The sequence below is a fragment of the Anguilla rostrata genome, chromosome 19, assembly GCF_018555375.3.
Source record: "Anguilla rostrata isolate EN2019 chromosome 19, ASM1855537v3, whole genome shotgun sequence".
Classification (NCBI taxonomy): Eukaryota; Metazoa; Chordata; class Actinopteri; order Anguilliformes; family Anguillidae; genus Anguilla; species Anguilla rostrata.
Genome location: NC_057951.1, coordinates 6,667,546 through 6,907,555, shown reverse-complemented (window position 1 = coordinate 6,907,555; position 240,010 = coordinate 6,667,546). Strand labels below are relative to the sequence as shown.

General features: G+C 49.0%; 9 protein-coding genes and 4 long non-coding RNA genes across 21 annotated transcripts; 8 read left to right on the top strand and 5 right to left on the bottom strand.

Annotated features, from left to right (window-relative positions):
• The first annotated feature begins 3,660 nt into the window (after positions 1-3,660).
• parvb (parvin, beta) lies at positions 3,661-12,163 on the top strand. The gene is made up of 13 exons (XM_064319605.1): positions 3,661-3,813; positions 5,507-5,596; positions 5,956-6,026; positions 6,282-6,384; positions 6,491-6,631; positions 6,871-6,986; positions 7,572-7,630; positions 8,296-8,315; positions 8,532-8,593; positions 9,410-9,478; positions 10,083-10,184; positions 10,653-10,725; positions 10,984-12,163. Exons 1-13 carry the CDS (start codon positions 3,774-3,776, stop codon positions 11,058-11,060), a joined length of 1,023 nt encoding a protein of 340 aa, XP_064175675.1. The 5' UTR covers positions 3,661-3,773; the 3' UTR covers positions 11,061-12,163.
• A 130-nt stretch (positions 12,164-12,293) lies between these two features.
• Positions 12,294-21,276, top strand: parvg (parvin, gamma). Of its 2 annotated transcripts, none has more exons than XM_064319607.1 (13): positions 12,294-13,534; positions 13,749-13,943; positions 14,325-14,389; positions 14,591-14,693; positions 15,617-15,760; positions 16,708-16,823; positions 17,076-17,131; positions 17,269-17,303; positions 17,505-17,566; positions 17,743-17,811; positions 18,101-18,202; positions 18,505-18,577; positions 19,503-21,276. In XM_064319607.1, exons 2-13 carry the CDS (start codon positions 13,877-13,879, stop codon positions 19,574-19,576), a joined length of 966 nt encoding a protein of 321 aa, XP_064175677.1. In that variant the 5' UTR covers positions 12,294-13,534; positions 13,749-13,876; the 3' UTR covers positions 19,577-21,276. The 2 variants fall into 2 exon arrangements, with proteins under 2 accessions (XP_064175677.1, XP_064175676.1); XM_064319606.1 differs by having other exon boundaries at positions 13,746-13,943.
• A 468-nt stretch (positions 21,277-21,744) lies between these two features.
• LOC135246098 (uncharacterized) lies at positions 21,745-22,911 on the top strand. The gene is made up of 2 exons (XR_010327500.1): positions 21,745-22,491; positions 22,614-22,911. It is a non-coding gene; the product is annotated as an uncharacterized LOC135246098 (long non-coding RNA).
• A 2,500-nt stretch (positions 22,912-25,411) lies between these two features.
• On the bottom strand, positions 25,412-39,935 carry LOC135246089 (protein shisa-like-1a). 4 transcript variants are annotated; one of them, XM_064319615.1, is made up of 5 exons: positions 39,531-39,935; positions 32,245-32,413; positions 30,392-30,605; positions 28,693-28,989; positions 27,477-27,608 (listed from the first exon to the last, which is right to left on the bottom strand). In XM_064319615.1, coding segments are annotated over exons 2-5 (579 nt in total). In that variant the 5' UTR covers positions 32,312-32,413; positions 39,531-39,935; the 3' UTR covers positions 27,477-27,607. The 4 variants fall into 4 exon arrangements, with proteins under 4 accessions (XP_064175682.1, XP_064175685.1, XP_064175684.1 ...); XM_064319614.1 differs by having other exon boundaries at positions 27,481-27,612; XM_064319612.1 differs by lacking the exon at positions 28,693-28,989 and having other exon boundaries at positions 25,412-27,612.
• LOC135246097 (uncharacterized) lies at positions 38,066-52,870 on the top strand. The gene is made up of 3 exons (XR_010327499.1): positions 38,066-38,682; positions 51,722-51,905; positions 52,378-52,870. It is a non-coding gene; the product is annotated as an uncharacterized LOC135246097 (long non-coding RNA).
• Positions 48,480-57,036, bottom strand: cmasa (cytidine monophosphate N-acetylneuraminic acid synthetase a). Its single transcript, XM_064319598.1, has 8 exons — positions 56,572-57,036; positions 55,175-55,317; positions 54,100-54,255; positions 53,722-53,855; positions 52,446-52,540; positions 51,701-51,872; positions 50,969-51,119; positions 48,480-50,342 (listed from the first exon to the last, which is right to left on the bottom strand). The coding sequence occupies exons 1-8, from the start codon at positions 56,805-56,807 to the stop codon at positions 50,128-50,130; spliced, it is 1,302 nt and encodes a 433-aa protein (XP_064175668.1). The 5' UTR covers positions 56,808-57,036; the 3' UTR covers positions 48,480-50,127.
• On the top strand, positions 49,631-50,638 carry LOC135246101 (uncharacterized). The gene is made up of 2 exons (XR_010327503.1): positions 49,631-49,970; positions 50,013-50,638. It is a non-coding gene; the product is annotated as an uncharacterized LOC135246101 (long non-coding RNA).
• Positions 57,037-59,133: 2,097 nt separating the features above from the next.
• Positions 59,134-64,012, bottom strand: kcnj8 (potassium inwardly rectifying channel subfamily J member 8). The gene is made up of 2 exons (XM_064319601.1): positions 63,253-64,012; positions 59,134-62,066 (listed from the first exon to the last, which is right to left on the bottom strand). The coding sequence occupies exons 1-2, from the start codon at positions 63,603-63,605 to the stop codon at positions 61,166-61,168; spliced, it is 1,254 nt and encodes a 417-aa protein (XP_064175671.1). The 5' UTR covers positions 63,606-64,012; the 3' UTR covers positions 59,134-61,165.
• Positions 64,013-64,905: 893 nt separating this feature from the next.
• Positions 64,906-103,800, bottom strand: abcc9 (ATP-binding cassette, sub-family C (CFTR/MRP), member 9). 4 transcript variants are annotated; one of them, XM_064319573.1, is made up of 40 exons: positions 103,628-103,800; positions 102,752-102,963; positions 100,838-101,001; positions 98,680-98,821; positions 98,069-98,190; positions 97,596-97,762; positions 97,004-97,246; positions 95,873-96,070; positions 93,851-94,015; positions 92,958-93,113; positions 92,240-92,374; positions 91,586-91,748; positions 91,433-91,473; positions 90,361-90,503; positions 89,851-89,959; positions 88,011-88,118; positions 86,799-86,871; positions 85,641-85,746; positions 83,636-83,737; positions 82,981-83,065; positions 82,519-82,599; positions 82,058-82,195; positions 81,573-81,698; positions 81,178-81,277; positions 80,649-80,872; positions 79,592-79,743; positions 79,322-79,391; positions 78,673-78,830; positions 78,334-78,426; positions 77,317-77,419; positions 76,834-76,944; positions 75,683-75,803; positions 74,136-74,266; positions 73,275-73,353; positions 71,204-71,312; positions 70,069-70,172; positions 69,370-69,503; positions 69,072-69,134; positions 67,949-68,123; positions 67,397-67,534 (listed from the first exon to the last, which is right to left on the bottom strand). In XM_064319573.1, exons 3-39 carry the CDS (start codon positions 100,974-100,976, stop codon positions 67,986-67,988), a joined length of 4,632 nt encoding a protein of 1,543 aa, XP_064175643.1. In that variant the 5' UTR covers positions 100,977-101,001; positions 102,752-102,963; positions 103,628-103,800; the 3' UTR covers positions 67,397-67,534; positions 67,949-67,985. The 4 variants fall into 4 exon arrangements, with proteins under 4 accessions (XP_064175639.1, XP_064175638.1, XP_064175640.1 ...); XM_064319569.1 differs by lacking the exon at positions 67,949-68,123 and having other exon boundaries at positions 64,906-67,534; positions 100,838-101,048; positions 103,628-103,799; XM_064319568.1 differs by lacking the exon at positions 67,949-68,123 and having other exon boundaries at positions 64,906-67,534; positions 103,628-103,799.
• An 8,653-nt stretch (positions 103,801-112,453) lies between these two features.
• LOC135246066 (plexin-B2-like) lies at positions 112,454-179,233 on the top strand. 2 transcript variants are annotated; one of them, XM_064319567.1, is made up of 36 exons: positions 112,454-112,957; positions 150,827-151,929; positions 152,834-153,022; positions 153,495-153,620; positions 153,933-154,033; positions 154,254-154,380; positions 154,783-154,942; positions 155,215-155,326; positions 155,887-155,998; positions 156,078-156,170; positions 156,267-156,362; positions 156,602-156,689; positions 156,935-157,095; positions 157,683-157,831; positions 158,043-158,154; positions 158,736-158,872; positions 160,799-160,981; positions 161,536-161,647; positions 162,540-162,752; positions 163,083-163,259; positions 163,765-163,901; positions 164,004-164,104; positions 164,777-165,006; positions 165,717-165,898; positions 166,303-166,369; positions 167,188-167,334; positions 168,888-169,044; positions 169,422-169,522; positions 170,173-170,257; positions 170,667-170,818; positions 171,968-172,128; positions 173,102-173,249; positions 173,383-173,447; positions 173,982-174,057; positions 174,510-174,584; positions 174,914-179,233. In XM_064319567.1, exons 2-36 carry the CDS (start codon positions 150,829-150,831, stop codon positions 175,016-175,018), a joined length of 5,538 nt encoding a protein of 1,845 aa, XP_064175637.1. In that variant the 5' UTR covers positions 112,454-112,957; positions 150,827-150,828; the 3' UTR covers positions 175,019-179,233. The 2 variants fall into 2 exon arrangements, with proteins under 2 accessions (XP_064175637.1, XP_064175636.1); XM_064319566.1 differs by having other exon boundaries at positions 156,078-156,179.
• Positions 179,234-181,948: 2,715 nt separating this feature from the next.
• On the top strand, positions 181,949-198,856 carry tubgcp6 (tubulin gamma complex component 6). The gene is made up of 23 exons (XM_064319529.1): positions 181,949-182,190; positions 182,769-183,577; positions 184,034-184,197; positions 184,404-184,617; positions 185,101-185,262; positions 185,719-185,840; positions 185,982-186,045; positions 186,169-186,278; positions 186,696-186,787; positions 187,301-187,440; positions 188,058-188,207; positions 190,108-190,223; positions 190,633-190,771; positions 190,953-191,036; positions 191,492-193,217; positions 193,578-193,727; positions 194,056-194,224; positions 194,575-194,716; positions 195,046-195,240; positions 195,857-195,989; positions 196,173-196,386; positions 197,424-197,617; positions 198,347-198,856. The coding sequence occupies exons 2-23, from the start codon at positions 182,804-182,806 to the stop codon at positions 198,436-198,438; spliced, it is 5,346 nt and encodes a 1,781-aa protein (XP_064175599.1). The 5' UTR covers positions 181,949-182,190; positions 182,769-182,803; the 3' UTR covers positions 198,439-198,856.
• A 1,529-nt stretch (positions 198,857-200,385) lies between these two features.
• Positions 200,386-213,467, bottom strand: appl2 (adaptor protein, phosphotyrosine interaction, PH domain and leucine zipper containing 2). The gene is made up of 21 exons (XM_064319589.1): positions 213,276-213,467; positions 211,791-211,889; positions 211,106-211,165; positions 210,791-210,862; positions 208,804-208,891; positions 208,472-208,513; positions 208,270-208,328; positions 208,029-208,175; positions 207,580-207,662; positions 207,246-207,398; positions 206,921-207,109; positions 205,842-205,884; positions 205,520-205,576; positions 203,833-203,927; positions 203,061-203,216; positions 202,832-202,884; positions 202,348-202,522; positions 201,926-201,962; positions 201,647-201,802; positions 201,492-201,539; positions 200,386-201,343 (listed from the first exon to the last, which is right to left on the bottom strand). Exons 1-21 carry the CDS (start codon positions 213,327-213,329, stop codon positions 201,212-201,214), a joined length of 1,998 nt encoding a protein of 665 aa, XP_064175659.1. The 5' UTR covers positions 213,330-213,467; the 3' UTR covers positions 200,386-201,211.
• A 76-nt stretch (positions 213,468-213,543) lies between these two features.
• LOC135246099 (uncharacterized) lies at positions 213,544-223,797 on the top strand. The gene is made up of 5 exons (XR_010327501.1): positions 213,544-216,772; positions 219,116-219,144; positions 220,058-220,092; positions 220,816-220,895; positions 222,388-223,797. It is a non-coding gene; the product is annotated as an uncharacterized LOC135246099 (long non-coding RNA).
• The last annotated feature ends 16,213 nt before the right edge of the window (positions 223,798-240,010 follow it).

The window sequence follows — 240,010 nt, the reverse complement described above, 5'->3', positions numbered from 1 at the left end:
TAACAGCAAATGAAGAGGTGATTATGCATGGTGAGTTTGGTTATAGTCAGACTTTTATTTTACTGCAGTCACCAGCTTCCAGAATGTAAACAAACGTCACGAATTATTCATGTTGCATTTATTTAGCTAAATCTGGCACATTTACATCACATAATACCGATGTTGATCAATGTGTATTGTCCCTGTCAAATAAATAAATAAATAAATAAATAAATAAATAAATAAATAATAAAAATAAATAAATTTCTTCAATCAAATTTTTACGAAAACGTGAACAAATTCGTATTATATCACCAGGATTCGGTGTTAACTTGTTAGATACCTTGTTAACTAAATGCTAAATTAACTAGCTACAGTTAAACAGTAAGATTAGTAAATAACCACAGCGAATGAGCACATGACATAGCGGTTTCTGTGCTGTTACCAACAGACAAGTAGAGAACTGCTCGCTAAGGATTGAACTAAGTTTTAGCTAGTGATGTAATGATGTGTGAACAATGCAACATTGATAATAACACAGTTTAGCGCATGCAATGTTGCACAAGTGCACTTGCTAACTAGCTACATTGAGCATGATCGGTAACTCAGGTCAAAGAGAGGTTGAGGAAACTAATGTCCAACATCCTTGGTTAAATTATCTATTCGCTTTTCGCTAACCTTCTGCCGTTAGCCACCAGTGCACTGCAAATTTATCCATCCACTAATCTAACATGAGTTGATAAAATCGAGGAACCATTACTTACCACCGGATCGTGTTAAGAATCAAGTAAATGTTAAGCAAGTAGCTTAACAGCTCGAAAATTACATAGCTAACATTAACATTAGCTACCTAGCTAGCTAAACATTTGAAGCTCCATTCAACTCACTGTTTAGTCTAACCCTTTAAGTTGCAACTTCCCTCTGGCTAATTCAGATTTTGACCGTATATGCAAAGATACAGATTCCAAAACTAATTTGTTTAATCTGGCGTATCAAAGGATCTGGACTGAATTGAATGTTTCTGTACACTAAGTTAAACAGAAAACAAGCTTTGTAAAGACTTCCTGGCGGTATGCTATCGCAGAAAAATGGGCAACATGCGCATGCGTACGTACGCACGTCCGTCTCTTTGTGTTTAGTGAGGCGACGTAGCTGTTGCGTGCGATATGCGGTGTGTGCACTGAACTGTAGTTCTTTGGGTCTAAGAATGGCCATAAGACCTATTAGCTAGCTGCGCCAAAATGCCAACTAGTTGCACTCAGAACACAGCTAGTTGCCGCTTTGGACAGGCTCACTAGTTAAGTTAGCTACAATTTTACTCAGTACCGTGGGTGTGTACTGGTTTTCATTCCAACCTCAACCTGCAATCCCAGAATTTTAATAAACTTATCAAGAACTTATTTTTCTTAATTAGGTGCTCTTCGTGTTTCAGAGCTGGGGTCCCCAGTCTTATCCAGAAAGAGACAGTGTGGGTGCGCACACCTGATTCTACTAATCAAGGTGCTTAGCAACGACGCTAGCAGTTGATTAGTAGAATCAGGTGTGCGCACCCACACTGGCTCTTTCTGGATAAGACTGGGGACTCCAACAGCTTGTTAAAATTCTGAGATTGCAGTTGCGGTTGGAATGAAAACCAGCACACACCCCAGGACCGAGTTTGAGAACCACTTAGACATGCATTGTTATTTATATCAGTAAAAAAATAAATAAATAAAAAACTACGCCAAATCAATTCACCCGAGCATTTTTATTGTTCTGGACCTGATATGCTGCATGACTTAAGGGAAAAATGACCTTTTACGCCAGCAGGTGGGGTCCTTGTAATGTTTTTATAATTTACTAGGCATTTGGGTAGAAGGGCTTCCAAGAAGCACTGTTAATTTGGCTATATTCTGAGGTTGTCTCTGACAATAAACAACAGCAACAGCAATATAAAAAATCAGTTTGCAATTATAGATTCCACCTCCCATGTTTTTTTGGATACATTGGATGCAACTGCAATACAATTCTCAGAATAAGGTTTGATAAATTAGTATCTAATTTACCTATATCCTGTACCTGTATCTATAATTACCTCAAACTGAATGCACACAGTGCACTTTATTCTCCTCCCTGACAATATGAAGTTTGCATTCATGACTCATTCATGTGCTAAATTACAATCCAGTACATCCACATCATGACTTGTTCATGTTCTAAATTACAGTACAGTCAATCCAAATCATGACTCATTCATGTGCTAAATTAATACAGTACATCAACATCTTGATTCACTCATGTGAGAAATTACTGCAGTATATCTACACCATGGCACAGTCCTGTGCTTGACCACTCCCCTTAATGAATATGCATAACTCCCATCAAATTGGAATGTTTTATTAATACTCTCTAGCGTTGAGAAGTTCTTACTTCCTCCTGCTATCGGAGGTCTGCAGTGTTTTTGAATGACAGGCTCTTTTTTTTAATCAGCGTGGGGCACTGCAGAAACAGGAAGTCAGGGTTCCTCTACTTGAATTAACAACAGAACATCCAACATGTACCCTTTTAGCAAACCTTCTTAAACACAGTTAATAAGAAATATAGATGATGGTCTGGGACTGACAAAATGAACATTTAGAAATGCTTTTGCTCAAGTCAACAACAACAACGAGAGATTTGAACCTGCGAGATTCGAGTTCCAAGCCGAGCTCCATGACCCCCACGCTACGCTGCTTTCATGGTACTCATATACGCTAACGACCTGACGAGGGTGACCCCGATATAGCCCAGGGGCATAAAACTGCCTCAGCGCCCCGAGCCTGAACGTTGCATGTCTGTCTGTGAGTGACAGACTGTCTTGTCTTGCCATAAATAACTGGGGCTATATTTAAAGGCTGGCCAATCCCCTCCCTGTTTTGGGATTATTAATATCTCCCCTTCCTATGGCTTTAGGAGGTTTATCGCTCTTCAGCCGGACTGGTAAAGCTGTAAGGATATGGTGATTACAGCAGTGCCTTGTGCAATCAATATTATTATTATTATTATTATTATTATTATTATTATCATCCATTATCTATACCCGCTTATCCTGGGGGATGCTGGAGCCCATTCCAGCATGCATTGGGCGAGCGGCAGGAATACATCCTGGACAGGCCGCCAATCTATCGCAGGGCACACACACCATTCACTCACACACTTATACCTACGGGCAATTTTAGAGTCTCCAATCGGCCTACCTGCTTGTCTTTGGACTGTGGGAGGAAACCCACCCAGACACTGGCAGAACTGGGAGAACATGCAAACTCCACACAGAGAGGCCCTGGCCTTCCTGCTCTGAGGCGGCAGTGCTACCCACTGCACCACCGTGCCACCCCATCATTATCATTATTATTATTATTATTACGTATTCTGTTTCTGCAGCTTGCCTATACTTGGTACAATAATTCAGCGGTGGTGTCAAATAGTTAAAATGCTATGCGATAAGGCAAAACTCCGCCCCTTCCCCTCATATCCTACCTACCACAGCACCTGGACTCCACCCCCGTCCTCTCAAACTCCACCCCCCAAACTCCTCCCTCGCTCCCAGACCCACCCCCCACCTCCAGCCCTCCCCCGGTGTAACTGGAAGCGTTTGGGTTGGTCATGGGGGGGGGGGGGCGGGGCGGGATGAAAATAGCAGGGGGGGGGGGCGGGGCTCGCTGGCGTCTGGCGCCTCCGGCTGCTGTTCCCCGGCCACTTGCTGTTCCCGCCTGCTCACCCCGGAGCTCCTAGACCAGCCCCAGCCTCTCCTGATCAAAGCCCCCCTGCTCTGGGACATGGCCGGCCTCCTCTGCGGGACCAAGCAGCGGAAACAAGGTACTGTGGAGCACAGGGGAGTGGAGGGGAACAGGGTTCAGGGACCCCTAATTCTTGGGTAGGAGACGCTTCTCAAGAGTCATTTATTAAATTTGCCCTTAACAGAGTGAAATAATCTATGTTAACTCAGCTCTTAGTGTGTTTGCACCAGCCCAGGAGGAGTGGAAAGGTTCTCTGTCAGAGCTGATGGGACAGTGAGTATTTTGTTTTGTAGTCATGTAGAGGCTGCTATTTTAAGCATTTCTGGGGTTCCCTCTGCCTCTCACGGGCCTTCGTCTCCCAGAGTTCTCCAGACACCCTTCACACACCTCGGGCAGTTTGACTAATGTGAAAGTAATTGTTATGAGTTTGAAACTAATGGCACGTGCTGTACTGTCTTCTGTAGTCGAACCTGAAATGCGTAAGGAATACGGCCATACTGCTGGTGTTAATTGTTTGAGTTGCTTTCAGAAATAACCTGGAACTAATTTTCCATATTTTAAACGATGCTTAAATTTTCACCCTAAAGTTAGCCTTTTTCCCTTTCCTTTTTTCTTTGGGAATTCTAAAGGAACATTTCCGATTCCCTGTGACTGCGTGCACGCTCTGCGCTTTGGTGTCATAGCAACCAAACCCAGGCGTGGAGAGAGGAAGTAGATTACGGCGAGGCGCAGGGATGCAGGAAATGCCGATCTTAAACATGATGAGTGCGCTGCCTCCAGCTTTTGTCTGTGTTGTGTATTTTTATTATACTGTATATACTACAATGTGATGGTCCATAAAAACTCAATTGAAAGGACGGTTTCCTGCAGGTTAAAAAAGTACTGCAGGCAGAACTGAAACAGAAGTGTGTGAATTCCAGGGGAAACTCTATTTGAAGAGCTCTGTTTTAATTCAGTGGTAGAACTCTGGGGGGAAAAAATGATTTGTAATTTTTAGAACGGTCTTGTCAAATAAAAAAATGAATGCAAGCTCAAATTAATATCGACCCATTCCGTCTGCTTTCCTCGGCGTAGCTCAGCAGAAAGTGCACGGCTTTCATCTCTTCTTTTGACCCACAACAGAAAGCTCTGAAACATCTGCTTATTTTAGACAAAGATGGCCAGCTGGGTGTGATTTAGTCTGGTGTCCCTCTGGGTGTCAGACAGTCGTGCTTCTCGTGGTGGAGGCGCCATGACTGTTAAAGACATGTGCAAATGTGACAAAATGAAAATGGCATTGGCTCCAAACTCCTTATGCATGGATTTATTAGACACATAGTCAGGGGCATGAGGCACATTTGTATTTTCTGAACTGTGCTTTTGATGATCATGGTATCAATTGTAAAGCGCTCTATAAATGCAGTCCGTTTACCATTTAATAAATTCCCTTTCATTCCAGTCAAGTAGTGACACCCCTGATTCTACTAATCAACCCCTAGTGACCTTTTCCCCCCCAGTGGCCTTTTCTGTATAAGATTGAGAGACCCCTCATTTAAAGGTTTAGTTAGGGTTTTTCTTACCAATCAGATCTCACTAGCCGAGGCAGCATTTTGCTGGTATTCTCATCCTGCACGGTCGTGGTGGAGTCTCGGTGATCACTGGCTGTCTGGACTCGTTTCTGTCTGAATCGACACACTTACTGCTAGCCCAGCCACATCACGCTGACTTCTCCTGGTGTGGCTAAAGGTACATATGACCCCCACCCCCCACCCCCCATTCTTGTTACCCTGCAGCGAGTGATCTGCAGGAAGAAGGGAAGCATGCCATCAACGCCCCCCTCCAGCCGTCCAGCACCCAGGTCCTTCCGGAGGACACACTGCTCGGTAATGTCTCCTCCTCTCCAGCAGGGGTCTCCAGTGCACGGCAGCCTTCTCAGCGAATATGTTGCAGCTCTTAGTTTAAATCCAGCGGATCCTTCCTACTGGAAATAATGTGGGAAGTGATTAGATGGCAAATTATTTATTTGATGGACTTTCCATGATTAATAAAAGTACTGTGTGTGAGTGTGTGGATCAGCTGCATGGTCTTTTCTTCTCCCTCTCTTACTCTGTGTGTGTGTGTGTGTGTGTGTGTGTGTGTGTGTGTGTGTGTGTGTGTGTGTGTGTGTGTGTGTGTGTGTGTGTGTGTGTGTGTGTGTGTGTGTGTGTTTCTCTCATTTGCCCTGTTTAACCCCATGTTCCAGAGGAGAACGCTGAGCGGACCATGCTGGACCCCACGTCCAGGGACAGCCCCAGGCTTAAAGAACTGCTGAAGGTGAGGATCTCTCAAAAGAAACAACAGCAATCAATAATAACCACACTAAAGCATCATTTACAAAGTGTTTTTTCCTCTACATGGAAAGCGCTTTCCAAATAAACGAATGGCATGAAAAAATAAGACATCAGAGAGAAAAGAAATAAATAAAGTACAAAATATTAAATGGCATTTTAAAGTCAGCATTTTGAAAACATAAAAGCGTCTGTAAGCGTCTGTAAGGGGGCGTGTCTGTGTGTCTGTGATCGCGCCCAGGTGCTGATTGACTGGATCAACAGCGAACTGGTGGAGGAGAGGATCATTGTGAAGGACCTGGAGGAAGATTTGTACGACGGTCAGGTTCTGCAGAAGCTGTTTGGTGAGCGATTCAGCGATGTGGGAGGGGGCCATGTTAGGTAGGGCGGGGGGGGCGGGGGTTTGGGTGTCTGAAGACTGAAGCAGTTCTCTCCCGCCCTCCGATCCAGAGACGCTGTCCGGGCGGAAGCTGAACGTCGCCGAGGTAACGCAGTCGGAGGTCGGGCAGAAGCAGAAGCTGCAGACGGTGCTGGAGGCGGTGAACGAGCTGCTCCGGCCCCACGGCTGGGCCATCGAGTGGAGCGTGGACGGTGAGAGCCCCGCCCGGCTCTGCCCCACCCTTCTGCCCTGCCCCGCCCCACTGTCCCCACCGCCCTGCTGCCCCACCTGACCCCGCCCTGCTCTGCCCCGCCCTTCTGCCCTGCCCCGCCCCACTGTCCCCACCTGACCCCGCCCTGCTCCACCAACAGCGCCCCACCCCACCCCACTACCCCCGCCCCACCCTGCCCCACTGACATGCAGCCAATCGGAGTGCTTCTTTCCCTTTCAGCCATTCACTCCAAGAACCTGGTGGCCATCGTCTACCTGCTGGTGGCGCTGGTCATACATTTCCAGGCCCCCGTCCGCCTCCCCGAGCAGGTGACCGTACAGGTGGTGGTTGTCAAGGTGAGTGGATGCAGGCAGCACAGCGGGTAGCGTAGCAGGTGACTTGGGCTTGCACGGGCTTGCACTGTCACTCGGAGGCCACGGGTTCAAATCCAACGTGCGGCACTTCCGGTGTACCACTTACCAAATGTACTTAATCAAGGCTAGGTGTACAAATCTTTAATATGCAAAACATGTATTTCTGCATAAATATTATTTTTATTGATAGCAGACAGTCTGTCCATATGCATTTTTCAGAGGGAAAGCAGAGAGGGTGACAGACACATGGGATCACAGTACAGGAAGTGACATGGCAGGCAGGAAGTGAAACGGCACGGGAGGAAGTGATACGGCATGGCAGGAAACTGAGCCCCTGGCAGCATGGGGGGGGGGGGGGGATCGTTTGTGGGCTGAGAGTAGACCACACCCATGCTGGTTTTCCCCTGTTTCCCTATGCTTGACACACCAACCTCTTATTGTACAGTTTCTACCTTTGTGCCTCTGCAAAGCCACCCGATTCTGATTGCAGTGATCCTAGAGTGAAAGCACGGAGATCACAGAAAAAGCCCACTGAGGATTATCTCACAATGCTATTGCTTTTGGCAGAAAAGAGAGGGCATCCTGCACTTGTCCCATGTGACCAAGGAGCTGACCTCCACCACCGAGTGAGTAACCCAGCCCCAGATTCTCCAGGCTAACCAGATGATCAACTCCTGCATTGCCTCTGATCTTCTATACTTATATAGAGATCTGCTGCAGCAGTCCAAGTCTATAGAACATAGCCAACAAAGTATGTGGACACATGACATCCAACATCTAAGCTAAATGTTTAAGATCCGAGTAGCTCAAAGAAAAGTCATTTCTCTTTCATTAGTTGGGGGACTTCACGGTCATGAGGTGAGCCTACAAATACAATGTTTCATTGGAGAAAGAGAAAATTTACATTAGCGTTTTGCTTGGAGCAATTCCTCCCTTATCGCTGGGCAGCGCTTGGATTCATCAAATGGGGTTTGACATTTTGTGGCATAGCCACAAAGTGAGTGCAGGTTCACTTGTGCACGTAAGAATTGAAATTCATACAAAAAAAAAAATAATAATAATAATTTTTTAAAATTCACCCAAGGTAAAATGTCATATTGAGAATTTACCCACAATGTCAGTTTAACTATAAATTGTAGTACGGTCAGCTCTTCTAGCCAATATGGAACCCCTAAAATGTGAGTTCCCCCATCCATTAAATTATCTTTTATTACCCTATCTCTGTATTCATTTTCAGACTGTAAGCCTATATTTGTGTCTCTGTCTCTTCCATGTATCTATTTATTTACAGGATGATGATGGGAAGATTTGGTGAGTATTTTAATTCATTAGGTTTTCCCGATTGTTCTGGCTAATGTGGAATTCCCAGTCGTTAACAGACACCAGACCGAGGGGCCTGTCCATGCACTAAAACAGTGCCTTAACAGAATGAGCAACCCAGCAGTCTGGAATGTGTTCATTTTAAATGCCGTTTTTGCAAGCCTGGGACGTAAGTTTCGGGTGACACTGATTCCGGTTTCGTTTCAGAGAGAGATGCGTTCGACACGCTGCTAGATCACGCCCCTGACAAACTCAACGTCGTTAAGAAGGTAAACCGTTCGGGTGAAAGTGGCACACCCTGCTGCCGCAGCCTCACGGATAAATTCCCCTCTCTCTTCATCTTAATAAACAGAGCTTACGATAGACCAGGGGTTCCTGGAGTGTACTTCTGCTCAATATCTTGATCCAGTGAGGTTGTTAGAAACCCGTTAAGGTTCCATGGTGTTGTGGTGAAACTGATTTAGGCACTTAGCAGGCTTGGCTCCTTACCATTTGCTTTATTACCATTTACTTTTCCATAAAATGGTTTTACTCAGAGGTGGGCACACGGGCCATATCTGCTACTGGATTACATGCCAGCTTCTGCTTTTCGTTTATTAAATTACCCTAATCACTTATTGATATTTTAGCTACGTTTTTTTATGAATAACAGCTGAAGACTGTTCCTGCGTCACTACCCAAAACACCTTATTGTGATCTAACCTACAGTTAAACCAGCAGAAGTGTATACAGTTAATTAGCTCATTTTCCCACTGCTTCAGTGAATAGTTGGGAACTGATCTCTGGGAACTGATCGGACTGATGAAAATGAACATCCATTCATTACGGAATGAATCGCTCTTTCTGACTCGTATTGTACAATTAAGCTGTTTAATTATCTTTCATTAGACAACTAAAGTGTAATTAAAAACAATTGCTTATTATTATTCAAGAATAATAATATTTAAGTTTGAACACATTGTGCACTGGGGTGCGAATGGTGTTGAGAGCCTTGTGATAAGACTGTGTTCAGTAGAGCTGTGTGATAAGACTCTGTTCAGTAGAGCCCAGGTGTTGCAATGACCGGCTTTTCCTCTTGTCGACAGTCTCTCATCACCTTTGTGAACAAACACCTTAACAAGCTGAACTTGGAGGTGACAGAGCTGGAGTCCCAGGTACGGTGTGGCAAGACAGCCCTGCTGAGTGACACTTCCCCTTCCTGGTACATATCAGGAACTAATGGGCATTAAGCACTCCTGATGTCACCTTGCTATCCACCAATCACAGTAAGCGTTTTTGTGCTGGTTGTGATTGGTGGACTCTTCTTCGTTATCCCTCTGAAACGCATGCAATTATAACAGAGAAGGTCTGGGCTACAGGTAAGAGGGTCAGTTGGGAACAAACTCCCAAAACTTTTCAATTTGAATCAATGAAAATTTGAATGTTCGTAAGGACTGCGAACTGTGAGGCTGCCAGTTCACACCTCGAGCGAGACAAAGCCGTCGCAGTCTCAAAAAAGGCACTCAACAACAAGTGGTTAATGCCTATTTTGTGTCGCTGCGTTTATTTGTATTGCATTTATTTCACAGGGGCAAACACAAATACGCACTGGCACACTGACACGTCAGGTCTATAGAAAGTGAGAAGCATTTCTAATTTAGTGCATCCGCTCCTAGATGGAATTTTTTTCCGAGAGCATAACCACAGCAGACGCCTGACAGGTCCCCATTAAGCAGCCAAACCTGTTTTTTTTTCCCCTCCTCGTTTCCTGGTCCCCAGTTTGCAGACGGCGTGTACCTGGTGCTCCTCATGGGCCTGCTGGAAGACTACTTCATCCCCCTGTACCACTTCTTCCTCACCCCGGAGAGCTTTGAGCAGAAGGTAGGCGGAGGGACGTCGACACCGAGGTGGGAAGTCAGAGGTCGCACAAGCGGATGGATGAACGGCATGAACACATGAATGCGGTCACCTAGGAAACGGGGAAAATATGATAATATCGCCCCCCCCCCAGGAGAGCGCAAGATATTGGGGGGGGGCTCGAAAACAAAAAGCTGAACGTGCCGTTGGGAGAGGTTCTGATCCCAAGTGTGGCATTAAACCGCACGGTCAGTGCGTCCCCCGCTGCTCTGTCTGATGTCACGGCAGGTTTGAGTGGGAAATGTTGTGTTCAGCAGAATGGTGAACTGAAGTCTGATTTGACAAGGTTTGTGAAGATGGGTCGTGGAGGGGGATATGATTGGGTCTGAGAGACCTTGGGTAGGAGAAGTGTTTGTTTTGGGGCTCGTTAATGGGGGGGGGGGGGTGTTTACTCTTCATGGGGAGGCTGTGACCCTCTCCTCTCCTCTCCAGGTTCACAACGTCTCCTTCGCCTTTGAGCTGATGCAGGACGGGGGGCTGAGGAAGCCCAAGGCTAGGCCTGAAGGTGCGTGTGTGTGTGTGTGTGTGTGTTTTTGTGCGTGTGCATGCTAATTATAATTTTATCCTGTGTTTTGCGAATGTATATGTGATCAAGTCACTCATGTTACTGTACTACTATGAACAAATGAAAAGTTAACATAATGCTTAATTAATGTATAACAGTATCACCTCGGTCTATCAGCAAACATGTGCCTCAGCCATGGTCATAATTGATAATGTGTTCACATGTGTGAGACAGCATTGGTATTTGTGTTTGTTTCAGATGTGGTCAACTTAAAGCTGAAGTCCACTCTGAGGGTCCTCTACAATTTGTTCACCAACTACAAAGATTCGGAGTAGCATCTCAACCGCTTGGGCTGGGGGGGAGGGGGAGGGGAAGGTGGCGCTGGTCCATGGATGAGGCTTGGGCTGATGGGGGGGCTTTCGGGCCCACAGAGACGCAAAGCCGTCAGGGCTGGGGGACGATTTTCCTGAAACCCCACGTGCGAATCAAAATGCGTCGGGTTTCAGTGTTGGCCGTTTACGGATCTTGCATGACTCTTGTCTTTTCTTACAGGCTTGCTTTCTGTAGCTGTACGCCATTTTTAAAAAGTTGATAACTGATAGTCAGACGAGCTGTAGTGAAACTGGATTTTTATAAAAATGAGAACTGGATTTGATCTGACGTGGTTTTACAATGCTAAGTGTTACAGCTGCAGACTGTATGTATCGTCAGTGGAAATGTTTTGCCGTGGTTTGATAACTACGAACCAGCACTGGTGTCTTCAGTTGTTTTGAACATTTTGCCAGAATGACTGGTGGCATTCCCTTACGTCATAGAGGTCTAACTCCTGTCCCGAAGGCTGCAGTGTCTGCTGGTTTTGGGTGCATTTCAACATAAGTGATTCATTTAAGTCATTGGCTGGCAAAAGAGTCTGTACAATGTTTTCTCAAAGCTTTAATTTGGTGCCGATTTCAAGAAAACCGCAAATACCATCAGACACCGTGGCCCTCTAGAGTTGGGAGTTTGACACCCCCTGCCGTATGCAAGTCACTTTTGATAATATATAAATATATGATAATATGATAAGTATATGATAAATGCCTAAATGCGATATGTTTCCTCACCATATTTATGACACAAAAACCTCTTTTGGGTAAAGCAACTTCAAATTGCTTTTTCAAAAACTGTACTTTTTAAAATGCATTGTGGCAACTTAAAGAGAAGTTTTTTTGTTTTTTTTCTGCTCTCATGTTTGATTAAATGAGTTCTTAAATCAAGTGGAAAAACGCGTAAATCCTGACGAAAGTCTGTCTCTTTCGTCTGCGTTCGTTTGGTTGATTTTGTGTCATTTCTTGTCGTTGTTGGAGGGCGTTTGTTGTTGTCACGGTACCCTCGTTTCTGTTTGGGAAAGCCCTTCTGCTGCCAATAAATGCGCCAGCTGTGTCAACCCACCTCTCTAGGCCTTTGCTGGCTGTGGTTTTAATCTGTGGTGTGTGAACTTGTGTTTACCTGGAGCTTAACCCCCACCCTCACCCCCACCCACTCCCACTCCCCGCTCTCTTCTAGTTTTACTCCATATTGCCCCAGTTCCCATGGTTACCGCTTTGCCCCGAATCGAGCCAGTCTTTCAGAGCAACAACCTGGCATCTTTCCTCCTTCCTTTCTCTGAGGAAATTAGGCATTTTTTTCTTTTCTTCACTCAGTTTTTTTTTTCTTCAGGGAGAAAAGCTGTTCGGGAAAGGTTTTTGAAGCGTGCTCCTTTTTTACACACTACTTTTAATATTCAGTTCTTTTATGACACACACCTTTTAACACACTCATTTTAACACACTGTTTTTGACACACTTCTTTTAACACACTCTTTAAAGCACACACTCCCAGTATTCACTTCCTTCAAAGCGCACTTTTCAACTTCAGGCTGCTTGTAATGAGCGCTCGTGCTACGCTGTGATTCGAGCGGGGGATAAGAGAGTCTGCCGCCTGTCGCTGACGTCCCGTCGGCTCCTGCGGCGCGGCCAAACCGACGCGTAGCAGAGCTTTCGTTTTCGAGCGTCCAAACATTCATCACCCGCGCACGGGCCGTGGCAGCCGGGCTTGGAACTCAGTGATGTTGGAGGCCGAAATGTCAGGCAGGGCACAGCTTTTATAAGCGATTAGTGTGCGTATTATTGTAACACCGGGTTGTGAGTAGTCATTGGTAGTTATTGTTCTGCGTTCACTGCTGTGACCTATTGGTAGGTGAGGCTAAGCTAATAGCTTTGGTCGCCTACCCCTATAGGGACTGTGGTGTTTGAATGCGGCTTACCTGAAGTTTTGGCATTGGGAGTAATTTAGTGCACATAAGGTGCTTTGGATAGCAGTGTCTGCTAAGTGATTGTGTGAGTGTGATGTAATGGGAGTTCTCTGCTGCTTTCCTTGTGCAATTACAATTGGTCATTTGTAACTTTTTGCAAAAAAGTGTGTGTTCAATTTCGGATACATGGTAAATAAGCAAGAATATTTGCATGAGTTGTTCAGCGCTAGTGACACTGCTCTGTTCATGCTCTTTGACACCAGATTTCGACATTCACAACTGCCGCATCACATAAAGAGGTTTGCGCTTAACAGGAAGTCAGCAGAACCACACTGCAGCCAAACAGGAAGTGACGGGTCCTTCGTTGGGCCTTTTTCTCTTCCTCTTTTCTCTTTCATTCGCCTGTGCCAGATGCAACAATCTGTCCATCTTAAACGTTGGATGATTTCAATAAGTGGTAGAACTGCTCTCAGGACTGAGCTGGTGTGAAACCTGTGGACAGCTGACTTCCTCTTGGGTGCGTTTGATTCTCTGGAGGTAAGGTGATTTTGTATTTTTTATGATTTTTTTTAATGCGACGTGATCCGCTCAAACCTGGAATAGAAGCACACACACACACACAAGCACACACAAACACCCACAGGACCACGTACGCACATAACCACATAGACACACACACACAGTGCTGGGTTGCTGCTTAATCATGGTGCACTAACTTTTCAACGTGTTTTGGTGAAAACACACGCAGCAGACTGGTTCCGAACCCCATTGCTCAGGAGTAGAGCGGGTTGCCCAGTGTTTGGCAAGAGACCTGGGCAAACTGAGCAGTGGGCCAAACCCTAAAAGGCTGCGTGACGTGTCTTAGCCAGAGGAGAGAAGATGGATCAGGCCCCTGCGGCGTGTTTCGAGCAGAAGAGAGACCCTGGGGATCTGGAAGTCTTTCAGGGTGAGCCTCTTTCCCCCCCCACAGTTCCTGTTAGCGTGCTCTAGTTCCATTGCAGTGAGCAATAGCATTGTAGCAAAATTTTGAACACTTTTAACCGCCACCGACAACTTTCCAGCTGCGTCGCAAACTGGTTTCTCCACGAGAAAATGTTTGGCTTTTCTGACCTGACATGTTCACCAGACCGCTGTCAGGGAACCCTGTTTCTCTGATGTTCCACAACACCCAAAAAACACTTGAAGATCTCGGTCAGAGCTCATTATTGAACCGAGACTTTCGTTTCGTCGAAAGCTTTAAAGCGATTTCGCCGCTGGCCCGCTCCCTCCCCGTTAACGAGAGTCGGCTGCACATTTTGACGCTTTTTTTTTGTTTTTTTTCCCTCAGGCGAAACCAGGACGATAATCCAGCCGGCGTCTCTGAAGGACCCCAAGCTCGAGGAGCTGAAAGAGGTAGGGGCGCGCCTTTCGACCGTTCGCTGTCCCCCGTCGAGCTCGCGGAGCGGTCGACCAACAATAAATCGGAATCCCGAACGGGATCCCGCCCGTCGTCGTGGCGCGGCGAGGAGATTGGTGGGGGGGGGGGGGGGGGCGGTCGTTAGGCCTCTGAGGCGCACGGCGGCCGCCCTCACGTGCCTTTACTCCGCCCTCCAGGTCCTCGTCGGCTGGATCAACAGCGCTCTGAAGCGAGAGCACATCGTGGTGCAGAGCCTGGAGGAAGACCTTTACGACGGCCTGGTGCTCCACCACCTCCTGGGTAAGGAACCGGACGCTTCCGACTTCCTCTCATACCCAGCGAGCAGAAGCCAAAATCTGAATGTCTGGAGGGGTGGAAATCTCGGGTTGAGAAACATTTTGTCATGTAAACGGACTAGGTTAGCCCCAATGCAGCGCCGGTTTTACCCGGGTACAACCTGGTCACCTCCTAGATGGCCGTTGGGGCGTTCTGGTGAAAACCCAGCAATGTTTGGTTGAAAAGTTGACATTTCCTAGCTGACTAGGTTGTAGCCAGGATACATCTGGGTAAAATCTGAGTTATATTGGGGTTAGCCTAGCCCATTTATGTCAAAACGGTTCTCAACCTAGATTTCCACCCCTCTAGGCTTATAAATTCTGGCTTTTTCTCACTGGGAAGGGACGATTCAGCCAGGCTCCTGTAGGGAGGACGACATTGGCCGTTCAGAATTTCTGGAAGAACAGCATCAGTTAAGAGAGAATTACCAAAAGAAGAAAAACGAACAGTACCTTTTAAAATGGGCCACACTGGACATAAGCCACGAACCAAATAATGTTTTCACTGTCGATAGTTCTTGTTTGTTACGTTTTTAATTTGTAACACACCAATGAGCTGAACCCTCTTGTGGTTTTATGGCGACTAATCACATCGTGGTTCACCTTGCAATTAAATGATGTCAGTCAGCTGATTACTGATTGAAGTCTGCGTCGGCCAATCGGATCAGCGGCGGTCTATGCGCGTGTGAATGAACGTGCGTCCCGCAGCCCGCCCTGTTACGCGGGGCTCTCAAACTCCAGTCCCGGAGGGCCGCGGCGTCCGCCGGTTTCCGCGGTTTCCTTTCGCTCGACGGCCGACTCGGGGCCACGTTACGACTCGAGCGCTCGAACGTGCCGAGAACCCGGCCGACGCCGGATTGGTGATGTCGTGCGCGCCCCGTTTGCCAGCCCAGCTGTCCGGCGTGCGCCTGCCCGTGGACGAGATAGCCGTGACGGGGGAGGCGCAGCTGCACAAGCTCCAGGTCGTCATGGAGGCCCTGAACCAGAACCTGGGCCCGCCGGATCAGACCGCCCACAAGTGGAGCGTGAAACGTGAGTCTCAAACACTACACTACTGCATTATACATGAGCAGCAGTGTAGGATATTATACTACTGCATTATACATGAGCAGCAGTGTAGGATATTATACTACTGCATTATACATGAGCAGCAGTGTAGGACAACACTGTACTACTGCATTATACATGAGCAGCAGTGTAGGATATTATACTACTGCATTATACATGAGCAGCAGTGTAGGATATTATACTACTGCATTATACATGAGCAGCAGTGTAGGATATTATACTACTGCATTATACATGAGCAGCAGTGTAGGATATTATACTACTGCTATATACCAATAGAGCAGCAGTGTAGGATATTATACTACTGCATTATACATGGAGACAGCAGTGTAGACAACTGTACTACGATATACATGAGCATCAGGTGGAATACTACTGCATTATACTGACAGCAGTGTAGATTATCTGCATTACATGAGCAGCAGTGTAGGATACTAGCATGACATGAGCACATAGGTACTACTGCATTATACATGAGCAGCAGTGTAGGTACTACTGCTTCGAGAGTAGCAACTGGTGCTTCATGAACATCGCAGTCCGCTCCTGGTTGCAAGTTCGATTCCCAGGTAGGACACTGCCATTGTACCCTTCAGCAAGGTGCTTTGTCTGCATTCCTTCAATAAATATCCAGCTGCATATGGATACAATGTAAAAAGTTGTCTAAGCTGCCCTGGATAAGACTATCTGCTAAATGCCTGCAATGTAATGTAATGTAATGTAATGAGCCAGTCCATGGAAACCATCTCTTTTAATTGAATTCATTTAAAAGTTTAGCAAGATGCACATGGAGCCAGAACCAGTAATTCAGCCAGTCCAGTATGTTTGAATGGGAGGGGCATGTTGCTTGTGTGGATGGCAAGCCTGGAGGCAGGCATCCCATGGTGCACCTCTCTCTGCCTCCTATGTTCCAGTCATCCACGACAAGAACCTGCTGGCCACTCTCCATCTCCTGGTTGCCATAGTGAGGCGATTCCAGCCCGATCTGGCCCTGCCCTTGGGCGTCAGCGTGGAGGTGGTCCTGCTGGAGGTCAGTTCAGGAGCACATCGTTCATTAAAGCACTTCCACGTTCTACACAAAGTACTGATCTGGGATCAGCTTCTCCCGTTCATATCCTAACCTCATCCATTATGAGCCAGAAGGCGAAACTGAACCTAGGTCAGGGCCTGAAGGATGCCCTTAGATTATTCATTATGAACTCACCTGCTAACCGCTCCCAGGTCAGAACTCCAGCTCTGATGCTTTATGAATATGGATCCTGACACATGACCTCTTTCGCAGGTCAGCAAGTCTGGGATCAAGTCCGAGAAACAGGTGGAACACATTACTGAACCAAGGTGCATAAGCTTTGCCGAGCAGTTCCCCTGAAATTCACAACCAGTTTTTTCTTGCATCTTGTTCATCACAGCCAAATTTTTCGGTAAATTTCTGCGAAGCGTGATAATTTCTCACTTTTCTCCGTTCCTTCCCTCAGCGATTCAGCCGACGGCTCGTCAGCCACTCCAAAACGTAAGCGAACAGAAACAGAACAGTTAAAAGAAAATAACATTTTACGAGCAAAAACAGAACAGAAAAAGAGAAGAAAAGTCCATGACCTTTTACACTGATATCCCAGAAAGCCTCGGTTCTTGAGAGAGGCCACTCTGTCTTTGAGTCGCGTTCCCGTCTAATGGCTTCCCTGCTGAACCGCCTCTCTTTCACAAACTGCAGAGGGAGACCCCATTGAGCAGCTCATGAAGCTGGACTCCCACAAAATCAACACGGTGACGCAGGTAGGAGAGGCCGTCCCGTAGCGGGTTTCACGCCAGGGTGTGTGTGTGTGTGTGTGTGTGTGTGTGTGTGTGTGTGTGTGTGTGTGTGTGTGTGTGTGTGTGTGTGTGTGTGTGTGTGTGTGTGTGTGTGTGTGTGGACTGACGTTGGCATGTCCCTTACCTGTCTGTTCCCACAGGCCATCCTTCACTTTGTCAACATGAATGTGTCCACCTTGGGACTGCAGGTGACGGACGTGGAGAAGCAGGTAAGTGAACGCTCAACACAAAATGGCCTGTTCCAGGCGTTCCCAAACTGATGGGGACCATGTGTGTGTGTGCTGGTTCCTGTTCTAAGTACTGTTCTAAGTACAGTGCAGCCTCTGAATTGTAACAAGCTCTTACTGTACAATTGTAACAACCTGTTACCTGCTGAATAACCTGGCAGGTGTCCTTAAGGGAAATGGTAAAAAGATGTTTTGTAGAAACAGTGCGTATAATATAATGGTCTCCGTAGAAAAAGTGCATGCATTATAACTGTTTTATTCCTGTCTCCAGTTTGCGGATGGAGTCATTCTGCTCCTGCTGCTTGGACAGTTGGAGGGATATTTCATACCTTTGTGTGAATACTACCTCACTCCCACCTGCAAGTCTGAAATGGTGAGTGATCGACTCTGTAGAAGAAGACTGTCAGATGTTGTGACAGAAACCTCCTTCCTCTTTAAATTTATTTATTAATTTATTTAATCGGGCATCTCCAGACCTATCTAAATTTGGAAAGTCCAATTCAAATTGGTAATGCAGGCTGCAGCAACGAGCACCAATAAAAATACAATTGGGCATTCCAAAAGTTGGGAAGAAAAGAGAAATGAAAACGATGATTTAAAAAAAGAATATTGCAAACATTGCCACATTGCCCCCCCCCCACCCCCCCACCCTTGCCCTCCCCCACACTATTCTAGCTCCACAACGTGACTCTAGCCTTGGACCTCCTCAATGACCTGGGACTGCAGATGTCCAACATCGACCCCCAGGGTGAGCAAAAGCGAACCGACCTTTTCATTCAACAGGATACGACACGCTTTCTCCACGTGTTCCTTTCTATAATCACTGAATAATAAAACAACTGCTTTTAGTGGCTAGCTGTTCCTCAAGCCGATTTATAGCTTGTTCCGGTAATCCTTTGCAGACTGGTGAAACCTTAATTTAGAGATATTACCTGAAAGATGCATGTGTGGCTTGTCTGTTAACTCTGATGAGCGTGACATGCAGGGCGTCCCCACTTTAATCACTGACAGCCTGTGATTTGCCTGGCAGGACAGCCAGCATTACGAATATTCAGGCTGCTGAACAGTAATACTTGGACTGGCTAAATTAATTTAACCTTGGAGCAGCTCGCTAATTGGATTCATTTATAGCTTCCCTTGAATCACCAAATAACCTCTCTGGTAGAATTAGGAATCCCATTGCTTAAAGTTCCCGAGTAAATGTCACTCATTAATTGGGTTTTAAACACTGCAAAGAGCCAATCAGCATGTTCTGATGTATGTGATTCAAACAACATGTATCAGTGTGGCCGGGATCTTTTGTGTGACTCGTACACGATCCTTCATTCCCTGCATATTTAATGTCAATGACGTGACTTATATTTGTGTGTACACTGTACACATACACAAACATGCTTAACACAAACTTGTGCTTCCCGTGCACACACAGTCACACTCAAACACGCTTAATCCGGTCTTGTGCATACACTGCACCATCACACACAAGCACACTCAGCATGGCCTTGTATGCACACTGCACACAAACTCACACACGAACACACTAAACGCAGCTTTGTGCATGCGCTACACACAAGCTCACACACAAACACCCTTAACGCGGCCTTGTGGGTAATTCTGGAGAAGAGCGTTGGCTATTTTTGACTAAAAAAATAAAATAACCTGTGTGCTCCCAGATATCGTCTCCGGGGACCTTACTGCCACACTGAAGGTCCTGTACGTCCTGTTCAAGAAGCACAAGAGCCAGTGAACTCCATGGAAACAGCGGAGGAGAAGGAAGCTGGGAACGGAAATAGACATCGCCGCACGCCGCAATTTAACTTCTGCTCCTTCCCAAACGTTACCCGGCCAACTCCACCTCTCTTTCTCTCCCTCTCTGATCTCTTTCTCTCCCCCCTTCCTCCCTTCCTCCCTCACTATCTGTCTCCTACCTAATCAACCAGTTGTTTGGTTAATCTGTTAATCTCGTTGTGTGTTTGGAGTTAATCTGCTCTTGCTCAGAGAGAGCTGCATTGTGCCAACAGCAATTAGGAGCGGGCTTAACCTGGTTCAGCGTTAGCAAAGCTCGATCCGGCTGTCTCATTCGCTCTTCACCCGGATTAAACAGGCGGGTGCAACCCGTCCGCGGAAACAGGGATGCGCTCGGTCGCACGAGAAAGCCGCTCCAGCCGACCGCAAACTCCAAGGACTTTTTGCACGTGCGCTGGAGGTCAAACATTCGCTTTCTGTTTCCGCAGTCGAATGAGGGTTTATCCCCCTCAAACTGCGATTTTCACTTCATTCAACACAACAGGCGATACGGTGTAGCCTCTTGGTGTATAGAATTTGTACTTAAGATTTTAGCGTACACTAGTGCTTTAGCATGTAATTTGGTTCTGGCAGTATTGTTCATATTAATCCGAAGAATGCATTTCTGTGTCTTCTACATTGTAAGATGCTGTAGATGAGAGAATCTGGGTGAACGTGGTGTAATATAATGCAGTGAGGCCTGCCTCTCAAACAAGACTCCATAGCAGCATGAGACGTTCGGCAATAAGAGATGCAGTTGCACTCTTTGGCCACACGGTGGCACTCACGACTTGAGTAGTGCACAGTTCTTGTGAACTTTGCGGGTTAAAACAAGACAGAAACGTGCTGCAAGCTTTAAAAATTTAAGTTTGCAGCTTTAAGGTTTAAAAATAGTAGCTGAGTCTCCTCTTGATTTTATAACTAAAACAAAATGTATTCCTGAAAAGAAAGCCTAACTGTTCTCAGTTTCTTGATTAATATGCAGTGTAGAACTAAGCTTATTATCAAGTTATCCCAAGGTATGTTTAGCAAGATACTCTTTTAGTTCACATGCCATCTTGAGTCAAGTCACTTTCTGTTATTTTTTGCAAATCATCTGGCCTGCGTTAGTTTATTAAAACATCATCACCGCCTCCCAATATTCAATCAACATTTGTCCTTATCTTTCACTTGCAAGTCAAAATGAAACTTTTCCTCCCTTTGCTTTTGAGTATGAATGAAAGGAAATGTTGATTGATTCAAATCATTCCCCACCGCTGTGCATGATACATTGGTTAATGTTTATGTTTTTAATGCTTTTAATGTTTTAAAGCACTCGGTCTGTGATTTCTTAGTCTTTTTTCAGTTTTCCATGATTTTCAACAACTTTGCCCTGTGTAGTGTAAAAGTTCCTGCTTCACACTGCTAGAAATCGCCGTGGAGATCAAATCACCCATTGTGATGTCATTCTTGCCTGTGCAGTCACCCATTGTGTCCTTGACGTTCTATAATTAGCTACAGCTGTTTCTCCTAAGCTCTACCTGTCTAGGTATTTAGTAATTAAGTATTTTGGTCTTCTCAGAGTCAGTCTTCCAAGCCTTATAGTTTTTGTGTTGACCTTTTCCAGTTTTTTTTTTTTTTTTTGAGTATGTTTTAAGTAAAGTTCATCTGCGTTGAAAATTGCTTTTGTTTCCTGCGCCTTTCCTCTGCGTTTGGGTCCTCTGAGTTTGGCTGTTTAGTTTCTCCCCACCTGGTTCAGGAGGTGGATGACTCCTCTTCCTCCCTCGTCATATAAATTTGGGTACGATCGCATCTCTCTCTCTCTGATGTGTAGCGTTACATTATAAATATTTTACGGTGCTGGATTTCCTTTCATTGCAGCTCTTTTTATGACTGCTACCAATTAAGCATGACCATTCCCTGATATCTTGCTTAAAAAAAAAAACCTACTGCAGCTTTAATAAATTGGATCGTCCTATTAAAAACAGATTGACTGCACAAGGATTTGTTCATGAACCAAATGCCGCTTACTCTGCCAAGCCTGTTTTAAGCTCATATATAAATTCAGTTTTTGATATCTGAAATTGTCATTGACATAGAACGAACGTAACGGCGACTTTTGACGCAATGTTTTGACGTGTAACTCTGTGTGACCTGTAGTAAACACATCACCTAGGAACAGATTCTTGCTGGCGACTATAACAAGACGTTTTAGCTGGATTCTCTAGCGGAATTCGAGAACGGAATGGACCGGGGAAGGGAAAGGGACAGAACGTCAACGTTTGATCGACTGTTTAATGCAGCTTCTCGTGCAAGACAGGATCTTGCATCCCCAAGTCGAAGTCCGCAGGATTTACTTTCTACCACAAGGCGACTCTTCCGACGTAGTCCAGTGACACGAAGTAAGTTTTCATGGTTGCTTTAGCATGTTAGCACTAGGGACTGTGTGTATGTACCTTTGTTATTTACAGTGGCGGACCGTCAGGGCCTGGTAAGCCTTCTCTGATCGGCCTAACAACTTTCAAAATTAGGAAATAATAATGTATTCATAAATAATTTTAGTTTACAGTTAATCTATCGAAAATCCACACATTCAAGTCCCAAATCAGGTAACTCAGGAAATTCACTCAGTTCCACTTTAAATTAATTCATGACTCCTAATAGGGATATTCCTGTCTTGCAGGTTTAGGGAGGGCTTGAAGACTCTTGGATTACTTGAACACCTCCAGATATACCCTGCCCTCTTCCATGAGCTGTTTGTATGTGAAGAAAGACCACTTTAGGCCAGGGACCTGATCAGTCTTTTCACAGTGGACTTCTCCATGCAGGGCAGCAATAGAAGATCTCGAGAAGACCAGACAATATGCTTCTGGAGAGACTGGTTGATTGACATTGAGGGTTTGTATTTTGTATTTTTGTCATTTAAAAAAAAAAAAAGAGGATTCCTAAGTACTAAGTAACGTAATTGAGGAATTAAATCCAACGTGTCTGATAATTACTCTCTACCTGGTGTCCAACAGAAGAGGAAGCCGGCCCTATCACTCTTGAGACTGTCTTGGAGTTTGCCTCTGGAGCCTCAGCAGTGCTTCCACTTGGATTTCCCCACCAGCCACAAATCCTGTTTCTCCACGAGGGCAGAAAAATCTTCCCAGAAGCAAATACTTGTCTTCTTTTACTCCACCTGCCGATGCACTCTTGCAATGAAGCCTTCAAAAAATACATGACAGAGGGAATTTTGCAAGCTCCAACCTTTGGAATTGCATAATGTGTCATGAATGTCACTGTAAGGAAATAAATTAACATTTTTGCATACGTTGATGTGCTTTGTAAGTGGTATTTTTCTTGAATTTTGGTTCAGATGGAAATATCTGAAATTGCATTTTTACCAGTCATAATGCCAATTGTGGATATCTGAAATGACAATTGTGGATAGGAAGAATGTCATTGTGGATATCTGAAATGTTCATTTTGACTAGGAAGAATTGAATTACGGATATCCACAATACATTTCTGGATATCTGCAATTGCATTGTTTCTAGTCATAATTATAATTGTAGATATCTGAAATTGCATTTTTACTAGTCATAATGCCAATTGTGGATATCTGAAATGTTCATTTTGACTAGGAAGAATTGAATTATGGATATCCACAATACATTTGCGGATATCTGCAATTGTATTTTCACTAGTCATAATTCTAATTGTAGATATCTGAACATTTTGCATTTATATTTAACATTTTCACTTAATATTTATATTTAACATACACATTTATGTGTAATATATAATTCTTAAATCATGCATTGATGGAAAAACATTACTTTTGACACAGCAAAACTTTCAAAATGGTGTATTAAAAAAAAAAAAAAAAAAAAAAATTTGCCCTTGGAATTGCTAAATATGGGAAAATGGCCCAGCGTTTTTTTTTTTTTTTTTTTTAAACAAATGCACCCCATACTTTTCTGTTTTCCTACACTTGCATGGTGCCCCGAATAAGTGTCTATGAAATGAACACAATGCAATGTGAAGTAATGTAATGGAAGAACTGCTAGGTTGGACTCCCGTAGTACTGGTTCCCAGTGCGTGGACACGCCCCTAGCGACAAGGGAAGCTTTTCTCATCTCTTCAGGCTTTGATCTACGGCTCATTACCACGTGACATAACCTCGCATCATCAGAGAGCGCATAAATCCAGAATGCGTCGTTGCATTGCCGTGAATTTGCCCGGTCTGACCAAGGTGACCGGAACACCCTTCCACAAGCATTCTTTTTGAAGGTGAGAGTCACATTTCAACACACATACTTTCACCCGCTACCCCTGAATACTGGCTTATACACTGTGCATATTTATTTGAAACGTATTGACTGTGTTGCAATTCCTAATGTTCTTGAAACCCCTGGGATGTAACAAAACACAACACAAGAGCTCATTCCACAGTAAACGCGCTGTAACGTGAAAACCCCATTTACAAACGGCTCAATCGGAGAGACTGGGATTCAATCAACATTTGTCCATAATATTGACACCTTAGCGCCAGCATTACATGTATTCTTCACACTCATTATTTGGAGAATTCATTTGACAGGTTACTAAAAAAAAAGTCACTTTTTAATAAAAAAATAAGGACAACTATTCATTGGACACAGTCCATAATGTGAGTTTAGAGGTTCAGAACCTAGATAACACTGGATATGATCAATGATGCCTTATGGTGTTTCTAGGGTACCTTTGACAGTGGCTTCAGGCGTATATGTACAAAGCATGAAATGGGACAGGACTTCTGACATCACCAAATGTGACACGTTGCTGAGTGACAAAGCTGCAATCTTACCAAAAATTATATGATGAGAGGGGAAGAGGAGTCCTTCAACTGAGTTATATGTGCAACAGTACAAACCTCATTTATAGACCAGCCGGTAGGCATTTGAATAGGATATATTTTCAACAGTTTGTGTTGTCACCGCCATTCTAATGTAATAGTTATGGTGTGGTGCAGCAATGCAGACATGTAAATATTCATCATCTTGATGGCTTCTACTTGTATGTGGCGATGATTGCTATTTATTGTACACCTGACATATTTGTAAGACGCATAGCTGTGCTAATAATAGAACGAGCGGTTGTTTTTGGATACGCCATTAACAAACGGCGGTCTACGTGCTGGCGGAACGTAATTATGCGTAAAGTGGCGATAACTCAGTGCTGCGTTTACGTTTAAACAGCATTACAGGATGTCGGAGCTTACGCGAGGCTTCCTGCTTCTGAGACCATTTGTTTAAGCTTGTGGTGGAATAGGCTCTTGGATGCGAATAACTGGAAATCCACAGGCTGGGTTTAACATTCCATTACAGGCATTTAGCAGACACTCTTATCCAGACTTGCACAACTTTACATAGCATTTTACATTGCATGCATTTATACAGCTGGATATATATTGAAGCGATGTTATGTTAGGTACCTTTCTCAAGTGTACAACGGCAGTGTACCCGGGACCATGGGAATTGAAACCTGTGACCTTTTAGTCACTGACAAACAAATACAGATACTGATAAACCAAAAATAGGGCAATTCTTGAGTACTTCAGAAATTAATTTATTAGGCTTAAACCGCATAAAGCGAATGAATAGCCACAGGAGCAAAAAATAGCCTAACTACACGGCTGTATATGTGCTGACACCAAAACGTGTTTCATGGTGAGATTGGACATTCCAAAGTGAAAGTCTGACATAAAACAGCCACCCAGGAAGCAGGATGATTGAGATGCCATTGCCTGAGAAATCATTGCTACTGACCCCAGCAATAAAAGCACTCCAAGGCATTTTAATACACCGGAAAAGATAGATCTTTATTTTTCCCTGCTATAACAATACAAAGTCACCGAGTGCAATTACAATTCCACTCAAACTGTACATTCTATCTAAGATAAAACGGACGGCACCTGGTGACGTGACATCATCACACCTGGACTGAAGAACCAGCAGCTACACGGCCAAGATTCACTGTAAGGCAACTGTTGCCACGGCAGCCTCATGAGTGAAATTGCACGCCTGGTCTCCTCTGACCTAAGGGCCAGGGTCGAAATGCTTCACACTTTCTGAAGAATAAAAACAAGGCCGCGTTGAAGCAAGTTGTGAAACGAGCAACGCCGTGCCACTCAAGTTTTCTGGAGTGTGCTGAGAATGTGAAAGACCTTCCTGTGTGTGTGTGTGTGTCTGTGTCTGTGTGTCTGTCTCTATCTGTCTTTCTGTCTGTGTGTCTCTCTGCACCTCTGTCTCTGTGTGTGCACGTCTCTCTCTGTGTCTGTGTGTGTGTGCGCGTCTGTCTCTGCGAGACTGCCTAAGAGGGAGAGAGTGTGTGTGTATGTGTGTGTGTGTCTGTGCCTGAGAGAGAGCATGAGTGTGAGAGAGAGAGAGACTATGTTCGTGCGTGCGTGCGTCTGCCTGTCCGGCCCTTGTGAGATTAGGTTGCTGCAGCAGGGCACACTCCCTTTCCTGTCGATGGTGCTCACAAGTTCCAAAATTTAAGTAGTCCGAGTTTCTCTTCCCACTGGGGAGCTATACAAATAAAAAACGAACTGAATTGCAGTAAATGACGTGCCTGACTGTTTTTTAAATTTTTTTATTCTGCCCTCTCAGGTCGTGTCTTTGTCGCTTCGCGCACGACACTGTTGACTTTTTGCTCGTCATCAAAACACTTGAATCCTTGAATTTGGCCAATTGTAAGATTATCGCCTGGCCAGCTGCACAGAAATGTAGGATTTGTACAACAAATCTGATTTGGCCCGTTTAAACGAAATACACATGCTAAAATCCCACAGCCACTGTGTTAGTAAATGCAGTTTATTATTGCTGATGTGTCCCTGTAACTGAATATTCGTATTGCTTTCACTGTACCCATCTTGTAGAGACAAGTGTCCCTGTCCCAGTCTGCCCAAAATTGACCGATTTCTGCGTTTCAAAGCTCACCAGCACCATTTGCGACTCCTATGGAAGCCATGTACTTCTTAGGTTTTTTTTTGGGGGGGGGGGGGGGTGCGCGTGCATCGTGCGCACTGGCTGGCCTCGATTGGGCTTTCTCGATGGAACCAGAAAAACCAGCGCCAATCCGGTTTTCGGGGTCAGGTGTCATTCGGACGTAGTTTTGCAGGTTCCACGATTTTGAAATTACGCCGGTTCGGTGTCCCTCCGTGTCGCGCTGCCTCCTGCTCCAGCTCCATCTGAGCAAAACGGCATTGTACTCACGGTTTTTCTACAAAAAAGCGACTAGCCTAACAGGCTCGGGGCGCACTTCGCTCCCGGCCCTAGCTATCCGGTCACGACAGGTTCACAAGACACCAGCACGAGAGACTAAGTTCACTACGACCCCTTCGATAACCACGACTAACTGCGACTGCTCTAAACCTCCTCTACTCTACGCAATATCCCATTAAAATGTTAAGTAGTTTTAAAAACGTTTTCACATTTTCGTTTAGACTGCAAACACATTAAAGTAGCGACGTCTTACGAGAATTAAGCAACCCTTGCCACGTCCCCCGGATACATCACCGACGTCTGATATTTCTGGCACTGATTCCCTGACCAGTTCTCATGAGTAAAAATCCAGGAAGTTCTCGCACCCATTGGCTCCAATACGACTTAACCCAGAGTTGTCTACGCAGCTGTATACGGAACAAAACGAAAGTATCTTACAGGCATTGCCAGGTTAAAGTTTATCGTTTATCTCCCTGCTGATTGGTTGAGCCAGTAATCCGCTATTCCCGCGTAGGTCCAGGTGAGGAGGAGGGGGCGGGACGACAGGCCTCGGGTTCTCCTCAGAGGTCCCGCGCGGGTCCGAAACTCCGCCCCGCCCAGGTGAGTCTCCGCGGGGTTCAGGACGTCGAGGGGCGGACTGTTTTGGCCGGGCTCACCCAGCCCTGCTGTGGTGTGGCAGTTGCGTCGGAGGGCGGTGGGGTGTGTTACGCACGGGTCTGTGGGTCTGCGGCTTCGACGTGCCTCAACATCATCCCTGCAGTGCGTCTTTCTGACAAGAATAAAACAAGCAAAAAAAAATCGGAATTAATATATACAGTAACTTTCACGCTCTGCGGGCAGCGGCGGCGATGCGCGGCGGCTCTACGGCGCCCTCCGGCTCACGGGCGGAAGGCCGCGCCCGCGCGCGGGAGTGATTTACGGAGCGCCGTCTTAAATCACCGCGGCAACGGCTCAGGTACGTTTCTGCGACCGGGACGTTTTTTTAATTTACGGCCCATTCGCTTTATTAAAACGTGCGTATAAAATTCTGACCCCGAACTCGCCGACCTTCGCGCACGCTTATTTTACGAATCTGCGGCGAATGTTAACGAGCGAGGACGAGACTTCGGTTCGGAAATCCCGGTTAAAGAAAAGACAGGAGTTGCACAGAGAGCGTTCTTTTCGCTCTGTGAGCGCGGCACTCCGAGCGCGGTGCTCCACTGCTAGCGTGCGGCCCGGGTCGGCTTTTGTCGAATAATCGATTGAAATGTGCGCCAGGTTTTTTTTTTTTTGTTTATTGTTATTCAGGAGCTTTCCTTCCTGCTTGCGTTGCCCTCATTATTCATTCTCAAAGGTGAGTTATTGATCTGCGTTCATTCTTTGCAGAAATCTTTTATTCATGCGGTGTCTTTACATCGCATGTTTGTGTTCTGTGCGTGCCCTTGCCAGCTGCATGTGTTTGTACCTTGAAATGGAGCCATTACGCTTCTCTGTAGTGAATACAATAACTCCACTCGGTCACGTAATATTACCCTGTCTGTCATGATGGAACAATAACCTTACTCCATTTTGTAATGATGGTAATGTACCATTACTCCACTTTACAATGATGGTATTGTAACATTATCCCCTTTTTTTTACCCAGCTTTTTGGTGGTTCTGGCCTGGTTTTTCCCAATTTCCCTTCTGTTTCTCTGTCAAGTGTTTTTGTGATGGTTCTCTATAAAATTTCTCTCTCCAATCTGATTTGATTCTCTAATGACGGTATTGTAACATTGCCCAATCTGTAATGACGGCATTTTGAGATCACCCCTCTCTGTGCTCGTATTGGTCGGAGCCCTCGGCCAATGAAGCCCTCGCGTGTGACTCACCAGGCCGTGGAGGTGTGGAAGGACATTAGTGAGGGGCTCTGTGCCTCCGCCCTCAGGCTGTGCCGGGGGTGGTGGGCCAGGACGATGGGGTGCAGCGGGGGGGGCTCCCCGCCCCCTCGCCCGGGGCTGTCCCAGCGGCTCCGGGCGCGCTTGAGCCAGCGCCCCCCCAGGCCCCACTTCTCCAGGTACGCCCGGCACAGCTCGTAGTTGAGCGCCGAGTAGTACAGGAAGTCCAGGGCCAGGAGCAGCGTGACGAAGAAGCCGTAGATCCACACCCCCACCAGGGCGGTGTAGTTACTGCACCCGGAGGAGAAGCAGGAGGAGAGGAGTAGAGCACAGGAGGACAGGACAGGAGGAGAGCACAGGAGGAGAGCAGTAGAGCACAGGAGTAGAGGGCAGGAGTAGAGTAGTAGAGCACAGGAGTAGAGGAGAGCACAGGAGGAGAGGACAGCTTCACCTCTCAAAACAACCGATAACGCTGTACAACAAGGCACCATTAACTTATGAGATAATGCATTAACTGACACAAGCAAGGAATGAACTAATCCATTAGGGCATTTGTTAACATGAAAAAATAATTTATTCGCATTTCATCAAGCAAGCCACGTGCCATTCTCTTCCACATGAACTCAATGTCATTGAAGTATGATTTGTTCCTTTTCGGTCATCGCAGGCAATGTTTCATGTGCCGACAGGAAACACTTAAGGACGTATTTCCTAACACGAGCAAATTGTTCACTAATGTAACGCTTGCATGAACACCACATTAGTTAGTCTACTTACTAAAACTCTAGCTCCTATTCCACCTTTGCTAATGGCTTGGTTAACATGAATAAGTGTTGATGGATTTGTGCATTTCCTCGTTCAGGATAACTAACGCTCTAACTCTGGTGTTGGTAAACAGAACCTGAATGCAAAGCGTTACAAAATCGCTCAACTGAAAGGACCCGTGGGGGATTGTTTATGGCAGCGGCAGGAGGAAGCCGCGAGCCCCTCGCCTGCTAAGGGAGACGTTTCGCAGATCCAGTCTCGTTAAGATTCATCCCCACGGACGGCTTCGCGGCGGCTGCGGTCCGGTCGCGCCGCGGGTTCGCTCTCGAATCATAAATTTTGAAAAAAAAATAAATAAATAAAAAAGCTAATTTAGCGGACGGTTTTTCTGATCGTATTTAAGCGCGGCTCTGATGAGAGGCGGTGAATGTCACCCGGGGGAACGCCGAGGCCCGCTGGTTTTTATGGAGGAAACGTATCCGAGTGGAAAAAGGCACGGGAAGGTTGTCGTCCCCGCAGTTTAAATTCGGCACCCGGCTCCCGGCTCGGCACACGCCCCTGAGGGGCGGCGGGGGAGAGCCCCTCGCGGGACGGCGGGGCTTCTGAATGCAGGCGGGACAGTTGAAGGCGGGACGGTTGTACTGGTTTTAAATGCCCCCAGCAGACGTGGGTTCAAGGCCTGTGTCCAGGGTGACGGGACATCACCCTAAAGCCTGAAGTGAAGGGGGTTTCACTAGCCCTGAAATATTGACTGTGGCAGACGGGGAAAGCAGGTAAAAAAAACCCCCAAAAAAACAGCTTTTTCATAACAGTGGGAACTATTCTAAATAAAGCCTGTGTGTCTATGTGTGTCATTTCAAACAAAAGTGGGAAAATGTTATCTAAACAGCCTCTTTTTAGTCAAAAAATGACTAATTAAGGGACGTACTTCTGCGTGAATCCGTCGGAGGCGGCGGTCAGGTTGAGCTGCATGACGCTCTGGAACTCGGTGTCGTTGCAGCAGTACTTGAAGGCCGTGCCGTTGCGGTGGCAGCAGAACATGTAGGTCTTGTTGTCGGAGAGGCGGGGGCAGTGGAAGCCGAAGTGGTAGCGCCCCCTGTGGTCGGAGTAGGGCTCACACACCCGGAAGTGCGCGCAGAGAGCTGCGAGGAGGGGAGGGGGAGGGGAGGGGAGGGGAGGGGGGAGGGAATCAGAGCTGCTCAACACGCTCTCTCAATAGGAGAGGAGGAAGGCGGGGGTTGCTGGCCACAGCCAATCCCCTGCAGCCCAGGTTGGCTCAGTTGTTCGTAATTGGATGGGCTAGTTTCAATCAGAAACACTTTTTTAGTCACATCTCAGCATAGGAATTACACTTGAAATATTCTGTGTGAAGAAAGATTTGTACGCGATCACTTTGCAGCGATAGCACTACTGTCTCATAATTGTGAAGGGAACATGTACTGAACATGGGTGTGAAAAATTGCGTGACTTCTCTTTTTACAACAAAATACATTAAGAAAATGTGCTCTGAGCAGCTGCATTAGTATAAAATACTATCATTATCCCATTTTGAGTGCGCAATTATAGCTCATTACCTGTACTGTTCATTCTGAACAGCCTTTTTTCCCTCATCCCTCATTGTTAAAGGTGGGAATAATTTTGAGGGCACTCCAGGTACCCGTTCAGCTTTTATGACTGCACGTCGCTATGGAAATGGTCCTTCAGAGAAGCACGCTCCCTCGCTCGCTCGCAGGGACGGAAGAATAAAAGGAGGGAACGGGAGGAGAGGATAGTCAACGGGAAGAAAGACCCACCCCCCCCCCCCAGAATGTTCTGATGAAACGCAGATGACCGTACCCTTGAGGACAGAAGCGTTTCTTTTCCGGCAGGATGTTTAGATGGCGCGGTGCATATCTCCTCTGTCCGTGACTGCCCTGGAGGCCTCACACTGGACCACGTTAGCCGTCTGGGAGAGGAAGCTCATTCCCCTTTCGCTGCCTTTGTAACCGCAGCGTCAATGAGCGCTCGGGGGCCGTAATGTAGGGTAATGGGTAAGGTGTTGGTCTTGTAACCTAAAGGTCACAGGTTCTATTCCCTGGTAGGGCACTGCCATTGTACCCTTGAGCAAAGGTATTTAACCTGCATTGCTTTAGTACATATCCAGCTGTATAATTGGATACAATGTAAATGCTATGTATGCTCCTGTAATGTAATGTAATGTAATGAGCAGTGTAGTGTAGAGCTACAGGTGAACAGACACACGTAGCTCTCTGTAGTGTAGAGCTACAGGTGAACAGAAACACGTAGCTCTCTGTAGTGTAGAGCTACAGGTGAACAGAAACATGTAGCTCTCTGTAGTGTAGAGCTACAGCTGAACAGAAACACGTAGCTCTCTGTAGTGTAGAGCTACAGGTGAACAGAAACATGTAGCTCTCTGTAATGTAGAGCTACAGGTGAACAGACACACGTAGCTCTCTGTAGTGTAGAGCTACAGGTGAACAGAAACATGTAGCTCTCTGTAATGTAGAGCTACAGGTGAACAGAAACACAAAGCTCTCTGAGGTGTAGAGCTACAGATGTGTAGCTGTCTCCAGTGTAGAGCTACAGGTGAACAGACACGCATAGCTCTCTGTAGTGTAGAGCTACAGGTGAACAGACACGCATAGCTCTCTGTAGTGTAGAGCTACAGGTGAACAGAAACACGTAGCTCTCTGTAGTGTAGAGCTACAGGTGAACAGAAACACGTAGCTGTCTCCAGTGTAGAGCTACAGGGGAGCAGACGTGTTGGGGCCCGCAGCTCACCCGCCGTGGACAGCAGCACCAGGTTGACCGCCAGGACGCTGAAAGTCCGCCGGCCGGCTGCGCTCATCTTCTCCTCTTCCTCCCCGAACGCTGCCGGAGAGCCCAACGCCACTTCAGCTGAGCTCAGCGCCGGCGCCCCCACATGGCCGCGCCTCGCCGGCGGCTTCGCCTGCAAGACAAGGACAGCGAGGCTCGGCGCTGAACACGGCGGCCAGCCGAAGGAGAAGGGCGCGATATCCCTCCCTGACTGCAAACTGAGCGCGAGCGTTCATGTGTTTTTAAATCGAGCGCGTTTAGCCTTGAGCTGCGTTCGCTTACCGTTTCACGCTTACACAGGGCTCGAAGTGACGCCGGTTTTCTGGGCGTTTCTTGCACCCGTCAATCAAATAAAAACAAACGGGGAGATTTAAAGGGATAGTTCGCTTTCTGGGGAGTGTTTTTTTTTAATATCATTTGTTGTAGTGAACGCTTTTCATTGATATTCCACTTATGACCATTGTTATGCCTATCTGGTTAGCCCATAGAATCTGTAGTATAGCCATTATTTTTGGTGCTGCTGAACTCACAGTGGTCACTTAACCTCTAATCACTGATTGCTCAGTTAAGTCTTGGCATGTGACCCCTGACCCCTTGATGAATAATTCAGTGCAGCGTCCCGTGGTCTTTGGCAGTAAGTAACGGGGATCGATGAGGTGGGATCTCGTTCTTACATGCCCCCAGACAGCTCGCGTTCGGTATCGTAGCTGAAGGTCGTTGCCAAGGTCAAATTTAATCACGGGAAGGAGGAGCACGCGGTTCCCCTGGAACCAATCCGTCTGTGGGATTTTGAAGACGGAAAGTCTATTTCAATTAGCTGAAAGCAGTGGTGGTCCTTTTCTTGCGAGGTCTATGCAGGGATAATAGCCCCCTGGTTTTTTTGACGCGCACACTAGTCATCCAAATACAAACCCCGAAATTGCGCTTTGTGCATGCATTGTGTCATTTCAACGCTGAAGTGACCCCAGCCTTGGGGGAAGTCCATGGTGTCTTGTTTTTAGAATTCAGTTCTGAACAGGCGTGTGAGTCCCCACTCTCTGGAACATCATGAGTCTGTTTTTGGTATCCATGGTTTTGATATCCACATATATATATATTTATTGCCGTTTCCTTGGAAACCATCTTCCATAAAAACGGATGAGAAACGCAAGATTCTTTTGCCAGCAGTTAGCAGCTCTGTTCATAAACAGGAAGTGGTATGGAGCATCTAAAAAAGGAAAGAGAGGAAGTACAGTGGGGTTGCGCCTCTTTCTTTTCTTTTTTTTCATATTTTTAATTTTTATTTTTTTGCCATGTTTTATTGAAGAGACCCGAACAGCAAATGCAATCACCGGGGTCAGATCTCCCGCAGGTTTGCCGCTTTCCATGGCTTGTGGGTAAATACACACCGCCCCTGGCAGCTCTTATAAAGTCGGTCTGCTTCCCAGCGTCTCAAAGCGCCGTAGTAAAGGCAGGAAGGGACCGTCAACAAAGGTCACGCCCTTCACGCCTTTCGCATTCGCCTTGGTCCCGCGGGGGCCCCCTCCATCCTCGATCGAACGGACACCCGACGGCCGAAGGTCGACGCGACGGACGTCCCAAGCGAGCTCCAGCGCCGTCTCTCTTCGTCATGAAGGCCTATTCGTTCGTGTCGACCTCAGCATCGAACCGCAGGCGTTCGGCCCGGCCCGTACGGATCGCTGCTGACTGTACCGCGATTAAGGCCGGGGTCGCCCTACGCGATGACACCGCTCAGGGTCAGGAAGACGCGACGCGCGCCGTGGAGGGATTTTTAATTACACTGCCACCCGCCTAATAAGCTGAATTCATTAAACAATCGCAGGCCCCGAGCGGGATGGGGGAGGGAATTAATTACGCCGTGCTTAATCGACGCTTTGCGTCTGGAGGATTCCAAATCCACGCTGAGTCGGCGGCTAAAAGACTGGGGACCAAATTAATCTGCACCCCCCCCCCCCAACCCCCATAGCTTCTTCCATTTAGAAAGACTTTCGCTCTTTTCCCGCTAAGCTACGCACACCCCCGCCACTGAAGGTCATACAGTCCCCCCCGATACACTTTCCCAAGAGCAAGTGAGTATTTTTTTACCCAGTCACCAACACTTTCATCCGTGACACTTGTGACCTCACAATGCCAAACGTCTGTAATTGGCCAGTCGAACTTGTCGGTGCATTGCTTCAGTATTGACAGGCTTGGCCTTTTCACTGATTGGATAACCCCTTTCTGTACTGGACAAATTATTTTAAAAAAATCTTCTTACAAAGCATCTGGCTCATTTCACTAGCCTGAATGTTCCCTTATTTTCGAACGCTCCGTCTGAAGAGGAAGAGCACGTCGAACGCCAAGCCATTGTCCTTGTTGCATTCATCATCTGTATTTGTTCATGGCTGTTTCCTTTTGCTAATCACATGAACAGGACTGCGCATAAAATTTACAAACAGCCAGCATTCATCACCTCACACGCCTGGGATACGCACAAAAACAAAAGTCTGCACATGTGTCTTGAGTCCCATGTTGTTTTTTTGTAGGAACATTTTTACGACCAAAAGTAAAAAATAATTTAAGGGGGTTTTGTGAACGAGGCCCAACGTGTTCATGCAGGACAAAGCATTTTGTACTTGTACTTTAATTAAACTGGGCCCGAATGAAATGATTTACTACAGTCATAGAAGTGGATGAATATTAAATGAGTGGAAAGTGCCCATAGCTTCTGATAAGTGGCGGTTTGAATGCAAGAATGGAACACTGTGCCACGTTACGCATTAGCGCTTATTATTATCCAAACGCGCTCTCAGCATGAATTCCCCGTCCCTTTTCTTTATCGGGAGTGTTTGGTGCGGCGCCGCGTAGCCTAACAAGTGGACCAAACGTTTTGTCAGTGTTAAGTTCGCAGGATTCACAATAACCGGATATTAAATACACGTTTTATTTTGTTCCGTTCGTATGTCCGGAAAAGCTGTTAATGTAAGACTTGTTTCGATGGCTCGTTGCCAATGGAAAAATGTACATATGAATGAATATGGCTAAGGAAGTCCTGCCTGAGGTACAAACACGAGATTAACAGATTTAATTTTGTGTTTTAATAATGTGGCATTAGATTCGGATGTTGAAGGGACGCATGCCATTATTAGTGTACAGTATGATCTTGGATTAAGCTTGGGATCTTTCTGTTTTGTGCTTTAATCAAAGCTTTTCATTTCTGGTCTGTTGTCTTTGATTTGTGTTCAAATTTGGTACTTGTTAGGATCAACTGGGTGGCTCATTCTGTTAAAGCATTGTTCCAGTGTGTGGATGGGCCCAATAGTCTGGTATCTGTTAAGGCACTGTTCCAGTGTTTGGATGGGTCCCATGATCTGGGATGTGTTAAAACACTGTTCAAACAGCGATAAAGCAGTATCCCCTCCTCTCACTACTGATTGACAAAAGCAGGAAGTACTTGGAAATTTTCAGATAATCTAGCCAATCACTTTAAAAGCACTCTTCCACAGACTTCTGTTATAACTGATTATTATTATAATTATTTGTATTTTTAGGCATCTTTTGCCCATATTTGTTGTTATATTCCTTGTTTTATTGTGAATAGAGCTGTATTGACTAGCAAATGTCCCCTTGGTGGTAAATAACACACCACATCTCCTCTCCTAATCTGGGTCTTTTTTTATTCTGCAGCTGCCTAGGCGTGATTACAGCTGCTGGCTAAAATTAGGCTCATCACGAGCTAAATTTGGGGACGGTAGCAGCAACACAGAAGACCAGACAGAGCAGAACACTGCCAGCGTAACAAAGAAGGTATTCGAATGAATCTCTTCTCGCTGACACTGATCTTTGCTCCAACGGCTCTTAATCGAATGGTAATGGTCGTAATCCAGTGGTAATGATCTTACTCATTACCATTGGTCGTTACATCGGTTGTTACCCTTGGACGTCCAGCAGCAAATGTTTCAGAAAGACATGGGCCAGCAATGGTTTTATTTGAAATGTCATGTGTGTCTACCAGTTCTTGGACTTACCAGTTGGGTTATTCCAATAAACATGCCTGACGAAGGCAAGATTTTGTTATCGATCCCACCAAATACAAAAATATTATCTGAAGGTGTTTAAAAAAAAAGAATAAAAAAGAAAAAACACTGAAATATGTTACGTTGTTCCCAAATGGTTCATTAGTCTTGCAATTAGTACAGGGAGATTGCAGAGGCCTCCAGTGGTATAGCAAAGGTTAATGAAGACAAACCTCATTTGAATACAGGATAGCAGGCCTACACTGCTGTTTGAAATTCAGTAGTTCAACTCTCACATTGGAGTGTGTATTTATGAAACAGTGTTACTCTCTGTGTCCTGCATGAAATGACATAGGCCTACTGTTGATTCCCCGCGATCCAGATCGTCGGAGCAAAGCCCAGGGCCACTTTTTCGAGAGCCACCTGCACTTCCCGACCCTCTAGCCAGGGGACAGCGTGTCGGTCCTGGCTTCTCCGAGGGTCACAGCCCTGAGGTGGACACGGTGCTCTGCGAGAAGGGGCTCCCAGTGTCCAAAACCCTAAAATGCAACCCGGACAGCATTCGCGAAGCCCCGTGCGCGAACAGATGGAACAGGCAAAGTACATTAAGCACCAGGCATCATAAATCGATTAAAATGCGCTGTATGCCGAGATTAACAGATGGATTAGCTGTGATGCCTGTCCAGGGAACGGCAGGACAGATTAATACACTGAGAAGACGGTAGATATTCGAGCATGTAAGCACTTCAAAAAAAAAAAAAAAAGAAAATCCTCGATTTGACTTTGGGCTTCCTTGAATCCTTTATAATAGTTGCATAATATTTTTAATCTTTTTACACAACACAGAAACGGATGGCATAGTGGCGAGAGAAAAGGCTAATTTATTTTTCAGTTATCTACTGTATGTAGTCGTGTACCAACCGTCACAAATAGACGTAAGCTATTTTTTTCCATATGAGATTATATTTGAAAACCACCTTCACTAGCCAGATGGCAAGAGGTATTAGTGGGTACGTGGAGATCCGATTGAAAATGAAATTATCTGTACCACATTGCAATCCACACCCCCGGTCTGCTGAATAAATACGTGATGCCCGCCAGTTCTCCAGGGAGGTACAAATTTGGACACAAATCAAACGTGACATCAGTAACTACACCCATTTTGCATTCCGTATACGGTACATCATTCAACGCTCAGAATTTGTAATTACACCGTCTTCTCACAGTTAATTAGTTTATCAATTCTCACAGACTCCCTGCAGCATAGGTAATGAACATTTCACCATTCATTGAGTCGCCATCACTCCGAGAGAGGTATTTTATTGGAAAATTGTTAAATGCACTTAACTATAGTTGAAAGGAACGATCACGACGGGGCGCGTCTGAAGCGTGAAGCTGCACAGTGCATCTTTTGCTTCGCGTCAGTGCAGGCATTGCCTTTTCCCAGCTACGTTTGTTTCAGCTCATTTAACAGACTTAATTTGTGTATACAAAGGCTAAAATAAGTTTCGACAGCGAAGATAATTGGTAAACAGATTTATGTATTTAAACGTTAGGTCTATTTCACAAATAATGAACATTAATTTCCTGTAGGCTGACACGTGCCCAATGCACCAGCGTGGCTAAGGAATATTTGAGGTGTTTTCCAACATCGTGGTTTGCTGTTGGGTATCAGCACCCATTCACTCAAACTACTTCTGATTTCTTGCGAACTTGAAATTGCCGTGACAGAAGACACTATTTCCATGTCATGCAGTATAATAATAATAATAATAATAATAATAATAATAATAATAATAACCTAGACTGTTACATTTAACGAACAATAATATCCCTTGTAAATTCCCTTTGTTTCAAATGGCTTTCTTTTTATTCACTTAAAATAATGAAATGGAACTGAATATCATTCAATAAAACAAGTTCAATCATCTCAAAGATAACACTTTTAACCTGAAGGGACAAATTGCTCAAAAGTTTTGAACGAGCCTACAAGTACAACTAAGGCCAGTGTGAAATTTTACCGATGGGCAAAACGGGCATTTCCACCAGAAACCAAGCAGTAACACACCTGATTCTGCTAATCAATCAGTAGAGTCGTTGCTAAGCACCTTGATTAGTACAATCAGGTGTGTTACTGCTTGGTTGAAACAAACGCCGACACGAACACTAGCCCTTTCTGGATAAGTTTGGGGACCCCTGCTCTGAAAGCACCTAATCAAGAAAAATTAACAACTTTTTAAAATCCTGGTATTGCAATTGTGGTTGGAACGCAAACCAGCATACACAGGAGTCCCCATATGAGAGTTTGAGAGCCACTGGTGTAAACTATTAATCGGAAAAAGACCAGAAGCGCACTTCCAAACACTGCAACAGCACCAGGTCTGACGCCCTTCATGGCCGTTTTAAGGTGAGTACTTTGGATACGCTTCACTGCGGCAGCTACACGTGCTTTGTAGATGATTCTTTACTTGCTCCGGTCTCAGGTTGGGTAAAGTGGGAAGTTATAAATCAGAGCGCATTCTTGGCACTGAGCGTATTTTTCACGTCCCGGTTGTAAAGTCGTACACAACGAAGCCACATAAATAAACTCCCAGCGAAATAAAACGGCGAAAAACTAGTTCAGCAGCAGTTGAACTGTTGCCGTTGAACGGCGCTCACCGTGCGTAAAATCAAGTTATTCCCACCTGTTTCCAAGACGGGCTCGTGAGGCGCTCTGGGACCGTGCATTACGTTTATTTTTTAATATATTTTTAATATGTCGCCAAATACGCTTGGTAACTGCCGTTGTAAGTAAGCAGCGACGAGTAATACTTCTACTAATTGCTGCGCAAGCTCGTGGAGGCTCGCCAGCGCAGAAGCCAGGCTTCTTTTTCTCTCTGATTGTTCCGAGGATAATGAAAGCCCACACCTGCTTCTTCACAGAACGCGCGGCACACGTTTCCGTTAAAGTTCTGAGCCGCCTTAAGAGAGGATTCCAGGCCTGGAAACGGGCAGCCACAGTCACGGTGAATCCTAGCGCTGATGTAGGAGTAGTTCTCCCGTTGTAGCTCATAACGTATTTGGATACAGACAGGGTAAACTAATCCTAGATAAGCTGTCCTACTCCGAGACGCTTCAAGGCTACGGTGCCCCGGTGGAGTGAGGAGAGAACACGGGAGAGGAAAATAACTTAATTTTCCTGTAGGTGGGGGAGAAAGAAGCCACTTGGTACTAACCATCCTCTCAGAAGGATTCAAAACGGCGCTCCTTACTTACCTCAGCGGGAGACTGTAGGAGGGTCCGGAGAAGGAGGAGGAGGAGGTGGTGGTGGTGGTGCTGGTGGGGGCAGTTTCAGTCAGTCACTCCCCTGTTGGTTCATATTCCCTCGTTCCAAGCAGGCGCCCGAGCCTGAGGGCACCCCCGACCCAGAGCTAGCGGATCAGAGAAAGGCGGCGCTCACTCCTCAGCGCTCCGAAGAGTATCAGTGAGCGAGCGAGGGAGGGAGGGAGGAAACTGAGACTGCTCTCCAGAGAGAGAGAGGGAGAGAGAGAGTGATGGAGAGAGCAAAAGAGAGAGAAGCAGGCAGGCACAACCGTGCACGTGTGTGCGCAATCCTGCCGCTCTGTCCTACTCCTAAGTACACAGGAGCCAGCAGGTCAGTAGCCTCTCCGCTCATGAGCGCTGTTCCCCGTTCAGTAGCCACTCTGCTAATGTGCTCCGATCCCTGTACAGCAGTGCTGGCTGCTAATGGTGAATGATGAGTGTACACAGTGTTCTCAGTCCCCACACTTCTCCAAAAATCCTGAAATCTCCAGTTCAGTCCAGTGTTTTTTCCAGGACTTGAAGGCTGGATTATGTTGTACAGGGGGACAGCACGCTCTTATGAAAGTGACGTTGCCAGGTCTGTGACCGGTCGACTGTGACCCGAGGCGTCGTGCTGTCCTGTCATTTTCACGGGACACGTCCCAGTGCTTGCGGTGACAATTCTTGGGTCGCAAGTGCCACTCATGGGTTCATTTTTCGGGATAAGATGTGCATACTTCAGAATACACAAACAATGAGATGTCAAGGAATTTATCAGGGCTTATTCAGAGGTTTTAAAAGAGAAGAAAGCAGGCTTATAAATGCATACTTGTGAAGATCTTGGTGAAACGTAATGATGAATCAAGCAATAAAAAACAGATTGACTACTGCTGGAACATGACTGCATTGTGTTACAATACGCAACAGAAAAACATTTTAAACAAGTCGGCTAAATAAAACTGGGTGAATGCAGTTTATCCCAGCTAGGAGTTTTCTGGAACAACAAAAAAAAAACATGGAGACTTACAGTAAACTGTGGTGAAACTTGATTTAATCCCATTTGCTGTTTTTTTTTTTTTTTTTTTTCTTTTCTGTTGTTGTTTGAAATCTGGTTGTTTAATGGTGTGAATGCTTTTGCACGATGAGCAGGTTTTTAACTACAGTTTTTCCATTGTGGTCTGTGTTTGGCTTCAAGTGATAAAAAAAGAAATATGGAATATTTATTCAAGAAAATGGATTCTGAAACGTGAAGTACCCAAAGGACAATTTTTTGGAAAGACTGGAAGAGTGGAACATATGGCTTGGTCATTAATGTGATTTAACCGGAGCTGTAAAATATGACAGCGCTCCATGTGTAGGACTTATGGAATACCATACACTGTAAAGCCTAGATGCAGTTTTACTAAATGAATAGAGCCCTGCAAAATGAAGACATAACACAACTGAAAAAAATTACAGAAGAGTTTACAGACCGACCAGATGGTTTGGCTTATGAAATGGTTCAAGTCGAGTAGTTTCTTCAAACAATTTGAGTAAACTGAACTTTAATTTAAAAAAATATTTAACAGTGCACAGAAAGTGTTTGGAGTCAAAAAGCGTGTGTTTGTTTTCTATCCGCCATTTTCCCCTCTGAAAAAAAAGGCTGCAGAACGCAAATCCTGAAAAACTCGGTGGGGATGAAATGATGTGTGGTGTTAGCAGAGCCTCCGAGACTGAAATTTAATCATGGACATGATTCTCCCTCTTCATCTCTCTCTCTCTCTCTCTCGCCGTCTCCCTCTCTCTCTCGCTGTCTCTCTCTCTCTCTCTCTCTCAGAAGGGCTGAACGCCATCCGGCCTCAGGCGTAGCCTTTAGCGTTTATGGCTAATGGGAGCCGGCCCCCTCACAGATAATGCTAATCGGTGCTACTCAACGGGCAGCTCCTGGCTCTTCGGTCACGGAGAACATGTTAAACGCATCCGCAATTATGACTGTGGTCAGGTCCACATCTGCGCAGTGTCCAAACGGTGACAGAACGCCAAGTAATGGCTGTGCTTATTCCTCCCATGTTCAACCTGTGCAATAATGATACGGATATATCCCACAGTGTATCTGCTAATGCTCCAGATGTTGTTGTTGTTGCTGTTGATGAGGAAAGCGGAGCGGTTCCTGTTTTGGAGGTAGGCTGTAGCTTTGCCTCCAGTCTAGAAGAGGCCTTCCATATGAAGGTACTGAAGTATCAGCCTCTGGTGTCAGCCCTTGAACATCTTGGCTATAGGTGTAGATTTGTAGTACGTATATTTGGTAGCCTAGGCAATGTCCACAGATTAGTGGCGAGGGGTCTGCAATTGGCTGGAATGTCAAAATCGCTTGAAAGAAAATGACAAAATCACATCTCAAAAGCAGAAGGGTGCTACGAAAATTAAGCAGTTAAAGGATCGCTCATTGTTAGTGGCTCAACCATTTGAGAAATGTTAACACCATCCTTTCTGAAGACAAACACAGGTCACACACACGCATGCACACGCGCACGCACACATGCTATTGCTGGTAAATACTTTTCTGTTTGGAGTTATTACTTTTCTGATTTTCTGCAGACAATATTTTTCTTTGCTTGCTTTTCCTTTGTCGGTGAAATGGAAGAGAGATTTTGAGGCACTGAGGTTTACTGTCATTCTGCAAGATTGTGTGTGTGCGCGCGTGTGTTTGTGTGTGTGAGAGCGAGAGGGAGAGTGTTTGTGTGAGTGTGTCTACATGTGTATGTTCTGTGTGTGCGAGTGCATATGTGCATGCGCGTGTGTGAGTGTGTGTGTTTGCTTGCGCATGTATATGTCTATGTGTCAGCACTGTGTTTGTCTCTAGAAAGGACGTAGTTAATATTACAGTGTGTGATCCTCGCAGAGCCCGAATGGGGAACATGACTGGCCTGTGCGGTGCTGTATTTAAGTGGAAATATGCCATTTTCCCGTCAACTTTGCGCATCTGTGAAACAAGTCATTTTTGCGCACCGATGATGACATTTTTAATTAGGCTTTCTTATGGAAACTTAAAATGGTGAGCTTAGCCCGCTTGCTAAAAATGATTTCATGCTTCTCGGTATTTGAGGTAGACGCACAGCAGCTGCGAGAGAGCTAGGCAGTTATCTCAATAAAAAATACCTGCTTTCCCCCCCAGGTGCAGCTGTCAGGTGCTTGATTTATGTCTTTGGCCTTTTGACCTTGCGTCTGATTGGTCAGACGCCAGAGAGGGATAACGTAAGGAGAGTACTGTGTTGATTTCAGCCGGTTTTGCACTCCAGCCAGCAGTCAAGGCCTTATCTTGCCGGGGGTGGGATATCGTCCTTAGCGACCACTCTCATTGGACGCGTTCTGAGCTTGGCGACCGCGCGCGGGATCGATCTCGTCTCATTTTAAGAAAACCGAACACCTCGCGCGGCGGTCTGATTTCCGGAGAGATCCGTGACGCCGGGACCTCTGCCAGTTCGGATCCTGAGTTTGGAGCCCTTGTCGGTTTTGCCTCCTGGTCTCGCTTCCGGCGAGAAATTCGAGAGCTGTAGCACAGCTATTCCTGAGCATTCTGCACGGTTTGCTGTATTTATTTGCGCTAAATTGCTCAGTTGTTTTAAAGTACAAAACATACAGTGGTTGAGCCATAAAATAAAAAAATACCAAAAAAAGGAGAAAGAAGCAAACTTCTCCTTTTTCTCTCACGTTGCATCGCGGTTGCTCCTGACTGACTTTCAACCAGCAAGCGTCCACGGCCAATAGGCAGTCTGTGTTTACTGATGATTCTGCGCATAGTAATTAACGTGTGGTGTTTCCCTTTGCTCATACGAACATAACTCGGCAACAAACAATGCAATCCAGTCATGCATGGGTTTACCTGATGCCCAGGTATATATATACAGGGATGTATTGCTTCAAGAGGTTAATTGAACTTTTTTTTCCAGTCTTTGTGCGTTCAGTCTACCCACTGTGGTTGTGCTTTGAGCAGAGCAAACGTCAAAATGAATATGACTTTGGCTACTAAAAGGAACTAAAATAATTTTTAATCTACTGTTTAGAAGATTAAATTTATTTTTGATAGTTTCAAATAAGACCGTTTATGAGATTAAATTCCAACAAAGCCCAACTCCTCAAATTCTGAAGTGCACATTTTTCTTAGTTGCAACTGCCTCAGCTAAAGAAACAGAACCTGTCATTCTTTCTGAATGTTTTAAATCTTTCTTTTTTTAAAGATACATTTAAAAAAAAAAAAAAAAAAGGAAACGACAACTGTTGGAGAAGAGCCGATCTCTGTGGTACTGTTGTCAGACTGCTCGTTTTCCAGCCCTGGTTTGGCGAGAAGGGTGGCTGTTTCCATGGAGACCATGCTGCCGTCGACTTCCGTGAGCTGAAAGAGCACAAGTTGAAAAGAACTGCATCGCATTCTCGAATGAGTGATTAAATGAACAGGTTATTACCCTCGTTGGCTTTCATACCAAAGTAAACTCATTGTGAAACATTTCTCTCTCTCTCTCTAAAGCAAAAGCAGTGAAAAGGTTTGGCTAGACCGTCATTCTTCAGTTGAAGTTCAATTTTGCAAAGGCCTAACTGCCTATTACACATGGTACAGTCCTGAGGCATCGAACATTAGGATAATTTCAAACGCCATTTCAAAATTCTGCTCAACGTGAATAACAAAAACAAATGATTAGATCTTCTGTGGCTGTAGTCAAAAATGTGGAATTCACGCTGAGTATCTGTCACTGGGTGTGCTTTCATGAGTACACCAGTGCCATTTCTAACGCGCGCCAAAGATGAAGCACATTTTCCCAGCACCCATCTCTAACTAGGGTGTGGTCAGTCGTTTCATTATTTGTCTTCACTACAGTTGAATTCAAACGGTCCCCCACCCACAAACCTGTTTCAAAAAGTTTATCTATTAGCTAAAGTTTATTGAAGTAATTTTTGAAGACGTCTGATTAAACTGATTGCAAAGTAGCAGTCGAACTGGCCCCTTGAAGCTATTTTTGGGAGGAGTGGATGCCCACACTGTCGCTACGCGAGCATTCAGCACTTCACGCTAATTACAGAATGAATTGCCACATGAATCGGGTGCCCCCGGGTTCAGGGGATAAATGGCTCTTCTCATTAACCCATCCTTAAGCTCTTCCGTTTTTTGGAAGAGGAGGCGCCGGTCGAGACCGTTGCGAGCGAGACGGGTCGTTCATCACAGTCCCAGCGAATCGCGAGTGTCCCCGTCGTTCGATCGCCCTCGATGAGGCTACGGTTAATTGGGCATTCGCGTGGCAGAGTTTCTGCAAGCTCACCGAAGCGGCAGGTGTGTTGACAGGTAAACTCTGTAATTGGTAGTTTTTTTTTTTTTTTTTTTTAATGGCAGGGGGGCTTGAGTTTCGGTCCAGGTTTCCGCCACCCCTCAGCCGGACAGCGCGCCAGTCGACGCCGGCGCGGACCCCAAGTCCCGTTTTGCGTTTGTGGGGGGGGGTCGTATCGGGGGCCCAGAATCCACGGCATCTCTCACGGTCGCTCTCGCGCTCTTATCTGGCGATTTCGCGTCACACAGAACCCCCGCCCCCGCCCCAGCTGCTGTTGGAAAGGGTTAATTGGGTGAATAGCAAAGGTGAACAGGTGAAGAGCAAGGGGCGAATAGCAAGAGGTAAATTAGCGAATAGCAAGAGGTAACTTGGGCAAATAGCAAGAGGTAACTTGGGCAAATAGCAAGAGGTAAATTGGCGAATAGAATGCTGGGATGTGGTATCCGGAGAGCCCTCTTGCATCGCAGAGACAGATGGGCCGGAGTCACTTGGAAGCCTGGATCTCGGCCCCTCTGTCACTCCGCCGTAGCCGCGGTTTACCGAAGCAGCCGAGCCGACCGAGTGAGAAAACGAAACGCTTTCCCGCCGTTTAGCGGGCGAGATGGGGAAACGCTCCAGAGGCATCGACCGCCGCGCGCGGCGCAAAGGCTAATTCCCGCCATCGATCACGATCGCCGCGATTGAATTTGAAATCGGAACTGATCAGCGCGAGCACTTATCTTTGTTTGGACTGGCGCTCGTCTCCCGGGAGAGAGCGAGGACGCGGGCAAACAAGGATTCAAGCAGACGGTCCATTACTCATCTGGAAAACAAATCCTTCCCTCTGCAGAGGACAGTTATTCATTAGAATTTTTTTTTTTTGCTTGTTACCTGATCTACTTTTGGCCACGTGTAATTTAGAACATCTTCAAAAACAGCAGTACACTGCAAAAAAACTAAATAGTCAATATTAAGTATTTCAGTTTTATGTTTAGACTTAAATTATTATTTATATTTCTTTTTTTCTAAATACTTATCCAACAACCTTTTCGAATTACACGTTAGTAAAAAAAAAATCCTTGCGCAGGTGCGCGAGAGGAAAAATTTTCACTTGTCAAACGTTGCCAAAGGTTGCCCGCGGAATAGCAGGAAACGCAAAAAAAAGAGGGGAGGGAGGAGCGAAAGGAAAGAAAAAGGGAAGATACGGGGGACATAAAGGTCAGAGCTGTGCTCAGACAGTGAGGCATTGTGCTCTGGTATAATAAGAAAAGTCAAAGATGTTGTTCTCTTTCTGCTGAAGGATGGTACAGAGACCCCCCCCACTCCCACCCCCTACCCCCCCCCCCCCTTCCCGCCCGAGCAGCTAAATGCCACGTCCGCCTCCGGCGGGGTAGCGCCGATAGCGGGAACGACGGCTCCACAATAGCGCTGACAGGCAGCGCCTCTCCCTTTAATAATAGGCCCCCGTCCTTCCCCCCCGAGCCGGGCGACGGGCGCACAATGACCCCGGCCCGACTAGCCCAATCCGTAAAAAGGCTCCTGCGGCGGCAGATAGCCGGGAGGGACGGGCGGCGGGCGGCGGGCCGGGCCCGAATCGCTCCGTACGAAACGATAGGCTCGACCGGTAAACTCTGACGCGCGGAGTCGCCACCGTCACTCAAACTCACCCTCTTCAAACGCATGGTGGTATCTACGGTGCCAGTGAGCAAACCCCGAATATAGACGTCTTGAGGGGTGAAAAGCTTGGTTGAAAACGGCTGCTGTATCGGGCTCCAGCTGGGGTCCAAAAAACCCCCGTTATCTTTTCCGTGTCAGTCCTTATCTTTCACACGTCAGCACGATGACGTTGACACGAACACAAGCGGTCGAGCTGAACACTGACCCAGCCGAGAGACCTTTTTATTATTATTTGTTTGAATGGTTGAAAGTGTTTTGCTTTTTCTTTGACAATACGCAGAAGGTTTAACCTTATTTGAAAGTGTCAGAATTTGAAGAAAGAAACCGTCAAAAGGTTTCACCTAAACAAAAAAAGCCCTGTGATTTTCCACGGGAGATGCTCCCCCCCCCCACCCTCATCCTTAGGTCTTCATTCTTTTTGACATTTGAACTCCATTGATATTGTCCCTGTGAAGCAGAAGTCAGCAACTGGCTTGATCTCCCTGTGTGTGCTGGGACATGTAGTTTTTCAGCGTTCATTGCCAATTCTGGTGCCCTTGAGTTAGAAAGAGGTTCCACTAGTGTAACAATGTCCGTTTGCCACATCTAAGATGTTCAAAGCAGCTTCATTACACAGTATTATTACATCTATTCACTAGGCAGATATTTTTGCTCATTAGGGAAAATAACAAAGGAGAACTACAGTACAGGAACCACAAGTGATGACAGCAACACTGGAGATACTAAGCATGAAGTTGACAGAATTTGGCCACTCCAAAAGGTAGAGAAATCAACCGCATGAACACCTGACAGTGTTCTTAGTACTAATGAGCATTAAAATAAAAGATGAGGGAGACAAAGGCACAGATGAAATTGTCTTCAAAGACAGGAAGGAAGGTTTGAAAAAAGTCAAATAAAAAATGATGAGAGTACCTTGTGTGTAGAGGCTGGCAGCAAGGCCATACACACAGGGTCATCTGTCGCCTGCTGCTCCCCTTCTTTGACTGTACGTTCGCAATGTTTGCACACGGGCGCCTGGACAATGCGCCAGGGTTTGTGTAGCTCACTCCGGCCCGGTGAACGATAGCGCTGACTAATTTAAGCACTCCGAATAACTGGTAATCACAAATGTAGATAATAGCTGATAGGCAGATGTATTTATTGAACTCTGTAAGGTAATCAGCATTTGACCCATCTTAGTTACTTGGGTGGGTAAGTAAAAAGTGTTTCTCAAAGATGTGCCGGTTTCTGTTTTTCTTGGTAGTATTTAAAGTTCATAAAGTTGATTTAATGGTCAACCTTTAACTCGTTGTTTATGCTATAGCGCCATCCTGTGGTATAAAGTTGAAGTAGGTCTGCACAAGTGAAACTTCAGAGGCTGGTCAGGAATTGCGGTTCATAAGAAAATTCCATCATTTTATAAACAAACAAATCTTTAAATGGAACTATGTGGAATATTTTTTTTGTCACGTATAAATAATTTTCATATGCAATTTATACTTTTATAGGTGAAAACGTCAGCCAACACATCCCACACAAGTCATTGTCTCAGGGTAGTAAAAAGGTTGGAGTGTCAGAGAATTTTTTTTGTTTGAAAAATGTGAACAAATTTTATTTGTTCCATATCATTTATTTGACTGAAAATGAATCTAATTTATCAGTGAAGACATTAGCACGTGCTGCGCTGCTTGCTGTTGGCCTCACTCATGGGAACACGTAGAGAACTTGACGGCAACCTTCGCGATACCGGTCAAACCTGATTGTAGTCGTTAGGTTGAACAGCGAACGCAAACAAACCCTGGGTGGGCGGAGCCTCCTTCGTAGTATCCGCCCGCTCTGCCCTACGATCGGAAACATTGGACCAGGAAAACGTCCTTTCAGAGTTATACAAAATAAAACTAAAGGCAAAGGTTCCGTTTCGGAAATGCCCACTTAAGTAGGCTGCATATCAACTTGATATGAAGGAACAAAGTCACAAGTTAATAGGTACTTCCAGTAAAGTGATTTATTTAAAATGAATTTAAACATTCAAATAAAAATTAGTTACTTGTGTGCCGACTTGATTTTACAATAAAATAATGTACTGCAAGTACAACGGTATTGTTTTTTCTCCATTGCACCAGCAAATAAAACCATTTTTAAAATTTCTCCCTATTTCCAGTACCAACCAATTACCAATAAAGATAAGAGCACAGAAACATTTTTTGATTGATTTGTAAAATATTACAGAAAACAAGATCTGCTATCACAGTAAAACTCCAACATACTCACTCAGTGTTCAGTAGTGTACATAAGCAAACAAGGGTCTTTGTTCAGGCAGTTTAGTATAATGAACAGAACGGACCGGTCAGAGCCTAAGTCTTGCTTTTGTTTAAAGGTATCGTCAACAGCTATGAAAAGACCGGTTTCCCTCAAACTGCCTTTATCCGACTAACAATTATTTGTCCATCTAGCCAACGGCAATATACTGGAAGTCATAGAACTCCATTGTTGTTCAATAAAGTATTAAAACAAGTCAAAGACGCATACTGCTGCTTTGGTCTGCATAATTCACCATTGCAAAGAACCTGAACTGAACCACTGAAAATTTACTGAACCACCTTATAAAGTGAGAACGATAGCTTTTTCGATATATATGGAGAGTAGTTCCGTGCAGCAGCAAAATAGTGAAATAGTCCCCACCGAAATTAAAAATTTGCTCCGTTTTGTATAAAATTTGGTAAACTACACTGGCCATGTTTTTTTCGTGATTATAGGTTGCATTTTCTGAAAATGAAAATACGCCTTTCTGAACTGTATTTAATGACTTCAGTGTACTGCAACAACAAATGGCTTTCCTGGTTGAATGCTTAAATGGGGAAGGAAGATGTCAAAAAGTACTGAGAGTTGGACAGAAACATTTTTGGTTTTGGTGTTTTCATAGGATTTGTTGACGATACTGAAAGCAAATAAATTACCAGTGTTATCCTTTAAGACGAAGTCTCATTTTGACAAACAGCCGTCATGGTGGTGAATGTCTCGAATACACACACACACACACACACACAGACAAGCAAAAGACGTAATCAGACTGGACATCTTCACATGAACTGACTCTGTTCCCTGCTGTCAGGGCTAACGGAGTCTACAGACAAGGGGCGAACAGTCTGAAGAGTCTGTTGGCCTGCGGTCTAAATTGTCAAGAGATCTACATTCAACTAAAATACTTTCAGAATAAAACAAGGTGCAGTTTTGCAAACGGTCATTTATGTGTGCATTCCTTCAGTGAGAATGAGCCCCAAGGGAAATGGAAGATACTGCACCAAAATATACTCCGGTTGTACTGCAGCACTTATAAAGATCTTCAGTTTCCGATATTGTAGTACATTTTTCTACATGCACCGCTGTGAAATAATATTTTTAAAACATTGCACATCTATTTAAATGTATACGTGTATGTATACTTGTGTGTCTGTGTAATACACAGTGTGTGTGTGTAGGTGTGTAGGTGTGTAGGTGTGTAGGTGTGTAGGTGTGTGTGTAGGTGTGTGTGTGTGGTATATTCCATTTCCGTAAGAGAGCCCTGTGTGAGCACACCCCCACGGCCCAAAGGAGATGTGATGAGCCTTCAGCCTTTAGCAGAGGGGCGTCAGGAGTCCTCAGAACTGATCCCTGCAGATCCTGTCCTGCGCCATCTTGGACCTGGCCTTCTCTATCAGCAGCAGGATGTGCTCGGCGAACTCGCGCACCGCCCCCCGCCCCGCCGGGCTGCGGCAGGTGTACTTGGTGGCGTTGAGCGCCACCACGGGGGCGTCCGGGGGCACCCCGCTCATCCCCGCCCGCTTCAGACACTCCACGTCCGCCTCGTCGTTGCCTAGGAGACGAGACCAGGGGGGGGGGGGGAAAGAGAGAGAGAGGTTCTGGCGGTTACACGAAGCTCTCGAGCCTTTGGCCCCGTAGTCGAGGGCAACCAGAATTCCTGATAAAATTGGGATGGTCATAATAAGCACGTTGTATTCGGTTTATATTTGAACGAATAGTGAGGTGTAACTAACACGACCATTACTTTTTAACCAAACAGCGCTATAACTTTCAGTGGGCTGCCAAATCCTGAAAAAACCTTTTCAGTGATGACCCAAAGACATCGATAAATGCTTTTTGCAACTCAAACTGATGTCATTTTCATTAAAAATTCATTGACAATTATCTGCTAAACTGCTGACACAATACAACACAATAGCCATGTTATTAATTTACAAAAAGCTAAATGAAAGGACAAAGACAGCAGGCAATTGATCACAGAAAGCGTAATCGAATTAACAGAATTTAAGATTATTATCGATTAATTAATGTGTAATGACTGGGTGAAGAGTTCAAAGGAATGGCATTTTTGCTGGAAATCCATAAAGGCCCAAATAGAGATCTCCCACAACCCGATTTGGGTCGCGGCCCACAGCCGTAGCCGCCCCTGCATGGGGGGGACGCCAGGCCGGCGCTCACCCAGGTAGGCCACCTCCTTCCATTTCAGCTTCTTGCGCTTCATGTGCTTCTCCGCCTCGGCGAGCTTCATCAGCTTGCAGCCCGTCCGCTGGAACAGCCTCTTCGCCAGGCCGGAGGACACGGGGGTCTCACTGGAAGAGATGAGGATCACCTGGGGGTGGAGGGAGGCGGGGGGGAGGTCAAAGGTCACACGTCTTCTAATGCAGAGCTGTGGGCTTCGAACTCGAAGCTGGCCCACTGCCATTGCATCCTTAGAAAGGTCTTCACTCCAAATTGCTTCGCTAAGCATATCTGTAACCTTGTAAAATACAGAGCCGTACACGTGGACGTAAAACACATGTAAAAAAACAGAAGGCGGCACACGAAGGTTCCTCCAATGCAGTTTTTTTATCACCAACATTACTGTGTGTGCGCAGCCTCTCGTCTTTACGTGATCTGCACCTCGCCAAACAAGGTGTGCGTTTTCTTTTTCTTTTTCACTTGCGTACACACGGGTTAGAAACATGTTAAACACCAAAGCTGTCGCTCAGGGTTTCCTGTTGACCCTTCAAAGTACAAGATCACAAATATGTGATTAGAATGTTCCCGGCTGAACATTCTAATGCTGATGTCACAATCACCGCTGGCAATTTAAAGCGACGGCGTTCTAGAACACTGGCTGTAATACTGAAAATGTTTTTTCTCCAAAACCGACTCTTCAAAAAGCAGATAGTTAACTTCCCGCAATCTTACATTCACCCCCTCCCTCTGCAGCATCCGGATGCCCGTCTCGTCCCGGGTGTTGACGGAGACCATCTCCTCCCCGCTGGCCGAAATGTACACCTGCCCGTCCGTCAGGCAGCCCGACACGCTGCACAGCAGGAGCTTGATGGCCTCCAGCTTCTCCATGCCGAAGTAGCCGTACCTGCGGGACGAAACGGCAGAGCCAAACAGTCAGGTAAGCCACGGCCCGCCCCTTTGCTTCTCACAAGGGCAGACTGCAAACCTTGAACACAATACGAACACAAGTTTCGTGCGCGTCTGTGTTTGTCTGTCTGTGTGGGCGTGGGCGTGGGCGTGTTTGTTCATCTACGTAGTTTCATAGTAGTCATAAAATGCTGTTAATCTAGGGGCGTTTTCAGTCAAACCGAAAGCAAACCCGGTTATCTGAGAGGGCTAAAGCTCTAATCAGAATTTCAGTTTTTCAATGCCATTTTCAGGGTAAATATGCCATTTTCTCAATATGTAGTGTCTACAAAGGCATATTTTCAATCATTGAGACCATTGAGCGTAATGTAGCTAGTGTTCATTAGAAAGCTGAGCAGTATCTGTAAACTTAAATAGCAGGATGTGAGAGCAGGTACACGCCAGTGAGTCAGCAAGAAAAATATGCATTCTGCTCACAGATTTTTTTTTCATGACTTTTGAAGGACAACTGAATATCTGACCAGGATGAAATGATTTTGCACACTTGAGGGGCCGTGAGCATTTGGGCTACCTGAGGACCCTCTGCTCTGCGACGGGCCAGTCGATGTCCACGTCGATGTCCACGCTGTACTCTGGGAGCATTTCATAGTAGGCCATCTTTCCACCCTGCAGAAAAGGCACAACAGGTATTACAAACCCACCCGGAAAAGGGGAGTTTAATCACATTAAACCCCCCAAAAACAGGGAGCTTAATCACATGAAGCCCTCAAAAAAAGGGGAGTTTAATCACAAAGACTGTGTTTGACCACAAGCTGCACTGACAACAAAGCGATAGCAACAGATAAGGCGTAGCGCAGGCCGCCAGCGCTATCTGAGCGGCCTTCCGCGCGGCCCGCGTTGTGGCCCACATTAGCTCACGGTCACGCCGCACTTTGCCAAACAGAGCCGCGCCGCTGCGGACACGGCCGTCTGGCAGGCGGCCGACGTGACGCCCGAGTACGCAGGGCTCTCGCACGTTTACCGACGGATGCACCGAAGGAAAACGCAAACGCGATAACTACGCGACGACAGCAAACGCCATCAACATGTCCAGCATCAACTGGGCAGACAGAGCAGTCTCGTTCCATTTGCACTCTAATCTTATTTACTTAACCCGCAGTCTCAAGCTGCTTATTTATATTCCACATATAACCTGATGTACCGTGCCCTGATTCGTGTATCTTTGCTGCTATTAGTTTGTCTTATAAATTGCTATACTATAAAGTCATATTAGTAGTTATCCTTGTGAAGGGAGTGTACACAAAGTACTGACAAAGGGGGTTTATGATTTTGATACAATTTGAGGTAACAAAAAAAAAAAAGATGTATATACATATTACTGGTAAAACAAAATCATTTTCTCGGAGCTGTATTAGTATAAAGCCATGTAATTTCCTAATTTATTGAGCACAGTGTAGCTTATTATCTGTATTGTTTTATACTGTCCTGTTTGCTTCTCTACTGGCTGTGAATAATTCTGGAGGGCACCATAAAGGTGTAATAATGAAATATCAAGCGCAAGGTAAGAGAGCGAGACTCTCGGCACGGCGTTTGTCGTCTGTTCACTCGGTAATCGGGCTGTAACCGAGCGGCCAAAGCCGGTCCGCGTTTCTAAAGCTCTTTACTAGCACCACTGAAACCGAAAGCAATGGAATTCCAGAACAGTTTCTTTTTCTTCTAAACATTCCAAAAGAAACCTACTCTTCAAAGGTTGAAATTGACCAGCAGGGTTCCTGTAACGGTCAGAAGAGCTGGCGTTATTAGATGGGGGGGGGGGGGGGGGGGGGGCGGGGGTCTGTGGGCCGTACCTGAAGCATGCCATTCTCTATCAGGTGACGGGCGGAGAAGTAGAAGGAGCCGTTCTCCACCAGCTCCCCGTCCCAGTCCTGTCGCCGCGGCCGCTTGGCCGGGTTCAGGTTCTCGGGCTCCGTGCAGGCGCACCCTGTTGGGGAGCAAGCACGCCGTAGGTCCTGAGCAGGGAGTCTTGGGGGCCCGTGGCCCCCCCCCCCGATCAGCACCACGGGGCCAGTGAATGCGTTATTCAAGGCATGTATTCATAAATCACCAGAGAACGGGACACAGGGGTCTCGAACTCCAGTCCTGACCGAGCGCCACAGGCGACCGCTAGCTAATAACCTGCGTTCAGTGTTTCACGGTTACGGTTGAGACGGGGTTGAGAGTCTGACCTCCTGTCTTGACCTCTCGCCAGCGGAAGTGGTGCCTGCGGACCACGGAGAAGACTGACTCGTAGCCGTTCTTGGTAATGCACTCCAGCGCCTCCTTCAGGTGGTAGGGGTGCAGGCAGGGGGACGTGGCCTGGATGTTGCAGATGATGTCCACCTCTGCAATAACAACACAGACTTTCGCTGTCACACCGTTACGAGCGCTTGGGTTCAAAGTTTTTACGTGTAACCAAGGGGCTGCTGGGTGGCACATCCTGCTAAGGTGCTGTTCTAGCATGCTGATGGCCCCCGCGGTCCAGGATCAAAGACAGACCGCGCCAGAGCCGACTGCGGCCGGCAGCCCCGCGGGGAAACGCGTGATTGGCTCCAGAGTCACCTGGAGATGGGAGGGGCCGGGATGGCAGCCATTTCTAATTCACCCTCTATTTCAAAGATTCTATTTAAAAATTGTTCTTGCCACCTCATATCCTTTGAGTAAAAACAGCAAATTTGAAACATTTTAATCTGTACTTTAAACACACTGTATGAAAAGCACTGTGAAAGTAAAGTTATTATTATTATCATCACGACCCCCACTAGTCAATCAGGCACAAGTCCCTTGTTAAACTGCATGCGAACCGTCTTCTACCAACTCGACAGTATGTTGTAGATCACTGGTAACCAACCCTGCTCCTGTAGGTTTTCATTCCAGCCCTGACAAAGCGCGTAAATTACAGAGTCAGGTGTGCCAAATTTAGACTGAAAAGAAAACCTACAGGATGTTGAGGAACAGGGTTGGTTATCACCGCTGTAGACAGCTGAGGAGTGTCCGGTTCGACAGGACTTTGGACGAGTCTGGCAAGCTCTCGGGATGGGTGGAGGGCCAGGCCACGCGGGCCCCGAGGCGGGTGTGTGAGAGAACACGCTCGCTCCGGCGCGAGGGTGCGGCTGGCCGCCAGCTCAGCTCCCACGTCACACACACACGTCGCATGTTTATCTTTCTAAGGGCCCGAAGGAAACGTTTGTAACACAAACCCACACGCGCCCCGGCCCTCCAGGACCGGAGTCGCTGAGGGAGCGCTCGGACACGTGACCTTACCGGGGTTGAGGCATACAAACTCCTGGATGGTTTCCAGGGAGCTGGTGGAGTCTTTGGAGACCTCCGGGCTTCGGCGGTGGACCTTGGCGCCCCACGCCTTTGCCACTTTCTCAATTTCCTTGTGATCCGTGGAGACCCAGACACTGGCAGAGAGACAAAAAAGAAAAACCCCAGTGGCGATTCACCAACACCGCTTTAAAGCCGGTGCAGTTAGGCGCCACTGTCTGCAGCTAGCGCGGGCAACACCGCCCGCCCGGTCTTCACGCGTGCCAACGTTCGCACACATGCCACATTAACTACTGAGCAGCCACAACGACTTCCTGCAGCTGCCTCCACTCCAATAAAATCTTTCATGCCGGCATGCCAGTCTGTGAATGGTACTGCCCCATCGCTATCTTCGGACTCCAGCCAGACCCCATTAGCGGCCTCCTGCCAGCTGGCTGTCCCATCCCTTCCCGAGCACCTAGTAGCTTTTCTCTACCCTCATCCCCCGGTGGTGGAAGGACCACCCAGTCAGTCAGGAAGGCAGATTCAGTGGCTGAACGCACCTTTTCCTGCACCTCAAAGTTTCTATTGAATTACAAAAGAACAAATAACCCCGTCTCTGCATTTATTTAGTAGATCTTCAGGTATGGACTTTGACGTTGGAACTTGCATGATTGTAACTCACTTCAAGTTGCTTTTTTTTTTTAAAGCGTCTGCTAAATGACGAAACCGTCAATTGTTATTGTAATGCGTTTTGCGCCATGAACGCGGCCCCGATTCCGAGTTATTAGTCACAACTGAAACCACATCAAGGAAGGGTGTTGTAAATAAGCAGAATAGACGTGAAATGGAATGTGAAATATGTCAAGCACGAATAAGTTATTGTACAAGTTATTTTGAAACAGCCTTTGGAATGTCCGTCCTCTGGTAAGCAGGCTACGAGAAGAGGCGGTGCAACCAGCTAAGCATGAATTTCTTTCTGGATTCCTTAAACAACTATTCTGTGATCAATTTGCATTCTACTGCATGATCACAAAGAATTGCGAGTATGTTGGGCTAAGGCAGTTTCATACCAATATGATATATTTAGCCTATTGCGCACACAATCCATTATGTAATCGTTTACCGTACACGTATGACATTATTTGTCTTTTACTTTAGTGCCAGTGAGGCACTTTTGGACGCATATTTTGTACAAGAGGTGCTATACAAGTAGCTGTCATGACTACTTATTGTTACAATTATTATTATTTATTAGCCTATTATTATTATCCTCATCATCTCCGAACGTTATCTCGCTTTAAAGTTAGCCAATCAAAACGTTAGCCGCAGTCAAATATTGGACGTCGATTTGATCGGCTTTGGCCATTAGCAGGTAGTTAATAGCTTGGCGACAGCATATAAGAACTGACCTGTCAAATACTTTGGAGTCAATTGCAGCTCTCAGCACCCAGCCTACGAGCGGGCATCCGGCGAGCAATTTGATGTTCTTTAGAGGGATCCCCTTGCTGCCTCCCCTCGCCAGAATCAGGGCGGCGATGTGCCGTTTCTCGCCCTTCTCGCGAAGCCGCCTCTTGGCCATCGGTAAATCTTGGACGTCTTCTACGCCAGAAAAGGGGCGCTTCTTCTGATCCCCACAGGCACTCATGTTTGTGTGGACGTGGACCTCGTGTTAAATTCCAGTATGTTCTGGTGCATTCATTCGCGTGCTCAGGACTAGGTACAACACTTGTTTCCGACTTAAACGGGATGTGCACTAATCTATTCGGTGGTATTTCTTGATACTTCGTAGTTGTCAGAATTAAAGAGCCACAGGTCAGGCACAATATTCATAGCTTGGGAAACAGGAAGTACAACGCTCAGAGGCAGATATTAGGACCTCCCCACTTACGTCATCACGTCTACCGTAAGAACAGTGAAATACGCGCATCTCTGATTTCCGGCATGGGAAAACAATGCCTCTGGCTATTCGAAACAATTTTTTTTTGTTTTGGCAAGCACCAGCACCATGCAAATAAAGCTGTTATTCAGAGGAAGTAGCATTCTGGTTTGAATGAGAGTCAACGTGATTAACCCCAAACATCTCGCAAGTAAAACCGATCTTTTGCATACTTGACTGGTAATTCATAGGTGGTCAAGGAAGTAGGCTATTGGAACAAGAATATGAATATGACAAAACAGGTTCTAACAAGACCAACTTAAAACCTAGTATATGACTGGACCGAACCGGCCAATGTCACAGACGTGCGCGGTGTAACTTTATCACTCACTCAGTCAGTCAGTCAGTCACAGACATTTGTCTGTGACTGACTGACTGAAGAAGTAGGCCTACATTGTAAAACACCAGGCTGGCCAGTGGAGGATGGGCTCCCCGTCTACAGCCGGGTTCCTTTCGAGGTTTCTTCCCATTGGGTAGTTTTTTCTCACCACCGTTTGAGGGTTTTCTTCCTAATGGGAGTTTTTTTTACATGTACTTTCTATTTAGGGGTTCTGGCCTGGTGTTTGCTTTGTTTTCTCTGTTTCTTGCCTTACTACTCGCGTCTTTGTGACAGTTCTCTGTAAAAAAAAAAAAAAAAAAAAAACGCAATACAGATAAAATAAATTGAATTAAAACAAGCAAGGGAATTAAATATATCCTGTCAATTCAGTATAACGTTAAATTAACAAGTAACTGCATGTGATTTGCGACCGGCTATCAGTGTGTATGTGTATATACAGTATATAGCTACTATACAACTGATGATCACAACCAGGAGTCATTTTTTTTATTCATGCGTTCACTCTCACTGTCTCCGTTCTCCGTTGTGAATGCACAAATGCCGCTAGATGGCAGTCCATTCCCACATCACAAAGCGCAATGCATTATTGTTATGCAGGGAGATCCCGATCACGCTACTCTATTTTCAAAGGGTGCAGAAGTTCTTGTCTGTACTGTCATTGTGGTTATTTGTCTTTAGAAACCTTTATGAAACTCTTACGTAACTCTTGTGTTGAGAGTTGTTGGACGTAATGGACATATTGTGCCCTCTTAAAATTGGGCCTTATTTAAAACGGAGACCAAAATTTCATAAATATTAGCTGGAGCACAGATATACAGCTATTGTTATGAAGGGAGTGTGCTGTTCCCATAGCGGTCACACTAGCACGTTTCCTCAAATATCTGCATTTTTAAAAATCTGTTGCAGAGTTCAGAAACATCAGTGTGCATGTCAATGTCCTGTACAGAAGGTGACATCACCCACTGGATTATAAACAAGACTGTGTTTAGGTCCCCTGGATGAGCACCTTGGTCTTTAGCCAAGCAGTTAGTGGTGTGTGTGTGTGTGTGTGTGTGTGTGTGTGTGTGTGTGTGTGTGTGTGTGTGTGTGTGTGTGTGTGTGTGTGTGTGTGTGTGTGTGTGTGTGTGTGTGTGTGTGTGTGTGTGTGTGTGTGTGTGTGTGTGTGTGTGTGTGTGTGTGTGTGTGTGTGTAACAGCCATCTAAGGCCATTGTTTGAAACCTGCAGCTCGATTACTCCCCACTACATCATTACTGCTCGTATTTGTTTTGACATAGATCTGGTGAAACAGCATTTTTAACTGACATGAGGTGCAGCAAAGATATTTTTCAAGACAATTCCATTGCAAATGCAAACAGTATAGCTAGCAGCAATTAAAAAGGAATGAGGCACATATATTGCGTGCATCATTTTCATGATTGGAAAATCGTATTTGCAGTGGCCCAAACGTACTACTTTTCATTTATTTATTTTTTTTTTTACATTCGCCACATTGACTTGATATTTTAAGGGTGACACAATTTGTTAAGGGCAACAAGGACTAGAATCACTCTTCAACACAAAACAGTTCTACACCTGTCTCTCAACATTAGGACTCGTTTACAGGGGCCCGGGACAAGAGGGACACTGCCAAAGAACACGCCCTTTAGCCGCGCTCTTCAGTTTCGGCGACTAGACACAAAATTAAGATCACTCGCTTTTATTCATTTCTCTTTATTCACACGCAAAGTTTTGGATTCTACATTGTACAGTTGCCTTTGGGTTTTTCCACCACAGAAAACACAAGCGGTCTCTGCCCTGTTGATGGTTCTTGCTGCGTTCCTTTTAATGAGAACCAGCTGCTGTCCTTACGTCAGTTCATTGATAGTTCATGGGAAACTAGGAGATCTCAAGTACTTGTGTTTGAATTAATAGAAAGTACCAAAAAAAAAAAGGTTAAGATATCTATGTACATTTGTTAAATACAAGAATAATATTTATTTTTCATGACATAGAAATAAGAATAGTTTTGTGGAAATCCGAAAGATGCTATTTTATCATGTAAAAGCATGTAACAACATACATTGTCAGTTGCATGAACTTAGATCGCAGCGATCAGAAACTGTACATTTCTCTCAAACGATAATTATTGCAATGGTTTGTAGAATATTGTCAAATAGGTTCAAGTTTTTCTGTGCCATGAATTATTTTGGCAAAACGGTTCGATTTTTAGATAGATGACACATTTCAAGATTTTGTTTTACACATTATGAAAACTGTTGACTTGTTTAAACGCTAGACAAAAACATTCAGAGCTGAAGTAAATAAACAGCTTACAATTACAGACTTAAAATTGCCTATTTTGATTAATATTATTTCTATATCATGTTACATTGGTATAGTGTGTATATGTTTTACTCCTTACAAGTACTACCAGTGGATAATAGTATTATTAATGATAAACATAAAACAGACAAAGACAGGCGACTCGCTCTCCTTGCCATCTGGTTGAATGGTTCTCGCTCGTCCCTACCACAGAGCTTCTCCACTCTAGCTCCCCGATGGTGGAATGAACTTCCTGTTCCTCTCAGTCATTGCCCTTCTTCTGCCATGGGCTGAAAATGCATCTCTTCAGACTGTACCTGGACTAACTATCACTACTCTGCAGGGCACTCCCAATCTAGAATAGCTCTTATGACTTGTATCCTAATGTGTTTGTGTAGCACTTTCGCGTTACACTTGTACCTCCACATAGCACTTATATTGCACTTGTACCGTTATCTTGATGTTGCAGCTCGTTCTCATGCCTCCTAGTTTGACTTACCATAACTTTCTATCCTAGCCTTATGCTTACTGTGTGAACTGGACCTAATGAGTATTGTACCTTATCTGAACTGTTTTTTAGTTTCAATGACCTTCGGTATGCACTTATTATACGTCGCTTTGGATAAAAGCATCTGCCAAATGTAATATATCATGTACTTTCTTTCTTCTTGAAAAATTCATGTACAAAGAATCAGTAAAGTTTAAGGAGGACTGATGATTATATGTGGGATGTAATTTAATCCTCTCTATCCACATGCCCTGGCCTGGACACCCACTGCAGGTTTTAAAGTTGTTACTCTGCACTTTGTTGTTTACACAGTGAGCTTGTTCTCTTTTTGGGTCTTGACTGGATGCTGATTTTTGAGGTGGGAACAGGAGCGACCTGGGACCCCAAGGCCACCTGGGACCGGGGGTCACCACTCCTAATCGTGAAGGGATCGTCATGGGTTACAGCGTTTGTGTTCCAAAGCAAACCCACGAGGCCCTTGGTCAAGCCAATTCAATTATATATGGTTTTTACGGAGACACTGTCACAAAGACGCTTTACAGAGGAAACCGGAAAAAAAACCAGGCCAATGGGGAAAAAAAAAAAAAACACTCAAACTGTGGCGAGGAAAAACTCCCCTATGGGATGAAATCTCTGTAAGAATCGGGCTATAGAGGGGGAGCCCATCCTTCACTGGGCTAGTATGGGCTTTCCTTTCGGCCACTTGGCACAACAGCACCGAGCGAGCTTTCCAGGGCCTGATCGGACTTGAGGGAGCGGCAAAAATCGGCTCGGCAACTCTAACCCGCCTAGCCATTAACACGGAGGAAACCGAAGGGGAGAAGGAAGAGGGAAAGTTCCAGAAGGGCCAAAGGACTGCGAGGAGCCCCGAAGGACGCCAGGCAGCACAGCGCCACCAGGGGGCGCCATGCCTGCCGTCAGGTGACGGCCATGTTCTGGCTCCCGTCCGGCGTGAGGAACTGCACCTTGGGCACCATCAGGGCCGAGTTGCTGCGGCGCATGGAGCCGGTCTTCCGCACCGAGTTGTTGCGGCGCATGGAGTTGCGCTTGCGGAGCGAGTTCTGGTGCGAGAGCTCGCTCTTCTGCAGGGTCTGGATGAGGATGGAGGGCTTCTCGTCCAGCTCCCGGGCGCTGCACCGCGGCGTGGTCACCTTGACGGTGTTCCCGAACTTGGAGTAGTCGACGGAGTACACCCCGTCCTCCTCGGTGACGATGGGCACGAAGCGGTGGCCCCACTGGATCTCCTCGGTGACGTAGGAGGTGCGGGCCTGCGTGGTGATGCCGGTGGTCTCCACCACGCCCTCCAGGATGACGATCACCTCCAGGTCGCTGCACTGCAGCTCCATGGCGGAGAGGTCGTAGAGCGGGCTGTCGCGGTCGATGACGTGGCAGATGATGAGCGGCGCCAGCAGGAAGATGCTGTTGCTGGTGACGGCGCTCTCCGTGTGGATGTCGATCTGGTGGATGGGGATGACCTCGCCCTCGGGCGTGGTGGTCTTGCGCACCACCTGCAGGCGCACGGTGGCGCCGATGATCATGCTCTTGCGCAGGTCGCCCACGCGGAACATGAAGCACAGGCGGTTGTTGCGCACGGCGATGACGGCGTGGCGGCTGAAGATGAGGGTCTCGGCGCGGCGGTGCGACTGCGCCGTCTTCATGAAGATGCAGCCCAGCATGATGGCGTTGATGATCAGGCCCACGATGTTCTGCAGGATCAGGACCGCGATGGCGGTCGGGCACTGCTCCGTGATCATGCGGCCGCCGAACCCGATGGTCACCTGCACCTCGATGGAGAACAGGAACGCGGAGGTGAAGGACCTGCAGGGGGGGGAACAGAGAGGGTTCCCGTAGTGACCAGTTCACGCACGCATAAATGCACACAATGTAGACCACAAAGCATCTTTAACGCTCTGCAAAACAGGCAAACTTGCTGGTGTGTGATTGGCCGGCAGGAGCCGCTGAATAAAAGCAACAGCCCTGTGCAATCCAGGTTTGATGTCAGACAGCGGGGCCCACCCATGCAGGATTGACATTCCCCCTGAAGCTAGGAAACTCTGGTGGTTACTGGGGGTACTGCAGTTTAGTACACCTTTGCCAAAAAGCTGATTTGTAGTCCATTCAAACCATTCAAATTAACCCTGGCCACATTATACTATTTTGGACAGTACTTATAAATTTAAAAAATTTCTTCACACCAAGCCAGTTACTCTCCAGGGACCTATTTTTTTCTGAGAAACCCCCAGAAGATATAAGATTTTTTAGGTATCCGGTGGGCATTCGGGGGTTTGTGCTTAATCCAAAATAAAAAAATTAAAAACAAAAAACTCCGAAGTAGCTAGTACCATGATTTGTTTCCAGGTGCTGTACATATGAACAGATTCATTTTAAGGTCTGGAGGCAGAAAGTTGTTGTACAAGTTGCTGATATCCCAATCTCTAGTGTTTGAATAAAATAATAACTAATTATTATTACTTTTATTGTTATTGTTATTATAGTAGGCCTACTCTCCGAGGACTCGTAGCTCTTGAATGGAGGAATTTCACGTCAGTGGGACTCATCAATCATATAAAAGCACCCACCTGGAGTAGGCAATTACATTAAAAAAATGCTCAAATATCATTAAAAAATATTTTTTTTAAATATATATTGTAAACATTAATTGTTGAATTTGAGAATTAAAGTCCCACGTATATGTCAGAGGCCTCTTGCATTTACGTTTACTTTTGTGTAGACGATCTGGACATTGTTGAGACAATTGTTTAAACGGCATTGAACTTTGAGACAAAGCTCGAAGCTCGAGACAAATAGCCTACTACATAGGTACTGTCCGAATTGTTAATCCCGTTCCAACAAAACCACAGGCGCGCAACTTTACGTTTTACTTTTCTTCAACTTTTTGCACCTCAGGTATTGGCCGTAAATTAGCTCAATGTTATTTAAGGGAACCTGAAAGCCACACACAAATTTAATTTATCTATTTTAATTTTTTCAGAATTATACTCACTTGACATTAGTGACACACCACTGCTCGATGCCGCTCTCGCGGTGGGGATCCATGTCTCCGTGCGCGAACGCTACCAGCCACCACCCCATGCCGAAGAGAAGCCAGCTGCACAGGAATGTCATGGTGAATATCACCAACGTGAAGCGCCATTTCAGATCAACCAGCGTGGTGAAGACATCTTGAAGAAACCTTCCTTGCTCGCGGATGTTCTTGTGCGCCAAGTTGCAAGAGCCGTTTTTGGCGATAAAGCGGGCTTTGTTGACCCGGTCCCTGAATACGGGCTTGCGCGGCACCCGAGACGCGAGCCCCGGCAGCGCGAACTCTTCGGGGATGATGCTCTTCCTAGCCAGCATCTTTTTTTATTTTTTTACAAAAAGTTTTTTAACCGTTACACCAGTTAATAACCACAATACAAAACTTACTTAACTCAAATTTCCATATCGAGGGTTGTAGTCGTCTCTCATAAACTGGCCTGTAATTTAATTTTAATAACTGACGCGCAGAATAAATCCAACGCGAAAAACGGCTGGAATATAAAAATACCTTTTCCGAAATAATTATTCAGTATCATTTTATGCTTTTAATTTTTTTTTGCTTTGCATCAGTTGGATAACCGCATTACTGATATATAAAAAGAACTGCCTCATGAAGGTATTTATCCTTAACTTCCATTCCCGAAATGAACTCCACAGGACGCTTTCAAAAGAGTTTGAGGCAGCCGACGAGTCCGTGAAATTGTCCCGACTGCCCTCCAGTTCTTTTGACGTACAGATCATGGGCGGGATACCTTAGGCTTATGAAATATCAATTCTCAACGAGGAATCTCTCCGAATTCGCTAATAACGTATTAACATCACATATTTAAACTGTGTTATTTACGTGAATTGGGGGAAACAAACTTAAACATATTTTTTTTAATGGGAGATTAGCCTACTATTTATTATGTAAGACAAAACTTTTCTCGAATTGAGATACCTTATTTCATGTTTATTAGTATATGTCTTGTGATTTAAAAACAAAAAAAATTATACGGGGTATAGAAGAAATACATCTATAACAATAAAGGCAAGTCATAATTTACGGCTGTTCAGCAGGTGGCGTCCATGAGCAAACGATGGGGCCCTAGTATATGTTCGGTCTCGAGTTAGCCAAAAAAAAATCTAGACTGTGCTTCAAGCAGCTGACGGATATCAGCCGTCTGTCCCTGCTAATTCTGAAAAAATACTGTGTACTTTTTTAAGATATGCTTTAAAAACCGCATGCAGTAATAATTCCATTGCATGTAAATGATTTTGCACTGCACGTAGACACCTTTAGTCCGATTCAGCTTGAAACCCAAACATTCTATATTACAGATAGGCCTACATAAAATTGCATAAAAAGTATTTCTTAATAAGCATAATTAAGAGTCTGAGAGAGGAAACGGCATACGTCTAAAGGGCAACTTAAATATTTTACTTCCGGAAGAATTATCACAAATGGTGCGTGCGCCCTGTGATAGATTGGCGGCCTGTCCAGGGTGTATTCCTGCCTCTGGCCCAATGCATGCTGGGATAGGCTCCAGCACAATCCCAGGGACCCTGCCCAGGATAAGCGGGTATAGATAATGGATGGATGGACGGAATGAATTATCACCAAAATAAAACTCCAGAATATTGACCCACAGCAATTTTTTATTATGAAGTGTAAAAAGGAGGCACGCAGGATATTGTTCAGATAAATGCTTTGTTCAAAAAGGTCACACGGAGTAATTACATATTTACAGTTAAGACACGTACAGTTCAATTTAAGTCAAGAAAAAAAAAAACCCAGACTAAAGTGGCAGTCTAACTGTGTTCTGTGCTCTCACACGAGAACAATGCTGAGGTTGTAGGTGTTTCTGCTGTACGGAGTGTACAGTGCCACTGCCACCCTCGTCCGAATTAAAGCCGCAGAAGCTTTTTCAACAGCTGCCCTTTCTTCCATCAACAGACAGGAACCATTTTGACAATTCAGCTTTCGCTCCCGTTTTTAACACTTTCATTGCCAAGATGTGGTTTTTTTTTTTTTGCAGTAGCCAACAGATTGCCAAAGTTTGCATAGTTGTCAGAGTATTGTGAGAGTCAAAAGAAAATGACAAAAAAAAGAATACATTGGAGGAGAAAGCAAGAATAATTCCTGTGGTTATAATGTAATAAGTGTGTTGCGCACACTCCTGGCGCCCACGCATATTAAGAGGACATATTTCAAATCTACCAGCAATGGCAAGGTTCCCCGCCGACAGGCTGTCTACACTGTCTTGCAAACAGAACTAGCGAGTAGATGATTTTCAGGAGCCCCAGTGGCATTTTGTATTAGCGGCGGGGTCGATCTCGATGCTCTCGCCCACTGGAGGGTTCCTCCGAGGGAGGCGGGCCCGGGCTTTTTGGACGGGTCGGGGACGGCGCCGGTGCCCCCCGTCCGTAAACGGGCGGCTCGCTGGAGCGGGAGGGACGGAGCCCGACCCCGGGGGATTCGCGACCTTATAAAGGCAAAAATCCAAACCCGACGTACGCGAGCCGCGCGCCTGACTCGGAGAGGAGGTCGGCCCTCACGCGCGCACACAGTCTCAAACTGGCTTTCCTCATCCCTGATGGATTGGAGAAAAAAAAACCCCAGTTCATTTAGAGACGGGGGGCAGGGGGCAGGGGAACGGGGGCAGGGGGGCAGGGGGGCGGGGGGGGGGCAGAACTCATCCTTGTTAGCCGGTGCCTAGCACTCGACTGGAAATCGCCAGAGCTGTCAAGACATTTGAGAAATAACAGCAGGTCCAGCTCCCCCCCTCCCCGCCTCACATCAGTATGACACCACAGGAAGTTAACCGTTCTGTCTCTTCTGGACAGATTTTTATCTTCTCCATTTTTATGTTTTACCTTCGAGTGCGGAACTTAAAAGCTTTACAGTGTTAAGTTCTGTGCTCATTGGCACAAAGACTACACAAGCACCGGGCAGGCATAGAAACTTTTTGATGTGTTATGGTGGTGTTGTAGCCATATTCAGTTACTGTAAGGGCAGAGTGAATTTACCCGTGTGACTCTCTCAGAGTCCGCGTCGAGGTGAAAGGTCACGAAACATCCCCTTCAGGTCTGAGAGCTGCGTTTGGACCGTCACGTATCTGACCCAGATCTGCCGGCCTGTTTTTGTCGGACAGTTCATGGACTGAGGCCCTGTGGGTTCAGATATGTCAGACACGTGCAAAAAAAGATGCGATGTTGGGGGGGGGAGGGGGGAGGGGGGAGCGGGGAGGACACTATTGCGAAGACATCCGATCTGCGCTCCCACACGTGAATCACTTCCACTGAGAATCGAACCCCGAATCCTAATCGAACGCGGGTGACCGATATTTTGATAATATCGATTTACGTTTTTTTTTTTGGTTTTTTTTGCCGTTAATAAATCGCGAGTGAGTGAAACCCTTTTTTGTTTCGTAACTGATTTAAAATGAGACGCGCGTTTAGATAATCGCGAACGGTCTGAACGTGGCCCGAATCGGCCTGAGACTTTGGCAGCCGATGCGTCCGGTTTCTTCGGCGAAGGCCGTTAAAAAAAATCCCGTCGGCTGGCTTGGCTTCCCGTCGGGCGATTAAGCGGACGTCGGCGCGTGCTCCTATCTCGGGGAACCGCGGCGTACGCAAACGCTCCGTCCCTCGTGATTACAGCGAGCCCTGCGCGTCCGCCAGACAGATAAACAGACGCTTTCCAGGTCAGTCTGCGTAGCCCACGGTTCCAGCAATCTCATACGGCGATTGTCCCAGTCTACCTAGACACTTGCTTATTACATCGGATAAATTATAGGCTATTTAGCCAGCGCATGACGATAACATAGATATGATAAACAAAACAAACAAAAAAAAGAAATTAAAGACCTTTGAAGTTATACTTTCAATATAAAATGTCCGTGTTCCTTCACCGGATAGATGGCTCAGTTAGTGTCTCTGAGTCGAGCACAGAGGTTTTTTTTTTTTGGCTTTCTCGGGGTCGCGTGAGTTGCGAACAGCTTCGCTTTCGGTTCGGCCATCGGCGCGTAGAGAGAGCAGGAGGCTGGAGACGTCTGGCGCACCCTGGAGCCGGGAGACGGACGGGCCGGAGGGGGTGGGGGGGGGGATGGGTTAGGGGGTTGGGGGGTCTACATGTCGGCCCTGACGAAGGAGGCGAACACGCCGTCCTCCTGCTCCAGCAGGGTCTCCGGCTTGTCGTATTCCAGGATGTTCCCACGCTTCATCACAATCACCAGGTCAGCGGTCAGGATGGTGTGGACTCGATGCTGCGGCAGTACGCACGTGCGTGCACACACACGCGGACACACACACGCACGCACGCATGCATACACACGCGCACACACACACGGACACAAGCACGCACGCATGCATACACACGCACACACACACACACACACACACACACACAGCAAAGCAGAAATATCACAGCATTAGGGCAGTAACAAGCCGATGACAGCAATCCAACATCCCGAAACAAGCGTTCAATGGCTTTCCTCTTCCTACGCTGCCCAGTTCAGAACACACTTGGGACGCATCAAAGACGCGAAACGTCCTCACACACACAAACACACACACACACGCAGAGCACTGCAGTGAGGGCGCACATTCGCACAATTCTCTGACCGTGTGTAAGCCACCGCAAGGGCCACACGCGGGGCTTCAGCAGAGACGGTACCAACCAGGGGGGCCGGACCGGAGGGGGGGGGGGGCCCGCGGCTACATGTGGGTCCTCACTAGGACGCTGAAGAGGCTGTTCTCCTGCGCTAGCAAGCTCGCCGCGCTGCCGCACTCCACTAAAATCCCCGAGGAGAACACTAACACCTGCTCCGCCTTCAAGATAGAGGACACCAGGTGCTGCAACAGGAGAGAGAGGAGGAAGAGGAGGAGGAGGGAGGAGGAGGAGGAGGAGAATGATAGCACAGTACAGAGCAGCAAGGATGGCAAAGCAGGAAAAGCTAAACTATGGACTTGACGGGGGAGGGGGTTGCCAGGTTCTTTTGAGTTTCATTGTCATTTTAAGTTATTTTCCCGCTCAAAATCTATTTTTTAATTCCCTGGTTCAGGCTGTTACATTGACTTATAGCAAAAAATAAATAATAATTTTCCAGTATCTGAACATATCTGGCAATAATTTCAGCAATGCCCATGTGTGGCGAGGGTCTGTGGTATTACTTGACAGTGGTTGATCTGTTTGCCGTTTCATGTATTTTTACCATGTTTGATTTCTGCGAGTGCAGGCCGTAGGGATTTCCCTTTAAGCTGATGTTCTTACGCCAAGTATGACCATGAACGGACAGCCTCGGCCAGCCAGCATTTGTGATTTATTTTTTTTTGACATTTTGACTAATTTAAGGGAGCTTTCAGTCATTTTGGCTGCTGGATCGGTCTGAAAGTCTACACCGCGTGCAGTATTTTCAATTTTGACATTAAGATATGTCCCTCGGGACCTTAAACTTGCTGTGACTGGCGTGTGTTTGCGTTGGGTGAATTACTCCCATGGCGAAAACCTGAGAAACAACTTTCGCAAGCGACGAACTGCGTCGAAGGAACGGTTAAACAGACAGGGAGCGTAGAGAAAATAGATCTGATTTAAAGAGGCAAAAATAGGTTTGAGTTGAAGTCGAAGAAGAGCGTCACAAGTAGCAGATTCAGAGCAAGACAGTAGGCTGAGAAAGTTGAGAAGGTTTGGCAAGCACACTGGTTTCTATCTCCCTCTCCCTTCGTAGTTCCAGAACTGACGGTCGCTCCGCTTGCTAAGTGCTGAATTTTCCGCAGGACAGGCAGCGAAGAGGTGAGACTTACGGCGATGGTCACGACCGTGCGATCCGCGAACGCCGTCATGACGACCTTCTGTAGAATGTTCTCCTGTAAGGCGAAAATGACCAACAATGTGACGTGCCCACACGAAGCTCTTCCAGCGGCAGATTACCGCACCTTATCTACAGCTGTATTTACATGCATTTTATCAGCAGGTCAGGTCCAGTGACTTGCTCTTGGGCACGATGGCAGTGAGCTGGTAATAAAACCTGAATCCTTTGAGCCCCATTTCCCTGCCCGCTACAGCACACTGCCACCCAGTGGCGGGGGGGCGCTCACTCACAGTTGCCATGTCGATGGAGGCGGTGGCCTCGTCCATGATGAGGATGCTGCTCTTGCGGACGAAGGCTCGAGCCAGGCAGAAGAGCTGGCGCTGGCCCACGCTGAAGTTCTCTCCCCCCTCCGTCACCACCGCATCTGGACAGGACAGGCCAGAGAACCCGGTCAGGCCCCCTCCCCCGACCAATCCCCACCTGCGCGACCTCACTTCCTTTCTAGGGGACGAGTCGGAGGTAACCTGCCGTAACCTGAGTGTGGCTTGTGCGTGTGTAGAAAGAAACAACGCAGCTACTGGGTCTTGCACTCGCGCGCGTGTGATTGGGTCTTCACTCTCCAGATCTGGCAGCAGGGGACATAGATGACCACGCATGTACATAGTTTGCTATTGGATGACGCCAGGGTCATATCCCTAGGTTATTCCCCCTACTAACAGCCAAGTAGTGCCGGCACTGATGTTACTGTAGGCCAGGGATCCATTTGGCATTTACATTTTGGCACGTAACAGATGCTTTTGTCCAAAGCAACTTACTCAGACTAAATACCATGTATGCAGCTGGATATTTTAACTAAAGCAATTCAGGGTAAGTATTTGGCTGCAGGGATTTATTTTTTTTTTGTCATGCTGGTTTTGGTTCCAAGGGGGTTGGGGGGGGGGGGGTGCAAGGTTTGGGGAATCACGAAGGCGAGAGGGGGGAGGAGTTACCGAGCCCTCCAGGCAGAGCCTTCACCATGTTCTTCAGCTGCGCGATCTCCAGCGCCTCCCACAGGCCCTCGTCCGTACAGCTGCACTCCGGGTCCAGGTTGAACCTGCGGGGGGGTCACATGACCGCCGTCAGGGTGATTTACGATTGGACCCATTTACACTCAACGTCGTCGTCCCCGTCTCCACGTATTTTAAAATTCCCTACAGAACAAAGGGAACATCTGACAGAACAGAGCGCGTGAGTTTAAACAAGTCTCCGTTTGGAAAATTTTACACAAGGGGTCTTAATCTGTTATAATAATACTGAGTGAGTCGAATTTTGAAAGCCTCATGTTTTGGATCCACCGTACAGCCTGGTCTCAGCATGCTGGTCTACAGGACCCAGAGAGCTATTGGTTATTAAACAAAAGGAAATGCATAAGCAAGTAAATTATGACAGAGGAGGGCTTTTTAAAATTTTTTTATAAAGGTGAGATTGATGTTAATAACTGAACATTCTAATGCTCATGTGACAATCGCTACTGCTGAATGAAAGCCACGGAGTTCTAGAACGCTGACTTAGAATTTTGAAAAAAAAAAAGCATTCCAAAAAAACCGGCTCTTCAAAGGGTTAAAGCCATGTACTGCGAGCAGTTAGTCACCGTCCCCTGAGAAACTCCTCTGTTTATTGCCCGAGGCCTTGTCTGTTTGTGTTAAGCGTCCGGGGAGCTCTGTGTTCGACCCAAACAAAGCCGTCCCCCGGGGGGGCCCATCTGTCTGTTGATTCAGTAATGCTTCACTTTGACGGCGCGCCACACAGAGCCTGTGTAACACTGCCATGAGCACGGCGTAAAAACGCCGCGACCAGCCACGACGGCCCATTACAGGGCTGGCAGTCGGAGGGTTGCCGGTTCGATCCCCCCCCGCCCTGGGCGTGTCGAAGTGTCCCCGAGCAAGACACCTAACCCCCTATTTGCTCTGGTGAATGAGAGGCATCAATTGTAAAGCGCTTTGGATGAAAGCCGCTATAAGCCGTTACCATTACCGTTTACACTGGCGGCAAAGTCGTATGCCGTGGCGAATGGCGCATAAGCGTTCACGACGGGCGCTACGTGCGTGTGTGTGTGCGTGGGGGGAGGGGGGGGGGGGGGCTTACCGGATGGAGCCGCTGAAGAGGATGGGGTCCTGCAGGATGATGGAGAGGCGCGAGCGCAGCGTCTGCAGCGGCAGCTTGCAGATGTCGATCCCGTCGATGACGATCTTTCCTGCGGGGGGAACACGAGCGGTCCGTCCAGACCGCGTTAAAACGCATACATGCGATCGGGCATTTACTGGACCAGACATCTGTTATCCAGAGTGACTCAGAAGTGAGTGCGCGTAGCAGGGGCTCAAAGATAAGAAATGGCTAGAAGACCAGTCGTAGAGTCAGTTTTAGAGGTAAGTGCAAAAACAGGTGTAGACGAAGAGTTAGCCTTAGAGTTAAGCTTGTGGTTATGCTTTGTAGCATGTAGCACCCAGAAGAGCCACAGGATGTATAAAGACGACCAACCTCCCAATTTTAAAAACGACTCTAGGACCATGCCGTTGACTGTGGCCGGTAGCTCCATAGGGTGACACACAACAGGCGATTGGATCACCCAGGGTAGTGGGGGGGGGGGGGGGGGGAACTGAACCCCTTCTGAACCGTGAGTGCGGAAATCTCAAGCCCGGAATAGTTTGAACAATGCCCAAATCCCTGATGAAACGCCGAACAGTGACGGCACCAGAAATGTTCCCTCCCTCTCTTTGTGCACTTAGTGTTCCTTCTCTCTTGTTCTTTTTTTAGGAAGATGTAATCGGATATTGGGCTGCAGTCTAATTGTTTGCTACCCACAAAGACACTGACCGCAGGACAATGTCTTTGTGGGTAACGCTGGAACGAATCCACGACCCCACAAATCTCAAGTTTTGGCTTTATAAGGAGGCATCTGTGTCGAGGGGAAATCTGCCAGAAGTTCTACAAATTTGTCATTTGTAGAACATGGAATATGTGACTGAGGCCAGTGCTTTTGTTGAAAAAGTGCGAGGGAGTATTTTCAAAGTTCGGCATCTGCTGAGTCTGACTGGCGTGGACCGTGGACTAAGCGAATAAGAACAGACCTTTAAAACCGTTAAACGCCCGGACGGGAACAAGCAGGACACGCGGCATGACAGGGTAAAGCGTAAGGACTGCCAAATCACAGAAAGTCATTTCCAGGATCAGAGTCGAATCCCTCCGACTTAGGTGGACTTTGGAAAGGAAACTGAGTTAGTTTCAGTGCAGAAGGACGTCTGTGTGCGGACTACCACTCAACCGGCTCCAGTGTCTGGGCCCGAGTAGCAGAGCTGAATTAAAACTGCGGTTCTCTTCTTCTCTCCAGACTACAGTCAGAATCTCTCTGTTTAACTTTTCAGACAAGTTGCCAAAATGGCAGCTATTGTAAACCGCGTTACTCAAACAAAGGAAAGCCGGCCAAGCTAGCGTGAATGATAACGGCTATGTACACATTGCTTTATCTAACTGACTGAAAATTTTGAGGACAAGCTGTGCTTCTCCTCCCTCTTCAGGGCTGTTTCCGAGCAACCGGACTACTGCATGAGGTCTGGCCGCGCGCTGTCGTGTCACAGAAAGTCTTTTTGGCAGTGATAATGGCTGCGGAGGCCTGGGCCGTGTCTGAAGCAGCTTACTTGCCTACTAGTGAGTACATAAGTTGAGTACGCTGCATGAGAAAGTTGTTAAGTAGGTGAAAGTTTCTCTAAATGTAGTGTACTTAAAATCCCTGGATGATGTGTTTATTTCTGGGCTTTCACAGAGTGCATTTGGGAGAGCACACTTTTCAGTAAGTTAATCATACTTTTTTTTAGAAGGTCCCACAGAGAGGAAGCGGCAGAGCCATCTTTGGGTCCCATAAATCAGAAAGGAAAAGGCGGGGCCGTTTTTTTACGACGTTGTTTGAAACTTCCGCAGTACGTTTGAAAATAGTGTACTAAACAGTATGCAGTATGTTTAGTAGGCAGTACCTATTTTAAGGGCACAGTGGTTAGGAGGCTGTTTGGGACGCGGCCCTAATGTTGCCTGCGGACCTCGGTTTCCGTCGGCCGTCGCAAACTGTGCGCCTCGGCGTGAACGGCCCCCCCAGGGCGCCCGTAGGTCACTCCTCGGACCTTGGCCCCTCCCACGGAAAGCGCACCCAATCGCAGACACCAACCTTCGAACATGTCCACCATGTTGAAGAAGGCCAGAGAGAGAGAGGATTTTCCACTGCCTGTGCGTCCGCAGATGCCCACCTAGAGACAGAGAGAGAGAAAGAGAGATGAAGGGAGAAAGAAGAGTGGAGAGGAGGGGGGGGCTATCATGAGTCAGTTTCCCCGCTCATCTGGCAGTTTGATACACAACTGGACAGACACCCCCCCTACATTTAACAGCATTCAGACTAACTTCACCCCAGTTCTCACCACCATAATCTACAAGCCTCTCATTTAAAAAAAAAAAAAAGCCTTCCCTCTCCTCCATATTGCGTCATGTGACTGCTGCCATAGCTACGGTTGTGCCGTAGGAAACGCGAAGCGGACCCTGGGATGCCTAAAAATACCACTGCTCGGCTGTCACCCCCCCCCGAATGACAGTGCTGGTAATTCCATGAGGCCACATTTCTGTTGGACACCCAGCCCAGAGGAGCCAGGCTGGAAAGATCAGGCAGGCCAGAGAGGACAAAGAATTAAGAAAGACTGAAATCAGCTGCTTTAACCTGGAACACAGTCAACAACTTTGAAAAATTTATTTCCCTCCCTCACCATTTTAGTTAATGTGGGGGCGAGCGTTCCGGCACAAAATGGCCGCCATGCATCACCAAGGTGGGTGCCGTATGTCAGCAGCGGCTGAGGAGGGTTTTTCCTCTTATTGAAGCCGTATAAATGCACAACTTTCATCGCTGCGTTACAGAAATGCATTGTTACTGTTCTCTTTGTTAAAATGCCTGAAACGGTTTGCAGTCGACTAGAGTTTTGATGCACGCGAGTGTGTGACGCGATGTTCAGTAACATCTGCAGACGCGAGGGGCGTGGCCTACCTTCTGTCCGGGGACGATGTAGGCGTTGACGTGCTTCAGGACCGGCTTCAACATGGGATCGTACCTCACGCTCAGGTCCTGGATCTTTATCTCCCCGTGCTGGGGCCAGTCCTCCGGCACCTGGGACGCATCTGAGGGGCCACACAGAGATAATTATATCACACTGTAAACCAGGGGCCACACAGAGCTAATTATATCACACTGTAAACCAGGGGCCACACAGAGCTAATTATATCACACTGTAAACCAGGGGCCACACAGAGATAATTATATCACACTGTGTAAACCAGAGGCCATACAGAGCTAATTATATCACACTGTGTAAACCAGGGGCCACACAGAGCTAATTATATCACACTGTAAACCAGGGGCCACACAGAGCTAATTATATCACACTGTGTAAACCAGGGGCCACACAGAGCTAATTATATCACACTGTAAACCAGGGGCCACACAGAGATAATTATATCACACTGTGTAAACCAGGGGCCACACAGAGATAATTATATCACACTGTAAACCAGGGGCCACACAGAGCTAATTATATCACACTGTAAACCAGGGGCCACACAGAGCTAATTATATCGCACTGTGTAAACCAGGGGCCACACAGAGCTAATTATATCACACTGTGTAAACCAGGGGCCATACAGAGCTAATTATATCAAACTGTGTAAACCAGGGGCCACACAGAGATAATTATATCACACTGTAAACCAGGGGCCACACAGAGCTAATTATATCACACTGTAAACCAGGGGCCACACAGAGCTAATTATATCACACTGTGTAAACCAGGGGCCACACAGAGATAATTATATCACACTGTGTAAATCAGGGGCCACACAGAGCTAATTATATCACACTGTGTAAACCAGGGGCCACACAGAGCTAATTATATCACACTGTGTAAACCAGGGGCCACACAGAGCTAATTATATCACACTGTGTAAACCAGGGGCCACACAGAGCTAATTATATCACACTGTAAACCAAGGGCCACACAGCTTCAGCGGGACACGAGCCGGCTTTCAAATTCAAGCGGACGTTTCCACGCCGCCGGGGAATTTCCGCCATTATTGGCAGTGCTTTTCCAGTGCGTCACGGAGGACGACGGGCAATCCGACGGCAGCCGCCGCCGTCGAGACGACCCTGCTGTGCTGGGCCCCCGGCTTCGCCCCCCCCCCCTTCCCACCCAACCAAAGGTATGTGTTTACATCCTCTGACGTGTCTCTCTCTCTCTCTTATCCTGCCACCATGGCAACGGTGCACATAAACCCCCACAGCTTTGGACAGAGAACTACGAAACATTTGGGTTCTGCCCCCCCCCCCTTCCTGCTGCAAGATAACATTCGCGTTTGGAAACCAAAAACGGGCTTTTGTCAGGTTGTCCGGTCCCACTCTATAAATGGTGCACGAGAAAAAGCAGATGGATTAACAGGCTCTGTTTTTTTTTTTTTTGTCTTGGAATGAGCCATCACCAGAGACCTGGAGATCTCTCTCTCTCAGGGAAGATGGCGTGTTTGGGAAAGCAGAAAGCCCTTTACCCATCGAGCCCTCGTAGTTCTCCGACTCGGTGCTCAGGAAGCTGTTGACCTTCTTCACGGCCGCCATCTGGACTTCCAGGTCAGCCAGGTTCCTCACCACCCAGTTCAGGTAGTTTGTCACCTGAAGCGGATGAAAGCACACGGGTTTGCGCTGACGTTATTCCATGAAGTCTGCGGTGCGTTATTCTGGAAAGAAATCCAACAATTACCACGAAACGGCAAACGGTAGCTTAGGAACGACTCTCAAAGGTTCACAATCTTTGAGGTGGTGAACTTGTCTTTCAGGTGGTGAGGATTAAATTTTGGTAAACACTCAACGGTTAGCGCACGTTGTACAAGGACCAGCAGGTGAACTGAATCGAACGATGAATAATTTTAGCCAATCACGTGCTGAGAATTTATTATTTTTCTTCTTTAGCCGTGGCATTATGGGATGGGTCGGGGAAAGGCCAGCTATCTGAAGGTCAAAGGCAGTCCGGCCCTCTATTTTTTCCCACGTTCCCGTTTCTCGTTAGCGTCCTGTTAATAGCCGACGGGGCCCCTTGGACTTCACAAGCGCACGCCTAAAACGGCGAGTAGGCGAGGACCGACTCCGTGACGCACCCAGCCGCCAGGACCCACCCGGACCCGAACCTCGGGTTCACGTGCTCGTCCGACCCCACACTGCCGCACGCTCGTACGTTGACAGCCTTGTGTGGTCGTTTGGTTTTCTGTTTTTTTTTTTTTGGCCGTTCTTTTCGCTCCAAGTTTGCTACGGTCACCGCGCCATTATGATTCGCCCCTGTGCCAACTGCAATTGTGGCAGACCTGTGCGGGTGACGCTTTCAAACGAGCCAGCGACTGTTTTACAACGTTACACATCGCACAGCACACTGGACACCTGGTGTTCTGACTGACCGAACAAACTGACCCTACACGCTTAGGAAAACCTACCCAGTATCCAGTGTGCTGTTTTTGTCCAGTCCCAAAAAGGGTGCTACCCCTCAGATTTTGCTACCATGGTTTAACGGTTCTGTTGACATTATTTGAAGGTGAAGTAAAATAAATGACCGTTAAAATGCGCAGTATTTTTTATGTAAAAGTCCGTGTGTCGAACCGTTTCACAGAACGTTCCGTAAGGCGCGTCAGCGGGAGGAGGCCGAGGAGCTTACGGTGAGAGCGTAGGTCAGGCCCAGGCCCACCAGGCCCGAGCTCAGCCTCTGCCCGAAGCCCGCGATGAAGGCGACGGCGGCCGTCAGCACGATCACCGACCCCAGGTAGTCCTGAGAGAGAGAGAGAGAGTCGGAGAATACAGTTAGCACTTAAGTGCCAGAATTATTGTTGACCTTCCTGTATTCGCACTTAGCAAACACCCCCAGTGCTGCTTACCTCTGTGTTAGTGTCTAGCAAACACAAGAAGTACTCTCGCCTCTGTATTAATGCTCAGCGAACACCATTGGTGCTGCTCAACACTGTATTGGTGTTCAGAAAACACGAGATGCACTAATTACTTCTATTAGCGCTTAGCTTAGCACCAGCAGAATAATTTGCTCACGACGCAAGAGCAGAAGGCAGAAGTTAATCTGTTCCTTTTACCAGTACTTGTACGGTGGACTAACCCGTGTGCATTCTGGGAGGTATGATAATTTGCTTACCGTTCTGACCTCCAGCCAGCGGTTGGCAGCAGAGAGGAACAGGTACGCTGTGTTGTTGGTGTCGGTCAGCTCCAGCATTCTCTGCTTGAAACGAGCCTCATGTCTGGGGGTCCAAGGTGGAACATAGAGTCCAGAAATGCAGATGAGAGAAACCACAAAAACCTTTTTTTTTTTTTGCTTTAAATACACACAGCCGCTTTAAGAAACATAGAAAATCTGTACAATGCAATAGCCAGTGTTCAGGTTAATGTTCTTTGTTGTTGAGTGTTACCACAGCGTTCAGGTTATTGAGGTTGTTGAGTGTTATCACAGTGTTCAGGTTATTGAGGTTGTTCAGTATTATCACAGCGTTCAGGTTATTGAGGTTGTTGAGTGTTATCACAGCGTTCAGGTTATTGAGGTTGTTGAGTGTTATCACGGTGTTCAGGTTATTGAGGTTGTTGAGTGTTATCACGGTGTTCAGGTTATTGAGGTTGTTGAGTGTTATCAGTGTTCAGGTTATTGAGGATGTTCAGTATTATCACAGTGTTCAGGTTATTGAGGTTGTTCAGTATTATCACACTGTTGGGAGAGATTGTTCAGGGTTGACCTCGGGGCCCTCACAGCACGGCCAAACTCAAACGCAAAGCCAAAGTGGGATAATGGTGTTTGGAGGAGGTTGTGCTGACCCCCCTATTAACCGCCTGAGCTGAGACAGTCATAACACGCATAGGAAAGACAGTCTGTCTTAAGAGGGAGAGTGAAGAGTGGACTGTTTAATACTGGATTAATGTAAGCCTCTCTGCATGTGCCCAGACAGACAGAGACAGGGAGGAAAGAAGGGTGGAGGAAGGATGGAAGGAAGGAGGGATGGAAGAATGAAGAAAGAAAGGAAAGAAGGACGAAGGAAGGAAGGAGAGATGGAGTGAGGAAGGAAGGAAGGATGGAAAGAAGGACGGAAGAACGATGGATGAAGGAAGGATGGAAAAAAGAAGGAAGGATGGAAGAAAGGATAGAAGGATGGAAGGAAGGACTCACTTGAAAGCCCGGATGGTGGTGAGCCCCTCGGCCGTCTCGGAGAAGTGGCACAGGAGCGGCAGCTGGGTGGAGTCGTCCAGGTCCTGCAGGTCCCTGAGCACAGACGCACAGCGCGTCACACAGCGCGTCACAAAGCGCGTCACACACTGCGTTACAGCCCCGCTGCAGGAAAAACGCACCCAGGCGCTGTCTGGTCTGTCTTTCTCTCTGCAGTACTCAAGACTGACTTTCCTACGCACGACGCAGCATTACACAGGAAGCTCACTCGCGGTCGATAAGACCTGCAGCGTTCAGGGTTTACAGCACAGACCGCACTGCACACTGGGCCCTGGCTCTCACTTTGAAGCCACCCGGAAGTACTTCTGGATGAAGTAGAAGGCCACGATGAGGGGCACCAGGGCGATGAGGAAGGTGGGGGTGACGAAGGCGATGACCCCCAGGGCGGACAGGCAGAGCAGCGTGGAGCGGGTCAGGGACTCCAGGGTCGGGGGAATGTGCTGAGGGACGGCGGGAAGAACAGTCACCACGGCGACGTCAGATTTGAGGTATCACCACTGTGACATCACCTCTCACACATCACCACTGTGACATCACCTCTCACACATCACCACTGTGACATCACCTCTCACACATCACCACTGTGACTTGCATTCTCAAAGGTCACTGTGGGGACAGCTGTGCATTTAATGATTGCCTTTATTTGTCAGGCACAATCACCACCTTCTCACATCCGTCTACGTAAGAGTGCAACATTTAGCTATAAAGCTCATTTTCATCTGCAGTCACTCACTGAGCGTTCAGTCTCATTCTCTATCATCCACTTAGCCAAATGCTCTTTGCTCCCAGAACCCACTTCCTGGAAGCCTGTGCTAGGACCTGGAAACTGTCCTGCTAAAACATGACGCCAGTTAAGGTTTCCTCCACAAGCTGTCCTTTCCCACAGTATCGCTGCAGTGAAAGGGGGAAGGACGAATCCCCCCAACCGTACCTGATCGATGATGTTGGTGTCTGCGGAGAAGCGATTCAGAATTTGCCCAAGGGGGGTGACGTCAAAGAATCTATAAACAGAGATCAAACGACACTCGCGTCACAAAAAAAAGACCAAGTAACTTCCTCCCATCGTTGTACAAGCAACAGAAAGACTGGATCTAGAACACGCCCCCACGATACAGCCAACGCCCTAAACAAGCGAAACCCGCTGCGCTGCACGATCTTAGAAAGCGTGGGGTCCTGGGAGGGGCGGGGGGGGGGGGGGTACCTGATAGGGGCGTGGATGATTTTGTTGAGCAGGTTGTGGTGGAGGCTGGTGGCTGCCGACAGTCCCATCAGCTCAACGCTGAGGGAGGTGATGAGGCACAGGACGATGCCCGCCGTGCACAGGGCGCTGAACACCGGCACGTAGGACTTGGGCTGGGGACACACGGCGGGAGTACAGGGGGCACAGGTCACCCAAAAATGATTATACACGACATTTTATTCAGATACATACAGATACAAGATACAAGTGTAACGTGAAAGTACTAGAAGATCAAGATACAAGTGATATAATAATAATAATAATAATAATAATAAATTGTACTTCTATAATGCCTTTCCAGAGGTCACTTCAGTTAAAATGGTGAAAATAGTAAGTACAGTAGATACTGATGGCAAAATGTATACATCTAGGACGGCAATACAGAACAGAAGGGAGTACACCAAATTTTGGGATGGTGAGTAGAGTGCCAGTATTAGTGGAGTGGAGGGTGCTGGGGGGGGGAGCGTACACAGTCAGCAGATGAGTGAGGTAGGGAGGGGCCAGGTCATTGAGAGCTTTGTAGGTGAGCAAAGGAATTTTGTAATTGAGACTCTATGTGCTTTGATGGGAAGCCAGCATAGGTCTTTTAAAGTGGGTGCGATGTGTTGCCGGGTACTAGTGTGAATTAACATTCTCACAGCAGAGTTTTGGACGTGTCGCAGTTTAGTCAGTAAGGAGGCCGTAGAGCAGAGAATTACAGGTCAAGACGGGAGATAATAAAAGCGTGAATTAAGCATTCAGCAGTGCAGGTGGACAGTGAAGGCGAGCAATATTTCTATGGTGAAAAAATTATGTTTTGACGAGACTGTTGACATGTGGTGGAAAGGACAGCAGGAGATCGAGAATGACACTGAGGTTCCTGCCTTTGAGGCTCGAAGAAAGAAACCGTCAATATTTAAAGTGATGTGTTTTTTTTTTTTTACTTCTGTATCAGACCAGAAGCTGTTGGGCAGTCCAAACTGTGAGGGGGGGAAAAAGGGGGGAAAGAGCCTTAAACGGAGAAGAGGGGGTTCCTCACCGTGGAGCTGACCGTCCCGTTCGCCGCTTCTGAGGTCCAGGCCGCCAGCCAGTAGTCGATGGCGACCATGACGGAGTGCTTGAGCAGCTTGGACGAGATCATCATGGCGCCCAGCAGGAAGCCGCCGGAGGAGAGGTAGCACCAGCACACCTTCCACGGGATCTTCGACCGCCTGCTGGTGGTGGTGGACAGGGAGTCGTCTTCGTCGTCCTCCTCTTCCTCCTCTGGGTGAACGGAAGAGGAAAAGGCCGTCGCTCAATAAATCCCCAAGATGACCGGGGCTGTAGTAAGCAGCTTTTTCTGGAGTGAACGAGCTTGCTGGCCGTGCTTGGATCTCAGCTAACATACAACGTTAGCGGCAACGTTATAACATTGACGAAACATTCCAGGAACATTGTGAGAACACTTTGTGTTAGCTGGGCACTGACTCTTCTAGTCTCAACACCTCTCTCTTTCTTCTGGGCGGTATTTTGCGTCAGCCGGAAGGCAGGGGGCCTCATTACCTTCATAAGCTTCGTCATAATCTTACCTTCATCTTCATCATCAATCTGGTTTTTAGCCTCCCTGGAATAGAAGGCTCTTCTCAGAGTCTTCCTCTCCAGCACGGTCTGGCTGTCCGGCTCAGTGTCCTGCAACACGGCAACATTATGTCTAAATTATGACTAAATAACCATTATAGGACATTACCAGTGAGTCTTATTCTGATAAGTTTACTTTTTCCGACTTTGACGGAACTTGTTTGGAACAAGTCCAGGGAACATTCTCTTCATAACTTTATCTTTGCTTGTATACACAGGCGAAGAAATCCTGCATAGTATGCCTTTAACTGGAGTACCACACAGTTACCAAAGTAACTATTTTAACAGCCAATAACAGATGGCTTATCTGGTCTCAACGCGGGGTGGTGGTGGGGGGGTTATTCACCTTCTCCAGCTCAGAGTCCTGCCGGTTCATGAGGGTCTTCCAGTGCTCGTACAGCTCCACGTCGTGGTTCTGGATGTCCTTCAGGGTCCCCTCCCTCAGCACCGATCCGTCCTTCATGGCGATGATCTGAAACCCAGCGAGCGAGAGTCAGAGCCGCGAAATGCCAAGGGCTGCACGCGGGACAGGGTCTCGGCCAACCTGGGCCCATACTGTTCAGATACTAAACTCTATGGCGTTACACTTCAGGTATGCTAAACTGAACAATTTTTCACTTTGGGTGTTTTTAAAATATGTATTAGTATTTCAATATTTTTATTTTTGAAATATATATTTATATAAGTACCAATCTCTAAAAATGGCAGTAATCTGTATATTTTGCCATACATTTCGAAGGGATACAATACCTTGATGATATATTTTCAGTATATTTTCAGAATATATTTTCAGTATGTTTTCTGGATATTTTCAGTATATTGTTCACTCACCCAGTCTGCATGGATTAGGTACTGCAGCTTGTGGGTCACCAGCACCACTGTCCTCTTGTCGTCCTGGAGGAACTTTAGGATACCCTCCTGCATCAGGTGGTCGCTCAGGTGGATGTCCAGGGCGGAGAAAGGGTCGTCCTGGCGACGGAATGACAGGCAGACCCTGTTTTAGCCGCTGGGACGCGGGCAAGGAACCATCCCGTCATCTGTGCCACAGGTACCAGCCCCCGCCCCCCCCACCACCCTCTCCAAAAACCTCAGCTTGCAGCCCACGCCCCCCACCAACCTCTGACCTCCCCCATTGCACGGCCTCTCCCCCCGCCCACTCTGGGGCAGAGTGAGCACCCCAATTCATAGCCCCGACAAACCGCCGTCCACCCCCCCCCCAACCCCCCAGGGAACGCGAACTCCCCCCTTGTCAGCCAGCTCCTTGCCCTGGGTGCGAACGGTCGGAATCTCACCAGGAAGACGATGTTGGTGTTCTGGTAGAGCGCTCGGGCCACGCAGATCCTCTGCCTTTGGCCCCCGCTGAGGTTGATCCCCTGAGGTTGAACGAGGTTGAGGTTGAACGACATTGGGTGGCAGCGTGGTATAACAGGTAAGGAACCGGCCTTGTGACCTAAAGGTCACAGGTTCGATTCCCGCATAGAACACTTAACCTGCATTGCTTCAGTCTATATGTCCAGCTGTATAAATGGATGCAATGTAAATGCTATGTAAAAATGTGTGTCGCTCTAGATAAGTACAAAATGCCTGTAAAAAATGTTTCTGGAAAAATGTGTCATGTGATCTTTTGATGTACAGAGTGTACATACAGAGAGTACAGAGAGTCACAGATTAGAGTCTTGTGTTACTGTGCCCATAATCATTTTTTGATGCCATTGGCCTGGAGCCAACGAATAACAAAAATTTCTTTTTCTTACCCTCTCTCCGATTTCGGTCTGGTCCCCGAAGGGGAGGAGGTCGATGTCGGGCTGGAGGGAGCAGGCGTCTATGACGACCTTGTATCTGAAAAAGGGCCACACGTCAACCAGTGAAGGCCACGGCTAAAACAAAAACGTTTTGACAATTTCATTCATCAAGCAAAAAGTAACTTAAAAGAAACTAGCATTTACTACTTGAAAGAAACCAATGACATTTTTGGCTGGACCGCAACAGCGGGGCCAGCCCTATAAACGCAAATGTCTGTGACCGAGCGACTGAGTGATGAAGTTACATCATTGGTCGGCCAATTTCATGAAGTTACACCATTGGTCGGCCGGATGAAGTGTGTTAGGTTCAGCCATATAATAGGTTTTGACCTGGTCTTGTTAAATCTCATTATGAGACTAAAAGGCAGATTTTTGGTTTGCAGTGTGGGTGGAGTCCATGAAAACAGAAACAAACAATTAACTAGCATGAAACACGACATGAAAAGCACTTGCATGTTCTTTGCTGAACACCGGTTCACTATCATCTGTAAGCTTTGCCTCATCCGTGATAACAGTTCATCGGGTGGAGCCGTTGCATTTGGATTGCGTGTCTCCAGTTATTGATGACACTGCCTTTCGTTGGCACACAGAACAGAGGAGCGTGTACCTCTGCTTGTTGAACGGGCTCCCAAAGGTGATGTTGTCCTCCACGGTGGCGTTCAGCAGCCAGGACTTCTGGGTAGCGTAGGCCACAGAGAACCTGTTCTTACTGAGCGGGGGAGAAGGAGAGAAATCAGCAGCCAGGACTTATGGGTAGTGTAGGCCACAGAGTAACTGTTCTTACTGATGGGGAGGGCGAGAGAGATCAGCCCTCAGGACTTATGGGTAACGTAGGCCACAGAGTACCTGTTCTTACTGATGGCGAGGGGGAGAGAGATCAGCCCCCAGGACTTATGGGTAGTGTAGGCCACAGAGTAACTGTTCTTACTGATGGCGAGGGGGAGAGAGATCAGTCCCCAGGACTTATGGGTAGCGTAGGCCACAGAGAAACTGTACTTACTGATGGGGGGAAGAGAGAGGCTTTAAAAAACAGCCAAACCAGGGGGCTGGGGGGGGGGACATTCACAGGCAGCACAGTGGCACTATACTGTACTGGACAGAGTACAATTGGGGGGGTGGGGGGGAGCGGGTAGGCTCTGTCTCACGCTCGCTGCGAGTCACGTCAAGGCGTTTATGGCAGGCCACTCCGACAGCCTCACTCACACCCACGCGTGACGTGAGAACAGCCCGGCCTGCCACCGGCCCTCATGGACGCAGGCTCCGCGTCGTCATTCGCACTCTCGCAGTTCCACCTTAACAGACCGCCAGCGACTACGCCTGCGGCCGATCCGGAACCCGAAAGCCGCGACGTAAGCTTTTCGCGGGGTGAGGGCGTTTGGAGGGCGGTCTGATGGACTAAGATCGAGGACGTGAAAGGGATGCAAGGAATACTGGTTCCCCTCGGGCCGCTCACACCGGCACAACGAAAACAGAAGGACAAGCACACACAACCACACAACGGCGTGCGCGGTTAGCAAGACCCCACCCGCCCGCAATGACACCGGTGCCCCGGAACCCTCCCGCAGAAAGAGCCGCGTTGAAAAAACACCAAGAACATCACACACTCAGAGAGAAACACAGCAGCAACACAGCAAGGATGGGATGATGGATGGAATAAGATGGCCCTGATGAACGACAGCTTAAAATTAACAAGACCCAACAGCTGATGTGCTGGGAGCCACTCAGAACACACACACCTCAAAGGAGTTGGATGGCTAGGGATAGTAATGGAAAGGAGCTTATAGCGCTTACAAGCACTTACAATGAGCTCCATCGCAGAGCAGTTAGTAGAGTTAGGTGTCTTGCCGACACTTCGACATCCCAGTGGGAGGTTGAAGGCAACCCTCAGACAGACACACGATCACCTCAGCAACGCAGGGGCGGGGTAAGAAGAGAGTTGGGTAGGGCAGGTATAGGGTAGAGGAAGAGATTGGAGCGCAGTGGTAGAATAAAGTTTGGACTCGGGTATAGGGTAAGATAGAGAGTTTGGGTAGGCTCAGTAAGGGGTAGAGGAAGAGAGTTTAGCTGAGGTAGTAGAAAGTTGGTAGGTGAGTGATGAACTGCAGATTAGAAAGACAAAGATAGTAGAGGAAACGCAGGAAGGAGGTTGGACGAGGATGGGTAAGATGAGTTGTACGGTAAAATAGAATAAAGAGATAGTGGGTGTGATGGGAGTCTTAGAATAGAGTTTTCTTAAGGAGTGGTAGGCTATAGGGGATTTGGTGGGGTAGGAAGTATTCTATAGAGATAGGGTAGAGGATAGAGAGTTTGGGTAGCTGCAGGTAGGGTAGGGATAGAGAGTTGGTAGGCTAGGAGGGGTAGAGAAGAGTTTGGATAGGCTATAGGGGATAGGGGTAGAGGATAGAGAGTTTGGATAGGCTATAGGGGATAGGGGTAGAGGATAGAGAGTATTCTATAGGAGATAGGGGTAGAGGATAGAGAGTTTGGGTAAGCTGCAGGGTATAGGGGGATAAGGAGTTTTGGTAGACATTAGGGAGTTAGGGGTAGGATATAGGGAGGAGGACCTGGTTCTGAACATTTCACTGAAAAGGGGGGCCACGGGGGTCACTCACTTGCTCCAGTGCACCTTCCCGCTGATGGTCTGCATCTCCCCCAGCATGGCCAGCAGGAGAGAGGACTTCCCACAGCCCACCTGCCCCACGATCATGGTCAGCTGACCTGCAGAGAGACCCCACTGACCTTGAGAGACGCCACTGATCTTGAGACCCCACTGACCTCAAGAGACACCACTGACCTTGAGACCCCACTGACCTTAAGAGACACCACTGACCTTGAGACCCCACTGACCTTGAGATACACCACTGACCTTGAGACCCTACTGACCTTGAGAGACGCCACTGACCTTGAGACCCCACTGACTTTGACAGATGAGTTTAAAATACTCTAACAAATCTGACCAAAATACTAATAATGATAATTTGTTTGATTGCCACCTCTTGAGCAAGGTAATTAACGTTCAGTAAATACCCATCTGTATGAATGGATTGGACGTAAGGAATGCAGACAGTGTGAGTCACTCTGCATAAGAGCATCTGCTAAATACCAAAGTGTAGATGCAGTGCACTGAGTTCAGCCCCCTCTGTTTCAGACAGTCAAGCTGCTGCTGGCCAAATGGAGTCCAGAGACGCGTACTGGACACAGGTCCACACATCCAGCCAGTCCTGCGGGTCCTGTTCCTGTTCCTCTCGATCAGGTCAGCCAATCACATTTCACATATCGCAAACCGCCCGTTAACGAGCCGACTGTTGGCAAGCGGTTTTGTGGTGTTTGTTTTCAGAGCGTGCTGTTCTTCCATGTTGTTCGTTTTAAATGTAGTTTAGTGCTCATTAGGGGCGGTTTTTCCTGTCTGTTTAATGTGCAGTAGGGTCATTTACATGTCGTCAGTCGAGTCTGTAGTTCTTGCACTTGTACTCCTGGGACTGTATTTTCCCGCTGACCTTTGCCCTTATGTTCGCAATGAAACCAGAGTGGGAAATTAATACCAGCCAAAGCTGGTAAATTTTATCTGCGGCTTGTAAGTTTGTCTACGCTACCAGCCACTTAAATACCCATCATCTGGAGGTCCTGTTCTATTCTGAGCATCTGCAAAACTAAAACGTTCTCATAACATTGTGAGAGCATTTTGTGTTAGCCGGATAGTCGTTCTGGGTACGAGCGTCTGCTAAATGTCAGTGAAGGACTGCAGGCTTAAGGGGCCTGCATCGAGTTACCTGTGGGAATTTGAATGCTGATGTCAGACAGCGTCGACAAGTTGCTCCCCCACGTGAAGAATCCATTGCTCACCTGCGCGAGAAAAAGACAACGGGCTAAATGGAGACAACACAACATCCAGCAACGGAAGATTCCAGAGTTCATTCAGCTACGAAGAAAATACAGTACTGTACTGTAAAGCGTATGTATCCAGACAGGGTTTTACTCAGCCCAGTTACCCAGCTGACTCCACTAACCAGGAGCCGGCTCGTGCGTATTAAGAAGGACGTGTGCGGACGAGAAAAACGTTCACGTGCAAACGCTGCAAACACGTCGCAAAACACGTCAAACGAACGTCGCCGAGGCCAGGCGCTAACGGAACGGGCCCGACGAGAAAAGGGGGCTGGACGGCCCACGCGGGTCTGATCGCGGCGAGCGGCCTCCTCGCCCGCGGGGTCGCCGTCCTCCTCGTCGGGCGAGCGAGGGACTCGCCTGGTCGCGTCTGCGGGGACCGGGCAGGAAGTGCAGGAACGGGGAGCGTGTGGGAAAAGAACAATCGAGCGACTGCCGCGCTCGGACATCCTGTCTCGGGGCGGCTGTATATTTTAGGGGCCTGTGGGTAATAAACGCACCCACCCGACGGTTAAACGGGCTTAAAGGGTGACGTCGTTTCTGAGAAGAGCGGGGTGGGGGGGGGGGGAGTGCGTCACCGTGCTCAGTGTGGACGCGACGGGGCGGCTGGAGGGACCGGTCTCGATGGGAACAGACAGTCCTTGACTGCTACTGTCGCGCTGATCTCTGGCAGCTGGACGAGTGCAGTGAGCACGTGGCGTGTGTGTGTGTACGTGTGTGAGTGAGTGTGCATGTGTATCTTTGTGTGTGTGTGTACGTGTGTGAGCGCATGTGTACATGTGTGTGCGTGCGTCTGTGTGTGTGAGTGTGCGTGTGCATGTGCTTGTGTGTGCATGTATGTGCGTGTGTGCATGTGCATGTGTATCTGTGTGTGTGTGTGTGTGTATCTGTGTGTGTGCATGTGTATCTGTGTGTGTGTGTGTGTGTGTGTGTGTGCATGTGTATCTGTGCGTGTGTGCGTGTGCATGTGGATCTGTGTGTGTGTGTATGTGTGTGTGTGTGTATCTGTGTGTGTGTGTGCATGTGTATCTGTGCGTGTGTGCGTGTGCATGTGTGCGACGGGGCCTGAGAACGGGTGCCGGTCGCTGGTGACCCCTGACCTTGACTGCGATGTCCTCGGTCTCGTTGGGCCGCGGTGGCCTGCGGGCCGGCTGCTCGTAGCTGTCCATCTGGTAGCACACGGGCTGCTTCCTGTTTATGGCTTTGGTCTGCGCAGGGGTCAGAGGGGAGAGAGAGGAGAGGGAGCATGTGAGAACAGCAGGACAGGCCCCGCCCCATCCCCCCAGGCCCCGCCCCCATCTCCCCAAGGCCCCCCCCCCCAGGACCCCAGAGAAACAGTCCCCAGGCAGGGGAATCCATTACAGGACATCCACCCCTCCCCTCCCTATACCCCCTTTGGAGTATTCCTCTACATATGTGCCAAACTTGAAAGTTTTCCAACTGGAAAGTAGAAGAATAATAAGAAAACAAACAGAACAAGAACAATAATAATAATAATAATAATGTAGTTGTTTATTTTTATATCATCGTTTGTAGGTTCAGCAACTCGGAGTGCTTGACAGAAACGGAGAGTTGCTGAGACAAGACTGAAACGTTTCCCATCGCGCTCGTCTAAAAGATCATTTCCACGTTCACGGTGCTTTTTTTAGAGCCCTGCAACATGGCGGACGTGTCTGAGACACGACGAGAGCCGACCCCCAGGAAACACCGAGAGAAACCCGACGCACAGCACGGCCGGGGGAAACGCAGCCCGGCAACAAGCCGCGCGTACCGTCTGCGCGCGCAAAAAAACAGCCAGAACTTTTCATCAGGCCGAACGTGGCTTTAGCGAATCTTGGCGCATCGTTCCCGACTCTGACGAGGCTTAAAATAACAACATTTTTGCCTTTTAAAGACGCTGACGTGGATTTGGGCTCGCTTCGAACCCGGCAGCGAAGATTAATCGTGGAGATTACTTCATCCAGGAACGTCCCTGGAGCGAAAAGCAAAACGGAAATGTAGGAACTGACGTGCGATCTGTAGCGCCCCGGTGACTCGGCTGTTTCTGGCTCGGGGGGACTTCACCGCAGACAGATACGGCTCCTCCCGGTGCTGCTTAAGTGGGCCGGCCGGTCTTACTCAGGGGTGTCAGATACCTGTGTGTGGGCCGCTGGCTGGTTTTTTTTTTTCTTCCCAATTAAAGCGGTGATGCGGTGATCTCGCGTCTGAAAACGAAGGGACTTTATCACTCGGCTCATTTGCTGCAAGTTGGTTTCATTTCACGCTCTTTTTGTTGCCGCTTGCTTATGAAACTGATCTGCAGCGAAGCCGTCTCAGCTGAACTCCGACCCCCCAGTCCCAGAGGGTTAGGGCCCGCCGAGAACCCCCCCGAGCTCGGAAGTGTGTTCTTTCCAAACAGGGCTTCACGGAGCACAGCGGAGCTTCCCTGACTGCTGTCTTACCTAATCTGAGGATCCACAGCCTCAGATTTACCCTCGAAAGAAAGCCTGAGAGGTGTCCAGCTCTATAGCAGTGGAGTGATGTATATCTATGTGTGTGTGTGTGTCCTATAGCAGTGGAGTGATGTATGTGTGTGTGTGTGTGTGCGTGCGTGTCCTATAACAGTGCAGTGATGTATATATGTGTGTGTGTCCTATAGCAGTGCAGTGATGTATATATGTGTGTGTGTCCTATAACAGTGCAGTGATGTATATATGTGTGTGTATCTGTCCTATAGCAGTGCAGTGATGTATGTGTGTGTGTGCGTGCGTGCGTGTCCTATAACAGTGCAGTGATGTATATATGTGTGTGTGTGTCCTATAACAGTGCAGTGATGTATATATGTGTGCGTGTGTCCTATACCAGTGCAGTGATGTATGTGTGTGTATGTGTCCTATAGCAGTGCAGTGATGTATATTTGGATGTGGGTCCCGTATGGTGACAGAGGCCCTCAGTACTCACGCCCCCAGAATGCTTCCTGCAGGGTTCCAGTGACACGGGCATATCTCCATTTCTCCAGCTGTCATCTCCAATCTCGTCACTCTGGAGAAATTCGCCCAGCTTCTGCACGCTGGGAACAAACAGATACTCAGCTCCTCACACACCCAGCCAATCACGGCTTCTCACACAACCCTAACCCCCACACCCAGCCAATCATGACCTCTTACACAACCCTAACCCCCACACCCAGCCAATCATGGCCTCTCACACAACCTTAACCCCCACACCCAGCCAATCACAGCCTCTCACACAACCCTAACTCCCACACCCAGCCAATCATGACCTCTTACACAGCCCAAACCCCCACACCCAGCCAATCACGGCTTCTCACACAACCCTAACCCCCACACCCAGCCAATCATGACCTCTTACACAGCCCAAACCCCCACACCCAACCAATCATTGCTCCTCACAGAACCCTAACCCCCACACCTAGCCAGTCGAGGTATCTTGCACACCCAGTCTTCTCACCTGACCAAGGCCTTGACGGCGAACCGGACCACGGTGGAGAGGAGGAAGAGGGGGGTGACCAGGATGTGGAAGAGTGCCAGGGATGCGAAGGCCTCGGCCGGTGTGAGTTTGGAATGGCTGATGTACGCGTGGGTCACGAACGTCTGCGCTCCGCACAACAGAGGCCACCACATCAGCAGTTTAAAACATGAAATCATTTATTGTCCTGAATCATACTCTTACTGTACCATACACTTCTGAATCATACTCCTACTGTACCATACACTTCTGAATCATACTCTTACTGTACCGTACACTTCTGAATCATACTCTTACTGTACCATACACTTCTGAATCATACTCTTACAGTACTGCAACCTTTTAAACATAAATCATTTTGTAGCTATTATCTTGGTTTTCAGTTAATATCCAATAAGTTGTAATTGGTTCATTAAAATTTTTGTTGGATTTATTTTTGTGAATTTTGACTTTTTAGATTTGTCTTTGGCATCTATATACAAAACTTTCCCAAATTTTTCTCTTTAGCAAAAGTGCTGAGACATACGTTTGACCAGTTATGATTCATTTTTAGTTTTTGAGTTTTTTTGTCAATGGGAAGTATTCTGTTTAAAGGAATACTATGCAGGATTCTCTATGCACGCAATCTCAGTCTTTACACACTTGTGCCAAATTCACTCCTCTGCCCCTCTGCCCGCATTTCTTCTTCTAAAATGTGTTCGGGACATTTCTGGGCGTGGTGCTATTTTCTGTGCGGGGAGGGGTGGGTGTGGCTACGGAGCCTGTGTGTGTGATCAGGTTTCAAGCGGACTGTTTTTCGCTAGCTACTGCAATTGCATTACATTACATTACATTACACTACATTACAGGCATTTAGCAGACTCTCTCATAGTATGGCTTTAATGCTTCCTCTTATATATGTGAGAATAAGACAGCCCATGTGGCTTTCCCCCGGTGTTACACCTGTCTGTTCGGTTTATTGGGCAGTCTGAAACGTCTGTGCGTCTCAGGCACACCGCAAGCAGAGTGCAGTTTGCAGTTCTCGCGCTCGGCGCTGAAAATAAACCCGACTTACCGCTAACACCGCAGCTATGGGGATGGCGGCATTCATGAAAACTACGGACGAAGAGAGAGAGAGAGAGAGAGGGAGGGTTATTCAGGTCTGCAAAGGAAGGGGGGGGATGGCGGAGGTGAATCTCTGTTCAGGGTGTGCAAGGCGGCCTCTCACTGGACATGGAGGTGTAGAGAGCGAAGGTCTTCAGGCTGGTGAGCTCCTTGCTCCTGGTCTCCTCCACGCTGTTGCAGAAGATGTTCTCCCAGGCGTACAGCTTCAGCAGCTTGATGCCCCTCAGGATCTCCGTGGTCGTCTTCAGCCGATCCGTGGAGTGGTCCTAAATTTGGGGGGATTGAGGATTTACGCCACTGACCAGGTTTTGGTTTCTGGGACGTTCCTCGAAAGGTCGGGGTAAACATTCCAGATTTGTGCCTTTTAACCGTTTTTCTCGGCTGTCCCTTAAACTGTTTTTTAAGTCACAAGGAGCATCGCAGGGATAGGAAGTTACAGCAGATATTTACGCGTGAAAATACAGTGTAGAAGGTTCTCTTTGCCAGGGTAACAAATTGCAGGAGGGAGGAGTTGGAAGATGGCCATTTTGCAGCTACATGTTCAGTGAGTAAATTTTCTGATTGTTCTGCTACTAGAGGACTCCCAGCAGCAGTTAAAAATACTGGCTATTCGTACTAATTTAATTTGGAGAGTCTGCGACGTTCCGTGAATCTGCCATCTGGAACCGTCTCATACTAGTCACCGAGTGGCCCCTCGAACATGCGCTTTCACGCTAGCCAGCGGGGGGCGCTAGCGCCGTGCTAGCGCGACGCTCACCAGCGTGCTCTTCTGCGCGTCGGCCAGCTTGGTGGCGATGAAGTACTGCACCGGGGCGAGCAGCACGATGACGGCCGCCCCGACCAGGGCGCTGTGCCCCAGCAGGTAGTACAGCAGGATCACACCCATGATGATCTGTGTGGGACACACAGACACACACACAGACAGACGGTCATCTGTCAAACTTACAGTATGACTAATCCTGATCAAATGTACTTATGGACTCTAGATGAACACACAGACACACAGACAGACAGACGGTCATCTGTCAAACTTACAGTATGACTAAACCAGAGAGTCCATCAGAACACGAGGAATGCTAATCCTGATCAAATCTACTTATGGACTCTAGATGAACACACAGACAGACAGACAGCCTTCTGTCCAACTAACAGTAAGACCAACTGAGACCGTCCAACAGGAAACACTGGGAATGCTATTCCTGGTCATCTACTTACGAGCTCTGCCGTGCAGAAGTGGTTAAGTTGGTTCGGGTACAGAACACTGTGTAGAGTCGCACTGCATTACATAGTGCTGTTTTCTGTTGTACGTGCAGCGGAAGTACCTTCATCCTCGTGTTCACTGGAGACAGGCCGCGATTTTAAACATGGCTACTTGCTTTGCCGTCACAGTGCTCACCATCACCGTAACGACAAGGGTTTGCTAAATGTCCATAAGGTAATGTAATGTATTGCAGCGTCTCGGTTAAGGTTGGTACCTGGACTGGCATGGCCCATAGGTTCGGGCAGAGGAAGAGGAACCACATCAGCTGGTTGGTCTCTATGGCAACCAGGTTGTTGATCTGTCCCAGAGTCATCTCGCCCATGGACATGTTGGATGTGGACAGGCGAAGGATCTTGTTGTAGATCATAGCCTGTAAAAGGAAGCAGGAGACGGACTACTCACAGTCTGTTGTAAGCTGTGATTTCTTAGGGCCATGAGATCTGCTGCATTCTGCGCTGTATCACTAAATATCTTAAAGGAGTCTTGGAAGAGGTGGGTTAGTAGGTTCTGGTGGGACACTGAATCAATCAGTCAAACTCTTGCGACATTTAATTTCCATGTTTGAACTTATGCTGGGCTAAATTTTAAATATGGATGAATGGGTGGGGCAGCATGAAAAAATTCTAACCCCTGTCTTAGGACCCCAGATATCACTGAGAGGCTCTTATTGGCTGTGCGTTAAGGCTGTGTGAGAAGCTGTAATTGGCTGGATGGTTGGGTTATATGGGAGGCTGTTATTGGCTGGGTGTTTGGGCTGTGTGGGAGGCTGTTATTGGCTGGGTGTCTGGGTTATATGGGAGGCTGTTATTGGCTGGGTGTTTGGGCTGTGTAGGAGGCTGTTATTGGCTGTGTGTCTGGGTTGTGTGGGAATCTGTAATTGGCTGGGTGTCTGGGTTGTGTTGGGAGGCTGTTATTCGCCGTGTGAGAATCTGTTACTGGCTGAGTGTTTAGACTATCTGAGGACAGCTGCTGGTTTCCATCACATTTCTGTCACAAATTTCAAAAAGATTAAAAACAAAGAGTATCTGAGTTGGCGGCCACGGTCTAAAATGTGTTCGGACCGTCGTGTGTGTTCCCCGATTGGACGGAGGGGGGTCCTCCACTCACCAACAGCGCCCCCCGTAGGTTGATCCCCGTCTCTATGGTGACGTAGTAGGAGGCCTGCAGGAACGTCCGCTGGAGTATCAAGGCCAGGAACAGCAGGACCGCCAGGACATAGGTTCCCTCGAGAAGCTCGTGTGAGGACAGGAAGTAGACCCCAAAATGCATGGCCTGACACAAACCAGGGGAACAAAAGCAAGTCCTTCATTCTGATTTTATTGGTAGGCTAGGGAATGTTGGAGGGACTCTGGGATTCCTGTATTTACATTTGGCGCATTCATAAAATATTAACTGATTTAGGATGTTTTTTTCATGGCTGAAAGATGAGCACCAGGGGACACTCCAAGTTAAGAGCCTGAAGTATGCGTCGAACGGTTTGATTGCACCCGAACTTCTTTGGAACAATAAACGCATTCTGATACCGTTCTTGTCCTCATCTAATAATATTATATCTCTCAACCTAATGTTCTCTGATGCCCTCTGACCCTTCAAATTTTTTTTTTGGGAATGCGTTTTCAGAATTCTATGTCAGTGTTCGAGAACTCCATTGCTTTCAATTACCAGTCGTGTTTATGCCAGCATTATAACATTGAGTTACGAACGCTCTAATCACATGCTTATGATTTCCCACCTTAAAGGGGTTAAGCGTTCTCATCGTGAAAGGCTTGGTCGGGATGGAGGGGATTACATAAGCGGAGCGGAAGACCCAAGGGAAACCGACGATGATGTTCCCCAGAGAGCGATCTGTGTGCTGGGTGAGTCTGCCTGACGGAGTGTGATGTGACGGGGGAATTTTCCACGTCAGACCTGCTCTCTCACTGCCCACCTCCCCCTCGCTATACAGTGGTCTCTTCCAACTCCATACCGGGGGGGGGGGGGGGGGTCACACACCCCAAAACCAGTAGCAACGCCCCATCCAGTAGCCTACAGCTTTGAACAAGTACAGTGAGGGTGCCTCCTCACCATAAGAAGGTCACAATGTGTTGACACATAACCATTAGCACCAACAGATATTAAAATATGAATATGACCGACCCAATACACCACAGGAATATTAGTGTGGGGCTTGCTCGGTGAGCCAAGACCTTAGCCAACAGGTCTGCCGTAGAACTGGAAGAGAACTTGCCAATTTGACCTCTGCGTTTCAACGCAGTTGACGTACACTACAATGTCTGTAGATGTCATGCTTTCTTTCCTGGAACCAATAAAAAGATGCAGATTTAATCGAACAAGGCCAAAACGTGTTATTTTTCAGCCTGTACTGGCGAGCGATGACAAAACAGCCAGAAGGCAACATCAGCAGTACTAAGTCTGACAGCCCCCCAACAACAGCAACGTCAAGGGGGCAGAACCGGGACTGAATTTCTGCCAGTTTGTTGTAATCCCCCCTCCCCCGTGGTCCCTGTGCTGCAGAGAAACAGAACCCAGTTGACCTTACGCAGTAGCTTTCACACAAATGACCCAGCTAACTAGGAAGTTCTGACACAAAACAATGTTCAGGGCATGTCTCGCATGCACTCAATAACCTCTGACAGTTCAGTCATGAAAAAAGCGAGGATGTGCGTGAATAGCCTTTTTTGGAATGTTCCAAATGTACGTATTGAAATTCCAGATTCTAGTCAACCACTTTTACAAAGTTCAATCAAAACAGAACAATGTTTTAGGGCAGTTCCTCGAAAAAACATTTACCCCCATTCTCACGGAACATTCTAGAAACGGAGTGGAACGTTCTAGAGACCCACCTGGGGCCCGGTCCGGTTTGCGGCATTGGTCTGGTTTGTGCTACCCGATTAATGTTTTAGGACAGTTCCTCTAAAAAAAAACATTTACCCGCTATTCTCACGGAACGTTCTAGAAACGGGGTTGGAACGTTCTAGAGACCCACCTGGGGCGCGGTCCGGTTTGCGGCATTGGTCTGGTTTGTGCTACCCGATTAATGTTTTAGGACAGTTCCTCTAAAAAAAAACATTTACCCGCTATTCTCACGGAACGTTCTAGAAACGGGGTTGGAACGTTCTAGAGACCCACCTGGGGCGCGGTCCGGTTTGTGGCGTCGGTCTGGTTGGTGCTGTCCAGGTGCTTGACGATGCCGGAGATGCAGAGTGGCCCGGCGAAGCCCAGCAGGTCGGCCAGGTAGCGGAAGGTGCTGCTGAGGAGAATGGGCCGCCCGAAGGCTCGGTACATGGACTTCCAGATGGAGGGGGCCTTCTCCGGGTCGTCCGCCGTCTGCCCCCCCCCACCCCCGCGAGGACGGCCAACAGTGAACAAACAGCGCGTCGCTCATTCACAAGACGTTCAAGGGTAAGTTTAACCAAAAGACCCACTTTCATTTTCCCCGTCGACCCACAAAGTATATTTGATGGAAAAATCATTATCAATAATAATAATAATAATAATAATAATAATAATTAACTTTATTTGTATAGCACCTTTCATACAAGAAATGCAGCTCAAAGTGCTTTACAATAAAGAAATTACATGCAGCGAGTGCTTCACATGAAAATAGACACAGAATAAAGGAAAAAACATTAGTAAACTGTAAAGCTGAGTGTCTGTTTGAGGCAAGTTCCATGTTAAAAGAAGATGACACTGCACTACCCATAGCCAAGAGAGAGGGACGTGAGTAGCTAGGGCCTCAAAGCTTGTGTGCACGGTTGTTCTGGAATTTTCTACAAGACAGACAGTAATTCATTATTCCCTTCTTGGGCAGGAAAGCGTGGCTTTTTTTTTTTTAGCCACAAGAGAAATGCATTATGGGCGATTGTAGTTTCATTGTAGTTAGGGATTGTAGTTAGCTCTACTGGGCGTTGCAGAGAATTTCTTTTCACCAATTTCAGCTTAAATAATTCTTATGTCTAAAAAAAGTGTATATACCATTGCAACGGTACAACAATAAGGACAGAGGACAACAGTAGGCTGGTAGAGTACTGGTAAAATAATTTTAAAAAACGGTATGGCGGTAGAATTCTAAACTAAACCCCACTCGAGCGAAGCATTCGTTTTGCACGTGTGACATTTTCTACGGCTTAGTCTTACTCCGTTACTGCTTTCACGTGCGGAACATCCCAGGCCGCAAGGTGACCTACGCCGTCCGCAAGGTCGCGTTTTGGGCGGAGTCGGCAAGGTTGCGTTTTGGGCGGAGTCGGCCCCCCCCCTTACCCTCTGCTCCTCGTAGGCGTCCTTCAGCCGCAGGTAGTTGGTGAGCGCCCGCATGGCTATGGGCAGCTTCCCGATCCTCTTCAGCTCGATGGGCCGCTTGTGGGCGCCGATGATCAGGGGGTTCATCCACCAGTAGGTGGCCTTGGAGAGCAGGTTGACGAACGGCTGGAGGAAGCGCACGCCCAGGTCCTGCAGGTCCTCCGGGGGCTTCACCTTCTGGGGGTTGGCGAAGAAGACGTACCTCTGCGGAGGAACACACACACAAGGGGGGCGGTCGTCAACGGGGTGTACGCGCACCAAGACTTCGGCCGCGCAGGTGAGCCAATGGCAAGCGAGCGAGCGAGCCATGGCGGAATAACAAGACTAGGAAACCTAGTATATGGCTGGACCTAACACGCGTGATCCGGCCGACCAATGGTGTAACTTCATAACTCGGCCGACCAATGGTGTAACTTCATCACTCAGTCACTCAGTCACAGACATTCGCGTTCGTAGGGCTGGCCCCGCTGTTGCGGTCCAGCCAAAAAAAAAAACTACGCCGGACCGGATGGGGCCGACGTGACGACGGCGCGGGGAAGCGAGGAGCGCTCACCCTCACTCTGATGACGTTGATCTCCACCGCCATCAGCAGGCCGTACAGCAGGACCAGCAGGGCCGTGATGCAGAAGCGAAGGTGCTCGATCCCCACGCTGTTCTGCGCGTACTTCACCAGCTTGATGGTCTTCGTGACGAAGGCCAAGACCCAGTAAACGAACAATGCTGCCGATTAAAAAATAAATAAAAATAAAAGAAACAACAACGTTAACTTCCACGGTACATTTTCGACAAAATCCCTCGACTCTCTTCGCCACGCTGTCAGCTTGCTTTGGCTTGGAACTGGGCCTGTGAAGCACACCAGAGCAAGACGGCTGATCCAGGATCAGTTTTCACGTTTGGATATTTGCGGGTAAGGTTTGCGATACGGACGAAGGAAGGCCGTCCCTAGATCAGCGCTCCAGTTCTGTGACGTGTCACCGACGTGGACTGAGAAAATGCACAAATGAGCCGTTTGCTCGTCGTACTCACCAAGTAATAATTTGGGGAAGTTGGAGGTTTCGATGTTGTGGTAATACACCAGGGACGTAGTAGCCGCTATGAACCCAATGACTGCCGGGAGGAACAGGTGAAGGTGGTTGCTGACCATTCGCCTGAAAAAATCCAACGTGAAATATTTACCTATTCTGAGCCGGACACTTTTCCTCTTGAAGAATTATTTTGGAAGTCTCTCATCATACTTCATACTCTGAAAGTTCTGTTCCACTGGAAATATTGAAAAATGAATAGCCTTAACAAGATGAAAGAGCATACTGGAAAAGTGAGCACTAATGAGGGTACAGCGGGATTTCACAAGGCCATAAATGGGAGGAGCCAAGCATACGTTATCAAGTGACTGACGGGTTTGGCAATGCCTTTGATTTGTTCTAGCAAGCCAGTGATTGACAGGTCAACTACAGCTCCGCCCATCGCGGAGCTCACGAACACGAAGAGGAGTCTAACCGGGCGAATTATAAGTGAAACATTTCCCTGCAAATGACCGTGGCGCATGAGCTCAGCTCTAAAAAAAAAAAAGCGATTGTTTCCGAGATTCCGTCCGACCCGCGGGGAGCGTGGCGGTCTCGTCCGTGGGGGGGACCCACTTGTTGGAGTCGACGCCCTCGGCGATCTCGCACACGTGCACGAAGAGGAGGGCGAAGGTGAGGATCCAGCGAAGGTTGTGCCCGGGGAAGTGGAGCCAGGTGTTGTGGTGGATCTGAACCTTGGAGCTCTGGCTTCCCCAGCCTGAAGGGGGAGGAGGGGGGGGAGGGGGGGCAGACAGAAAAGCCCAGTCAAACACTATTCCGTGCCCTCCTTTTTGACATCGCTTTCAGAAGGCTGACTGAAACTCCTGGGGAGGACATCCTGCACAGAATTTGCCTGAATCTGGGGACAGGCGAGCCCAGTCAAACACTGTTCCATGCCCTCCTTTTTGACATCGCTTGCTTTCAGAAGGCTGACCGAAACCCCCCCGGATGACGTCCGCGCAGAATTTGCCTGCCCGGGCGGACGTCCCAAACTGGCGCTACACCTGTGACGTTTTCTAACCTCGGCGCCTGTGTGTGAGCTGCGGCGGCAATGTGTTCGGAGCCAAAGCTGAGCCGGCGAGCTGAAATGCACTGGAGTCGCAGGAAGACCTTTCACATGCGGCTTGCAGCCCGCAGGCACCCGATCGACCAGCAGGGGTCGCTAGATGGCGATCAAACGCAGACCCCTAACCACCTGAACGCTCCCATGCCCTCGGGCTACACAACCACCGATCGCGCATCGCCCTGTGGAGCTACCGGCCACAGTGGATTAGATCCGAGACCATGGGGCCCGTCCATGCCAACCAGCAGCCCCACGTTACGGCACGGCTAATGTGTGGATGGGCCCCACGGTCTGGTTTTGAACCCAGACAATGCCAGCATGTTGACTTCTGCTGAGGAAGTCTGTATGGAGCATGAAGCATAAAAGAAACTGAAACAAAAGCAAGGCTAATGCACCAATCTAAACAACAACAAATACAGAGCGCACACCCCAGCTATAGGAAACTTAAAATTCATTCAATTCACGAAAAAAGTTAATTGACTTTTCAATTAATGAACTGAATCAGTCATAAGTCATAAGTCTAATTAACGAGCTCGCAATTGCTCTGTCCTTTTGAGAAACAAGTCACATCAAAACAGAGGTTTGCAATTTTATATACGTCATATTTTAGTGCTGCAGCAAAAATTTGAGAAGGGCATCGAAGACGGTGGCTATGAATAAACCCGTTTTGTTTTTTTTTGCGGAGTTAAACTGAAGTTGTCATTTCGACGCGAAGGGAAATTTAGTCGTAGGAAATGACTCTGGGCTTTCTCACAGTGCTTATCCAAACATCATGAAAGCTTCCACCGGGAAGCGCCAATTAAGGGGTCCCCAAGGGAGCGCGCGGGGGGTGGGGGTGGGGTGGGGGGGCACGGGTCGGGGTTATTCCCATCGAGTATGGGAAGCGCGGGCTTTCGGGTTCCAGCGGAAGCCGCTGATGGAACAAGGAAAAGTACATCCAGCCCCGCGGCGGTCGGGGGGGGGGGGGGGTATTTCTCGAAACAGGATTACGGAGATAGCTGGATCACTGCGCTCAGTAAAACCCGGAAAAGCTGTTCTCCTTAACTCAGCTCGGCAGAGGCAACTGACTGCACAAAGGAGACGACGCGGGGTGGGGGGGGGGGGGGGGCGCGGGTGAAACGAAACCCACTTGTACTTGCGACTATACAGGTGCTTACATATTTGCCAGAGACAGACCCAAGGCATGTACTGTGTACATATGTGAAATGGTGCAAGTCTTGAAAGGTGCCTGTGTTGCAAATTATTGTTATCAAAAGGGTGCTACCATTGTCAGTCTGGATGAAGTCACCAAATAAGCACCAAAATTAAGAAATAGTGCAAGAGAATTCAACGCAGACATTGACAGGTATTTTAATATGATCACTACATGATTAATAACCATTAACACGGGGAAATGAGGTGTGTGGACTCTTAAACCCATCACTGAAATTAAACCAGGCACACAGTAAAATGTCCAGTGTTAATTCAACACTGTGTTAATTCATTCAACCCAACCCAGTGTTAATTCATTCAACCCACTGGGATTTAGTTGAATTTACAGTGTTAGGGTTGACTTAACATTGCACAGTAAAATGTCCAAAGGCCTAAAACTGGATGTTGATTTAGAGCAAACCACGAAAAAACCAAACGGTACTTCTGAGGCTGATGGTTTGGCACCCTTGTTCTACGCACCGATGAAGAGGATGGGGAAGGTGATGAAGAGGAGGAAGACGTGGGGGACCAGATTGAGAGCATCCACGAAGCAGCCGTTGTTCAGGACGCCGCCCTCCACGCTGTAGGAGTTCTTCTGGTCACTTCCGCAGAAGGCCATGGTGCCGGATCGATACTGAGAAAATCTTGGGCCAGACCGGCAGAAAGGACCAAATCTCAGTTAACACAAACGCTGTGGAATGTTAGGGAACTGTTCAGATTAGATTCCTGTACGGCTGTGAGAATATTATGATGAAAACTTCATTCTCGCAAGCTCTGCAAAAATCACAGAAAAAAAAAACAGTGCAGACATATCTCACATAACTGGTACTGGTAACATCCCTTAATGGTTGTGAGTTAGTAATGAGAAAAAATATGGAGACTACATATCACTGGCATATTCCAAACCTAGTGAAAGACAGATTTCTTGAATTCATTTACTTGTCCAGATTATATAGGCAACTTGCATTGTTTTTCACAAAAATAACAGCATCGAATAACCCCCTAAAAACCGTCCTGCAGTGTTTCGTGATTTTACAAATAATGTTCACGGGACAATAATGAAAGTCGACAAATTTACGTATTCAGAACATTTACGCAATCCCTATGATAATCCTGGTCACCGATAAATTGTTTGCGGGGTAATTATGTCCAGTTATTGTGATTTGGATAAAACAATGCACTGTCTCTCATCCCGTGTTGCATTGTGGGTATGGCATGTCACAAACAATCAGATGACCCAGTCTGCATTCCATCTTTGAGCAACTCTTTACCAATTTGTTAACCGGTTGCTTAAGTAATATAGGAATTATTAATTATATATAATTTATCTGTCATATTATGCAGTTCATATTTGACAAGGAAATTATTAGGACTTCTGCACATGCATAATTCAATTGAAATTACCAGTAAGTGTTTTTAAGAACAAGAACAGATCTACATCTATTGTGAAGACATGGCGTTACAGTTAACAGACAAGATAAATCACGTAACCAAAACGTCAAGATCAGTGAATTTCTAATTTCCCTTGTTCAGTAAATGTAGGATGTGTAAGTGCAATGATGTTCTGACGTGGTGTCATACAAACTTAGAAAAGGTAGCAGCGGCACAAAACGACTATGATGCTGTGCTTTCCCCCAAATAAAGACGTCTCCTTTTTTCCGCGTTTGGGTCATGGTCACATCGACACTGTTTGTCCTTGACTCTTGCGACCTCCCTAACCTTATTAATAAATTAGGAGTGAGCTGCGCTATTCGGGCTTCTGACTACACAAACGCTATGTATGGTGAAAACACATGCTGTAGTTCTGCTTCTTCACATGCGATTGTGTTTTTAATGTCCACTGTTTCCTGTAACTGGTAATCCCATACCTTTGTTTGGAATGTTTTGTTTTTTTTATATGGATACTCATATTAATATATTTTCTTTGTAGTTATTTATCTGTTTATTTATTTTGAAACCTAGCCTAGCAATATTACAGCCATTGCGTACACAGCTAAACATAAAAGAACTTAATATGGTCATAAGATACCTAAACAATCTCCCTTGTGTGAAACAGTCCTCGCATTTGCTTCTGCTGGCTAGGCTACTATTATTAGTTCACAAAGTATCCTAAAAGTTGGCAGATAAATATGTCAGTTTTTCCTCCAACATTTTCTTCGTTTGAAGGTTGTTTTAAACAAGTATTGCCCAGAGTCGTTTATATAGTTAGACACGATATTTAAAAGATCTAAAAATAAATACATAAATAAGTCATTTTAAAAATCACAGGTATTACTGCCGGCACAACTCAAATCAAAATAGATCAATTCATCACAGACTCCTTTCCACTGCCAGCGGAACAAAAGAAACGACATAACGCAGAACATGGAATATGAATCTCTAATAATGGCTTACCTCGGCAAAGTATGGTTATGGACTCAGCTTCATTCCTGGAGCCGGGTTTTTAGAGAGTGTGATCAGACGGAGTATAATGGAAGCGGATTATTTTTAGCTGTGAGTTCTCAGCGGCACATGGTGCTGCCTCCTATCGGATTTCCAAACTTGTCAAAGCCAGGAGCGTCAAAAACTGCCCGGAGCATGGGGTGTCTCATCCTGCCAAAAACCCGCTGGCGAGGACAGAAAAATGCTGTCACTAGCATACTAATGATGATGATAATAATAATAATAATAATAATAATAATAGTTAAAAAAAACAATACCTTCCTAATTTTATTATCGTAACCACAGCTAATGATGATTAATTTTGTAAAAATCAATTGTTGTAATTTTCAGTATTATGTAGGCTATGATACCCTTTAGCCCAAGAACGAACGATCGGTGATATAGGCTACATATTTAACGAATAGGAATAACGTGCATTATCATAATTCAATAGCCGATTCATGTTTTTTTTCCTCCACATTTATGCTCTCATTAAGGCTTCTGTTTTCTGTAGGCTAAGTCTTGGTGTGAAATGTATAAATCAGATGGGAATTCTCGGTAGAAATCCGCACCACACACAGCACCCGCCATTGGTAACTGGTATTACTGTTATGCCTTCAGTCATTCGACAAGACATGAAAACGGTGGCATGCTGTATTGATGGGGCAGCTTTACAATAGCTGTTCATTGACAGCACATTAGCTATGTAAAGCAGCGTGATATATGCAGATTGTGCGCGTCTCCATATCTCACGTCAATGCGAGGTCCCTGCGCTAACGCAGTCGTCACTCGAAACGCGGTTTGTTGCAGTGCAATAAAATACTACCCCACATTCCGTGACCCACTTACCTATATGTAACGGGTCCAGAATCCCTCTTCGTCCATTCCTTCGTGTTTACTCCCTTGTTCTAAGATATAGTCCCAAACGCTGTTATCACGTTAATAAGACATGACATTGGTGTAGAACTACAATGCTCTGGAATGCGGACGCCCGGACGCGCACAGGGCAGACCGGAGAGCTCTCGTAGTTACAACTACACAGTTTGCGGCAGCTATACGTGCCATGGCGCGCGACATGGAATCGTGCGGCTTTCAGATGATATTAATCGCGTTTTATACACCACGCATAGCCCATACCTAGCTAGGTTATAGATAAAGGGACACGGTTTGTGCCGAGATTTTAATACATTTGCATTCGAATACATCTAGTTCGAACGGCTTTCATGTACTTGATCCACTTACATTAATCTGAAGTCAATTTTTAGTAAAACAGTGTGCCGAATACACTACGTTTTATGATTACACATTGGAATTCTGTGATGAATTAAGCTTGGCTTTACTTGGCATTGCAGATATTTGACCGCATATTAGACGTGCCGGGTGTATTGATGGGTGATATAGCCTACCGTGGGAACGTGTGCGTAAGCAATAGCTTACATTACATCTACAAGGGCGCTTCACGGTGCTCTCATGTCTCCAGTGTTCTCATAACGCGCCGTGCAGTTGGAATATTATTCTAGAGAGAAATGTATCACTCGGGACTGAATTCATATTTTGCGCGTTCACTTAATTTTCTATATTGTTCAATAAACATTTAATAAAGGGACAGTCTTCTCCTTGCTTCCCCGCCAGTCTACAGTGGTTTATGCGTTCATCTGAAAGTCTACATGTGGCGACAAAATTGTCAATAGAAATCTAATGCTGGCAGAGGGCCGTAATCATACAGGCATGTGTCTTTTTGTAATAGTTTGTGTCGGGAATTTAGATGTGTTCTCGTGTCACGTTAAGTGTTCCTTGCGCAAAAGCTACCCGACAACAAAAGTTGCCCGTTATTGTGTTTAATTGTTTTCTGTGTAGTTGTTCATTTCTGTTCTTCCTTGTGCAGTAAACGAACTGGAGTTAGGCGAGCATGCATTTGGGTGGGCAACATGATATCCGTGAAACGTTGGTAAAGACATTTGGCAGGATTCAATCAACATCTGTGCTTAATTTTACATAACAATTTAAAGCAAATCCCAATATTATTACTTTTTCTTCGTTAACAGAGATTGGGAACTTCGGTGATGGCTTAAACCAGTCTTTTTTTAACCGTATGTAGCAGTCAAAAACATCTCTAATGATCAGATTTAGGCCCGGCATTCAGTTTTTTTCCCCTTCCACACGGAGCATCGCATCCTCGCTCTGTCGTCATTCCACACGCGCAGGCCACAGTTCGGTTCACGACTCGTCAAACGAAGCCGCTTCGCTGGTCTCACACACTGGCGCGAAGTGAAGCGCTCCAGTTAGGCAGGTCGCTGGAACATTTATGAGTAACCTGACGCTGGCGCATAGCTTAACCCCCACAAGCCTTTTGGCGCTGAGCCTCGATCAAAGAAACAAACATTCCCACGTCTCTCCCGAAGCCCTGTCCCGCCCTGCCTCGCTATCCGTGCCTCTCCAGCCGGATTCACTCCTTTTCCCCTTTCATGCCCTGGCTCGAGAGAAGCGACTCTCCGCCATCTTTGCACCAGCTTGACTTTCTTGACGACTGTGCGCGGACAGCGTTTTGTGTTTGATGCCTGATTCTCAATGCCAAAGGCTGACATTTTTCAGGCTTCCCCCCAGAGGCCGTAGACCCGGCTGAAGATAATTAGTTCACCTGCTACATGCATGTGTGACCGTTCTGGTAAAAGAAAAGGCATCTGGTATTGCATTTCTCAAATGCAGAACTATGAACAGCAATCATTTTGCTGAAGTGGGTGGAAAGACACTTTGTGAAAATGACTCCTTCTCCCTCTGCAAGGCCTCACAGCGGGAACTGGGCTTTCCGTTAGCAGGGTCACATGACTGCACTTTTGTTCACAGGGTCATGTGACCTCACGTCACATTTCTTCACAAGTAGACACTATCCAGAAGACAGTATCCCCCCTTCTGAGTCTGAGAACCACATAAACATGTACAGCTGGGTACCCATCATTTACTTGAGAAAGGGGTGGGAACAGTGATGCGTAATTCAAACCCTTTTACCAAATGGACACTGACACCTATCTGGTGGGGATGGGGGGTGATATGTGGTGGGAGTGTGGGGTGATATGTATGTGGTGGGGGTGGGGCTGATGTTTAACCCCTGTCTAAAGGGTGGGTGTGTGTATGAGAGAGAGACAGTGGGTATGTGTGTGTGAGTGGTAGTGGTGTGTGTGTGTGTATGAGAGAGAAAGAGAGAGTGTGTGTGTGTGAGTGGTAGTGGTGTGTGTGTGTGTGAGAGAGAGACCCTGTGGAAGTTCTCTGGGGAAGGGGGGTTAGGGTGAGGAAGTGGCTCATGTGGCTGGTCAGAGGGCCCCCTCTCCAGGTCTGGGCCTGGGACAGCGGGTAGGGGTATGGGGAGTCAGCCCCTTACCAAAGTCCCATGTGCCTGTCGGACAGGAATTGAAATGAGAACCACTGATCCCCATGCAAATCGCTCCTTTACGGTGTGCACCACCAATACGGAATCAGGGAAAAATGAAAAGGGAGACATCGCAAGCAGGCTTCCTAGTTTCCAAAGCATAAAGTCTGAAAAATGAATTGTGGGATTGGGACGCGGTGACGCGGCCTACCGAGCCTGACACGTCTTCCTCGACGCCGTGCGCACGTGCGTTTGTCGCCGCGTTCACGCGGTAACCACATCAGGGACGAAGGGCCCTGCGCTTTGACTGAAACGGGGGTTCAGCGATTCGGTGTATTTTTTCCGCGCGCCGCCTTCGAGGCCCCGGAGGGCGGCCAGCTGCTGCCGGTTTCCACGGTGACCCTTGCCGGGAAAAAAAAGGCCGGAGGGTTTCTTCGGAGGGGCTCTTGGGGCTTTCTGGCTCCCGGCGTGAGAAAGTTCAGCCGGCCGCCGAGCCCCTCGCGCAGGAAGCACCCCCCCCCCCCCCCGTACGCAGTGCGTCAAATGCCAGCACGAAAAGCGTCCCCCCCCTCTCCTTTCTCCCCCTCTCCCCAGGGTAAACATCGGTTTCTGTCTGACCCGATACCCATAACCTAGAGAAGACCACAGAGCTCTGCATCTTATCCAGACTGCTGTGTTACTCTCCCTCTGTAGTCAGAGCTCTTTGTAGTTGGGGCCCTCTGTAGTCTGGCCCTATGTAGTTGGGACTGTATGTAGTCAAGGCCCTTTACGATTGGGGGCTTTTTTAGTCTGGCCCTATGTAGTTGGGGCCCTATAGAATTGGGGGCTTTTTAGTTGGGGGCTTGGGACCCTATGTAGTTGCGGCCCTATGTAGTCAGGGCCCTCTACCTGTACTGCCGGGTCATTTCTACCGTCTGTTCTGGCCCCCTAGTGATGCAGTGAGCTTCCCATTACAGTCAGGACTGCAGAATCCCTGCCCATCTTCTGACACATGAAGACCCTCATCTTCACACTGCACAATGGCTCCGCAGAGCCCCTTTCACTATCCTTTCTTTCTGGAAAGAACTTCTATTCTTTCCTTTCTGGAAAATGCTATAGGAAACAGCTGCACAGGTTATCTGCCTAGCAGTACTTTCTTTTGCTGCAATTCAAATTCTTGTTTCTAGGGTTCATTTTGCACATGTCGATTATTAATGGACCTTCTGTGCCGTTTTGGTGATACTGCACTTTCATATTCCTAACATTGGTGTTTTCCACTTCTATCACAGTAACTGTGATGTGACACCGCCCCCTGTTGGAATGTTTGATGTACTGGCTCTTCTCTACATTACATTACATTACATTACAGGCATTTAGCAGACGCTCTTATCCAGAGCGACTTACACAATTTTTTACAAAGCATTTTTACATTGTATCCATTTATACAGCTGGATATATACTGAAGCAATGCAGGTTAAGTACCTTGCTCAAGGGTACAACGGCAGTGTCCTTACCCGGGAATCGAACCTGCGACCTTTCGGTTACAAGTCTAGTTCCTTACCCACTGTGCTACACTCCGTCCATAAAAGGGACCGTGGTCGTGTAGCACTGTTTCAGCAACTACAGCTGCACTAAGCACTTCACAATCAATGCCTCTCGTTCACCCGTTCACACACACACACACACACACACACACACACACACACACACACACACACACACACACACACACACACACACACACACACACACACACACACACACACACACACACACACACACACACCAGCGGCGAAAGGCAGCCGTGCAAGGCGCCAACCAGCTCGTCGGGAGCAATTAGGGGTTAGGTGTCTCGCTCAAGGACACTGTTACACATTTTTACCCAGAGGGCACAGGGATCGTACCAGCAACGGCTCTGATTTACAGATGACTGATTGCTCTACCTCCCGGGCTAATGTCTCATCCTCACCTCTCAGTGGTAGAGAGATCTTCCCCAATCAATCAGGAAGGCAGATTCGCTGGCTGTCTTCCACAAGTTTCTACTCAAAACTCACCTTTTCAGGTTATACCTTAGTGCTTCTGACTTTAAAAAAAAAAAAAAGAACCCTTCTCTCCATTCAGCTTACAGGTGTTGACATGTACACCTTGACAGTGGCACTTACATGATTGCAACGGTGCCAATACCTGATGCTTTTTACTTACCATATGAAATGCACTGTTGAAAGTCACTTTGGGGGGGAAAAAGCATCTGCAAAATCATCAAATTGATACTTTTCAGCTAAAAATCACCGCTCCACCTCACACTTGTATCAGGTAATGCATTTACCTCACAGCTGAAATCCTTGATTTACCTCACAGCTGAAATCCTTGATTTACCTCACAGCTGAAATCCTTGATTTACCTCACAGCTGAAATCATGGAGCCACACTTTGCTCTCAAAATGTTCGGTGCTAAAGGTGTGGTAAGGAGTAAAGTTCCGTTCAGTTCCGTTTTATTTGCACGGCGTTTTTCCACATCGCAAAGACACTTTACAGAATAACAGGAAGCTGTAAAGCCGAGAGACTGGGCATTAACCCAGATAAAGAGGTCAAAACCAACTCCCTGGTGGGAAGAACTCTCGCGAGGAACCCGGGTGTACACACGCGCGTCATTCACCATGAAGAACACAGCCTCTTCTTTAATGAAGGATTTTGACAAGTGGCAGTTGTGGAAGGACATTGTAAATGAGTTTAAAATGTATTGGATTGTGCTGCTTGGTGGAACCTATTATTCAATATCAGTCAGCCATGTACAACTCTATTTTGGTCCACGAACTGTGTGAACTGAGTGTGACTGACAAGATTGGGAAAATTAAGTGGAGACCAATGACTATAAAACAAACAGAACCTTCGGATAGGGTTGCATTTGTAGACTTAAAGTGATGACAATGAGAAATTATATCAAGTAGAATCTCTGACATTATCTGGGCAAAACGCAATTACGTGGCATCTACTGGGGTACAATATAAATTAGATTTGTCACCTGTAACGTGACATACCTTTGTTTCAAACTGGTGGCCAGGGAAAGGATGCGAGATAACTTTAATTACAATACGACTGATCTTCACGGTTGATGGGATTTAATTGAAATCTGACGACGCCGAACGGTCGCGCCAAATTAATTCAGGGGATTTTGCGAGAGAGATCAAATGCTTTATCGTTGTTTTTGACTCCTCTTTGCCTCCCCGGTTCTGCCTTTAATTCCCGAACTTCTAAATCGGTTTAGCCAACGGCTCGGTGTCATCGGGCCGCATGTGCTTGCAGAGGCAGATACTTTGAGCGTTGGAGATCCACGGACGCTGAAACTTGCGCTTTGCGTAATGCGTGTATAGGCTTTACGCAAAGCTTTTACGCATGGCTGCCCTGACTTTACTATTTACAGGTTCAACCCTGGGGGTTGTTCGTTTTCTTTTCACCGACAGTAACACAAGGCGGTCCATTATGAGAAGGCAATAAAGTATCTAGAAGTTTTTTTAGCCCGGTTGGAAAATGAACATAATGCAGTAGTAACCTATTCCTGAACACCGGATAAGAGGTTATCACACGTAGATTTGCTCTGCTATTGTTCCTGCCTATTGTTAAAAATAAGTTGCATGAGGAGTTTCAAATTCATCTGAATGAGCACGAATGAGTCTTGTTGAAAATGTTCCCAGTTCTACTTTCCACTCCATCTCGATTTCGTGTGTTAACGGTAAAATGTGTAAACACCTGATAATGTCACATTTAAATGAAGGGATTTAGCAGTCTCTTAATTCAAGACTCCTAAAGAGAGAGGAGCTCTCTCTGTCTTTCTCTCAAAACTGTCCTGGGTCATGTTTGGTGACATTTGTGAGGCAAAAATAGAGCATGGCAGATGGCCGTAAAATGGCAGCAGCCCAAGGTGGCCGGCACAGATCCCATCCACCACGCACCCAATCAGACCCCTTGGTTATCACACATTTCCTGCAATTACTCACTGCCACTTCCCGTTACAAACAGCATGCTGATTTTTTATCACATGCCCAATTCTATTATCAGGTGAAAACCAAGCAATCTCAACACCTGCCTGTCTGCCATTGCCCAAACCGGCACCTGCAGCAGCCCTCGCGCAGAGCTCTCCCCCTTCATCAGTTCTCTTACTTGCCACTTGCTTCTTTCTTATGTGGAATCTTTACTTCGTGCTCTATACGTCACACTTCAAATGCGAAGTAAGCGACCTTTTAATAAGGCCTGACCTATTTATCAGAGGATACTCATTCTCGATTTGGATGATAAAAGACGAAGGTATTTCACATTTAATCTTGAATGGAGATCTCAAATTCAAATCCTGGAGGGTTTTGCGAAAATAACGTTGTTGTTTTTTTTGTTTTGTTTTTGACGTCTGATGTGGAGTATACATTTTCTTTACTCTTTCCATTTGGCTGTATGGAAGAATTTTAGTTGTGTGGTCCAAATCAATAGTCGGATTTTCTGAACAAAAGTACCAGTTAAGGTTGAGTGGTGTACTAGGGTGAGGTCACTCAGCCATTAAATTCAACGCCCTTTTGTTGACAAATGCATCACATTTATTCTAACAGCAGAGGACGCTGCAGCCATACACCGCGATTGTGAACGAACACGTGTAGGTACAACTGAACTCTTCGCGACTAGTAAGCACCAAGGCCAACACCCAAAATCAGGGAACGTCAATGCTTTTTCTGAAATATGTGGTACAAATGGTTTTGCGATTGACCGTTTCTATTTCTTTATTGAACCCTCAATGGTAGATGTGAAAAGTGTGAAGCCTCCTATATTGAACCATTTTACCAAACGGACCTTGCACTTGGCAGGGTTTCTAAAAGAGGCACAGAGTAGCCTTTTGAACCCGTTCTTCTGGGAATGTATTTCAGTTTTCCCGCATGACATTTTTAAAAAATTTTCCCAGATCGGGTAATCTAAGGGAACGGATCAAAATGGTTTTGATACTCTTCTTGGTAATGGTAACACAGTGTATTTTCAAGTAATCCCCGCCTGTCCCTGATACTGTCTCTGCTTAAAGCGAGGTTCTTTCACCATCTTCCGAATTTCACGCTGTCCTGGCTCTGCAAGACAATGAATCTTACCTGCAAGCACAAAAACAGGCTCCATTCTGAGCTGCATGAGAGCCCAGACCGCATTTGGCTACACATTGCGAGTAACCTATTTGAACATATTTCTTCTCAGAGAAATATAGGCCCTACGTGACCTGTTTCCACATTGATCATTCCGACCGTGCTGGTCTTCTCTTAAGCTGTGTGTTGCCTACTGGTTTGTTCAGGACAAAAACACGCTTCTGTTACTGCCGAAACAAACTGCTTTCGGTCTGTTCCTACGCTGAAATGCAAGTTCTCCCAAATGAACGAGCTGTTGTTGCCGGTAGCACAGTTTCAAGTTCAAAATATATGACAGTGAAAATACGTGAGTTGTAGTTTTATTTTCAGAGTCACCCAATTATGAGCATGCAGGAGCCAATACTCCCGGAAGAAGGTTAAAAAAAGGGAGAAAAAAATAAAACATTCGAAATATATTTATCATTTACACCACGATATGTGAAATTTTGATCAAATTTATTTTGTCATATGAAAACATGAAAGTAAAGCATAATATTAATTATTATTATTGATAAATGTATAGATATGCCAACATGCGTGTTGGCTTATTTTGCATATTAAATGTTTAAGTGATATTTTTACTTTCTTCATTAATATTATATAATCTTTGCACTAGACGTATTAATGTGCCTGCGTAAGAGCTGCTCCGCTGTTTCCATTCCCAATCGGTCAGCTCTTCCCGCGTGGAGCCATTACTCTTGGCGCCAGTGCATTTGCTACATCTGAAATGCACGTGGTTTTCCAGAATACCAGGTACCACCGTCCCATGCCAAAATAAGTCACAATAAAATATTTATTTTTATTTTTAAAAACCCATTATTTCCAGTCGTTGCATCATTGTAGGGAAATAAACCGTAGGCGAGTCTACTTGCACATATATATGTATCTGCTCCCTATAATTAAAACTGATCAAATTGAACGGGGCAATATCTATGCTTTCTGCGCTGGTGCCTAAGAATAGATACTCCAACGAAGCGGCCCTAATCTCGGGTTTATCATAAATATGCAATGGATTAAAATTAATTCAGCGCAAAACCTACGAACGGGAAAAGGCTACACTTATAGCGATTCCTGCGGTGAACTGAATTCGCCGCTGGAGGGAACCTACATTCCTTATTTTCGGTTTAAGAGGGTTGGGCCGAGGTGTAAGTTGCAGGCTAGTTTGCTGTTTCGCTGTTGTTTCGTGTCGTTCCCGATCCTAGATGTAAACCGATCCCCGCTAGAGTCAACCTTTTGTACTGAGAAGGGGGAGGAGAATAATATCCCCCTTTCTTTTTCCTTCTTTCCTCTGGCTCTATCGTTCTCCTTCGTCGCAATTTTTTTTCAGAATTTCCTGTTTGAAATGTTCAAAGCGGATATGACCGGATCACACAGGTGTGTCCTCAACTGAAGCACAATTTACTACGGAAACACACCTGGCTTAATCATGTGATTTGGTACCTGGGCGTGGAGAAAATATTAAGCTGTTTTTTTGCCGTGGGATTTTTTTGTTCTAAGTTGTTCGTGTAGCTTCCCGGCGTTTCATGGAATGGTCTTTTTTTTATATCTCATCTTTCTGGCTTAGGGGAGTGAGTGAGTAAGATGTGAACTTTTTCTCGCGTCGAGGATCGTGGATATATTTCGCTTTTGTTGTGTAACGGGGAAACGAAATTTGGATTACTTGAGTGTGTTCAACCGCTGTGCTTTCAAGGTGAGTTGAAATGTTTTTTGGTCGATGCCAGTTTAAAGTTGAACGGGCACATGGAGATCTGTGTGAATAAACCGGTATATGCCACGTTTGCTACAAGATGTATTGTTCAAAGCCGAATTTATGGTCGTTTCGTTGGATAAGTTAGACACTAAAATTGTGTAGATTCATACGTCGATGCGGTGAATTATAGGTTAGTGTAGCATACTTCCGTGGAATAGCCTACCGCGCCGCTGCAGTTTCGCCTTTGCAATCCATGGGATGCAGACGACTAGCCGGATGTTTTGTTCGGTTGACACTTCGGACAAAACTTTGCTTTTTGCAAACACGTTTGCTGTTTTTAAATAAAACATCAAACGTATTTACAAACATTACAAATATTTGCAAATGTGCTCCCTTGGATCACTGATAACAATCTTCCCAAGGCGACGTGGTGGGAATGTTGTATTTTCTTATCCATTTCGAGTATCTAGTTGGCATGCATAGTCGTTCAAATATGGATAGCGTGGTTGTCGGTTTAAGAATGATAGTCGGTTACAGCAGCGACTGGAACCACCAAAAAACAATTGTTTACACTTTGTATGTGAAAATGTGTGAAATTCAAATTATTGATGCAGTCTGGTTATGCTTTTATATCGATATGCTTCAGTGTTGAAATGTATGTGGCATATTGCATACCTGAAAATGAAAGTACGGAAGAAAACGCGAGAGATTTCCTAGAAAAATATGCATGTGGATCTCGTCAGGAAATGATCATTGCCCATACATACTATATTAAAGTGACTATTGGTGTTTTGCTTGGGCTACTTTGTAACCAATTTTGAAAGCCGCCTAAGGTCTAGCCAAACTGTAACGTTGCTTGACGCGTAGCGTTTTGTCTACGACTGAGTGTTATCTGGGCTGTTGAAATGTCGCTATATTACTTAATGTTGGGTGCTCACAGACCGCAAATGTAGCCCAACGACATCGGAGGGAGTAAATTCAAACCGACTTTTCGTTGCCTACACTACATTTAATTTAGTGACACGTGATTTTGTGTGACGGGGCTGTTTTACATTGACTCCCCTTGGCTCAGGTGTCATTAATAATCCAGAATGAAATGCAGGACGGTTTAATAATTCAAGAATATAACCTGTATACAAGTAAACAAGCTACAACCGAGAGAACGTCATTTTATGCCTGTAGACTGTTGGCGAGTAGCCCGATTCGCACTTTGTTTTGCCTTCGTGCAGACACCGAGACAGTGGCCCTATTCATGAGGGTCCCGGATCACTTGATCAACGCTGTCATTCCGGTACCCCTCTGTCCCTGGATCTGTTCACGGCGCTCACTGTAAAGCCTTGTTTCCTTTCTCAGTTGCATTTTGCATACCCCGGTTCCCATTAAGCCGCAGCGTACTGAAAGACGAGCCTTCTCCCCGGTGGATTATGCTCGTTAAATTACGCTGAACGGGAGTCCTCGCCACGGCGTTGAAATGGAAAAGAATTGTATCGCTACTCCGCTGCCTGGACGACGCGGAAGCGGGACGGGAGCTTCGTTTTGAGTCCTCAAACTCTAGTTTGAACAAGGCCAGGTTTCTGAAAGAGCCATCTGTTCGTCGGGCTGAATGCACGCAACTTAAAACCAGCCCCAGTTCCATCCGCTAATTCACCATTCGGTGTTTATCTTTCTTTCTGAATAAATAGAGATGGAGCCGCTTCCTTATCTCCACAGTAAAGCATTGTAAATTATTCTTCTCCTAGGCTATTTTTCCACTCTGCTAGAATACACCCTCATCTCTCTACAGATGTTCTTTTATGACAGTTTTGAAATGGGGTACTTTCCTTCCATTGACAGATTAGCTGCAATGTAGTCTACAAGTTAAATGGAAAGCCGTCTGCTGATCCAGCTGATTTAGGGCTAGTGGTTTAGTGAATGTTTCTTGGTTCCTAAAACCGTAGAGTAGAGATTATCCTTCTACACAAAACAAGAAGAACAAATACATTTTTTAAATCTCTTGGTAGGCCTATACACGGGCTTGTTTGCAGTCTTAAGACTTGAACTTCAGCGGTGAGTCATCAATGGTGTTTGAATTTGTATGGGTCAACTTTGGAATGACTTGGCACTTGGTTTTTAAAAAATCTATTTTGGACCACGAAAATTCTGTATTGCGAGGATGAGGAACTTCCCGTTGGTTTTCTGCAAGCTTTCATTTTCCGCTTAACACCGCATTTGTTCCCTCTGTGATTCAGGATGCCCTTTTTTTAGTTCGCTAGCCGATATGTACATAAGATATTTGTGAGGTGAACAGAATTATCAGATTAGTAGGCCTCTAAGCAGTTCCTGTATAGTTCATTCATAACAGCTACATAATGTATTTTTCAGAAGGCAAGGATTTACTGTCTGATCTTATCTGATGCTGTGTTGGATTTGGCATCCGTACAACTCCCCCCATTTAAAGGCAAATTCCATCACCCTTAGTTACATCTGTATGTTGCTGTGTATTATTATGAGACTAATCTAACTGATTATTAATTTAAATGGATTTATTATAAAACACAGTTTATTAAAACTCTCTCTCTCCGGAACACCTCTTTACTTCAGTCCACGTTCCAGATTAGGGTGGGATCTGGTTTTTACTCAGTACAGTAATCCAGCTAACTCAGTAATCCTGCTTCCTGAAACAGGGTCCGGCTAGTGGGCATGTTTATTTTGATTTTGAAAAAGGAAACGGGGGACAACGCGTGGCCTTCCATAATGTAAGTGTAAAAAGGGAGGGTGTCTGATCGTTTTCCTTGGGGGGGACAGAACAGCTGGGAATATATTAAACGGGCAGTTTTTGACTTTTTTTCGGGAGTGGAACGCTCCGGAGCCGAAGAAAGGGCAGGCCCCGGGGCGGGGCTCTTGGGCGAACGCCCTTCACGTTTTTTTTTTTTTTTTTTTTACGGCCCGATTTAACTCTGCGGTCCGAGCGCCGGGCGGCACGGCTAGCCTCGCCTTTTCACGTCGGGAGAAAAGGGGGGGGGGGAACCGCCTCCCGAAATCCTCGCGCCGGGATTATTTCTGATTACCCTTCCCCCGCGACGGAGCGGAATATTCAGACGCGCTGTTTCGCGCTGATAGGCGTCAGCGTGATGCCGATCGCCTTTGGCACTTTGCCGAGGGCCGTTCATTTTCCAATTGCAACTGGACCGCGGCCAGGTGTGGTGTTAGCAGGGGTTGCGGGGGGGTGGGGGTGGTGGGTGGTGGGTGGGTGGGTGGGTGGGGCAGATGCAGGAGGGGTCGTTGCCCTGGCAGCAGCTGGCAGTGAAGGTCAGCCAACCCGGGAGGGCGGAGGTAACAGACCGGGTGTGAAGGAGAGCAGAGCAGAGCAGAGAAGAACACTAAAACACGCGCATGCACACTCATACACACGCAGCATGCGCGTGCGCTCGCACACGCATGCTCACACACTTGCGCACACACACGCACGCTCCTGTATGCATACACACAGACATAAATGTACTGTAAGCGTGCACAGACGCCAACAAACACACATTTACATAAAACACAGCGCGCGCACACACACAGAGAGACACTTGAGCGCACACGGGTGTCACGTGTGCCCTTTTCAAAACGGTTCCTCTGACTCAAACTCGGGCGAAATGGTGGGAATCCCCAGGGTGCAGTGCTGCCGGTGCGGTTGGATGCTTCATGCATGACAACACAGGCAAAAAACAAAAAAAAACTTTTAATGCATCCGAGCTTCTGAGGGTAGGTGCATAAAGACGTTTCCGCTTGTCTGCAATTGAAAATTGGCCGTTAATTCGATTTGTGTACCCGGGGGGAGGGGGGAAGGGTTTATCTTTCGCATCACTCTCAAGTGCAGGTAGATAGACATAACCACATCACAAAGACAGACTCTTTGTGATGTGGTTATAAGTCTTGCAGCAAGGAAAATTTCATATGAATTATTTCCACCTAAGACCTTTGACTGTGTGGGTGTAATTGCGTATTGACCATGCATACACGCATACGTATAGACATTCAGCGCATGCTAGGCAGCTAGCCCAGGGACACTCAAATCTGGCCCTCGAGGACAGCAGTGCTGCTGGGTTTCATTCCTCCTCTCTAATCAGGGACTGATTTAAACCTGGGACACCAGGTGAGTTAAACCTCTGGCCAATCAGCAGTGTTAATCGGTCAATTAACCATCCAATAGGGAAAAAAAAGAAACCCGGTAGTGGTTTGTTAGGCTGAATGGCCTGTTCTCCTCATTGTGTTGTGCAGTGTTGTGTTTGTACTACTGGCCTCAAGGGCCATATGTGAGTATCCTTGACGTAGCGATGTGCGATTAAGTGTGCGATGCCAGACCTGGCTCATGACAGTCCCCAGACCAGCATGCGTCAATGCAACCACACTAAAGCAGTAGTGAAACTTAACTACGCTAACCGTGTACCAAGGCGTACATTATAACCGAATGAAACATTGCATTTACATTGCACTTTTCCTGAGTGTCCACTAAAAGCCCTTCTTTCAAAATGGCTGCCGGGTGCCTTATTTGACGAAGGCACCACACTGTGGTGCGTGGGCGTCCCCCGCCCTCTCGGGTCGAAATCCGGACCGCGCCAGCGCCACCTGTGGCCGGCAGCTCCATGACATGGCGCGGGGAGTTCTGCAGGTCCGCGGCCACTCACTTCACTTGACTTCATTTGAATTTTTTTTTTTTTTTTGATTTATGCTTTTTTAAAAATCAGGGATATGGGAATATGAGGCTCGATGATTTGCTGTATTTTATATGCAGGTCTTGGTCAGGATTAGGTCGTGAGAATAACCCTTCTCTTGAGGACAACGAAGCTCTAATTTCGAATCTAATCTAATCTAAAATGGTTTGATTTTGCATTCGTAACCTGAAGAGAAGGTGCTGTGGAGTAGCAGTGCGTGGATCGCTGCTCCTCGATCGCTGCCCTTTCACCAAACCCGCTCTCGGCAGAGCCGGTGCAGTGCTGAGGCTAGCCTCCAGCCGGCCAGCCCCGCCAGCCTCGCCCCGCACCCCGCCAGCCTCGCCCCGCACCCCGCGGCGTCTGAGCGCGTCCGGAGCCAGGAGCGAGCGAGGAGCCCTGGCGGAGTCTCGCCTCCGCGGTCCCCGTCCCCCGGCTCCCGAAGGAGCGATGATGTCACGCGTTCAGCTGCGATGAGTCACCCGCAGGAATGTCTCCAGAAGCCCCGGCCAGCTGGGCGTCCCGATCCAACGGCGCCTCGCGTAAACACGGAGGGAGGGAGGGAGAGAGGGAGGGGGAGAGAGAGAAAAGGAGAGAGAGAGGGAGAAAAGGAGAGAGAGAGTCTGTGTGTGCGTGTGTGTGTGTGTGAGAGAGTTAGTGTTTTTGTATGTGAGGCATAGTTAGTGTGTGGCAGTTAGTCCTACGTTGCGAGGCCCGGCCGTGTCTGTTGGCCTGTTGGCTCTCTGCTCCGCCTCGCCCTTTTTTGCTCTGTTTGAAATTCAACCAGGGCCGTTTCCTACAACCCAGTGTTTACCGCAGCTCTCAACCAGCCAGCGGCGGCTTTTCAAAGAAAAAAAACCGCCCTTTGTGACCTCACAGGCTGATTCACCTTCCCACAATGCACATTCAGGATGACCGTGCTGCTGGCCCGTGTTGCTTCTACGGTCTCACACTTTCATATTTTAGCCCGTGTTTTCGTATTTTGCTCGTAGTTTGGCTCTTTTCCACCGCCCAGACTTTTAATTACAGTAATTAGCTGTAGCCAGGGAACAGGAGCACTGTCACAGTAATTCAGAGATTACTGCCGCGTCGGAGCGTTCGCGCAAAACAAACGGGCAAACGGAACCTCCCCCAGTCGCAGCGGGGTGTCCACACATCGCCTGTCAGGTTTGAGAGACAGATCCGGGGATTCAAGATGTCCGCCTGCCGTAATTATCGTCCGCGAATGGTTCAAACGGGACTGAACTTTTTTTTTATAGGGAAGCAAAGTTTTTTTCGTTTGTCCGCATTTCCTCTCCGACGGCAGACGGTCAACCTCAGTTTCACTTCTGCGTTCGTAACGTGCGTCTTTCTGCCATTTTGAGGGAAATCGCCCCACATGGAGCCGGTTTGTTTTTTTTGGGGCGGAAAGCCCCCTTTTCCCCCCGTCTCTCCCCGGGAGACCCGCACGGCTGACAGGCTTGTGAATGGGAACGAAACGTACCATTTATCCTGCGTAACTTAAAAAAAAAAAAAACAAACTCACACATTACAAATGGGCACCCAATGTGGGGCTGAACGTGTCCAAAATCCCACCGTAATTTGGAATGTCCAATTATCTGCGGCTTGCAGCCGCGTTCGTGCGCGAACCCCACTGCAGATTCGGGTGGGGGGTGGGGGTACCGGTCCTCCTCCACAACGGCCGGCGTCTACAGCTGCTGCTTTTCGCACCGCTCGCTCGTTTTTCTCAGAGGTGTTGGCGCAATCTCGAAAGACGGGACTTCCAGAAAAACATTTTTTTTCTCCCCCTCTGCTGAAGCCCAAGTATTCGGGTCCCGAGGACAGAAGACAGAAGAATCTCGCCCCATTGGTTCAGAGGCATGTTTGGTCATGAGAGGTGGCTGTGTTTGAAAGCAGCTGGAAAGACACCGCAGGCCCCCAGAGGGGACGTTTGCACGCTCGAGCACCCCCCCCCCCCCCCCCAGAAAGGCAGATACTCCCCAGCCAACCTATTACAACGCGCACGTATCCGTGGTGACGGTGACAGGGACCGCTCTTGCAGGGACGAGGCTGTCGGTCGCTTGGCCACTCCTCCCAGGGGAGGAGCCTCTTGCTCACAGAACGCAACGTATTGCCAAAAAACATTTTTGATCCTTTGTACCAGTTTTTTCTTTTTTTTTTTTTTTGTCAGGAGAGATTTTCAACACACTTGCAGATTAAACGGCTCTTTGAGTGTTTGCTGGCATCTGACGTGTGAAAATACTCACCTTGTCTTTAGTCTTTGTTTTTTTAAATTGAAAAACAACCCTTGATATTGGCGGTTAAATCCACACTTTGGTCCTTGATGGTAAACCCTAGGAGTGGAGGAGCACGTATTCTCTGTGTAGCCTCTTAGCGTGGACTTTGGTGCTTCCAAGCTTTCTTTTTCTCGTAGCTCTAGATCAGGGGTGTTGAACTGAATTCCCAGGGGGCCACAGCATCAGCATGTTTTTGTGGTTTCCTTTCATCAGCTGTCAATCAAGGCCTCGAGAACATGGTGTGTGTATTCTTTAGCCAGCCAATGACTTGTAATGAATCGTTGGTGGAAATAATTAGCCAACCAAAGACTTGTAATGAATTGTTGGTGGATTCTTTAACCAATCAATGACTTGAGTGAATCACTGGTGCTGAAAATACCTTAAAGATGACCCTGCAACCCCTCAGCACTGTCTGATTCCTCCCAGCGCAATGAGACCTGGGCAAACTTGCTTTAATTGTTTTCGTTTTAATTGCAGATCAATTTGATTGAGTTAAATAAAAGCAAATTGGCTGGCTTTTCTAATGAGCAGTGAGGATGATCGATTCTTTGCCTGACCCCAACCCCCCCCCCCCCCCCCCCGGCCCGTGTTGCTAGTCCTCCAAGGCCCCCCCCCACCCTTCCCACCTGCCTTGGGGGGGTTCCAGACAGCACTGTGGATCCATGAATTCCTCATAACACGATCTGTCATCGGATCAATAATTTAATTCCATCAGTGAGTGAGAGGGCCTGGATCCAATCTCACCTGCTCCTCCAGTCTGACCCTCCTTAACAAGGTGGGAGTGTCCTTGGGTGTGTGTGTGTGCGCGCGCGTGTGTGTGTTTGGGTGCGCGCGTTCGTGTTCGGGCATGTTTGGTTGTGTGTGTGTGTGTGTGTGTGTGTCTGATCTGGGGCCCCATGTCTGAGCTGGCACAAAGGGCCACAGCCTCTCCCCTCTCGCTGTTCGGGCCCGTCCTGCTGTTTGTTCTTTGTCAGATCTTTAACGGTTGGGCCTTTCATCTCCGACGAGGGTTGTAGTAAAGTTTTGCCAAATTCCTTTTTCTTTTTTCTTGGACTACGCATCATATTGACTACACGTCAGACACCCGGCTAACACAAAGCGTTCTCTCAACGTTGCCGCCGTGTAGCCGCAATGCTATAGTTCTACATGATATTCCACTGACATTGTGAGGACATTTGGTGTTAGCTGGGTGTACGCAGTGTTTGACCTGAAAGCAAACCGCTCCCTGTGCTGCCGCTGGCCTCCGTGCTGTTGTCCTCAGAGCTCCCCTTAAATCCCCCCCTCCCCCCCTCCCTCTTTCTGGATCTTTCTCCTGAGAAACGCTGCACGCAGACCGGGCGGAATGCCGCTGTTTGCCTACCTGTGGACTTCGCCTCTCTCGCTGCCCTGCCCGCTCCGCAGAGTTAAACATTACCCGGAGCGTGCCAACCCACGCTCTCTCTCTCTCTCTCTCTCTCTCATATGGCAAGGTACAGGTTCACGGGGCCGCTGCTTCAGGCCTTAAAAACGAGAAACCGATTGCGACTACGCCGTCATTTTCTTCTCTGTCGACGATACGTAAAGACTCTGAAACGTGGTCCGTGTTTTGTTCGTAAAAATGAATAAATTTCAGTTTTTTAAGTGACAGTTTTAGGCTTTATACATTACTTGCATCTTGCAGTGCATTTACCTTGCGTTTACCCTACATTACCTTTGGGTGTGTTTAGCGGAAGCTCGTATCCGGAGGTACTGTACCAGCGTGAGAGCGTCAGGAAGTACTGCTTCGAGTTGCGTTTTTTTTTGCCGCGTTTGATGGTCGACTTAATGGCTTTCTTGGTTTGAATTCAGTGACTCGTTTCCCCCACTTACCGGTCTTTCCACGACCCCCCCTCCTCTGAACTGGCGGCCCGAAGGCTCCTGAAGGGCGTGTCCGGCGCGGTTTACGGGCTGTGCGAGCCGGCATTTAGACGGAGCGCCGTGGAAAGGAAGCGCTAATCGGCGCTACTCCGATGGATATAGCCGTGACCTTTGAACCCGAGAGGATGTGAGGGTTCAACTCGTACTGTGTTCACTGTTTCCCAAAGAAGGGCGGTGGCGGTGGTGGTGGTGTGGGCTGGGGGGGGGGGGGTGTGTTTGCACTGGCCACAGCATCCTCTTATCTCTTTCTTTTCTAAAATTTACTGTGGTTATTAAAGAGCATGAGGTATACAAGCGGTCTCGTCCTGAACCAACGGTGACACCTGCTATTCAGGAGGATAGCATTGTTGCTGTGGTAACAGTTTGCAATGTCTCTTGTCGCTTTGATGTGGACAGTTCAGTTTTAGAGTGTTACAAACCTGTAGTTTTGCGAAGAGTTAGCTAGCTGCCGCACGCTTGAATCGCAAACCTTTGGTCTAAACTAGTCTTTAGATTGCATGGAATGTAAAACAGTCTACTGGTGAAATATATAACAATATAACTATGCTTAAACGACCTGTTCAGCCGTCCACTGCAGTGAACACCATAACCAGACATGAACATCCAAGCTATCGATATTCAGCAGCAATCTCCTGGATGGATTTTTACCACTAAATACAAAAAATAGTTTAAAAAAATTTGCCAAAAAATGGCAGCACCTCCCTGCTTGTACTGTGTCGCTATGGCAGCACCTCCCTGCTTGTACAGTGTTGCTATGGCCTACTTAGGTTTAAGCTGGAATGATGTATTTTTTCCATGCTGCTTTTTTGCAGCTGTGTGTGTGTGTGTGTGTGTGTGTGTGTGTGTGTGTGTGTGTGTGTGTGTGTGTGTGTGTGTGTGTGTGTGTGTGTGTGTGTGTGTGTGTGTTGGTGTATTGTACTATGGGCTGTGGTCATGCTGTGAGCTCTCACTACCTGTCTCTTTTGGGGAACTTCACTCCTTGGTTTGGTGTGATTCTTCCACGGTTCCTTTTTATATTCTCGTCCAACCATTCCTGACTGTGTGTCTGTTTCTCTGCTTTATTTTTTTACCCTACAAAACAAGAACTGCCGTCTTTAAAAATGAAGCTGAGCAGAAGACGTAAAAGACGACAGGCGGCCGGTATCATGCTGATGTTTCCCCCCCCCGTCCCCGGGAGTCTGAGAACCCCGGCAGAGGAGCCAATTAAAGACGGGCTGGGTCCCCGCGCCGCGCCCTAATTAATGCGGGATCTGAGCCACGAGAGCCAATCAGGGGTCCTGTCCTCGGTTCCCTTTTATTTTTTTGGCACTGGTTTGAGGGACGACACCGACTGCGGCAAGGCCGAAACACGCCCCCCCCCCCCGTCCGTCCGGCGCTCGCCAGCATTTCCTTTCTCCTTCTCTAATCCGCACCCGTGCCACCGCCTGCCCCCGGTGGAAAGGGAAACTGTTTACACAGGGTGCCATTTTGGCTCGACGGCGGGGGGGACCTGCTTCGGTCTCTTCGGATTTCACGAGCGGGATGACTAAAGGAAAGCTTGCGTTTAGAGTTGAGCGTGGATGTGGGTCAGCGCACCCCCCCCCCCCCCACACTAACGGCCACCTTTCCTATCTCCCTATTCCAATTACAGTCTTCACTGAGGCGTTGAAGGTGAACCCCCTCGTCAAAGGCGTTCAGTTCGTCAGGTTTTATCTTTTGTTCCTTAACGTCTTCGGTTATAAATATGGCGAACCCTCTCGTCCGAGGGGCCACTTGAGCCGCGTCGCTAGTTTGTCGGCCATTTTGGCTCCCCGGGCCGCCGTGGCGGGTCTCGGTTTAACAAGTGGGCGAGGAAACTCTGCGACGTGCCGGGGTTGGGCAAGTTAAACCTTCAATCGTCATGCCGCGGAGCTCTGAGATAAGAGCCGCCAGCCTTCCCGTCTGGGGGTGGCCAGATTGGTCCGCCAGGTTGGGCCGCCAGGTTTCGGCGGTCGCGCCTGCCAGAGAGAGAGAGCTTGGCGGCCTTCGGGTTCCGAGCCGGTTGGTCCGCGCGGCGCTTCACTGACCTGTCGCCCCTTGCCTGTTAGCGGGAGACACGGAACTGAAAGGGGAACTTCGCTTGAAAGCAGAACGTCCTGAGCACGGTGCTCGCCGCGTTCCGCAGACGGCGATAAGAGATGGATAAACTACTCCTGATGAGTAAAGCCCATCGGCGGTCCTGCTCTCAGAAACCTTTTCTATTTATACAAATTCAGAATCGGTCAAATGTGACGTGTGGCTCTACCATCAGTGGGCAGTTGTCCATCAGTCTGGTTTTTCTAAACACTGTGTAAATTTGTACACACCCGTTTTCTTTTTTTTGCCTCAAGCTCCCATAGGTCTTAGTCACTGATGACTATGAGATGTTTGTCAAAGGCTTGATGGGAATTGTATTACAGGGGGAAAATGGGAAAACCAGGTTTACCGAGCACAACAGGGTTTAAAAAACATTTGATATGTATTACTACCACAGGAAGCTAATTACATATTAATTTCATGAAATGGGACTGGGAATGAAATTTTATCCATTAATTTTTTTTTTTTGCCTAAGATGTGAATGGATTCTTAAATCTCTTAAATCCGGCCTTGTAGAATGTTTCGAAAGCACATATCGGAATTGCTCAACACCTGCACTTCAGGAAGGTCACTGCAGCAATCCAGCAATCAAAATCAACTTTGTCTGTCATTACCGTGCTTCCCTTTTTCTGTCTGCGTCTTTAAACGGGTTGACGTGTGTACGAGTTGCGCTGGCATGAGTGGGAGGAGGACTGTACATGCGCAGCTGAACGGGCCGGCCGCACGCACCCTCCCGACCAGCGGGGGGCGCTCTGACATCCCGGAGGACTGCAAATCCGGCAGACTGTAAGAAACGGTGCATCTAAAAAATAAAAAAAACGAAAGTAAGTTGAGCGCCACGGCGCTCTCCGCGGCTACATTAGCGATTCGGCTCCCATCGCTCCCAAATTACAGCGGGAGCATTGGTATTCAGAGGGCTCGTCGACAGGAGAACAGAAGCCCGGCGAAGGCTCCGATTAGCGGCTCGAAGCCTCGGTGCGCCCAGCTGAACGATTTATCTTGGCCTGCCGCTCAGAGCCTGCCGACTTATCAGAAAAGTTCAGGTCAACGTACGTTAAATTTGATCTTTATGGTGCTGAGTTTTGTGAGAAGTGCATGCAAGTAAATGTTATTCAAGTAAACTGAGTTATTATTATTATTATCAGATATGTGCTGAGTAATAACACGGTAAAATAAATGTTTTCATAATTCTCCTGTTGGGGAGGAAGCCCAGCTGTCCCTGGCGTGCTGCAACCTGCAGCAGTCGCTCTGTAGGAACAGCAGATGGTTTGCAGGAGAGAGATAAATAAATAAAATCACTGCTTAACGCTTTAGCGTTTCTTCTAAGACTGACCTGTCGGCTTCGAAGCTTAAAACCCTGTGGACCCACGAGCCAGGCGAGCCACGGTCCAGCCTGTCTAAATGGGCACCGGAGTCGCTAAATGGCATAAACGGGCTCCCCCGCCCAAAAAAAGCGTGCCAGTACTTTCTGCCATATTGAATTTTTCAAGCTACAGTTTTTAGACTCAGCGAAAGCTCCTCCTCCCCACGCAGCCCCCCCCCTACCCACCCCTGTCATCAATCTCCCTGTGTGTTTTTCGCCGGATGAGCAAAGGAATTTGGATTTCGGAGTTTTGAGCCGCTCTGCGTTTGGAGTAGGTGTGGTGCGGGGCGCGTTGGACGCCTGCCCTTAATTCCGGTTTTTCTGCCGAGCGTTCGCCCAGAAGCCCCCCGTTTTGACCCGAGCTCCGCCCTGTCCCGGTTACCGAGCGGTCTGCCGCGACCCAGCAGCCGCGTTCCTCCTGTCCCAGCGTGGATGCTACGTGATGGGACTTGTCTTTCATTAACCCCCCTCACCACCCGCCCCTCACGTCAGCTACATGTGCTAAGACAGGCCTGGGCTGCTTAGCCCCTGAGTGGAGCTCTCTCACACACACACACACATACACACACTCTCTCTCTCTCTCTATCTTCACTCTGTTTCTTTTTTTGTTCTGTCTCTGTCTCCCTTTTTCACTCTGTCTCATTCTCTGTCTTTGTTGCTTTTTCCTTCCATCCCCCACCTCTCTCTCTCTCTCTCTCTCTCTCTCTCCCCCACCCCTCTCTCTCTCTCTCTTTCTTGCTGATCCCAGTTGCTTCGGATAATTTGTTTTTGTTCTTGTTGGGTTTCTGAAGATTTGGTGTGTTGACACTGTAATTTGCGGTGTGGACAACATTTCTGAGGTGTTTTACTGTGCATTTTGTGCCTTGAGGGTGGTTTAAGGTGTGGCTTTGACTTTGACTTTGTTTTTTTAATTCTGTTTAAGGTATTTACATTTATTTAAATCATTTCTGTATGCTCTGCAATTCTGTTTTAAGTAATGTGTTGATTGGTAAAAAGGTTTTTTAGAATTGTTTTTACTAAGAAATGTAGAGCAATGTTAAAATGAGGATTTTTCTCTGTTTCTCACAGTCACTACCAGTTCAATTTCAGCTTGCTTTATTGGCAAGATAAAATTATATGAATTTTGCCAGAACATAGACCTATAAAAGCACAATACAATGGGGCAATATTCAGATTCAGAACATAAATATCACACGTTATGAAATGACAAAATGCAAAATCTCTCTCTCTCTGGTGCGTTTATCAGGTTAAATCGTCGGTTTGGGTGCTTTATTATGACATACAGAAAGTATGTGTACGTGTACGTGTCATCGAAGCTGTAACCAGTGAAACAGGAATGCAAAACAATGTCTCGCTTGTTTCCAAATGCCTTTTCCTAACGCCGGAATAATTTTAATAATGATCAGGTAAACAATGAAATTAGGTTAATAATAAGCCTCTCTCTCTCTCCCTCTCTCTCACTTTCTCCCTCTCTCTCTCACTCTCTGTCACACACACACACACAGCTTCATAAACACAAGGCCCATGGCCAGGTTCATAAACGGCCGGCTGGTGGAGTGAAATAGTTCCCCCCCCCCCCCCTTACAGTGCTTGGTAACGAATCAGAAGGTATTATGGGTCTGCCAGCTCCTTTTCCTGAAAAACACTTCTCTCCTCCCCCCACACCCCACACACACAAGAGTGTGCCAGCCTTCCCCGGGAGCCGACCCCGGCCCAGAAGGCCCGCCTCCAGAGAGTGGTTCTGGCCCGAGTCGGAGCCGGAGCCAGAGCCCCCGCCAGTGCCCAATACGGTTGCCCGCCAGATACCCTACTCCGCCTGAGCCAATAGAGCGCGGCCGTGTTGACACGGTAACGTTACATAGCAACGGCCCACAGATTTCCCCTCCTGTTGTTCCACATGGCAACTCGTAACTTCTAAAATGTGAACCCTAAGTAGGGACACTCAAATCTGGCCCCTCAGGGCCAGCAGTGCTGCTGGCTTTCAGTCCACCCCTCTAATCAGGATTGATTTAAACCTGGTGCAGCAGGTGTGTAATCTCTGGCCAATCAGTGGCGTTATTGGACCATGGACTATCAGGCAGAAGGGAACCAGCAGTACTGCTTACCTCGAGGCTCAGGTTTGTCCCGCTGTCCTATAATCATAAAGCATGGTGAACTGGTGTCCGGCGCAGGTTCCTTTAATGCGCTAGTTTTTTTTCCCCTTTCACCAATTGACTTGGTTTTATTGGCTGATAAGGGTTGTCAATCTAGCTGAAACTTGGCACACAGTGACATTGGCACGTGGTTTCTGAACGCAAATGAGCAAAATGTGAGTTTCCCAGTATTTACGGTGAATTTTTGTTGCGTCTTGACGAGAGCGTCTCAGTGATCTTGGCGTTGGCGTAGCGACGCTCGTGGTGAATTCATGTGTTTTCTCCAGTGGGGCATCACAACCTGTTGCTCCCTGAGAGTGGTCACCGTGCTCCGTATGCTAGCGCTGCACCCGGGCGCGACCGGTAGTCTGCTACCTACCGGAACCTTCTGTCATTAGCACGGTTAGCCGGTAGAACCTACGCTTTCCCTCACCTGCTGTAGCAGCTATGCTAACGCTTACGCTCTCTCTGCCTGCTGTTGCAGTTTCTCTAATGCTAACGCTTGCCCTCCCTCCCTTGCTGCAGCTATGCTAACAATTTCCCTCCCTGCCCTGCTGTTGCAGCTACGCTAATGCTAACGCTAATGCTTTCCCTCCCTCACCTGATGTAGCAGCTACGCTAATTCTAACGCCCTCTCTGCCTGCTGTTGTGGCTATGCTAATGCTAACGCCCTCTCTGCCTGCTGTTGTGGCTATGCTAATGCTAACGCTTTCCCTGCCTGCTGTTGCAGCTACGCTAACGCTCGCCTTCCCTGGAAGCCCTTCAGAGCGTCTCCGTGTCAAATGATTCCGTACCTGAGCTCATTAAGTGTCTCGGAGAGAATTGGAAATCGATGGTGCGTGCCGGGGCGCGAGAACTTAATCTTAATTTAATTTTCCCTTGCCCATATCTCCTTGCACGTCTTTCCCCGCCTTCCCCGGTCTGGAACGAGACCGATTCGCCCGGGACATCGGCGAAGGCCGACCGGGCCGCCTTCTCGAAACGACCCAAAGCCGCAACTCGCCCCCGCGGTAGTGTTGTTGAGTCCGCCGCCCGTAGTCGTAGGCAACTTCACATTTGAATCACTGTGGATGTGTCTTCTCCGGATCTCTTGGGCGGTATAAATTTGGAAACTGAGGTATGGAGTGAGCGTTGGAGGCTGACGGGGAAGTGGTGGTGGTGGAGGGTGGGGGTGGAGGAGGGTAGCGGTGAACGCAGTGCTGAGAATGGTCTGCTGCACTGAGCCTGTTTAATGAGAAGCACCTTCTCCATATACTTCAGATAATTGCTCTGCCCTCTACCTCCGCTTCTCTATTTTCACTGTTTCTCCCTCTGTCTCTTTCCATTTATTTCTCTTCCTCTCTCTTTCTCTCTCTTTCTCTCTCTCTCTCTCCTCCTCTCACTGCTCTGGCTCTCTGCTCCCTCGCTCCTTCTCTCCATCTCCCCATCTCCTCAATCCTTTTTCTCCATCCTTCCTACCCTCTCTTCCACCTGAGCGTCTCAACTCGACACTCTTCTCTGCTCTCTCACCTCTCTCTCTCTCGCTCGGCCCTCTGTAACCGCCCGGTCTGTGATGTCCCATGTGAACACGGGCACACACACACACACACACACACACACACACTGTCTGCATGTGGGTACTACATGCTCAACAGCTTTCCTCAAAATTTTCGAACAGGCCCCCTTAAAACGTTTGAATTTTTATCAGATCGGTACGGCCGCACGCACGCTTTGACTAATTAGGTCTCCCAAACACCCGCCGTTAGCGCTGAAACCGGGAGGTGGCTTCGTGTGTCCTCCTGGAGAGCTGGTTCTGTCCTCCTCGGAGAGGCTGGTTCTTGTCCTCCTCGGAGAGGCTGGTTCGTGTCCTCCGCGGAGAGGCTGGTTCGTGTCCTCCTCGGAGAGGCTGGTCCGTGTCCTCCTCGGAGAGGCTGGTCCGTGTCCTCCTCGGAGAGGCTGGTCCGTGTCCTCCTCGGAGAGGCTGGTCCGTGTCCTCCTCGGAGAGGCTGGTCCGTGCCCAGACGCGTAACGGCCCTCCTAACGCCCGGGGGAATGGCGGTAAAGCTGCGGCCAGGCGAAGTCGGGAAAGCGCGGATTCGCCGCGCGTTTCAGGGTCCGGCGCGAGACGCGGGGAGGGGCTGGCGGACGCGGCGTTAATGAGGCCGGGGGTCGGCCCCGCCGCGGCGGTAACTGCTCCGGGTTCAGGCTTCAGCTTCGATTTGAAGAGTCTGGCAGCAGCAGCTCTGATCCACTCAAAGCCCTCAGCACCACCTGTTTACTGCGCGCGCACACACACACACACACACTCACCCAACACACACACACACACACTCACTCACTCACATACTCACACTTTCTCACACACACACACACACTCTCACTCACATACTTGCACAGCCACACACACTCTCACACCCACGCTCACTCACACGCACTTACTCATACTCACACACACACACTCTCACTTTCACTCTCTCACACATACACACACGTACACTCACACACACACACTCCCCCATCCCACTCTTTTTCTCTCTCTCTTGTGCTCTATCCCTCTCCCTCTTTATCAAATTCATATGCTTTATTGATGCTGGGACGACATGCATATTGCCAATATAAAGCTTATTTAAATGTTGACTACATTTCACAGTAATAATAAAAATGATAATGTAATATGAATGACAGTGATTTTAATAACAATCACGTGAACAGAATAGGATTCTCTCTCTCCCCAGCACGGCCCCTCCCTCTCCTGCTCCATCGGGAACGTTTTGGCAGGGTTGTGTTCCTTCGGCTCTCCGACAGAGCAAGTCCGCTTCCAGCGCCACATCTGGTGGGGCGGGGGGCAGCGGGGGTTGAGTGGGGGGGGCGGGAGTCGTAATTAGCCGAACGCTCGTTCCCCAGGCTGAGGTCATTCCGCCGTTGGCCAAAATCTCGGCGTTGGGCCGATGCACAAGTTTATGTAAAACACATTTGCCAATACAACCCAATACACTGTGCATCCCTAGCTTTCGCTTTTATTTTAGGGGTCCATTAATACTGCAGGATATTCTTGGTTAAGTACTGTACTGAAGGCACCTGGGAATTGAACCCGTGACCGCCAATGTGATTTGGCTGTTTTCGCAACCCCAGGCCCCCCCCCTCCTCCCCCCGGAATGTGGTTCACAGTGCATTCAGACTGCTTTTTGGTACAGTAGTCCCCCCCCCTTATCGTGGACTCCGAAGGTCAGGATGTAACCTTGTAAGCGACAGAGTGTCCGATCGCCTCTGCTCCGCAATCGTGTTCCCCTAAGCGGCCCTCGCCCCGCCCTCGTTTGGCTCCGTACCAAGTCGCCAAAGCTATCGAGCTACCGGTGGCGAGTTTTAAAGAAAAAAAAAGAAAACGTCAACCCCAGTGGCGTTTAAGAAGGAACGAGCCGTTTCATCAAACAGGTTCAGTTCCCTGGTAGGACACTGCCGCTGCACCCTTGAGCAAGGTACTTAACCTGCATTGCTTCAGTGCATATCCAGCTGTATAAATGGATGCAATGTGCATGCTATGTAAAAGAGCGTCTGCTTAATGCATGTTATGTAATTTAATATTTAGCTCTGTGTAGCGATTGTATGTAAAAGGATGTAGTCTGTGTAAGTCGCCCTGGGTAAAGGCTCTGGGTGTGGTTCCAGAGCAGTGGAACCCCCTGCTAGTCCCCAGGCCCCGCCTACTCTCCCAGTCTAGAGGGGATCCACCTAGAGCAGAGCTATTCGCTGAGCTGAGCTGGGTTGGGCTGGACTGGACTGGGTCCAGCCTTCAGTCATCGGGCGGCAGTACCTCATCGGGGGGGGCACCCATAATCCCCCCCCCCCCCCCCCCCCTTTTCCTGGCCTCCAGCTCTGGGGCGTGGCTGCTCAATGCTGGCAGTTTAGGGTTCACACATCTGCTCTTCAACGGGCGTGCCCCGTTCCCTGGAGCCCCTCCGGAGAGCCGGCAGGCAAGACCAGGCCTAGCGCCCCCACGGTAAATCAGATGAGCTCAGCTTTATGACGCGCTGGCTAGCGGAGGAAAATCTCCCAGAAGCACTCGGATACTGTGCACCGGCCTTTTCGCACGGGGCGGTTCGGACGTGCTCCCCCGCTGGTCCACCAATAACCAGCGGTCGCCTGGCCGTATCCCAGCAGGCCGAGCGCCGGGGAGGAAGCGAACGCAGTCTGAGCGCGTTCGCCAGCTTCAGACCCGGAGCGTAAATGTTCCCAGAAGCAGGCGCGCGGGGGTTGGTGTCTGATTGTGCTTGCTCGGCAGCGACGCGACGCGCTTGTTTAGATTCAGGGGATTCTGCTCTCGCTCTCTCTCTCTCCTCTCCCAGCCCTGCTAATCAGCCATCTGTATGCATGAGCCTCTCGGCGTATTAGTCTGTTTATGGAAAGTTAGCTAAAGGGCAGTGTGCACTCTCACGCAGGAAGGCTGTTGCACTGCAGTGCTTTTACCTCCAGCACGGATGTGCATGCGTGCACGCACGGACACACACACACACACACTCACACACACACACACACACACACTCACACACACACACACACACACACACACTCACACACACACACACACACACGCGCAGGGACCACAAAACACAACACGGTGAACATCGCGTAGAATAAAGAAATACCCTAAATGCAAAAAGAGAAGAAATGGAGAGGAAAAAAATGAGTGCTGCCAGGATGCCAAAAACTGTTTTAAAAAAATTTTTTAATCAAGGCCGAAGAAGATAAGCTTTCCGCGAACGAGCGCGGTCAGCCGGGGGCGAAACACCGCGGAGGAAACGGCTATCGCGCCCTTCGAGGCGACCGCAGGAAGTCGTTGAGCAGAAACAGGAAGCAGGTGCTCGCTCGCTGCGCTGCTGGCTGTAGGGAGACAGACCGCGTGGAGCGAGGCGATAGACCGCCCCCGCGGTTCGCTGGCTGTGTGATGCGCGGACAGCGACCGGCGTCCGCGTGCTGTCGGCACGGTCCGCGCGGTGGTGCCGCCAGGCCTTCGCTCAGGCCCAAAAAGTCGTGGGAATTTGTAGATCATTTTAAGGAGGTAAACGCAGGCAGTAATCGGTGGGTCTTGGCATTTAATACTCAGCTGTTAGCAAAGTCGTTTTTTTAACTGTGCTGTAGCTGTGCAGGGCAATTCTTTTTTTCATGATAAAGTCCTCACAGCGTATACTACTCCCAAGATGGAGTCCAGACACTGTATACTGCTTCAAAGATAAACTTGTTTATTAATATCGTGAATGTGAAGCTTTGAGCTACATGCTCTTCAAAGTTTGAAAATAATACAATTAATACCCGCGTCGCTTCCTGTGGTGCTAGGATATCAGACCTTGCATCTACAAAAAATACCAATATACGATATTAATACAGCATAACACACGGTTGTGTCGTGAGTACCGTAACAGCAGAGACTATGCCGTTTCAGGCCTCTGGTGGCGGTTGACCCTACCGTAAGGTCGACGTTGGTCACGGTTTTTTCGCGCTTATTTATTTTGCGGAAAACGATGATGGCGGACTGCGGGTCGGAGATTAACGCTGGAGCGTTAGACTAAGATCTGAGACTCCCCGTGTCACCGTGGTGATAGTCATACAGCCGATTTTTAAATTTTCTGCTCGGTGGGTCCGGAAACCCATCCCAGGTTTCCATTAGCCGAACAGTTTGACATTTCCACGCCGACGGGTCGGACCGTGAACCGCGAAAAAGCCTTATCAGGCATCTCAGTCGGGGCCCTCCTACACCTTGGTAATCCGGTCATTTCATTCATGAATGCCCTCCGGCGATGTTTTTTTTGGGGGGGGGGACTGGAACGCATCCATGTGGGTGATTATCCGGTCCCGCTCCCCCACCTCCCGACCCCCGGGGGGCGCCACGCATAGACCGGCACCCCTGCTGGGGAGCGAACGCGCCCTTCGCTCCGGGGGGCCGCGGCTCATTACGGCTCGCATCGCGTCCGCCGGGGCAGAGCCACAGAGCCGTAAAATGGCCGCCGTAGCCCCAGAAACACGAAGAGCGCGACACCGCCAAGAAAGGGCGTACCGATAACCGGGCTACGTGCCAAGCCTGCCCAACCGCCCTAGTGCCGCTCGGCCCCCCCTACTGGCCAGGTGAGGGAACAGCACAGGAGTTGGGTGCGCGCCATATCCGTCGGCCTGGAGTCTCCCCCCGTTCGTCTTTCTCTCGGTCCCCCCAACGAAATCACGGCGGCTTTGAATTAAACATGCGCCGCACCTCTCGCTCCGGGCGTGATGGACGTTCCAGCTTATTGCAGTCGCAGGAAATGACTGTTTAGCGGGCCCGTTTACGGGGAGATATTGAATTCATTTGATTTATAATAAAACCGCCATTATTCTCCGCGGTGACTGGCAGGAGCGGCGGGCGGCGGACGGGGGCAATATCGCTTCCGCCGTCTGCCTGTCTTCGGCGGCGGAAAAGATTGGTCTCTCATATTATTTTCCTTTGTGCCGAGAAGATATAGATATCTGTTGAATGGAGTAATGAAGAAAAGCTGGGCTTTATTGTTCCGTGAGACAGAATTATGTTCGCAGGTGAGGAAAAATCTTAATCTGGCTGCCGCTGGACGGAGTGCAGTTTCCAGTGGTCACTGCCGCAAAGGATGGTAGTCATTCTTGCTACCAGTTCTTGGTAGTACATTCTCACACCCACTCCCCCCGCCCCCTAGACCCCATCCCAACTCCCCACTTTCATGGCTGGACTTCGTAGTGGTGTAGATAAGGAATGCAGATAAGGAAGCTTGAGAGTGGTAGATTTTGAGAAGAAGGCAGAACTCTGTTTCTGTTAAAATGGGGGGGGGAGAGTCTGGACCCTTCGTCCCGCGCTGGGTAAAAGCAGCTCCCCTCCGGTGCCTGCATCCAGAGCTCACTTCTAGTTCGGAGAACGGCCAGCCACGCGATCGGACCGCCGACAGGTCCATTTGTCCGCGGGGGGTCGGAAGGGCAGGGGTTTACCATTTTAAGGAGCCAGTCGGGACAGGAAATGGGGAGCTACCGCTTTGAAGTCCCTCCAGAGTCGCACTGATCCACAGAAGCCCCACCCACCCCACTATAGAGAGGGCTCTCTCTCTCTCTGTCTCTGTCTTGCTCTCTTTCTGTCTCTCTCTCTCTCTCTCTCTTGCTCTCTTTCTGTCTCGCTCTCTCTCTCTCTCTTTCTCTCTCTCTCTCTCTTTCTCTCTCTCTCTCTCTTTCTCTCTCTTTCTCTCTCTCTCTTTCTCTCTCTGTCTCTCTCTCTCCGTGTGCGCGCGTGTGTGTGTAGAGCTAGCGGCCGTTACGCAAACACAAGCAGGCGTGCGGCCGCACGGTCAGCAGACCCCCGTCATCCCTCCGCCTTCCTGAGAGGAAAGTTCCGGACCGTCGTAGCCTCAGCGTGGGTAATGGCCTTTTTCTCCGAAAGGGGAAGTCAGCTGCACGATGTTCTCCCACAGAAGTGCTCCCCCCCCCCCCCCCTCCGCCTCCGCCCCCCTGCCCCTCCCCCCCCCCCCCCCCCCGCCCATCGCTCTTTCGTGTCAGGAGTCTTTAAAGCGGGGCGGAATTTAATTGGGTCGCAGCTTAGGGGCTACGCCGCTAGCTCCCCCAACTCCTCGCCGTTGCCACGGAAGCGTCCCCTGGTGACGCCGCTCGGGCCCGGTGCTACGGCAAACCAGAAACAACCTGCCTGAAACGCTTTTTACCGGATAATGTGTTCCCACATAAAGCGCCAGCCGCTAGCTAGCACCAGTGCTAGTGACCAGTCCTTTAGCACAGGCCGAAACCTCTATCCCTCAAATTAAGCACTATAGCTTCGGGTTTTTGGTTTTTAAAAGAAAAACTTTGGAGTGTATTTAATCAGCATTTTTCCTCTTACTTTGATTTACAACTCAACGCGAGCATTATATTTTTTCTTCACAAACTCAACAGTTTTTGAGCTTGCTTCAGAGATTGTTGAACTCGCCGAACCGTGTTCGAGAAAACAATGATGCTTGCCTATAATCGTTAGTCAAAGTTGATTGAATCCTGTCCTTTGCTCTGAAATCTGTCGGGGAGGGCTAACGGTAGGGTGAAATATCATAATTATAGTAATTATTGAATGCGGTAATGGCCTTAGCCATCATGTGGTGTATTACTTTTCTTCTAATCTTTTTCTCTTTAATAAATTGACCCGCTCCTCCACAGACAGGGCTGCAGTGTGTGTGTGCTGCCCTGTGAATGACCCGCTCCTGCACAGACAGGGCTGCAGTGTGTGTGTGCTGCCCTGTGAATGACCCGCTCCTGCACAGACAGGGCTGCAGTGTGTGTGTGCTGCCCTGTGAATGACCCGCTCCTGCACAGACAGGGCTGCAGTGTGTGTGTGCTGCCCTGTGAATGACCCGCTCCTGCACAGACAGGGCTGCAGTGTGTGTGTGCTGCCCTGTGAATGACCCGCTCCTGCACAGACAGGGCTGCAGTGTGTGTGTGCTGCCCTGTGAATGAGCTGGAGAGACAGGGAGATCTCACTTTCTATCCCTCTCCCACTCGCTCACTGACATCTGTCCATCCTCCTGCTCTCTCTCACTGTTCCTCTGTTTTCCACTCTCTGACACTCGCTCTGTCTTTTCACGCTCCCTCTCTCCCACGTCCCTCTCCCTCTCTCTCTCCGGTCTCTGGAGCCATCGTGTTTACCAGGGTGGCGGAGGGTGGCAGCGCCAGCTGTCTCCACGGGCAACACTGCGACGCCTCCTCAGAGTTTCGACCACCTGGCTATTTGTCCTCCTCCAATTCGCTGTTTGTCCATTCACTCTGAACCCCCTCTCGGGTTTGTTTTCACGGACGGCATCACCTATTCCCAACTCTGTCTCTGGTAACTGCCTCCACTAGCATCCTCCACTAGCCGCCTGGGCTAACTGGGCGGGGCATTCTCAACAGAGAGAAACATGTTCCTAATGGACCTACCCTGGTTAAATAAAGACCTAAAACTCCCTCTGCCAACCGCCTCCGCTAACCGCGGCACCAAGGTCAGGAAGAGGCCGGCCGCTGTACCTCGACGCGGTCTGCTAACCGCTGCCCAGGCAGTTTTACCCCTGACCAACCTCCCCCCCCCGCCCCCAGAGCCCAACCACTCCTGGAGGAAAATCAGAGGAGGGGGGAGAAACAGAAGCGTTTTTGCGTTGCCGTTAGTTTCCCTCCGGTTCCTCCAGAAAACTCGGTCGCGCATTAGCGAAAATAAACAAGCGCGTTTGCAACGGCAGGCCGACCCGCTTTCGCTCCAGGACGTTTCGAAACGCACTGTTTCAAAATGTTTTCTGAGTTTGCCATCTGTACTCTTATACCTCGCCATTGAAACGGGCGATTTGAGGCGAGGGATTTCTCCACTGGCGAGCGGCGGGGTGGGGGGGTGGGGGCGTTTCTAAGGCAAGAAGTGAAGGGAGGGAAGATCTCTGAAAGAGAAGATTCCTCTCATCTCCTCTCTCTGTGAGAGCCATCTGGCACAGTCTCCTCTCCTGCAGGCGTGAAACGAGCGTTTCTCTTGTGTTTGCATGCCTGTGAAATCGCGGTTTGGAACGCCCCAGTCGTACTCTGCGTTGGCCGTCGTTGCCGTGCCCCCCCCCCCCCCCCCAATCGATTCGGGAGCGTGCTTCGCACTTTGGGGGTAGCCAGATCCCAGGACCATGGCGCTCACTCAAAAAAACAAAACAAAAAAAAACGTCCTAACAGGACGAGCCGCCCCAAACAAAATGGCTTCCTGCATTCCTGCGAGCCGCTTTCGGAATGGAATCTCTTCCTGGGCCAAGGAGTCGTCGTTGAGCTCTGGACCCGAGTCTGGGGCTGTGTGGAGAACAGAACAAGGGCCAGTACGAGGTTGGGTGAGCTCAAACCGGGCCCGAGACCCGCCCTTCTTTAGGACCGCCCAAACCTTTTAGATTTTTTGTGGGCGGTGGCTTAAAAAGTTGCGCTGCGAAAGCTTGGCTCGGATGGTGGAACCTTCCGGTGGCTTAAACTCCAGGAGCACTTACCTGCTTAAAGAAGCAGTCCGCTAATACTACTTAAACTGAAGTGGAAATATATATATGAAAATATATTGAATGGAACGTGTTCAGTAAATATATTCAAATTATGCTATCGAGCTATTGTGATACTTAAAAATATTTGTGAAAATATATTTTAAAATTTTCATCTTTCAGATATTGCAGTGTATGAGTGTGCTGGTGTGATTTATATTTTCAAAAAACAATCCCACTTATGAAGACTGTGTGATGTAACAACACTAAAGAAGTGACTCTTTGAGTTGTAAAGTTCATGCGCTTGGCCAGAGGTAATTAGCGGCAGCTGCATTTATCTTTGTCCGCTGAAAAGAATGAAGCGATAACCTTGGCTTTGAGAGATCAATGCTGCTGTATAATTCATGCGCCGCTCGGGCTCTGTTCTCATGCAGAGCGCACGGGGGGAGGGTCCGCCGCGACTACGGAAGATCACAGCGCCGCCCGTCCCCCGAACGACGCTAAAATGCTAATCGGTCCCGGCAAACGGCGAGGGAGAGAGAGAGGGGGAGGGGTCGTCGGACGTTTGAGACCGGGGCCCCGACGTGCCCAAAAGCGGCTTGCGGCGATCGGGTGCCCCCCCCCCCCACCCCCCGGCCGGCCGCGGTTCCCCGTCGGCGTGGCAACGGAGGTTAAACCCTGGATTCACGGGCGCGTTCCGTGTTTAATTCCGTAAAAAGCGGATCGTTTTTTTTCCTGTCGAGAAACGATCTGACGAATGGCGGCACGCCGGCCCTCCCGTCTCTCTCCGCGGGCGGCGTCTCGATCTGCCGCCGCGGCGGCGAAGCGGAACTGCCTCCTGGTCCCGTTGACGGATTTTCTCTGTCTCCCGTGGAGCGGATCTCGGGTGTGAGAAGGCTTTGAGAAGTTTCGCGAAAACCCCGCTCGAGGTTTCCTCGGTGAGAGAGGATGAGAGAACCCAGGCCTCTCCCGAAACGAAATTCTTGGATTTCATTTCGGGTACTTATTTCGACGCACGAATTAAATCGAGTGACTTGTCGCTTTGCATTAAGCCGTGAACGGGGGACCGTAGAACGGTGGGAGAAGCCAGTCTCCTGTTGCCATGGGAGCGGGGGTTATTATTATTGACTTGGAGGCGGCTGCGGTTGTGCTTCCAAATCATCTAGGCGCTTGTTTCTAGAACGTTCACAACAGGCCTTGGAAAAGGGACAGCTCGTTGTGGGTCTTTGGTGTGGACTACAGGCTTTTGTGTTGGAGTGTTTGAGTGTGGATAGATCAGCTTCTTACCCTGGTTGACTTGTAGCGCTCCACCAGCGCGGAGTCTATGGCTTTCCCTCCACAAACAAAGCCCCTCCTGCCTTTTTTTGCGAGGCCAACCGTTTTTTTTTTAAATAACGCCAGAATTTGGAACGTTCATTTGAACATCTGACGCAAAGGCTTTGCATTCTGGGAGCATTTTTATTTCTGCTCCGCGCAGAGGGTCGTCCTACCGCGCTCCCCGCGCTGCACGGGCGCCTCCGCCGGTCGCCAAGGTGCCCCGGGGTACGCGGGTGCGGAAATGCTCGCGCGCGCCCGCTTCCTTAAGAGGCGGGTTTGGGGACCGTGGTGACGGCGCGTCCTGGCTCTCGCCCGGCCCTGTGTGCGAGCGGAGAGAGAGAGAGATCAGCATTCCCAGACACGTCTCAACACATCTGCTTCTCGTTGGAGGAGCTCAGAGGGCCAGGTTCTGGGAATTGGTGGAGCACAAGCCGAAACACGAGCGATGCAAAGACCCGTAACCCAGAGCGCGCGCACACGCACACGCACACAGACACAGGCACACACAAGCGTCCGCGCACACGCACACGCACACGCGCACACACACACACACACACACACACACTCACTCTCTCTCTCTCACACGTGCACAGGCACACACACACAGGAACACACATGCACGCACAGGCACACGCATACTCACACACACATGCGCACACGCACAGGCGCACACACACACGCACACACAAGCGTGCACACACACACTATATCTCTCTCCCATGCACACAGGCACATGCATACTCACACACATATGCACACACGCACAGGCACACACACACACACACACACACACACACACACACACACACACACTCACTCTCTCTCAAACACACACAGATGCACACGCGTGCGCACACATACAAACAGGGGCCTCAGAGAGCTGGCCATTTCCCACAATGCCCCAGCAAAGCCCCCCGGCAGTGTTCCACGTGCCGAATGAATTACTCCCCTCTGGGGGGGAAAAAAAAAAAAGGTGGCTAGCGGAGGCTGGGCTCTTCAGCTCTGGCGGAGCGGGGCGGTGCGTGTTTAGCATCCGCTGTAGCAAACGCCGTTTTGTTCATTTTACCGTCGAGCGCGAAAGAGCAGAGAGAACGGAGCACTAAAAGAGAGCGCTACAGAGGCGGGGGAAAAAAAACTCTTCTTATTCTCCGCGTCGCGACGATTTAAAAGCGAAAATTTTGCGGCTATCGGGCACGATAGCGGCGGGGCGGGAGGGCGCCGGGGGGCGAAGGTAAACCCCCCCCCCGAGGCAGCGTGCGCGGGGGTACCGTTTCGCCATCGTGTACCTACCTTTCCTGACCTCCATTAGATTTCGCAAAATTACATCTGTGGGTTTGACCCAGAACAAAACATGGCTTCCTTTTCATATTGTCGTACTTTGCTCTCTCCATTCTCTGTTCTGTGACCTTTTCACTTTACTGTAATTGCAACGATTATCTGTACACGTCTGAGTAAAAAAAGCTGATCCTTAACCCTTTACGGTGTGACATCACAAATATGTGATTAGAATGTTCTTAACTGAGCATTCTAATGCTGATGTCACAATCACTGCTTGGTAACAAAGCAATGGAGTTCTAGAACACTGACTTTAAAATAAAAATTTTTTAAAAATCTACTCTTCAAAGGGTTATTTGCATCATACCATGTGAGGGTTTTTTTATGGTAATGAGGGGAATTTGAAAGGCTGGAAAATGCAGGTGATTGGGCCTCATGTTTGCGTCCCGTGGCCACACTGCTGTGGAGGAACTGGTGGCCAGAAAAGCGACCTCCCTCTCTCTCTCTCTCTCTCTGTTCCGCGACTCCACCTCTGTCGCTTGGCTGCAGCCGAGAGGAAACTCTAGCTGTTCTTCTGAAAAAAGGGCTTTTTATTTATCCCTGAGAGAGATTTCAGGGGGACCAGGTCTTAGAGGGGATTTTGGGGAGCTTTGCATGGCTGAGACTGCGCTGCTTGCAGGATCAGGGGGAGAGAAAGAGAGAGATATGAGCAGTCTAGAAACAGAAAGCAGAAGAAAGAAAGGGGGAGAGAGATAGAGAGAGAGAGAGAGAGCTGGTGGAGCAGTCTATGAACCGAAAGCAGTGCGTTGGGGAATTCCTCTTGGGACTCTGGCGCTCTCTCTCTCTTTGACAACCCCGCCTGCGCTGCTCCTGTTTAAAAAAAAAAAAAAAAAAAGTCGCGCACTCCTCCCTCGGTGAAACCGGACACCGGAACGCGGCGCCACACCCCGCCCGCCTCAAAGAAGCGTATCCGGCGTCAGTTAGAGCTCCGCCCCGCCTTTCGCGAGCTGACGAGCTCACAAGCCGGCCCCTACTTTAGAGGGCATTACGAGCTAAAGCTTGACGGCGCAGAATGCTTCCATTAGCGTGAACGCCGTCCCAGCGGAGCAGGGCTTGTCTCTCCCTGCTCCTGCCCAGACTTCGCTTCCCAAACCTGGACGGGAGCTCGAGTGGCGCCCGATACGCCGAAGGCTGTCTTACACGTGCACGTCTGCCCTGCTACGCCCCCGAGTGATTTATCACACGGAAAAGACATTTCCTCCAAGGTGTCGTCTTCAGAAATGTTGTTTTTGTAATGTGTTACTTGGGAGCGTAATGGAGTGTGTCACTGTGTCTTCCTCTTTTTTATGATTTCTGCCTGATAGTCAGCACCTTGCCATATTTTTGAGTGCGTGTCCTCCATCCCTATAAATTAAATATGTACCTTAAAATGCCGTTTAGTTCAGGCTTTGATGATTTTAATGTCCCGGCCTATTATTGTCCATTTATCTTTCGGTCCTGAAGATAAACGAGAAACAACATCTAATGTCAGGTATCCAGCTGGAGACGGCGGTGTAAAACGCATTGAACGCGGCCCCCGTGCGCACAGGCTGCGAATGCGATCGCTCGTCTTGGATGGGAAACGATGTAGCCCGCAGGCGTCTTGTGCGTTGGAACGATCCCTGACGAAAACGTCTAAAAAAAAAAAAAAAAGGCATCTTTTTAAAAAAAATAAATAAATAAAATTTTTTAAAAATGAGGAGGAAATCGTAGAGTCGGTGGTTGGTGAGGGAGAGTTGTTTTCCCAGCCCGTCTCGGCGATCAAAGCGGCTTGCGTTGTTTTTAGGGACGTCGAGGGGACGGTGAAGGCCTGGTCGCCCCGGGCCGTTGTCGTCATGGTAATCACCCTGCAGGCGCTTATTTGCCTGTGGCAGAACCCCGCCAACGATCGGCAGGTTGAGCTGGAAGTACGGAAGCGCGGGCTTCCGAGTGACATCGGCTGTGGGGAAGGGGGGGGGAGGCAGGCAGCCCGTCATTTCTAAGAGCCTTCTCGTCAAGGGCATTCTGCTGAGATTCACAGAAATGAAATGGAATTCATCTCTGCGTTGCACAACCAAACGTTGCACAACGCCCAGTGAGCAGCTGGAGTTTGCCCACACTGCAGGCACTCTGTCTTTATGCAACTTGGAAGTATTGCATTAGGCTTTGGAGTACCCCTAGGGTCAGGCCTTGGCCCGTTTCCAATGTAAGATGACTGGCAGCACTGGCAAAGGGATTCTCTCCCCCTGTACCCCAACAGCAGCAAAAACGACCATGTTTGAGGCATAGCAGGTGACACAGTGCCCGAGGGTAACACTCCTAGACCAGTGAGCGGATATGAGGAAATTATTTCGTTTGACCGGTGCCCTACCGTGACTCTCACATTGCATTACGCGTAGAGTAATAAGTGTGCATTCTAAAACACTGGCCGCGTTGTAAATGCGTAGCCAGCAAGCCACTTCGCAGTCGGCGACCCCCCCTGCCGCCCACAGCCAAAGGGTGAATCCAAACCCTTTCCCATGAGAAAACCGCAGAAAGCCCTCAGATTTGCTCATATTTAGCCATATTCGCGCCTTAACGGGGCAGCAAGAGCTTTCCAGGCCGCGCCGCTCTGCCGTTGGACTGACTGCCTGCCGGTGTGGCGGGAGCGCGCCGAATTTCGCCCTTACGTCGACTGGCGGGCTTTATAGGACGTTAAGGGGATTAGGGGAAACTTCTCCGAGCATCTCCTCTAATCCACTGGCCCTTCCTGATCAAAGGGCTCCGAGCCGGCTCCAAGTTTGAGTTCATTTTCTCGTCCCCCTCTCCCCCCCTCTCCTCCTTTCCTGCTCTCCTGCTCTTTAAAGCTGCTGCTGCTGAGGGCTGCGAAATTAAACGATTCTCTCCATCTTTGAGGCTGAAAATGGTAGGTGGGTGGGAGGGAGGGAGAGAGAGAGAGAGAGAGGAGAGAGATATGGGTTCCCCCCTTGAGCCTTGTTTGTTACGAGGTTTCTTCCTACTACATCTGCCACAGGGATTTTTCCGTGCCACTGTTGCTTGTCTGTGAAGTGTATTGTGACAATTGTTTGTGAAATGTGCTACATAAAGAAATGTTGATTGATTGAAAAGCAAAAATAAAAAATAATGTCCTGACTGTCACTCATTAAAATGGAGGGGGGGGGGAGGACTTCAACTGTTCAGATGGAGATTAACCAGTAAATGTGACAAACTTGGACAATGTGAAATTTCTCTAATCATATCCCCCTTTTAAAAAGAGCTTTCTCAGCCAATCTAACACTGCATAAATGCATGGAGGTCAGCCTGTGTCTCCTGAGGAATGTTGGACCAAGGTATTTTGCATGCAGGTCTTAGTCTTGTCAGATATTAATTCAGTCACAAGGTCATTGGACGGGCACAGTCAGGTGTGACTGAAACTCTTGAGAGTTCACCACTTGTTTTAACAGGGCCAATCTGATTCCTCGAGTAGAGGTTAGGACTCTTTATTTGTCTTTCATCGCAGTGATTCATTTCCTGTCAGACTGCTGACTCATACGAACCTGCTAATCCAAATGCATTGAGTTTGGACAGATGAAGCCAAGATGGAGTTTGTGCTTTTAATTAGGCTTCCTCTGTTCTTGTTTTCTAAAACCTTAAACATATCGCCCACAGGGAAATGAGTCATGCCCACCAGGAACTGAATGTAGTGAACGAGGGTTCCAGGAAATTTGTTTTAGTCGGCCGATGTACGGCTTGGGTGATTTTGAGGATTAGCATTGTGCTAGCCGTAGAACTCATGGCCGCTCGACAACATGAGGGGTTTCGAAAGAATGTTGTGTCCGTATGGAATCTTTTTGAATAACAGCAGCCAACCATCCCGTTTTGTGACAGGCCATTTTATAAGTGTACCAGTTTAGGCCTGAGGTTAGAAGAAAACAGATATGCTGTATTTGGGGGAAAACATGGATGCTGACAAGAATGCCAAACTGGAGGACAAGATGAAAGGAAACAGAGAGAATTTGATGAAATATTATTTATAGAATTGTCTTACCGTGATGGCATTCTTTGTCAAGGAAATCATACACAATAACTTTCAAAACCGTCTGGCCTATTCGGTACTGTGATTAGCATGTAGCGTGTAGCATTAGTGCATAGCAGCTCAAGCATTAGGTTAGGTCTGACAGGCATGGCTTTTAATAAATCCCAACAGAACATCTGCGGACACACTCTTCACAGACGACACGGTGTGCATTAAAGCAGAGGCTTCCTTATTTGGAATGAGTGGACTGAGTGCCAACAGATACGAGTCTCTAGAGACCAGCCTGGCCTTTAGACTCTGTCAGCCTATCAGCCAATGCCCTTCCCTCACTTCCTGATATTGAGAGGGTAATAAAGAAAACAGACTCCAGTAGGAATACAAGCGTGCTGAAGTTTCCAAGGCAAGATAAAGCCTTGTCCTTTTGTGGCCAGTTTTTTTCCGCTGTTGACAGAAGTGGGCGTGGGGAAAGGGTAGTGGCAGGGGAAGTTCCAGAGGTAGCGGCAGGGGTAGTTTCAGAAGCAGTGGCCTGGGGCAGTTTTAGCTTCTGAGGCAGGGGGCTGGTACATTAGCAGGGGCAGTTTCTGAAGCAGTGGCTGGGGCAGGGGCAGTTTCAGAAGCAGTGGCGAGGGCAGTTTGAGTGGCAGGGGCTGTGGCAGTGGCGGGAGGGGGCTCTTCTCAGGCTCTGTTTGGGGACCCCAGTGCCCTCAGGCTCCTTCAGCTCTCAGGGGCTGGAGCAGACAGACCAGAGATCAGAGCGCCGGGCTGGAAAAAAGCGCCTCTTTTATCAGCGAACGCCAGGAGCGATGGCGGGTCTCCGAGCCCTCCCCTCTCTCTGGTGCGCCCGGGGGAGCGCTCGGGGGAGGTTACTGCAGTTCGGTCAGGAGGGGGTGGGGGCGTGGGGTTGGGGGCGGTCTTGCATCTCGGTTATTAAAAGCCCAGATCGTTAAGGGCGATGGCAGGGAGGCTAAGATGCTTTTTGATCATCGGGAGGAAATTAAATCTTCCAATCTCGCGATGACGCTGAAGGGGGGCGGGTGGAATTAAAGGCCTCTGACACGGGGCCTTCTGTTCTTCCCTCTCTCCTGTCGTTCAGTCTTTCTCTGTCATTCTCTCTCTCTCTCTCTCTCTCTCTCTCTCTCTCTCTCAATGGTCTCTGACTGGTCTCTGCTCCTGGGCAGAAGTCCAGAGCGCCGCTTCCTGGTCGTCGGACTGCCCTAATGAATCAGCTGCTGGAGCTCGTTAGCGACCGTGCGAGCCGTCCGTTTCAGCGGCAGTTCCGTTAACGAGGAAATGGCTTCCAAAACATCCGCGCTGTCGCGCAGCGGTGTTCAGACCCGGTCCTGGGGGACTCCTTGCCCGCGCTGGTTTCAGTTCCCACCGCAAGCACGATCCCGGAAATTTTTTAAAGAGCTTGTTCATTTTTCTCAATTGCGCTTTTCGTGTTTCGAGAGATTATTTAGCCCCTCAAGCCACATTATGACAGAAGTAGCAGTGCGTGGCATGACAAATAAAATTCCTGCGTTCTTATTGTGCTTACTGTGCTATATTGAAAACGATTGCATTAACCCTCCTGTTCTGTTCATTTTTTAGGTACAGCAAAAATGTTCCCGGGTCAATCCCCATACAGGGGGTTTGCAATACTGAATGAACCATTCATTTAAATGTTGATTACACTAATTAAGGCCAGTAGAAGAGTTTCATACTGAAAATATTTAGTATTTCCTAGATTTTCAAACTTTAAAAAGGGTCAATTTGACCCGCAACATAACAGGAGGGTTAAAAGAGGCAAAACCTTTTTTCTCTCATCAAATTAAAGTCTGAGGTCAATCGATAGGCCCTGTAATTGGGGAAATTCTGGAAACCTGGTCACTAAAGCTATCAGATTGGTAGATGGTGTAATGTTTGAACCAAAGACAGAACAAATGATAATGAGCCAGACCTCGCTTTGTGTTAATGAGTGTGAAGGCAAAACTGTGAAGGAAATTAAACGCATGTTCGACACCTTAAATTGAGCGAGAGATCGGCTGCGCCTCGATGCAGCAGACACAGGGGTCCCCGGGGAAGGGTTTGTGAAACAGTGCTGAGGTATACGGAGATCCAGAGAGCCCTTCCTCTGTTTCATCTGCACTTGGTCGTTTGCAGAAGGCGAAGCCTTGCTCCCTTTGTTTCAGGATCAAAGAGTTTGCCGGAGGTGTTTTAGGACAGGGGACACAAATTAGTTTTTTTTTTTTTCCCGCAGTCGTCGGGCTGCCTGTCGCCCCCAAGAAAAGCGGAGCGAGCCGCTCGTTTGTTCGCCGTGAGCATTTCGAGGGCGAAGCCGGCGCGGCCGTCATCTCGCTCGCCCTCCAATCCCTCGCCCCGGTTCGTTTCCCAAACTCCGCCTCCGTGAGCGGCGGGTCCGCGTCGGGGTGGTTGAGCGCCCCCCCGTTCCCCGGAGCGGCCCGGCTGTCTTCCTCACAGAGGGTTATTAAAACGCCCTTCAGCTATTTGGGCGTCACCTGGTGGTGACATCCCTTGAGTTCGTCTCCGTGGAAACTTGATTGACCTTGGAAACTCGATTGACCTTTGAAACTCATGCACTTCCTGTGTGGATGACCCATGAAGGAGACTGGGAGAACTTTATTAGGTTCACACTGACTCGGTAACACCTTCTGTCCTGCAAGATTTGGTTGACCCACCCAACTGTAAAATGGTGTGTAGACATTATGCAGAATGTTTGAGTACATCTGGGACGCCTTCAGACCAAAGATGATGATGATGATGATGGCAACAATAATGGTGATTGCTATGTTGCGCTAAAGAGCTGGAGGTAATTATAGCGAGAGAATAGGCCAGAGGATATTCGACTGCCGTTTCAGCAGAGTCAAGCTATTTCTAGCAGGCGACGTGAGCATAATTGCAAAAAAAAAAAAAAAAAACAACTTCTAAAATGGTTGTTCAGCTGTATTCAGAACGTGTTGTTGCCCAGAAATTACTTTTATATTCCTCAGCGGCGTCATGCATTTTAAAAATGTATATTCCATGGAGGAAATCTCTCGCTCCATCTCCCTCTCTCTCTCTCTCTCTCACAAACACTCGCTGTGTCTCTCATCTCTGTCTCGCTCTCTCACAGTCATTTGAACTGAGAGCTATTTATTCTCTCTCTCTCTGTCTGACCTGGATTAAGGGGTGTTGTGCGTTTCTGGTTCGTATTTCCCGCCTTGCTTCCCGCCATTGCCAGGCAGCCGTCTCAGGGAGCAGCAGAGTGCAAACATTGACAAGAAGCATTATGAGCAGCATAAAAGAGCATACAAAACACGTAAGCACAGACAAGTGTGTTCTCTGGCTTTGTATTAAAAAGCCTTCACCGCCCCAGTGCCAGCCGCTGTGTATCCGTCAGGTCATCCCCATCGTCTCTGAACAACAGAATAACTGTCTGGGTCAAGTGAAGACAGATGATGTATATATTTTTAAAAACCTCAGAGAGTGTACTCGTCGTCGAACGCCATCGAAGGCTAGCTCTGCGCGACGTGTTGCTCTCGGCGGCCGCGCCTCGCCCTCCCAATCGCGCGGCCGCCGCTTACCCAGAAGCCTTTGCCAGTCCAAGCGTGCAGTCATCTCTTATAACCGTACCCAGGTGTGCTTTATTAAACATTAAAACACAAAAAAAAACAAACAATTAAAACCCCCTGGATAGTTTTTAAACCGTGACATGACTAAGCGACGAAAGCTAGCTTTTTAAGTGCGATTCGAAGCGCCGCCGTCGTCTTAGTGTAAAGACGAAATCCTCAGAGCGACGACCTCTGGATCAGCGTCGGCGAGCTTTTTTCTCATTCAAGTTTAATTGGGTGTGCGCTAGCCCCCCCCCCCGGTGTGCGGGGATACTATTAATTAGGGGTTTTCGGCGAGGACAATTAAAATGATGCAGTGGCCCCGTTTTAGCAGGCTGCGTATTTAATGGAGGTAATTAGGAAACGTGTCACCTGTGAAAGTCCTTTTTATCTATTTATATCTCAATCGCGGCCTCCAGCTCCGGGGCTGTTGTTCATTTAATACGGGGGTGGGGGGGGTCTTTAGATCGCGATGCATAAAGGCAGCGTAGCCGTGGCAGGTTTAGTTTGACCCGCGAAAGCCTCTTTTTTGGAGGGGGAGGGGGAGGGGGAGGGGGAGGGGGGGGAACGGCCATTTTTAATCGCGGCGGAGAACACGGGCGATGGTCGCCGCCGCCGCTTCCTCCAGGATCGCTGGAGGGGTGCCCCGCACGCGCTCAGACTCCCCAATTTCGCTCCCTTTCTGACTCCAGAGGCCTTTCTGACTTCAACGGTTTTTGTTTTGGGGGAGGGACCAGCAGAAATGAAAGATCTTGTTTCCCCTTCTAGTGCCGTGACTTGTTTACTTTAGCGATCGTGCTCCCGTTTGGCCCTCCAGTCAGTAGCACTGCTGGTTCCCCCCCCCACCCCGACGGAAAATCAATTGACGAACGGCACCGATTGGCCAGAGATCCCGCTCACCCAGGTCTAAATCTGTCCCTGATTGGACAGGTCGAATGAAAAGCTGCAGCGCTGCCGGCCTCCGGGGCTAAACTGGGCTGTATCTTCCTCCGTAGGGTTACCCTTTCAGCACAGAGGATTCTGCACTGAACCAGGCATGCGGAACCGCCAGAGGACCCGAAAATAAATAAATAAAAAAAACTGTGCGAGCTTCGAGGAGCCCCCAAAGACCCATAAATAAATAAAGAAATAAAAATGGCTTTAGTTCTGAGAGGTCCTGTGAGGACCACCCTGCAGGAGGAGATCTGAGGGGCTCTCTCCAGCGGTGGAGCCACGCATCCCCTCGGGTTTGCGGTCGCCTCCGTTCGTCTTCAGCGAGAGCCGATTCCTTGCGTCCGCAAGGCATAGCTGGGATAGCTGGCGACGGGACGCCAAGTCTGCACCGCAAAGCGACCGGGAAGGACGGGGGACGGGGGGGGGGGGGACTTGACGCGATGAACCAATCAGACTAACGATCCAACGTGCGAATTGCGATCTTGAGGGAATCGCAAAAAAAAAAGAAAAAAAAAAGAGGTTGTCTACTCGAGAGCCGCAGGACCTGTTGCGGTCTACGTGCAGCCGTTTCACAAACGCCCTCTCGGCTCAGTGGCATAGACACAGCGCAGGTTAAATCGTCTCAGCCCGTGAGGTGTGTAATAGATTACCCCCTCTCTGTCTTGCTCATGAATTGTTAATTCTGAAGCGTGGCGCTGTTTGTTAATGGAGATTTTAGCGGAGCGCGCGTCACCGGGCGTCGAAACGATGGCGGGACTTGACGCGGTCGAGTTCGCAGACCCCCGGTTTCCTTCGTCTTCCCCCGACACGTTCACGAACGAGCCGTTGACTTTTACGAGCGTGGAGCCGTTCGACTGTGTCCAAAAAAAAACCCCTTTAAAATGTCTCTGGTAAACGCCCACCGACCGCTTGCGTTTAGGAACCCTTGGTTTACTCCGAGCGAGTCCTCCAGTGAGTGTTGCTGAGGACCGTTAACGGATTACATGCATAACACATCACCGATAAAGGAGGTGCAATGATACGTTTGACACTACCCTCACCTGTACGATGCGGCCAGATTTTAAGACTCTGAACTAGATTTTAAGACTCAGGACTGGATGAGCATTGCGTCCCAGGTGCCGTTTGGGTGGAAGGACCGGCGATGGAGCAGCTTGCCTATAGAGTGGGCCAGAGAGATGGGACAGGGGCCTTGGGGGGGGGGTCTGTGTGTGTGTTGGTGCATGTTTGTGTATTTGCACACCAGTGAGTTTTTTTGTTTTGTTTTTCTGAGTGCGTGTGCGCGAGTGTGAGTGCGCAGGTTTGTTTGTGTGTATCCATGCGGTTGAGTTCCGTTCTGCGCGTGTGCCTTTGGACTGAGGCGGACTCGCTTTCACGTCTTCCCAGCGTCGTTGTCCGCGCCCGAAAGAGGCCTCCGTTGCCAGGCAGCGCCGGGCGCGCCCCCCTTCCCCTCAGTCGGCGGGGGCCTCGCTCCCGTCGAGAAGCGGCACTCCTCGGCCGCTAATGGAGTCGTTTAAGGGGCGAATTGAAAAGGGGGCGAGAGACGCTCGCCCGGGGAGAACGGGCCGTAAATGAAATGAGGTTTGCGTAAAAGCTGGGAATACGAGGGCACTTATGTGCAAATCAGAAGCGAAAGTGAAACGGCACGGGGCTCGTACGGCAGATTTACAATCCCCCCCCCCCCTCCCCCCCCCTCCACTGCTCCACGGGGAAGAGAGGTTAACCTAATAAGGAGCGGATGAAAGCGCGCACCTGGTCTGTTTAAAGAAGGGGGTCAGTGAGCGAGCAGGACGATGTGGTGTTGCCACCTGCTGTGTGTATGTGTGTGTGTGTACGCCTATGTACTTACTGCTTATGTTGTGTGTGAGCCCATGTGCGTGTTAATGTAAACACATTCCACTTTGAGTGTGTGTGTGTGAATATTAGCGTGCGTATGTGTGTAAGTGAGTGTGTGTGCATGCGTGTGTGTGGCAGTGTAGTATAATGGGTAAGGAGCTGGTCTTGTAACCTGAAGGTCCCAGGTTCAAATCCCATGTTGGACACTGTCGTTGTACCCTTGAGCGAGTACCCCAGAGGTAGAAAGTTTTCAGTCATTTGAGAGACTGACTTTGTGGAATTGACAAGATTCCAAAGTAATTTAATCTGCAGTTTTTGAAAACGAAGGCAACTAGTGACACCACATTTGTCTCCCCGTGAAATATATTCATTGCGCTTGGTGCACTGAAATAATTTAAGGTGTGTGAAATTGTTTGGGTTGTAGGAATGGGGTCTACTTCTGTTGCTCTGTGAGAAGCCCTAACCCTCCCTCTCTCCCTCCCTCCCTCCCTGCAGACATGGCGAGGTGGCTCCCCGCTGCCCTGCTGCTGACGTGCTTGTGCGCCAGTCGCTGCCACGTGGAACCCCCACCGGAGTTCACGTCCGACACCCACATAAGCAACGCCGTGCGGGACCCCCGGACGGGCCGCGTCTACCTGGGCGCCGTCGACGCCGTCTACCAGCTGGACGCCGAGCTCCAGCCGCAGCGGAAGGCGGAGACAGGCCCGCGGCCGGACAGCCCCGGCTGCACCCCGCCCATCTCCCTGAACTGCGCAGACCCCAAGCTGACACACAACGTCAACAAGCTGCTGCTGGTCCACGAGTCCAACGGCTCGCTGGTGGTCTGCGGGACCCTCTTCAAGGGCCTCTGCTCCCTGCTCAACCTCAGCAACGTGGCGGAGCAGGTCTACTACAACGACGGCAAGGGCGAGAAGACCTACGTGGCCAGCACCGAGGCCGCCGTGTCGGTGGTGGGCGTCATGTCCAACGTCACCAAGGAGGGCGAGGACTTGCCCGTGTTCCTGGTGGGGAAGGGCTACGGCGGCCCGGACATCAACAGGCTGATCAGCACCCGCATCCTGCAGGACTACCGCGAGTGGGTGGTGTTCGAGAACATCGTGGAGGCGCCCGCCCTGCAGGCCATGCCCAAGTACCTGCACAACTTCCGGCACGCCTTCGCGGATGGCGGCTACATCTACTTCCTGCTCTCCCGCACCACGGGCGGCACCGACAACAAGAACTTCACCTTCGTGGCGCGCCTGTGCGAGAGCGACGCGAAGTACTACTCCTACACAGAGCTGCAGCTGGACTGCGGCCCCGGCAACGCCTACAGCAAGGTGCGCGCGGCCTACGTGGCGACGCCCGGCGCGGAGCTGGCCCGCCAGCTCTCCCTGGAGCACGGCCCGGTGACGCCCGACGACAAGGTCCTGTTCGCCGTCTTCGGCGGCGACGAGGACGGCGCCGGCTCGGCCCTCTGCATGTACCCCCTGAAGGCCGTCAATAAGTATGTGCGGAACATCATCCACGCCTGCTACGAAAACAAAGGGATGATCGGCTCCGACGTGGCCGTCTACCCGCCTTACATCAGCCCCCGCACGGACATCTGCACGACATCTAATGTAAGTTAGACCCGCGAGCGCTCGCGCTGGCCTGGCATGTGTAAAGCAACGATTCTAAGCAACGTATCTAAGCAACAGAAAAAAGAAGGGCACACTAGCAAGTGTTAGCTAGTGTGCTAGCTGGATTGTTCCTTACTGTATTGGATTGTATTTTGTGTCGTATCATAGAAGAATTTGTGATATTGCCAAACGTTGAACCGTTGCCTCGTCGGCCTGTTATCCTCCGTAGTTGGTTTGTGCTTTAAAATGGTTATTTTGGCGAGGTTATGACTTTGGAAAACAGGAGGCTTGTTTGCCTTTGCCCGTGAAAGAGGGATGCTTTGCTGTTATTTAGGCATCATTTAACGGTAACTCAATCTGATAAAACCTGAAGTCAGTTTACTGGTTACTCATTCCCTTTAATGCTATCGGTAACAAATTGAGCTTGAGCATTAAAGACTTGGTGGCTCTTTCATACTTGTACTATGAAACGTACTGTGAACATAAATGTAAGCATTAGTATTCAAATACACACATACTGTTGCCTAGGTAGTCGTAAAACATACGTTTTTGAGCAAAGAAGCGGCATCAAATGATTTTTTTCTCAGTTTATGTTCTGTTCATTTGCAAGATGCATTGGATGCATGCATCAGCATAAATCCATTGTTAAGTGTCTTGGTTGGCATATTTATTGTTCATAAAGTTGATGAGGAAGGAAGATTTTCTTCCTGTGTAGCACATTAACATGTTATGACAGTGTCCCTGTATACCATGTTAGCATGTTGCGCACAAGGTTTCTGAGGTTAATGAGTGTCCCTCTGTTGCACGTTAGCATGTTGCGCACAAGGTTTCTGATGTAATGACTGACTGTGTCCCTGTGTAGCACGGTAGCATGTTTTACCTCTCTCTGGTTTTTGCCTCTCAGCCCGGCCTGGCTGACGACTTCCCGTGCGGCGCAGACTTCCTGACGTCCCCGCTGGCCGGCACGAAGATATCAGCCTTGCGCGCCACGGCCGTGCACGAGAAGAAGGTCCAGCTGACCGCCGTGGCCATCGCAGTGGAGGAGGAGCACACCGTGGCCTTCCTGGGCACCAGCAAAGGAGAGGTGTACAGGGTGAGAGGAGGGGGTACAGGGTGAGAGGAGAGGGTATGGCATGGGGGGTACAGGTGAGAGGAGGGTGTGCAGGGGTTACAACACAGCAGAGAGGGGGGGTACAGGGTGAGAGGAGGGTATGGCATGGCGGGGGTACAGGTGAGGGGAGTGTGTACAACACAGCAGAGAGAGAGGGGGGTACAGGGTGAGAGGAGGGGGTATAGCATGGCAGAGAGAGGGGGATACAGGGTGAAAGGAGAAGTCGAAGGAGAATGAAACAGGAAGTTTTTTTTTCAATTTTAGTTTTAAAAACTTTGTGAAAACTTAAAATGGATTTGTTTCAAAGGAAGCCACTTAAAGCTTTAGAACTGACATCTACATATTTCCTCCCAAAGGCTGTCTGAACTCCCGATGCGTTTCTGCTCGTGATGAACAGCTGGTGCATGCCTCCCCCTCTTCTCCTCGTTGATGCTTTTTTGTCTCTCCCCTCTAGGTGCATTTATCCAGCCCCCCTGTCGAGTATGGCCCGGATCTCGGAGACAGCTCCGGCAGCAAAGTGAACAAAGACCTCTTCTTTGACACGAGCAGCGACCATCTTTACATCACCACCGAGAAGAAGGTGCAGTTCCGCTCTGCACGTCCAGTAAACGCAATGAATTTAATAGTGTAATGGCACATTGACTGTAACATGGCACAGGGTGTGTAACAGCACAGTGAGTGTAACATGGCACAGTGTGTGTAACATGGAACAGCGAGTGTAACATGGCACAGTGAGTGTAACATGGTGCAGAGTGTAACATGGCACAGTGTGTGTAACAGCACAGTGAGTGTAACATGGTGCAGAGTGTAACATGGCACAGTGTGTGTAACATGGTGCAGAGTGTAACATGGCACAGTTACTATAATGGTCGTGCCTCTGTGTTGGTGGCAGATCAGCAAAGTGGCGGTGCAGGCGTGTGGCCAGCAGACCTCCTGCGAGGCTTGCATAGGTCAGAAGGACCCATACTGCGGCTGGTGCGTGCTGGAGGGCAGGTGAGCACAGCCGACCTGCCTGGGGGGGGGGGGGGGGGTCAGGAACCACCGACCAGGAGACACGAGGAAACCAAACCGATGGCTGATGGGTAAAAGCAGTACCTGATGGGTCAAAGCAGTGGTTCATGGGTAAAAGCAGAGGCTGTCGGGTAAAAGCAGCAGCTGTTGGGTAAAAACAGTGGCTGATGGGTATTCTGATGGGTACCCCCCCCCCCCACAGATGCAGCCGGAAGCGGGACTGCAAGGGGGCGGCGGTGCAGAATGGCTGGCTGTGGAGCCCGGGGGGGCACTGCGTGAAGATCGAATCCTTCAGCCCCCCCAGCATCAGTTGCAGGAAGACCCAGCAGGTAGGTGTCCCCCCCCCGCCCCCCCACGGCACACTCATTTAACCTTGAGCTTGCTCCTAAAGCAGGAACACTTACACTCCCCAGCCTTTCGATTCACCCCGGCCAGTCCTAATTAATCAAGCGCCTACCCTGAGCTCCGCTCGCGACTACTGAGTCGACACGTCACTCCTCCATGTTAATTGCATCAATCTGGAGCTGACCTGAGAACGTTACTCGCAGCCCCGTGGCCGTTTACAGGCCTCCCGGCTGACCTAAAACGTTCTCCCGATGTCGCTGCCACGTTGCGGCAATGTTACAGCACCGACGGAACATTCCGAGTGTTTTTTTTTTTTTTTTTTTTTGTTTCCGGCTGGGCTGTGAAAGCAGGAAAACGAGCAGGCGGTTTTTCCTCTGTGTGAGCAGGTGGAGATCAGCATCCCTTCCCTCCCCAGCGTCCCGGAGCCCGACAAGCTGCACTGTCGGTTCGGCTCTTTCTTCACCAGCAACGGGCTGATGGAGGGGTCAAAGGTCGTCTGCGCTCTGCCCGATCCAAGCCAGCTCCCACCCACCCCCGGCAAACAAGGTGAACTTCGTTTTTTTGTTTTTTGCCAAGCTCACACACATTCCCATAGCCAATCACAGATCTTACATGTGATCAGCCCACAAAAAAAAAAAAAAACACTTTGCGTTGGTTTGCAAGATGAGGTTCAGCACAAGTGTTGATTGAATCCAGGTGAGCTAACCGGCGCTAATTTAACACGGGTAGGGTAGGTCAGGTGGAGTCTGGATATCCGCCACCCCCCCGCGCCTTCTTGGGCGCGTTGTGACCCGTCCCCCCTGGTTTCTGGCCCATAGATTTCGTGGCGGTCCCAGTGACCATCACAGTGAACCAGTCAGTGGAGGTGGCCGCCGGGGAGTTCAAGTTCTACAACTGCAGCGCCACGGCCAGGAGGGCGGAGAACATTCCGTGAGTAGAGCCTCCGTGGGAACGACCGGCGTCCCAACACACGCCCAAGAAAACAAACGCGGGAAACGAAAACAAAAAACGAACACAAACAACCTCGCCTCTTAGCTCCAGCTTCTGTAATTGAATGTGCCTTGCTTTGTGGAGCCGTGATTTTTTTAACCAAACAGGAAATTGCTTGACTCTTCTGTTCATTAATCAGGAGAGGAAAGGTGGTTGTTTTTCTTGTTTTTACTCTTTAAGAGTTGGTGGAAGGAGCTGATGAATGGGTAATGTTCATCAGAAGCGACGGGGAGATATTTCATTCTGAAAATATGCACACATCCTGTTAGGGCGCTGCTGTAGTGCAGTGGTTCTCCAAACTCGGTCCTGATGGCCCCCTGTGTATGCTGGTCCTGAGGGCATTCAAAAAAGAAAAAAAAATTACACACAGTTCAAAATACTGTGTGGCAAATACCCTGAATCCCCTGGGGCCTCATTGGCTGGTTTGTTTGTGTTGGCCTCCTCATTGGCCAGTTTGTTGGTGCCAGCCTCCTCATTGGCCGATTTGCTTGTGTCCTCAGGTGCACGTCCTGCGTGTCCAGTGAGTGGGGCTGTCAATGGGACACACTGACCCACACCTGCACCGACGGCGACCTTTCAGCAGGGGGCGCTCACATCATCGAACACCAGCAGGTAAACCAACCTCACCATTTGGTACGCCCCTCCCCCGTTTTAAAAACAGAGGATCTCACCCCCCTGCCTCCCCCCACAGGCCCAGAGCTGTCCGCGTTTCGAGAACCCGGACCCCAGCCTCATTCCCGTGGGTTTCAAAACACCCATCCACTTCACAGGAGTGAACCTGGAGGTGAGAGACGTCACCGTTTGCGGTCGTTTTTGGAGAGAGCACGCGCGTTTTTGCCACCGATTTAAACCGTGCTCTCCTCCGCCCCTCCCTGTCCAGAATAAAGCGCTGGTGATCGGCACGGACCTGATGAAGCACGAGGAGGAAGTCATCGTGCTGGAGGCGGGCTCTCAGTTCAAGTTCGACGGGTACGAGGTCAGTATCGCGCCTCGGTTCTCTTTCCCGCGCGGAGGGCACCCGGGTCAGTGCCCCCACCCACAACCCCTCCTTCTCCAAAAACCAAGCGGGAAACCCTCTCGAACTCCACCGGGCCGTTTTGACCCAAGCTTGCCCTACCTGGGCTGTCCGGTAGTGCTGAGGGTGATTTAAAGCCCCCTTTTTGCCAGAAGGCCCGGGCTGCATTCAGGTTCTCTCTCTCCTGTTCTCCTACCCAGTTCGACTACGACAAAGCCCAGACGGTGGACGTGCTGTTCTACGTGAAGGACCGGGACACGGATAAGAAGATCGACAGCATGCTGAACGGTAAGGTCCGAACCCACCCGTGGGAAGTCACGGCTGTCCAAAAGAGGGGCGAGAGGTCGAAATGTTCAAGGTTTTTTTGTTTTTTTTTGCCTACTTCCCATTTGCTGTTTGCCCTGCAGAACACCCACCTCATGTCTGTTGTTTGTCCAGAGATGCTCACTTCCTGTCCACTGTGTGTGCGCTGCCAGCACGCCCACTTACTGTCCACTGTACGTACTGATCCGCACCCCCCCCCCCCTCCCCAGTCACCCTGTATAACTGCTCCCGGGACCGGGAGGACTGCAGCCTGTGTAAGAACGCCGAGCCGGAGTACGGGTGCGTGTGGTGCGCCGGAACCAGGACCTGCGTCTACAGCCAACTCTGCGCGGAGGAGGCCCCGGTGTGCCCTGACCCAACCATCGCCGAGGTGAGTCTCTTAGCCGTATATCACCCAGGTGAGTCTGTTAGCCGTAAATTACCCAGATGAGTCTGTTAGCTGTACATTACCCAGATGAGTCTGTTAGCCCTACCATCACCCAGGTGAGTCTGTTAGCCTTACCATCACCCAGGTGAAACTGTTAGCCCTGCATCACCCAGGTGAGTCTGTTAGCCTTACCATCACCCAGGTGAAACTGTTAGCCCTGCATCACCCAGGTTAGTCTGTTAGCCTTACCATCACCCAGGTGAATGTTAAGCCTTACCATCACCCAGGTAAATCTGTTAGCCCTACATTACCCAGGTGAGTCTGTTAATCGTACATCACCCAGGTGAGTCTGTTAGCCGTACGTCACCCAGGTGAGTCTGTCAGTCCTACATCATGGAAGTCTACTCCCGTCAAGTCAACTGGCAAATTCAGCAAACTCTCAGAGATTCAGCTCGATCCCATAGACTTCCAATTACCAGATGTACCAGTTTGAATTAATCCAGACGATGAATTATCCTAGCAAAATGAATTGTACTGTTGCTAAACAAATTGCTCTGTCGTAAACCTGCTCCAAACATCACGTCCCCCAGGTCATCCCCAGCTACGGCCCTCTGAAAGGGGGCATTCTAGTGACCATCAAAGGGTCTAACCTGGGCATCAAAAAGGAAGATATCAAGAGCATCACCGTGGCCGGGGTGCCCTGCTCTCACCAGCTGGACAGATACTCCGTCTCCACCAGGTACCGCCACGGTTAGCTCTCCTGTGATCACAGATTAAAGAGCAGCTATAGCACAGTTAGTACTGATCTGTGCCCTGTCTCTAAAGATCAGGTACAGCACAGTTAGCGCTAGTTTGTGAGCTCACTCTAAAGATCAGGTACAGCTGTCTTTCATTTTGTTCTTCACGCTCTGTCTCTCTCTCTTTCTCTCTCTTTCTCCCCCCCTCCCCAGTGTGGTGTGTGAAGTGGGCCCGGTGGACACCCCCGACACCGTCACAGGGGAGGTGAAGGTGGAGGTGGAGGGGGGGAAGACTGGGACGTCTACGGTCCAATTCACCTACAGGGTAAAGAGACTGTCTCACTTGCAAAACAAAAAAACAAGATTACAAATGGAAGCATTTGCTCCGCTCTGAACATGTACTTGCATTGTTTATAGTTTCACCCTGCAATTCATGTCAAGTCTTGTGGATGGTTTGCATTAAATGTATAGTGGTGCTGTGGGGATCCGTTATTGGGAATTAAAGGTGTAGCGTGTAAGTTTGTTGTTAGAACACTTTTGTTCATATTTGGTGAAATTTCCTTCACGTCCTGACAGATATCAATACATTTAAAGGATAAAATCCAGTCTCTCTGACTGCCCCAGGCTCTGAAATCAGCCACTCCAAATTTCACCATGCCTGAATCTTAACGACCAATCAGGACAGCTCTCTGCCCTGCCTCCGGTTTTGCGTTCACAGCACTGCCAGAGAAAACAGGGTGAGCGGGGCTACACAGATAACATCACATTGGCTGAAAAAGCCAAACATACAAAAAGCTGTGTGTTTTTTGGTCCCCACGGACCAGAACTGACTTTACCCAGAGATGGCGGTTGTATGTGATTGGTCAAGTCAGAATGAGAACCAGTTTTATGATGTCATCTGCCCAGGACCCCAAGCCTGAAGCGGTTCATCCGACAAAAGGTCCGAAAGACGGCGGGACAGTGATCACCATTTCAGGCACCGACCTAGACACAGCCGCCAAGGAGGACCTCCGCATCACTGTGGGGGAAGTGGTCTGCTCTGTGTGAGTATGACAATGTAACCTATGGGGGCCGGACTAGGCAGTTAAAGTAGGTCTGTACTCCTGTAGGACTTATCTGTGAGCAACACACGAAAGACTAGGTCCAACACAGGTAGCGCACAGGAAAGACCAGGTACAGCACAGATAGCGCACAGTATAGACCAGGTACAGCACAGATAGCATACAGTATAGACCAGGTACAGCACAGTTACCGCTCAGTAAAGACCAGGTACAGCACAGATAGCATACAGTATAGACCAGGTACAGCACAGTTACCGCTCAGTAAAGACCAGGTACAGGACAGTTAGCACTTGTCTGGGAGCAGGGATCTGAAACTCCTATCGTGTTGGTTTTGGCAGTGTTCTTTCAATGGGCAGCCAATGTTCTCCATTAGCACAGCTAATCTACATTAGCACTTTAGCGATGTTGCCTCTATGCTCGCTAGTCTGGGACTGTTGTTAACCAGGCTTGGTGCTACAGTTCATACAAGCCAGGTGCATTTATGTTTTCCCTGTGGTGCAAGTTACTCCGGATTAGAACGTCTGCTCATGTTGCGTTGGTCCTGGAACTTTGGCGCCTTTAGCCAATCAATCGCTGAGACTCACCAGAGATCTGAAAACACTATGGGCTTTCAGGACTGGAGTCTGACATCCCTGTTATAGAGGAAGCTTTCCATTACCAGCTCATCTGCATCTGTTTCTCTGGGAGGGAGAGGCGGCTTCAGATCCTAATTAGGGACGTGTCATATGGGAATTCTGGGCCAATATCAATAACCACTCAGTCTACGCCCCCACCTGGTTCACATTAAAGCACCGACGCAATCTAAAGCTAGGATTCCGTATTCTTGGAAGAAGCAGGTCAGCGTAGACGTCAAACCACTTAGGAAGGATGATCGTTAACAAATTGCATTTGTTTAACAAAAATGATTTCAATTTGCTGATTAAGCAGAGACCAGGAGTCTAGAGCGCATACCTAGCTCCTGTAAATTAGGTTTAGAGACTAGAATTAAATAAGTCAGCGTGTACTCTTCCAAAAATAAATGTTTCTGTTCCATCTAAAGTTAACTTTAGCTTTTTTTTAAATAAAGTTTGATATGTAGTGAACACAAGTCACAATGCAAATGTAAAATAAAAATAGGTTACAGACAGCCTTGGGGCTGTACTCTCAAGAAAAGAGTTTACTTATTTCGGAATCAGAGTTTCCTGTCTCCATTGCTAAGAGAGCGCGGTGCTCACCAGCTGTGAAAACTGAAATAAAACGAGGGGGCTTGAACCCCTGAACGGGCACAAGACCGTACGTGCATCTGCCCGAGTTAGGTGAGCAACCGAGCCAGACATGACTAATGGCACTCCGAGACCATCGAGCGCTAAGTGCACCATCGCTGAAGCTCTAAATGAAGCCCAACTTACGCCGGCCAGGAGCCATAAAACAACTCACAGATCTCAGCAGCCGGCGTCCATATAAAACCATAATGCCTGCTGTAACAATCCTGAAGGAGGACAGGCGGGTGATTTGTGGGAACGTCAGGGCAGTGCCGAGCTTCCCGTCCACGGAAATCCCTCCTAACCCCCCCCCCCCCCCCTCCCCGTCGGTGCACTGCAACACAGGGCGGCAGCACAGTGTAACGGTCTGGGCCTGTAACTCAAGGGTTGCAGGTTTGTATCCAAGCTGGGGCACTGTGTTTGTACTTAACCTGAATTGCTTGAGTGAAAACGCTGTGCTGTATAATGGATTGCATGTACTGTGTAAAGGGGTTGTTCTAGCCCTGTGGCCTTTTCTAAATTCTAATTCAGCGTTCTAGAATTCCACTGCTTTCAGTTACCAGCAACGACTGTGACATCAGCATTAGAATGTTCAGTTAAGAACATTCTAATCCCGCATTTGTGACCTCACGCCTTAAAGGGGTTAAGCGCTCCTTCGCCTTTGCAGGGAGTCGTTCGGGAGTGACATCACGTGCAGGGTGGGCAAATACATGGATTCGACGGTGCCCTCCGGCCTGCTGACCGTTACGGCAAAGTACGGAAAGAATACCAGCGTGAAGGTCCCCGAGGCCTTCCAGTTCTACCCGAACCCCAAAGTGGTGGGCCATCATCCCACGAGCAGCTTCGTATGGTCAGTCAATGCTTTATACTCGCACCTTACCCGTCTTCCTTTGCCGAGCTTGTTTAAGACTCAACATCTTTACAAAAATAAGAGCCCGTCAAAAAAAATGGTGCCCGTCAAACGTATTTAACTTGAAGTTGGATACAAGCCTTTGAGCTGATGGCTCATCCTGTTAAGGCACCGTTCCGGTGCATGGACGGGCCCCAAGGTCTCATATCCAATCCAGATACCAGATAAAGTACTTTTTTTTTTTTTTGCTGTGAAAAAGTTTGGGAACCCCTGAGGGTTAGTCCAAGTTTTCACACATCCGCAGACTTTAAATGTCATCGCGTCTTCTGTTAAATCCAAACAAAATATCTGACCATTTTAGAGTCGGAATCCAACTCTAAGCCCTGCTGGATTATTGTGACAAGATCTGGAGAAAGCTCTCAGTAGGATTATTTTATTACTGTTATCTTGGATTAATATCTGATGTTTTACGTCTACAGTGTGTGAAGATATGGGCCACCCTAAAGGAGATGCAAAGTTTTTCCTCTTTAATGATGTCGTCTTTCTGCTCGCAGCGGGGGAAGAACGATCGTGGTGACCGGAACGGGGTTCGACCTCATCCAGAGGGCGTCCATGGTGGTCCGTCACTCAGCCGACGAGTGCTCGAGTCCGCCTAACCCAACCAAGGTTGGTGACCGCATGCCGCACCCACACCCGTCTTGGGGTACGCCAGTTTCCGGGTGTTTTACAAGTTGCCGTCAACTCGTCCACGTTTGACCGTGGCATTAGATTTATGTTTCAGGCAGATACCCTGAGACATCAAAGACAAGCAAATTTACACAAACTAAAGAGCAATGATCTTTAATGAAACTGCAATTCTGTCTGTGATCGATACCCTAACTCAGGGGCGTCGAGTCAAGTCCTGGGGGGGGGGGGGGGGGGGCACAGTGTCTGCAGGTATTTGTGGGCTTCCTGTCAGTCAACAGCCAATTAAAACCATGAGAAAAGACATGTGGAGCCAATCAATGACTTGAAATGAATCGCTGGTGCAGAAAAGTGCCAAAGACCAGTAGGCACTGCAGCCCTCCAGGACTGGAGCCTGACCCCTGTAGCCCTACGGTAGGGCAACCCAAACCTGTGCCTGTAGAGTTTCCATTTCAACCCTAATTTGGCACACCTGATTCTACTAATTAGCCGCTTGGCGAGATTTTTAGCTGTTGAATGAGGTGTGCTTTGTTAGGGTTGGAGTGAAAGCCTACAGGATGGTAGATCTCCAGGAACAGGGTTGGGCAACCCCGGTCTAAGACATGTCAAACCAGTAAATGTAGACCAACCACCAGGGGTGGCTAACCTTGGGCCTGGGGAGCCGCAGGGTCTGTTGGTTTTTGTTTTCACCTTAAATACAGCAATGATTTAGACTAAAGAAACCAGTTGAAGCAGTACAACTATGTAGTCCACTGCTTTGACTGATAAATTAATTGCCAAGAAAAAACAAAAACCAGCAGGCCTGGGCTGGCCCCCTCCTGACCGCGGGCTGTGTACGAGGCGAGAGATTAACGTGGACGCTTTCCTGACCCAGACTCCCCAGGAGTTTGTGGAGGAGGCCCTGAGAAAAAACAACACGGCGCTGTACTTCCACTCGCCGGCGGTGGACTCCGCCAAGTGCCTGAGGGCCTACGTGGCCCTGGACAACGTGCAGGCCCCCCTGGAGTCCTTCAGCTACCACCCCAACCCCCATTTCGACGACATCACCAAGAGGGTCATCACGGAGAACAGCATCATCTCAGTCACTGTGAGCACGTCGCGCCTCCTAAACACCACCACCCTCCCCCCCGGGTGTCACATCCATTACCAAAATGGGCACGTCCCCACTACGCCAGCACTGTCTGTGTCGCACTGACGATGGTGTGCATCTCTATATTGCCCCCACGCAGATAATGCACTGGTAATCCTGTCTGGCCATTAAACATAAATAATTTACCAGATTAATAAACCACTTATTCAGTACAGTGTCATTGTGGTTAGTGGATTCACATCGCAACCCAGTGATATCTGTGAAAGATGGCGATTTGGTTATGATAACCACGGTAACCGCCCGGTCGTCCTGCCGTTCCCACCCCAGGGCCGGGGTTTCACGGACGCCATGACCCGCGAGGAGGCGCAGGCGTTCGTGGGAGACGCGCTGTGCCCGGTGACCTCCCTGCAGAAAGACCGGCTGTTCCTGGACCCGCCCCCCACGCCGCCCAAAGCCAAATCCAACCGGCCCAAGAGGGACACCAGCGAGGAGCTGGAGCTGATGGTGAGAGACCCATCTGTAGGAGAGCCAGAGCACAGTCAGGCCTCTATAACAACTATAACAATATCAATGTCCATAACACTAAATAATAATAATAATAATATCTATAACAACAATAATAACAATAACAGTATCAACAATGGCAATAACAGTAATAAAAATATCTATAACAGTAATAATAACCATAACTATCAACAACAGCAATAACAATATCAACAATAGCAGTAACAGTAATAATAATATCCATAACAGTAATTACTAAAAAATATCAACAATAGCAATGACAATAACTGTAATAATATCAATAATAACAGTGACAATAATAACAATAACATAACAGTAATAATAATATCAATATCAGGAATAATAGCAATAAAATAATTATAATACTACTTCATTTACTTAAAAAATAATCATATTTTTGAAAGCTCTTTATTTTGGAGATAGAGTAATGAACTCTAAATGATAAATGCCTTCCCCCCCCCCCCCTCCCTTCTCTCAATTCCAGATTAAGTTTGGGAAGGGAGAGTGGGTGGTGGGCTCGGTCGAGTACGAGAAGAAGTACGAGGCGCCCCTGGCCATCATCATCCCCGCCATCATCATCCCCATGGTGCTGATCATCGCCGTGTCCATCTACTGCTACAGGTGAAAGGACTGCGTTTCCCAGCATGCAGTTCTCCTCAGCGGGGAGCTCCCCTGCAACACCAGCTCACCAGCAGCCATGTTGTGCGTTTTGCCCCCACGCAGGAGGAAGAGCCAGCAGGCGGAGAGGGAGTACGAGAAGGTGAAGAACCAGCTGGAGAACCTGGAGGAGAGCGTGCGTGACCGCTGCAAGAAGGAGTTCACAGGTCCGCCTCCACGGACGCGTCACACCGTCCCTATTCAGCACTTAACATGGCCGCCAGCCAGTCAATGATGTTGGTTACCCAACAGCACACACGCTAAAGTGTACACTATCACTCAAGTGGTCAAGTGGGTAGTTCCCTTCCTGGAGGCCTGGTCTGTTTGGTTTAATTGAGTAATTAGGGTGGCACGGCGGCACAGTGGGTAGCACGGTTGCCTCAAAGCGAGAAGACTCTCCCCGTGTTTGCGTGGGTGCTTCAGTTTCCTCCCTCAGTCCTAAGACAGGCCAGTTAGGTTAATTGTAGAGTCTAAATTGCCCTTGGGTATGAGTGTGTGAGTGTGTGTGCCCTGTGATGGACTGGCGACCTGTCCAGGCTGTATTCCTGCCTCTCATCCAAAGCATGCTGGGATAGGCTCCAGCACCATCTGCGGAATAAGTGGATTAAAAAATGGATTGATAATTGACCAATTAGCTCTTTACACTAAGCTGGTTCACCAACAGACCACAGTATATTTCATACTGGAGCACAAGAAAAAGGCTTGTAGGCTTATGTGTACATTTAGTAAGTGTCAGATCATATAAATAATAACTAAAAAAAAAAATCCATAAGTCTATTGCCCACTCCTTGCCCCACTGCTGGCATGGCTGGTGGAAATGAGATTGTTAACCCTTTCAGATCTGATGATTGAGATGGAGGACCACACCAGCGACCTGAGCGAGGCCCGGATCCCCTTCCTGGACTTCAAGACCTACACGGACCGGGTCTTCTTCCTGCCGTCCAAGGACGGCGCCAACGACGTAATGATCACGGGCAAGGTGGACATCCCCGAGGCCCGGCGGGCCACGGTGACCCAGGCCCTCAACCAGTTCTCCAACCTCCTCAACAGCAAGACCTTCCTCATCAACGTAGGCCCCGCCTCTCTCTCTAAACTCGCACCCGCCCACTCGCTCGCTCCTCTCCACGGAGGTGGGCTGTCTTAATCGTAATGGCTGTGGAGTTAATATTAGGGTTATGCTTAGGCTAATGCCCTGTTATTCAAATCACGGCCTCGAGGTCCAAGAACTGCTGGTTTTCCACCCTCCCTTTACCTGGGGAGTCAGGTGCGAAGACAGTCTGTCCAATCAGTAGCACTAATTGTTAAGTTAATGACCTGGGGGAAAAGAAAACCAAGGCCGGACTTGGATCCGAGGTCTAGATCTGAGTATCCACATGCTAACGAGACACACCTCTTCCTTTGCCCATTAAAGAGGGCTACTGATGCTGACCGTGTAGATTAATATTTGTTTTACAAACCTGTGATTTAAAGGCAGTGAGGTTAACATTCACATTGCAAACCAATGATTTAAGGCCCAGTCGTATAATGGTCTTATGGCAAACCAATGATTTAAGGCCAGTCATATAACATTGTTACCGCAAGCCAATGATTTAAGGCCAGTAGGCTAATATTCACATTGTGCACCAATTGTTTATAAGCAATAAAGATGATGTTCACGTTTTGAAAGCCTGTGTTTAAAAAACAAAAAACGAACGAGCTGAAAGCAGTCGTTTGCTTTGACCGTACTTTTTACCGAGCGGAGCGGTCGTTTTGAGTGACGCCTGTCGTCCGTGCGCTCAGTTTATCCGCACCCTGGAGGGGCGCCCGGACTTCAACGCCCGGGAGAAGGTGTACTTCGCCTCCCTGCTGACGGTGGCCCTGCACGGGAAGCTGGAGTACTACACCGACATCATGAGGACCCTGCTGCTGGAGCTGATGGACCAGTACGTCCACAGCAAGAACCCCAAGCTCATGCTCCGCAGGTCAGTCACAGCGAGAACCCCAAACTCACGTCACACAAGAACCCCAAACTCATGCTCTGCAGGTCAGTCACAGCGAGAACCCCAAACTCACGTCACACAAGAACCCCAAACTCATGCTCCACAGGTCAGTCACAGCGAGAACCCCAAACTCATGCTCCGCAGGTCGGTCACAGCTAGAACCCCAAAGTCACATCACATTAAGAACCTGAAACGCACAAGTCACGCAAGAACGCTCAAATGAGTGCTCTCTGCTACGAATGGCAGTTGATTCAGTTCTTTCTGCTACATTTGGCAGTTGATTCAGTTCTTTCTGCTGCGATTGGCAGTTGATTCAGTGTTCTCTGCTGCGATTGGCGGTTGGTGGTGACAGGCTGTGCTCCTTTGCCCCCTCCTCTTGGCTGTAGGTCAGAGACAGTGGTGGAGAGGATGCTGTGCAACTGGATGTCCATCTGTCTCTACCAGTTCCTGAAGGTACCGTAACGCTAGCTTTCTCTTGCAGTTTGGTCCCTGTTCCTCTGGAGACTTGTTCTTCAGCAAGCCTTTTCTGTGCGGTAGAGTTTCTTTTCCTTTTTAGGACGTATCTTGTGTTCTTTCAGCAGCTTTAAAAAAAAAAAAAAAATCAGAGCCCAGCGAACATTGAAGGTAATCTGTTTTGATGTCATTTGGAGAGTGGTGGCAGTTTATCGATTTTGCAATGAGAACCCTATAAAAGACTGGTGAAAAATGTTACACCATGTTACATATGACATGGCTTTTACGGAAAACCGTAAATCTAAATTTTATGGTCAACCTCTGGAGTGATTCGATGAAGTACCTCTGTGATTTGAGGCCATGCCATTTTGAGAAAACAGTGGCTGTGAGTGAGCTTTGTGACTGAGGCTGTGCTGTTCTGGTATAACCGAGTGACTGTCAGCGAGTTTTGCAGTACAACTGAGTGTCTGTGAGTGAGCTCTGTGATATAGCCTGTGCTGTTGCGATATAGCTGAGTGACTGAGTGAGCTCTGTGATATAGCCTGTGCTGTAGCGATATGACTGGGTGACTGTGAGTGAGCTCTGTGATATAGCCTGTGCTGTTGCGATATGACTGGGTGACTGTGAGTGAGCTCTGTGATATAGCCTGTGCTATTGCGATATAACTGGGTGACTGTGAGCGAGCTCTGTGATATAGCCTGTGCTGTTGCGATATGACTGGGTGACTGTGAGTGAGCTCTGTGATATAGCCTGTGCTGTTGCGATATGAGTTGGTGACTGTGAGTGAGCTGTGACAGGCTGTGCTGTGTGCACTGTAGGACTCTGCCGGGGAGCCCCTGTACAAGCTGTTCAAGGCCATTAAGCACCAGGTGGAGAAGGGCCCCGTGGACGCGGTGGTGAAGAAGGCCAAGTACACCCTGAACGACACGGGCCTGCTGGGGGACGACGTGGAGTACTGCACGCTGGTACGCCCTGGGACCTGGGCCATCCACACTCACACCCTAACCTTACACTTCTGAACTACATGCAGATCACACTGCGTTAACCACATCCCATGAGAGGTCCATGTTTTTTGTCATAATGAAGCCAAAAGATTCAAAGGTTTGGTGAAAGCTTTGAATCTTTTTTTTTTTTTTTTCGGAGGTTACACATCCAAAACTTATTCGTTGTGCTGAAAGGATGACCTGACCAAAGGTTAGGGCCCATTTCCATGAAGTATGTGAGTAGGAGACTCGGAGCACAGATCTAGGCTCAGGGTTCCAAGGCCCATGTCATGACCTCATGCGTTACGCACTAAAAGGCCAAACTGATCCCAGATCAGGGCCTGTATTCATTAAGCATCCGAGACAATCTAGAGTCAGGTTTCCCAGGTCCAATATCCTTACTCGTTTTGAGCTAAAAGGCAAAAGAGATGATTTCCAAATATGGGCCCAGGTTTACCTCTCTGTCACACACACACACATTTTCCGTGAGCAATGAAACTCCACATGAACGGCCACACACATGTTCCCAACACGCAGCCGTCGCCGTCGGCGCTCGCTCTCAAACCGGCATCCTTCGTTTCTCAGCCGAAGGCGCCACACTGATGTGACCAAGGCGAGGAATTCCTGACGTGCAATAAATATCGTTTTCAAAATTTTAAAGATAACAACTTGACTAATAGGGCCATAAGACGTTGCAAAGTAACCGAAAACGTGTTTTTTTTTTTTTTTTCTCTCCCTCGCGCAGCTGTTATATTACTCGCGTGGCGACTGCGTGATGTGACTTCAGCCTCGCGCTGAGCAGCGCTGCAGCGGCCGTGTCATCGCCTTGATGAGAAATTAGTTTCAGATTTCAGAAACAGGAATTCACGCGAAAGGCAATTTATTCATTTATGCACGCAGCGGTTGGGTTTTGATTTGATTGATGTCTTTCTCCAAAGCGACAACTTGCTCGCCTGAGCTTGAAAGTTCATAATTTGAGTACTGAGTAATCTTTTAAGAATAGTTGAAAATTGGAAAATTACGATTAACACTGACATTAACTTTACATTAATTCACATTAACAATTGCTTTGGTTGACAAGTCCTTTTTCCCCATTGCTTTTGCAAAGCACAGAAGGGTTTGAGGTACATTAAGACTATCTAATACTTTGCATAATGGTGGTAATAAACTGTGAAATAAATTTTTTTTTCATGCATTTTAATGAATCGATTTTCCGTGTTTTTTCGACTTTTGCTGCATGAGATTTTAACTAATCCATTTAACTATGCATTGATTAATGTCATTACTGTTGGTAATGCTGTGTTAATAGATTTGTTAGTGTTAATGGATTTGGTTAGTTTGATGAATGCACTGAGAATTGCACTGTGTACATTTTGTCTATCGTCAGTTGTGAAATGAAGGCAGTTTGAGCAGAGTGGCTAAAAATTTGTGCCACCGCAAAATGGAGGTCAGATAAGCCCTGTTAGGGCGGAGGGGAATTGGCCTGACCGGGTGACATCGGAGCTCCAGGTTGACCGGCGTTGTGGTCATCCCAGTCTGTGCAGGTCCTGGTGCAGGCGGAAGGGCCGGACGTCACCTTGGTGAAGGTGCTGAACTGCGACACCATCTCCCAGGTGAAGGAGAAGATCATCGAGCAGGTGTACAGGAACTTGTCCTACTCCCAAAGACCCAAGGCCGACGGTGTCACTCTAGGTGAGGGGGCGGGGCCAATCCCAGCCTCAGCCCACGTGCCGGAAACCGCTTCACTTTTCTTCCATTATTTTCCCTTTCAGGTGTGACATTACAAATACATGATTAGAATGTTCCTGGCTGAACATTCTATTGCTGATGTAACAGTCGCTACTGGTAATTGGAAGCAGCAGAGTTCTAGAACACTTACTGAGAAACATTACAAAAAACCTACCCTTCAGAGGGTTACATTATTTGCTTAAAAAGAACAGAGGTCCACATCCATGGCGTGAAATGTTTGAGGGTGTTGCAGCGTGCGCAGCATTCAGGGCATTGATAAACGCATGCGAATGGTGGTTTGAGTGTCACAGCCTCTCCTGCACTCCCTGCCTCCTCCACAGAGTGGCGCCCCGGCTCCACGGGGCAGATCCTGTCAGACCTGGACGTGACATCACAGAAAGAGGGCAGGTGGAAGCGGATGAACACCTTGGCGCACTATAACGTGAGTGTCCAATCTCGGGCTGCGTTTGGACCGTCGTGATTATCTGACACATTTGAACCAATCTTGAAACAACTTTTTTCATCCTTTGTAAAGCAAAAAACACGTGGAAATAGGGTTTTCAGATGCAAGTTAACCACATTAGTACGTTTTGATTCTCTTGAAGTTACCCCATGTGTGCAAACAGATCAGATGTGTTTTTTTCTACATCATACGCCACATATCCTGCATACATACCTTGCTCACAGAGTTTTGAAGAGCGGTGTCTCCAAATAAGCAGGGCCACACACAAGTAACAAGAGACAATGTGTGAACGGTTAGACAAAAGTAGACCAAGTTTGAGCAAAACGGGGCCCGATGTGCAACAGTCTAAATCAGGGGGGTCGAACCCCAGTCCTGGAGGCCGCGGTGTCTGCTGGTATTTGCGGTTTTCTTTCGATCAACAACTAATCAAAGCCTTTAGCCAGTCAGTGACTCAAATTAATCATTGGTGCTGTAATTCATCAAAACCCAGCAGACGCTGCGGCCTTCCAAGACTGGAGCTTGACCCCCCCCTGCTCTAAATGTAGCCTCCGAGACTGGTGTCGCGTCTTTCCGTGTGCTCTACTGTGCACATTCTCCGTTTGGGTCAAGCGCCGCGTGTTGCCTTGCAGGTGCGAGACAACGCTACCTTGGTCCTGTCCCGGGTGCCGCACCCCCCGCAGTCTGTCAACCAGCACCAGGACAGCCACGAAGAGAGTGAGTGACATTCCTCGGTCCTCTAGCATGTATCCCATCAGGCACTGGGCAAAACAGGGCAGCTACAAGCAGCAGCAGTCATTGGCTGATTCTGGAATGGTCCACTAGTTCCCTGTATCGTGCGCTAACTCAGTGTTTGCCATTTTCTAGAACGCTCCTTTGAGAAACGGCCCTTGTCTTGATCCGTGTCATCATCTTATAGTCTCTCATTATCAAACAAAGCTTTTAATTTGGTTAAACTTACCACGCTGCTTTGAAGTTGAAATTTATTTATCTGGACGTAACGTGAATTATTTGCCATCGATGATACAGCTATGGTCTACATCTATTTCGTGTGACACACTGCAGTGAAAGTTGCCGGTTTGTTAAATAATGATTTACTCCGTAATCACACACTTCCCGCTTCCAGAAAACGCCCTGCTGGACGAGGACAAGGTGTTCCACCTGGTCCGCACAGCAGAGGAGCTGGACGAGATCAAGTCCAAGAGGGGCAGCGTGAAGGACAAGTCCATGACCAAAGCCATCACCGAGATTTACCTGACCCGGCTGCTCTCCGTCAAGGTAGGCGAGCCACGCTCACGCGTGTTCTCGGTTCGGCACGCTTAATCTTCTAAAACAAAGCTACCTCTGCTGTGGCTTTAAGGCACGGTGGGCACCAGTGTCAACTGTGTCTCATCGACGGTCTTGCAAACCAATAGCGGAGGTGGCAGCATCTGCCACTGGTGGAAAAATATGACTTGGCATTCCAAATTAGGAGAAAAAGATCCTGCAAGGTGTTGGGGGTTCCACTGTGGCATGACAAAATTCCTAAATTAGCTCTCTGATTGTTTAGCCAATCTCCTTTTTTCCACCTGAACTGATCGGTAGGCTTCCGGCTCATAACAGCTCACCCAGGTGGGTGAGCACTTTACGTTATTATTATGTCTAAAACTCATCTGAAACCCCCTCCAGAAAATTAGCGTGGTGAAAGCTGATGAGAGATGATTGGCTCTAGACTTTGAAGGAACCAATCATTCATTCTCTGATGAGTTTTACGCTCGTTCGGAATTGACTATTAAAACAAGAAAAAGTACTTGCATTTCAAAACGTATCGATATGTGGCACCGCATTCCTTTTTCAAGCGGCATTTTTTCAGAGAACAAAGAATTGCCTTGAATCCTTATCAGCATGACCAGACTGAATATAACTGATGGTGGATGTTCATATGTGAGTCTGTTTAAAATGAGCTAGTCAATCTTCAAGTCTCAGGGGGGCAATAGTCTTGGAAGCTACTTTTATATCTGAGGACAGACAGCATTACCAGAAATCTCAGTTTGTTGTTTCTCTAACTCTACAGTCATATGTCTGTATTGAAAATGAAGACTAAGTCCTTTTTGTGGTCTTATCCAATCTAAGCCGCTTGTAAATCTCAAAATGTGTGCCCTCATCAGGATGTGTAGCTTTGTTCAGTGTGCTTGCATCCTGTAATGGTGGGTTCACATGAGTGTTAGAGCAGATAGAGGGGGGTCTGTGAGGGCCTTCCAGATGCAAAAAGGAAAGGTATGTGTGTGTCTGTGTGCGTCTGTGTGTGCATGCGTGCACATTCGCGGTTGTGTATGGGGGTGTTTTTCTGGGTGTCTCTCATGGTGCACCTCAGCCTCCCTACCAGCAGCAGTGCTGTACTGTGCTGTGCTGTAGCTGTACTGACCCGCTGTGCTGCCTGGTTTACAGGGCACGCTGCAGCAGTTTGTCGACGACTTCTTCCGGGGCGTCCTGTGCCCGGGCATGACGGTGCCCCCGGCGATCAAGTACTTCTTCGACTTCCTGGACGAGCAGGCGCTCAAGCACGACAACGTGGACGAAGAGACCGTCCACATCTGGAAAACCAACAGGTGCGTGTGTGTCCCCCCCACCCCCACCCACCACCCGGAGGACACCTCCCAGAAATGTCGCGAGGGTGCAAGTCAGGCCTTTCGGCCCCGCCCGGTCCCTTTCCCGCGCCTCCCGTGTTCTCGAAGAGCGTAACACGCGTGCCCTTCCACGACAGTTCTCTGAATAATTTAATGCCGAATTGGCACTTAAGCATTCAGGCTGTCTGCTACACGGTTGTAATTGACTGACAGGCAGAATTGGAGGAACTCGCTGAGGGCAAAAGAGCACTTCATTCTGGGGAGATGAGAGGTGTAATTATAGCAGACGGCTTGTTTTGTTTATTTTTCCCGAACCAACAGAGACTTTCTAATTAAATATGAATGCGTGGATCCATTGTATGACTATGACTACAAACAAGATATTAGTGTCCCTGTTTTTTTTGTCCAGTGCCAGGAGGACTGTCGGCTATCATGCAAAAATTCCTGAATTTGTCTCTCTCTATCCTCCTTTCTCTCTTTTTCGCTCTCTGTATCTATTTTCTGCCTGTGGAAAAATCCACTTTCACCACTTAGAATGGATTTTTTCTGGCAGGGGCTTTGTGTGAGCTTCTATTCAGCCGCGAAAGGCACGCGCAAATCGGAGCCCGGATCTTTCCCACATTGATTGCAGGGAGATTAAACGGAGAGAAGCCACAGCTTTCAGCACTGAAAAATAGCGGCAGCGCGTTCGCAGGGCTCGGCAGAGTAATCTGAGCACAGTGCCACACGCCTGCTTTTTTTAAATGAATATTTAGAGTCTGTGGTGCAGGTCTGTCCCAAACCAATGACTATGTGATACGGGTGTACCAGACCAATCACTATGTCAGGCGAGTCTATCGGTCCAATGACTATTTCATGTGGGTCTACTGGACCAATGACTATGTCATGCGGGTTTACCAGACCAATGACTATGTCATGTGGGTCTATCAGACTAATGACTTTGTTGTTTCCACAGCTTGCCACTAAGATTCTGGGTGAACATCCTGAAGAACCCCCACTTCATCTTCGACGTTCACGTGACCGAGGTGGTGGACGCCTCCCTGTCGGTCATCGCCCAGACCTTCATGGATGCCTGCACCAAGACCGAGCACAAGCTCAGCCGGGTGAGGGGGGGGGGCGGCACGGCTTGGCCAGGGGAGGAGCGGTAGGCGTGGTCTCTGTACCGGCAACCAGTGAGGAGACACGATTTCTAAAGGCAAAAATCTCATCTGTACTTTCTCTCCACCTCTCTTCCAGGATTCCCCAAGCAACAAATTACTCTATGCAAAGGAGATCTCCACTTACAAGAAGATGGTGGATGAGTAAGGCCACATTTGCACTCACACCCACTCAACTGACAAATCGGATTTCTGTGCATCCTATTAATGATCTGTATACACTTTATTTTACTGTGTGGCATATCAGGTTTTCTGCATTTCCCACAGTCGTTCAGGTGTAAACGGGGCCTTAGCCAGATTGGCATTTCTCCACCACGGTCTGCAGCGATCTAGACCGCGGACTGCAGATGCCCTTTCCCTTGTAACGTTGTGTCACAGATTCTGTACACGAGCCAGATGTGCAGCTCCTGCAGTCTTTCATCTGCTCTACTTCTTAACATGAAACCCAGCCAGTGGCAGGTATTTGCAGAGCTATATTTCAGTGCACAAAATCCATCTTCACGAATAAAGGCAAAAATCAAAACAGCCGATTCAACTGCCCCGAAACGGTAACATAATATTAAAACACTGGAGCTGGGTATCTGGCAGGACTATAGAATCTGTGGTTTTATCAGGGTATGGAGATCAGCGATGCTTTCCATGCCCATTTGATGACCGGATGCGGTCCTCTCTCCACAGTTACTACAATGGCATCAGGCAGATGGTGCCGGTCAGTGACCAGGACATGAACACGCACCTGGCGGAAGTGTCGCGGGTAAGAGCAGACGCCCCTCCGCCTCGATCAATGCACGGGCACCACACGGGCACCACACAGATCAGTGGTTTGCTCCCATTAAGCCAGCTTGATTGACCTTTCTGCTCAGACTCCACGTTTGTTACACCGAGCTATCCGTGGCAACAAAAAAATATCATTCCCGTGGTCAACTTGAGCTCTCGGTTGAGCTGCAAGCCGGGTCTGTGCTTGTAGTAATCACTGACTCTGTGGTCTGAGTGGTGACAAGTGAGAACTACAGCAGAATCCATGCTTTACATCCATAATCCATACTTTACATCCATACATTACATCCATAATCCATTCTTCACATCCATACTTTACATCCATAATCCATGCTTTACATCCATACGTTGCATGCATAATTCATACTATACATACTATCCTGCAAAAACCACAGAGCTTGACGTTTGTCCTCCTTTTGCATCTCCCAGGCCCACACAGACAAACTCAACACACAGGTGGCCTTGCATCGACTGTACCAGTACGCAAGCAAGTACTATGACCAGGTGGGCAACAGCTTCTCCGCCTCAACGTTTTACTGAATGTCTGAAAGGTCTAGGCAGGAGTATGCAGTTCTTATTGAGGCATCTGGCTGTTTGAAGGCCTGGGTCAGGCAATGTTCCTCCTTCATGTATACAAATATGAAAGCATCTTATCATTTATCTAATTTGCCTGTTCTTTTAATTTACTGTGGAGCACTTTGTGTTGCAATAAGGCATATGAAATGTGCTATATGAATAAAGGATTGTTGATTGATTTTTCTTTGTGAGCAGAGTTGAACTGTTTCTGTCTCGCTTTCTCTCTGTCTCTCTCACCCCCCCCCCCCCCCCTCCAGATCATCGCCTCTCTGGAAGAGGACCCTGCCGCTCAGAGCAAGCAGCTGACCCTGAGGCTGCAGCAGTTAGCGGCTGCCCTGGAGAACAAAGTGACGGACCTCTAACGTCATGGGAAGAGAGGGTGGGGGGGGGGGGGTACCAGAGCTCAGTACTGATGCAGGGTTTATTTTAGCAGTCAAAGGTACCAAAAAAACTCAGGGTGGGGAGGGGGGCAGGACAAAACCGCCAATCGCTAAGCGGGAGACTTTTTCTTAAGACGTAGCTTAGAAACCAGGCCTTAACCTCCTTCTCCCCATACTGCCACAGGCTCGCGCTCTCACCGCGGCCAGCCAGATCCTCCCCCACGAGCCCATCGCGGCTGGAGACGCCACATCCCCCCGCGTATCATTCCAGTGGCAAACATCACAGCGGAAATAAGCCCTGCATCTTTCACCGGCTTTAATAATAAGATGTTGAATTTCTTCCTGTGTAGAAAAGATTGAGAATAGTATTATATATATATATTTTTTAATCGTGCAGTCTTTATCCAGAAAGCTTTATAAGAGGAAATTAACTTTTTAAAAACCGGTTTTATTTCTATTGCGTTTATAAAGAGGCCATTTCCTTTATCCGCATGTAGAACCGTCACTTCTGAAACCTGATCATGGCCGACAAATCGTGAATGATTATTGTGTTGTTATTATTATTTTTTAAAAGGTTATTTTGAAGATTGTTATTGTTTTTATTCTATGAAATCAGCTCTTTTGCTCTCATGTACCCGGCATACAGTCATAGTTACTAAAACCAGGCAGCGCTGGTGTTGCAGATTGAAAGGTTTAATGGGATGTTTAGAATGTTCATTTTTCCACAAAACCCAGGCAGTCTCTCAAATAGTCCGCTAGTTCCATGTATAGTAGACTAACTAGAGTGTCGGCCATTTTGTGTAAAATGCCTTGGACTGAACTCGACTGTGTGTTTGCAAGTTTCGTGCCCTGCGCTCTTATACCACGTGTCTGAACATTCTCTTTAGTGGACCAATTTAGTTTGCAGATTAAAGCTTTGGAGAAGACCGCGTAGTAAGTCCGTCTCGTGCAAGCACTACAAAGGCTGGCTTTGTCTCTCTAGACTGAGAAACAAGACTGAGAAATCTTCAAACAAACGGTCTAATTAGTTAGCTTTTACCGTGGAACGCACGCTTATATCATAGAGGTTACTGCTACTTATGTGAAAGCACACTGTGGACGATCGCTAACGTAAGGGTGTAATTTCTGAGCTGTCGGAGTGTACGTAGCCTACAGTGAAACTAGAATGAAATGACCGCAAAACAACACGACAATGTGAAGTCCTGAACTTGGGACCGCCATCGTTCTCGACCATCCTGGTGCAACCTTGAGTTCTTCCAGCTGCTTTTGTAAAACCTTAGTGCCGTGTTACCATCCTTTCGCAACTACGTTGTGCAGCAATTCCGGCAGAGGAAACGGCGAAATTGTTACGGCAGACACTCAACTCATAAATAAGCATAAATTAAAGGGAATCCGCGCATTTTTGTTTTTGTGTTTTTTCGATTGTGTAACTGCAAAGCCGCCCCAGTTAGCCGTCAGTACTGAGCCGTTGAAGTTCAGTGACTGCATTCCTGATCTCGCCTAAATGTCTCCTTGGTTTTAATTTGAAGATCACCGTTAAAACAGCAGTGCCATAAACAAACTTAACCTGTAATTAATTTAAGAAATTGCTTTGTATCCATAGTCTATTTTTGTAGTTTTAAAGGAGGCATAAATTGAAAAAGTGGAAAGAGCTGTGTAGCTGAATGGTACGTGAATTTTAATGTGAATTTTAAAAATAATTTTCCGTATTTATTTTGACGACTTTCGTAAACTTTCTTTCTTCAGATTGAAAGGGAACCTCCACTGGGGGCGGGGGGAAAAAAACAAAAAGTCAAAACTCAGAGAATAAATGTTAAATTGTTGGTAAAATTTCATGTGTGCGCATTGTGCTGAAAACACAGTAGAGCAGCATACCTTGGGACTGCTATCTCTGGCTCAAAGGTGTTCCCTTCTGAAGGGAAGTAGCATTATTGGTCACTAATTTGCAATCATTTGTTCCCCTTCGCCTTTGTATCAAGTCAGGGACTCACGTCCACTGACGTGACACGTCTCACTACTAACCGTGAGCTTAAAACAATGTCACTAACTTCCGCCATCTTTTAAAGACACAGCTACAGGAAAAATGGCCCTTCGTCATGCAGGAAACCATAACTTGGTGGGTTTCTGGCCAGGTTAAGGCACCATGCTATGGTGCATGGATGAGCCACGTGGTCTTGGATCAAATCTGGACCATGACAGTGCCAACTGGGGCTGGTAGCTCCGTAGGGCAATGGAGGGTTCGGTCAGATAGGGATCCGCGTTTCATCGCTCTCAGGTGACCCCCGCTGGTTGACTGAGTACCCGTGGACTGCAGGCTAAAGCAGCACATGAAAGGTCTTCCTCTGACTCCGCTCTGTACGAGCTTAGCCGTGGTCTGCGGTGTGAAAAGAAGCACCTGGCAACACCACAAGTTTCAGGGGAGAACCGTGGATGTCACTCTCCCAAACCGGCTGGGTGGTCTCGCATTAACAAGCCTGCGGCAGCAGCTAATTGGCTGTTCCAAATTAGGGTGGGAATTGGACATTCTCAGCCCCACATCGAGCACCAAATTATTCTTTTTTTAAAAGAAATAAAGAAAAGGCAACAAGCCCTAGATACCGGATACCAGATAGCAAACACCCCAAGGGAGACGATCGAGCCAGAAATCCCAAAATAATCCGTTGTCAAGCGAAAGCCATTTTTCCCTAAGAAAAGGGAGCAGCTTACCATTCTTTGCCATTCCGAGCATTACGAGTCCGTGTTTGAGCCCATTTCCGGTGTACGTTCCCTTTTAATCCACATTAACACATCCTGCGGACGCTGGCTCCATGTGCTCCACATCAAGGTTTGATGGCAGCTTCCACATCTGGCTCCACCCCACAGTACAGAATAGGTTTCCAGTGGGAGGGGACTTTTATCTCAATTACTTCTGAACTACAGGCTTAATAATTCCAGCACTGACAGCTGACCGGAACGTTTTCTTCTTTCTGTCCTTTAACCGAAATGTGCCTTAGTAACAATAAAAGTGAGAAGGGTAATGTTTCAAATTATAAGGATTCAGCAATGTTTTTGCAGCCACAGGGGGGCGGTACTAATGCGCGTTGATAATTGCACGCCAGTTCGAATGCGTTTGGACCGAACAAATGCGGACGGTCTCTTCCTCACTGTTCAAAGCGCGAATTTGCTCAGGCGTCTGTCCAAATGTACCGGGAGAACCTCGAATGGCAAACGCATTTGACACCTATGAAATTCGCAAGAATGGGAAAATTGAGTAATTTAAACTTTCAGTTTATATAGTCAGTTTATAGCCTTGTGTTACATGTTCTTTCCTGAAAACTGACCTTCCAAAATGTTCCTCTGTATGTCTGAGACGATATCTGTGTATGTATCTGTACTCGACAATAATGACCTTTTTACTGCTGTGCAGTTGTTTTAATTTCCCGGTTTCGCATAGCGTCTAGCGATTGTAAACATGTTGACATGCTGTGGTCCGATGGTGTAATCCTATGCACGGTGCCTTAGGAGGCTCCCCGTTGTTGTGCCGTTGTCGAGAACCTTTGCTTTCTCTTGTGAATGTGAAACGATATCGGACAGCGGGAAAGCGCAGTCGCTACGTAACAAACTCCCGTCATCTCCTCCCGTCCGAGGCAGCCGTAGACGGCACTCTGATGAAACGCACCGCGGCCCTATCTCGTCCGTGCAGGTCTCGTCCAAGCGCTCGGAGGCTGGAAGATGGAGTGCTCGGTCACAGGCTGTGTCACGCCCGCTCCCCGCGGAATAAGGAGAACACTGGGATGGGGGGCGGTTTTGTTAAGGATGGAGTCCTTTGCTCGTTTAAAGCCTGTTTTGGGGACAGCTCTTGACTGTGTTCTTTGGACTGCAGTTCAAGTACTTTAGTACTGAATTGGGTGATTCACATGCCTCTTGACTTCATTTTCAGTCCTCCAGCCACACCAGGCTGGCCCATAATGCAACAGCCAACCCCTTCCCCCTCCCCGAGCAATCGCCAAGTTTACCAACATTTGCGTTCTGTTCAACAAAACCGGCCATCATTTGAGGGAATATGTGGAAAAGAAAATGTACGCGTTCGCTGTTTTATTGTGAACTGCTTGACATTTTCTTAGGAGACCTTCAGCAATGGCCGTGAAAGTGTGTCAAGAAATCTTCTCTTTAAACCACTAACAGCTTCTAAAGATAAATAAAAAAAAGATGAAAGAACTACGGTCTCTCCTCTCATTTCTGAACAAACCTCCAAGCGAGGGAGGTTCAAAGAGTTCCATTTCTCCCAAGGTGACGGTTATGTATTTTTCTGTGATTCGCAAAAGATACTTGCTCAGAATAGATTTAATCACTGAGAGAATAATAATTAAATTTCGTCATCACAATCCTCACTTGTGCAACAATAAATTTGGAAAGGTTTTGCAATGAGCTGGATCCAGAAGTTCAGGTTGTTGGAGCCAACTTTCGAAAATTAATTTTGGTACGCGTTCACTTTACTTGAATTTTGGTAGGCTTTTTAAGGCTTGCACCAAAGCTGCTGGAACTTGTTCAAGAGGGATACACATCAGACGTCTTTGAAGTGTTCCCAGGATCAGATCTGGGTTATAAAAAAAAAAGAAAGAAGAAAAAAAAAGGCAGGGAAAAAAAAGAAAAACAGCTTACATCTGGGTTCTGCTTTTATCTGTATTCCTCACAACGACCAGCCCCACTAGAGGTAGCTGGCCTGCTATTCAGAGTTATACCTCCACACACGCGCACACACACACACACACACACACACACACACACATATAGACACACGCACGCACTCACACACACACATACAGACACTTATGCTTACATGCACACATACGTGCGCGCACACACACAAACACATACATACAGACACACGCACTCACATACACGTACAGACACACATACTTACATGCACACATACGCGCACACACACAAACATACATACAGACACACGCACTCACATACACATACAGACACGCATACTTACATGCATACAAACGCACGCACGCACACACACACACACACCACCTAATGAGGTCCTCTGTTTGATTCTGTGGAGGGAGAGGGTCCACACGCACCTCGGCTCAAGGGCACAGCACTCACCTTGTGAAGAGATATCCTTGAGGAAGCCGGTGAGTTAGAACCTTGTCAGAGGATTTAAATAATTCACATGTGCATCGCTACACAGATGTTGTGTTGAATTAATGGATTCATGATTTGCCTGCCCCTGAGGCAATGGTTTTTTTTTTTGGTTTTTTTTTTTTTGCAGTTTGTTGTAATTCAGAGTATTCCTCTATGCAAGGAACGTGTGGCAGGCAGAATTTAATTATTTACTTAATTGTTTATGCAGGTCTACTTAAAATGGTTTTGCCGTACCTCACTTCAAGTACCCAATAAACAACTGAACACAAACATGGTAGGCTATCGAGGAGACGTTCTCAGCACTGCTAGACTGCAGCCAACCATTCTAACATTCTAAGCCAACCTAGACTGCAACCAACCATTCTAACACAACTAAGAATGCAAATATCGGTTGTTTCTTTTTGACTATTCATTATTGTCATAGTACACCTATTTTTACGCTTTGTAAAATACTTGGTATTAAGCCTATTTAATGTTACTAGATTATGCAAATTGATGCAATTTAATGTTTGATTTCTCCATTTGTTATAGGCTATATCTTTGGCATGCAATTTTCACAAATTGTTCCTTGAACACTTAAAAAATGTTCTAAAGTTTGGTAAAAAGCATGAGACTAAACTTGGTTAACGCATTCACGACGACATAGCTAGTTCACACCTTGAACGTTAAAGTCGCTGCACGTGGTGTCACTGTAGACCACTAAATTTGGTAGGCCTAACCTTCGCCGAGATTTAAAGGTTTCTACAGTGATCAGACTGCACGAAAAACATTTATATTCGTACGAATTGGCCACCATTTTTACATTTCAACTACACATCTGCTCAGAGACCGTGGTCTGGCATTTATATGCAACTTTCTCAAATTTGTTCAAAAGACTCTCCTCTCTAATCATCATAGCCTACATAGAAAATTGCTCCCTAAAAAAATCATGGTAGCAGTACACCTAAGCCAACAAACATGGTAGTGAATGTGGTTTCGTGAAAAAATACAAAAATAAAAAACCAAATGCATTGACGTAAGGTGATGAAATGTATTACCACGACAGCCATACAAAACGTATAGCATCGGTCAAGTTTATTACACGATGGCACCATAGGCTACATCAACATATTATGGCTAAATATTTAAAAATTAAATAATTATCACTATTTTAAAGATTTAAATATTGCTGATCAGCCCCCGCCGGAACATTACGTGTGTCGACTAAGGGTCGGCATCTTCAATCATCTGCCATAAGCCGTTATTTAAATGTAATAAGTAGCCTATGCCCATAGAACTTACCTGCAAATGATCTTGTTATCATAGGGGCACTCTTGCACCCAATTGCTCCTTTCATTAATTTGTTTAAGCTTTTGCTCGATCCGTTATCTGGCATTTATTTTCATGTCTACGTGCCATAAAGCTCTTAGCTAACTGGTAAATATGAGCCTAAATTAGTTTATCATACGTGTTGATTAAAATGCAAGCGCTTTGCAGGGTGAAAATAAATAACTCATTAGAAATGACAGCTGGCAAAGAAATTGTGTGGTGCAATTATTTGTGCCAATAAAGTGTCACCAACAAATGTGTAACTACAGCCAGTAAAACTAAAAAAAAATATGGATTGATGAATATTAATCGAAATGCACCACCAGTGGCGCGATTCAATGTTGGAATGCTAACCTTTCACCACGAGCGCGAAAATAACGGCAGTCAAATGTTAGTCACGTATATACGACAAGTTTTGTCCAATCAAGGAGCAACGTCTTACATTCTAACCAATGGTAGAAACTAGAATAGAGGCGGGGCCGTAGTCAAGGAAGTGATAGTGACTATGGAACTGGCTGCAACAATTTAGCGCTGGCAAATACCGTTTGCTAACCATTTAGCATTAAAAATATAACATTAATTTAGAGCATGTGAGCTCCATCAGTTTCATATTCGGAATAATGCAAATGTTTCACCGCACTGATTCAAGAGAGACGCACAATCCGCCCACAGAGGACTGCAGCGACGCGACGTTAGCTTGAGCTAGTCAGGTAACGTTCGCTAACTTGCTGCAACCGGTGTGTACACAGCTAGCACGCTAATTTACTTATTTATGAAGCAGAACCTCTTCTGTATATATGTGCATTTAATGTACCTTACTTTGGTTGAATGCGACTTCAACAGTGTATTGAAATCATTCTGTAAGGCGTTAGCTGACTTAGTGAACGTTGTCGTAAAATTTCTTACTGAGAATAATGTCTGGCGAAAAGGACTCTGTCAAACCTACTATGCATCAGAGTAAACAACAACAAAAAAAACACTCGTCAATCACCTGCTCAATCTGTTTATAATGCCATCATAGCGCGAAGTGTTCCCTTAGGGGGAAAAAAAGAAAATAAAAACTGGGCTAAACGAAGTTTAGATATAGATCCACTAGGATCAGTTTGACTTTGGGACTAAACTGGCTAACGTTTTACTTAATAAAACGCTAAAGGAACTAACTTAAACATCCTGTGAGCACTAATGGCTTGCAACTAGTTCAGTATTTTTGTATCATTTTATGTAGCCTACTTGTGTAACTTATACTTGATGGACTAAAAATTGCAACAACAAAAATCTTCGTCGGCAGGTGAGACTGACGTCAGGCACAGAGACCCGGGAACCATGAGCGACAGGCTCGGCGACGCCCCCTCCGCCAGCTGCAGCATCACGGGGCTGCTGGGCGCCCTCTGCGACACCTGCATTTCGGGGGTGTCGTGGAAACGGCGCGCCTCGGGCGCGGCCTCCCGCGAGGCGGTCCGGCGGGACCTGAGGAAGCGGGCGTACGGGGCCCTGCTGTCCGAGCTCTTTCGGGAGGGACCCCCAAACAAGGGGGCGGCGAGACCCGACCCTTTGGCTTCCACCCCCGCCAGAAACAAAGTGCTGATGATCTCCTTCGACCTGCGGGTGGCGGGGAGGCAGGAGGAGGCGCAGAGGCTGGAGGAGCTCCTGGGCTCCCTGGGGGGGGATTCGGGCCTGGTGGAGCTGGACTCGGTGCTGGAGCTCCTGGTCCGGCTGGCGGGCTCCGTCCCTCCCCCCGCCCCCTCCTTCAGCCGGGACTACATGCGCAGGGAGCGGCCGGTGACCCGCAGGCGCCCCCTGGAGGGCTACGTGAGCGAGGAGCTGGCGCGCCTGGAGGTTCGCGCCCGCGACCTGGTGTGGGCCGAGGAGTGGGGCGCCCTGGGGGACCTCCGAGGGGCCCTGGGGCTCATGGACGCCCCACCGGGGACCGGCCTCTTTCGCCTGGGGGGCCGCGGCGAGGGGGAGGAGCGCTTCGAGAGGGAGACCAGGACGTCGCTGTTCGGGGCCCTGCAGCACAGCCGCACCTCCGACCTGGACGTCCGGCTGGACCCGCCCCCAGTCCCCAGCAACGCTGATGTCACGGGCCTGGCCATACGGGTGAGGCGGAGCTTATCGAAGGGAGTTCGGTTCCACGGCGGCTCCCGTTCCGCTGGTGGATTCTGGGGGTTCATGCTCGGTCTCGCCTCATTTTTTTGTTTCTTGTTTCTGGAGAGTGTCTTTGTCCCTGTGTCTGCTAACCTCTATACACATAATGAAAATTAATTGAATTAAGAGAAAGCAGCTCCGGTTTTCAGCCATTCCCCTACTTAGAGATTTTAACTGTTCATTCAGAAACACTTTTTTGTTTAAAAAATAAAAATAATAATAAAAACATGCATTAATATTTGGTAACAAATGTTTGAATGACACAAAATAGCATGTTTTCCATCATTGTTTCAGGTGTAAAACCTTGTCACCATGGAATTGCTCATCAGCTGTGAACATTGTGACATCGCAGAATGATTTTGGAGTTTTCTCCTGTCCCGTTCCTCCTGTCCCGTCCCTCCCCCCCAGGTTCCTCCCTGTCTGGATCAGTCGGAGGACGAGGGGTTCCAGTCGGCCTCCAACCTGACCCCGGTGTCGCAGTGGGAGCCGAGCCCCGGGCCGGAGCCGGACGTGTGGGAGGCCCTGCCCACCTTCGTGCCCGGCCGCCGCCGCTGCTGGGAGGGGGTGGGCTGGTAAGGGCTGGGAGGGGGTGGATATCCCTAATATTTTGTAGGATCTCTGGTTTTGAGTCCTTGGGTTCTCTGTCTCTCTCTCTCCCCCCCGAATTCAAATTGAAAATATGCTTTATTTGCATTACAAGTAAACTTGTGTTGCAAAACCAGTGGGGTGTACAAAATGTGACACACTTTCTCCCTCCCTCCCCCTCCCCCTCCCCCAGGCCCCCCGGCAGTAAGGAGGACCCGTACCTGACGGAGGCCGGCCGGGAGGCCTTCGACCAGCTGTACCGGCTGTGGGAGGGCGGGGCGAGGAGCCTGAGCTCGGACCCGGCCTCGCCCCCGCTCCCCGCCCCCCAGGACTGTCAGACCCAGCTGGTGGGGGACCTCCTCAACGTGCTCATCGGCGTGGCGTCTGCCACGTTCCCCCTAAACCAGGTACCCCCCCCACGGGAGCGCACGCTAAGGACTTCGGTAATTACAGGCAGCAGAAAGTGACAGGTGGTCCCGGAAACGACAAGCTCTGTGAGGGGAATGGCAAGCGGGGGAGAAGCACGCTTTGCAATTTGCTGGGCTTGAGTCGGAATGAAAGTTTGCTGATTTATTCGTACGGAAAATGAAAATGAGTTTTATTTCAGCACTTGAAAAGGAAAGGTTCGTTCATGTTGTGGTGTGTGAGTGCGCACATCCTGTTGAGCAGCGTAATGCTCACGAGTTTAAGGGTTTGGTGTGTGTGTGTTCCCATGTTAGTGTGTGTGTGTGTGTGCGTGCATACATGTTGCGTCATACACACACCCATATGGGTGTCCGTTTTGTGTGCGTATGTGTGTGTATTGCATGTGTACGTGCCTGCGTGTTCTGCGTGTGTGTGTGTTTGTTTGTATAGTCCTGTCACATTCCCTCTGCGTGTGTGTGTTGCAGGCGTGTGCACAATTCGAGGTGCGGCCCGGGGTGTGTATTTCGGGGGCGTCCCCGGAGAGCGCCTCCCGGCTGCTGGGGGACCTGGCGCAGTACGGGACGCACTACCTGCGGCTGAGCCGCTTCTCCCTGCAGAGCGCCCAGAGGCGAGGCCTGGTCTTTCAGGTAGCGCCCCCTACAGCTCAGCGCTAACGTCTCCTAGAGCACTGCGCTAACTACAGCTCAGCGCTAACGGCTCCTACAGCACTGCGCCCCCTACAGCGCAGCGCTAACGTCTCCTACAGCACTGCGCTAACTACAGCTCAGCGCTAACGTCTCCTACAGCACTGCGCTAACTACAGCTCAGTGCTAACGGCTCCTATAGCGCAGCGCTAACGTCTCCTACAGCACTGCGCTGACTACAGCTCAGCGCTAACGGCTCCTACAGCACTGCGCTAACTACAGCTCAGTGCTAACGGCTCCTATAGCGCAGCACTAGCATCTCCTACAGCGCTGCGCTAATGTCTCCTACAGCGCAAGGCTAACATTTCCTACAGCGCAGCGCTAACGTAGCAGCGCATCTAATGTGGAGTATCTCTGTGCGTCTCAGGCAGTAATGTGCATTATCCCTCTGTGTCGTAGGCCTTCACAGGTGGCTTGCGGAGGTACCTGCAGTACTACCGTGCCTGTGTGCTCTCCACCCACCACACCCTCAGCCTGCTGTCCATCTGCTTCCTGTTCCGCAAGCTGGGCCGGCAGCTCAGGTTAGCCGCTGCGGCGTCTCGCTCCTAGCAAGGCCTCTCTGTGGCCCTGCTCTGTGTGCGACTCTTCACCCTGCTCTGTGTGCGACTCTTCACCCTGCTCTGTGTGCAGCTCTTCACCCTGCTCTGTGTGCCCCTCTGTAGGTATCTTACTGAACTGTGCTGTGTGGATGGGGTTTCTGCTGTGAACCAGGCTACTTTCCCCGGGGTGAGTACAATGCCTATGTTTATTTTCATTAGTTTTTGTGTGTGTCTGTCTGTGTATGTGTGTGTGTGTGTTTGTGTGTATACGCAGGCAATGCTGACGGTAAGTGTGCTGTCTTAACTGCAGGGTGTGAAGCTGCTCTCTTACCTGTACAATGAGGCCCAGAGTAACTGCAGTAATGAGAATTACCCTGTGCTGCTGTCCCTGCTGAAGAGCAGCTGTGAGCCCTACACACGGTCAGTGCTTCTGTCTGTGAGCCCAACACACGGTCAGTGTCTCTGTCTGTGAGCCCTACACACGGTCAGTGTCTCTGTCTGCGAGCCCTACACACGGTCAGTGCTTCTGTCTGTGAGCCCTACACACGGTCAGTCTCTCTGTCTGTCAGCCCTGCACACGGTCAGTCTCTCTGTCTGTGCGCCCTACACACAGCCAGTCTCTCTGTCTGTGAGCCCTACACACGGTCAGTCTCGCTGTCTGTGAGCCCTACACACGATCAGTCTCTCCATTTTGCTTGTGTTTTCCATTGAGCATCAGGGCTTCATTGTAGTTTGGCTGCGTGGACTGCCGTAGAGCGCTGAGCGTTGAGTGCTGTATTGTGAACATGGCACGGAATGGCGGTTTGAACTTTGCCCCCCCCCCGCCGCGTTCCTCAGGTTCGTGTCCGACTGGGTGTACAGCGGCGTGTTCAGGGACGTCTACGGCGAGTTCATGATCCAGGTCAACGAGGACTACCTCGGCTTCAGAGGTGAGCGCTCCCGCTCCCCCCACGCCCCCTCCGGAGGGGATTCCGTCCTGTCCTTCTGTCCTTGAGAGTCCTTCTCGTCCCATCTCCCTCCCTTTTCCCCTCTCCCTCGTTCTCTTTCCCCCTCCCTCTTCTCCACATCTCCTCGAAATTCAGTTTCCAGTTTGAACGCCGACCGCTTAATTTGCACGACAAGACGAATGTCGTGTTCCCAAAGCACAAATACATTCTCGTACCAATGCACACGCGCACAAAAAAAAAGATTTAATAAGAATTTCTCCCCTTTCTCTCACTCTCCCTCTTTGAATCTCTCCGTCTCTCTCTGACCTCTCTTCGCTCTCAAATTCAAATTCAGAATGCTTTGTCGGCGCGGACGTGTTTTTAAATGCGAATCGCCGAAGCGTTGATAATCGATGAGAGTAATGACAACAGCAAAAGGAAGGCTCTCTCTCACTCTCCCTCCCCTTCCTCCTCTCTCTCTCTCTCTCTCTCTCTCCCCCCTCTCCCCCCGTGCAGATAAGCACTTCTGGTCGCAGGGGTACACCCTCATCTCGCACAACGTGGAGGAGTGCGTGCCCGTCTTCCTCCGCCACATCGCCAGCGACGTCTACATCTGCGGCAAGACCATCAACCTGCTCAAGATCTGCTGCCCCCAGGTCGGTCTCCGCCCCGCCCCGCTCGCCCGCCCCGCCCGCCCACTCGAATGAGAGCACAGATTCAAATTCAAACGGAGCTTTATCGACAAACAGATTAACCTCAATTGACACCCGGATTCTTGCTAGCAATGACTTGAGGAGTCATTTATGAAGGAGCTGATTGGATCGTCCCTTGCCATTTTGAACAAATTAGAACTGGCGAAACTGTTTAATTCGGTGCGTCTTTGTCCTTTGCTGCGTCGGTACCGTCCTTAACCTTCACTAAGAAAGAAAGCGATAATCTTTTTACTTTTTTTTTTCTCCTCGAACACGCTTTGGCAAATACTACTCCACCACTAGAGTCCTTGCCAGGCAACCTTGATTAGTGGAATCAGGAGTGCGCACCCACAGTGGCTCTTTCTGGATAAGACTGGGGACCCCAGCTCCGAAACACGAAGAGCACCTAATTAAGAAAAAATAACAACAGGTTAAAATTCTGGGATTGCAGTTGAGCAGTTGAGGTTGGAATGAAAACTAGCATACACAGTGCCCCCATCCCCCCCAGAATTTGAGAGCCACTGCTGTAAGAGCATTCAGGGATGCTAACGGTCCGGCTAACGGCTCCTCTCCCCGCGCAGCACTACATCTGCTGGTCGGAGCTGCCCGTGCCCCGCATCGCCGTCACCTTCTCCCTGCAGGAGGTGGAGGAGATCGAGCGGGACTGCGCCGTGTACCGCGGCCGCGTGGGCATGATCGCCAAGCACAGCGCCGTCAGCAGGGAGGAGCAGGTACGGAGGCTCCGCCCCCTCTGTCTCCCCCCCCCTCTCTCTCCCTCTCGTCTCTTTCCCTCTCCCTCGCTCATTCGTCTCTCTCTCTCCCCCTCTCTCTCTCCATCTCCTTATATCTCTCTCTCCCTGTCTTATTCTCTCTAGCAAGCTCGGCAGCTCGGATACATCAGGTCAGCCACCGCAGGTCGAGCAGACCCCAAAAAGAGCAGGCTCGGCATCAGGACACCCAACAATGGAAACACAATGATCAGAACGTCACACCGCACCATAAGAACACTAGACTCCAACAACACGCAATCTCAGCGAACACACCGCCAAGACAAGCACCCTAAGATACCTGCCAGATTAAGCAAAACGACAACACAGTTCAGATAATATCATGATGAATCACCCCCAACCTCAATGTAGCTCCGTCCAGAACCCAACAATGAACAGTCACTTATAACATCTACCCACCAAGACCATCATGCAAGCTGTCCACCAGACCCAATGCAGTCACTTATTAGCATGTCCCACCAATGACCCTACGCCATGTCCTAATCTAGCGTCCCACACGACCCACTGCCATGTCCTTTATCTAGCTGTCCCACCAACGACCTCCACTGCACAGTCGTCCTAATCTAGCTGTCCCAAAGCACCCTACTGCAGTGATCATTATCTAGCTGTCCCACCAACAACTGCCCTATTCTCCAGTGCCTTATAGTGCTAGCATGTCTATGCCCCCCCTCGCCCTATGCCAGTGTCCTTATCTAGCTGTCCTACAGAACCCTACGCCAGTTGATCTTTATCTAGCTGTCCCCCCAACACCCTTACTGCCATGTCCTAATCTAGCTGTCCCACCAACGACCCCTACTGCCAGTGTCCTTAATCTAGCTGTCCCACCAACGACCCCTACTGCCAGTGTCCTTAATCTAGCTGTCCCACCAACGACCCCTACTGCCAGTGTCCTTTATCTAGCTGTCCCACCAACGACCCCTACTGCCAGTGTCCTTATCTAGCTGTCCCACCAACGACCCTTACGCCAGTGTCCTATCTACACCATGATTTAGCTGCCTTATTCTGTCCACCAACGACCTACTCCAGTGCCCCTTAATCTAGCTGTCCCACCAACCCCCTACTGCCACGTATCCTAATCTGTCTGTGCCACAGCGGACCACTGCCAGGTCTTATTAGCTTCCACCAACGCACCGTACTGCCAGTGTCCTCAATCTAGCTGTCCCGCCAGTGACCCCTACTGCCAGTGTCCTCAATCTAGCTGTCCCGCCAACGACCCCTACTGCCAGTGTCCTTTATCTAGCTGTCCCGCCAATGACCCCTACTGCCAGTGACCTTAATCTAGCTGTCCCACCAACGACCCCTACTGCCAGTGATCTTTATCTAGCTGTCCCACCAACGACCCCTACTGCCAGTGATCTTTATCTAGCTGTCCCACCAACGACCCCCTACTGCCAGTGTCCTTAATCTAGCTGTCCCACCAACGACCCCTACTGCCAGTGTCCTTTATCTAGCTGTCCCACCAACGACCCCTACTGCCAGTGATCTTTATCTAGCTGTCCCACCAACGACCCCCTACTGCCAGTGTCCTTAATCTAGCTGTCCCACCAACGACCCCTACTGCCAATGTCCTTTATCTAGCTGTCCCACCAACGACCCCTACTGCCAGTGTCCTCAATCTAGCTGTCCCACCAATGACCCCTACTGCCAATGTCCTCAATCTAGCTGTCCCACCAGTGACCCCTACTGCCAGTGACCTTAATCTAGCTGTCCCACCAACGACCCTTACCCCGCCAGTGTACCTAATCTGACCCACCAATGACCCTTAGCACCAGTGACCTTTATTTAACTGTCCCACCAGTGGCCCTAATCTCACTGTCCACCGTAATCTCTAATCTGTCTTTAGTGGCGCAACACGGCGAAGAGGAAGGAGCAGGAGGACGAGTTTGGCTTCATCAGGGAGCTGCAGGACCGGGAGAAGAGACTGCAGGCCCTGGAGGAGCAGCTGGAGCGCAGGGCCAGGTCTGTCCACTAGGGCGGCGCCGTCCACCCTCACTAAACACAGCCGTCGTGGGGGTGTAGCGTACTTAAACCCAGGGGTGTGTGTGTGTGTGTGTGTGTGTGTGTGATGGGGACAGCAACAGACAGAGCTACTAACCAGTGATTGTGATTATTCTGAACCAATGGTGTTTCGTTGTGCTGGGTAAAGCCTTGTGGTTTGGTTAAAACGAGTAGGTGATGGACAAGTTATAGTGGCTCCGCCCCTTTTGGGGTTGACGACCCCTCCCTTTCCAATCACTGCATGTCTGTAGTTCTATACGGGGCCTCGAATCCCGCTTAAACTTGAAATGGGGACTTGAGCGTTCTTGAAAATGTGGAAACGCGACGGCGCGCTGACTCGCGCGGTCTGCGGCGGCGTGTCGCCCCACAGGAAGGAGCTGCTGGACCAGTACGCTCGGCTGACGGAGGAGGCGACCAGGAGGGAGAGGCGGGCCGTGTGGCGGGTGCAGCGGCTGCGTCTGGACGAGAGCCGGGCTCGCTTCCTGCGGGAGGAACAGCGCCTCACTCAGGTCTGCGCCGGGGCTGACCCCCCCCCCCCTCGCCACTTTCAGCCGTCTTACCTGCTTATTTTAACAAGCGAGCGCCAATGACGTCATAATGATGTCAGCGTTCGTATTGTAGCAAATCCACGCGGTGATGATTGTAGCAGTTTGTTAATGTTGTTCTGCTGCCGAATCCCTCCCTCCCCAGGCCCTTCTGGAGCGGTACCCCCTGGGCCAGCCGGGACCCCCCCCGGACCCGCCCACACCGGCCTGCGCACCACAGCCCGCCCAGGTTAGCGAGATAAAGACCGGGGGCTTTCCCAGCGTCGGGGGATTTGTGCATTTTTATCAGACGCCCTAGAGTCTTGGTCCTATAGCCTCAGTACGCTCTGAGTCCTATAGACTCAGAGCATTTGTGCATCTTTATCAGACGCCCTAGAGTCTTGGTCCTATAGCCTCAGTGCATTTGTGCATCTTTATCAGACTCCCTAGAGTCTTGGTCCTATAGCCTCAGTGCGCTCTGAGTCCTATAGACTCTGTGCATTTGTGCATCTTTATCAGACGCCCTAGAGTCTTGGTCCTATAGCCTCAGTGCGCTCTGAGTCCTATAGCCTCAGTGCATTTGTGCATCTTTATCGGACGCCCTAGGGTCCTGGTCCTGTAGCCTCTGTCGCTCTCCCTTTAACAGCGGGTGGGGAAGTTCCTCTGCCGAATGTCTTGACCGTACTGCTATCTGCACCTACGCAGGTTCACCCTGAGAAAGAGGTCCAGGACGCGCCCACCGGCCCAGAGGACACACCCACTGGCCACAAGGACACGCCCACCGGACCCCAGGACACGCCTGCAGGACCCCAGGACACGCCCACCCCCGCCGGAGACGACGTGCCGATCTTGGACGCGGTGGACATCAGAGACTTCCTGCCGAAGCCGCCGCGCCCGCTGGACTCACAGGAAGTGGACCGGGCGCTGCAGGACATCGGCTCCGACCTGCCGGAGACCGCCGCCCCCCCGGCCTCGGCCCCGCCCCTGACCCCGACCCCGGGCCCGGACTACGACTTCAGCGCCCCTTACGTACCCCTGGAGGGCCCTCACCCCAGCCCCCGCTGGGATCCCGCCGTCCCGCCCCTCGTCCCCGTCCAGGACGGAGAGAAGACGTCTGAGGCGCAGGGGGATGCCCGGGGCCCAGGGGCCCCGCCTTGCCCACCCCCCGGCCCGGACCAGGAGGGTCAGCGAGAGACGGCTGCTGCTCAGCCAGTCCGCCAGGAGGGGGCAGCACTGCCAAAGACCTCAGAGAGCGTAGATACTGCAGGGGCCATTGATGACCAGGCTATTGGACGGCAGCCTGAGAAACAGCCCCTCCCCTCTCATCCTACCTGCAGAGAAGAGAACTTTGCCCCTGAGGAGGTCAATTTAGTACTGCAAGCCAGCACCCATGAACCCGCCAGCCAGGCTAACGTCACAGTGGGGGTGTCCAGTCCCTCCCCTGCTCCTCACAGCCACGCCTCCAACGCCCATATAAGGGTGGGAGACCATGTATCTGAGGTCATTACTCCTCTTCCCACTCCCAGCATCCATGGCCACGCCTCCGATGCCCATATAAGGGTGGGAGAGCATATGTCTGAGGTCACTGCTTTTTTCCCTACCCCCAGCATCCATGGCCACGCCTCCGATGCCCATATAATGGTGGGAGAACATGTATCTGAGGTCACTGCTTGTTTCCCCACCCCCAGCATCCATGGCCACGCCTCCGATGCCCATATAAGGGTGGGTGAGCATGTATCTGAGGTCACTGCTTTTTTCCCCACCCCCAGCATCCATGGCCACGCCTCCGATGCCCATATAAGGGTGGGAGAGCATATATCTGAGGTCACTGCTTTTTTCCCTACCCCCAGCATCCATGGCCACGCCTCCGATGCCCATATAAGGGTAGGAGAGCATGTATCTGAGGTCACTGCTTTTTTCCCTACCCCCAGCATCCATGGCCACGCCTCCGATGCCCATATAAGGGTAGGAGAGCATGTATCTGAGGTCACTGCTTTTTTCCCCACCCCCAGCATCCATGGCCACGCCTCCGATGCCCATATAAGGGTAGGAGAGCATGTATCTGAGGTCGTGACTTTTGTCCCCACCCCCAGTATCCATGGCCACGCCTCCGATGCCCATATAAGGGTAGGAGAGCATGTATCTGAGGTCGTGACTTTTGTCCCCACCCCCAGTATCCATGGCCACGCCTCTGACAGCAGCATAAAGGTGGGGGGGTTCGTGTCGGACGTGACCCCCTTCCACCCCCGTTGGAGCAAGCACGGCCACTCCTCCGACTCCGCCCTGATGGTGGGGTGTGTGGTTTCGGGGACCGAACCGCTCCCGTCCCCCCTCCCCGGGAGCGGCTACGGCCACTCCTCTGACTCCGCCCTGGGCTCGGGCTGTGTGACGATGGACAGCAGGGGGCTCCACACCCCCTTGACAATAGAAGGTACAGATATCATGCGTCAGATATTCGCCCTCAAATTCAGTGGGTGCAGGTCAGTAATTACTGAATGTGTCAGATGCCACCATTTTATTGTGAGGGGGAGTGGTAGCACACAAAGAAAACTGGACAACTGATTTAAAAGGGTTATGTAAACCATTACGTAATTTGTATTTCCATAGTTATTGGATAGTATTACTGCCAGTCAAATACGTGAGCGCTGTGATTGGAGGACATATTTCTGACCTTCCCTCCCGCAGTACATCTCGCTCTTGACTCTTGCCGAGTTGTACTGGTTGGCTGGTTATCTTGCTATCAAGCCCTACGGTAGGACACTGAGCCCTACGGCGCCCCGTTTCTCTGCAGAACTGGAGGCCGAGCTCGAAGCAGGGGCCCACGGTGAGCCGGGGCGGCCGCCGGAGGCCTCGCCCGACGGGGGCACGGAGCGGGACTACCTGGCGGCGCTGGCGGCGCAGTACGAAGTGGAGCAGTACCAGGACTCCTACAGCCTCATGGGTGAGTGAGATCAGGGCTAATGCTAACAGAGTCCGTGACAACGGGAAGCGAGTGAGAGAGGTTACGTGGAGCAGAGGTCAGGGGTATAGAAGGTAAGAGAAGAGGGGGATGAGCGTGGAAGGTAAGAGGAGAGAGGGATGAGTGTAGAAGGTAAGAGGAGAGAGGGATGAGTGTAGAAGGTAAGAGGAGAGAGGGTTGAGTGTAGAAGGTAAGAGTTGAGGGGGATGAACCTGGAAGGTAAGAGGAGAGAGGGATGAGTGTAGAATGAGAGAGGGATTATTGTGGAGGTAACTGAAACGCGTCTCTCCTCCCCTCCCCTGTGCTGCAGCCTTGGCCCCGGACTCCCAGCTCCTGCAGCAGGTGACCGGGGGCCCCTACGGGCTCCCGGGGGGCCCCTCCCTGGGCAGGGCCACGGACGCCACCGCCGTGCAGCTCAGTGAGCTGGTCTCCCTGCCCGTGCTGATGAAGCACTCCGTCACCACCCCCATCATCACGCAGTGAGTCCCCCAATCACAGCCGCGTGTGCTTAAACCGTTACAGCTGCTATAGGTGCGTTTTCTAACACTGCTGCGAACGCTATTTACGTCACAGCTAGCCCCAGTGGCTTTTCTAGCCGGTCAAAGCTACCGATGTAGCCAGCGGAGAAATTTTAAGAAGTCGCGAAAACGGTAACGAAGTCACAAAGGGAATGAGGACACTACTTCTGAGGCCCCTTAGGACCGTTGAGGAAGTTGCCTACTGCAGCTTTAATTATTAACAACAATCAAATATAATAATAATGGAGTAGATGGTGGAAATACATACGCTCTCTCTCTCTCTCTCTCTCTCTCTCTCTCTCTCTCTCCAGTGTATCTCTGGTGAACAAAGCGGTGGTGGATTACTTCTTCGTAGAGCTGGGTGTGGAGAGGCACTTTGAGGCTCTCCGGCACTTTCTACTGATGGAGGATGGGGAGTTTGCTCAGTCGCTCAGCGACCTGCTGTTTGAGAAGGTGAGAGAGAGAGAGGGGGTGAGCGACCTGCTGTTTGTGAAGGTGAGAGAGAGAGGGGGGCGAGCGACCTGCTGTTTGAGAAGGTGAGAGAGAGAGGGGGGCGAGCGACCTGCTGTTTGAGAAGGTGAGAGAGAGAGTGGGGGCGAGCGACCTGCTGTTTGAGAAGGTGAGAGAGAGAGGGGGGCGAGCGACCTGCTGTTTGAGAAGGTGAGAGAGAGAGGGGGCGAGCGACCTGCTGTTTGAGAAGGTGAGAGAGAGGGGTGAGTGTTGCAGTTGTCAGGCCGCTCTGTGTGAGCTCAGCTCATCGCGCGGCGCTGTGTGTGTTCCAGCTGGGCAGTGGCCAGACCCCGGGGGAGCTGCTGACTCCTCTGGTGCTGAACTCCATCCTCAGCAAGGCCCTGCAGTACAGCCTGCATGGAGACAGCGCCCTGGCCGCCAACTTCACCTTCGCCCTGCGCTTCCTCCCCGAGACCTTCCACCCCCTCGCCCCCGACGCCCTCAACTGCCTGGAGCTGCGCTACAAGGTGCAGGAGCGGAGAGAGGCACACACACACACACGCACGCACGCACGCACGCACGCACACACACACACACACACACACAGATTCAGAGTCTCTGAAACTCAGATACATAGAGGCAGAGACTCATGAAGCCTGGGACTCATAGAGTCAGAGACTCGTATAGCCGGAGACTCATAGAGTCAGAGACTCGTATAGCCGGAGACTCATAGAGTCAGAGACTCGTATAGCCGGAGACTCATAGGGTCAGAGACTCGTATAGCCGGAGACTCATAGAGTCAGAGACTCGTATAGCCGGAGACTCATAGAGTCAGAGACTCGTATAGCCGGAGACTCATAGAGCCAGATTTTATCCATCCTTGTCTCCTCGGTCCTCGCCTGACCTGAAAATCGATCGAGGTCGCCATCTTGCAAGGGCAGTCCAACCAGTCAAATGCTCCTTGAAGGAACTAGGAGCGAGGAGCTAGGAGGCTCCCGAAGGATGCTTTGAGCAAGGAAGAGCCAGGGGACTCCGCAAATTTCGGCGAATCGAGTAAAGCGGCGGGGAGATTCGTGGCTGGTTTTCGACTAGCATCGGGGTCTGACGCCCTCCCTCGTTCCCTCCCTCCCTCCCTCCCTGCAGGTGGACTGGCCCCTGAACATCATCATCACCGACAGCTGCATGAACAAGTACAACCGCCTCTTCTCCTTCCTGCTGCAGCTCAAGCACATGGTGTGGACGCTGCGCGACGTCTGGTTCCACCTGAAGAGAGCAGGTGCTCCCATTCATCATATTCAAAAAGCATTTCGAATACGTATTTTGACCACATCTGTTGTGAAACCGAAACTATGGTATGGTTTAACCACCGCATGAGGTTTTGAAAAGATTGTATTAGCCATTGAAGTAACAGGAAGTGGGGGAAACAGGAAGCGTGTGTAACCCCCGCCTCCTCCCTCAGCGCTGGTGAAGGGGGCCGGGAGCTCGGTCCAGTTCCGCCAGCTGCAGCTGTTCAGGCACGAGATGCAGCACTTCGTCAAGGTGATCCAGGGCTACATCGCCAACCAGATCCTGCAGGTGTCCTGGAGCGAGTTCACCCACAAGCTGGGCAGCGCCAGCGACCTGGACGCCATCCACCACATCCACGCCGACTACCTCAACAGGGCCATCTTCAGGTGAGTCTCGGGCATATACACACACGCACGCACGCACACTCACTCACTACACACACACGCACATACGCACACACACACACACACAAACACTACCTCAACAGGGCCATCTTCAGGTGAGTCTCGGGTATATACACACACGCACGCACACTCACTCACTCACTCACTCGCACATACGCATACACACACGCACACAAACACTACTTCAACAGGGCTATCTCCAGGTGAGTCTCCAAACCCACCAACAACCAATTTGGGGATTTGCCTAATTTGCAGATTTACACCTGAATATTACTTTTTTGCCCCAGTGGACTAATTTTACTTGTTTATACATAATAAAACTTGCAACCTATTCCCTGTGCTTTTACTGTTGTGAACTGATTGCATGGTCTGTGTTTTGTAGTCTGGGGTTTTAAAATGTGGGTCGTGGATTTTGCCTTCTGGGGACAATAAAGATTTTCTGCAACTAATTTGACTTAATCCAGCGGGCAGCCTGCCACTGTTGTACCGGCCTTATTAGCGATATTGCTTCTGCTTGGTTCTAGATCAGCGTTTCTCAGCCCCGGTCCTGGGGAGCCACTGTGTATGCTGCTTCTTTTTGTCATGGCTCTTAATTCGGGTTGTTGGAAAGCGTGTCCTACCGTAATTGTGTAGGTTAAGCTCATGTCCACACAATGGAGGCTTGGCTCGTCGCCATTTTGTGCCCGTAAGCTCCATTCATTACACACAATTGGCTTGCGGCTTTTCGCACTCCGAGCGAATGGGAGCCGACAGATCTCGCCTGCCAGTGTTGTGATTGAATGACGAATTTAAAATGGCGGCAACAAAAACTGGCGTACACAGTGGGTTCCGAGGACCAGCGGTCGAGCAGCACTGTTGGAGATAACGGCAGCTGCTGAATTAGTGAATGCGGGGGGGGGGGTGTGGGGGTGGGGGAGAGGGAGAGAGAGACATTGGGAGCGTTCGGTAGTGGCGAAAGGGGAGAGCAGGGCTGACCCATGGTTTGGCTCATCTCTCCTGCCTCCCCCCGCCCCCCCCAGGGGCCTGTTGACGGAGAAGGCGGCGTCCGTCATGAACATCATCCACAGCATCTTCAGCCTCATCCTCAAGTTCCGGGCGCAGCTGATCGCGCAGCCCTGGAGCCGCCAGCAGGGGGAGCTGGTGCACCCCAGCTTCGTGGCCCTGCAGCAGTCCTACAACACCTTCAAGTACTACTCCCACTTCCTCTTCAAAGGTACGGGGGGGGGGGGTCATCTGAATGGGTATTCGCCTCTGTGTCTCTGCGGCTAACCTAGCAATTTCATCAATCCAGCCAATAAAAGGCAGAGGCTCTGGCTAATTAATGTGAAGTCACCTGGCAGCTAACATTAGTTAACTGCATTAAATTACATTCGCTTAGTTTATCCGGAGCGACCTTCAACATGGGAGAGCCTTAAATGCATCCAACTGATTGTGAGTTATAGTGCCATACCTGACCAACAGCAGTCCCAAACTAGCGAATCTGGATAAAGCACTATGCAAGCTAACTGCTCACCAAGAACCAAAATATAAATTATTTCTGAAAATATACTACTTTCTATTTATATAATGTACTACTTGTGTGATAGATAGTTTGTAAGTGCCATTTGCATCGTAGTGGTATCTACGCCGACGATGTAGACAAGATCATTCAAAATGTCCTCATACTTTATTCCTGTCTAATTGTTAACGACATCCTCCCAATCCTTAATCCTGTCATATGTCATATATCATATTTTCATATGTATGTTGCCAGTTAGACGACATTCCGTTTTAGCTAGCTACCTTCAGCAATGGGAGAATGTGATTGGGTGGGTGTGTTCTCCCGGCCTATCTACACAGCGCTGGTGCTTATCTCTGAGTGCGTGTTCCATCTTTTGCGCTCGCGAGCCGCCGCTCGACCAGTGGGGCCCCTAACCGCCATTCCCCTCCCTTCTGTGCGCAGTGGTGACCAAGCTGGTTAATCGGGGCTACCAGCCCCACCTGGAGGACTTCCTGGTGCGCATCAACTTCAACAACTACTACAAAGAGGCCTGAGGGGGGGCGGGGGGCCTCCGCACGGCGGGAGGGACCGGGACCGAGAACCCCCTTAAAGCCCGTGTTCCGAGCCGTCCCGTCCCGTCGTTTCCTGCCTCCGCCCGCTTTTCGCGGCTTCGCCTTCGCACGCCGTCTCAACCGTGGGGGCTCGCGCCCGTCGCGTGGGTGACTCCGCTTGGCGTGGGTTGCAGCCGAACGGCCGGCGCACCACGCCCTAGGCCGCATGCCGCAGGGAACCTGTCCGTTGCCGTAACGACACGCCTGGGCGGTCATGCTCTCCGTCCTACATGCTCTGTGCAGTGTGGCCCATTAGCCGTTATTACTGTGAGTCCATCTGTGATTGTGGCTCTGTGCTCTCGATAGGAACCCCCCCCCCCCCCCTTGTGAGAGAATCCAATAAAATGCATTTTGTTTTAAATGTTGTGCGCCCCCTAGAGTGTTGGAGGTCTTGTCAACTTAAATTGCATTGCTTTCAAATAGCAGTTTTAGCCAGGCATCTGAATATGGAGGAGCGGTCTGGTAGAGAGGTCAGGGGACAACACACCACAGTGACGCATAAAATTAGAAATGGAACTTTTATTAAAGGTCATGAGACAAATGGTTTGAGGAAAAATAAGCTCGACAGGAAGTGGACTCTGTGTCTGCCTGCAGCCAGGGCTACGTCCGCTCGCTTGATCGCCCGCACGCACGCCTCACACGCACGCCTGCCTCACATTCAAACCGCCTCTTCCAGAGAAAAGGCTGAGCTCCCCCTGACAGAGAACTGCACCCGGGAGGTCTCAGCGGCACGAAGCGTAGCAGGAACGCTCACAAGATACACACGTGCATCTTCGGTCGGTAAACGTATAGTCACATTTGTATTCTGCGTGTGTGAACAAGTATGTGTGTGTTTGAGCGTGCATGTATACGGCTTGTCTTTGTGTGTGTGTGTGTGTGTGTGTGTGTGTCAGACTATAGCCAAAGGTCCTTTCTGAAAAGCTGAGCCGAGCCAAAGCAGTTTGGTGTTTTTAGCACTTGCTTAGAATGAAGCACTTTGCTAGCAGTGTCTGCGAAGTTCAGGTCAGATTAAACACAGTTGAATCATGGGGAAAAAAATGTCCAATGACACTTGACATTAGCCCCGGCCACACCCTCAGTCTGACAGTGCGTAGGCCTCCATGCCACCTCTCCCCCGTGTCGCTCACATTCTCTAATGTTGGGATTCAGTTAAAATCTGTCCTTAACTGACAATTAAGCAAGAATTATTTCCCTCCTTAACACAAAGTTTTGCATGGTCATCAATCAGCTGAAACGGCGTCGCCAAACCGAATTTGGGAAGAGAAAGTGTAGCGCGTGCATTTGTAATTCGATTTGAAGGTCAAATGCTGATTGGACGCAGACTGAAGTCTGTCTGACAACAGCCTTTGAGAAAACAAGATGGCCAACAACCACAACAACAACAAAAAAAGAAAACCTCTAAACTATTTTCTGCACTTTTAGGTAAATTCCAAAGTGTGGAGTAACCAAATTCAAACCCATGGTTTCCTACACCCAAATCCATAAGAAGCCCTTTAGAAGCAATACTCATTTACAGACTTTGACCTACTGTACTCTGAGGTAAAAAAGAGATCTCCACGTCTTCATCCGTCCTGCGCACATTCTAGAAGCATCTCCTACCTCGGAGCTCTCCCCAACGCCAGCGAACCCAACGCAGCAGTCGTATCGAACTGAAAAGGGAACCAGCGGTACCAAGCACATGCAGTGTAAACACGAGCACCTGACCGTACCACACGCCAGCACGCACGGACAAACGGATCAACGGACGCGAGGAACATTTGACTATCGTCCTCTAGAAGAGAGCCTTCTGTCAGCCGGTCGTCGTCGTCTTCTGCAGTCCGGGGGTTGGCTGGCTGGCTGGCAGCAGCTCTTGGTACAAGAGGTCAAGCGGAAGCTCTCCCTCTGTCTCACAAGGTCATGAGGGAGACAGCCGGTTGGTCTCCGGGCGACCTCATCCTGTTTTTATCTCGCTAGGAAATGCCACAAAACGCAAGTCTTTTGGACCACGAGGGATGAGCGTGTTCTAACATGACTCGCCTCGACGGCGACTGCTTTCGCTGGGTCCGGTTAGAGCTGGTTCCGGTTAGAGCTGGTTCCGGTTAGGGCTGGTTCCAGAGCAGATGCGGAGGGCAATTCATTCAGAGTCTCTCTCTCTCCCTTTGCATAGCCTCTCCCTGGCGGAAGAGTTGTAGCATTTAGACCACGCCCACTTAGTTAAAACTGTATGCGTTCCGATGAAAATCTTAAGCATGACATCGCCAAACCTTAAATGAGTGGTAAGGTCACCAGAAACCTGAGGGGAATATATTTTTTTTTTGGGGGGGGGGGGGTTTCACACCACTTGGATTACCAGTCAGCCTCATTTACCACAGTTCTGGTCGAAGGACCGTTGGAGAGAAATGGAAAGTTCACCCATGCTGTGAGTTAAGCGCTTCGTTTACAGGGGATCTCGCCGTGACCAGAGTCTTCGTCGTTGCTCCTCGCGACATAATCGGATTCTTTTCCTCGTTCGGACCCAAACGGGGAGTGTCGCTCTGCCTGTGTTTTCCTTCTTTGGAAACTGAGCTGAATGTTTGAGCAGACCGTCCCTTGCCTTGAAAGCCTGACCGCAAAAGACGTAAACTGTGAAACAGGCTCTTTGGGAGCCAGGGAGAGCCAAAATGGAGGGGGGGGGGAGGGGCAGGGGGGAGAGAAAAAGGAACAGCCCCCAAAGCAGTCCGGCTCAGTCCCGGTCCGGCTAGGCCTCGGACTCCAGCTCCTCCGGCCCCGCCCCGTTCTCGGCCCCGCCTCCCTCGTTGTCCAGAAGCAGGAACTTCCCGTCATTGGTCAGAGGCAGGGATTTCATCAGCTGAGCCAGGGCCACAGGATCCTGAAACAGCACACAGATCCGCTGCAACCGTACTGCTACAACCACATCTCTACAGCTACACCCCTGCAACTGCATCCCTACAGTGTATAGCGTATCTCTTGAAGTAAAATTATTCCCCCCATTATTCAAAGGGGGATTCAAAGCGTACCTTCTTTGCTTCTGTGATCTCCTTCCCCAAACTTATAGTGTAGCATATCTGTGAAAACGAGACATTTGCGAGACATTAACGTTAATTTGGGGGACTGCCCTCTAATCCAGAGCAAATTGAGATGCGGGGAGATCTGCAGCGCACCCACAACGCACCTTCTCCCCCTCGGTGTTGCTCTCGAAGACGAAAGCGCTGAAGGCGGGGTCCCCTTCCTCCGCCCCCTCGGCCCAGTCCCGCCCCTCCACCACGATCCCCATCAGCCTGCCGTTCTCCTGGTGGGCGGCGAACTGCCGGACGTCCCGCAACCGGAACTGAGCGAGAGAGAGAGAGAGCGGAGAGAAAGGCCAAAAAAAAAAATCTGAGAACCGCCCCCGCGCGCGTGATTGGCCCCGGCCACTGTTGGGTGTGAGGCGCACGGCTCGTCAATCACTCACCGTTACTCTGGCGACCTGCGTCTGGGGGTCGATGAGCCTGATGGAAAAGGAATTAAAAACAGACGTCAGCTTTGCGAACTCCTTACTTTGCGTCCTTCCGTATCACAAAATGTAATGTATGCTGAAGTCTCACGCGTTAAGAATTCTCGGTTTAAGCCAATTTTCAAAATGCCCAGGTTCTTATTTTTTAAGTACAAATTGCAGGGGGGAGAACAACAGCACCCTCTTCTGGAGAAATTGAAAACACACGCTGAACAAAACCACTCTTAATGTAATGTAAGTAGGTTATGCTGGTTCCATTTGCTTGCTAGCTAAGTTGGGTTAGCTGCAGGACCCCCAGGATCTGGATCAGAACGCTTACTCCCCAGGCCACCTGTGAATCTGGATCAGGCCGCCATGTTCAGGTGTTCAGATCCGCTCACCTCAGGCAGGTGCTGGTGACCATGAGTTGGGCCTCGCTGGTGCGGAAGATGTTGTGGATGGCGCGGGCGGCCAGGACCTGCCGCATGGCCTCGTAGATCACTTCCTGCGTGTGCCCCGCCCGCACGGCCATGGAGCCCAGGAAGCGCACCCCGAACACCTGCTGCAGGAGGCGGTCTGAGCAGGGGATGGGGGGGCGGGGACGAGGGGCGGGGTTACCAAGTTAGTTACGAATCTGAACACAGGACTGCACCGTGGCAATGCTATAGTAACGAACAGGTGAGTGCTAAATTGGTTTATTTTTGTCTGCTTTGCTGCAAATTTATACATTTAATTTATTCTGTTTATAATTCATTGTTTATTTTACTGTTTTTTTTTTCTTTAATTGGGAAAGTGCATTTTAAAATGGCTTATTACTATTGTAGTGTAATTGTCATCGTTTGTGATGTCATGGCGTTCGTTCAAGCAGTCGGGCCGCTCCCTCACCGTCTGTGTCAGAAGAGCAGTCCTCGTCCGTCTCCCCGAAAGGGTTCGTGCGCCTGTTGGGGGGGGTGGGGGAGGAGGAGGAGGAGGGGGGAGCAAGCTTAAATCTGAGCAGAGCCTCAGCTGTGCTTTTCAGCACACCTGGGGTTCATTAACACAACTGGGTTTCATTAACACTTACATTCACCGCCCCACCCCCCTCACCCCCCACCACCACCACACCCCGCCTAACCTTCCGCCCGCACGGCTCTGGTCCAGGGACTCGGAGGCGGGGAGCACGATGTCGAACTGGATGGGGGTCCCGGGGGCGATCAGGTCCTCCGGCAGCGGGGAGGAGGGGGGCTTGGGGGCCGTCTCTGCGGGGGGGACCCTCGCGCCGGGCTTGGCCCTGCGGGCCGATGCAGACAGAGAGGGCGGGCTGAGTCGTCCCCGGCGCCGCTAACGGCTTTCAGCTTCCAGTGGGAGGAGCTAAGGGCTTTCAGCTCTGTGTGAGAGGAGCTAAGGGCTTTAAGCTTTGTGTGAGATGGTAAATGGTAAATGGACTGCATTTATATAGCGCTTTTATCCAAAGCACTTTACAATTGATGCCTCTCATTCGCCAGAGCAGTTAGGGGTTAGGGGTTAGGTGTCTTGCTCAAGGACACTTCGACACGCCCAGGGCGAGGTTTGAACCGGCAACCCTCCGACTGCCAGACAATCGGTCTTACCTCCTGAGCTACGTCACCCCTTAAGAGGAGCTAAGGGCTTTGAGCTTTGTGTGGGAGGAGCTAAGGGCTTTGAGCTTTGAGTGGGAGGAGCTAAGGGCTTTGAGCTCTGTGTGGGAGGAGCTAAGGGCTTTGAGCTTTGTGTGGGAGGAGCTAAGGGCTTTAAGCTTTGAGTGGGAGGAGCTAAGGGCTTTGAGCTTTGTGTGGGAGGAGCTAAGGGCTTTGAGCTTTGTGTGGGAGGAGCTAAGGGCTTTAAGCTTTGTGTGGGAGGAGCCACATAACAGAAACCTTACACCTCACCTGTCTGGGTGGGGGGAGCCCTCCAGTCTCTTCTCAAAGCTGGTGATGGGTGTGACCGCCTGTATGGCTGTCTGATTCAGCCTAATGGCCACCGCCTGCAGGAAGAGGAGCCAACCATCACTCACTGTACCTTCAGCCAATCGTCACTCACTGTACCTTCAGCCAATCAACACTCACTGTCCCTGCAGCACCCTCATCATATACCTGACAACATCTATATCTAAAAGGGATAAAATGTACTCTGTCAGAGCAAAACAAATGTTAATCGTACTATCAGTGAAACAGTTTGTCGCTGTAAACTCACACACAAGAGTGAAGAAGTTTTGTGTTCGTTTAAGATGCTTTCATTGCAGCTCCTTGGACTTCTGAAATCTGCTATTTTCAGGGGCTTACAAGAAGTCAAACTCACGGCGAAAGCTTAATGTACCGAGGAATACCCTGGAAGCTTGGTAAGATCACTCTCCTTTAATGTTTGGAAAGCCACATCTTTCTAGCAAACCTTGGTGTTACCAGACCTGTTCTTGTGTGCCGATATTTGACATACATTTAAGGATATTGAAATCTACCTCTTTCTTACAGTTTTTGCAGCTCAGAGAGTGAATAAGTGGGTCACAGCTGGTGCTCCTTTCACTGATTGGCTCACAGCAAGTGCTCTTTCCACTGATTGGCTCACAGCAAGTGCCCTTTCCACTGATTGGCTCACAGCAAGTGCTCTTTCCACTGATTGGCTCACAGCAAGTGCTCTTTCCACTGATTGGCTCACAGCAAGTGCCCTTTCCACTGATTGGCTCACAGCAAGTGCTATTTCCACTGATTGGGCCAGAGCGAGTGCTCTTTCCAGCGATTGGGTCGGAGTGAGTGCTTTGCAGTTTGCGTGCAGCACGGAAAGGAAGGAGGAGAGAGGAAGACGGGAGCAGGGAGAGGGAGGTAAAGAGAGGTGACAGATCTCATTTGCGAGATAAGAGAGGCGGAGATAAGGGGAGCCGGGGAGCGCGAAATGGGAAGGGTGAGCGAGGGGTTAATAAGCTTCCTTTCCTGGCGATTCATCATTCCTAATCGGCGGCGAGATTCCGATTCTCCCGCTCCGAGACGGCACAGCTCCCAGCGCCGTGCCCGGAATAATCCCATCAATCAGGATCAAAGCCCCGCCCCTCTCCAGGGCCCTGTGACAGGCGTGCAGGGTCACTCAAAAAGACTGCACGGCAGCACAGAAACCCGCCCTCCCAGCGACCCTTCATATTAAAAGTCCCGCATGAAACGAACATCCTGGACAAAGAGAAACGCACTCGCCGAGTTGCCCCCCCCGTGTTGAAACCAGGGGGGTTTCGACCTTTTCTGATCCCGGGAGCCCCACCCAGACTCAAGCCCTGCAGAGGTGGGAGGGTGGGGGGGGTCTCATGGCGTAGCCTGTAGAGCACTGTCCTACATTGTGCTATATTGTGAAACATTTCCCCAAGACCTTAGTATAGTTATCGCACATCGGGGCTAGCCGGGGACTCCCCTGCAGTACCTTCAAGAACCCCGCCCCAGGGGAACCGTGCGGACCCGCTATCGAAAAAGGCCCCCGGGCTTAAAAGCGAACGGTGCGGAATGGCGTCGGCGAAACGCTCGGTCTCCGTTAGCGGCCGCCTCGTGCTCACGGGCGAACGGCGGCGTCTCGCTGGGGGGGGGGGGGGGGCGGACGCACCTCAGGGTTGTCGGTCAGGTAGATCTGCCGGGAGATGTTGTTCAGGGTGCATATCCACTGAAAAGAAAAAAAACAACATTTTCTTTACCGTGAATGCAAACATGCCAACAATTAAGAAAAAATATATAGTGTAGAATATTACAACAGAACCAATAAATGCAATTATCTATCAATTCTGTACTCGTAAAATATGCTCGGCCATTCTAACGTTAGTATTGTACTGCGTCGGTCAAATGGTACTGTTATCCAATATGGTTCCATTTGCCCTGCACACGTCTTAGTAAAATAGCTGCGACTTCTGTAAAGAGGGACAAATCCATACCTCTTCATATTCTTTCTTGCTTTCTGCTTGAAGAATTATCGACCTGGAAGTCAAAAACGAAAACGACATTAGCAAAGACCAGAAATCTTTCTTTGGATGAGGTAATCAAAATAATTACTGAAAACATTATCAAAATCGTCATGATGATACATTTGCATAGTGCTTTTCTAAATCCCACGGACAGTTAACGTGAGACTTGATAAAATACGAAATTGTAAGAATAATACATCAGACGGCTATAAACTGAATTTTAGCATTCAGCTGATTACATAATTACTCTCCTGAATTCAAAGTTGGCTTTCCATCTCCTTTCTGCTTTCCACTGTCCTCTTTACTAGACCAACATCTAGTAATCACTCTTAACTGATTGGGAATCTCTGAATATAAACATTTTAGAAATCAATGCAAAACATTTAAAATTTCAGTTTGTTTTGGTTTTTTGGGGGTCAACATTTTAGTATTAAAACATTTATATGCTTTAGCTGAGCATATTTATTTAGATTTGGTTTGTCTGGAAGAGTTGGCATTCAGAAGCATAATTTCAAATGCAGCAATATTCTGCTTATGTTTGTTCCGCAGCCATAGTGAATCACGGGTCGCTGGAGAGGTCTCTCAACCGATAGGCACAGCAGCTGGCTTGTTGGTGAGAGCCAGTAGAAAATGACTTCCTGACCGTGACCTCGGCACCTCTGAGCTCCGGGGGATTGTGGGAAATGAAGTTTCGGAGCAGTGGAGGGGAGAATGGCCCACAATGGCCCCCTTTGTGCTCGGCCTCGCAGAGGGCCTGAATAATTAAGGACGTGAGAGCTCGCGGCCTGGATAGACAGACATTAGCGCACGGATATTGGAATGGGAGTGAGAGACTGAGATAAAAGGCCATTGGCTAAACGGCCATTAGCATTTCTGTGGACCCCAAGCATTTGAGTCGATGCTAAAAATCTGATTTAAAGCTATGGAGAGACGGAATGCAAAGTGAAGCAGATGGAAAATGGCTCTTCATGCTATAAAACACAACTGCTTTTTCATTTAAGCGTTTTTCTGGGACGTTTATGATTTTAGCGCACAGCAGTTTCCCGTACGTTTTGCCGGAAGGAGAGGTGATCTGGAAACAGTATCGCCTGTCTTCGCACTCCACCGCCATCACCGAGCTGTTGTCCAGGTCCAGCACCATCCCCCCCGCCACGGCCCCGCGCGGCTGGCACATGAGGTTCCCTCCCTGGGTGAAGAAGTAAAGCCGGTCCCAGGCTGTGGTCACCAGGCCCGTTTTACTGTGGGCCCGAAACAACAGTAGACAAAAAAAAAAAAAAAGAATCACTTAACGCGAATCAGGCCGTCCTTGGCACGGCGTACGACCGGCATCCAGCGCGTTCAGAGCAAACCCACAAGCGGCGAAAGCTCGCGTACTTCCTGATGTTGAGGTAGCCGGCCTTCTGTATGAGGGTGCGGTAGGCGGGGTCGCAGTCGCGGTCGGGCATGTAGACCGTGTCGTCCGCGGACAGCAGTTCCCTCTGGGTCAGGCGCATGGCCTCGGCCTCCTGGTCCAGCTGGGCCTGGATACTGAGCAGGACGGAGAGCAAAGGCAAACTCAGCGCCCGCTAAGACACAGTCCAATCTGCTAAGATACGTTCCAGTCTGCTAAGATACGGTCCAGTCTGCTAAGATACGTTCCAGTCTGCTAAGATACGGTCCAGTCCGCTCAGATACGGTCCAGTCCGCTAAGGTTGGGTATGGGCCGTACCTCTGGGACATGCTGGAGACGGAGGCGAGAAAGCTGTCCATTTTCTTTGAAACCAGATCCATGCCTTTCTTGAAGAAGTTCATCTGGGGGGGGACAGAGAGTGGTGTGTTGGTGTAGGTGCATAAGTGTGTGCGGGTATACGTGTATAAGTGTGTGTAGGGGTAGAAGGGTGTGTGTGTGGGTGCATAAGGGTGTGTAGGGGTATAAGGGTGTGTGTGTGGGTGTATAAGGGTGAGCAGGTGTGGGTGTATAAGGGTGTGTAGGGGTATAAGGGTGTGTGTTTCGGTGTATAAGGGTGTGTGGGTGTAGGGGTATAAGGATGAGCAGGTGTGGGTGTATAAGGGTGTGTGGGTGGAGTTGTGTGTTTGTGTGTAAGTGTATAAGGGTGTGTGGGTGTAGGTGTATAAGGATGCACGGGTGGAGTTTTTCTTTTTCGGGTGGAGGCAGACCTGTGCCTGTGTGTACCCCAGCATGGGCTCCAGCATGGCCACTCTCTTGCGATACTGCAGGGCGTTGAGGGCGCAGTAGTACTGCAGGGAGGCCTGGTGCTGCTTCCTCCTGGTGTAGGCCACCTCCGTCACCACCTCCGCCTTCAGCTGCAGACCAGACAACCCGCAGCACTGCAGTGACAAGCGTCCCGACTACAAAGACTACACCCGCAGTACTTCAGTGAACTTCAGCAGGACTCACCTTCTCGTTCTCTCTCTTCTTGGGCAGCCTGCTGTACTTCACCATGGAGGCCTCGTGCTCTGCGGAGGAAGAGTCCGGTAAACGGTCGAGCCCGGCGGCTCGCACGCGCCCCCCCCCCCAGAGCGTAACCTTGGTTACGTTAAACGTACGGTCTGAACTCGCGAAAATGCAAATCGGGCCTTTGAGACCCAGGCGTACGTACCGTCACTGGCGATGCCGAATATTTCTTTCAGCGTGCCCACTTCTGAAACGCAAAGGCGCACAAAAGAAGAACGTGAATCCGTGTCAAGTGAAGGCATGCAGGACGGGCTACAGACAGCAGATGTTGTGGTACTGTGTGGTGAGGTATTGTGCGGTATGGTGTGTTGTGGTATTGTGTGTTATGCGTGGTGTGGTATTGTATTGCGTGGTGTGGTATTGTGCGGTATGGTGTGATGTGGTATTGAGTGTTATGGTGTGCTGTGGTATTGAGTGGTATTGTGCGGTATGGTGTTGTGTGGTATGGTGTGGGCGGAGGGCTGTGTGCAGTCCTACCTGTGAGGTCCTTCTCTCTGAACTGAACCATTGGGAACACCATCCTGTTGGCCATCTGTGTGGCCAGCTCAGCATGGAGGGCGTTCAGCTGATGGAGGAGGAACCAGTGCAGATTCAGCTACTGAGCATGTGCAGTTCACACAGACAGAGCACACAGTGGGCACCATACTGCAGTGAAACTTGTACTGAGGCGTTTGAACACTCTGGGTGAATAATGCGTGGGACAATGCAGTGCTGTTATCCCGCAGATCCATGGCACACTGGTTGAAAAGTACTAGAATAATGCATGCAATACAACGGACTGTTTAGATCCCGGATGCTTATTGGCTGAGACAGCATTCTGCAGCTGATATAGAGGAGGGAGGTAAATCCGATACAGTAACAGTTAATCAAACGGCTTGTCTGTGAGCAGAATCGCTATAACTTACAAACATTACCAAATAAATAACGCCGTGTTATCAAATAATTGTCTCTGTGTGCTGTAACGTTTTTTATAAAAGCAATCGTGGCTACTGGGGGCTGCCCGGCTTCCCGCTTTGCGGCGTGAATGGTGCCTGACAACACCCCCGTAGCCGCGACCGTCTCCGCGATACAGCACGGCCTCTCGCGCAATATCGCTCAATAACAGAATGCTACTAGCGTGTTATAAAAGTGAAAACCCAATACGGCTTGGCACCGGCGGCAGCCCGTGGTTTCGCGTCAAGTTGAACGATATCAAATGTCCTGTTTGTTTGTGTCCACTGTCTATAGAGACCTGGCTCTTGAAATATAAGACCCCTCCGGGGTATGTGAAGGAAAGCGGCTTTGGCTTGCGATGGCTAATTAGCAGCAGATTTTCTGTGTTATTACGGCGAGGTAGGGCAGATCGTATCCAGGGTAACCGCACCTGACAGCGAGGTTAAAAAAAAAAAAAAAACAGTGATCAAGTGTGACTGTAAGCTTCGAATGGGCCTACGTTATCTTAGCGGAGAATGCATAGCAGGCCTAAATGACTTTAACTTCTGACTTCTCCGTCGAGGGTCATGTGAAAAGTGCAGGGAGGATCCGCTCTGATGCTTTTTTTTTTTCTTCTTCCAACAGAACGTCATTTCAAGCAGCCAAATTCCAAAAAAAGCGATTTCTCATCTCCAGAACAATCAGGCCACCGTCCCGACCGGAACTCACGTGACCGTTCTAAACGGGCCCGCGCTGTCTCCGTGGGAACGACGCAGACAGTCGAAATCCCGATTCCCAAGGCGCATACATGATTTCTAGTTCCACGAAGCGACACTGTGTCGTGATGTTGAATTACTGCGTAGAAGGCACTGTTCACCATTAATACACAGCCAAGAAACCCTTGCCATGGTCTAACAGATACTATTTCACCATAGAGGGTTGCATTATCGTAATAAGAGTAAGAATAACAATTGTATACGTGTAGCCTACGCAATGTTGCTGCGGTGTAGCGTCAATGTTCTAACGCTGACAGAACATTCCGCTAACGTTGTGAGGACACTCTGCGTTTGCTGGGCTCCTGCTGTTCCCAGATGGCCCTGCCACCTGCTCCACAGTTGGGCCCCTCCACAGAGAGGCCCTGGAATTACACGCAGCAAAGTATTATTCGCTTTTATTCTGGGCAATGATTCTCTATGCAGACCTATTTATAATGCTGGCTATAGATATAAATAATATACAACGGTGGATGGGAAATATAAGTGGCTCGTGAACATCTGGTCCTCTGACTTTTTCTTTGATGCCTGTGCACTGTAGAGTGAACATCCAAACTGCGAAATTGAGCCAGCTTAACTGCCTTCCAGCAGCGGTTCAACGGTGAACTGAGGGGAACATCAACAGAGGGGTCCCACAACAGCTAAAGGGGTCCCACAACAGCCAGAGGGGTCCCGCAACAGTCAGAGAGAGGGCCCACAACAGTTGGAGGGGTGCAACAGCAGGCTCATATTTCCCCCTGTCTCTCCCTTGTCTGAACGTCTTCAGGTTGGGCACTCACCTCCTCCACAGATTTTGCGAAGTGCTGCAGCGTGCTGACGACCTCTTCATCTCCCCTTCCCAGGGTGAAGTTCTGCGGGGAGAGCGGGAGAGAGCGAGAGAGAGAGAGAGAGGGGAAGAGAGAGGGTCAGACGCCTTCCGAGGTCAGAGGTGAGTCCGCCATTCATTCCGCCCAACCAAAACTTTAATCGTAGCTTTAATCTTTCCAACAGAGAGCATACCCACAAGGAGATTGGGGCTCGTATAATTGCGAGTGGCAGTGTCCTCGCGTTTATGCGGACGACGGACTTCCTCGCAACGTGGCGCCCGCTCTCACCTGCTTCTCGTACTCCAGGAGCTGATTGGACAGCTGCTCCGTGGCCAGCGCCATCTCGTTCTGGACAGAAGAGAAAAGGCATTGTGGGTGAACGCGTCAAAGCTCCATTTTCAGCCCCCCAGTTAATGGGCTGCGTTACCTAGCAACCTCTCGCGTCAAGCAGACGTCAAACGGTGCTCGGGGGCGCGAGCAGTGTCGGCGGCGGGGGCAAGGGGGGATTTATTGACCGATTAATGGAGGAGTTAATTGAACAGACCTTCAAAGCGTTCGCATTACCACGGGGCTATTTTGAAATATGAATCATCTGTGAAATGTCTGCAGGGATTCGTAGATGGACCTGACCTGACTGGGCTACACTGTGGACCCGAGTGCACCTGTCTTCCCGTATGTCCTACGTACAGGTATTGACAAATCCAATAAATGTGCCGTTCAGACACAGTAAATCAGATTTTCATCAGCTTCGTCCAGATCCGATCTGAATGGCATCTGGACGTGGACTGGGTGGGATTGCATTTTTAAATGTTCCAGCAGGCGGTAATCTTGGCGCCCCAGTTCGACTGACGAGTGACAACATCCCGCAATAATTGCGTGAGATTGGCGAGACCGCCCAAAGCGTGTGGCCAGGTTGGATGGAACGCTGAGCGCACCCGTTGTAAATGCGGGTCTCGGTCCTGCGTGCTTTTACCTGCGCGCCGTACACCCTCTGCATGGACTGCAGCAGCTGGTTCGTGTAGTCTGTTAGATTCCCCGCATCTTCCTCATACACGCTGAGCAATGACCGGGTCTGTGGACAGATATACACACACACACCACACACACGCTCAGTGCCTGCGCTTAAAGGAACACGCTTTCTGGACAGCGGTAGAGGGTTATGTCTGTTTCATTCTAAGATCGCAAACGGCCAGGTGGTTTGGGTGTGGTTTAAAGCTTGGAAAGCAAAATGCTGTCTAAACATTCCAAGCCACAGTGTAGTCGCCCTTAAAACGCCAACGCCTAAATGAGCGGACGTCAACCTTTAACTGGACGTAATCCCAAAATTCTTAAGTAGCCTACGAATCAATCAGAATTACCTCAGAACTAGGCTACGTGTCCGTGGGGGTGGTCTACATTAATGTAGTGACAGACCGGGAAGCCTACATAACACTGACGCTATCTAGAAACCTATCCAAAACGAAGAACAGCTATTGTCTCTAATTATGATGGACAGCTCGCTAAACCCCCTTCGTTACATTAACGTGTTCCAGAAAGACTCGAGCGCATAACCCGCAATAGCAGAATACCCACCTGCCCATATTAACACACCGCAAAAAAATATTTTATTTGAGTTTTAATTTCCATCAAATTTCAGGATAGGTAGGTGTATCATTAGCAAGTCTTTTGGGGATGTTCCTCGAAACCTACGTGTTCAATTTTGCGTTTAAGGCTGCGAGTGAAGTTTGTCCGTAAACCACCTTTTGATAGCTACCGCACCAAAACCTCAGCTGAAAAAAGGTGCAGTTTCTTTCGCGCTGTCAAATGACAGTTGAGCCGTCGTGGCGCTGTAACCATAGGTTACTAAATCCTTAATGTATGAGCCAGGCGGATCTGTTTTATGGATTCCATCAAAAAACTGCCCTGCTGTCTTTGTGGGCCTAGTGAATTAACTGCTTATTTAAGTCCGCAGATGGGAAATATGTCATCGCCACTTGTCTTGATCCGACACCATAACGATAGCATACGATTCGAATAGGCTGCATCACCCTACATCAAGTAGGCTATTTCTCTACTTAACAAAGCAATGCAATTATTTTCTTTATTCAAAGAGGTCTCCATGAAACTACACAGCTTCTGTGGACAACACGGACATGGAGGAGACCTGCTGCTTAAAAGCTTATGCAAATACCGTAGATGCGGTATTTACCCTACGCTGCCATAATGACGTCTGAAAATGTAATTTGCTTCTGTTGGTGTTACATTTATCTAGCGATTTCTGACATGTGCTGTAGTTATAAACAATGCAAACGTCCACGGCCACGGATTGCAGCGTTCTGGGGGCGGAAGCGAGATATATAGATCAGGCGGATAAGTTTGTATCGTATCCATTGTGTCTAACGATAGCTACATGGCTACACCCCAGGTTTCAGCCTAAGATGAAGAACAAAAATACGAAAGCTTGTAAAAAATGTATTACCTGCGGGCTGTCCTGCAGAGCGTCTTCGAGAAGTATTTTGTGGACGGCCGGCATCTTGTTCACGGGGAAAAGAACAATATTGAATTATTTAGAATATGGACTCGCTTTCCCAGAGAGCTCTGGTGTTGCAATGGTCGACAGAATGAGACGGTCACTGCAGCCGCGGTGGGAAAGCGTTGCGACGAGTGACCGAGCTCAGGTCGAACTTCTGTTGTCGGCTAGAAACTTAGGGTTGGATCAGAAAGTGTGTGTGCATGAAAATGATTAATTTACACTCAATGCACCTCTGCAATACCCTTGAAAAACAGCGAGTAATTGGCGAAACGGTTGTCTAATAAATCTGAGTAGGCTATACCTGATGATATAATTGAATGCTTATAACGATTGACTGTATAAAAATGAGCACGTATGTCTACGTGGCTATTACTGTTAGTAATTTTCTATCCACAGCACAGGAAAACAACTTAGCATATTGACAGAATAATAGTTATGTGGGATTATCCGAATTTATTTCGCAAAGGATTTAGCCAAACCATAAACCACAAGGAAAAAATTTCCATGCATAGGCTATCCTGATGCAACGGTGCACACTACAGGACTGCACGATATTCTGTCACATTCAGGAGTATTTCCAGTATAATAGCCCCCATAAAAAATCCAGCATGCTTTTAAAACATTTTTACGGAGCGCACAGATTTCTAAACCGAGAGTACAGATTTACACATGGGTCTTTTTTTTCTCAGCTGACACCAGGGGGGCTCAGTAATTTTTCAATGTTGTTCTTATGTTTCATTTTAATAGTCACTTTATAGTTTGACTGAACTGCCATCTACCGGGAGGGCAGAGGTTATACTTCTAATTGTCATTCGGTAGGTCAATTTCCCGAGTTTACTTGAACATGAATTTAAGATCAAACACCATTATCTCAGCTGTGCGTTACGTTAAATCAATTTTCCTTGTCAATTTTAACAGGTCATATTTAGACCCCCGATGTCGTGCTCGTTTTTGTCCAGCAGAGGGAGCAAATGCCTACGTTTACGACTTGCTGCACGTACAATAATGCGAGCTTTATTCGCAGCTGAAAAATAGCTAAATTTAAATGAATGGACGTAGAATCACAAGACTCAAATTCCGATGTACAATGTATTAGATGTAATGAGCAGCAAAATACTTACATCTTGCAGTTGTGAGCCAGCAACAGTACTATAACTGTACACAGAGAGCGTGATTATGTACTGTTTTTAGGTCCTCACAAAAGCCATTTTGAACATGAAAAAGCACTTCAGTCGTTATTTAATAAAATGAACTCTCATGTGACAACTGCAAAAATACTTCCCCATAATACCTTTGTGCCCCATAATTTTTGGCTCATCCAGGTACGCATTGACCCAAGAATAAGGCGGTTTATAGCTACCACGAGAAGGCGGGAGGCATTGTATGTACACAAGTTAAATTAAAACTGAGGCTATCGGGGTTAGAATCAAATTACCCCCCGAATGACTGGAACGTGGGCAAACCACAAGATCTTCCGCAGAAAGAACGAAAATACCTGCAGCAAGTTTCCACTCAGAGCTGACTGCCATACGAACATAGCCTACTCACCATGAAACACATCTCAAAAACGATATGGCCCATTTCTATGAACCATTTTTTATGCGGCAGTTCTCAATTATTGGTTGCAATGTAGATCACAGCAAGAATGCCCAAAGGTGCGCAAACATTGTAATTGGTTCCTGTCAAAATCGACCACTTACCTGGCCAAATGGTCAAGTTATGGCTAGCGCATGGAACTACTGACTTTTATTGAAGAGCTCTCAATAAGATTTAAGAGACTGTGTGAATCAGATATATTGTTGCTGTAAGAATTTTTGTGAACAGCAATGTGCAAGAAAGGCAAATTATGGAGGAAGTGTGGACCGTGAGTCATTGCGGTTTATGATAGGCTGAATTGTGAGCGCGCTCAGTGTGCGAAGAGCTTAAGTGAGCTTGCACCGAGAGCCTGTCTGTCTGTCTCTCTGCTGTCTCTAGAACCTTCCTTTCCTGTTCCTTTCCTTGGCCTTCAATTCCCACAGTTCTCTAGAATTGAGGATTAGATTTAGCTCTCAGCAACAAGAGGTGGTAGGTACCATGCCTCGGAGTAGATTTCCCCTGAGTGGCACTCTGGACCTGCGCAGCTCGGCGTCCACAACGGGCCGGTGCCGCATCCGTTACGCGTCTGCGCAGCTCGGCGTCCGCAACGCGTCTGCGCAGCTCGGCGTCCGCAACGCGTCTGCGCAGCTAGGCGTCCGCAACGCGTCTGCGCAGCTCGGCGTCAGTAACGCGTCTGCGCAGCTCGGCGTCCGTAACGCGTCTGCGCAGCTCGGCGTCCGCAACGCGTCTGCGCAGCTCGGCGTCTGCAACGTGAAAGTCAGTCTCAGTAACGTGGCTGAGTGGTTCGCCATCGTGACGGGCACACGTTCCAGTCAGGCCTCACTGCTATCTTCAGCAGGAAGGCAGGAGGGACGACGCAAAGTTTTTTTTTCTGGAATGGCGCAAGATGGTGCGCGTCCAGCCAAAACCGCTCGGGTGAAAGCGTCATTTCACTCCGACCCCTACCGAGTACAGCATCAACACCTCTCCTTGGCGCTCTCGAAAGTGCAGCCCGGGCGTCAGGGATTCCTAATTTCACCATCACAGAGACGACCCTCTCGAGAGGCTCCTGAAGGCCCACTGGGTACAGGCTCCCCAGCGCACGCTTCACCGCGGATGTTTGTTATTGAATCTGGCGTAGTCGCTCGACGGCGAAGTGATTTAGTTCAGGCGGGAGTTCCCGTTTGAGAAGGCAGAGAGGGGAACTCGGGCTCTCCGTACGCAGGGTCGTGTCTGCGCCCCTCTCTTGGGTCCCGGGACATTTTTATTTTCCGGCGTGTTCTGTGAGCGTGCGGGCCGTCGGGTGCGGACTGAGGAGAGACACGCCGGTTTGAAGCGACCCGTCCATTCGCTTAATTTCGCTCGTAATACCGGAGGGAGGCATTGCGATTGGCCGAGTCCCCCGTTGCCTGGGCAACCCCGTCAGGGAGGAGGGAAAGAGTGAAGCGCGCGAGGGCAAATCAACGCTCTTTCTCTCTCTCTCTCTCTCTCCTCCCCCCCTTCTCGGTCTCTCTCTCGCTCCCTCAGTGGTTCGCTCTGTATCCCGTGCTCCTCTCTCTCTCTCTATCTCTCCCTCCCTCCCTCTCTCCCCTCTTTTCCTCCATATGTGCATATTTCTCTGGACACTTCTTCAGTGCAGGCAGGAGAGAGACGGAGGGAGCTGGAGAGAGCAGCTGTTGGGAAGCCCCTGGACAGGAAGACACTTTCAGTCCCTTGTCCTTTGTTCCTTCCCTCCCTGCTCCCTCCTTTTCTTTCCCTTTAACCCTCTTCTTTTGGCTCTTTCCCGTTCCCTCGCTCCGCTCTTTCGAAGTGCCCGCTTCAGAGTGAGATGGGCTGTGGCAATTCATCTGCAACCAGCACCGCCGAGGGTGAGTGAGCCTGCACACGTGTGTGTGTGTGTGTGTGTGTGTGTGTGTGTGTGTGTGTCCATGGTGTGTGAGTACATGTGTATGTGTGTGTGAGTACATGTGATTTAATCTGTGTATTGAAGAGAATGTGTGTGAAAGTATGTGTATCTTAGAGTAAGTGTGTGTAGAAGTGTGTGTGTGTGTGTGTGAGTGTATTTGTGATTGAATCTGTGTATTGAAGAGAATGTGTGTGAAAGTATGTGTATCTTAGAGTAAGTGTGTGTAAAAGTGTGTGTGTATGTGTGTATATGTGATTGAATCTGTGTATTGAAGAGAATGTGTGTGATAGTTTGTGTATCTTAGTGTAAGTGTGTGTAAAAGTGTGTGTGTGTATATGTGATTGAATCTGTGTATTGAAGAGAATGTGTGTGAAAGTATGTGTATCTTAGAGTAAGTGTGTGTAGAAGTGTGTGTGAGTGTATTTGTGATTGAATCTGTGTATTGAAGAGAATGTGTGTGAAAGTATGTGTATCTTAGAGTAAGTGTGTGTAAAAGTGTGTGTGTATGTGTGTATATGTGATTGGATCTGTGTATTGAAGAGAATGTGTGTGATAGTTTGTGTATCTTAGTGTAAGTGTGTGTAAAAGTGTGTGTGTGTATATGTGATTGAATCTGTGTATTGAAGAGAATGTGTGTGGTAGTTTGTGTATCTTAGTGTAAGTGTGTGTAAGAGTGTGTGTGTGTGTGTGAATGAGGAGAGAGAGAGAGAGAATGTAGTTTTAAGTATGTTTTTGCACGTGGATATGAGTGAACGTGATTGAATATTTAAGAGATTGTGTGTGTGTGTGAGAGAGAGAGAGAGAGAAGAGAGAGAGAGAGAGAGAAAGAAAGAAAGAAATAATAAAAGAAAGAAAGAGTAAGAGTTTGGTTTTGAGTCAGTATGTGTGTGTGTGTGTCCTTGTTTGGGTGTGCATGGGGCAGTGTGAGTGTGTGTATGTGTCCTTGTCTGTGTTTCCTTGTCCTTGTGTTCACGTGGCAGTATGTGCGTGTGTGTGTGTGTGTGTGTGTGTGTGTGTGTGTGTCTCCTTGTGTGTGTGGTTGTACAGTAGAGCAGTAGAATGCTACGGTCAGAGAGGCTGGATCAGCTCTCATACAGAGCTTCACCCAAACCAGGAGCTGGACCAGGTCTCGCCCCCACCGCCCCCCCGGTGTTTCTCAGTGTCCGTTCCCGGCAGGCCGGCGTATCCGGAGAGACGCCCCCCCCGCCCCCCCGCCCGCCCGCGGCTAATCCCTCACCTGCCTCCCTCCCGTCTCTGGGGCCCGAGGCCGGGCGGAAAAACAGCCGCGGGGCTCTCCGGCGGGACAGCGCGGCGGCGGCGTCGGGCTCGCCGAGCTCCCCGGGGACCGCGCCCGTCAGCCAAGGCGCCCGTCAGCCAGCAGGGGCCCGCGCCGCTCGCGTAAATAACACCTGGGGCCCCGCCCGCTTCCAGTCGCCGGGTTACCCCCAGGGGGTGACTCGCAGGCGCGGGGGCTCGGCGCGGGAGGGCAGGGGCTTCGGTTTAGCGGACGTGTTTTTGTCGTTTTTGTCTCTCTCCGTTCGCTCGGTACAGTTTGAGGTTCCATGCGTTTTTGGGAAAGGGCGCCTCTGGTCTTTGGTGGGGTGCTTGGGTGCCATTCCGCGTAGCTCTCTAGCCTCCGCCAAGCGAGGGAGCACGCCTCACTTCCTGTTTCCTGCTCGGTACCGGGCTGTAGGTGTCGGAAGTGTTTCAGATGATGGAACCAATCAGTGCTGTATTTGCAGTCACATCTACACACACACACACATTCAAAAGAGGTTTATGGAGGAATGACTCATTGGATTGTGGTGCTCCACAGACTGTGGCCAGTCTGTGTGCGTGTGTGCATGTGTGTGTGTGCATATGTTTCTGTGAGTGTGTGTGTGTCTGTGTCTGTGTCTCTGGCACGCTTCAGACAAACTGTGCAAGACAGAGTCCTGTTTTATAACAGGAGCGGTGCAAGGTGATAAAAGTCAATGGGGAAGAGGCTTGCTGCTTAGCACCAGACACTGTTATTTTAAACCAGTCCAATGCTGGGGGCTGCTGGGTGGCTCGTCCCGTTAAGCTCCAGTGTGCCGATGCACCTCACGGTCCGGTATCCAATCCGGATCATGCCAGTGCCGACTGTGGCCCGAAATCAATCTAAAATCTCCATTCACCTCCTTCACAACCCCTATATCATTCAGCCTTCATCAAACTCTTCTTTCCCAGAATTGGATTACAATTGGATTACTTGGATTGCATAAGTCTTTGTTTTTTTTGTTGCAGATAAAACTGACACAAGATTTTTTTCACCCTCTTTCTGTAGGTCCAGCCGAAGCATCCAAAGACGTGTGAGTATCAGAGGGTCTTATGCAATTCTCCATGGTTATCAAAGGTTGGGAGTGCACGCGCAGCATTTCAGAAGCCATAGTTGTAGTACTCTGAGTGAGGGTGGGCTGGTTGTAGTTCTCTGTGAACCTGCACGCACTTACTGTGAATAGGAACGTACGCTAAAAACGTGACTCCCTCCAAACGCAATCCCTTTGCATTCGAAGTGAATTCACAGAAACGTGGGCGCCCCCATCTCGTGAAAGGTGCTAACTGGGCCTTTCGGAGGCTACTGTACTGTCCTCGCTCTGTGCGTCATGTGGAGAAACCGTCATACGAACAAACTGGAAAACGTTGCTTTTCAAAAGCATTTCGCCGACAACATGTTGCATTCGGTGCGTTTTCTGCTCTTGCGCTTGTGCCTTGTGGACCCCGTCTTCCTGCGAGTCCCAGAATTTATCATTTCCGACCGATCGGCTGCAGAAACTGCGGTAAAGCGGGGGGGCGGTCCCCTGAGCTGCCATCGCTGCGTTCGTCTGCGGCGCACGTGTGTCCTGTGACCGCAGCGGCCCGCTTGCTTGGGCGTGCGGGCTCCTGGCGTCTGTGTCGCCCTTTGATCTCGTGTTCGCTGAAACGCTGTATACAACGCTATAAACAATAACGTGCGCTCTTGTATTAGCCAGGGTGTCTGATATCTTGATAATATTCTCTCAGCATATTTTCGGTATCTTCCATGTCGGTATGGAGGCGCGGTTGGTGCAACCCCTCTGTATATTTTTACAGAGGTGACTGGAGGTTCCCGTAGCCACAGGTTTTGGGTCCTCTGAAGCTCAGAGGTGCGCCCAGCGCCCAGTCCTTCACGTGTTCTCTGTCAGTGTCGCCTCTCTGTACTGCGCCCAACGGTCACTCATCTGCCATCTTCGTTCCTAACAGGGTGGAGGAGCCCCCGCCCGACGACGACGACGACAAAACAAGGTATGTCATCTTCATGTTCTCTTTTTTTAACAAAAAACATTTCAGCCAGTCACTATTTTACTCCCTACAGGCCACACAGTACTACAGGAGAGCCTGTCACTATTTTACACCCTACAGGCCACACAGTACAACAGGAGAGACTGTCACTATTTTACACCCTACAGGCCACACTGTACTACAGGAGAGCCGGTCACTATTTTACATCCTACAGGCCACACAGTACTACAGGAGATAACGGTCACTATTTTACACCCTGCAGGCTGCGCAGTACTACTAGAGAGCCACTGACTGGCCACGCTGTTCTGCCACATCCTGTGCCTTTAAGAAAGAGCACAGTGCGAGAGTCTGCGCTGCAGTCCTGCGCAGAAGCTGGGCTTCCGGTAGCCAGCTTTAACGCTATCGTCTTATTATTATTCTACAGGAATGGCAGCGCTCTATCCAGCGGCACTGTAAGAACCGAAATTTTTATTCTGAGCCGCCCCACCTCGCGACTCCAGCCATTCCCCCCCCCCCCCCCCGCAGTAATGTGTTTTCACCCGTTTTTTTACTTGCTTTGTGATAACGTGGCTTCTACCATGAGCAGCATGGCGAGTTGGTGTGCGTGCGTGCGTGTGTGCGTGCGTGCGTGCATGCAGGTGTATGTATTTGTATTCGCATTGTAAAAAAAATCTTTGACCTCTGACCTGACGTGTCCGTCATCCTGTGTTCTGTACCCCGACTCAGGGATTATGGCGGGGTCTACGTGGGTCTGCCGGTTGACCTGACCACCGTCGCCGCCAGTTTGTCCAAGGTCATTCACAAAGGTATGGAGAGAGAGAGAGAGAGAACAACCTCATGGCTTTGGATGTGCTTTTCGATTGGCTCGGCTCTGTTCGGCCCGGCTTGGCTCAGCTTGGCTCTGGTCGGCCCAGCTTGGCCCTGCTCATTCCCCTCCACACCATTCAGACACTGCAGGCCCCTCTCTCTCTCTCTCATGCACTCAAACCAGTAGGAACCTGTGAGTCTGAGGCAATGTGAATGGTGTCTAATCCTCACTCTCTGCATCATACTGACAAACTGTCATATGGACAAACTCATCCTGACAAACTGCCATACTGACAAACTGTCATATGGACAAACTCATCCTGACAAACTGTCACTGAAACCATATGACAATTCAACTTAAACGCCAATGCATGACAAACTGTCATACTGTTTAACTACTGTTCAACTGTCATTTAATAACACTAGCTTCCTGCAGTGGCTGACTTTCTTGCCTTATTTGCTGTTGCGTAAACTGTACTGTACGTATGGCAAACCAACCGGCCTCAGGGGAAACTACTGTACGCCTCCATTCAGATGAAGCGAGTGGAGAGTGCAAGCGATGAAGGACTGTAAACAGGCTTATCTTGAGAAACACGTGGCCATTATCTGGCTGCTTTGAATGATCTCATTCAACGGTGGTGCAGCCGAATGGTATGTGACCCGAGGGGGCGATGGTCGCTCTCTTGGGCGTGATCTGCCGAACTACGGCGAACACCGATTGGCTGTCCGCCTCTCGAAAGAGCCACTCCAGGCGTCAGTCAGGACTGCTGTGTATCTGCATTGTGGAGTGAGCTTCGTGCCAAAAATAGAAATATCGATCCTTTCCCATGATGAACACAGGAACCACGACGTGTCCTCTAATTGGGTTGCGTGATTAGCTGTGGTTTATGTAACCGTCCAGACTGAATGTGGCAAAACAGCCTCAGGCCGGGAAAACACATGGGGATAGAGTTTCCGTTTTTCCCACAAACCTTTCCTTCACCGTCAACTTCCTGCACAGTCTGAAAACCCACCTCTTAAGACTCCATTTTGGCTCTACTCTTATCCCCACCCCACAGAGCTTAATTTGTTATTGTATTTTTCTACTTTTATTTGGTTCTTATGCCTTCTTATGGATATTACCTGCATGTATTCACAGTTTCCATTTTGGCTTCTGTTCCTTTTGGTTAGTGTAGTCAAACTTGCATCATTACTTTAAAAATGTTTGTCTGCACTTACTGGTCTGGTGCTAGGGGGCGCTACAGCCTAGCGTCATGCAATTCCAAAGCTGTTGGTTTGATTCCAAGTTGGGTGCTGCCATTCTCTCCTGAGGAAGGTACTATCCAACTGTGTAAAGTTATAAAGATGCTTGAGAACAAACGCTAAATACATAAAATGAAAAACTGCGCACGCAAAATACACTTGTGCTTGTGGACTGCGGTTTGGCTGGAGATTTAAGCATTTCTAAGCAAATGCGAGTGAACCTCCTTTCGTTCTCTTCCTGTTTAACAGATTAGCGAACGTGACATGAAGCCACGAGCCGGGAACGGATTCCGATCAGCCTTAAGGAGACAGAGGCCCGTCAGCAGCCACCAAAAGGAACGGACGGGTTTCGGTTAAACGCTACGACCCTCAGACCCAGTTGAGCGCCACGGGACACCCCCGCCGGCGACAGCGGTAAACGAAACGTTGGGAACAGCCAGCCACAAGATGCCCGGGTAAAAAAAAAAAAAAAAAACGTTCAACATAAGCCTTGAAAGACGGTGAGATGTCAAAGATTGGTCCCCAGTTGGTGAAGCAGAAGCCTATCACTGCGCCTCGGTGTTGAAGCCACCAATCACGGCCGAGGCGGTGTTCCCGCCTTTAAAGAAAACATCTCCAATTTTAACTTTCTCGTAAAGCCCCTTTGGGGCTTCTGTATCCAGAAAATATAAATCCAGTTTGCCTCTCGTTGGAATAAATTTATGATGTCATATAAGACGCAGGTTCACTTTAAAAATAAGGCAGAGCTTCACTTTAAAAATGTTTTCCTTCCACAACACCCGAGCACAAGGGCGAAAGGTCATGCAACACTTCCGCAGTACACTTAGAAAATAGTATGGAGGCTATTTTTTTGCACACTGCCCATCTCATACTAAAACATATGCACTAGTACACAGTATGCTTAGTAGACGGTACATATCTTGGACACAGAAGTTAGGATGTGTTGTGTTTTTGTTATTTGCCCCTTATGCAACTAAAGCTCAAGAGGGAGGTGGTGCTCCTTTGATGAGTTCACACTTAATTTTAATTAGTGCCAGACACAGGCTTTGGGACATTGTTAGAAGGAACAGGAAGCTGGCTGATGCCGCGATGCTGCCTTCTGCTGGTCAGGATGAACACTCGCGAGGGAAGGCACAGTGGCATTATTGCATCCTTTTCATTTCGCAATCCTCGCACCCTTGGCCCGGACATGGACAATGACCCTCTCACCTGAGGACAGAGGTAAACGCAAAGCAAAATCGTCCCAATCATAAAAAACGTATCACACGGGTAGGACTCAGGTTAGCTTGTGAGTGCTGGTTCTTTTTGGATTCAATATTTGGTTGTTTAGCAACCAGTAGGATGTTCAGCAATGTTCTTTACTCTAGAACACTTCTATATGGGTTTGTAGAAAAAAAAAGTGAGGGGTCAAAATAAACTGGTATAACTTTTGTACTTGTAAACCTGCATTTAAGTGAGAAGCAAATACACAGATGTGCAGACTGTGGTGAAGGGGCAATGGGATCCAGTCTTGTTTTAGTAGCCACTGTTTATAGTGCCTGAGTAATGTTTTTATATAAACTATGAATTCAACATTTTGACTGATTATTTACTGTTTACTTTGTGTTTGTACGATGGCAATAAATTTACATGTCATGTTTGCTTTTTTCTATTTCTAAAGTGCCTTGTCTTAATATCTTCAACTACTTCATACTACTAATAAATGTTATTTATGCAGACCTTTCTACAGCTCAAAATACTGTTATGAAGTGCTTCGCAGAAAGTTAAAAATTTCACTAAGAGTTAAAGACATTCAAAAAGTAAAAGAAAAGTGAATGCATGAATGGCAAAGCAATCACTATAGGAACACAAAGATAAAAGGAAAAAACATAGTCAAAAATATTGTTTTTTTTTTTAATTCAGAAGTAAAAAAACTAGGCTTGTATTTAAGTAAAAATTAGCCTATTAAAATTTGTTTTCAAAAGTGTGTTAAAAGAAGACAGATTTGGCCTGATGTCCTTGGGCAGATCATTCCAGAGACTCTGACCGATTTTTAAAAATGGTTCCCCCTTGTCTCACTTATTAATGTGGATGTTCCTTTTCACTGATTGATAGTGAATGTCCATTTCCTATTATATGCTTTCAACTATACGACTATAAACTATGGGAGCCATGAAATTACATTACTTACATTATAATCAAGTAATCATTTGGTAAATCGCTGCCAACTGGTCTGATATCTCTTACTGCCTTTGTTAATTGGCCAACCAAAATTTGAGAACTTCTGAAGAATTGTAGTACATTCCACAGCGATTTTTCTGTTGTTTTCTTATTTCCTACTGTTCAACAGTCTCACTGGAGCTAATTCATAATCCCACTAGCCAAAGGGAGGGCATGATCATGCTTGAACTGTTGACGTGCAAACTGATGAAAGAATGACGAAATGTTCCTGGAAAGCCCTGGTGTCAACATGTGCGTTGCAGTTCACTTGTTCTGCCACCAGGTGTCAGGGTTGTGCAACAAAAGAGCTCTGACTGGGCACACTCTTGGGACGCTTGCTGCCAATCAAGCTGTGCATTGCGCTATGTACAGGTGGGTGAAAGGGGTCTACAGTGCGAACCTGTTTTTTTTTAAAAACGTGTCCTTTTTGGTGTCATCTGAGATTAGTTGTAATTCACCGTTGACTGCTACCCCTTGAGCATCCTTCTCCGGAGGTCGAACGTGTCAGTCACAGGAAAGGCACGGGCCAGCGAGTCCTACGGCCTACACGCCCTGCCAGAGCAGCGGTAGGGCGTCTCCGTTTAAAATGCAGGTTGAAGGAGTCCCTTGGTCTGTCCGTTGAATGACACTGTGAGCAGATCCCATTGTAACTAAACGTAAAGGGGAATAAGCACATGAGCGGGTTGATCTACTGACCCAGTTCTATGCAGAAAAACCTCACACCACACGTTGTACCATTTCTGCAGGATTTAATCGTGTGTGTACAGTTTAACATGACAAATCTCTCTCTGAGCTTTATCCATGTTTACTGCCTCTCTCACACACATGCACTATGAACAATTAATGCTTTGGAAACACCGCTCCCATATTCCCCCATGAGGAAATTTTCCAAGATGCACGGCGGTGAGCTCAGCTGTCTTTATTATCGCGTGCGTCAGACCCTGAGCAATCGAAAAACAAACACGTGTCGTGTGAAAATTGACTGGGTCTGCTGGTGTTCGTGACCCTTCAGTGTTGGCCCTGGAGGCCATCTTGAACTTACTCTCTGCGTGTAAGGCTGCTCCCCCTCCGACCAGTGATGGGGGGGAGAAGGATCCTGACCCCACCCCAAGCCTCCACCCCCTCCCAGTTACCTAATGTGCTCTGAGAACCCACACTTCCCATATAGCCCCCCCCCCCCCATTTCTGTCTCCCCTTCTTTCCCCCCCACCCCTGCATATGCTCCTAATCACGAGCTGGTCGTCCCGCGCGACATGTGGTTCTGTTCAGAGCAGGTGAAACAATGTAGGAAAACATATCCGTCATCCGCTGCATTCCAGGCCCCGGCGAGAACAGAGCTGAGTCTCAGCAGAGCTAATCCTGCAGGAGGCAGCCAGGTTTAAGGCTCCCACCACAGTTTAGCGCATCGGGGGCTAGCGCCGCTTCAAAGCAGTGCGGGGGGGGGGGGCAACACATAACAACAACCCCCCCATCGTTGCGGCTGTCATCGTGACTGTCCTCTCTGTGTGTTTATCGCAACTGCTGTTGTCGCTGCCGGTTCGCTCCGCAACGTTACAGCACCGTCGCTGTTGTTTTTTCGGTACGGCCAGGCCTGTCCGTCAGTGTTTTTTTTTGTCGCGGTTCTTGTCGTTACGGCCTGGCGCTGGCAAAAATGGCTGCTATCGACCGGTTCCTGTAGCTCTCACCGCCGTCCCCGCCCGTGACCTCATTCTGCCGCCGTTCCTGTGGTTACCGCCAGCCCCCCATGTCGCCGCTGTCGGGCTTGTTGTTGTTGTTGTTGTCTTCGGCTGTCCTCTTTTCGTACGCGGCTGCGGTTCTCGGGCGGGAACTCGCGCCCGATTGCTGCTGGGGGGTCCCCCGTGAGTTTGCAGCACCCTGGGGGGGGGGGGGGGGTTTATACAGCGCCAACAGCTCTAATATGATTTGGGAGGCTATCGAGGTCCCCGGTGGGGGAACTTCGCTCCCTCTGGGTCCCGCTTGATGTTTTGGAACTGTCGTGCATCGCCCCTCCTTGAGGACTCGGGTCAATTACCCCCCCGCGTGGACATAAGAGTGCACTTGCGCACGTCGAGTACGTACTACTGGGACGCGCGTTTGCAGGGCGTCGGCCTGGCGTCCGCGTGCTTACCCAGGGTGCGTTTCCAGGCCTAAGGACGGTCGGGCCTACGCAAACTTCGGCAAGTGACCTAAAAATAAGTTTCGACGCACACAGAAACCAACCCGGGCCCGATCGGAAACGTCCGTTAAAAACTGAAACCGTATCGAAAAAACTCCCAAAGCGAACTGTCCCTTTAAAAGAGCGCTCTGCTGCTCTGAGTCATTCTGAAAGAACCCCCCGCACTCAGCAGAACCTGGGAGAGCGTACAAAATGTGTGCCGCAGGTGAGGCGAAACGGGGAACGCTGTTTTTTTTTTAGGCGGCCGGTGATGGGCTCCTGGCGAATTCCCCGTTGGGTAAAGCGGCTGAATGAGGAGAGCTGGACCCTCGCCGCTTTTCGAGCAGCTAAACTTTTCCTCATGTTAACAGTGATGCGGGGGGGCGGGGGGGGGAGGAGGGGGGTACCGCAGGGATAGTTTGGACTCTTTTTGGGGGTTCCCTGCCAAAACCTGGAATAGACCTCCGTCCGCTCTGGAGGCACAACCCACAACCCCCCCCCCCCCCCACTCCCCCCTTTCTATTTAAGCAAACGGACAAACGGACAAAAGGAATGAGTCTCTTTTGCTTTAATGCTGCAACGTAAAAAAATCTTTATTTTTTCAGTCTGCCCCCCCCCCCAAAGGAAAAGAACTCTCTTCCTTTAACTTCAAAACCAGCCAACCGTGAAGGAGCGGCAATCCTTTATCAAGAGCCCCCCAGAATTTTTTAAGCATTTTTTTTTACAGACCGAATCATGGATTTTCTGTGTGCGTTGTCTCCTGATTGTAGTTAATACCAGGAAACAGTGGATTACAACAGACTATTAGGGGTTTGTTCTAGGCCTGATTACAACCATTCTCTGTTGCCCTCTCTCTCTCTCTCCTCCTCAGAGCTGTAGCCTTGCGAGCCGCCATTGCAGACTTTCACTGAGGGGTTCACTGTGCAGCACAAGCGCTAGTCATGCTAAGCCCTTTAAACACTGACATTGTGCTTTTGCCCGAAATGCAGTGATCCAAAATGGCACCTCCTGCTGGTGCTGTCGATGACTCTGATGGTGGCGTCGGCCCTGGTTACGGTGTTCCTTCTGGCAGAGATTCCGTTCTGGTGGTGATTCTGTCAGTCCCTGGTTCTTGTTCCAGTAGTGATTTTGGGGATTGGTTCTTTTGTTGATTCTGGTGGTGATTCAGGCAGTGGTTCTGCTTCTGGTGGTGATTCAGGCAGTGGTTCTGCTTCTGGTGGTGATTCAGGCAGTGGTTCTGCTTCTGGTGGTGATTCTCAGGGGTTGATTCTGTCAGAGATTCTGGCGGTGCTGGTGTTGAATCCGGCATTGGTTCTGTTCGTGATTTCGGTGGTGGTGTCGGTTCTGGTGGTGAATCCGGCGTTGGTTCTGTTCGTGATTTCGGTGGTGGTGTCGGTTCTGGTGGTGAATCCGGCGTTGGTTCTGTTCGTGATTTCGGTGGTGGTGTCGGTGCTGGTGTTGAATCCGGCGTTGGTTCTGTTCGTGATTTCGGTGGTGGTGTCGGTTCTGGTGTTGAATCCGCTTGGTTCTGTTCGTGATTTCGTGGTGGTGTCGGTGCTGGTGTTGAATCCGGCGTTGGTTCTGTTCGTGATTTCGTGGTGGTGTCGGTTCCTGTGGTGAATCGGCGTTGGTTCTGTTGTGATTTGGTGGTCGGTGTCGGTTCTGGTGGTGAATCCGGCGTTGGTTCTGTTCGTGATTTCGGTGGTGGTGTCGGTGCTGGTGTTGAATCCGGCGTTGGTTCTGTTCGTGATTTCGGTGGTGGTGTCGGTTCTGGTGTTGAATCCGGCGTTGGTTCTGTTCGTGATTTCGGTGGTGGTGTCAGTTCTGGTGGTGAATCCGGTGTTGGTTCTGTTTGGGATTTTGCTGGTGGTGCTGATTCTGGCGACGTTGGCGTTTAAGCTGGTGGAAGACATGGCTGTGCTGTCGGCAGTAAGTCTAACGGTGACCGTTCTGGTTTCTAGTCGGAGGCTGATATTCAGTGAAGGAACACGCATTGTATGAACTCACGCAAGGCTAAGCACAGTGGACACAAAGTCTGTCCGACTCAAAGCAATGAACTCCCGGCAGAGATTGCCTGGAAACCTCAGTGACACAGCTGTGTGTGTGTGTGTGTGTGTGTGTGTGTGTGTGAGAGAGAGAGAAAGGCCACCTCTTTTAAGAAGGCCACCTCTCTGTTGGCATATAGAGATGCTATTCATCTTGTTCACACATAAGAATTCGATTTGCAGGCAGTGGTGGTGGTGATGATGATGACCATGATGAAGGAGGGGGGGGGCAAAGTGTTGTTCCGGAGTCGTGGGGTTCGGCTCCAGCCGCGCGGAACACGCAGTGCCGTCTCCCGGGAAACGGACCTGGGCGGCCCGGTCCGCGGCCCCCGGCCGCCGCCTTACACAAACAGGAGCCTGGTTTCCCTGGGCAGGAAGTGGGGCCGCCGGAGATTGGGACCAATCAGGGCTGTTGTGGGTTGGCCGGTGGCCCAAACCCCCTTTCTCACCCTCTGGTGAGGAACAAAGCTATTAGCCAGCTAACGAACCGCAAACTAGAAATCTGATCAAATTGCAATCAGGGCCCGAGGTTTTTTTTTTTTTTTTTTTCCCCTTCACTTTGACAGTTGATTAAGCAACTAACAAATCCTGCCAGATTTATGTTCTTCAGATAAGGGTTGCTGCTGTTCAGGGGGGAAATGGGCTCCCTCCGGGTTGGGGGGGGGGGGCGAGGGGAGGGTGGCAGTTACTGATTTTCAAACTTTCATTGGGTGGCTCCCAGAGGAGTGGTTTAGGGGCCAATGTGCCCGGATGCAAGCTTGGCGGTCACACAGAGGTTTAATTGGTGGGTCGCCGAGCTTGTATCCGGAAACAGTTGAGGTTTCCATCATCGGCAGAGACCCGACTTTGCTCGGTGCCTGAAATGTGATAAAAACGTAAAGATTTAACACGTTTTTGCCCCGCTGAAGTAGCCTGGTCTAGCATATCATGCATGCCTTTTTCATACACTGGAAATACGATGCTCAATACGTTCAAGTTTGTAATTGTGCTAGGTTGCTACGGCACAAAATGGAAGATCGATTCTCACTTCGTGGTGCGTGCACAGGTGCTTGGTCTCACCAGGAGTGGGCGCTAGAGGGCGATAAGATCAATGGATCGGTCGCCCGTTTAAAGGCGTAAACAAAAAGCGGCTGGCCCCTCGGCTGTCTGGGGCCAGGGCTGCCGACCCCTGACCTTTTCACAGCTGAATGATGTCGCTTTGGTTAGCCTTCACCGGCGGTTCTCATTGGCTGAGCCTCGGAGCTGCTTCTCGCGCAGGTATGTGTGTCCGTTCCTCTTGACTTTGTATGACGGGCTTACGGTTAATGAAACGTGCTGAAAGTTTTGTTTTTGGAACCGTAAAGGCAACGTTGCTTTCGTCTTCCCCCTCCAGGAGCGGCTCAAATCCCCCTGAAGTCTTGACGAACTTAAGCAGAGCGGATTTCGTCCTTTCACAACGCACACTGTGCAAACCGAGCAAATTGGGGATAGACTGGGCCGGTATCAAGAAGCGCACAGATGGGGTGAGTGTACTCCCTGTTCTCAACTGTAAAGCTGCCTCACTCCCTTTTTTACACACACACACAGTACGTACACACACACACACACACACACAACACAAACGCACACACACACAGTATGTACACACACACACACACACACATACACACATACATACACACACACGCACACACACAAACACACATGTGCACCAAGTTGCAATATGGATTAATATTTCAACTACCAAAAATGGACTTTTTGCAGACAGTGCAAAAAACAGTTCTCAGCAGCCTAAAAAACGCAGACCAATAAACCCAAAGGGAGCGCTTCGGCGTTTCTCCCCCCGGGGCGATCCGTCAGTCTGCGTCCGCCCGCGTCCGGCGAATTCACTCGTCCGCACGCCCGACGCACCTCCGACCCCTCAGGCCACTGACGACCGTCCCCAAAAAAAAAAGACGAAAGAGAAAAACAGAATGACGCGCTGGTGACGGGTCGCCGCAGAGTACGTTCTGTAACCGGGGGCGGGCCGTGATGAAAGAGGGGGCGGGGACGCGCCCGAAGGCCTGTAATTACGCTATTTCAGGAACGCTGGCTCCGCCCCTCTTTAGAACCGTATGGCCGCCTCGCACCCGGCTCCAGCCGTCGCTCTCTTGTCCTGAAGGGAAAATCCCAAAACGAGGAGGGGGGGGTGTGATCCCGGGGTGCTAATTCGCCCTCCCGCTGCCTGCGCTTGGGGGGGGAGTGTCGGTGAGCTCATCGTCGTCACGGGAATGCGGTGTACCCACGGACCTGGGGCGGGGCAGTGTCTCTCAGCTGCTTCGCGCAAAAGGCATCGCAGGCCCGTGTTCGTAAAGTGCTGATCTGAGATCAGTTTCCTCCTGTCCGTGCACTCACCTTGCTTATTACGAGCTGAGAGGCTGAACTGACCCCAGATCAAAGCCTGTATTCATTAAGCACCTAGTGGTGTTGGTTTGAATACTGTAGCTGGCAGATATGAACTCTGTTCTGATGGAATACCATCCCTCACTTAGCATTCTAAGTGAGGGATGGGGGGGAAGGGGGTCGCTTATGTAACCCCCCTGTGAGTTTCTTAGGGAGGGGGGGCGTGCGTGCGAACGTGTCCCCGTCCGTTCGGCGCCGTCCTGTCATTAAGCCGCAGCTGCTCATTACCGCGGTTACGGGCGCCTACGGCGACGCACCTGGGCGCCTCCCCATCCCCCGCCCCCCCACGACTTCGGATTTCCCGTGGCGGTCTCCGGGCGCGCGGCCGGGTTCGGCGTTGCGTCAGGCGATGTTCTCGGGCCCGCGGAAGCGTCCGGCGGCGATGTTTTCGCAACCGCCTAGACGGGGGTTATGTAACCCCGTGTGTGTAAAAAAATGTTAAACACCACCTCCGGCCTCCTCCCGCCTGAACTTGCCCCCTTGTTTCCAGTAACCACGCGACGGCCAATCAGACACTTGACGGAGACGTGCGGAGATGTGCAGATATGTGCGGAGGTGTTCAGGCAGAGAGTAGTCACTGTGTGGAATTGCCTGCCAGGTCACGTAGCAGAGGCAGAAACTCTGGGGATGTTCAGGACTGGGCTTGATACGGTGTTAGATACTATCTAGTCTGTAGGTAATCAGAGCACAAATTTAGTCAGGAAAATGTTGGTCTGTTCTCATCATTGTGTTATGTTGTGCCGTGTTGTGTTGTGTCATGTTGTTATAAATACGAAGAGAAAACGGTTTCTGTTTAGAATGTGTTTGCACGTTTTCTTCAGGAGATGTAATACCCGCTTTACCACACTGATAGAAAAAGTTTTACATGTTACGGATGCAGTCTTAATTTGATTTAATGACCGTGCTGTGTTTGGGGGACTGTGCTGTGCTGTGTTTGGGTCTGTGCTGGCTGTGTTTGGGTCTGTGCTGGGCTGTGTATGAGGGGCTGTGATTGGCTGTGTTTGGGTCTGTGCTGGGCTGTGTATGGGGGGGCTGTGCTGTGCTGTGTTTGGTTGTCGGGCTGTGTATGGGGGCGTGATGGCTGTGCAGGCGTCTTGTTGGGCCATGTTATAGGCTTGTTTGGTTCGTGGTTTGGTCTTGACTGGCTGTTAGGGGGGCTGTGCTGTGCGTGCTTTTTGGTCTGTGCTGCTTGTATGGGGCTGTGATTGGCTGTGCACTGTACAGAGAGAAAAGCACACACATACCCCCCCACCCCCCCGAAAATTGCACAGAACAGATCTGCACAGAAACCCCTTTGTTGCGGTTCCCCAGAGGTCTACCTTCGGACCGCAGTAAATTACATAACGAGATCGGATACCCGCGCGTTTACGCGACCCAATTTTGGAAAGCGTACGAGCGGGACTGAAGCCCCCGCTGACAGGTCAAAGCGAAGGTTTTAATACGGAACGGGACCGGGGGGGAGGGGGGGGGGGGTTGGGCCGAGCCTCGAACGAAAGCCGCTACTTCGTCGCGCTTTCCCTTTTCCGAAAACAAAGAGAGAGACTGTGCTCCGGCCCCGCCCGCCCTCTCCCCATTATCCTGTCACTGCGATAATAACAGCGCCCCCTAAACGTTTTAATGAGGACCAAAGGACCGAGTCAATGGGGCATGACCCCCCCGAAATTCAGTCGAGACCGCCGTATCGTCTTAAAAATGTCCGCTCTGTCAAAAAAACAACCTTCTGTTATTGTGTCAGTGTTCTGAAGCGGTGAACTCCTGGAGTTTGTGAGAACTGTCAAGACCTCTTAAGGGTCAAAGTTTGGGAGCTGTAACACGGTACCGGTTTAATCTGGGGCAGGATCTTTTGATTGAATAGCGCTTAGCCTTAAAATGTCTTGCTAGTTTTGATTGAATACAGGGGTTTGTCTATACAAAGTAGCCTTTGGGGTGTAGAACTGACATTGACCTGAGAACCATGCTCACATATGACAGAAATAGACTTTTTAAGGGTATAGTTCTCGTAAACTAATTCCAAAGAAGCCTGTAACCGGGCTGTACATATGAACAGATTTATTTCACAGAATTTTTTCACAATTATAACATGAATCGGCCTAAGAGTTATTTTTTAAATCTCTTTCTGGTCTCTCTTTTCTTGAGCAAAGGTTGGATGTGCCATAGAAAATATTTACTATCAAAATAAAATTACATTTAATTGTTAAAAAAAATAATTGGACAATATACACACATGCAAACTCTGGAAACATAGTATCAACATACAACTTCATAATTAGTTTCTTTCTACGTGGCCAGACGAAATCTTCCGAATTTGTCCTACTGGCTGCTCTCCATTATCTCATCCGTAAAGTTTGAGGCTGAACTGTTTCCATGGAGCTGCATACATGCCATGTCTGAATGCTCCTCCACTTTAACAGATGGGTCCAGGGGCTGCTTTGGCTCATGGGCTGTTCCATCATTTCTGCACACTTTTCAGTTCCGTCTTTATCTTTCTTAATGAAGGATGGCAGAAACAAAATAAGGGATAGCACAGAAACTGGCTTTCCTGTCCTGCCATTTTCCATCTTCAAATATGAGCGTATACACACACACACACACAAGCGTTAGGGGAAGTAAGGAACAGTGTCTGATGTGGGCTCTCAGAGTGACGAACACGAACGCGATTTCCCTCAGTTTACGAGGCGGTTTGACCGTGTTCGTGTTTTTCCCCGTCCGTCCGATTTTAATTTTTCTTTTGAGGAAGGAGTGGATGGATCGCGCGCGCGGTAAATTCGCGCTTGTGTTCATAAAAACATGGGAAGTCACGGAGCTGTCTGAAGTTCAGCCCGTGGGACTTGGCCCGGTGTTCAGCGCCAGAAGAATCCATGCTAGCGCTGGGGGGGGGGGGGGGGGGTTTCGGTGCAGTGGGGGGCAGAGGCATCGACGGAACGCTTAAACGAAACCACGTTCGGTCGGGGAGGGGGGGTTTAGCGGCGAACACGCCGCTTCCTGAACAGATGAAGGCGTTCATGTTCGCGGACATCTGGAACGCTTTTCCCAAGACCACTGCTGGGGGAGAAAAAAAAAACACTGAAAATGCGGAGAATGTTAAATTGAGAATATTTCACATTTGGTTCCTGTTTCAAAATAGCCTCTCTTTTTTTTTTTTTTGTTATTTGCACTTTAAAAAGGCTGAGCCCATTGTGTCTAAATACAGTGGAGCAATGCACTGTGGGACTGCTGGCTCTCCAGCTTGAAAGTTACAGTTTTTGAAGTAGTCTGGGAGTTGACTGTTCCCAGTGTGCGGATTTCTTGGTCTTTGGTCTGAATTCAGTCGAACGCCTTGGTTTCAAATCAAATCGGCGTCCGTAGAAACGGCACCTGTGAATGCCGAGAAGAGTCACCTGTCCCTTCAAACAGGTAGACTTTAGAGCCAGGGAGCCCGCAGTCCCATAATGCATTGCGCTGCATTGTGTTAATGGACAAAAGCCTTTTTTAAGTACAAAAAGATTCAGTTGACAGATCCTTAATTTAACATTTTCTCTGTGTTGTTTGAAATGTAACAGAGAAGGAGAGAAGAATTCCTCGGCCGACCCTGACCGTAGCCTGCCGGCTCGCTGGGCCGAAGCGCCCCGAGACGCTGCGGAGGAGCGCGAACGTTTCGCCGAACGTCGAACCGCCGGGGTTCGTTGAAATACCGCAGGGGCTGACCTCATCCCTTCGCCGAAGACGCGGGGAGCCGTGGCTTAAATGCGAACAGATGCGAGCGAGGAAACCGAGCACGCGTGTTTCCACCCTCGGTCACGCGTACCGTGACCGTACGTAGCTCTCGCAGTGTTCATTTAAGCGCTTATCCGGTCGATGGATCTGAGCGCACCTCGGCGTGAGGTTCAGGTCGTTGTTATTAAAGTGTGTTTTGATCGACGCAGTCCTCTGGAAATGACATCTCCCTTTGTCCCCCTTATCAGCCAATCAGAATGCAATAATGTCCCCGGCCAGTCAGGAAACGGTAAAGGCTTATTCTTTACGTCTGAATGATGGTCGTCTGCCGATCGGAAGAGAATAACGTCTTACTCCCCAACTCTGAAGCATAATACGCTCAAACAAACAAAAAAATCCATTGTTGATTGTGGCAGTCCTGACTTCGTGCAGTACATGTTGTTCCTTCGGTCAAATCATAGTGTTTGTAGGGTTTGTGAGCATCCACGTTTCCCAGAGGCTTAACCGTCCGAGGAACGAGTTCAGTCGGATTTGATTGAAACCGCACGGATGTCCCTCCGGACCCGGTCGCAGTTAAGGGAAACCACAACAAGGGGATCGCTCTTCCGGATCTCAGCCTCCCACAGACTGCAGACGCAAAGTGCTTCAGCATGGCTGGAACATCACGCAACCCCGCCGCGTCTGTAAATGGGGTTTGACCCCGCTATGTCTGTAAAGGGGTTTTGACCCCGCTGTGTCTGTAAATGGGTTTTGACCCACTGCATGTCTCAGAGGGTCTTGGGACCCGACCCCTGTCTGTCTAATGAGGGTTTAGACCTCCTACTGCTAGTCCATGCGTGAGCAAGGTGGTTTCTCCGTTTGGACCCAACTCGCCGGCTCGTCTGGGTAAATGGGTTTGCCCCTCTGAACCGACGCAGCACGCGGGGAGAGAGCGGAACGGCTAATAAACACCGCCGCGGCGGCGCGCGCATGGTAGCGGAAACTCGCCATCAGCAGCAGGTGGACCCAACGCGGCGGCGGAGGCTTCCGCCCGCTAACTGTTTTCTTTGAAACCGAAAAGCTGGCGCGGGACAACGAAACAGTTGAGCCCGGCGGCGCTCTTCGCTGCTTTGTTTGTTTTCGTTGCCGCGCGGACCACACGCGCAGGGAGACGACCGGAAGCAACCCCTGTCCCTTTCCCTCACTCTCTCTCTCTCTCTCTCTATCCTTCTCTCTTTTTCTCTCTCCCCTTTCCTCTCTCTCTGTCACTCTATCTCTTTCTTTCTCTTTTCACTCTAGCACTCTCCCTTTGCTTTCTCTCTCACATACACGCACACTCACACAGCACATCACATCACACACAGACCATCACATCACACACACCACACAACTGCACACCATACACCACACCACTCACACACACACACACAGAATCACACACAACACACACACCACACACCACTCACACACCACTCACACACACACCACACACACACACACACACTCACACACACACACACACTCACACACACACACACACTCACAACACACACACCACACACACACACACACCACACACACTCACAGACACACACACACACACACACTGTCACACACTCACAGACACACACACACACAACACACACACACTCACCACACCCACACCACACCACACACATCCACACATCCACACACTACACACATCACAGACACACCACAGACACACACACTCCACACACACACACTCACAACACCACAACACAACACACACACACACACACTCACAGACACACACACACACACACACGACACCCCACTCCCCTACACCTCCACACCCACGCCCACCCACACATCACCAATCCAGAACATAGCACACACTCACACACACACACTCACAGACACACACACACACACTCACACATACACACACACACACACACACACAGATATGCACACTCATACACACGCACGCACTCACACACACACACACACACACACAGATATGCACACGCATACACACACACGCACACACACACACACACTCACCACACACATACCACACCACACACACACTCACATACACACACCACACACCACAAAGACACACACACACGCACACCACACACACTCACACACACACACACACTCACAGACACACAGACACACAACACACACACACACACACACTCACAGACACACACACACACACACACACACACACTCACAGACACACACACACACATACACACACAGTGGAGCTGGCCGCTCCAGTGCTCCCGCTCCGTAGCTTGAGCGCAGTCCAGACATTCCTGTGAGTAGCGCTGGCCGGGCGTCCGGCAGCAGCCAGTCAGAGCCGAATTCCAGAATAGCAGCGAAGGAGCTAAAAATAGCGCAGCGGGCTGGGGGGCTGGGGGGAGGGGGGCAGGAGGGTTTGGGGGGGGGGGACAGGAGGGCCGGGGGGTCTCTGCAGCAGCACCAGCTCTTCACTGACCTGTTCCACTCCAGGAGCTCTCTGGCACACACACACACTCACACTCACACACACACAGTCACACTCACTCAAGGACTAATACACACTACACAGTTTACACAATCCCCACAACACTTTACTCACCTTTCACTCACGGCACACACAGTCACACTCACTCACACACTCATACACACACACAGTTATACACACTCGCACGCACTCACTCACACACACACACACACACACACACCCTGCCGTACCTTGCCTGGTCTGCTCTAGTTTTAATGTTTATTTTTACTGCTGTTAAAACATCCTCCCAGCCCTCAGTGTGGAATGTCCCGCCCCCTCCCCCAGGACTCTAAAGACTTTACTGACTGAATCTGTTTCATACACACACACACACACACACACTCACTCACTCACATACACACACACACACACACACACATACATCATTATTTATTATTCTATATTTCTATATTTATTCTGGGTTTTCAGATACTCTTTGGCAGTGTAGTACTCTAGTTAAGGACCTGCATTTGTAACCTGAAGGTTGCAGGTTCGATGCCCTGGTAACTGCTTCTGTTGTACCATTGAGCAAGGTACTTGCATCGACTCAGTAACACATCCAGCTGTATAAATGCCAATTATGAAAAAAACGACAAAGTTGTGCAAGTGGTCCTGGATTAGACCATCTGCTAAATGCCTGTGAGGTGGCGTAATGGCTCCTCGTCCCGAGTAATGCGAAAGCCCTCGAGTGGAAATGTTTTCGATTGGTGCCCGCGTTGCCGTCGCCCTTTGATGTCTGAAGGCAGCCTGTGGAAAACCTAAGAGGCGGCTTTTGAAGCAAGGCGCAAAAGCTTTTGTAAATAACCTCCCAAACTGGGTACACCCCCCCTCTCCACCCCCTCCACCCCCACACACACACACACGCCCCACACACACTACACACCACACCACGCACACACACACACACACACACACACACCACCCACACACACACACACACACACACACACACACACACACACACACACGCCCGGCGAGCGGCGGCAGGCAGACGAAGGAGACGGAGCTGAGCGCAGGGACGAGGGACGGAGGGATGAGGGAGGAGAGGCCGTCTGAGGGGCCCGCGCGTGCCAGAGCCTCGGCCCGCCGGCTTTCCGGTTCTTTCCCTCCCGGCCTCGGACCCGCGCCCGCCCGCCCGCCCGCTTACCCTCCCTGACCCCCCGGCCCCCCCGCTCTCCGGCAGTGCACACGAGGCCTTTACAGCACGAATGTCGAGGACGGGAACCGAAACAGTACAGTACAGGGACCCCCAAAATCACCCTCAACCCCCCCCCCCCCCCCCCCCACCCCCCCCGCCTCCGGGTCTCCTGCCGTGGCCTCAGTTGTCGGAGCAACGCAGCTGGATCCAATTACCCTGCTGTCTGCTCCCCCCCCAGCCTCTGCCACATCTGGACTTTGCATCAGGGTTTCGAAGAACGAGCGTTACAGAGAATCCTGGATACGAGTCCGCCTTTTCAGTGCAAAACATACCTCTGAACGCTACGTTTAGGTATCTCCTGAAGTATCTGGGCCTACTGTTATGTGTGGAATATCTGGGTCCACAGTCGCGTGCAGAGTGCCTGGGTCTACTGTTGCGTGTGGGATATCTGGATCTACTGTTGCGTGTGGGATATCTGGGTCTACTGTTGCGTGTGGAATATCTGGGTCTACTGTTGTGTGTGGAATATCTGGGTCTACTGTTGCGTGTGGGATATCTGGGTCTACTGTCGCGTGTGGGATATCTGGGTCTACTGTTGCGTGTGGGATATCTGGGTCTACTGTTGCGTGTGGGATATCTGGGTCTACTGTTGCGTGTGGGATATCTGGGTCTACTGTTGCGTGTGGGATATCTGGGTCTACTGTTGCGTGTGGGATATCTGGGTCTACTGTTGCGTGTGGGATATCTGGGTCTACTGTTGCGTGTGGATATCTGGGTCTACTGTTGCGTGTGGGATATCTGGGTCTACTGTTGCGTGTGGGATATCTGGGTCTACTGTTGCGTGTGGGATATCTGGGTCTACTGTTGCGTGTGGATATCGGGTCTACTGCCGTGTGGATACTGGGTCTACTGTTGCGTGTGGGATATCTGGGTCTACTGTTGCGTGTGGGATATCTGGGTCTACTGTTATGTGTGGAATATCTGGGTCTACTGTTGCGTGCGGAACATCTGCTTTCATGACTCCTTGGGCGTTTAGCTGCTGGAGAAACGTGGAAGCTAAGAATCGCTTTACACTGCTAAGCAACTGTAACATAAACGCGCACTGAGGTAACACGAGGCTCCAACGCTCACAGATGTTTGAAAAGATCCGTTTATTTGAGAGGGTCCTTGGAGTGACAAGGCTGAAGTGGAAAGAGATGGGGCGGGGGAAGCCTCTCACACGCCAACCCCCCCCGCCCCCCACCTTTCCCCCAGTGGAGGACCCAGGTCAGAGGAGGACAACAGATCCACGAAAAACCATAGATATCTGGCAAACCGCACAAAAGCCAACGCAGCGCAGAATGGGCGAAACTCTGCGTCGTCACGGCTTTTGTTCAGCATCTACTTCCGTTCTCTCTATGGTGTCTGTCATCCCCCCCCCGATCACGAGTCATAACATGGACAGAGTAGCAATACAGCACATAACCTGGCTTTACCACCAATAAATAGAAGTATAAAAAAAACACTGATTATCATCGTAGTAGTTAAATATGAACATAATTATAGCAAAGGCACTAAACAATGACCACCTCAGCCGTCTAGGTTTTACATTTACATTGACACCGAAATGATAATCGTGGCAGTTACAAATGAATTGTAAAAAATAAAAATCAAAACAAAAAACAGAATAGTTAAATAACATATTAATACCTGTATCATAACAA

What these genes read in the sequence shown, in the direction of transcription:
- parvb (XM_064319605.1), top strand. Translation starts at nt 3,774, where the DNA reads ATGGCCGGCCTCCTCTGCGGGACCAAGCAGCGGAAACAAG. An exon ending in GATGATGATGGGAAGATTTG is followed by an intron (nt 8,316 to 8,531) that starts GTGAGTATTTTA and finishes GTTTCGTTTCAG; the next exon opens with AGAGAGATGCGTTCGACACG. An exon ending in TGACAGAGCTGGAGTCCCAG is followed by an intron (nt 9,479 to 10,082) that starts GTACGGTGTGGC and finishes CCTGGTCCCCAG; the next exon opens with TTTGCAGACGGCGTGTACCT.
- parvg (XM_064319607.1), top strand. Translation starts at nt 13,877, where the DNA reads ATGGATCAGGCCCCTGCGGCGTGTTTCGAGCAGAAGAGAGACCCTGGG. An exon ending in GGTGCTCCACCACCTCCTGG is followed by an intron (nt 14,694 to 15,616) that starts GTAAGGAACCGG and finishes CCCGTTTGCCAG; the next exon opens with CCCAGCTGTCCGGCGTGCGC. An exon ending in GTCCAACATCGACCCCCAGG is followed by an intron (nt 18,578 to 19,502) that starts GTGAGCAAAAGC and finishes GTGTGCTCCCAG; the next exon opens with ATATCGTCTCCGGGGACCTT.
- LOC135246089 (XM_064319612.1), bottom strand. Translation starts at nt 32,311, where the DNA reads ATGAGCGCAGCCGGCCGGCGGACTTTCAGCGTCCTGGCGGTCAACCTG. An exon ending in GGTGCTGCTGTCCACGGCGG is followed by an intron (nt 30,606 to 32,244) that starts GTGAGCTGCGGG and finishes CCCTCCTCGCAG; the next exon opens with CTCTCTGCGCGCACTTCCGG. An exon ending in TCCGACGGATTCACGCAGAA is followed by an intron (nt 27,613 to 30,391) that starts GTACGTCCCTTA and finishes TATTCTTGTCAG; the next exon opens with AAAGACGCACTGCAGGGATG.
- cmasa (XM_064319598.1), bottom strand. Translation starts at nt 56,807, where the DNA reads ATGAGTGCCTGTGGGGATCAGAAGAAGCGCCCCTTTTCTGGCGTAGAA. An exon ending in GCGAGAGGTCAAGACAGGAG is followed by an intron (nt 53,856 to 54,099) that starts GTCAGACTCTCA and finishes GCTCCCCAACAG; the next exon opens with GGTGCGCCTGCACGGAGCCC. An exon ending in GAAGGAGGTGGCCTACCTGG is followed by an intron (nt 50,343 to 50,968) that starts GTGAGCGCCGGC and finishes CTCGTCTCCTAG; the next exon opens with GCAACGACGAGGCGGACGTG.
- kcnj8 (XM_064319601.1), bottom strand. Translation starts at nt 63,605, where the DNA reads ATGCTGGCTAGGAAGAGCATCATCCCCGAAGAGTTCGCGCTGCCGGGG. An exon ending in TGGTGTGTCACTAATGTCAA is followed by an intron (nt 62,067 to 63,252) that starts GTGAGTATAATT and finishes CCCCCCCTGCAG; the next exon opens with GTCCTTCACCTCCGCGTTCC.
- abcc9 (XM_064319573.1), bottom strand. Translation starts at nt 100,976, where the DNA reads ATGGCCTTCTGCGGAAGTGACCAGAAGAACTCCTACAGCGTGGAGGGC. An exon ending in AGACCGAAATCGGAGAGAGG is followed by an intron (nt 82,600 to 82,980) that starts GTAAGAAAAAGA and finishes GTTCAACCTCAG; the next exon opens with GGGATCAACCTCAGCGGGGG. An exon ending in ACACCAACATCGTCTTCCTG is followed by an intron (nt 82,196 to 82,518) that starts GTGAGATTCCGA and finishes TTCCGTCGCCAG; the next exon opens with GACGACCCTTTCTCCGCCCT.
- LOC135246066 (XM_064319566.1), top strand. Translation starts at nt 150,829, where the DNA reads ATGGCGAGGTGGCTCCCCGCTGCCCTGCTGCTGACGTGCTTGTGCGCC. An exon ending in CCGAGCACAAGCTCAGCCGG is followed by an intron (nt 173,250 to 173,382) that starts GTGAGGGGGGGG and finishes CCTCTCTTCCAG; the next exon opens with GATTCCCCAAGCAACAAATT. An exon ending in CAAGCAAGTACTATGACCAG is followed by an intron (nt 174,585 to 174,913) that starts GTGGGCAACAGC and finishes CCCCCCCTCCAG; the next exon opens with ATCATCGCCTCTCTGGAAGA.
- tubgcp6 (XM_064319529.1), top strand. Translation starts at nt 182,804, where the DNA reads ATGAGCGACAGGCTCGGCGACGCCCCCTCCGCCAGCTGCAGCATCACG. An exon ending in TCACGGGCCTGGCCATACGG is followed by an intron (nt 183,578 to 184,033) that starts GTGAGGCGGAGC and finishes CCTCCCCCCCAG; the next exon opens with GTTCCTCCCTGTCTGGATCA. An exon ending in ACCACCCCCATCATCACGCA is followed by an intron (nt 194,225 to 194,574) that starts GTGAGTCCCCCA and finishes CTCTCTCTCCAG; the next exon opens with TGTATCTCTGGTGAACAAAG.
- appl2 (XM_064319589.1), bottom strand. Translation starts at nt 213,329, where the DNA reads ATGCCGGCCGTCCACAAAATACTTCTCGAAGACGCTCTGCAGGACAGC. An exon ending in CAGAGCCGTGCGGGCGGAAG is followed by an intron (nt 202,885 to 203,060) that starts GTTAGGCGGGGT and finishes CCCCCCCAACAG; the next exon opens with GCGCACGAACCCTTTCGGGG. An exon ending in GCAACACCGAGGGGGAGAAG is followed by an intron (nt 201,540 to 201,646) that starts GTGCGTTGTGGG and finishes TCGTTTTCACAG; the next exon opens with ATATGCTACACTATAAGTTT.